Below are 250,212 nucleotides of genomic sequence, written 5' to 3' on the forward strand. Positions count from 1 at the left end.
AAAATAGAAACATGAAAAGAGCCAGATTTAAATGGGGTTTTTTTTACACATAAAATCCCTTATTTTTATATGAAAACACATAATGAAACACTTGCAATACATTGCCTTTCTTACTTTTGTGCAAGTAAAGTTTCACATGTATATCCCTAAGATATTTTTTTTTCCTTTTCAGCCCTGTTAAAATGATGCTACCTCATCAAAAACATACCCGGAGTTGTGTTTTGCTTCAGTCACACGTTTGAGTAATCCTACATTGTTAGGCTGTTTGCATCCCCAAAGCTCAAAATGCTGTGTTCAATTCAGTTCATTTTTGTAAAGCCCAAAATCACAGCAGCCGTTTCTTCTTAGGGCTGAATAAGATTTAGCCAACAGAAAATTTGAAAATCAACAGTGAAACAGACTTTGATCCATAACAGACCACCCTGTGATGTCAGGAAGTGGTAGTTTTTAAGTTAACAGATGCATTTTACCCTTTGTTCAGCAGAGATTGGCAATTCCAGATCTTAAATTATCCAAATGATTCTAGTGAAGATGTATGAAGTTTAATGTTTAAACTCTGCATATTTAGGCTGAGTTCTTCTCTCAAAACAGAACATTAAATCACCTTGTGATGTCATGTGGCAATATAGAAAGTGTCCCACTATTTTAAACATGTGGACGAAACAAAACACAGCTCTAATGTTTCCTCATCAAAAACATACCCATAAATCAGAAAATAACATAACACGAGCCCTTTATAATATACATTATATGGGTGCTGATTCATTTGCTTGTCTGTTTCCATTTCATTATCGATTCTCTAACTTTCTGTTGGTTAAATTAGTTATTATGTTCAGCCCTAAGAGGCAACTCCTGTTGTGATTTTGGGCTTTACAAAAATAAACTGAACTGACTTTAACGCTTGTGGAGCGTGCAAAGCAGCCAAATGCATCAGGTTGTGCCCTCTATGCTTGTACTATGTAGACCAATTCAATTTCACACTCCACTAAAATTAAAATGTACCGTTTTATGCAAGAATAACTTCAAGTAATCAGGTCTGCATTCATTTTTAATTATGTAAAATAAGATGAAGTGTAATCATGTGTAGTCAGATTAATTAAAAGATTTGAAGAAAACCCCCCTAAGATATCACCTAAACATTTATTTGTATATGTACATAATATATGATCATAAGTTAGCTTGACATAAAAAATAAAAAGACATGATAAAAAAGGTCCCAAAATAAAAACATAGCAGCCAGTAGGGGGCAGTGTTGCCTCGTGTCCAGGGACAGTGCAGATAGTGCATTGGGTGAAAGGATGAGACGCTCCATCAAAACCGGTTTTCCTTGTTCTGAGCCATAAAGTCCTCCATGGAGGCCTGGAGAGAAGAGCACAGTACAGTTCAATGTTGCTTCTGATCTGGAACCAGATTATTCACAATATGATGGTAAAACACAGACACAATATGATACTAGCATCAGATATCAGCACTGACATTACACACATTTATAGACCAAAATAGGATATAGACTGATAGAGTCATCAACATTTTCAGTAAGAATATACTGAATAATATTGGCCCAAAACACCTTGTAATATTTTTCAAAGTTGTTCTGTACTTAGTTTAAATGATAGAAACTTTGTTTAAAGGAAATTAATTACATTTTGAATCTCTAGAATTGGTTGATTGAGTAATGTACAGGTTTGTGCTGCTAACCATAAAGAGGGTTCAAATAGTGCTCGGGAGAGATGTTCAGATTACTCAAACATGTATGACAGACATACAACCACAACAGACATGTTTTTGAAGGGGAAAACAATGTTCTGTAGTACTGTGGTCCAAAGCAAAAGAAATGGGCCCCAATTCACAAAGCAGGTTGAACTAACAGAGTTATCCCACTTGGAGTTTCATTCCTGACTCAGAATGTGCCCTGTCTGATAACGCCGCTACAAACCTTATTTCTGAAACGAGCTAAACTCAGTGAACTGAGGATTCACCATGGCAACGGTGAACCGGGAGTCCTCCACAGCAGCATGACTTCCTGTCCCTCAAAGATGGACAGGTTAAATTCTTAAACTTTGACGTTAAGTGATACTTTATGATTTACATGATTATAAACACATTATGTTTTGTTATACTTGTACTTCAGCTCATTAAATACCATTTTAAAACTTATAAAGAGTACAAAGTGACAAGATGTAAATTTTTTATCAGACCATTAAGTGCAACATGCATGTAACATGTTTGTTACTACTTCAAATGCTCAAACAGTACTTTTATACTGGACATTAAATACATGTATTAAATTAAGGCAATTAACTCAACTTTCAGTTTAATGTAAAGCAAATGGATCAAACGTGACCAAACTCATTTAAGAAGTTTATCATAAGCAGCGAGTTTCACCACATTATACACTTACAGATTGAAACTAAATGCATAAAAAACAGGAGTAGACTTAAACGCTGAGTTAGAGGAATATGGTGACTGACTCAGGGTTTAGGTTAACTCTCTGTGAAACTTTTTTCAGAAATCACCCCAAAGTCTGAGTTTGGACTAAACCTGATTGTTGAAACAGGGCCATGGTCTGACAAAGGCTTTTGATGAAATGTTGTCCAAAGCTTTTTATTTTTAGATATGAGCGGCATGCATTTTTTTCATATTTAAGTTGCTGCTCTTTTCATTTGCACCTCTGTAAGAAGGACATTTGTGTGCATTTTCTGTTTCATTTGAGGGAACAATGTTCTAAGACGATAGAAAGCTCCAGCAGTCCAGTTTGCATATTACCCTCTCTTTAATATAACGGTTTCATTTTGACCCTGCTTTTTACAATACATCTGTGCTGGGTCAGTTTGTTTTAGGGTAGCGCTCCCTACCGTATGGTCTTGGATGTGTAGAAAAAAAAAAGTTTAAATTAATTTAAAGATTCCATTATAAACTTGACCACTGACCTGCATGAGTAGCCTCTCCTTCCTCATCCTCCTGTAGAACTGGAGCACTTCTGGATCGGCCCTCACCACGCTGGGGTCAAAGTCCATGACCCTGAGCCCCTCCAGACTGCGGGCCCGCGACAGAGCCACGTACGCCTGGCCACTCTCGAACACGCGTGCCAGAGAGATCTCCACACAGTCCAGCGTCATGCCCTGGAGACACAAGTGGATGATTGATTAAAAACAGGGACACACATAACAAATATTTGTGTCGATGCTGACATTAACTGAATCAGGCATCGGGTCCAGAGTAGATGGACCGATACCGAGCTTTGGTGTCGATACTGGAAAATCAACTTGGTCGGCTTAACCAATAAGGAACCATCCTTATTGGTTAAGCTGATATCCTCGTTGGGCCTTTAAACTGAATGTAATGGGACTATTTACAGGCTGATTTCATGCTTTCACGTTTGAACTTTTATTTATTCTGATGGTTTTCTAAGAGAACATCTGAACACCTTTTAAATACACGTACATAGACATAAATCTGTGTCCAGGACAGTTGAAACGTACTGACATATACTTAAATGGCCTTTTTTCCCCAAGAATTTTTATTTCTTGTCAAGTTAACTGCTCTTCACATCATGATCGTACGTAGGTAAAAGCTACTAAATAAGAAAAAAAGTGACAGTTTTTAAACATACTTGGGTTAACCATGTTCTAGAGAATTCTATCGTCTATCAGTCGTCTGGAATACTCATCACGTCTTTTCTCTTTTAGAAACACTTCTTACAAAAAATTAAGATTTCCAACAGCTTTGATTACAGGGTAGTTCATCACAAAGAAACGTCTAAGATGAGTGACGCATCTTGCTCAAGGACACAAAGACAATGCCTGTTAAGAATTCAGCTCAGTCATCACTTTAAAAAAGGTCTAAGTCTCATCCAACGACATCTGAATATATTTACATTTTTGGCCTTTTGCAAAGTTGTTGTGCGAGGCTTAGTTGGGATGCATCAGTCGTCCGTTTGGCCAATTTCAAAACAACGCATTAAAGAGCGATAGATTTGAATCTCTTAAAGTGCAAATGTTAAAGGTGCGATAAGCAATTTTACTGATGGGAGTTACGCTTGTTTGCCCGTCTCCATGGAGATATGATTGCCTTGATATGATTGTCCATATGACACAAAACTCAAGAAAATTACACTACATACAATATATTGAGTTTTAACTGAAATGGCTTAAAAAAACAAACAAAAAAACACACACACATTGATTCTTCCTGTGAAAAGGTCACCTCTCCACAGATTTGATCTATAACTTTGCCTGTGGGTGCTACGTGCTTTTGTGTTGTATAACTGGTACGTGACCTTCAGTGTGGTCAGTTATTGATCAAGTAGTCAATATAGTAATCATCTTTAATTACTATATTATACTACATAACCCAGAATAGTCCTTTTTACGTGAATGAGCTATACACTTCCACATAAATGTCAACAGTCCTTTTGCAGCTTTGAGAATAGGCCTTTCACGAAAACGCATTTTGAAGAAACATATCACTGAACTAATCACAGACGATTAACGAAAACATTGAAACAAATTTATGACAATTGAGCAAAAACCTACAGGAGAATTATCCACAAAAATTATTCAAAATGTACCATATGATTAAAAACGCACGCTACAATAAATACATAGCAGAATGAAACACTTAGTGAGTTTGTATCTATAAACTAGTTATTTATTCAACTCTCTAAAGCTCAAATCTTACCGTAGAACATAAAAAACAACAAAATGTACAAAGAAAAAGTCCCCATGATAAATATTGACCCACAAAAATGATTGCTCCATCTGCCATGTGTTGAACAATAACTCAATATAGTAATTATGACAGACCCATTTGTCAAATTGAAAATATTTTGGTTTTTAGTTTTTCCTCAGATGTCCGGCCTTTTTTCCGGGTTTCAGGTTTTGATGCGTTAATGAGATCTGATAATACTGCCCCCGTGTGATGTGTTATTTCCATGTTCCTGATGGGAAGTGATTGCACCGTTTATTTCCTGTGAACGGCCCATCTGCTGTAAATCACACAGGAGGGGTCGTGACCACTGAACTCAATTACCCAGAAGCCCCGGCGCTGTCCCTGGGAGCTGGATGGATCAGGATGTATGGATGTGTAGAGGATAGAGTTGATTTAAAGGCGCACACGGATATGGCTCAAAGGGCAGCACTATCTTGTTTACTGTTGACCGTTAACCCTGTTCAAACCTCAGGGGCAGATTGATCAAAAAAAAGTGGGCCATCGTCATGGCAATAAAGAGCTTTACAGAGAGTTAAAGGTCCTGTACCGGATTTTTTTCCCCCCATGTATTTGAGCAAACTGTCTTGCCCTAGGAGCTGCTTATTGAATAATCTGTACCAAGGTAAAAATATGTCCACTGTGTGCTGTCTGTATCCAATTATAAAGCATTTGATTGTCCAGGAAGTGCACCTTACCATGCTAGTTGTTAGCTTTGCCGTGATGATAAAAGTCCAGTCTCAGAGTTGTGAAAAGTGCTTATAAACTCATCGCTTTGAATAATTACGACGCTCGAATGCATTAGGTAAGTGAGAAATAACCATTCACATTTTTATTTTAACAGTTTGCAGTGGTCCAAAGTTGAGTTTCAGTATAAAATATTTCTTATACGTTAAAAAGCACTGCACCTGATATTTTGAGATTTCTTCAGCTCTACAACAGTAATTCACAGACAGAATCTTTTGCTGGATTTACAAAGCTCCAGATTTGATCCATTTTGCAAATTTAAGTAAATCTTTTATACTTTAAATGCATTTGTTCTGTAACATTTGCATTCCACAAGAAATATTTTTTACCAAATATGTGAGATAAAAGGCTTTTATATATCCAAGGCCAACTGTCCCCTAGTGTCATCAAAAATTATTTTCAAAATTGTGATTCCCATACCATCCATCCATTTTCTTCCACTTATCCAGGGTCAGGTCGCGGGGACTGCAGACTGAGCAGGGACTACCAGACTTCCCTCACCCTAGACACGTCCTCCAGCGAGACCTCAAGGTGTTCCCAGGCCAGCCGAGAGACATCATCCCTCCAGTGCGTCCTGGGTCTTCCCCATGGGTTTTCATTTTGGTTTCCATGTTGTCTTGTACTAGGCTCTGATATAGATTCAGTCCTTTCCTGAATAGTCTTTAAATGGTCTTGATCTTTTTTTCACTATCAGTACTTCAAATATTTTGAGTATTGATCTTGTTTTACAACCCTATTGCCCCACAATAGAGCAAGAGGAAAAGTGATGTGTTCAGCAGCGTGGAAAAGTACCAGGTCACCAGGTGTTGTAAAATTGATATAAAATTTTCCCCTGCATTCAAGACACCACTGCTTTGAAAAGATTCATGCATGTTTGAGTAATCTTTAAATTCAACCCCAAGAGGGTAAAATTAGAAGGGGAAACCATTAAAACATGGTTAAAAGCTCTTAAATCAATTTTGCATAATGTCTCTTTTAATAAGCGTGTAATAGACTTTGTGTTGTGTCCAAAGCCTAATCTTGCAGTAGCCTGTGACGCAATGGAAAGCTTTAGAGCACAAACCTACGGCCGAGCGGGAAAATACATAATTTGATGTTGGCCTTTTTCTTGATGTATCAATTTTGCAAAAAGGCCCTCATGATTCGTCTCCCATAGCAACAGTTTATTTGAGTGTTCCTAGTGCATACTTTGGTCCATTTATCTGAGCAATGTCTGGACAGGAAAAACAAACTCAGGGGTATATAGACAGGTGAGCAATGATGTGCTTCAGGAGGTAGTTGGGATAATGAAGTTATGAAGTTTTTCTTTTAGGGTGAAGCCGGGGCATGTGCAGTGATGGGAAGAATACTTTGAAAAAGTATTTACCGGTAGTTACAGAATACTAAATACCCACATTAAAACGTATTTTGTAATGTATTCTGTTACATGGGCCAATCAGAGTACTGTATTCTGAAGACTTGTAATTATAAATATTATACACACATTTTTATTACACACACACATAATACACACGCACACACAGAGAGGCACACACACGCACGTTTTTTTAACACTATAATAACTGAATACGTATAATGCAGTGTGGCCTGGCTTTTAGGCCCTCTCTCTGGTGCTGCTCCATCCTTTGCATCAATTTGTATTCTAAAACTTAAGTACATGTACAGGCCCTGTCACGATGATTATCATGTCTACTTATTATTCAAAGCATCATTTATTAAACAATATTTGAAAATCCTACCAAAATCAGTGATGCACTACCAGTCAAAAGTATAAAACTACTCATTTGAGCAAGTATTGATACTAAAAATGTCACATCAACCAACAGAAATGACCCTTTCCTGAAAAGCTTTAGAATGATTTTGAGCTGTATCATAACAAATATAAGACACATAGACTAGTATACACATATGGACCACTATGAACCTACCTGGACCATTGAGGGACAGATATAACATGAAAGAAAGTAGTACAACCATTTATGTTGAAAATCACACTGTACTGTCTAAGAGTGTTTTTAATTAACATCAGTATCAAGTATTTTTCTTATAGATTCTTTTCCATGCACTGAATCATTTCAAGCTGTATTGGGAGAGTAAGATCACACACACCTGGCTCTTGTGGATGGAAATGGCCCAGGCCAGTTTGAGGGGCAGCTGCTGGCGGCTCAGGTGGATCCCTCCTCCAGACTTGAAAACCCAGCGCTCCGGCTTCATCACCTCTGTCACCCCACACAAGAAGCGCACCCGCGGGTAACCTGGCAACCAGTACAATTCATTAAAGTGACTATGACAGGTCAGACCACTAATGGGCCAACTACTGAAACGTTTTTGCATTTCATGTCCTTGCATTTTGAATGAAATTCTTTGGTTTAGAAACTTTCACATACCTTTTAAAAAACACTCTGGGCCATTTGATACAAGTAGTTAAGAATTGTTTGACAGTGTATAAAATTCTTTGGACAAACCTGATTCAATTCAAGTAAAAATGTGTAAATATTGCAGTCGGAGGCTTTATGGGGCCTGTACCTAATTTTCTCCCCATGCATTTGAGCAAAATTTGTGCCAGTACAGACAGATGCAGACAGTATGGAGCAGACTTATGTTGTAAAAACAGCTCTTGAGGTCAAAATAATTTGTGTTTTATTGTCTGATAATCAGGAAGTGCGCCAGGAAGCATGCTAGCTCTTTGCAAAACTCTGCCAGACTACGTGTTCTAACTGCGTGCCAGACCACGTGTTCGTACAATAACTATTAATTTATTAAGGGGCAAGGTTACAGTCAGCTTCAGTGTCCGGCAAAAATAGTCCCTCAAAAGAATCCAGAGTTCTGCAGCACCTCCACTGGCTCCACCGCACTGCACGCCATCCGGCCTTAGCTCCTCGTCACTTTGAAATATACGCAGTTCCTATGGCTATGTGCAGTTTGGATCCCTACATACGTTAAAAAAATTAACTAGTTCTCACTTACCTCACCCTAGGCTCAAAGTTACATGCGTCTTTCACATTATTAAAACCGGTTCAGTGCCTTTAAAAACTCAGTACCACCATTTCTTTTGTCTCTTCCCTCTGTAATGTTTTTGCTTGAAGTTGTAATAATGGTCACACCAAAATTGCAACATGTGCAGTTTCACTCATTCACTTATTTAGTGTTATTTCACTGTCGACTCATTGCTTTGTAAATGAAAGTGAATTGTTGTCTGCCTAAAATATGAACTTGCTCACTGTCAATTTGGAAATTGTATTTCCATAAAATTGTTACCTAGCAACAACAGAAATACCTTTACGTATGCCACATCTGCACAGTTTTATTAAAATGTGTAACATGTCATATGCACTTTAATGAATCATGATGCATCCTAGGCGTCCCAGGCCTTTTTTCAAGAATAATTGCAACAAAAAACACACCACGACGACGACAACCTAGGCCAAAAAATACTGACCATGTTTTTGAGTATCAAAGGACACGACCACCCCTCTGGCTCCGTTCACCAGTCCTCGGGCCACATCCAGATTCTTGGTCAGCATCACCTGCAACAACAAGAGGAGGAGGTTTTCTAAGGCCGACAGCACACATCAAAATGAGTCATCCATCCAGGGACTACAGTAATGTAGGCTCCATCATCTTCCAAGGGCCAACACAATAGAACACACCGCAGGTGAGTCTGCTCTGTACCTACTTTGTTCTCCAATTTTATTTTTGTATTCAGTGATACGTAGAAGATTCTGCAGTATCTCATTGTCATTTTGGTACAAATGAAAAGAAAATTTGCTGCTCGTTAGCGTGATGTGCAGCTCTCCATTGAAGGTGCCAACTCTTTGTTGTGATGTTTACGGCGATGTCCGCTGACTTTCACAGAAAACTGCGGTGCCCAATGGGAGCTGATTTGTTTCTTTTAGATCAATATTGTGATTTAAAATGCACAAATTATAACAATCTAAGACACCTGTGGATCATTATAACGATAAAGAAGACACAAGCACAATATGTCTTCTTTAAGATTCACATTTAGTAACCAATTTTAGTTTTTGATTCAAACCCTAACCCCTTAAGTAGTTAAGTCTTAATACATTATTTGTCATTATGACTTAAGATTGAACCAATCTATGAAGTGTAAAAACTATAAGGTTGTATCAAAACAAAAAAAAGCTATTGCTTTAGTGACTTGCCTACAGAATGTACACTTGCAGGATTCTATGTAAATTATTATTTTTCATTAGTGGTGTGCAAAAATATCAAAATTGATACATCGTATTGTTACATTTAATTATACAGTATCGATATCGTAGGCTGCTGTATCAATATATATCGCCAAGAGTATATTTTACCAAATTATTCTGTCAAGTTTATTTCATATTAACTTTGGTTTCACAATCAAAACAATGAATCAAATGTTTTGCATAAAGACTTTTAGTATCACGGTTGGGATTTTGTAAATATGTTGTGATCTTTCAGAACCATTAAGCTGCACATGTCCCTGTGTAAATGTGGAGCTCATATAAGCTGTGGATTATTCATTATATCAATCTATGCATAACTTATGATGCATTTAAAAACATGCAAAAAGTTTTTCCCTCATCGTGTTTTTGTCTTTTTACAATAAGCTTACACAAGTATTTTCCTGTACCTGAGCTCCCACTTTGAGCTGTAGAACGCTGCTCACTGGACTGTGTACGTCGATGGTCTTCTCCAGAGCAGGGTCACTGTCCAGAGCCTCAAACACACGGGCAGCTCCTGAGGGGACAGTGACACCTTAAATGAAATCAAATGCGTACAATTATTTGTGTTTCTGACATTTGGTTTAACTGCTCTGCATTGTTAGCTGGTTTTGGTGTCAGTTGTGAATAACCATATTTGTGATGTTTTGTTGTTGTTTTTTTTTTTACAATAATTCTAACACCAATTCGATATCAGTATGAAAAAAAAATTTATGTTTTGTGATCGTAGAAGCCAAACAGGGTTGGTAGACTGCTGGGAATATATGGTGCCACAGTGGGGCAGCAGTGGCGAAACTGTCATTGTGTTCTTACGCACGACACTTTGACCACCCTATTCAAGACACAGATTTCAGTCCTTCAGTCTACCCCAGACAGCTGCGGCTACAATAGTGGCCACCAAGTGTAGAGTGAATGAATGCATGGAATTGTCTGAAAAGCACTATACAAGACAAATGTTTGTCATTTTTACCTGAAAGCCATCACATCACATTTTCCCCATTTTCAAATTAAACTTTTAGCTGCAGCTTATGGAACAGTTTAATTAACAACTGAGTTAATCAAAATGAGTGAAATCTGTGGGTCAACGAGCCTCCAAGCTGCTTCTCTACACACCTCATCTGAATCTAACAGCCCCTGTCCCTCTGCACCGCCCCAGTCCCACCACACAGCCCTGCCCCCCTGAGCAGAAGCAGTACCTGGCAGTTGCTGGAGCTTGTTCTGGTTGGTGAGCTCCACGTCGTCCTTGTGGGTGCAGAGGCGTGTGGCCAGGATGCCATCCCGCTCGATGCTGTGAGAGGCGCTGTGCAGGAGCCTGGAGGTCACTTCCTCTGTTACTCTGTGGATTAGAGGAACAGGGCTAAAAGATCCAACAAGGCTGAGGACGGTGTGTTGTAGGACCCATATTCACTCTGATCTAACACATGAGGCTACACAAGGAACACTGGGTTTGACTGCTGGAATTAGGGTTGTCAAATGTATCGAAAGTCAGATACTAATCGATACTAGTCATTTGAGCAGGTATCGATACTGAAAAAAAAAAAGTCACGCAAGCCATTCAGAAACAAGATCATTTTGAAGCAGTCATATTCACAGGACAGAAATTAACTGAGTTGTATCAGGACAAGTAAAAAAACACAAACTGATTTACGCCCATGGACCACTGTGTGTAATCCCTGTCGTCCAGGTAGTTTCCAGATATAAGGCCACATACTAATGGTAATACTGGTAATATAAAAGAGCATTATTGAGTACTGTTATTTAATGTTGAAAATTACATTCTATTGTGTAAATACAGATTCCGATAACCTAATGATGATAAATTTTGAATATCAAAATAGAGTATAAATTTGCAGCCTCATTCCAACTAGTGTTGTCATGATACAAAAATTTCAAAGTAAAAAAAAATGTATATATATTGCGATGAGATTTGCAATTTTTGTTTATCAGCTCATATATTTCAGAGTGCGCATTGTCACATTCTACCACGTGAATACAACCTATTAAAGGGGCCCATATTACACCATTTTCTGTATTTTTCTGTTTACTATACTGATTCCACTTCTTTGAAACAGAAAAAACCTTTAACAATGATTTAGTATGTTATAATGTTTCCTGGAGTTGTGTTTGGTTTCATTCACACATGTTTAAACACGCATATTTAGGCTGAGTTCTCTCAAGCAGAAAACACTTTTTAAACTCCGTACACCTTCACAAGGTGGAACACAGTGGAGCACTTCCAGTATTACTATATTATATCACTCGACTCATTTGGATAATGTTAGCTCAAAAGGTAAAAGGTAGCAGTTACTTTGAAAACGACAGCTTCATGACACTGCAAGGTGGAGCAGAGCTTTAACCTTTGGAGACTTTTGAATAACCCTACATTATTAGTCTGTCTACATGTGTGAGACAGACTAAGAGTTTGTAGAAGTAACACGGGAAAAAGCTCACAAGAGTCAGTTTTGCATAATATAGGACCTTTAAGTAAAATGTAAAAATCCAGAATAGGAGTGTTTGAGTGGTTTACCTGCCCACCCTCACGGACTGCAGCAGGGAAATGAAGCTCTGGTCCGTTTGGCGCCGCACCTCTGTCAGCTCCATGTTCACCTGGATCACTTTACGCCAGCTCCTAGACTGAGGGACATGGGAAAGAAGTATAAACTAGCATTTTAGTATTGGATTTTCAACAAATATAGAAACTACCGGTAGATACTCATTTGAGCAGGTATCAATACTAAGAAAGGTCACATCAACTGGAAAGATATGACCCTTTGCTGAATATCTTTAGATCTTGAGGTGTATCAGAACAAGTATAAGACACATAGGCCATGTACCAAACCACCAAAATGCCCTTAAATGCACCGTTGGAAGTGTGCGTCGTAGGACATTACGCAACTTCCGCCGCGACAAGTGCTGTCCCATCTCAACGCACGCGACGAATGTGGACGAACATGTGCCCAGCGTTTCCATGGAGATCGACCGTAACAGAAGGCCGTGGTTGGTCTAGTATACACCCATGGACCCCTATGGAACCTACCTGGACGACTGAGGGATTACACAGATATAAGGCCACATGGGAATAGAAAAGAAAATACTACCATTTAATGACAATTATATTGTCTAAATAAAAATACATTTTATTATCATCATCACGGTATCATAATTGGTATTGATTTGGATACTAAGGCATAGATTCAATACTCAAGTTTGGCATTTAAGTGTTGCCAACAGACTAAAACTTCAGATACAATACTAATCATTCAAGTCATTTGTATACAAGTATCATCTACTCTTCATCACAAAAAAATGCACTGTAACTCACAAATTGAAGGCTGTCTCCTCAGAGAGCCGATCTTTGTAAACACACACTTTGACAAAATACATTTTCTAATAATTATCCTGATGACGATAGTGATCCGATACTTTGGCAACAATCACTTAAAACAGACCTGCTCGTCTCTAATGAAAGGTTATTGCTTTGTCCTGAAGGCTCCACAGCATCTCCATGGAGACAAGCAGGTGGCACCTCATGTTGCCAAGTCCCCAAAGTTACTTCTAAAATCTATTCTGTGAGCCTCCCGCAGATCTGACCATTTTCTATAATAATACACCTATAATTAAGTATTCAATACAGATGCACTACCAATCAAGTTTGGACACACCTTCTCATTTAAGGCTTTTTAAAAAAACATTTTCTGCATTTTGGCTACTTTTAGTGAGAATCTACGATGTAAATGGTCATGAAAATAAATAAAAAACGTAGGTGCGTTCACGTAACATTCCACATCACAAAAGAATATTCCCATCCCTGTGATCCTTTATAAATGGGATCTAACCTGGAAGCAGAAGTTGGCTTTGTCCTTCCCTTTTGACACAGGAGGCAGTTGCAGAAAGTCCCCACACATGATGAGCTGGATCCCTCCGAACGGCTCTGTGGACCTGCGCACCGACCTGAAATACACACACACAGACATACAAAAAAAGAAAATTATCCACAAAAACTTAAAAAAAAAAAAAAAAAAGCCACATTATATGCAAGTTTTAATTTTATTTTTGTACAAGCCCTTAAAGAAAATAAAGAAAATATTTTATAATTTTCTATTAAAAAGTACTGCTGCCAAACATGATCCTGATGTTAACCATTGTCACGAGCCTAACCTTGACCTTTTTTTTACCTCATATCCAACTTTAAACCATGTCATTCACTGTAAAAAGCATTTACATCATTGGGGCCCTCAAGTGTACAGATTTGAATCGCCACAATGTGATAACTACGGACTCACAAATAGGCACGGGACGATATTGAACTTTGGTGTCACTATTATGGTTAAAATGATTGTGATTACCGATTATTAATATCCATAACTTTAATAATGATCATGATATAATTACAATTTGAATATCATGAACAGGTTCCATATTTTGACATGTGTTATATTCAATTCACGTTTATTTATACAGCACATTTAAAAACAACTTCAGCTCCCCAAATTGCTTCACATAAAAGTCAACAAAAAACAAATATCCAGATAAGTACAATAAAACACCAAGATATCCTGTCTAGCTAGTGTTAAATGCCAGGGAGAAGAGGTGGGTTTTCAGCCTAGTCTTAAACTGACAGGATCTATAGTGTCCATAATGATCTCTTCTAGACCTGCGTTAAGTACTTTTTTTCCCCTGCACATTCGGGTGATATATTGGTGATTATCTTTATCAGGCTTTTATAAAATGTCCCAACAATCACCAACAATTAATGCTCTCTTTTTATCATGATAAACCTTACTGCTTATTTTCTTACTTTTAATTTGTGTGTGACTATATTGTCCCATCCTTAGCCAGTCTAGTCTCTGGTTGGACTCAATTATCTTAAATGTTTTGTGGGAGGGCGGCGTGGTTAATAGAGCTACTCATTTCATAATGATCACGATGCAGACATGGTTGAATGGTGCATCAGTCTCCCCCAGATGGATGCACTTTGGGCAAACACGGGCCTCACAATGACTGTGCGGAGGCCATTAACATCTGTTCATCTGCACTAAAGCAAATGACTGCTTCAAATGAGACACACGACTGAAGGCATTAAATAGCTTGCACAGAAAAAGGTTCCAAGAAAAAGAACAGTGCTGCATTCAAAATCTGGCTAGCAAAGAAATGTACCACTTGCTCATGGTTTGTGTGTGTTGTGCACAGATTTGTATCCTGCTTTTGTAAATTTATGGAGAAATATTGTGTTGGAGCATGGGTGACATAGACTTGTGGTTAGCAGTGTGATCCTGTCCATAGCAATAGAATGAGGGTGTATTGGTGGTGTTCGGAGGGCCAATATTACAGATTGACAGCCTCACTTCCATCAGTCTGCCCCAGGTCATCTATGGCTACAATGATAGTTTACCACCGAGTGTGGAGTAAACGAATAATGCACAAAATTATAAAGAGACTTTGAGCATCTGGAAAAGCTCTGTGTAAAAGCATTCATTTTGTATTATCTTTCATTGTAAAAGACTTTGCTAGATTTTGGAGGAATACACATGATTCAAATACTGATATATACTGACAAAAGCTCATCTGTAGTTCAATTAAAAAGAAATCCCAACTAATAAAAAAAACTGAGACTTGCAGTTCTTTATAGACAAGTTCATCTTTAAGTCAATTTTCCAGAAAATCCTCATGTATTGTTTCTGCAATCCATTTAAACGCCTAATTTCAAAAACATTTGGATATACAGTACCTGGCCACAGACTCGAGCTTGTCGAAGTATTGCCCCTCCACCATCGAGACCTCGTCGATAATGAGGTGCTTACAGCTGGTCCAGTGTTGTAACACGCCGGGCCTCTGAGCCAACTCAATGCACTGGTCCAGAGGAGCTGAGCCAGAGCCGATTCCTGGAACACAGGACAGAAGCTCAGACAGAACAAATGACATCTCCATATGCAGAGGGTCTTCTGAATGTGCAGCAGAGATTAGGAAATTAGAAAGTGGAAAGAGCCAGTGGAAGAAGTACTCAATTTTGACTATTGTATTTTGATGTGATACATGAGAAAAATCTGTAATATAGCAAGTATCACACTGTATTTTAATCCATGTTATAATGCTTCCTCATCATTAACAAACCAGCAGTTATGTTTGTTTCATTCACATGTTTAACACACAAAACCTGTATATTTAGGCTGAGTTCTTCTCTCAAGTTGAAAATAGTTTGGAGCACTTTGTATTACTACATGGCATCACAAGGTGGAACACTGTTTTTAAACTCCACACACCTTCACTAAAATCATTTGGGTAATTTCAGCCCTGGAATTGCCCATCTCTACTGAACAAAAACATAAAGGTAGCAGTTAACTTGAAAACTACCGCTTCATGACATCACAAGGTGGAACAGAGCATTGAGTAATCATTTATTTTTAGTCTGTGTAAATCTCTAAAACTCAAACATGTGTGAATGAAACAAAACAAGTCCAGGTTTTTGATGAGGAAACCACATTCTAACCTAATTCTAATCTAAGTGTCAATTTTGCATAATATTAGGACCTTTCAGTAAAACTATCCGTTTAAAAATGTACTTTAAGGAGTAAAAAAGTTATTTCAGACAGGTTTTTAAAATGTTACTTTTGACAAAAAATAAGGATTTATTTTTGTTAAAAATCACAATACCATGATCAACACCAAATCTAAATATATTGCAATGTGAAGGCTTCACCTGACAAAAACATACCATTTTGATGTACAGTATGTGCTTTTTGAAAACCAAGTTTATCATTTTCCTATGTCAAGTTTGTCTTAAAACAGCTGTGCCTGCCTTGGTTTACTCAAACTTTAATACAACTGAAATAGTCAAAAAGTATATTAATTATTAATTATTACTGCAGTACTTAACAGGCATATTTCAATATTTTTTAATATTGTGTAGCCCTAAAATAATAATAATAAAATCTCTCTCTATATATATTTTTTTACCATTTAGTTTGTGTTAAACAGATCAAATTTGAACAATTTGAATTTTAATTTTAGTTCAAAATTTTTTTCTTACTGGGTCTTAAAAAAATAAATAAATGTGGTTTTTGCCCTTTGATTCAAAATAAAAAAAAGAAAATTATTCAGCTATACAACTGGATTAGAACATTGAGATGGCTCCTACAAATTTCTTTTGACAATTCTTCCCAGAAACGCTTTGCGCCCAGAGTCAAAAGAAACAAGATGGCCATAATCACTCCATTTCTGAAAACATGCAGAGCCAAGTGCTTAACTGTTCATTAAATTTTAAAACAGTCTCAATTAGAGACAGCATGTCCTCTCATTACTAACACATGCACTATTACTACATGTGGGATGGATTAGGAAGTTGTGATTAAGTACTTAATTCACTCGAGTAATTTTTTGCTTCTGTATCTGTATTTTTTTAATCACATGTGAACTTTTAATATGAAGTAAAAATATTTCTCAGACTAAAACATCAAATGATTTTAAGTGATTTTAAGTTATTGAAGAAACAAAATATACAAAAACAGCCAGAAAGGTTTAGAAACCAATTCAAAGTTGGGACCTAAACTCAAATTAAACATGCTAAAAATAACTCCCCAGCCATTTTAGCCGGTCTCAGATTAAGAAAAAAACAGATACTTCACTACATTTGAGAGGCAAGTAAGGTAAGGTAAAGTAAGTAAAAAGTATCCAGTACAGATGGCCAAAAGTGTTACTTAAGAGTACATTTGACAGATTAATAATATTTTGTTCTAATTATTACTTTTTGTTAAATATGTATCATGGTTTTACATCAGTTAACTGGCAGTTTGTGAAGAAAAAGAGTACACAGAACCTCTATCTGTATCATAAACATAGAAATTCAATCCAAAATGCTGAGACTATTTATGAGCAAAGTTTAAACATTGATTTAACAAAATAATAGTCTTATCATTTATTTTTATTAGTCTAATCATAACTATTGTGTTAATTTGACATGTTTTGGCCCTTGTAAAGATTATGGTTGCTAGGTAACAGTTATGAAATTACCTCGACTACAGTCTGATTGTACATAGGCCACAAACGTGACATTATGTAAAGTCAGATTGTTAGTAAAATCTTTAAGTGCATATGACAGGTTAGACGGCTCATTTCATCATCATCATTATTATATTAAAGTACTGTAGTTTTATTGTTGTACTTTGTTAGCTTCCACCATTATGATTTGGACATGTGGGTTGTTATATATACTGGCTGATAAAATAATCGTAGACCCACCTGCAAAGCTGTGCAGGGTGGTGCCTCCGATGTGACAGGCGGCCACCCCTGTGCTGGCTGTGGCATACGTGCTTTTAGGAGGCAAAGAGCCGATGATCCTCTTCAGTAAGAACGACTTCCCTGTGCCTGAATTGGGACCAATTATAGGTTCAGTAATTGCAAACCAGGATGTGCGCTGTGCACAGACCAAATTCAATTAGAAAGACAGACGTCATGCTCTTTTTCTTTTGTTTTTTTTAGTACATGTTTGAATAAGTATTGTAGTCTTTTTCTCCATATGCCTTTAAAACACAGACGGCATATGGTAAAAAAAAAAAAAAAGAAGTTGTTTACAGTAACTACAGAACAACTTGGCTCAAAACACCTCATAATACTTTGTCCAACATTATTCAGTAAATCGCCTTATTACACGAATTTATAGACCAAAATAAGAATAAGAACGACTGAACCGATATCTTGGAACAGATACCAGTGTCGTATCGGTGCATCCCTAGTCTAGACTGATTCATCTTCCAACGGTCTGACCTGCGCTCCCAGTGAAGAAGACGTTCTTCCTGCTCAGCACAGCACTGAGGACCGCCGCCTGCTCCTTGTTCAGCTTACACGAGGGCAGCGACAGGATGGGCTTCTTAGAGGGGTTAGCCTTCACCTGAGAATCATGTTTACAAAGATTACACACACACAAAAAGCCTCCTATGATGAATGTTGAACCTTAAAGAGAACTTTCTGTCACCTGCTGGGACAGACAATAAAACTCATCTAGATCCATTAAATGTCCAAAATGGTGTAAAAATGAGATTATAAAAGTGACATTTGGTGCAGACTTTGCTGGTTCTTGGTTTGGTGAAACAAGCACTGCAATGTTTCCCATAACTATGATAGAATATATTTAAAAATATTTGTGCCACTTTTGTCTGAACAAATATAGTTTGTTGCTCATAAACAATAAAAATATTGTTATTCATTCAATTGTTTGCGGCAGTGTAATAGTCCAGGCCGTTTTTAAACTACGAGGTAGTGCTGTCATTTTCAATATTAAATTGTAGTTTTTTTCTATTCCCATGTGACCTTTTATCTGTGTAATCCCTCAGTCGTCCAGGTAGGTTCCATAGTGGTCCATGGTGTATACTAGTCTGTGTGTCTTATACTTGTACTGATGCAGCTCAAGGTCATTCTAAAGATATTCAGGAAAGGTTTTTTCTGTCCTGTGAATGTGACTTTAGTACAGATACTTGCTCAAATCTAGTTTCAATACTGATTAGTATCAGATTTGATACTTTTGACAACCAGATTATGGGGGTTCACCATAATGAATTAATGGAAAACACAGTATGGCTGCCAAAATAATCACTATCCAAATAGTAACAGAGTAAAAGTAGAATTTAAACTAGATGCTCATTTGAACAAGCACAGATACACACAAAATCAAAAGACGCTTTTTTCCCATTTAAAAAAAAAAAAAAAAAAAAAAAAAAAAAAAAAAAAAAAAAAATCAAACTTGTAAAATATTCTATTTCAATTTCAAGTACTGAGACAACATTAATAAAAAGCAATGGAACAATGTCATTTTTGGAGGAGTTCTTTCCCTGGACTTCTCAAACTGCCCGTACTACCTCTTATCATGTGTCTAGACATCACAATTTGCCAAAGTCAGACATCGACTCGTGGGATACCATAATTTGTCTCATTAACCATTATCACCATTAAGTGTGTGTGTGTGTGTGTGTGTAACATTTTGTGAAATTTTTTTTTGCTCCTGGCCAGTAGAGCAAATGAGATCTGCAGATAGCCATAATTTCTTTATTCATTAATGGTTTTAATAAAAGGTAGGGTAAGTAATAGGGCTGCAATAATTCATTGGAATTAGTTACAATGAAAATAAATAATATCTGTATTTTACTTATTAAATTAAACTGTGAGCAATAATACAGAATATTGACAAACGACATGTATCATGAGGCTTTTAGTCACCATACTTTGACTTTTGTTTGAATACATTTTAACCAAATGACCTCAAAATACAAGGACATTTCATGACCATCAACTGTATGTCGTATTCGCTCTTACTGGTCTGAAAAGGAACCACCATCACAATTAGCAAATCACAAAGGCTGCAATTTTTTAAGTGCTACAATTTCTTCCAAAAAAAAAAAAAGAAAAAGTCCTGTCTGCATAAAAACTGCCAACCCTGTAGTTTAGATCTGTACAAACATGTTCTGAAAAGTGATTCTTTTATTAGTTTGTCAGTTCATATTTCAGATTTTGATCAATTTTTCTCATTATTAAAACATAAATAGCAAATGCAATGCTGAGAAAAATTGCTGTTCATTCAGCCCTAATGCCAGAACTCAGACCCTCCAGCACAGTGTTCAACTGCACAGCCTGACCTACACACTGTATACATTTAGAGATGGGCCTCGATTATATATACTGGGATGATATTTGCACTTTATAGCATATCGGCTATTGGCCTGCAATCTCCAAGAGAGGCCGATATTTAGTGTGGCCCAAAACAGCAGCCTAAAGAATATCATAACGCTTTATGTGAGCACTTTACTGCACAAAATGTGACTACACTGCTCTCTTATCCAGTTTGTAGTAAATCAGGGTTGTTTAATCAGCCCAAAAATATTAGCTATTGGTTTTAGAGATCGACCGATTGTGATTTTTTTCTTTGTCCAACCAAAGGATGATAAGGTCTCCCAATATTTTGATTGTTGATTTTGATTATTTTCCCCAAATTATGTAATTCAAATTTTCTACAAACTCACACACAGCCCCCTGTTTTAACCACAAACCTTTTGCTGTGCAGTCACATGCAGTTATATTTTTTCACTGAAGTGTTCAAATAAAGCTTTGTGTGTACTTTTTAGGCAGCAAGTCGGTCAAAACAAAATATTGGCCCGTGTGGGAGATTTAAGGCTGATGTCCAATATGCTAAAAAGTGCACATATTGGGCCAAAATATATGCATCATGGAAAAAAAACAAAAAAAACATGATTAATCTCTGATGCATTTTTATCAGTAGAAATTTAGCCTTAAAACAAACTTTCATACTCACTGGACTAAAGTTGCAGTCAGCTCTGGTCCTCTTCACCTGCTTCCCGGTCGTGGTGCTGGTTCTGTTAGTCCGATCAGAGAGCCCTGCACTTGGGTTAGTCTTGGCCCTCAGCTCATTCACCTTCTGGATGTCTTTCTGCTGGAGGGGGCTGATGGCTTCAAAGCTCCTGGGCAGCCCAGCTTTGAGTTTCTCACGGTGGCTTATCTGTTTGGTCCCCTGTCCCGTCCGGTGCTTTATGCTCAAAGTTTTCAGAAAGGCGCTGAGCTGGTCTGGAGGACAATTGGACAAAAGGATCTGGGTGTTGGACGGGAGGAGGCGGATTGTACACTTGCCTTCCCGGGCAAATTTGGTGAACAGTTTAAACTCTTTGACGCTGTAGCTCTGAGGGACTTTTCCGTCGTGGAGTCGGAGTATGAGCTCTTCGAACTCATTGCGACCTAAAATGATGGAGGCTTTTCGCATGACCTGTTGGCAAAAATTATTATTTGATTTTAAGTAATAATAATACATAACACATTATTTATTTTTATATATATATCTCTATCACTTAAAAGACTATAGACACAATAAACTAACGTGGGTGGGACTGGGGCGGTAGAAAACTGAGGTGCTCAATGGGAGCTGAAGTTGCCGCAAACGTCATCACAACAAAGAGCTGGGAACTTATTGGCCCCTCCTATGGATAGCTGTACATCATGTTAGAGAGCTGAAGATTTTTTTTTCATTTGTACCAAAATGACTATGCTATAAATGCTACATGTATCTTTGATAAAGTAAATCAAATTGAAGAATTAAGTAAATACAGAGCTGCGGCCGTGTGGCGGTGAAAGTGGGGGTTGATCGGCAATACTCAAACATGGACAAATCACTTCCAATACAACTTTGAGGGTGGTAAATGGGAAGAGAAACTACTATAACATGGTTAAAGCTCTGAAAAGTTGACTTTGCATAATAGGTCTTTAACAGTTTAGAAAATTACAGCAAGTCAAAGTTTCTGATGAGAAGAGAGTGTTCCAGAGGGTTGGGGCAGCGATAGCGAAGGCTCAATCCCCTAAGGTCCAAATAAAATGATTTAAGTAATAAAGACAGGGCTGTGCAATTGAAATTAATCAAGTTTTAGTCAAAATCAAGACCCAAGGTTTCAATTTCCAAAGGCTACAGCTCATCCTGTCAGAAAAAAATAAAACTCCTGAACTCTTCTCCAGACCATACGCTTTTACTAAATATAATAAATCTTTTATTTTATTTTTTTAAACATACAATACATAAACATACACTAGTTTCATTGTCTTTTTAGCGATCATGCTTCATACTATTCTTACCTTCCATTTACCCTCAGCTTTTGCCCCTCTGAAAAATGAGCAGCTTAAATAGACTTCTGAAGAGTTACTAAAATCACAGATACCCAGTAATCTGACGTCACCCTGTAAGAGAGGCGTCACCATTAAATCGATCAAATCACTGACCTATACCAGAGACACATGTTAGCCTCTGGATTGACCCAGATGCCCTGATTACAACTAAATGCTATTCTATGCCTTCGATTCCTTTTGTGATTAGATTCTTGAACTGTGCCTGAGGTTTTTTTTGTTCCTGAAGCCATGTGAATCATTATGACATAAACTTACACAAGAGAGCAATGCAGTTTCCTGGTGCTGCAATCCATAGAGCAAAAATAAATCTAAAACCAAAGAAGCCTGGTTTCATCTGTACCTGTCTGCGTGTGGTCTGTCCAGAGCAGTCGAGCTGTTCCACAGTCATACTGCACTGCACCTGGACTCCATCCTGAGAGGACATCATGGCTGCCAATTGAAAAACAGCAACACAATCATGTCAGAGGTGGGATATTTATTTAAAAAAAAAAAAACGCAAAAAAGCTGATACAAAAAGGCAAGTCTATTCACATTTGTCTGACCTTACAAACATTTAAAAACATACTAAAAATACTGTCATGCTCACATAACGCATGAGTGCATCACAGTAGTCCACACAAAAGCTTCCCAGGCAAATCCAGCATGATCTCGCTGTGTATTTTTGATACAGATGGATAGATGCCTGGGATTCTGGGTCCCTGGCAATACAATATCAGCACGAAGGTCAAATGCACATGTATTTGCAGATCTGGCTGCAGATGGGATTGTGCAGGTCTCAAATAAACAGCTCGATTATCATTTTCACATACATATGGACAGGTCACAATCATAGCGCAAATAGTGAGTTAATCTATATTTGTACTATTTCTCTTCTTACCTTGAATTAGATGTTTATTTGTTTTTTATTGTTTAAAAGTTGAAGCCCTCAGTAGATCCGGGCGCAGCAGCTGCTCCTCCGCACGACGCGAAAAAAACCTGATTTCAAACCGAACACACGCGCCTCCGGCCAATCACAGAGCACCGCTTTGACCAATCACAGCAGGGTAGTTTAAACTTTCAGCCAATGAGCACTCACGTACACGCCTTTAACCTCACGCTGACCAATCACGGCTAACGTCAACCCGGAAGTATCCCAACAGTAATAACAGCTGTTCGATCACTTTCCTTAATAATTTAGGCGTAAACTTGAATGTAGACACGTTTAACAATGTATCTGGGCTAACCGTAGCCTGTATATGGTCTGTGTATGTATATAGTTTATAGCAAACGCACAGTTTTAGCCAAATGATACGGCCACCGGCATTAGAATACACAGGCCGAGGGCGATAAACACAATGAGGAACAGATGGCAGCCTCCAGATGGCAGCACTGAGCGACAATAGGCTAATGAGGTTTAAACTCTCACCAAACTTTATGGGCTACAATGGTCAGCGTTCTTACAAAAGCAGAAGATTCTCAGTTTGCTTCTCAGACTATGTGGGGCTCTGTTTGGACACACCTTCTCAATCAGTTTTCTTGTTTCTCGTTTCTTGTTCCCTTACATTTACTACTTTCTACATTTTATTTACACAAATATATAGTGCAAGATAAATGAAATTCTGTTGCAAAGGAAAAAAAGTCAAATAACCCAACTAAATATTTGATATGAAGTCTCCTGAAATGGTTTTCATTTAACAACTGTGCATTGTCAGGGTCAAGGAATGCCAAGAGTGCAAAGCAGTGATTAAAGCAAAGGAACAATTTTTAATTTCAAGCTAGTTTTGAGTTATTTTGAGTTTATTTTTGTTTACTACATTCCACATATGTCCATTCATAGTCTTGATGGCTTCCCATGACCAAACAATGTAAATAACAATGGAAATAAAGAAGAAACAACAAAAAAGCATTTCTAAATTTTGGTGTTGTAGGCTCTCTTGCCCTGTTATGGTTGGGTTAAATGCACAGAATATGGACACTGTAGGTGAACCATCTTTGACCCCTGCTCCAACTAGCTTCTACTAGGTCTACTGGTGTTGTTGGGTAAGACACGTCACCCACCTCAAATCTGCCATTTTCCCCATGACTAACTCTCATCTTATGTGTGACTGGTGGAGGTTAAAGAGGCTGTATCCTCATCTCTATCAAATAGTCCCACCTGTGCAGCTGTGGCAACAACATAAATAGTAGTGGGTAGTGAATAGGTCACGTTCACGTCCATAACTGCAGATGGAGGGCAGGAGGGTATAAAACTCTACAGGAGATTCAGTGTTTTTGAAAGAAATATCCCAACTTATGAACCACAGATGTTGAATCCTATAATTATTTATTTAGGACTGACTCCACCAACTTGTCATATTAATCTTACAGCTACAGCTATATCTTCGGGGTTTGAATAATGACACCACTTTCTGAAGCTGCTGTGAAAACATAATTTCACTTCTGTTTATTTAAGCAGACAAACTTTTTGCCAGTTTTTGTTTTGTGTGGATAGGCCCAGTAATTACAGATATTAACCATAAACAGGTCAATAAGTCTGCAAACTCACAGTTACACAGCAGAATTCTGACCTTTCCCCCGGCTGAGTTTACATAGATTTTAAATGTTATGATTAAAAACTTGTGTTAAAAACTTACTATTGATATGATAACTTCCATTTCTATAGTTCACAATATTATCTGTTGCAACATTCACCACCATTTGCCAATTTTGCTTTAATTTTCATGACTATTTACATTTCACTAAAGGTTTCAAGACTATGAATGAATATATATGGAGTGTAGCAAACAAAAACTAGACTCAAAATAACTAAAAACTTGTATTAGATTTTAAAAAAAATAGATACCCTTTGTTTTGATCACTGTTTTTTTTTTTTTTTTTTTTTTTTGCAGCTGTCAAGTGAAAATGGCAGTAGCTCAATTGGTTGAATGGTTGTGGTTCAAATCCCAATCTCAAAAAAAAAAAAAAAAAAAAAAAAAAAACTCCCATAGATGAATACTGCTGTTGTGTCCTTGGGCAAGACACATAACCCACTACACCCCCAGTGTCTAAAATGTGGAAAGCATTAAAGATAAAAGGAAAAAAACATTTGGATGAGAAGGTATGTCCAAACTTGGTAATGTATATCTGCCCTTTATAACTGGTGCCTTGTCTCCCACTTAAACCCCTTGATCCTTGTTTCTAACCCTCTGTTCAGATGTGCAGTGATGGCTCATTATACTAAACACCACAAATACATTTTTGCCCTTTTTACCATTACCTCCTCATTACCTCCTTCTTTGTCACCCCACAGGTCATAGGATACTCTGGGGGTATTACCCAGAAGTGTGGGTGTATGGGGATTCGCTCAGTTAAACAAAGCCCATTAAAGGTTTTTTAGGGCAGGAGGAGGAGAGTGGGGGATTGTGATGTGATCAATTGCTCTAGTGGTTTCAGTTAGACAAATACTATAATTAGCCATCAGCATGAGCCTAAAGGATACCTCCAGGCAATGACAGCTAATAAAGCAAGAGGCATCCACCCACTCAGAAGTGCATATGACACTACTCATTACACTCAGGCATAATTAACATCATTATATTTAAGAGTTTATTAAGAATCTTGCCTAATTTATTCTTTTTTATTTTTTTATTTTGATGATGTTTATAATTTTATCTCCTGGTTGGACACAGGCAGCAGATAGGACATACGTCTATAACTGTTACCTAGCAACCATAATGTTAACAAGGGCCAAAAGTTGTCTAAATTACAGAGTAGTACTGATTAGACTAATAGAAATGGATGATAACACATATTTTCACACATATATTCTGTCACATACTATCTTACCAAACAAAGTACTATACTGTAAAGCAGGGGTGTCAAACTCAAATACACAGTGGGCCAAAATTTTAAATTGAACAAAGCCGCGGGCCAAGGTTGAACAAATGGACCTGTTAATATGGAACCAAACAAGTTTTGATTTAACAATGAATATTGAACAAGCAAGGCTTATATAACTGTAAAGTGCAGGCATGCAAAATCGAGTTGCTAATAATACTAATAGTAGTAATAATAATAAAACATATCAATGGCATATTCAATAAGATTTAAATAAAAATTGAATGCCTCCTTTCTGTTTGCAGCCTTCTGAGGTAAATGTGAAAATTAGCTTCTTACACAGGCTAATAAATTTGAAAATAAAATAACATAACAACTATGAATAAATAAACCATTCAGGCCTTGGAGTAGCAAGAAAAAGTGCATAGAAAATGTATTTACTGCTCATTTTGTGACACACTGATCTACTCTGATGTGCCCAAGCCAGATACCTGGCATCTTTTCTTGGATGCCAATTCATCAATGTCGGGGCTCAGGGTTTGAGCTGAAGAATCCTTCATTATCGAACAAAGGTGTTCTTCAGTTAGACGTCTCCTGTGAGACGTTTTCGTCATCTTCATTGAGGAGAAAAGTTGCTCACATAGGTAAGTGCTACCAAACATGGAGAGCAATTGAGCAACTTCGGTGCAGAGCTGAGGCATCATGTCAGGGATGAACTGTGGAAACTGTGTGGCCCCAACAGCATCAAACTTTGACTTCAGCGTTTCATCACACTGGAGTTCAATCAGCTCCATTTGGAGGTTGGTCTGCCTCTGTCCTAATTGACGCGCCAAAACAACAGCAGAGCATTATGGGATTTGTAGTATAAGCGGTGAATGTGGTGTTACATCGTTACACCACATTCGTCGTTACAAGTAAATATTATATATATATATATATATATATATATATATATATATATATATATATATATATATATATATATATATATATATATATATATATATGACATTAAAATCAAAAACAGAAATCATTTCAAATAATCAACATAGAATTAACATTAAAGGAGAAAAGTGCAGAATAAAAAACTTTCAGTCATATGCGCAGATAAACAGAACTGTTTTGAGCCTGGACCCTGGATACACAAGCAGAGCTCCTTTAAAGTCTATTCTCTGAGCCACAGGAGCCAGTGCAGAGACCTGAGCACAGGACGCATGTACTCATACTTCCTGGTTCTAGTCAGGACCTGAGCAGCAGTGTTCTGGATATACTGCAGCTGTGTTAACCCTTGTTTAGAGAGGACAGTGAGCAGGCTGTTACAGTAGTCTAATGTACTGGAGACAAATAAGTCTCCCCAAGATAAGTCTCTCCAAGTCTGGTTTTGACAGTATACCTTTGATTTTTGCAATGTTTGTTTTTTAGATGGTAAAAAGCTGCAGATGTTGTTGATTTGATGTGGCTGTAATTAGAGACAAAAAAAAAAAGTCACACGCACTGCAAGAGCTGTGTTTTCTTTTTTTTCTCACTAATTCTGTGCAGTTCAAAGACAAAATTACATGATGAAGTACTATCATGTATTCCTGTGACTTTAGAAAAGTAACTGTATTCTGAATACCATCGAATAAAAAAGTAACTGGACCGGAATACATGTACTCTAAATTAGAATTCAGAATACATATTCTCAGTACAAATATTCAGTACCCAACACTGAATGTGGGAACAGTAACACTCAGAACCCGCCATAGCTGATCTCTATTCAATTTTGCAATATACAGTGCGGCTGTTAACAACTGTGATATTGATATTGTTGTGATATTTTAATAGACCTTTTTTACTCAGCAACAATAAAACTAAAACATTACATGCTTTCAGTGGCTCTGTGTAATGTAATGTCTATGAGTCCCACGAAAATCAAGTGGAGCTGAAGTTAAATGGGGGTAAATTGGGTGACAGTAGAGTGTTTGCCCACTCATCTGAAGGTTGGCGGTTTGAATTCCACTCTTGACATAAACATCATTATTTGAGCGGAATCCACTGACCCACGGGTTGGCGGTGTGATTCCAGCTTCCAGAAATGAATGCTGTAGTTTTGTCCTTGGGCAAGACACTTCGCCCACAGTGTTTGCGTACACTGGTGTACGAATGTGTCTGTGAATGCATATGTGAATGTGTGAGTGGTTCCTTGATGTAAAGCGCTTTGAGTACCTTGAAATTGGAAAAGCGCTGTATAAAAATGTGACAATTTTCCACGAACACAACCATTTAAACACATTCGAGGAAAATATCACCGAAGGACACTAACTCTGTATTTAGAAAGGCTGCGTCTTTGTGTGTCTTTGACTTAACAATGAATGTCTGTCAGATAGAGATACTTTTGAGATATTTTGTGTAGCCCTAATTTCTTCCTCTTTCATAAACTCCTCAAGCCCAAGAACACCAACCTCCTCCATTATCCGTGTGTGTCTCATAACATCATGTGGACCAAAATATCGACTCTTGAAACTCCAAGGTACTTCAGTTTGATGGCAACAATGGTACATGTCCATTAGTGCCTGCTTTAACAGATAAACACGAAATTTTTTATGACATAAGCAGCACTTTTGTAAAAGCCCTGCTGGGAGAAGTGTGTACTAAAGTAAATAAGAAAAAATAATATACAAAAATGTTCCTTCTTAAAGGCGCTGTACCTGATTTTTACTGTCCTAAAAACGTGAAAAACAGAACTGATTTGGGTGCTGGCGTTTTAAACAGTTTGCAGTGGTTCAAAGTTATTCCTCACTTACCTTATGCATTCCGAACATCCTAATTATTCACCTTGATGAGTTTAGAAGCGCTTTTTGCAACTCCTAGAGACCAGAGTGAGGTTTTGCTGTCGCTGTAATGCTAACAACAACTAGCATGCAAACCGTGCACTTCCAGAATGAACATTTTTTAACCTCAAGAACCGGTTATACAATATATCTGTATAGAAGCAAAACAACATTTACTTAAATACATGGGGGAAGGGAAATCAGGTGCGGGGATTATGAATAAATTCTTCGATGTTCCAAAGTTACGCTCAACCTCTTTGTACAGACGAGTCATTGTTTTATGTAGAGATGCTGTAGTCTGATAGTGCTGGGACTAACAATATCAAGTTACAGTACACTTTGTTGTTCTAGTTGCGAAATTTGTCCTCTGAATTTGACCCATCCTTCATTACCATCGAGGCAGCTTGTTGCAGTAAATTTGTAAGGGACTACTTCAAACACTGCCAAAGTACTTCACATGCTTGTTATTCAATGATGCCAAAGCACTTAATACCAGATCGCATGACTGAATAAGGCTATGGACTAGCTGCACCAAAACTGAAACGGGAAAAAGGTTCTGCTGTTCTGCTTCACAAAAATGTAATGCACTCCAAGGAAAAGAAAAACTGGATGCTGAGGTGACACAATCGCAATTTAATAAACAAACTTTTATACGCACACCTGCATCTGTTTTTAATGTTTTATGTGGACTTGTATACTTGTTTGTTTTGTATGATGATCAGGACTACTTTAGCTGGAGGGATTTACCGACGCCGGATGTTTTGGACGACATGGAGAACAGATACAAACACAGTTAGAACATGCAAACCACTCTGCACCGTGAATGTGTGTCTGGTCCTATTCTTCATAACAGGGACTTTTCCAAATGGGCATGAATAAAAAGTAGCAGAAGTTTGTGTTTGAAACCTTTCCACGTAAAATACTGTTAAATAACAGTATTTACGGTAGTGCACTCTGGGACACTACTGTTATGAAAACTAAGACCCAGTACGTCAGGGATGTCCAGTACATTAACACCTTTGTCTCCTCAAGATCTGTGTTGACAGTAAACACTGTGCTCTGAAGTGGTAAACACTGTCCTCTGAAGTGGTTTGGTCATGTGACTCTTCCCAAATCAAATACATCACCTGTGCTCTTTACAAAAGAAATAGTATGTACTGGCACAGGGTTTGAGTGTTTTTTTCCCAATGGGTTTAAAAATTAAGAAGAACCAGAAAGTTTAAAAAAGTACCAGAGTATTTTCCAGAGTATAAGTCGCACTGGAGTATAAGTCGCACCAGCCAAAAAACGCTTAATAATGATGAAAAAAACATATATTTAACATATAAATTGCATCCGAGTATAAGTCGCACCCCCGGTCAAACTAGGAAAAAAAGTGCGACTTAGTCTGGAAAATACGGTAATCAAAAGTGTGAAAACCTTATCTTTGTTTCATTTGTCCTTATTAAATGTGTTTTGATCTGCTTTGGGGTCTTAACATAATGAAAGTGCACCGTAGAATAAATGGGGCACTATTTCTGGACTCATTAAACTGGCTGTGTGTCTTAAAAAGCATATTATGCATTCATGTGGCGTTAACTTCCTTTTAAATATGCATTTGGCCACTTTGGGATTCGTCTTTCACATTTTGTAGCTTAAATAATGTCTGCGTTTGGAAAAGACTTGATTGTGAACACAGTTTGAGCACAGAATGAGTCCGGTGATGGTTTATGCGCAAGAGAAATCTAGAGTTTTACCTATGAAGCAACAATCTGAGCAAAATGTGAACAGAGCATCTTGATCATTGGATTGATTAAACAAGAATGAAACTAAACACAACTTCGGGTATGTTTTTGATGAGAGGACAACAATAAAACATGGTTTAAATGTCAAAAAAGTTAAATTTCGACCAAAAGCAGTGGATGATATTTGCAGACGGAATAGTTTAAATGGAGCTGAAACAGGAGAAGCCGTAAAGCGCGTTATTGGAGGCAAAAGGCCCATTATGAGTGGTGTTAATCTAGGCTTGACCTTTCAGCATGTCCTTAAGTGGAAGATGTGTGTGCCTAGCGAGCTCTGGGGTTTCATTTGGTTCACATTAGCCAGGCCAAGGTCCGACAGTTATTGTGTTTTTGTGGCAAGGCAAAAGTTATATCCTGGTGCCCAAATGCTCATATATGCTCATTTAAAATTCTATTTGTGTTTCCATTTTGCTTTATCATAGTTTAATATGTCAACATGTTTACAAGACACGAAAAAGCAATATTTTCTGTATTTACTGTATGCAAGCATTTTAAATACCATTACTACAATCACAGCTGAACCTGTGTTGCACTACCACTGATTCATAATTGTCTGCAGACGCTGGGGTTTAGATAGTGACCATTCAGATCAGAGAGAGTCATTTTAGGTTTTAACCAACTGGATTTCAGCGTTGAATCTGGCAACACAAATGAGAGACTCATGATGCTTATTCTGCTTTCTGATTGAATAATCGTGTTGAAAACCAAAACACCAAATTGGAACATAAACCATTCGTCCATCATGTCTAATGTTTTGTAATTATGACTAAATCAGCATTATAATTGTGACCAGTAAGCACAATATTTGATTTGAAAATGCTGACCTCATTTATTTAAAAAAAATAAAATAAAAAATCTGTCTATGGAGCTTATGGAGCTGTGAATTTTCATTTTGTTTAATATTTATTGGCTTTGATTTTTTCTGCAATGAGAATGTGAAATATTAATGACATCTGAATATTTATAAAGAATGAGGAATGGCAAAAGACAAAATTTAAATCTGTCAACTGGACAAATCGTTGTAGGAGAGAAGACATTTCGCTGCTCATCCAAGCCGCTTCTTCAGTTCTGGTCAGATTACTAGTGGACACTGCCTTATATCTAATGTCCACCAACAATCTGACCAGAACTGAAGAAGCGGCTTGGGTGAGCAGCGAAACATCTAAACTCCTATTACAATTTTGGCTTTTGCTATGGATCAGGCCTGGACGACTGAGAGATTACACAAACAATGATGAGAAATGTGTTTTATAAGTGATCATAAACTGCACTCATATAGAGCATACTGTTTGCCAATCATAACCATTGTGCAATTTTTGGCCTCGTTTACAGTACAGGTAAGGAATTACTAGGAACGGAAGTAATATAATAGATTTTTAGTTATGTCTTAAATATAATAATGTCAACTATGTTTTGGTAAAATGAATAGTCTGAATGAATTGCACTTAAAGGCACCAGAACCCTGTCAGAACTGAAGAAGCTACTCGGACGAGAGTCAAAATGTATTCACTCTTAAACTTTTGTCCAGCTTCTTTTACTATTGACTGTACCTGGAGGACTTCTATCTCCATAGTTGTCAGGTTTTATTTAGATTTTATCAGGCTACAGTCTCTAACGTGAGTTCCACAGAGTTCCAGTCTTACTTCTGTTTGCTCCGCACCTGTACCACAACCTTGAGTGTGCAAAGACAAGCCTAACACAAGAATCATCAGCATATGGTCTTTACAAGCACTTTCTTTTGTACAGTACAAGAAACACTAGCCACCAAATCCATCAGTGTCAGGAAATAGTCTGTTCCATTTGCCCTCTGCCCACGTAATTAGACATTAACACAGGAGGTGCTGAACGTGCATTGTGCGTCCTGTCACGGCCTATGTCCTGCGTCGCATTTGGACATGTTTTATTCATGGGGGTTATTCATGTGGCACTGGGAGTGGTAATAACGAGGTGCCAGGAGCTAATCAATGATTGGCTTTGGTTGGCTTTTACGTGGTTTACTACAAAATACTTAAAGAGCGAGTATTCGAGCCCTCCTTACACATAAGAGTTTGATTTTATCCAACGCTCAGCCCACAAGTCACTCCCCATGCTCCTGCGCACAATCACGATGCAAAACAATATACTACGACTCCACAAACCCGATATGATGTGCAGTAGTTTCATGTGCAAAACAAAGGAAAGACTTAGCACGAAGAGCAAAGGGAATGGGGACTCAGAGTGAAATTGAAACATGTTAATGTGTTGTTTTCACCAAATAGAGCATTTTCAAAACAATAAAAGGTAATCTAAATATGTGATGTGTTGGCAGTTGTGAAAAACCCAAATGTAAGACCGCACTCACCAATTTGGTTTCTGTGAGTCATTGGAATAATTTGCCAACAGAGATTCTAACCTGCAGTTTGCAAATGTCTGCACATCTGACAAAGAAGTGGCTCATCTCTGAACAAGTGTCCATTAGGGATGAGTATGATTTGAATGATCAGTAGAATGTCGAATTTGTGTGTGTGTGTGTGTGCGCGCGCATGTAGAGCCTGGATGAGGGTGGGAAGGGCTAAGGGAAGTAAGTAAGAGTGTACGTCCTTATGTGTTTGACTGTATGTTGTTTTTAGAATAGTATTTGAACAATAAGACCCCAGGTAATATCTATTTTAATTCATTTGTGGTCAATTTATCTCTATACATTGAAGCTGTATTTTTGGTATTTACACCAACCTGCTCAAGGACGACAGGTGTAAATTAGCATTCATGCCATAATCTGCCCTGGCAGAGTCCAAATTGCACCTAGACAGAATGTATAACCACAGTCAGGGGCTGAAGGGGGTCCGGCTCAGGGACCACAGGATCTCATCTCTGCTGTTTGTAGATAATGTCCTGATGGATTCATTGAGCCAAGTGTAGTAAGTGAATTCCAGATTACTGTTAAAAATTTGACCCATCTGCACTGACACTGTTGCAAAATCCAGTTTAAAAGTAGATCTGAACCATACCTCCAGATTTTAGCCATTTAGGAAAAAAGCTCCCAAATAATGTTGAAGCCAAACAGCCATAATCAGAACCTTTTCAATAAAACTAAGATTAGTGTACTTTTAGTTGCACTTAAAGGTCCACTATGTAACTTTTCTGGTGGGGTTTCAACACTTGCTTGATGTTACTGCTTTGCCGGAATGTTTCACTTCATGGCATTAACCTTGTCATCTATCTTGCGTTAATTCAATTGCAGGTGTTTTTATTCCTCACAGGGACATTTGACCCCATCCTTCAATGCCACACCTATCATTTACAAATAAAATCTAATTTATCTCAACTCAGATTAACAGAGTTTAATGCTTTGCTCATTGATTCTGCAGAAATCCACAATTTTTCTTCCCTTTTTTTTCCCCCATACAAACGGGGCAAAGTAGCCACTGACTCACAGATTGGTGGTGTGATTCCAGTTCCCACAGATGAATGCTGTCCCTGGGCAAGACACTTAACCCACTTCACCCCAGTGTCTGCATACTGGAGTATGGATGTGTGTGTGAATGGGTGAGTGGCTCCTTGATGTAAAGTGAAAAACGATATATAAAAACGGGTAGATTCACTGCTGACCAGACTCACATCTTCATAAAGTATTGTAGAGGAGTGTAAGGTCGATAGGGAAAATGGAATAAGCCTCACTCAGAAATGTTCAAAACATTCAAACTCTACACAGAAACCCAGAGCCATATTTGAAGATATCCCACAGAGACTTAGAAGTATGAACAGCCTCAGGTCTAAAGTTGTGAATGTAGAACTGATGTGACTGACAGCTGTTACTGCAGTGAGTGGCACCATTGTATGTGGCACTTCTCACCAAGAGAAAACTGAATCAATAAAACAACTTAAACGAAATTGCAGAAGGGCAGAAAGAAAATGGAGGAAAAACAAAATCACAATTAACTTTCAAATGTACACCCAACATCTAAAAACATATAATAACGCCATCAGAAACAATAGAAACTCATATTTCTCCAAACTAATCACAAACAATAAAAACAACCCCAAAATTCTTTTCTCCACTATCGACCATCTCACTAACCCTGTTTTTAACAATTCCAAACTCCCTCCCACTGACTCCCTTTGTGAGCAGTTTGCAGACCACTTCATGGGAAAGATAAACAAAATCAGATGTGACATTTTATCTAACCAAACCACTGTTTTTAACACATCTGATTGTTTGTCTTTACCAGAGGAAACACTGGACAGTTTTGTCCTGGTTAATGCTGAGAGGCTTGATGAAGTTTTCTCCTCAGTGAGACCCACCACATGTCTTGTTGACCCCATTCCAACACGGTTCTTCAAGTCATTTTATGGATCTTTTAGAGACGAGCTTTTAAACATGATGAACTACTCTCTTCAGACAGGGGTCTTTCCCACTGCCTTTAAAGCTGCAGTGGTGAGGCCCCTGCTGAAGAAGAGCAATTTAGATTTTAATGACTTCAACAATTACAGACCAGTGTCTAACTTACCATTTTAAGCAAAATTTTAGAAAAACTTGTTTTTACCCAGCTTAATTACTTTTTAAACACACAGAACATTCTTGAAGAATGTCAGTCTGGTTTTAGAGTAAACCACAGTACAGAGACAGCCTTGACAAAAATTTTAAATGATTGTAGACTAAATTATGATTCTAAACAGGTGACAGTGTTGGTTCTACTGGATCTAAGCGCTGCCTTTGATACAGTAGACCACACTATTCTTTTAAACAGACTCAAACACCTGGTCGGCCTCTCTGGTACTGTACACAAATGGTTTACTTCCTACCTCACAGACAGAACATTTATGGTAAGTTTAGACACCTGCTCCTCTCAGGTTCATAAAATCACATGTGGTGTGCCCCAGGGTTCCATTTTAGGTCCTATACTTTTTAACCTGTACATGCTCCCTCTTGGTGATGTCATCAGGAGACATGGAATCAGCTTCCACAGCTATGCAGATGATACACAGCTTTACATCTCCATGTCTCCTGATGACACCAGTCCATTGGATGCTCTTTTTAACTGTATTTTAGACATCAAATCCTGGATGGCAGAAAACTTCCTCCAGCTTAACCAGGACAAAACTGAGGTTTTAATCATCGGTCCTGAGGCCCAGAGAGAGAAACTTTTACCCAAATTACAGCCACAGTCTTTTAATCCATCATCACAAGTAAGAAACCTGGGCGTTATTTTTGACTCTGAGCTGACTTTTATTCCACACATTAAAAACATCACAAAAATTGGTTTTTACCATTTGAAAAACATAGCCAGAGTCCGTCCCATTCTCTCTCGGGCCAACCCAGAGACGCTGATGCATGCTTTTATCACCAGTCGTATAGACTACTGTAATGCCCTGCTCTCTGGTCTTCCCAAAAAGGCAATTTCAGGTCTACAATTATTACAAAATTCAGCAGCACGTGTCCTGACTAAGACCAGGGGGCGGGACCACATTACACCGGTATTAGAATCCCTGCATTGGCTCCCTGTGTGTTTCAGGATCGATTTTAAAGTTCTTTTACTGGTTTTTAAATGTCTTAATGGTCTTGGGCCTTCTTATCTTACAGAACTGCTTTTATCCTATGAACCTTCGCGGCCCCTGCGCTCCTCCGGCAGCAGGCTCCTAGTCATTCCCAAAGTCAGGACACACACGCATGGAGAGGCCTCTTTCCAGTTTTATGGCCCCCGTCTATGGAACAGTCTGCCGGAGGACCTCAGGGCCGCAGAGAACATTCAGGCTTTTAAAAGCAGGCTCAAGACCCATCTTTTTAGCATAGCTTTTGATTAGTATTTATCATTTTAGTTTACTTCTCTATTTATTTACTCTTATTTAGGCTGGCTAGTGTGTTTATGTTTTACTTATGTTTTATTTACTTGTTTAGTTTTGACTTATTTTATTATTTATTGATTATTTTATTATTTATTGATTATTTATTTTATTATTTATTGACTTATTTATTAGTTTTGACTTATTTTATTATTTTTAATCATTTTAGATTTGCCAGTGTTTCCTCTGAGGAGCCCTCTGCACCGGGAGCTGTGGTTGGCTGTGGCTGCTGGGCCCTGGCTCGTGGGCCCTGGAGGTTTGGTCTTGACCTCATCTCTTCTCTGGGCCCTGGGCTGGTGTCCTGTGGCTGTGGGTGACCCTGTTCCTGGTGCAGATGGTTCCTCTGGTGGCGCTCTCTCATCTGGTTCATCTTTACCCAGCCTGTTCCACTTAAACATATTTTAAATGAAACTGAGGTATTTTAACATGTGTTGAGGTGGGGGGTGGGAGTGTGTGTTGGGGTGGGGGGTTGTTTGGTTATGATTATTGATGTGTTGGGGTTGGGTTGTTGGGCTGTCGGGTGGCTGGGTGGGTTTGGTGGGTGGGACTGATTTTAATGCTTTGTAAAGCACTTTGTGTTACTTTTTTTTTTGTATGAAAAGTGCTATATAAATAAAGTTTGATTTGATTTGAAGAGCATTCAAACTCTCAAACACCATTTTCTATTTTTATATTTGTAATGTAGATGAGGTACACCTACTGTTGGGAGGTAACTGAATACATGTACCGAGAAAAAGTATTCAGAATAATGTTTGAGTAACTGTATTTTGGTACAGCTACTTCTTCATTTAGTGGTTTTCAGAATACAGTTAATTTACAGAAATCAAAGGAACACATTGTTGTACTTGATCCATAGACTGTATAAAGAAGTGGACTAAGTGAGTGTGACGTCACCCACAGTGTTCAGCTCCAGTCAAATGAAGCTCGTCGAGGCTAGAGCAGTTACAGGGGCCAATTTAGAGTTGACTTCCATATTAGGAATTCTGACTGTGAGTATCATAGCAACCAAAGAGTCAATCCGGGGCAAGACTGTAATTCCTTCCTCCTTCCCACTCTGTGCCTGCACCGCTGGTTTAGCAGGGAGTGGCCACTTAGCAACACTGTCAATCAAACTTGTAGCTAACACTAGTGGGAGTGACCTCAGGGAAAGAAATAGCCTGATTTGTCTGTTTTTAATGTTCATATCTTGAGTTACGAACACAACAGCGAAACTAAAATAACACGATCATGTAGAGCAAGTTAAGACGAACATTTTAAGACAAAATGATGAGTCTGACAGCAGCAGTGACAGAGAGAGGGGCCACAGTTGTTTTTTTTAATCCTATGTTGCATTTGTATCCTGTATCATTTAAATGCAACTCAATAAGAAAGTATTCAAAGTTTTCCAAACACAGTACTCTGATTGGACCATGTATCAGAATATGTTACAAAATACATTTTAATGCAAGTATTTAGTATTCTGTGACTAAATACGTTTTCAAAATATTCTTAACATCACTGGATACAACACAAAGCAGTTATGTCTGAAATAAGTAATGTGTCAAATACCACATGGGACTTTTTCTCCAATTTGTCTGGAAACAGGCTCCAACTCTCATAAAACCGCTTTACAGATAAAATTTGCCAAGGCAACTCATATCCACTTCCATTTGGAGAAGTGTGTTTTGGCCCTCGCTGTGAGAGACACAGAGCTTATCGAGATCTGTTTCTGTGGCATAATGAAGCTGCATGAATCAGTGTAAAGTACAGCCAGACAAAGGTTTTATTTGGTTAGTTTTATTCTCAGAGGAAAAAGGGCAGATGTGAAAGAATGAAAGCAAGAGACATAAAGATGGATTTTTAAGGATTTATTTCACATAGTTCACAGAGTTCAGTTGCAGATGCGTTCAAAAGTTATGGAGCGATGTAGACGTTAAACGGCTCATATTACGCGATTTTCTGATCTATGTTATAATGTTTAAAATGAACTAGTTCTGTTTTTTATGTTCTGAAGACAATAAAAATCAATTTCAGTTGATGAAGAGTCTTTAGGGATGCTATAGAACAATCTTTTCTTTTGAGACTTGTTGATACGACCCAACAACAACAACAACAACAACAACAAACTTTATTTATAAAGCGCTTTTCATACAAGAAAAATGTAACACAAAGTGCTGTACAGTGCATTAAAATCAGTCCCACCCACCAAACCCACCCAACCACCCCACAGCCCAACAACCCAACCCCAACACATCAATAAACACAACCAGAGAACCCCCCACCCCAACACACACTCCCACCCCCCACCCCAACACATGTTAAAATACCTTTGGTGTCATTAAAAAATATGTTTAAGTGCCATAGGCTGGATAAAGATGAACCAGATGAGAGAGCGCCACCAGAGGAACCATCTGCACCAGGAGCAGGGTCACCCACAGCCACAGGACACCAGCCCAGGGCCCAGAGAAGAGATGAGGTCAAGACCAAACCTCCAGGGCCCACGAGCCAGGGGGGACCACAGCACAGTGAGCAGACAGCACCTTCTGTCCTCAAAATGGCATCGAATATGTGACATCACTTTAGACCTATGAATGAATAAAGTTTGATTTGATTTGAATTGACAAAGCGGAAATGTCAGAATCATCATAGACCTTTGACACGGCCATAATAACCAGGTTAATATCTTGATAGTGCCGGACTGCTTTGAGCCTAGTCTCTTGTAGTAATGGGACTTTCGGCTCTTATGGGATCTGAATCGTTTGGATCTGTTCACTTCAAAGAGCCGTTTAAAAGACTGGCTCTTTCACTGTTTGTTTATATGACAGAAACCATCGTGTGAACTCATTTTATCTACAAACTAATCATAGAGAGAAATGACCAAGGCTTAAATGTGTTTAAATGGTTCAAACTGAGAGTGGGAGTGTGTTTGAGTCAGTAGGACGTCACCCATAGCGTTCAGCTCAGGTTAAATGAAGCTCACTGAGGCTAACAGTTATAGGGGTCAATTTGGAGCTGAGTTCCATATTTGGAATTTCAACCGTGAGTATCATAGCAACCAAAGAGCCAATCTGGAGTGAAGCTGTTGAAGGTAATGCCCCTTTGCATTCACATCGCTGGTTTAGCAGGGAGCAGGCACTTAACAACACTATTAATCAAACCAGTTGCTAAAGCTAACAAGAGCGACCTCGGGAAAAGAAGGCGCCTGATTTATTTGTTTAATGTTCATATCTTGAGGTGCGAACACAATATCGAAATAAAATCAGCAGGATAAAATCAGCAGGATTATGTAGAGCGGGCTAATACAAACTATTAAGACCAAAATGACGAGCCTGACAGCAGCATTTACAGAGAGAGGAGCCACAGTTTTCCAATGTAAAGTGAATTGGAGCCAGAGTTGATGGAGCTGGAAGCGCATCCATGCTCACTTCCTGTTTTTCAATGCAGCAGCTAGTAGATTAGTTATGTCCATTTATATATGCAGTCTATGGTTTAAACATTCAAACGATACATAATCTACATAAAATGTAGTGCTACCATGATAATATTTTTAAGACTAACTGTTGTAAAAGCCAAAAGTAAAATCTGTCAACTGGAGGAAAAGTTGTAGGAGTGAAGACGTTTCGCTGCACATTCAAGCGGATTCTTTAGTTTTGGTCAAAATACAGGTGGACACTGCCTTATATCTATCTGAAGGGAGGAGCTAAGGACACTGCTGTTTTCAGTTTCATGAAGTTAGCCCCTCCCTTCAGACAGATGTGTCCACCAGTGTCCTCCAGTAATCTGCAAAACATCTTCACTCCTACAACATTTTGTCCAGTTGACCTGATTTTACTTTTCACTTTTGCTAAGAATCAGACCTGGATGACTGAGAGATTGCACAGACAAGACTAACTGTTATTATGATGTCAAACATATTTTTTTTGTGCACAAATCTCTCACTCATGTTGCCTTCTCTGCTTCTGTGCTGGTCCTTGTGTCGGTTTAGTATCAGATAGGATAAAAATGCATAGAAAGATTTGTCTCTTTTATTAAATTAGATCTGGATCCAACTGTTCACATTAAGAGACTGTTCAAAAGAGCCAACTCATTCCTGGACATCACTTCACTTGTCTCTGGTGGCGACTGCTGATGTCTGTAAATAATTGTGGTCAATGAATGTGAAGCCCAGTGAAGACAGAGCACTCGTGGGGCTGGAGCTGCTTGAGTAACTGATTCATTAGCTACAGCGCTGGACATAGACGGCTGCACACGTCCTGGAACTCTTTTAATTGGCTCCAGGCATCACAACAACACGCACTGGAGAGATGGAAAAGTTGAAAGAAATCTGTATTCAGCACATGCATTTCACTCCACATGTGACACTATATCACACCATTCACTCTGAAAAGCTGTACTCAAGTAAAAGTTACAAGTACTGCATCCAAACTTGTACTTAAAGGAAACGTAAGATACTGAAAACACTCAAATAAATGCAAGATATCTGAGAATAATGCCATGCTGTGAAACATTATCAGACATGAGAGGAAAAGATACAGCGTGTATGTAACTGCGGATTTGTTATAGTTTACGTAAAACAATTATTTCTTAGGTTTTGGTATCAAACAATATTTCCGTCAAAACTGGCACCAAGGCTGACCATTCCCAGAAGCTGAAAGTGGATTCTTCAAATAACAGTCCATGGAATCACACCTCTGATAGAAAATAACAGAGCCTGAAAGTGCGCCCCCTGCCTGTGGCACCCACGACACCAGGCATAGATTTCATTTTATTATCTTTGAAAATTGCCTCCTACACAGTGAAATATGAGGGGTGCGTAGATGTAATGCCTATGGAACTTGAAACTTGGAACTCAGTCAATTCACGGAAAATGTGATTATATTTAGAGATTTTTGTTTCATGGAAAAAGTGATAGCCAATTATTGCACACAGGGAGATCCATGTGAGACAGGGTGATATGCAGTAAATGAGACTGGTGTTAACAGGGAATGACAAAAATCCATTGGAACCACCAGAACTCATGAGTAATTGGCCCTGTGCACAACGGTAATCAATAAATCCTGACAGACTAGACAGTGCAGCTGAAGGTGAATGTCACTGACAACATGTTAAACACTCTACAAATTAAAAAGATACGTCTTTGCGTGTCAGGGCTAATGCAAATGCTAATTTAAATAACCAATTCACTTTGTTTTGAACTGAAACTGTCGCCCTTCTCTCCGTAATGGCCACAAACTCGTCATTTTGGTCTTAAGATGTTTGTATTGACTCTCTACATGATCCTGGTATTTTTGTTTTGCTATTATAACTGAACTGAAAATACCTTCAACAGCCTTGCTCTGGATTGGCTCTTTGGGTGCTATGATACTCTCGATCTGTTCAAAATGCAGTAGAGGGAAATGAAGACACAGGGCAGATGAGATAATGTCTGTTACCTGCTTGTCTCCATGGAGATATTGCTTTGTTTAGATTATTCAACACTTTGGCATTAAACATACCAATGCTGCATTCATTCAGTCATAAGAGTTGTTTTTATCGCTAAGAAATACCTTGAAAAACATGCTTCTAAACAATAAGCATGGTCTCCTTTGGACAGATCTGACCAGTAACTCGGCCTGGTGGAATTACGGACTTGCCTACATGGAAATAAGTTTAAGAACGCAAGTGTAAGAAAGCATATGCTGTTATATATATCTGAGCAATACAAACACCCGTAATAAAAGGAATGCTATAGGTAGACACGTTTAAAGCTGAAGTACTTTTTACGCTTGAGTCCTTGGTGAGGAAGTTACAGATCTCATTTTTGTCTCCTAAATGAAACTCCACAGTCTGATAAAAGTCTATATGGTCTTGAACCTGGTCTCTCCCTCTTCCCGGGGCTGTTGTGGTGAATCTGCTGCAATGGACGCAAACACACTGACAATTGCCTCTCCCCACTGACACAGGAACATGATAAAATGTCCAATATATATCTAATGTTCTCCTCTAATGTGTATGTGCTCCCAACCGACTCCTCCAGCCCGACTCACAGCTGGGTGGTCCTGAAGAAACATCAACATACACGACATTCTGTTCCACAATTATCCCTGAGCTTTGAATAATGCAGATTTCATTTATTTTTCTAGCCTGGCAAGCAAGCGCCTCCTACTTTCATTTCGACATGGGAGGACTTCTTCTCTAACGCAATTGTTCCCTCAGGATTGTGAGCCATAAATTCAGTTAATCTGCAGCAAGCAATTTTCACACAGAAGAATACGAATGGTCTGTGTCGTACTCAGTTTGAGTTTTGTGCACAGTGTGTTTGATGGTGAGATGGTGCGAACTCAGAGCATTAAAATCCATCGAAAAGGGAACAACACAGAAATTCCACCACAGCCAAAATTGTAACAGAGCTGCTAAATTTGATATTGCCTAGAGGACTAAAGGGAATGATGAGGAGGGGAGGAGGGGCGGAGTATGGAGGACTAAAGGGAAGAGTGAGGGGGGAAGAGGGGCACATTGAGGTGGACTAAAAGGAAGAGTAAGGAGGAAGAGAGGTGGGGTCTGGAGGGATAAAGGGGAAAGTGATGGGGAGGAGTGGTGAAGTGAGGAGGACAAAAGGGGAGAGTGAGAGGAGAGGAGGGGTGGGATCTGGAGGACTAAAGGGAAGAGTAAGGAGACAGGAGAGGTGAGTTTTGGAGGAATAAAGGGGAGAGTGAGGGGGAAGAGTGGTGAAGGGAGAAGGACTAAAGGGGAGAGTGAGGGGAGAGGAGGGGCACATTGAGGTGGACTAAAGGGAAGAAAAAGGAGAAAGGAGGGGTGGGGTTTGAAGGAATAAAGGGGAGAGTGACGGGAGGAGTGGTGAACTGAGGAGGACTAAAGGAGAGAGTGAGGGGGGAGGAGGGGCAGATTGAGGTGGACTAAAGGGAAGAGTAAGGAGAGAGGAGGGGTGTGTTCTGAGGGAATAAAGGGGAGAGTGAGCGGAGGAGGGGCAGGCTTCAGAAGACTGAACGGGAGAGTGATGGGGGAGGGAGGGGCGGGGTCTGAAGTACTAAAGGGGAGAGTGAGGGGTGAGAAGGACCGGACTGAGGAACCCGAAAGGGGAGAGTAAGATGGGACAGATGGGCAGGAAACATAGGCCAAAAGGGATGAGAAATGGGGAGAAGGGTAGGGACCTGGAGGACTAAAGAGAGAGAGGGGGGAGGAGGGGAGCGTACATCCACAAACAGTAGGCAATGCCATTATAACACCATGTAAAAAGTTGATTCAGTGTCTTGTCCCAGGTTAATATTTTAAAATACTGCAGTCCTCTGTGCTGTGTTCAGTTGTGTAATTGTTTAACTCTGAGTCTGAACTATCTTTGAGACCTTGTGTTTTCACTACAGGCATCATTTATCACCGCACTCTACACTGCGCCAGCATGAAGAATGAGTGGGCGACAAGAGTTATAGAGCATTTACTATTGCATTGTACTGAACTGAAATTTTGTGTCAAAGGCTGCTGATCAATTATAACGATAACGATTATTTTAATGGTTGACTGGTCAGCGATTTGTTTTGTGATTAGACTAATAGTCAAATGATTGGTTGAGAGTTTTCAAACACATTAGCACTCAAATAAAGATTGAAATATGTTGACTGAAGCCTTTTAAAGAGAGAATATTTAAGAACAAAGTGGATTATTTATGAAAACCATACTTTTTTTTTGACAAATTGATTTAATAACGCTACTTGTTATTATAAAAGGTCTTTTTTATGTGCTTTAGAATCGCCATAGTCTAGAAAACGATTACAGTGATGAAAGTACGAATAGTCAGTTGATCATTCCAGTCCTCTTTCTGCTCTTGCTGTCTCACCTTGACTTCCAGCTCCTTCACTAAAACTATGACCTGGAACTACCTGAAGAACTGTTTTACATTCATTTCTTCTGATAGTTTATGCTAGCCTATAGGGCATTATGGGCAGACCATTTCAGAAGCAACAACGCAAAATTAATCGTAGTTTGCCTGTTTGTTTCCCATGCATCACCAACATAAGCAAACCCAATTCACAGGCTCTGAGTTTGGCCTGAGACTCATGAGAAGGAGCTATGACCAGACTGTGTAATTTTCTATGCAAGGGCCAGCTAAGGTAATGCTGACCAAGTCCAGCTCAATTGGTTATTTATCCTCCTGCATCTTTGTATTTACTTTTATTCTAAAGGCTGGTACCACATCTAGGCTCTAATGTATTTTCAGTGGGGTTGTTAGCGTTAGCCGCCAAACATCACAAACTATGACAAAATATGTGTAGAAGTGCTTAGTGTGATTTATTATAGTGATCAGCCAAAATTTACATACTTCTAAAATCTATTGCTATTACAGAACTACATAGCAACAAAGTGAAATTTGACTGAAATTTTGGTTTAATTAGTAGCACAAATCCTGCAAGCATTTGTGAAGTAATAAAAGGGAGAAGCAGGTTAGATATTGACTGTTTAGCCTGTTAATCAGTGCAAAATATAATAAACATGTGAGAGAATTTTATCTACACTGTCTACCAACAATAAAATGTATGTTGTATGTTTTATTATTTTGCTGTCTCATCAAAATTAATGGGATAGAATGTTTATATCTTATACCAAGTTGTGTGCGTAGTACTTCTAAATAAGTCACTTCTGAAAAGGTCCACAGTCCCCAGTTTTATGGATGCTGGCAACATTCAACATTCACTTTCAAACTTGGTCTTCCTCCACATTTACGTAACTTGACCATCACGCTCCACAATGTCTCCAGGTCTTTTCTCTGCAATAAATGTTTTAACGTTGGAGTGTGGTGTGTGTGGGCAGAGGCCATGCAGTTCACCCACACAGTGAGCACATGGCCATATTATTATGCAATTTTATAGAAGTACTTAAAAATCCTTGAAAAGGGTGTGCCTCAGGGCTTCGTTTTAGATCCTCTGAACGTCACAAGATACCCTTAAATGTATGCAAGTTAGCATTAGGGGAAGGGCATACATTACATAAAGCAAAAAAAATACATACAACATACAACATATTACACAGAATCATGAGCACTATTAGGGTTAATCCAGATTTTGAATAAGACTACAACAATATCATAGTAATTCAAACTAAAAAATGACCTAATGGGGAACAAGAATGTGGGCAAAAGACTTTCTGGTAACATATAGAACACAATAACTTCAAATGACTTCAAAATGCAATGTGCTGTAGTTTTTATTGAATGCCAATAAATTAGGTGGAACAGGTCTTAGTCTTCCTCCTAGAAAAGAATTTTCGAATCCACCGGGTGAAGCGGGTGATGGCAGATCTACCCCTGGATCTGGGAGGCGGCTCTGTACGGACTCCGGGCTCTACTGTTTCAAGAGTCTCTATTGTGTCAAGAGGCTCCACTGTGTCAGGAATCTGCAGTATGACAGGGGTCTCCACTGTATAAAGAGTCTCTACTGTGTTAAGAGGCTTCACTGTATTAGGAGTCTCCTCTGCATCTGCACAAGGCTCCACTGGGTCAGGAGTCTCCTTTGGGTCAGGAGTCTCCACTGGGTCATGAGTCTCTTCTGCACAAGGCTCCACCATATCAGGAGTCTCTGCTTCATTAGGAGTCTGTTCTGCATCAAGCTCCACTGTGTCTGAAGTCTCTACTGCAACAGGAGTCAGTTCAACAGCATGGATTTCCTCAACGTCAGGACTTGGTTCACTTTTAGGGACAGTCTCATCAGGTTGGTTCTGCAGTTCCTCTGAGAGTTCCTTAGGGAGTTCACTGTTGAGGTGCTCAGATAAAAGAAGAGCAGGTGACTCCTGGTCTCCAGTGGAGTCTGGAAGCTCCTCAGTAAGTATTTGTGGGAACAGCTGACAGATTTCGTCAACTGTGGCAGTGGTGACGGCCCGAAGCAGAGTCTTTGAGAAGGAGCTCAGATTTTGAAAAGGTTGTTCTCCTGGAAACATCTGAAAGATTTTTTCCATGATGTTCCGGACCATTTGATCCAGAAAACAATGATAAAAGTAGCACTGCTGGACCATGGAAATGTCAGATTTTTGAAGTCTGTCCAGGACAGACTGGGCCAGTCCAACGGCTAGAGAGTTCATCTCTCTTGGTGGCATATTAATATATGGAGTGTCCACGGGAGGCCTCCACAGGCTAAATATAAGAGCAGGGATCACCTCCACGACCACCTCCCTCGGCTGAAGCACACGGGGCATGTCCTCTACATTCTGGGACAGCAAATCCACAAACCTCTGTGCCATGTCCAACAGTTTGGGGTGCCTTTGTAAAAAAGTCAGTTAGTTATGCAGATAATCATTCTGTTCATTGAGAGACTCACCTGAAGGTCTCTGGGATGTTTTTTGGAGAAATAACCAACGTTGCTGCCTCAAGCACAACGTTGTACATTTTCAGGCCTGGGATGTTGATCACATCCCAGGCCTGAAACAATGAGGAGACAAAGGGTTAATGCACAAAAATAAGAGCATGCATAGAAATAATGTGTTAAACAGAAACAGACTGAATTTATATATAAAATGTATGATTGTATTTAGTACCAGATTCAGAAGAGATTTGTCGCTGTCCTCAGCTCCCTCTAACTCAAAGTGCCATTGTTTGAAAGCAAACACAAATTCAGTTTGCCTTATACATGTTACATGTTAAGACATATTACTCTGGTAAACAGTTTGTCACTCACCGCACATGGCTGTACTTCTTCTGCCGCTCCAGCAGTGCAGTGACCATGTGCCCCGTGGTGACGGCTCGGGACATCTGGCCCACCCTCTTCAACCGATACAGGTCCACAACCATTGGTATCTGAGTCACAAAAGGAAAACGAAACCATGTTACAGTTATATTCAGCATACTGCATACACACACTAGGACAAGATAACATTTAGGAAAAAAAAAAGATTTTTAAAAGCACTGATTACAAGGGAGCTAAGAAATGTGAAGAAATCACAGTCAGGGTTGTGGGGTCCCTGAGGGCCCCATCTGCTCTCACCAACAATTACCGATAAGATAACTGAACTTTCTTCACCTTCTTGTTAAGGAGCTCAAGACCAACACACTAGTGTATGTTTTCTGTATACATTTACTAACATTATAGTAACAATTGTTCTATTAATAAAAAAATCTAATATATGTTTTAATACAGCACTAACTGAAGCATATGTTTTTCTGTGATTACTTAAAATGTGTAATGTATTGATAGACACACGTACACACGCCTCTTCACAGATCTGACCTGTAACTTAGCCTTGTGGCGTCACCTGCTTGTTTCCATAGACATAGATACATTTATTGCCATACTGTGGAACATTCCAGGCAAAGTAGCAACATCTTCAAGGAGACAAGCAGATGATGGACCGTCCACCAGAAAAGTTACATAAAAAAATCCTGTTCTCTAGAGGACATTTAATGCACCATTTGACTGCAACATTAGTGGAGTACTTAGCATGTTAGACCTGCTGTGTTCAGATATGTGGAGTGTATCACAGTCCTCTTTAACTGGTGTAGTCTGTGTGGGAGGAGAGGATCTTGTCGCCTCTGGTTTCTCATGCAGATTGCAGCCTTGACAGAGCAACAAACATGTACCAGGTTTATGAGTTTTAAGGATTATATTTTTTTATATTTCACTTACAATAAAATCCTGTCATGGCACACTTCTTTGGTTGAAAATATACTGCGGCACACCACTTACCTAAAATATCAATCGATCAAGAAGAGGAATATTATTTTTGCCTTATCGCTTAGCCCCAGCAGTGCAAATACAACCTGCAGAGATGAGCATGTGTTCTACTGTGGAGGCAGCAGCAAGAGGAGCGCTGCGATTGGTCGGATCTTCTGGGGATCACCCGAGGAGATGGACCAGTGAGGCAGAGGAGCGTGCCCAGTGGCGTAGATGCATAGATTATAAGAAGAAGTGATGATAAATGCATCCACTTAGAATCCCACGCCAAATCGCATGGCCCCTCACCACAGACGTAGATGTAGTAGTGCAGATTTGCGTGGGGCTGGCGTCATCGGGGGCGGCGGGGGAGAAGTTCAGGGCCGTATCAGACAAACTCCCAGATTCAATTGTTAATATGACGCATGTAGAGCTCGAGAGATGCGGCAGGTGTGTTGAGAGATTGACATTCGCAGAGAAAACAATAGGTGTTTTTGTTTTAGTTTGTGTCAAAATTACACAAACAAATTATGCTTTTTGAATTGAGAAAAAAGCCATCACCAGTGTTGGGAAATAATTACTTATATGTACCGAGAATACATGTTCAGAATACTGATTTGAGTACCTGTATTCTCGTACAGTTACTTTTTGATTTGGTGGTATTCTGATTACAGTTACGTTTCTAAAATCGAAGGAATACTTGGTAGAGTTTGATCACACAATTTTGGCTTCAAACTGCACAGAATCAGAGAGAAAAATTGAAAATACTGCACTTGTTTTGAGAGCACGTGAGATTTTTCCTTCTCCAACGAGCGATACGAAATGCAGAACAACTCTGTGTGAAAGTATTCTAAGTATTCTTCGCATCACTGACTATCACAGAGTAGCATTTTACATTTGTTCATTGCAATTTGAACATCTATTTAAGTATTTCATTGATGGCAAGCACTATGACTCTATATAGTTAGAGACACTTTCCTTTCATTGTTTCCTTTCACTGTTTAAAAGTCCAGTAATGAAACTTAAATTGTTGAAACCTGCAGAAGTAATTCCCTGCTCCATTCCTTGCCTCAATATTGCAAACAATGGGTTTTCAAGTGTAAAAAGATAAAACAGAATAACTCACCTGCCCCAGTTTGTGTTCAGTCTGCAAAATATCTCTCCTACCACCTCACTATAACTATTTTTCTGCCACTGTGAATTAAAAACATCACTACAGCAGGTCCTCAGCCTAATTAAAGGTAAGGTTTTATCCAGTAGTAGTGCTGCTATAAAATCAGTCGTCAAATCATAACAGTGAGGGCCAATTACTGAAGTCCCACATTATACACTCACACAGATACGAGAAGAAAATTAAATCGTTCTTATACCAGGAACTCCATTATAAAATCAATATTCAAATCCCTACCAACTCTGAGGTGGAAGTGAGCACGCTTCAGTAAAAGCTTTGTCCCTTCTGCCATCACTGCTCTCAACAGTCTGTAATCTGGATCCTGTCTATCTAGTCTAAACTTTTTTTTTTACTCATAATGCTCCTATAAGTATCCACAAGGACTAAGATTAAAATCTGATTGAACCAGGACTACGTCAGATCACTGCAGTCAAATAAAGAGAGCTAAGAAATATTTTGTTATTTTTGTTATATTGTTTTTATACATTTGAGGACTTTATGCTTGTGTGTGTCCCAGTGATGACTGTTCTCATACTGCATAGAGTTAGCAGAGGTGAGCACAAGCCAATATAGCACTGACTTGGTTTTAATATTACACAGTATATTAAGCATATTACAAAGTTATTGATAAAGTGTTCTTTTTACAACAGATGTGATAGTGTCTACTGTTTGCAGACATGAATGTTGTGTTAATTTTAGAAGTGTTTTTTCTTTGTAGTCCAAACTAAACCTGTAATGGGACAGTTAACTAAAGGTCAGCAGTCTGTAGTAGTGAAGTCACAGCTGCACTATTTGGACTATTTTTTTACTACTACTACTATTTTTTTGTTATAATTCATAAACACATAGAGCTATTATATTACGGACGGCACACATGTCGTAGTTTCAGTGCTGCTTCATCTTCACCTTGTGCTCACACTTGGTCAAATAAATAATTTGTGAGTTTCAGATTTGTATTTTGTCTCTCCTTTTTAGCCTAAAATATGCAGTAAGATTACTAGAAAACACTTAATAGAAGTCACAACTTAGAGTGTTTAAGTTACCACCACTAATAAAATGTGAGTTTACAGTACTAACACTGACAGAGTAGCCTAAACTAAATGATAATATAAGACTAGTGTACCGTACTAACACTGACACCGTAAATGCAAAATAGTGTTACACAATTATTTTAAGTAAAGTTTTAAAAGTAAGTACTTGTTAGTTAACAGAACTTAAAACAACCTTGTGTTCTGAGTGTCTGTGGATTATTAATGTTACATAATCTATTGTACCTTTTACTAAGGTAAATTAGAGCCATCGGTTTCCTCCGTTTTTCTCAGCAAACAGTACTCTCCGGGTTTACAGTGTACTTTACAGATGGCTCTCATTTCAAACTAAGCCTTTGTTGTTTATATGCACCCGGTCTCAATCAATGGTGAGTATCGACCACAGACAGTCAGAGCCAGTGATCTATGTGCTCAATAAAACATCTGCTGAAGGAAATAAATAGAAGAGGTTACATTACTGTGTCATATTCTGGCTGTTTAAAATGGGCTGCTGTCTGCAACATGGGAACAGTGAAGAATGGAATATGGTGAAATAGCCAAGAGCACATCTTTAACCACATGATACTAACAGACGAATGCTTTACTGTGAAAACATAATAACAGGAGTAGTAATATTAAAAGTCCCCAGTCAATAAAGTCAATTATTAAAGCCAAAGTAAGTAAAATGGACAATAGACTTCATTTTGCTTGTGTTTATTGCTTTGAAAATCTTACAAAAACATGTGTCCTCACGTTGAGTGGGCTTGCATCTCCACAAACATGACTCTTACTTATATGGAAATGTTGTTCTTTTGGCTATAATGTTCCACAGTATTGCATGAAGCTTCTATCTCCATGGAGAATGTTCTGAAGTATGGTTTTAATTTTCTGTTTCTGTGGAATCATGCAGGTGAAATTTTCTGGTGGAAAAGGAGATGTTTTTGTTTAACCTGGACATTTCTACAGTATTGAAATAAATGTAAATATATTCATAAAGAGGCAAACCAGCTGACAGTAAAATGAACGCACCTTTAAGAAGTAGATGTGGCTTTTTTGGGTAACATCTGGGTATTGTGTAGCAGATGAAACAGGTGAAGCAGTTTTGTATTGCAGTTAATAATTACAGATAAATGAGGGGAAACAATCAAGGTAAGTGGTGGAAATTGCCAATAATGAAATGGGTGTCAGCAGGAGCATTAGGGTGGATTTGAAAAACACTGACAAATTAACCAAGTAAAATAGAATGAAACAGAACACAGCTGATATCACAGGTGGGTCTGGAGTGATTAGGCAATTTGTTGTTAGTCCATTTGTGCCTTAATAAGAGCAGTTGTAAATCATTTAGTCGATAATAGTCTGAGACATGACCAATGTGTCTGGCTTGTTTTCTGCTGGGAAGAAATTATGTGATGCTTTTTATAGTTGCCATTTTAAAATCAACATTTGCCGCAATACTATTTAGTTACATTGTATTATTACATTGTATAAGTTGCATGTATTATGAATTATTGATGCTTTTTTCAGCTACTTTTTGGACATCTGAGCTATGGTATTTCTCGATTTAAAATGAAATTGTCTCTGTGCACAAGAGTGACCGACTAGTTCCAATCAGAGAGACAGTCTGTTCACAATGTAATGTCTGAGGTTTTTGCCGAGTTGTGCTAAAACCAATAAATCCTGACAGATCAGACAGTGGACAGGGAGCTGCAGGTGTCACTGACAACAGGTTCAACACCTTACAAATGTGAGGAAAACTTCACCAGAGGATATTTCTGTGTTTATGAAGGTACATCTTTGTGTGCCAGAGCTGATACTAATGCTAATTTCTGACCCTAATAAATATTTAATGCCACTGACTGAAATAATCCAAGAATAACTGGCCCATTCTAACAATACATAAAATTTTGTTGTTATATTTTAACATTTTAATAGAAGTTAGTATTAGGATTAAGATGTACCTTTGTAAGCACAGAAGTTTTACACACATTTGTAAAGTGTTTAACATGTCAATGACATCCACCCACAGCTCCCTGTCCACTGTCTGATCTGACAGGACTGTGACTTTAGCACAACTCATAGACATTACATGACACTGGAAATGGTCGGGCTGTCCCTTTGATTGGAACTAGCTGGTTATCATTGTGCACAGAGACGACTGGATTTTTGAGAATACAAAACTGTATGATTTCCATCAGTGTCTGCGTTTACAATAAGGTTAAAATTGCAGCTATAAGAAGTGTATCAGAAATGTAGAGTACCTGATATTTACTGTCTTAAAAAATGTTTGCAGTCATCCAAAGTTATTCCTCACTTACCTTACGCATTCAGAGCATCCTAATTATTCACCACAATGACTTTATTAGCACTTTTCACAACTTTCAGAGACCAGAGTTTTGCAATCGCGGTATCAATTTCCTGCACTTCTAAATTAACCACTTTAAGACCACCTAATGACATCACAAGGTGGAACTTACAGTTTTTTTCGTTCTAGACAAAACAAAACACTCCACGTGTTGTTGGTGTGAAGATAAAGATGTTTATAAATAAGGCAAAGTAAACATATGGTTTCTATGACGCCCACAGTGGAATTTAAATATATTTCATCAATTATTCACTGGTGCAAATGGAAAGTGATAAACTCCAGTCTAATGAGTCTCAAGTTGTGAGCGGAGATATTATAGCAGCTTTCTTTATGGCCTTCAGTTCTTGGAAGAAAATAATTAACATTTACAATGCAATATTACCTTTGTCTGTAAGTTCTCACTGTGAGGCTCATGGGTTATTAACAGTGCAATAAAATGTGTTCACCAACCAAGGATCCCTACGCAAGAAGAAAACAGAATGAGCCTCACATGAGTGTCTCATTTGGGCTGCCAGTTTCAATTAAGAAATCCAGTTGGTTTGCATCAGCTGCAGCCAATCATGAATCAGTGCTGGTGCAGCCTCTGCAGCTCAGTTTGTGAACTCTGGAGGTTCTGAGCTTTCACATGAGGCATAATCCATATATATATATATACTGAGAAACAGAAAATAAAAACTTGTGTGTGTCATCTAAATACAGCTAGGTTAAGTACTTGTAACCCAAGTTTAGGTGTGATTGTAGTACCGTTTCAAAACAGAAACAGGCTACATGGGTCACAGTCCCTTTAAACATGCTGTAGTGTTTCTTTTATTAGTACATTCATTTATTTACCATATTTAGGTTGTCTTCCTCTTGAGAACTTAAAAGGTTCACCTCACCTTTTGATATCATATGGTGATATTCCAGAGAGGCTACAGGCCACAGCTGTGTCTGGAAACCCTTTTAGATTTGCTGGTGTATCCCATTTCATGAGCTAGCAGAGTTGATTAAGAAAAATGAACTATGTAAGACACATGAGAAATATGGTCAGACATGGCAGGTAATCAATGAAGTAACTGGGTGAAGCAAAAGCAAGGAAGGAAATGTCCTTCAAGATCAGTACTGACCACCCATTCAAGGATTTTATAAGATCAACATGAAATGTTTTCATTGCCGTGGTACACTTTACGGCTGCAGTAAATCAGGTGCGTCATGTCTGCTGTGTGGGAATACTTTTGGCCCGAAAAAGTTGTGCAACTTCAACTTGCAAACTTTGTGATCTGCCTGTTTTGTAAGGTGGTAAGTGCAGGATGTAGTTTAATTCATCACTTATGAAAGAATCTCTGGAAGGAGCATGAGAAATACACAACTGCAGTGACGCCAACACTGACTTTTCAACAAAGAGACATTTTAAGAGATGACAGCAGCAATATGAGAAAAGCCATGCATGAAATTTGACTGCGGAGCCTCTAATGCTCACACACTTCACCTCTTATTGCATGACAGATTACTCTTTTCACTGCTACCTCAGCAATTGTGGAGGAGAAGAGAAACTGCCTACCTGCTGAGTTATTTTATCAGAACGAACTTTCACTTTATGACACGGAGGATTAAGTTGAATGAATCAGAAAAGGTTATACAGTTTGTTCAAATATTGTCTGAAAAGACATAATTACCTCTGGGTTTGAACACTTCAACAACCTACAGTACGTGGTAATTTCCTTCCAATCGATAACAAAGTGAGGATAATAAAGCCATGAAAAATCTCAACATAGAGGAAGGGCAACAACTAAAAAGAAAGCTCAAAAACAGAAAAACTCCTGGTCCCCAAAACCCCTGGAGGTTTTGAGTACTGTGACTCTGATGACATCATTCTGAATTTCACAGGGGGTGCGGCTATGGAGAAGTTGGAAATGGGGTTTTGTTGTTGCCGAAATAAAAGTGAACTGTAACCCAAATTTGAGTGAGAGCTTGTAAACATGTGCAGCCAATAAAAGACCAAGGACTGTGTGAATAAATTAACAATATATTACAATTGGTTAAAACAAACAGTCTAGCCGTCCAGGACCACGGCAGGATGAACCACTCGATCATTCCTTCCTTCATGGGCCTAGTGCCAGCTGGAGTCGTCCTCTATGTCTCCTCCCGAAGCAGCTGCGCACACAAACAGCGGGCCCACAAAATGTACCACCAGACACATCCTCAGGCCATAATGTTTGAGCACTACTTAGTACGCACCGCACTCACACCAAGCTACTACTCTCAGGTGGCTTGGATTGTGTCACTCTCCTCTCCACTTCCTCTAGTCTCCTCCCTGCTCCAGCCTTCAGAGGAAATGAATGGGAGCTGGTCGCACAACCCGCTCATATCGCTCTTGGGGTGAACGTGACATTACTCGCGAGGCAGGGATCACCCACCCTGCTGTTGCTCGTATTCCGCTTCGTGGTGCTCTCCCCAGATCGTCTCTTCTGTGCCTCATTCATCCAGGTGTGACGTGGTCTCTGGAGCAGATGTGGGTAAGGAGGTAGGCGGGAAAGTTCTGGATGTATTGCACTTTTTTGAGGGAGGTGGAGGGTAGACTCTACAGAAGGCTATTGCAGTATTTGAGTCTGGAGATGACAAATGCTTGAATGGGGGCTGAGAGAGGAAGGGGCAGAGACGGGCGATGGTGCGGTTTTGGAAAAAATATGTTTTGCTGATGTGGCTGAGCTCTGAATGAGAGGGTGGGGTCCATGATGCCAACGTTGCGTACAGAGGAGGAGAGAATAATAATCGATGAAGAGGGAGATGTTCTGAGCAGAGGGGAGGAGAGCTTTGGGTCCAGTGTTGAAGACTTATTTTTTATTGCTGTTGATTTTGAGGAAGTTGTGGTCTATCCAGGTTTTGATGTCAGATGTTAGACAGTTTGTTATGGTGGAAAGAATAAATGGGGTGATGGATTTGGTGGTCAGTTTTGATGGATGATGTGGCCGAGGGGAAGCATGTAGAAAATGAAGAAGAGGGGGGTGAGTACTGAACCTTGAGGAACACCAGTGGTAATAGGGCAGATGTGTGATTTGGAGTTATTCATGGAGACATAGAGAAGATGATCAGAGAAATAGGAGGAGAACCAGGAGAGTGGAGTGCCAGAGATGCCAATGGACTGTAGATGGTGGAGGAGAATAGTGTGGTCGATGGTGTCAAATGCTGCACTGAGGTTGAAGAGGAGGAGAATGGGTAGGGAATCAGAGTCTAAGGCATAGAGGAGATGGCTGGTGATTTTCAGGAGGGCTGTTTCAGCGCTGTGATGGGCCAGAGACCAGATTGAGATGTGTTGAAGGGCTGGAAGTTGAGATGATATTGTTGGAGTTGGATGATGAAGGCACGTTCTAATATTTTGGAGACGAGAGGGAGAATGGAGATGGGTCTGAAGTTGTCCAGGGTGTCAGGGTCTAGGCTGGTTTTTTTTCAGAAGGGTTGTAACCGTAACTAGTTGGACTGCGGGAAGGATGGTGGCAGAGCTAAGGAAAGTGTTTATGATACTGTTGATGAGTGGGGTGAGAGCAGGGAGACAGGAGAGGTTCCAGATGGCTGGTTGTAAGTTTCATCCTGGAGAGGAGTTTGGTAATGTCAGAAAAGGATAAGGGGAGAGGGAAGGCAAAGTGTAGTTTGTGTTTGGGTTGAGGCTGGATTCTGGAGGCAGATGAATGGATGTGGAGTGAATGCTTTGCATTTTGGAATGGAAAAATTATAAATCGCTATTGCATTTCTCTGTAGTGAATGTGTTGGTAATACTATCCATGGGTTTGATGAGCTGAACGAATGTGCAAAACAGGGTGCGGGGTTTAGAAGAGTTAGAATGGATGATGTGGGAGCAGTTTTGATAGCTGTGTAGAAGGTGGAGTTGAAGTCTTAGTAGGCTTCGCCATCGACAATGAGATCAGTTTTGCTATGGAGTCATTTGAGTCCAAACAAGACAGCTTTGGATTAATGCATTAATAAAATAAGCCTGAATTAAGCAAAATACAACTGTAGGTATGTAACTGATGAGGGGACAACAATATAACATGGTAAAAAGTTTTTTTTAAAAGAAAGTTCTGCATAATTTTTGTCCTTTAAAATTATCTTAGAACCTCCTCAGAATATCCACATTCAAAATACTTTCGATATAAGATACCTCAAAAGTGTTTGCCTTTATAGCTAAGGCAATGTTGCTATCCCTCATTCATCCTTCTTTCTCAAGTTCTAGGTTGTCCGCTTTGACATATGGACCTCATTTGCATCAGTAAAAAAAGAAATGGACCGTGGGAGTGCGAGCCTGTACATGTGTGTAAAGCCAATAGCCCCGTTAGCCTCGTGCAGCTAGCCCAGACAGAGATGGATAGTGTTGGACTTCACAAATGACCCAGTGACATTTGGATCCTCCCTCCAACATTCTTGCCCTAATACCAGAGCGAGCCTAAGATTTGATGTGAAATTTATACCGTGACCTATGAGTCAAAATGGTCTTCTTTCTGTGGGTACAAGTGTTTGATAAAAGAAAAACTAGAATGGTTTAAAGTTTAAAGGCTCCTGTCTGATTTGCATACTAATGGTTCCATGCAATATTTAGACTTTTTAAACTACCCTTTGACAGATGAAGGGTAAATTGAAAACAAATTAAACCATGCTCAGTTAGAATGCATCTTTTTTAGAATAAAACACCTATAAATGAACAAATGCACTATAGATAGGTTTAATGCCATACTGTGGAATATCCCAGGAAAACCAATAATTCATCTTTTGAGACAAGCAGATAGTGGACCCTTCACCAGAAAAGTTACATGGTGTATGTACGAGTGAGGCTTCATTAGCAAAGCAAAAAATGTGTGGATTATATCTTTGAAGAGGTTATGCAGTTATTGGTGAGTGGCAAAGGTATATTAGTTTCATTTTCTTCTGTAAAAATAACAAATATAACAAATATATAATATGTCAACTTGTCTTGTTCAGATACAAACTAAATATTTAGTGTGTAACTGAGTCTAAAACAAGAATATCAAGTCAAAAGTAGAAAACCGCAGGGACACTGCAGGCACATGCACATTTACCAAACACCTATATCTCCAATAAAAGCGCTCTATAAATAAAAGAGTAACCCCAGTCTCTATAGCTCCTTCCTTGTATGGACCGTGTTCAGTATTGACTCATGAGCAGAGGGACATGTGACTTTGGGTGGATTACAGATGCTGACGTGTGAAGTTTGTCTGAATCTGTCAAATCATGCCCACATATCTTGGTTTTGTCAGACAGTAGGGGAAGCTTACGCCCCCTACTGTCTGCATTGATCTGATTGGATGACCACATTTGACTGAGCTTGAGACACAACGGAGGAAATGGGACCAGACTGATATCAACCTCTATAGCTACATTCTGGATTTGACAAACAGGAAGTAGCTGAAAAGGGTAAATCGGGTAAACAAACTCTCCTGTCTGACAAAACGAATCACAAATTCTAAGTTTAAAACTGAAGACCCAATGAAACTTTACCAAAGGCAGTTCTGATACAGCTCAAGATCATTGTAAAGCTATTCAGGAAGGGTTCATTCCTGTCCTATTGTGAATGTGACTTTTTAGTATCGATCCTTGCTCAAATGAGTATCTAGTTTCAATACTACTTTTAGTATCGATTAATATCTGATTTTTGATACTTTCGACAACCCTACTCTGATTGAGCCATCTGGCAGTTACAAAATATCTTTAATTACAGATGATCGGTATTCTGTAACCTAATTATTCCTCCCATTTCTGCAATTCATTACAAAACAATCATCTGATGTTTTGGTATTCTTCAAGTTCAGAGTTAAGGAGGCTGCAGGTTTCCCACATGAGCTCCTGGAACATTTAAGCTTCTCTACCAAACGCCCTGGGCAAACATCAGGTGCTAAACGGCGCTGTTAAAGTTGTGAGTGGTTATCGTGAGGTTGTAAAATAATGATAAGAAAATGTAGCCTAGCATCTGTCCCCTCATCCATCATTATAGCAACAGACACAGGCCAATGGAGGGGCAAACCAAAACAGATGTGAACCAACCAGAAGTAATGAGAAGCAAGCTCTTTTTAATGATAACAATGTGATTTATGGAGTGGGAAATTTTATGGAGAAGTTTATTGTTTTTGTGGATGTGTCCAACGTGTGGCCCAAGGACCGGTTTTGGCACAGTATATGTTTTTAGATGGTCCTGTCATTTATTCATGTGTTCTCTGCATAAGATTCAAGTTTATTTTGATAAGTAATGCCTGTGTTCTCTAATTTAAAGGGCCATATGATGCTTATCTCTAATCTCTATTGTTTTAATGGTGTTACCTTATCAAAAACATACCTGAAATTTGTGTTTCATTCACACGTTTAACACACAAATCTTACATGTTTAGGCTGAGTTCATCTCTCAAACAGAAAACACTCTGTTCCACCTCGTGATGTTATGTCATCTTTACTAAACAAAAGATAAAAAGTAGGTGTTACCTTGAAAACTACCACTACATGACATCACAAGGTGGAACAGAGCATTTTGAGAAACACTACTTTTCTGGTGGACCCTGTCTTGACTCCATTGAAATCGTTCATATCGTTTTGCCTTGAATGTTTCACAGCTCACCACATGTGTCTAGCACTTCTATATTGCTCAAAAATACCTTAAAAAAATGCTTCTTTCTTCTCCACAGATCTGACCTGTAACTTGTTTTGGTGTCATGAAGTAGACTGCAAAGTTTAAGAAATTATTACACAGGAAATCAACTTAAATTGTGTAATATTTAAGGGGGTATTATGGAAAATGTTTTTTTTTATCAGCTTTCTACCATGTTATAATGTTGTCCCTTCATCAAAATATGCCTGAAGAGATATGTCATTCATCCATGTTTGAATAATCTAGTGATCTCTCTCAGGCACTATTTGAACCCTGCTTATGGTTCGCTGTAAGATTCTGCCCAATGCTCCACCCACACCCATGCTCCCACACAACAATCCTCTATAAATACAGGCCTGGGATTTTCAAAACAATAAAAGACAACATGTTGACGGAAATATGTTATGTGTTAGCAACAGATACCTCATGGAACTGTAAAACCCCCTCTTTAAGAATTAGATTTGTTCTTTCTTCTGTCACAACCAATCACAACCTGCCGTCTTCTTCCACGTTTCCCTTCTTTGACCCTTTATCCGGCGCAGCAGCAGAACAGTCGCCTAAACAACCGTTCATCTCCTCCTCTTCTTCACCTCCAGTGTCTTGGAAATGGCGGTCCAGTCCAGTCCAGTCAAGTTTGCAAGGATTCTCATTTCACAAATTGTATTACTAGAGAGAGAGAGATGGTGAAAGGGGATGGGAAAAGGTGGGGGAGTGACGCAGAGATGGGGTGAGGAGGCGGAAGTGAAAGGGGGATGAGAAAAGGTGGGAGAGTGACGTAGAGAGGGGGTGGGAGGGCGACAGAGAGAAGAAGAGAGAGAGCGCAAGAGATGGGGCAATAGAGGAAAAAAGGTGTGGAGAGAGTGTTATGGATTGGCAGAAGAAAAGAGAGGGAGGGAAAGGGGAGAAGAAAGGGTGAGGGAGATAGAATTAGATAGATAGAGAGAAAGGCATGAAAAAAGAGCAAGAGGGAGTGAGAGAGAGATAAAAAGAGCTTCCGATTGGTGCCATAAATCTTATAGCTGGGGTCAGGTAGACTTTGCTCGCGGATATTGCTTCTACTACACATACAAATACAAATACACATACACATACACGTACACATACACATACACATACACATACACATACACATACACATACACATGCACATACACGTACACATACACACATACATACACATACAAATACAAATACACATACACATACACATACACGTACACATACACACATACATACACATACAAATACAAATACACATACGCATGCACATACAAATACACATACACAAACACATGCACATACACATGGACATACATATACACATACACAAACATATACAAATACACATACACAAACACACACACACATACATACACACACATACACAAACACATACACATGCACATACACACACACACATGCACATACACAAACACATGCACATACACAAACACATGCACATGCACATGCACAAACGTATGCACATGCACATACACAAACACACAAAGAGTATTTCTGAAAATATACAACATCTGTCATTTTTATGGCTCATTAGGAGTCCCAAGAAGTTATATAAATGTTGTATATTATTAGTTTATTTTAAAGAACTGCTATGGTCACATACAGGTAAGAAGAAAATCTAAGAATAAATAGAATCAAATATAGTTGATGAAGTTTGGTTTGAGAAAGTGCACTTAGCTACGGTGGCCTTATTTGGACATACGGGATCTTAAAGGGCTTATATTACGCTAGTTTCTGATCTACTTTATAATGCTGTTTCCTCATCAAAATGACCTGGAGTTTGTTTTGTTTCATTCACACATGTTTAACACACACCCTGCATATTTAGGCTGAGTTTTTCCCTCAACCTGAAAATACTCTATTCCACTTTGTGATGTCATCTGGTAATACAGGAAGTCCCCCACTGTGTTTGTATATGCCATACATCTTCACCAGAATCATTTGGATCATTTCGTTTTTGAACGTCCAATCTCTTATAAACAAAAGGGAAAAGGTAGCTCTTCAGTTGAAAACTACCACTTCATGATATCACAGGGTGGAACAGAGCATTTTGAGCTTTGGAGATGATAATAAAGGGTTATTTAAGCATGTGTCAATGAAACAAAACACAACTCCAGGTATGTTTTTGATGAGGTAACAACATTTTAATTGGATTAAATGTCACAAGAGTCAGTTTTGTGTAATACAGGACCTTTAATTATGGCCATAGAGTTTAAAGGTGCTGTATCTGATTTTTACAGTTTTAAAATTAAGTTATTCCATACTTTTTAACGCACTCCTAGCATCCTAATGATTCATCCTTGATAAGGTTAGAGGCAGAGTTTTTATGTCATGGTAATGCTAACAACAACTAGCATGCTAACCGTGCACCAATCTTACTTCCTGGTTTGAGGACGATAAAAACACTATAGAATTAGATGCAGACATTACACAAAGGTCTCATTTCAACCCCAAGAGCTGTTTTTACAATCTAACTGTATTGGGGCAAAACATTTTTTACTTTGTTAGACAGAAAATCTGGTACAGTCCCATTATTTTACATACAACCCAGATTCACTTCAATATCAAGATTTGTATCATTATTTAGCAAAATAAAAATTGACAAAACCTAAAATATTGAGACATTCTCAGTAACTTGATAGCAGTATTTAGAATTTGAAGGTTCACTTTCACTACATACTATTATTGTTCATAATAAACATTTGTATTTTAGCTGCCATATGGCCGTTAGTCTCCCAGGGCAGCAGATGGAAGTTACTTGAAGGTATTGAAGGTATAATTAAAAAGGGGATATTATGCAAAATACATTTTTAGCATTCTACCATGTTATAATGTTGTTCCCTCATCAAAAACATGCCTGAAGAGGTTTTAGATGTCATCCATGCATGTTTGAGTAATTTAGTGATCTCTCCTGGGCCCTTTTCTAACCCTCCTTATGGTTAACTGTGAGATTCTGTCCAATGCTCGGGCCACAGGTCTACATCACTCATCCTCCCACACGATACTTTTCCATAAATGGTAAATGGTTACATTTTCCCCATAGAAGTAAAATACCCCCTCTTTTAAAAAATACATTCACAATTTGATTTGATTGGATTACAGCTCTATCTTAATTAAACGCCATATGACACTCTGTAAATCGCAATAAAGTGATTCTGTCAGTGCAATTAAAAATGAAGGAACCACTGAGCTGGAAGAGAGATAATCATCATATTATGGTTCTCCCCACACACCTATGGTAGCCCTGTGGGGACAAATTACTGCCTGTAAACCAGTTGTGGAAATACGTCAGAAAAATGTGTCACACTTAAACTGCCAGATCAGAAAATAACATAATATGGGACTTTTAAAGGTGCTCTATGGAACTATTCTGGTGGAAGGTTTGCCATCGCTTATTTTTTACCTGGAATGTCAGATCCGTGGTATAAAAAATCATTGTTTATCTATTTATTTTTTTTAGAAATAAAAATACAATTGAATAAATCCAAGATAGAAAAGTTTATTAGCATACATTCCAGGTAACATCTCCACGGAGACTAACATGTTGTGGACCTACCAGAAAAGTTACACAGTGCACCTTTAAGTTTCACATTAAAAGCATGTTCATGACCCAGTTACTTTTTCATTTGGTGGTATTTGGAATATAGTTACTTTTCTGAAATCAAAGGAATATTTGGTGGTACTTCATCATACAGTTTTGGCTTTGAACTGCACAGTATTAATGAGAATAAACAAAACACATGTGGTTTTTTTGTCTCTAATTCCACATAAATGAAGGTAAAACAAATAGTGCAACAAAAATAAAGCTGTAATTATATGTCATGTTTTTACACTATAATATAATCTAACTCTGTGTAAAAGTATTCTAAGCATTCAGTATACAGTACTCTGATGCCATGTAACAAAACACACGACAAAATACAATTTAATGGTAGTATTGAGTATTCTGTAACTAAATACATTTTCAAAGTATTCTTCCCTTCACCTCCCTATGTCCATCCTCTGTTATGTCCATGGTCTAGAGTGTCTTTGCACACCACTGTAAATGCACAAACTAACATAGACCTGTCGCTATAACCACTATATCAACTTATTGTTAAAAAGATGAAAGTTAATACAATTTATTTTTGGTCTCAGTCATCTTGTGTATATTTTGTTTGGAATAGTGAGCTGTTTAGGTTTTTCTTTGCATTTTTATATAATAAGATTTGAGCTGTAGAGAGCCAATCAAGTAACTTCTATATCCTGCTATTCTTTTTTTACACCTCAGAAAGTCTTTTCATGGTACAGTATTTTTAAAGTGGTTTACTTGGATTATCTTGCATTTTTTTATTGTGTCAGAGACAAGGCAAGGCACGTTTATTTGTATAGCACAATTTGTAATTCAAAGAGCTTTACAGAATAAGAAAGACATTAAAATCACAATACAACAAATCAAAACATACATAATCAATCAATCAACCATAAAATTAACATTAAAGGAGAAAAGTGCAGAATAAAAACCTTTCAGTCATGTGCACAGATAAAAAGAACTGTTTTGAGCCTGGATTTAAACATTGTCAAAGTAGAGGCCTGTCTCACATCTTCATGAAGACTGTTCCACGTTTTAGCTGCATAAAACTGAAACACTGATTCCCCATGTTTAGTCCTGACTCTGGGCACCAGCAGGAGGCCAGTCCCTGAAGTCCTCAGAGTGTGAGATGGTTCATGTGGCTCTAGATGTTCTATGGTGCTAGGCCACGGAGAGACTCGCACCGCCAACCTGTGGGTCAGTGGATCTAACTGAGCTGCTGTAGGTTGTTAGGTTGAACACGATTTGCACCAAACCTGTTCTCCAACAACAACTCATTTACTTTAACGACCATTGGCTAGTTCGAAATGGCTGTTTTTACAAGGAAACTAATTGAGATCTCAAATGTACCACACACAAAGCCCTTGGGCAGTTACAAAATAAATGTACTTTGCTTCTAAATATTATTATGTGACTCATCATCTGACATATATCACGGAGTTTCTCCACAACATGTCCCTTTAGGGCTAGTGTAGGAGTGTGGGGAAATCAGTGCTATCAATTTCTTTCCTCTGGCTAAGTCTGTCCTTCATATGTCTTAATGTTTTGTTTTTTTTGTTTAGAACATCAATCCAGGCATTCTTATACATACTTGAGAGCTATCTATGTGTTTATGGATAAGTCACTAAAAGATTTGGCTTTAGCTTACACCTTACAATATGATCAGACAACATACCTGTTATTACTTTACAGTGCGAAAAAAGCATAAATGCCAGCAGAGGGTACAAAAATTAATCAAATTCACCAAATATTCACAATAGATGAAAGCTTACAGGTGCTGTACCGGATTTTTAAATCGTGAAAAACGGAAGTAGTTGGCTTTAAACGGTTCGCAGTGGTCCAAAGTTTCTTATGATTATTTTACGGTAAAGCTAAAAACATCTAGCATGCTAACCGTGCACTTTCTGATTACTGGACAATAAAGCGCTTTATCCTTTGATGCAGACAGTACACAGATGACTTATTTTGACTTCAAGAGCTGCTTATACATACAATGGCCGTGTCCCAATTTGCCAAATGCATCGATCAAAGTACCCAGGGATGTCAAACTCAGTTGCACAGGGGGCCAAAATTCAAAACACAGGATAAACATTTATTGAACACACTAAAACTAAACATAAATAACATAAATATTAATAAAAACAGACAGGAATATTATTTTGGAATAAATAAACTTAAACCTTAAAATAGTTATATTTTGCTCTCCATAAAATATATATCCTGTCAAAATTATACAAGTTAGAAATATGAACAAGTTAACGTTAAAATAACAAACATTAAAACTTCTTTGTTCTTATGTCAATAAACTTAAATTTTAAATATCCCAAAAGATTTTGCTCTCCATAAAAATATCTCCTGTCAAAATTATACAAATTCAAAATATGAACATGCTGCAAAACAAAACAAAACTGAAAATATAAATACAATGTGTGCGTTTCAGCAATAACAAATCAAATCATCCAGTTTTCTTTGCTCTTATGTCATTTTATCAGACGTGGATGCCTGGCGTCTTTTTGTGGCAACAAGTTTGTTTATGTTTGGTGTGAGGTCCTGTGTTGTGGAGATTCTCAGGATGGACTGCAGATGCTCGTCAGTGAGATGACTCCTGTGTGCTGTTTTGTTAGTCTTCATCACTGAGAAGAGCTTCTCACACGGATATGTGCTACCAAACATGGACAAGGTTCGAGCCGCATGTAGTCGGAGCTAGGGCATTGCTGTGGGAATGGAGTGAATAAACTGCGAGCCCTTCAGTGTCATACTTTGCCTTCAGTGTCCCATTACACTGTAGCTCAGTGAGCTCCATCTGAATCTGCACAGATGCAGTTTCCACATCGACGGCAAATGGGCTGCGAAGCAACTCAAAATTCTTTTTTTGTTCTTCAAAGTCACCAAAGCGCCGTGCAAACTCAGTGCGCAGTGCGCTCAGTTTATCAGCAAAGTGCGTATTTGGGAACACCATTGTGCCAACTTGGCTCAACATTATTTGGCAACAGGGAAAGTGAGGCAAGTCGCACTGGTGCATTTGTCTCTCCCATAAAAGCAGCTTCACTTGAAATGCCTTCACTGCCTCATATATGTCAGTGATCATGTGGTCACGTCCCTGGAGCTGGAGGTTTGACACGTTGAGATGAGCTGTTACATCAGCGAGAAACGCCAACTCGCATTTCCACTTTTCATCCCTAAAAACGGTGGAGTCTTTTCCTTTACTGTCCATGAACTGACAGATTTCGTTGCTGAGCTCAAAAACTCTGTGGAGAACTTTACCCCGACTTAGCCAACGCACCTCTGTATGATAAGGAATGTCGGCATACTCTGAATCTATATCCCGCATAAAGGACTGAAATTGGCGGTGAATTTAACCTTTAGCTCGGATAAAGCTTACGGTTTGCGTTACAGTGCTCATTACATGGTCCATCTTCAGGTCTTTGCCACATAGTGCTTCCTGGTGTATGATGCAGTGATATGCTGTTAACTCACCAGTACAGTTCTCCTCCTGCATCTTTACTCGCATCCTTCCCACTACTCCACTTTTTTCACTGCACATAGCTGGTGCTCCATCAGTTGTAAGTCCAATAAGTTTGTCCCAGGGCAGTTTCATGTCGGTTACACTTGTAAAATGTCTTTTCCAGTCGTTGTCCCGTGCATCGATTTAATGTCCATTTTTTCCTCTGTAATGCGCAAATTGGAGTTCACTCCACGGATAAAGATGGCCAGCTGTGCAGCATCAGTTATGTCAGTACTTTCATCCACAGCAGGAGAGTATGCAATAAAGTCTTTGCTTCTTTCACTCACTTGTGTTCTTAAATCAGTGACAATATCACAAACTCGATCAGCAACCGCATTTCTACTCAGGCTTACATTTGCCAGCATCTGCTTTTTGTCTGGACATAAGACGTCAAAAACTTTGATCATGCAGCTCTTAAGAAATTCTCCCTCGGTAAATGGCCGGGCTAATTTTGCGATCTCCTCTGCCACGATAAAACTTGCTTTCACAGCAGCTTCACCTTGTGATTTTGCACAGGTAAAAACCGTCTGCTGAAATGTCAGTTTCTTCTTTAACTCTTCTGCTTTCTGTATCTTCTGCTCTGCATTCAGGTCTTTCAGGTTATCCTGATGTTTTGTCTCATAGTGCCGTCTTAGATTAAATTCTTTAATTACAGCGATATTAGCTCCGCAAATGAGACACACTGGTTTACCGGCAATGTCAGTAAACATATACTCAGCCTCCCATCGGTTTTGAAAGGCTCTATTTTCACAATCAACTTTTCTCTTCGGCATCGTGAGGGGCTAGCTTCCCAATAACTTGCAGCAACAGAAGCTAGACTTGATTGGCACGAACTGTTCAGCAAGGCAGCTGAAGCGCTGCATTATGGGATTTGTAGTTTATTGTGTTATCAGCGCTTCATATCACTGGCCATTAATAACAATAATATAAAATGATCCTGTGGGCCTTGAGCCTGAAAGTACCCTTTGATGCACCGTTCCAAATACCCTTCGATGTACCCTCCGATGTACCGTTCCAAGTATCATTCTAAATACCCTTCGATGTAGTATTCCAAATACTCTTCAATGTACCCTTCGATGTACCGTTCCAAATACCCTTCGGTGTACCCTTCGATGTACCGTTCCATGTACCCTTCAATGTACTGTTCCAAGTACCATTCGATGTACCATTCCAAGTACTGTTCCAAGTACCCTTTGATGTACTGTTCCAAATACCCTTCGATATACCCTTCAATGTACCCTTCGTTGTACAGTTCCAAATACCCTTCGATGTACCCTACAATGTACTGTTCCAAGTACCGTTCCAAGTACCCTTCGATGTACCGTTCTAAGTGCCATTCAAATGCCTGCCCGACGAAGGGTACTCCTCCTTGTAGCTGCCTTCATGCTGAAATAGGACACAGAGAGTACTTCAACTGCTGTCTGTGCACTTGCGGAGAATTTGCAACCGGTGAATAAATGCCAAATGAATAAATACTGCCGTCTGCTCGTCGCTACCTAAAGACAAAAGAATATTCTTAAATAAAGACGGATATTAAAAATTACAATAGCTACACTAATATAAAAGTGTAAGTGATAATTCCGCTAACCATTTAGTCAGTTACACAGCAATTACTATAAACCCAAATGAACAGGACTTCACTAAGGTTGAGTCGCCTCATACAGATCTTTACTCAAATTTTAACAGTTTCATGTGGAACTTTTGTAGGTGATGTAAATCAGTACTTACATTTGAATTTTTGTCTCTTTTTTTGCATAGGCGCAGTGCATGATGGGATATAGCGGTGTACAAAGTGTGCTCAAACGCACGCTTCCGCTATGGTTGATCTCCATGGAAACGCAGGGCACATTTTCCGCCATGCATGAAATGGGACAGAACTTGTCGTGCCAGAAGTTACGTACGCCCTTAAATGTACCGTTTGAAAGGCGCACTTTGGCAAATTGGGATATGGCCAATATATCTGTTGTAGCGGTCAAAATGTACCTCCAGCCTCTAGGTGTCTCTGGTCACATGTTCTGACTCATCTGGGCCTATTAAAAGGGAGGTAATTAATACAGCAGAGGAACAGTCGTTTGACCGTGTTAAAGGAATGCATGGAAATAAAGGACATTTGAAGTGCATTTTTAGGATACATGCAAATGAAACACCACCAAAAACATGCAACCTCATGGTTTTGTGGCACAAAGTCACATGACCTCTACAGCTGTATTGTAAAAAAGACATATTTTGCTCAAATAAATGGGTAAAAAACTCAGGTACAGGCCATTAAAATGGTTTTCATGAAGCATAAACACTCATAAGCAGTTATCAGGTAGTTGTAATTTGCACATTTATTTTTTTTGTTTTTCATAATTTCGTTCATTATTTTTCATTTAAGATAAAATAATGTTACATGTATCAATGGAGGGGAAAAGAGGAGGAGAAAAGAGGATAAACTAATTTTTGCTCCCTTTTCACACAAAACGCATTAGAGTGGAAGTAAACACATAAACTTCTACAACCGCATTTGAAACAGAGCTGCTACTGGGCAGTACCTGGAGGACTAAAGGGGAGAGTGAGGGGGGGATGAGGGTGAAGGAGGGGGGAGGAGGGGCGAGGTCTGGAGGACTAAAGGGGAGAGTGTGTGGGGGCGCGTTTACATGTGTGTGGTGTGTGTATGTTTGCATTTTTTTTTTACCTGTGTGTGCGTGAGTGTGCATGTGTGTATGTGTGTGTGCATGTATGTGTGTGTGCATGTGTGTTGGGGTGTGTGTGCGTGTGTGTGTGTGGTATGTGTGTGTGGTATGTGGGGGTGTGTGTGTGTGTGGGTGGGTGGTAAAGTGAAGAAGGCGGGTGAAGGTGAAGATCTTCCACAAAACCCTCCTTCCTCCTGACCCTGCATCAGAATAACCGATTTATCTGAGTGAAACATGATACTGGCGCCAGTGATGGGAAGAGTACTTGTACTTAAAGGTATTTAGTTACAGAATACTGAATACCTGCATTAAAATGTATTTCTAACATATTCTGTTACAATTTCACTGTTTGGTCTGCATTTCCTGTCATAATTGGAGAAGAAAAAAATCTCACCTTGATTCTGTGCAGTTTGAAGCCTGACACTACTAGGTATTGCTTTGATTTTAGGAAAGTAACTGTATTCTGAATACCACCAAATGAAAAAGTAACTTTACCAGAATACAGGTACTAAAAATCAGTACTTTGAATAAGTATTCGCAGTACATGTATTTAGTAGTTACTCCGAAACACTGACTGTGACACATTCATTCACTATAGTTTATTCCCATTATCAGTTAATAAAATTCAGAAACTAGGAACTTGCTTTAGCATTGTGAAACAACATTTAAAAAAAGAATAATAATAAAAATTCTGCTTGCAGTGTCCCTTCAAAGTACTTATACTGATGACAGTGTGGTGATGGTGGGCTAAAAGACACAGTATTTCATCGTGCGTAAACCCCAGTTGAAAGTTTATCTGAACAAAATGCTCCAAATTCTCCATAAGGCATAACGCACTGGTCACTCATTCACGCACAGCAGCCTATACTCATAAAAATACGACTTTATTCTCGTAATATTACGACTTTTTTCTCGTAGCGACCGCATAATTGTTTTTATTTACGTGACCCTTATACTCCGTCGTAAAAAGTAGACTTTAATTTACAAATACAAAATATTCAGTTTGGGCAGAACAGCAGTGTAAAAACAAGTGCAAGTGTGTTAATTATATTTGTTTAAAATGACAGTAACTTACTGCTTTGGGTCCGTCCAGGTTTTCTGTCTTATCTTTTGTCTTATCTTTTGATTCACAGAGAAATATTTCTACATTCCAGAAACAAATGCCTGGGGTTATGATGTTGTAAATGGATCAAAAAGTCAGATTTTTAAAGCGTGCAAAGAGCGAGTGTCCCAGTGTGTCTGTGTGGAGTGGTGCTGGAGCTGACCGTGGTGCTGAAGAGAAGTGCGCGCTCATGCGCTCGCCTGTCGAGTCTCTGCTCTTGAGGTCACGGCCTCTTGTGGCCAGAGCTCTCATCTATGCGTGAAGACCGGAAAGGGCCAGGTCTAAACCTGCTCCAAACCTGTTTGTGGCGCCTGCGCAGTACGCACGCAGCTCCAATCCCGTTACTGCGGGTTTAAACACAGCGGTGAGCGCTCTCTCGCTCCTAAAAGGTGTGACTTTTTAGAGAGACTCATGTGAAACCTGTGGGTGCCCGGCTTTGCTGACGGCACAGACCTGACCTCACAAGCGCCTATAAAGGCGCGCGTAAAAGCGGCGCTTCACAAGAGCGCGTGAAGAGCGAAGAGAGGACTATTGTTTTTGTTACAAGGGAAATGTATTATTTAAGAAGAATAAGTTTGGTAAGACTTCAGTGCGGCTCCGGCGGACTTTAGACTCCCGGACACCTGCTGCTTGGGTGCTTGTTTTGCTTGGACATGATTAACGGGACAGTGCTGGACTTAAACGGGAGCGCGCTGGCCCTGAGCCACAACCACAGCACCTTCCCCGCGCTGAGACTAGAAGCGCGCTCTCTGGTCACCTCCGCGTCCATGTTCGCGGTGGGGGTCCTGGGGAACGTGATCGCGGTGGTGGTGCTGTGCGTGTCCAAACGCGAGCAGAAGGAGAGCACCTTCTACACGCTCGTGTGCGGCATGGCGGTCACGGACCTGCTGGGCACGTGCTTCACGAGCCCTGTGGTGATCGCCACGTACGCGTGCGGCCGGTGGCCTGGAGGTGTGCCACTCTGCCACTTCTTCTCTTTCTCCATGTTGTTCTTCGGCTGCGCTGGCACCTGCATCCTGTGCGCTATGGCCGTGGAGCGCTACCTTGCCATAAACCACGCATACTTCTACTCCCAGCACGTGGACCGCTCCGTGGCGCGCACAGTGCTTCTCGTGACCTACCTAACCACACTCGCACTGTGCGTCCTGCCCAGCTTTGGCTTCGGCCGCCACGTGCGCCACTTCCCGGGCACCTGGTGCTTCTTGGACTGGCGCGCAACGGACGCTCTGGGAGCGTGCTTCTCGTTCCTGTACGGCAGCGTGATGCTGCTGCTCGTGGCCATCACCGTACTCTGTAACGTGGCCGTTTGCCGCTCGCTCGTGGGAATGAACAAGAGGACCAGCATAGTGCGCGCGGAGCTGTGTGAGCAGCAGAGCCGGCGCCGCTTCCCGCGCCTTCAGTCCGTGAGCTCGGCCGCAGAGATGCAAATGCTGTGGCTGCTCGTCTTCATGACCGCGGTGTTCCTGGTGTGCTCCGTGCCGCTCGTGGTGAGTCTTACACTTTAAAGACAAACTTTAAACTCAACTCTTCAGCGCTGATGAGCGCGCACTCTCTGTGCCCCTGACGCTTTATATCACACTCTCTGTCCAGGGGTGGAAAGTAACAGGCCTAATTAATACTCACATTACTGAAACTGACTAGATTTTTGGAGTACATTTTGTTATTGAGTATAATCTAGTGATGTTATAATCAGTCATAATGGTCAATGCCATAATTGTAGTTAGTCCCAAACAACTTCATTCATATTGATTCGCTTCATTAATTACTTTTTGTACACTTTTTCCATAATTATAATAAAACCCTGTTTAAAAGTAGACTTACTGGAAGTCATTTTTTATTGATATACTTTTTACTGTACTCAGCGTAACTACAAATTTGGTAACTACAAAGTACTTGTACTCCAGCCTAAAAAATGCTGCATTATTTTTTCAACCTAATTGCTGGAGCAGGACTGTTGTGTCACTTTTTGGGTTATTCTCACTGAATTGGGTTGTTTTGCTTCACCCAAACTCCGGGTCAAAGGGTTAAGTCATAGTGGCCTCATTTCAAATGGCACACAATGATAGACATTTCACACCTACCCAGAGATCTGGGTCAAATCCTCTCAAACAACTCAGCAAAATGGGTCAAATACAGACTCTTCAACTGTCCACGGCAGACGTTACCCACCTCCTCCTCTGCTCCAGAGAAACGACAGAAAAAGGTATTTATACATCTTTTATGATTTTATCTTTGTGATTTTATCTCACCTTCCACAATTGAATCATTTTATGTCAGTTAATGTGGCTGTAGTGTGTAGCTGTAGTGTATAATTTTAGTATGTAGCTGTAGTGTGTAACTGTAGTGTGTTGCTGTAGTGTGTTGCTGTAGTGTGTAACTGTAGTATGTTGCTGTAGTGTGTAACTGTAGTGTGTAATTGTAACTCGGCATCATAGAAGTAACAGCTTCATGTTGGAGTTGAATGTTTCTTAGATTGATCCAGTCTGTTCTTCACATTTGACCATCACACTGTTCTATCTGTAAACGTGACACTTTGTCTCTGTTTCACAGGTGAAGCTCCTGAGACTGAAGCTCCAGGACCTGAGATAAACCAGGCCAATAAATATGTCACAAGAACAAACTACAACATGGACAGTTTGATCTCATTTCACTGCTGAGTGAATAATGTGCTGTTGCTAATGTGTGACATGTTTTGAATGTAATTATGTATTTTAAAATCCTTTAAAGAAAATAAATGTTTCTTTAAAAAACACTGTGGTGGTCATTACGAACATTAATTCACGTATTGAGTAGAATTAACCCAACGGAGTAGTTAAATATAACCCAGAATTGCGTAGGAAAACTAACACAAACAGTTAACACAAACAATAGTGTCCAATAATAATAGTGTCCCAGTGCTGGGTTATTTATTTACACATTATATTACTTATTTTTAAGCCAGCATTTTTTACTGTGGACTGTTTATTTCCTTCAGAAACACTGTGGCTGCACGTGGGGACGCACACTTTACTACACTCTGTTGTGTTCACAACAGTTCATACAGGTCGGCTTTGTTATTATATAGTTATTTCAAAGCATTAGTTTTGTACATACTACATAGTTTTGAAACGCCACCCTCTGGCCAATCTGTATAATGCACTGAACCAAACATTCGCACCTGCATGCGCCACGGCCCTTGTTTGTGAAGGAGAGATCAAATGTGCTGAGCTGTCCTTTCGGGCAGTGGTTAGACATTACCAGTGCTGAGTCCTCGGGAATAAACACAGTGAGATTAAACTCTGAAGAGCAGAGCTCTGAGCGCACAGCTGTCAGTCACACTGCTGTCCAGACTCACTCAGAGAGGGGGGGTTTTCTGATGTGAGGAGAGCTTTAGGGGTCAAAAGAAGGGTAAAACTAAACTCTCTTTGTATTTTATATATGCTGAAATATAGAGGCTTTTTTTTAGATGCACTTGAAAGCACCTCAGCTCTTTGTCCACAGTGATGTGAACGTGGTGCAGACAAGGCACTCACAGCTGAATACAAACTGACCTTTAGAGAAAATCAATGACACTAATGAGAGAAAGATGAGAGACAAGATGAGATGGTGCATTACTCATAGTTCGGGTTCCGCAGTCATTAGTGCACACTGAGTTGGCGCAATGATCAAATCGTCTGCAGTTTAGACAAAACATCTTGTCGAAATATCAGAAAACCACGTGGTTTGGAGCAGAGCTCAACCTTTGATGGGACTTTTTTTGTGCTGAATTATTTAAAGATTTTGTGTTGCATGTTCACACTGACCTGTGCTGTTTTCTCTCAGGTGCGCATCTTTGTGAACCAGCTGACTGGCCCTGCCCACCTGTCTGAGGGAGCCCCTCCCCCACTGAGTGACCTGTTGGCCATCCGCTTTGCCTCTTTTAACCCCATCCTGGACCCCTGGGTATACATCCTGTGCAGAAAGAACCTGCTGCTAAAGGGCTGTGCCCGCCTGAAGGGGGCGCTACTGGGGGCCAAAGCACGGGGTGTGGGGAGGCCCCGGGGCTGGGAGGGGGGCCAGAACTCCCCTCGCTCCATCCACAGTAACGACACCAGCTATGCCTCCATCCGCACACCCAGCTTCAGGCAGCACCCCTTCAGTGACCTGACGGGCCGCCAGCCCTGGGACTTCCACCCCTTCAGTGTCCCGGCGGCGGCACTAGGGCCAGAGGAAGTGGAGGGGCCTAAATATGAGCTGCAGCAGAAGAAGAGCTGCAGCCAGACGCCTCTGTTAGTGACCAGTGTGATCGGAGGAGACGTGGTCACATGCACCTTCAGCTCCCCCAGCCCCAGCTCCTCCCTCAAGTGTTTGTGAAGTCGCTACACAACCAGCACCTCCCTCAAGTGTCTGTGAGGAGGTCACTACACAACCAGCACCTCCCTCAAGTGTCTGTGAGGAGGTCACTACACAACCAGCCCATCCCTCAAGTGTCTGTGAGGAGGTCACTACACAACCAGCCCCTCGCTCAAGTGTTTGTGAAGTCACATCGCAACCAGCCCCTCCCTCAAGTGTCTGTGAGGATGTCACTACACAACCAGCCCCTCCCTCAAGTGTCTGTGAGGAGGTCACTACACAACCAGCCCCTCCCTCAAGTGTCTGTGAGGATGTCACTACACAACCAGCCCCTCCCTCAAGTGTCTGTGAGGAGGTCACTACACAACCAGCCCATTCCTCAAGTTTCTGTGAGGATGTCACTACACAACCAGCCCCTCCCTCAAGTGTCTGTGAGGATGTCACTACACAACCAGCCCCTCCCTCAAGTGTCTGTGAGGAGGTCACTACACAACCAGCCCCTCCCTCAAGTGTCTGTGAGGAGGTCACTACACAACCAGCCCCTCCCTCAAGTGTCTGTGAGGAGGTCACTACACAAGCAACCTCTCTTTCACACATCTGTGAGGTCACTTCCTGTTTATGCCCTGTTGTTTGTCCTGTTTACATGTGCCGCACTAACACTTTACATAAAGCTCTGAGGCTGTTGTCTGCTCTGTGGCTGAGGTCCTGATGGAGGATGCGAGGACACACTCACACACAGTGTGCTGTGTAATGAAGCGATGACTCTGGGAGCGACTCAAAACAAAGTACTTTTTTTGAAACCAATGTGTTTATTTTCTTGAAGACCAAAAGTTGTTTTGCACAAACGTCACATACCTCTCATGGTGTGGTCTTGTGACGGCCTCTCTGATCACTGCTGTCCAAATGCATGATGGGAACAATGCACCTGTGAGTAATTTCTAGTGAGAAATGTATGTCTGTACCCTATGGATACTGTATTACACTGTCAAACATGCTCTTGTGTTCATGAGAATGCTGCTAATGTGTGTGTCTGTTTCATGCAGTTCAGAATGTAGGCCTCTCATTGTGATTCTGTAATAGTTATACAAAGTGAATGTTTTAAGAGCCATTGTAAAAGCCAGTGAACATATCAGCTGCTCAGTGAGGTTAGCAAACTCATCATGTAACTGTATGTTTTGGAATAAAATGTGTTTAAAAACATGTTTTGTATCTTTGAATCTTGTTGGAGAACTTATAGTAAGTCATAGTATCTCCAGACTGAATTATTCAGGTCAAATATTTGGCCATATCTTTCCAGCACTAGTCTTGTGTTTATTCCCAAGTCTCACCAGCAGGAGGTGCCCTTCCTCCATTGTTTGCTTTATGTGGCCAAAGCACTATGAAAGTTTTTTGGTATCTGTACTTTACTCAAGTACATTTTACAGTGGAATCTTTTTACTTTTACTTCTCTATGTTTGAAAGAATGTATCTGTACTTTCTACTTCATCACATTTTTGAACTGGACTAAAAAATCGATTGTATCTTATGGTTTGGCAGCTGCTGAAAAGGCTGAGACTTAAGTATATGCTTCAGTCTCATCTTTTGAGACTCCTGTTGCGCTTTTAATTAAGTCACATCACTGTTTATTAATGATAACTGAAACACTTAAAGCCAGAAGTGTCCTGAGGCTGAAGTCTACTGTCCTGCCTCCAGCTGTTATCAGTCACAGTCACACACACACACTCATGGGTAAGGTGGGTGAAGTGTCATGCTCTGGATGAATCTAACTACCAACCTTTGGGTTTGTGGGCGAATGCTTTGCCACTGAAACACTAGATCGTATCTTGTGTTGTTGTTTTTTTAAGTGTTGATTTCGTCCTGGTTTAGATCTAGCTAAAGGTGCACTGTGTAGCTTTTCTGTAGAGGGCTCTGCCACAAGCTTGTCTCCATGGTGATTATTGGTTTGCCTAGAATGGTCTACAGTATGGCATTCAATTCATCTGCTATAATTATCTTATTATCAGTGTTTTTAAAGTTTAAATATTCCTGGAAAAACATGCATTCTGACTGTGAGCGGGATCGTCTCTCCACAGATCTGATCTATGACTTTGTCTGGTTTCCTTAAGATTGACTGATTAATGTCATACCATGGAACATAGCATTAACACCTTTATGAATACAAGCAGGAAAGTTACATAGTGCACCTTTAAGTCCTAGTTCACATCATAATTGTTTCATATTTACAGAACTGTAAGATTTAGATTTAAAGTTTCATAAACATGACTACGATACAATGCAATATGAGGCAGACATGTTCAAATCAAATCATGAATCAGTGCTAGTGCAGCCTCTGCAGCTCAGTGAGTGACTTTCTGGAAGTTCTGAGGTTCTTTCACATGAGGCCTGTTCACACACAGAGGATGAGACACACTTGTATGTGTCTGTCTGCAGAATAAGCCACTGGCCACACAGGTTCAGTTGTGACTGTAGCTTTTTTAAAACGCAGGCGTCATACAGTTCCTTTAATTTGACACAAACCAATCAAGTGAAAGAGGCACAACAGGTATGTTTAAACTTTATTCCCTTGGGAGGATAATGGCATACAAAAATAAAAAAAACAACACTTTAAATAGTCATATATAATAAGAAACTTTCTTTATGTGGATCGGCGTACACAGGAGAGGCAGTGGTTTCAATGTAACAATACCACGTGTGTCCACTGAGGGGCAGTGTCGGGTATAGGTGTTAGGTAAGGGCTGAGACTGAGAAGGAGGTTTGGTTACATGTTCAAACAGTGCAAGGCCATAGTCATAGTATAAAGTATAAGCACACATTTTATCTAATCGTGTCAAGAATATGGACCAACAAGAAAAAGATGTTCGTAAGATTCTTCCAACACTGGAGAGATTGTAAAGGGGGTAAACAAATCAACAACAAATCGACTTTATATTGGAACTACTTGTGATGCATAAAATCTTCTGTTAAATTATAATATCATCAGGGTCCTATTCATGCGTGTCTGTGTATGGACGCCATCTTGAGGACGTTTCAAATGTATTTTTTTTTTTTTTATCACTGTGGAGTGTTTGTGTTTGTGTAGAAATGTAGCAGTACAATGTTAAAATAGATAAGTGTCACATTCGGTTGCTAAAGTGAAGATGAGGACTTTAAAAACACAGAGGACTATTGCTGTGCTCCAGTTGTCGTAGGAGGTCAGATTTGGAACACCCCTCCATCCTAGAATTGCTACTTGGAAACTCAGAAGCCCAAGTTAGATCCGAGCTAGAAAACACAGATCTGACCTTTGTACCATCAGTGACCACCCACTTCAAAGTTTCATATATGAATTTGAAAGAAAAATGTTCAACAAAAAATCGAAATATAAAGAGTTTAAAAGCACAACGAAGGCTCCAAAACACTTTTTAATTTTGCAAAATGCTTTAAAAATCTAATGGTTTATAAGGTTGTTAAGGTTGTGATCGTTACTAGCAACCACAGCCCCCAGGAAGCTTTAAAACTTTATTTTATTATTTTTTATAACGCCTAAGGGAAAAATAAATGGGAAATGAACTTCCAGAACCTCTGCGGGCGTCAGAATGGACAGGACTGTTGAGCTCCATTGATACTTGGCAGCTGAGGTCATCAACATTCCTGGGAGGTGTGTGACGCTAACTGGAGGCACAGCTCTGTCTGGGGCTTTGTTACATTTTAATCTGAGGTTTTTTTTACTGACCAGAAAGAGGTGACTTAATTGGAACTACAAAACAAGAGATGATTTGAGCTGTTAAATAAGTCTCTCTCATATAAAATAACAGTCACAAGTTAGCTAGCATTAGCCAACAGTTTTTAAGTTAGTCACTCTCACCTTTTTGTTGAAAAGCAAACACTTCAACAGGACAATTTTGTTTGTTTGTTTGTTTGTTTGTTTTGGGTTTTTTGAGTTTTCAGACCATCTAAAAATGATTTGTTAGTGTTTGTAATGTGTGCAGATTGTGTCGCCATGATAACTGCTGTACATTTTGACATAGACATATATGCAGAACAACTCCAGCGTGATGTCACTGCAAAGTATCAATTGACAAGAGTAATGCAACCACGGCTCTGCTGCCTCAGACACACAGACATGTCCCTATGGTTTACAGCATGAGTGCGTCTGGACACTAAATGGAGCTATATATTGTATTTTATAGTTTTTTGGGGTTTTTTCACTGGCCATTCACTGTCAGTGCTGTTGTGCACGTGCTCTGAGCTCTTCAACCAACACAACTTTACTCACATATAGTTCTGCCATATAAAAGTCAAGCTCTGTGGGCATTTGACTCTGTTTGTGCTTGGCTTTGGCCTTTAGATTTTGATGTTTGGGAGATCAGACCACCACAAGTAAAGACAACATTTCAACAGCAGCAGCAGCACCTCATGTACTGAAAAGCTCAGATGTGGCGTCATGAGTGCAGGGGTCACATCTGATATAAGACAGTATGTGACAGGAGCGCCACAGCGACCAGAGCGCCACAGCGTCAGGAGCGCCCAGCGTCAGGAGCGCCACAGCGATAGGAGCGCACAGCGACAAGAGCGCCCAGCGTCAGGAGCGCCACAGCGACAGGAGCGCTCTGATGTAAGTACTGGCCCCGCCCTGCTCACTGCCCCTGCCTCTATGACTATGGCCTTGTTCAAACAGGTGAGTCATGTTTTGAGGCATTTGGATAATATGAAATATGGCAATAAATAGACTTTGACCTACAACAGGAGTTAATAAAAGAGCTTTCATATGAAGCTGTAATAAATAAATAACTTATCTGCAATAAATATATCTTACTTTGACACAGTAATACATGAAGATGCATGGCATCCATTTGGCTGAGTTCCTCTGAACAATACAAGTCCTCCAGATGTGTCTGAGCGTCAGAGCTCAGGCCAAGCAGCATCTGTTCTGCTGGACTCCAGGATCAAGTCTCTAAAGGACCAAAGCTTTAGTCAATCCATTTTCTCTTTGGTCCAAAAATGCCTTCTTATGAAATGATGGAACTCCTAATCTTCTGTTTAGTGTACAAATAAAACCTCTGCAATCTAAAACACTGGTGAGGAAGATTTGATGACATTATATTGTTTTCCATAAAAACAGCTCTATCATGTGCACTTATGACAGAGACGTCCACTTCTTTGGCTTTTAAGATTCTGCCCAGAGGAAGCCAAAACCTGTCCTACTCCACTTGACTGGAGTGGCCTGCTAAAACTCTAGTTCACTAAAAGTAATGTATTGATGGTATCAAAGATTACATAATCCCACAACAGCCAGGGTTATTGCTCTGGGTAAGTTGCTTGTGGACTCTTTGGAGGAGATGCACCATCGTCAAACAAATCCGAGGGTTTTCCTGTGACTTTGGTGCTGAGCTTGGTGTCTTGTACATCCACTCAGCTCAGCCCCTCGTTCAGCCCATGCACATGCAGCTGGCGGCCGACAGGGAGTCTATGGTCTGCCAGGTGGTGTGGGTGTCCATGAAGGAGACAGATTCGTAGCGGTCGGGCCGGCAGCAGGGGTGGCTGCTCACTTTGCGGGCCGTGCGTCGAGGTAAGGAGCCGTTGTGGAGCAGAGCCTTCAGGGCCAGGTCGTAGGTGGTCCTGGACGACTGGCACGAGCCCACACAGTATTTAAACAGAATGATCTCGTCTGAGTCGTATCCCAGGCCTAAGTCCCGCACCTTCATCTGACGCCGCTCCACACGACAGTCTCTGCTGCTGTGTTTGGGAGCTTTACTGCCCCTGCCCCTCCTCCTCCCTCCTGCTGTCTCCTCTGCATCCTCCTCTTTCTTCTTCTTCTTTCTCTTGGCCGAGCCTTTGGCCTGAGGGTCTGAGGGGTCTGAGGAGCGAGGAGATCGGCCCGTCCAGCGCAGACTGGGATGGTCATCCATCTCGTCCACTACGTAGGGGTCTGAAATCAGGAAAAACACAAAGATTAATTACTAATTAATTAATAATTAAGATTTATTAGTTTTTTGTATTCATAAATTGGCAAAATAAGAAATGTGTGAGTTTATTTTTCAGCTGATTTAGCAGATGCATTTTATAAAGTGTTGATCTGCACAGAAATAACTGGTCACTCCTAACAATAACTTGCATGCTAACAGCAGCAAACCAGGAAGTAACTGGAAAAAATCCTGCTATAATTAGATGTAGACTGTACACTCTCATTTTGTATATACAAAACCTGATTTTACAACATATCTGCACTGGTTCATGTCCATTTATACTTTATTACATGAAACAAATCTGGTACTTCCCCATTAACAAACACGTATGCAGTATGTAGTGTGCAGAGCAAAACTGGGGTGAGGAGTGGGGAGAGACATTCAGCAAACAGCACCGAATTGATATGGTATTGGATATCGACAGAGATACTGGATTGGATATCGCTTTCCAAATATCGGTTCAGTTGATATTGTGGTGGGACATATACATTGATGTAACAAGACTATTTACTGGTTGTAGTTGATCCAAAAAGTCTCATAATGTTTGAAATAGTATTTATACAAAGTCGGTCTGTGGTTATTTGGGAGAAATAACAGCTGCATAACACATCTGGATCAGTTTTGTCTTAAATTAATCTTGTTTTAAGGACTGGCATAGGCTGATATCGGGTATCGGCAGATTCTTAAAGCCATAGTATCAAAATTGGTATCGGAAGTGAAAAGGCTGGATTGGTGTGTCTGACAGTTACACTAGACACAGTTGTCGTGTGGGCTTGTGTCTAACTTGAGACATGTTTTGCAGTGAGGACATGTTGTGTCTGAACAGCCACAGGCACAGCGCAAATGTCACTGTGTCCTATGAGCTCTGGAGAAACTTTAGCTGAAACATGGGCACTTTTATCGTCTGTACAGCAAAAGCAGCATGTGCATTTGACAGAACACATCAGAAGAACAGAAGAACAAACAACAAACTTCCACTAGTTTCACAGACTCATTTGATAAAACTGAAGAAATAATTCAACCAAGGAAACTGCGGCTGGGTCCGAAATTAGATACTGAACCGATACTGAAATTAGATACTTAATTAAGCATTTGAACCATACTAAAGAAATCACATTCACAGGACAGAAATTAATCTTTCCTGAATTTCTTTAGAATGATCTTGAGCTGAACATGACGTGTCCCCTGTTTAGTGCCGTGTAGGACGTCCTGTCCTGTCACTATCAGCCAATCACAACAAATCAAATCTACCTTTCAGCTACAGCTTTTCTCTAAGTATCTCCCCACAGCAGCAGAGTCACCAGCCACCTCAGCTTCTCCCTCCATGTTTTTACCATAGAGGTTGTGCCACGCCGGATCCGGGTCGTTGTCCTCCTCCTCCTGCTCTTCGTCCGGTGCTCCGGGCAGGGGAAGGGGAAGCTGCCTCTCCTCTGGGCCTTGGTGCAACCCCACAGCGGGGCCAGACTCTCCCCCCGCTCCTCCACTGCTGCCTATGACGCTAGCACCTCCCATCGCCGGGAGCAGAGAGAGGAGCACCAACAGCAGCACCTGGAATGAAAGAGGTCAAGTTTTAAAGGTGGATCTGTACCATTTTCAAACAAATAGTAAGTGAGCATGGTCGTGCTTCTAGCTGCATTGATTCTGGCTCCAATTCACTTTACATTGAAAATCTGTCACCCCTCTCTCTGCAACTGCTGCTGTCAGACTCTTAAAAGGTTCATATTAACCCACTCTGCATGAATTATGTTAACAACTACTAGCCTAATTGCTAACTGTGTGTGATTCCCCAAATCGAGTCAGAAACAAACTTGTGTCAAAATCCGATATGCTCATAGTCTTACTATGACAACACATACAAGGACAAACTGCATCAAATATGCTACCAATTAGTTTTACTCTTTAAACATGAGTATAGAGTAATATTTAACGTGTTTTGCGATAATGGCAGGTGTAGAATTTAACCTGTCTTTATCGAAAAATAAACATTATGACACTTTCTTTGCAAACTCTATTTTACTTAAATGAATGCCGTGGTAAGGTTGCAACAGACAGATAACGTTTTAAAGCTTTCTGGTGTGTGAAATAATGAAAATTGAAAATAGTCGGGTTAACGACTAGCACGACTGAGGCAATTTCAGTTAATGACTCAAGTTGGGGAATGACACAGTGCACTAGCATTGGAGTTCTGTGAAAAATGCATTAAGATTCATACATTCAGACAGCACATAATTTGAGCTTGGATTTTGATCCAAGCTCAGATGAATATTTCACTATTAAACTGTAGCATCCAGCCAGGTGTTTCGATCAACATCTTAGAGCCAAATGAACCATCTCGCACTGTGAAGACCTCAAGGACTGGCCTCCTGATAGTCCTGGTTTAGTTCTTGTTTAGTCCTGGTTTTGCTCTGGTTTAGTCCTTGTTTAGTTCTTGTTTAGTCCTGGTTTTGCTCTGGTTTAGTCCTTGTTTAGCTCTGGTTTAGTCCTTGTTTTGCTTTGGTTTAGTCCTTATTTTGCTTTGGTTTAGTCCTTGTTTTGCTCTGGTTTAGGGACCGACCTCCTGCTGGTGCCCAGAGTCAGGACTAAGCATCGGCGTTTTAGCGTTTCAGTTTTACGCAGCTAAACTATGGAACAGTCTTCCTGAAGATGTGAAACATACCTCTACTTTAACAATGTTTAAATCCAGGCTCAAAATGGTTCTGTTTAGCTATGCATATGACTGAAAGGTTTTTATTTTGCACTTTTTTAATGTCTTTCTTAGTCTGTAAAGCACTTTGAATTACTTTTGAACAAATTGCATAATACAAATAAACTTGCCGTGCCTTCATGCTCTCCTCCATACCGTAAACGTACACTTGGGTGCCTACATTTGTGCAGTAATGGGTAAGGGTTTAGATGTTTTATTGGCATCTAAACGTCCCATCTAACGCGAGCTGTCTCCGTTATATCGACCTCGAACAGGAGCAGTTCCCGGAGGCGTTTGGACCAACCATTCCACTCTATTATGTTTATGAGAAAAACTGAAACAAACAAGTTGGCACCAGAACGTTTTTTTTATGTCTGCATCTCAGATCTGTAATGGAGTTAAATTTTATCAACCGAAAGAAAACAGCCTATCTTTCTACGGTTCATAAAACTCTTTCTGAGGTCAAGCACTTTAGCAGAATTTACAAGCTTCATTTCACGCTTCATCGCAGCATTAAAAGTAGTTCTGCGGAGACATGGCTGATATGCAAATAATATAATACAATACGTTTGATTCAAAGTGCGATGGCAGGCTCGGGCAGCGTGGCGTCAGACTTCTATTTGAGCCACTGAACCACGACCATCTCTCTCCTGCGCTCGCTGCCAGAGAATAGTACGCTAGAGCAGTCTCAGGGCCGAGTTACAAGGAGCCGGAGCTGCCAAGAAGTGGGGCGCACCGATTCACTTCACACTTGTATAATCTGCAGTAGCCAGCAGTCCCCAGTGAAAAGCATTTGAGGATGTACTGAAGTAACTTACTGGAAGAGCCCTTGGTTGGAGCAATGGGGAGGCACGCAGTACAGGTATATCAGAAATGTTTTAAAAAGCTAAACGTGCGCTATGTAACTTTTCAAATAGAGGTTCTGCCACATGTTTGTTTCTGTGGTGAAAGCTGTCCTCATCTGGGTGTGTTTCTATGCGTTTTAAAAGTACAATCTGAATAAAGCTGCACATTTTTCATCAAAATTGCAATTGGAGTAGTAGCACGAAGCAGATTGTAAAGGTCCCTATTATTTAAAGCTATCATCTCCCCTCATCTGACCTTTGTCCGGACCTGGTTTTTTATCAGGCTCAGGCTCTGGCACAATATCTGACAGCAGCGCCGTAGATAGTATCTAGTGGTGATATGTGAGAATACAGATGGTAGCTTTAAGTCCTGTGTAAATGGAATATATTTGATATGTAAAACCTGTATACAGTATCTTGTATTGTATATATGTTAACATGTTAAATAATTGTAGTCTGAAAACAAAAAAAAGAAACAAAATATTGCAAAAAATATTGAAAATTAAAAGTGGTAGGAGGTAACAAAGTAAAAGTAGTAAAGTACTGCACTTAAGTTGAATTTTTAGGTATCTGTACTTGACTTAAGTATATTTTTTATTGGATGCTTTTTACTTTTACTTCGTTATATTTGAGAGCAGGTATCTGTACTTTATACTCCACTACATTCTTGAAGTAAAAAGTACTTTTCATATGATTTGAGAGGTTATTTTTACTATGTTCGTGTAACATCCTGACAAAAGTGTTCAAGTTCAGGTTTCAGCTTTGAGTAAACTAAAATAAATACACAAAATTCATAAGAAAAAATAAGAAATAGGTTTGTATTGCAAATGCTGACCAAAATCTGTATTGATTTTTTCATGTGATACTTTTACTTTTACTTGAATAACTTTTTACCTCTGTATCTGTACTTATACTTAAGTAGCAGAATCTAGTACTTCTTCCACCACTGAAAATTTGATATTTATTCTGAGGTAGCACAGGCACTTTTTGTTTTGGGATTTCCAGACGTATTACTTTTCAAAATTTCAAAACGTGCAATGAACAAGAAAACTGCTTCCTCTACCACTCCACTGTTTACATAAATGTGCTTTATTCTATGTTTCATCTGATTTTGTAGAACCATGAACAAAAGCCACACAGACTGTTCTGAAGTACTGAAGCACAGTTTGTGGAAGATAAGAAACTCTGAATGGTCCATACCTTTGCTTTGGCTGACATCACCGACGCGACCTCCTGTCTGCCCCTGGTCCGAACCCTCCAGGACGTCCCACCTGAGAAAGAAAACAAGACTCATGTGGAGCACCGAACAAGGCAGCTCTGTGTCTCCAAAACTCCCATAGAAAACGTAACATAAACTCAACGGCAAACATGCGGGTGATGTGATGCGATGTCCGCCATTGCGAGATACAGTAAAGATCAACACACCGGGGGGCCTCCTGAGTTAACACGAGCGGCTAGCTAGTGTCGGCATGTCGCACGCACAAAGAGTCAAAAGCATTCTTCAGGCCCACACGAGGAGTCAGATCCAGCTGCAGATAGGAGGTCGTTCATGATTACATAGACGTGATCGCTAAAATGTCACTTTGCGGCTCTGGGGTCATTACGTAACCACAGGGGAAGCCCGAGAGGTTAAAGAGGTCAAGGTGTCAGGAAAAATATATACAAACTGAAACTGGCAACATATTAGTTTCTTAATTGGCTACTTTGGGTAATAGGAGTAATTCAAGTAAATGACGAGAGATAAACAAAGCAAAAACGCATGAAATATTCACAAAATGTAAAGCACAATTTATTTAAAAAGTTATTTGAGTAAATGAAACTCAGTAGTAAATTAACACATTACATTTTATGGATTTTTTTCATTATTTTTTATCTGTTAAAGTTGATCCAAAGCAGAAATTTGGATTTTAAGATTTAAAATATGTTAAATTTAAGGTGAAATCTGTAATATGGAAATCTGTAATTTGAAAAGTTGTTCTGTTATTGTGCTTGTCACCATGGAGATAGATAGGTTAAATGTCATACTGAGGAACATACAACTACAGCAATAACGTCTCCATGCAAACAAGCACATAGCAGAACCCATAAACACCATAAAAGTTCCATAATGCACCTTTAACCTTTAATATAACAATGCATTTGAACTCTGTTGTGTAAAAAGTCTTTTAAAAGTTACAAAAAACAAACAAACATGATGCTATATAAAAATAAGCTTCCTTTAAATAAGTCCTCAGCGTATCCTAAAACAATTTGTCCCGGGTCCATTGAAGCGCATGTATCTACAAACATAACCAGGAGCTTCTGTCATCGCGTGGCTGATTTGGCTCGCCTTGGCACTGCGAGCGTGTACTGCCTCACGGTGTATTTTTAGATCCCACTGATAAGCGTGCCATGTTTATTTAAGAGTCCCCACTTCCCTGCAGTCAAGTGTGTGCACGGAGACGGAAGAGCGAGGAGAAGACAAGAAGAGAGCGCTCCCAAACTGGCAACGCAATGGGGCGAGGTGGCAAAAAGAACAATCTACCACAGGCAAAACAAAGTATGAAAATGTCAAGATGTTATGGCCAATGTCTGTTTTTGTTACTGGTGGATGTTTTTGAGCAAGTTTAACACTTTAAATATCATCTGAGAAAATAGAAAAGTCAACATCTGCATTCTGAAATTTTTCCAGAGGATTGTTCGCCACCTGGAGATGTTATAACTTTTACCTGGAATGTTCCGTAGTATGGTATTAATTGTCATTTTTCATTTAATTCTCCATAAAGACAGTTTTTTCTACCAATAAAAGAATATATACTTGAATAAATGTCAAAAACATCACCATGGAGAGAAGCAGTTACTGGACTCCTTACAAGAAAAGTTACATAATGGACCTTTAGCGGGTACAGTATGTCAGTATGTAAGTTTCTGTAAATATAAAGTTAAAACCATATTTCAGAACAGAACATTCCCTATAGATATAAATAGGTTTTATGCCATGCTGCGTAATATTACAGCTAAAGGAACAGCATTTCCATGGAAACAACCAGGAGAATGCCCTCCTCCAGGTCATATAAGTCAGGTCTGTGGAAATTCAAGCCCACTCTGAGTAAAGACACATGTTTTTGTATGTTTTGTATGTTTTTATTCTATTCTGCTATTGCTTTCTCATCCACAACCCAAACTTGTCTGTTGTCAGATAATAAAGGCTCTTAAATCAGTGGCTTTGACAAAAACCTGATTCGTCACTCATTGTAAATCAGATGTGATTTATTTAAAGCCTTACAGCTACGGAAAGTGTCTTCAAACAAAAAACAAGATCGTCAGGCTCTTTCCTCTCATCTGTTGCCATTCATTCGTTCTAGTTTACTACCCAAGTCCTCCATCACCTCCTCAGAATGTCTCACACCTCCATCACCTCCTTAGAGCATCTCTCTCTCCTCCATCACCTCCTCAGAACATCTCTCTCTCCTCCATCACCTCCTCAGAACATCTCTCACACCTCCATCACCTCCTCAGAACATCTCTCTCCTCCATCACCTCCTCAGAACATCTCTCTCCTCCATCACCTCCTCAGAACATCTCTCTCTCCTCCATCACCTCCTCAGAATGTCTCACACCTCCATCACCTCCTCAGAACATCTCTCTCCTCCATCACCTCCTCAGAACATCTCTCTCCTCCATCACCTCCTCAGAACATCTCTCTCCTCCATCACCTCCTCAGAACATCTCTCTCTCCTCCATCCCCTCCTCAGAATGTCTCACACCTCCATCACCTCCTCAGAACATCTCTCTCTCCTCCATCACCTCCTCAGAACATCTCTCTCTCCTCCATCACCTCCTCAGAACATCTCTCACACCTCCATCACCTCCTCAGAACATCTCTCTCCACCATCAGCTCCTAAAAAATATTTCACTCTCCTCCATGACCTCATCACTCTCATCCATCATCTCCTCAAGAACATCTCCCTCTCCTCCATTAGCTTCTCACACGCCTCCATCATCTCTTCACTCTCCTCCATCATCTCCTCAGTGTATCACTGCTCCATCACCTCTTCATAGCCTCTCTCCTCCATCAGCTCCTTAAGAACATTTCACTCTCCTCCATGACCTCCTCACTCTCATTCATCATCTACTTAAGAACATCTCCCTCTCCTCCATCATCCCCTCAAGAACATCTCACTTTCTTCCATCATCTCCTCAAGAACATTTCATTCTCCTCCATCATCTCCTTAAGAACATCTCAGTCTCCTCTATCAGCTTCTCACTCGCCTCCATCACCTCCTCACTCTCCTCCATCATCTCCTCAGTGTCTCACACCTCCATCACCCCTTCATAACATCTCTCCTTCATCACCCCTTCATAATATCTCCTCCATCACCCCCTCATAACATCTCTCTCCTCCATCACATCCTCAGAACATCTCATTCTCCTCCATCACTTCCTCAGAACATCTCACTCTCCACCATCACTTCCTCAGAACATCTCACTCTCCTCCATCACATCCTCAAAACATCTCACTCTCCTCATCACTTCCTCAGAACATCTCATTCTCCTCCATCACATCCTCAGAACATCTCATTTTCCTCCATAACATCCTCCGAACATCTCACTCTCCTCCATCACATCCTCAGAACATCTCATTCTCCTCCATCACATCCTCCGAACATCTCACTCTCCTCCATCACATCCTCAGAACATCTCACTCTCCTCCATCACATCCTCAGAACATCTCACTCTCCTCCATCACTTCCTCAGAACATCTCACTCTCCACCATCACTTCCTCAGAACATCTCACTCTCCTCCATCACATCCTCAAAACATCTCACTCTCCTCATCACTTCCTCAGAACATCTCATTCTCCTCCATCACATCCTCAGAACATCTCATTTTCCTCCATAACATCCTCCGAACATCTCACTCTCCTCCATCACATCCTCAGAACATCTCATTCTCCTCCATCACATCCTCCGAACATCTCACTCTCCTCCATCACATCCTCAGAACATCTCACTCTCCTCCATCACATCCTCAGAACATCTCACTCTCCTCCATCACTTCCTCAGAACATCTCACTCTCCTCCATCACATCCTCAGAACATCTCACTCTCCTCCATCACTTCCTCAGAACATCTCACTCTCCTCCATCACATCCTCAGAACATCTCACTCTCCTCCATCACTTCCTCAGAACATTTCACTCTCCTCCATCACATCCTCAGAACATCTCACTCTCCTCCATCACTTCCTCAGAACATCTCATTCTCCTCCATCACATCCTCAGAACATCTCACTCTCCTCCATCACATCCTCAGAACATCTCACTCTCCTCCATCACATCCTCTCAATTTCTCCATGTTTGAAATTACAAATAGATCCCTCTGTTGGAGTAAACTGGGAAAATGCCTGGTAGGTTTTCTTTGCATGTCCTTTATTTAATTTAACTGTACGCAATATTTTGATTTTAAACATTATAAACATGGTCTATCTGTGTCCTCTTTATTCTTTTACAATTTGATTTTTTTTGTTCTCAAGACGATTACTATCTAAACCCCAGCACAGACTACATACAGTCCCCTTTAGGTTTTAAACCCCTGGTCCTGATGCTCTCTGCACTTCGCCGTTGAAAACATATCAGTTCATCGAATGTGTCACTCGTATCATTTTTAGACACATCAACAGAGTAATCATTATTCTCTAGTCTGGGTTTAAAATAACTCCGAGCGGGGGAACATGAGGACAAGGAATGGCACACACAGTTAGCATAATTCGTAGCGGCAGAAACCTAAAACCGCCTCCCAACCTGATTTACAACCTGAGCTCTCCGGGACCTGGGCCTTTCCCCTCAGCCTGTCCCGTGGGAGGAGGGAGGGGGGAGGGGGGCACCATTGTCAGTCCCAAGTTACGCCGCAGCTGGGAGCGTTTAGACCCCCTTTTCGGAGCTGTGGCGGGGCTGTCGGCTGCTTCATTTCACCCCACTGCTCTGGAGCTGTTTACTGCCTCGCGCCTACAGGGGTCTGAGGGGGGGAGAGGGGGTGGGAGGGTTGGGGGAGTGGTAAGGTGGGCCAGGGAAAGGGGGAAACGGGACAGCACAAACACTGTAATGTAAATGTATGCTTGGCTACTGTATTTGCAAAGGGAAGCACATGGGACCACCTCGTTTGGCCGATTTAAACCTGGAGTTTTCACATCAGGCTTTCGTCCAGTCGCATCACAGTTTCATAATTACAGTGTAGTGTTGTCACGATACTAAAATTTCAAACTTGATTTCGATACTAATGAATAGAATAGACTAGACTATAGGCTACTTCATTGACTATTTTTTATAATCTTGTTTTTGAATCAAATTTCAATCATGCGAGTGTGACGTTACCCACAGTGTTCGGCTCCAGTCAAATGAAGCTCATCAACGCTAACAATTATAACGACAAATTTGGAACTCCAAGTGTGAGTATCATAGCAACCAAAGAGCCAATCCGGAACGAGGCTGTTGAAGGTAACGTCTCTTCCCGTCCGCGTCGCTGGTTTAGCAGGGAGTGAGCACTTAGCAACGCTGTCAATCCAACCTGTTGCTAACGCTACCGGGAGCTGTCTGTTATTAATGTTCGTATCTTGATTTACAGACACAACAGCAAAATAAAAACACCAGCATCATGCAGAGCAGGTTAATACAAACATTTTAAGACTAAAATGATGAGACTCACTGTAGCAGTCATAGAGAGAGGAGTGTTTCCATGATCACTTTCTATTTGTAACACGGTGGCTAGCAGGTTAGCTATGTTCGTTCCTTTTTTTTTTTTTTTTTTGCATGTTTTGTAGCTGACCTTTGGCTCCCTCTAAGTCAGGGGTCGGCAACCGTTAACACTCAAAGAGTCATTTGGACCTGGTTTCCATGGCAAAAAGACACAAATACGTTTTGACATCTAAAATAACACTGAAGATAGCGCTGCATATATATATATATTTTTTACCTTTATGCTTTGTATAAACAACTATAGTGTTGCTTCTGAAATCCATGAAGTGCTACAGAGACTTCTGCTCCTGAACCTCTGCACAGCGTCTGCAAATCACGTCACTTTCATCTTTACACAGGACTGCAGTCTGTCGTCTGTGAGGCGTATTTTATTTCAAGATCACAATAATCTTCCAATTTAAACTACAATTTAAAAAGAGAACTAACACAAATTAAATATGTTTTAATTAAATTTTGTAATTAATTTATTTTCTCTAGCCACGTATAAGGATGAAAGAGCCTCATGTGACTCAGGTTGCTGCCCTCTGCTCTAAGTGAATGCTAATGTATTCTTGTGTACTGTATCTTTGTGAAGTCTGGCATATGTTCCTCCTTGTTTGTGTGATTAAAGCCCTGAGTTTGTCCATCAGGCTTGCGCTCTGTCACCTCACATTTTCACTGCTGTGTCTGAGCCTGTGCTTGCTGTTAAGCAGGCCTGCTGCACTGGGACGTCCCGTAAAGCAGCCCCCGGCAGAGAGCGCGCTGCTGTCCTGAACTGTTACCCTGAATACTCCACAAAGAGGGAAGAGAGGGAGGAGAGAGGGAGACAGGGAGGAGAGGGAGATAGGGGAGAGAGGAGGGAAGAGAGGGAGGAGAGCGGGATGGGGGGAGGAGAGGGAGGAGAGAGGGAGAGACAGAGGGGGAAGAGAGGCAGGAGAGAGGAAGAGAGGGAGGACGGGGGAAGAGAGGGAGGAGACAGAGGAGAGAGAAAAGAGAGGGAAGAGAGGTAGGAGACGGAGGAGAGAGGGAGGAGACGGAGGAGAGGAAGAAGAGGGAGGAGAGTGAGGAGACAGAGGACAGGAAGAAGAACGAAGAGGGGGAGAGGGAGGAGAAGGAAGACAGAGGGAGGAGAGAAAGGAGGGAAGAGAGGGAGGAGAGAAAGGAGAGGGAGGAGAGTGAAGAGAGGGAGTTTATTAAGTATTTGGAAAAGGCACAAGTTCAATGTGCCTCATTTTAAAGAGAAGCAGCACCGCAGGGTGAGCTGCCTCTGTCTGAGCAGGTTTGGTGTTTTGTGATTTGCCTGTTGAGCCACTTCTGGCATCTGGCATCTTTTGTCACTTAACTGTTAAAAAAAAAACAACTTTAAACTACACTATGTAACTTTTATCAATATGAAATTTAATCCTAAATTTTTTCACACTGTGATATAATGCAACTTGAAGAACAAACATTAAGTAAAGTACTCAGAATACAGTATTCTGATTGGACAGTAATGTCAACACATTTTAATGCAGGTAAATATTCTGTAACCAAAGTATTTCTGTGGCTTGGAGCAAATATGAGTCCAAGATTACACAATGTCCAGCTAAAAATCTAAATTGTAGCTGGGGTATTGTTGTGATGTGGGAAAGTGAACCTATCTGCGTCCTATCTGGCCCACTATGAAGAGGGTCTCTGTAGAGGGATCTGTCTATAATTTGCTGGTAAAATGAACAAACATACATTATAAATATTAGCCCATCACAAACTCACTACTTAAATGAGCATTTGTCTGGCTCACGTTTTGCCATTTTAACCTGGGTAGTAATTTTACCAGGTTACCTTGGTAAGCAAACACCACAGCAGCGTAAGCGAACCTGTTACATAGTAAACCAACACAGTAACTTACTCTACAGCAGCACTACACTTTTTCCATGACTGCTTTGATAGAAAGGTAAAATAGTGCCTCTGTGTTGTTACATTCATACATGTAGTGTCCACTACTTTCCGTGACGCATGGTGGGAAATCTGAAGTGGACTACTTTTCATTCACAAGACTTTGGGACATAACAACACAGCTGTAGCTACATAGTAATTAGGGAGGTGATTTGGACCCTGCGTCAGCCCTGGAACTGGGCTGGCTGTTGTCCTGGATACATTTGACCCATAGATTTTGAACGAGACCAGGGCCTGTGCTTCCTACACCGGGGTGCGTGTGTCCCCAGAGGTGCATAAAACATGTTTTGCACACAGCCTGGTTCAAATTTGAAACAAGAATGCAAATAGCAGTCTGTTTGGGTGCCTTCTCACACTAGTACACAAACCCACATACTGTTTGACTGTGCGGAACGCAGACGAGGATAAATGAATGAAACTAATGAAGAGAAGTCAATAGAAACATATCAAGTTGCATTGTGCACCATTTATGTTTCGACTGGAGCAAGTCCCAACACGGTCCAATCCTCGAGTTTTATAAGAACCACATGAATGCAGTAAATGTTTGGCAGAAGGCCTATTTGGGTTTGAACTATAATAGTTTCCTACTGTAGTTAAGAGTTTTATACATGTCACACAACCATTTTATTTTTGCACAAAACCATAAAGATAAATTGATACTATCCTTATGATACTCAAAGGGAGCTTATATATGGTCTATTATTGAGGCATTACTGGTGTGGGTTGAGACTTTGCCCACCAACTGGATGGAAACTAGTTCAAATTGCATTTAACAATTGCATATTTGGCGCACATTCCCCCTTTATGCCCTCGGCCGATAACAACTACTGTGACAGAAAGGGCATCTGGCATAAAAACCATGCCACATGTGTGACAACCCTGACCTGTTCAAAATACAGAAAAATACAAACAAAAAACTTAGAAATAAATAAAATAAAATAAAGTATATACGTTCAGGAAATACAAAGTTAAAACATTCTCCAGAGAGATACATATGTTTTATGGCATACTGTCAAGATTATGGCCTAAGGAACAACATTTCCATGGAAACATAACGCTTCAAGGCCATGTTTGAGTCATGTTTGTGGAGATGCAAGCCCATTTATAGCAAGAATGCATGTGTTTCAGTGCAATAAACACCACACAAACGCAACCAAAACAAACACAATCTAAAATATTTTACCTAAAAGTTCCATACTGCAGCTATCAATTCCCATCTTTCTAAATCAATCCTCTGTCAAAAATGACATTGTGTGGTCCGGGACCTCATCATTTTTGCTCGCGGCTTAAATTGACACCTTCTCCTCAGCCTGTTCCTGATTATCCGCATGGTACCTACTGTATAACATTTCATCTCTCTGCCCAATCCGCGTCGCCTAGCTTACACCTACAGTAAAAACACGTAACTTAGCCTCCCTACTTGACAATAACGACCTCCTATTAGGGCCGTGTGTGCGCGGGGAGGGCCCTGACCCGCAGCTTGAGCCTGTCACTGATTGCGCTGCGGAGGGGAGCGAGGGGGTACAGTAAATGTGAACAGGCTGGATTTGAGACACCTGTGCTGAAAGAGGAGACGGCGAGCTGGGGTTGATCACTACCAGACCGCGTGGCTCTGGAGGTCCACTCATTTTGCACCGCGAGACACCTCTGGGAATGCAGCCTCCTTTTAATGAACAGTTTAGTTATGGTTTACGCCTGCTCTGGTCTTATCCAATGTCATAAGAGTAGGGTTAGTGTAGTCATGGTTTTCTTGCCGTTTTTTCGCCTATGTTTACTTTTCATTTTGCATGGTTTTGTACTTCCATTGATCTTACTTCTGGTCCAGATTTTGTTCATGCTTCTAGGTTTATCCCCGGCATGATGATGTGTGAACATGAATTCTTTTTGGTCTGTTTTTTCCTGTGGAACTGTACTGCAAAGCCTGTGCAAGGAACTAGGTTAGATGAGATCACGTTTAAACAGTTGGGAATTTGCGAAGTGCAGTTACAGCCGCCAGTATTTATCATGGTACTTTTTCTTAGCACTAGTTGAGAAATCTTTGTTATTTTTCCTATTCTACCATACCATACCATTTAGAATATGTTTAGGGGAATATTTGTAGTTATTTTCTCAGTGGCATAAATTAGTTTAAATTAGTTTCAATATTATCGTTTATATTTTTTTAGCAATACATCACACTTGTTATATATTTATGTTATATATATATACTTGTTATATCGTGACAGGCTTAGTTAGCACCATTGTATTTCAAATAAGAGCCTTAGTGTTAGCCTCCAAACAGAACAAACTATGAAAAACCACGTTTAGAAGTGCAAAGATTACTGACATACAAGTGACATTATGCTGGACAAATTACAGTTGTGCCTCACTATAACGCGGTTCACCTTTTGCGGCCTTGCTGTTTTGTGGAGTTTTTTTAGTGCAAGCTTTTGTTACAGTGTCTGAACGTGCATTGTGTTCTGTGTCCTGATTGGCTGAGGGACTGTAGATCATTGTCCATCTGTCTCCTCTGTGCCGTGTCTCCTGTGCAGTACAGAATGTGTTCAGACAAAATTTACATAAAAGTTGGATTGCAGTGTGACTCTGAAGTGCTGTATGTTTGCAAGTTTTCTCCCCGACAAAACCCACAATGTCGATGAAACGTTCTGCACCGACAAAGACGCCTATGAAGTTTTGAACTTTGAGAGTTTAAACAAGAGAGAAATGTGAAAAAATTTTAATGCCTGTGTGAGAAGAGTGTATAAAGTGTGTGGTGAGGGGTTTTACAGCCGCAAAACATGTATAATAACTATAAAAAAATAAAGCTGACTACTTCAAATTTTGCCTATTGTGGGTTATTTTTAGAAAGTAACCACTGTACACCAAACTGTTTGAATCTTGTTGTAGTGTCCTTGGGCAACACACTTAACCCACCTCGCCCCCAGTGTCTCTGCACACGTCACTAATGGAATTGTCTATATCAGTAACAAACCCCTTCTTCTAAACCCATCATCTCTTATGCAATATGCTCGTTCTACTCTCATTGGTCTCGACAACACGCCACAACCCTTTTGAACCCCATCTCCGTGGCAGCAGCAGAACCCTAAACCACCTCAGGCTCTCCCTCTCCTCCTCTTCACCACTAACTAGCCATAGTCTTTTGCATTGTTAGAAGCTTTCAAGGTTCCACGTTTAATTTGTGTGTGGTCTTTCTGTGTGGAATTTGCATGTTCTACTCATGCCTTGGTGGGTTTCCTTGAGATGGTCCAATTTCTTCAACCAAAATAACCACTGATCAACCCTTTAACTTGGTTCTCCTGGATAATATCTGGGTTCAACATCTATAAAATGGTTCACCTACTATGTGTGTCCCCATATGAGGTAAACATGTTCAAATATAGTACCACTGATAACAATTCTAATGCTGATTTATTCTATTTGATTAATGTTTTGGTTCAAGATGATTGTCCAAGCAGAAAGCAGAACGAGCATCACAATAGTCTCTCAGTTAGGTTGCCAGTTTCAATGCTGAAATCCAGTTTTAAACCTAAAATGAGTCTCTCTCTGATCTGAATGGTCACTACCTAAACCCCAGCACCTGCAGCTAATCGTGAATCTGTGCTAGTGCGGCCTTTGCAGCTCAGTGAGTGAATTCTGGAGGTTCTGAGCTTTCACATGACCTGTCCATTTACTGAGAATGAGAAAAGCTTGTATGTGTCCTCTAAAGGCTCTGACAATGTTCAAACTATTTCTTTTAAGAGTACAGGTCACATACAGTCCCTTTGCACTACCCGCGGAGAGGGTCAGACCAGGGGAAAACGCTAATTACAGTTGGAAAAGTCGAAGAATGGGCGTCGATCCAGGAAAGAGACAGTAGTAAAAGCGATTTGGCGTTTTGAATGGGGCAGTGATAGCAGAGAGGTGCAGGGCCATAATCCCATAAGCCTTGGCAGCGGTGCGGGATGTAATTGGTCGTTAGAGTCCGTTAGCAGAGCTCGTCCTGTCAAGAGCAGGAAAACCACAGCAGCTCCAAATGAGGAACAGACAGGCCTACGCTCACCTCCCATCTACATGCGCTCCACAACGCTCTACATGTGCTAAACAACTGCAGAGGGGCTTCAGAAGTCCATATGTCCAACACAATCCAGCTACTTTGATCACTTACGCAGAACGTGAATGGAATATTTAGAATTTGGATAAAAGTTTGTTGGTGTTTTAAAGCAAAAAAACACATTTGAAAACTTTGTATATATAACACTAGCAATACATTTATGTCATAATTAGGATTGTAAAAAGTAGTGAATATCAAATACTAATCAATACCAAAACTAGATACTTATTTCAGCAAGTATTGATACTAAAAAAGTCACATAAATGAACCTTTCCTGAGTAGCTTTAGAATGATCTTGAGCTGTATCAGAACAAGTATAAGACACATAGACTAGTGTACACCCATGGACCACTATGGAACCTACTGGACGACTGAGGGATTACACAGATATAAAGCCACATGGGAATATATGTGTGTTTTTATTATCATCGTGGTATCAGAATCAGTATTGCGTATTGAGCCTTTTCCCTTAGTGTCGAAATTGAGCTTGAAATTGAAATGACAACACTAATCATAATATTGAAATCCTTGTAATATATGCAAATCTACACAGTTGTAATGGAGCCCACATAGACCATAGATCATTTGCTCGTCAATAATAATGATGATGTGTTGGTCCTATATGGTGCGTTTTTGGATGCAAAAAGTTTCGTTCATTCCCTCTTTGGTGTTAAAATAAAGCTACAGCTGCCCTGGGGCGGACTGTCAGAAATGTGGCTGCCAATATTGTCCTTTACAACCAACACCAATCACTCGGTTACATTTACAGGAAAGAGAGCTTGCCAAAGGTCACAACAACATCTATCTATATAAGACCATGACTCTAACATCGGATACAGTCCCAAAAAATACAAAAATACTCCCAACACCCCATATAAATTGCATTAGAATAGTTTTAAAGCTACACTGTGTAACTTTTCTAATGATTTTCTAATGATGTCTGCCACCTGTCTTCATGGAGATGTTTTTTCTTTGTATAGTATAACATTAAACTTATCTATCTCCATGGACACAATTAGGTGACACTACCAGCCCAAGTTACAGGTCAGATCTGTGGAGAGGCGAGCCAGCTCACAATAAGAATGCACGGTTTTCAAAGCAACAAAAGCACTCATAATTGAATAAACGGCAAATTATTTAATTGTATCATTGTCAAGGAACATTCCAGGCAAAGCAACAACATCTCCATAGAGACCAGCAAGTAGTAGAGTAGACCCCCCTGCCTGAAAAGTTACACAGCGCACCTTTACGCAAGCTATTAGAAAACAGTCCACATAAATATTGATGCAAAAATGAAATAACTTTTATAGTAATATTTAGACAGCACACCTGGATATGGTTGAGTAGGAAATACCAAAGTAATGTCTGGAAAATGTTGTCCAGAGCCAGCTTCATGAATAATGGGACACGTTACACCGACCCTCTCCACGTCCTGCTCTCCCTGCACACTGACCCGGCGCGTAAGTGACTGCTGTGGGGCTCATGCATGCTATCATATTCACATTTTTAAATAATACATGGGAGCTTAGGCGGTCTATGTGTCCACACTTAAGCTTATCATTTTCACTAATATTGGAAGGCTGTATTTGTCCGGAAAAATATTACAATTTAAAGGTTTTTTCCCCACGTATTTGAGCTGAATGTGTCTCACCTTAGTACAGACATGTTATATAAGAAGCTCTTGAGGTTAAAATACATCAGCTGTTTATTGTCTGCATCTAATTTTGAAGCATTTTATTGTCTGATAATCATGAAGTTAGCATGCTAGTTAAAACTCTGCTCCGGTCTCTGAGAGTTCTGCTTATAAATTCATCGAGGTGAGTGATTAGGATGCTGGGAATGCATAATGTAAGTGAGAAATAAACCGTTTAAAATGAACTAGTTTTGTTTTTGATGTTTTTTGAGAAATTGAAAGTCATGCACAGTGCTTTTAATGTATTTTTTGTTAGATTTGCGCCACAGATTTGTGCCACTTTGAATTGATATCATCCTTGGCAATTATTGAGCATAAAATCTTTTCCTTAGTTTCAAAATCGAGTTTGAAGTTTAAGTATTGTGACAACACTAGTGGAGACTGTACATGTGTTCTGGAGTGGAGCATGGTGACAGAAGGCCCTCTCCTCTGGAGTTTTATGGAGTGTGAGCGTGGAGCCGGAGCTGTGGGAGAGCCGGGCTGTACGGAAGAGAGAGGGAGAAGAATGCACAGGGAGGACCAGCTCGGGAATGACACAGAATAACACAGGGCTGGACCCAGCAAGCTTCATACAGGAAGGTAAGGAGTTAAACGACTGAGATGGAACAGGCTTCAGGGGCTGTTTTAGAACTGTCTGTCTAACTGTCTTCCACGAGAGTTTTGTAACGTTTTCATACTCAGGTTTTGTTAGGGGGGTATTTGACTTCTATGGGGTATTAACATATTTATATAATTTACATTTATATCACTGTGTTCCCTTATATTGTTTTGAAAATGAAAAATTTAATATTTACCGAAAACAACAGATTAACAGCTTCACGTTTGTTTTGGTGTTCCGAGTCTCCACCTTCCTTTGCTCCTCGTGCTTAGTCACTCCCCCTTCAGAGCACTATCACAATACAATCGGCATGCAACCTGCTAATGAAACTACTGCACATTGTTTTAGGTTTATCAAGTTGCTGTGTACAGTTTTTTATCATGTTTTTGTATATTTATGGAGAATTGTCGTGTGGGAGCGTGGGTGATGTAGGCTTGTGGGCGGAGCTTTGAACAAAATCTTACTGCTAATGGTAAGGAGGGTTTGAATAGGGCCCGAGATGCATGGATGACATCTAAAACCTCTTCAGGCATGGTTTTGATGAGGGAACAACTTCATAACATACACAGTATGTAACTCTGATCTCTACTCTAAAACTGGAGGTGGTATGTCACCTGCATGTTAAATAGAAAGTTAAACCATACTTCAGAACATTATTTATGGAGATGGATAATGTTTAAGCCATACTGTGGAAAATTATGGCCAAAGGAACAACATTTCCATGGAAACAAGGTCCCGTAAAAGTCAGGTTTGTGGAAATGCAAGCACACTCACAGTAAGGATGCAAGATCTTCAGTGTAATAAACACAGCCAACATTTAAAAAAAACACGCTTTAATTGGCTAAAAAAGATACATACTGTGTCTTCAAGATGTTTTTGCTGCAGTTGGTCATTAAGGACAGGTCCAGCGTTCATGGTAGCACACTCAATCACACACAAGAACAGTACAACTCAAATTCTGAAGTATAATTTCTTTACCCTGGTCATTTGTCATTCACTCTTCAGTCACACTTTGATATTGATAAGCTTTTGATAACGGCCATGGAAACAATGCCTGTGGGTCATATGGGGGTCATCTCACAGCCTGCTTACATCAATAGCCATTATTATGAGCACGTAAGCAAATATTGACTGTTGGTAAGTTAAATGTGCAGTGTGTAACTTTTCTGCTACCTATTTGTCTCCATAGAGATATTGTTGATGGTTGTTCTACAGGGTGGCATTTTGTGGTGTGCGGTAACTTATCTAGGTGTTTTTATTCAACAAAATACTTTACCTCCACAGATCTGACCTGTTTAATGTTGTTAATGTAATGTAAGTTTAATGCCATAGTGTGGAACATTCCATGCACTATATAGGGGGCGTGGAAAAAGCTCTCAAAACTATTACTTATCTCTGTGTATCTGTCCCAGACTTCACTCACAAGACTACACCTGCACGGACGTTCATGCAACAACAACTATTTATGCAGAAAAAAATACCAAATCTTCAGTTGGGGCACTCACTTCTCTTTTCTGATGTTGTCGCATAGGAATCTTTATTATCTAAATAAAATAATTAACTGACAAATACAAATTTTTGGTCAACAAAGACATCCAGTCTGGTTAAAAGAAAGAAGTCTCACATGGGCCCCCCTCTAATACAAATGAATAGGAAGAGAGTCCAATTCTGGGCCCCTAACACCCTGCAGCCCCAGAGAACAGCCCCTGAAGACGCCATCGCCCGACTAAAGTACGGGCGGCGCCAGACATTTTTGGTTGGAGGAGCTATGGGGGTGCTAAGAGCCTTTTAACAATGGAGTCAAACCTTATCCCTCTACCATGTTTGCTTCGCTGTTTTAGACCAGTTTAGATGTAGTTACTACCTGTGATTTCTAAAAGCTAATATGGAATTCCTCTCATTTTGAACAACATTTTTAGTCAAGATTGGATGTGAATTTTAAAGTGGGACAAAAATCTCTGGGGGACCATTCTAGGGGAGGCTAGCTAGTCAAGCCCCCCCATGGCGCCGACTCTGGACTAAAGATCTACAGCCCTACTTTATACCACATTATTTGAACACTGTCACCTGGCTCACAGCACCACCCCGGCATTGTTGGGTACACTTCGGCCTTATGTGCTCTCTTCGAGGTGGTACGCTGCGTATCCGGAGGACAGGGAGGCTGCAGTGCGATCATTATCCCGGCTGCCTCCACTCTCCAAGCTGGGGCCCATTAGCCGTAACTATCAGGAGCGCTCTTATTGGTTCTTCATGATAAATCTCCGTGTTTAGCGTTTTGCTCCCGGTGACCCCGCACGGCGGCTGGAGCGGAGCGTTTGATGTAGGCCCGGGCGGCATTAGCACCTCCACACATGCAGGCGCGAGGGCCAGGGGAGAGGGGTGGCAGGGGGTCATCGGAGGCACCAGGGAGGGACATAAAATAGATGTGTCCACAGGGTATAAAGCTGTCAGGACTGGCTGGTGTCTTAACCTTCAGATTCAGACGTGAAAGGGTTAATGAGACAAACAGCACATGTCTATTTGAGAAAGATACTATAAAAATGTCCTAAAATGCAGGGTCAGTAGTGTTCACTTATGTTTCAGCTTGGAGTACTTCACAAATACCTATGCAGTACGTATTATAGTACTATTGTCGATATAATTTCCTCATAAATTGTCTGTGTAATCCCTCAGTCGTTTCCATCGCACGTTTCACCAGAATGGACTGGATTGGATGACAGAATAGAATTTTTCGTGATCGTCCAATCAGATTCGTTGTTTTCAGTGACACATGTGAAATGACGGAGCTCATTGGTCACCTGTGATTTACAAATAAAACAACATTTCTCTCACCTCAGATTCACATAGTTTAGTGTTTTGCTCATTGATTCTGAAGAAATCCATGATGTTTTTCAGTCTTGTGATTTTTTTTTTTTCCCTTTTTCCAATCACGGCCATCCGAAAACGAGGAGATTTACCAGTGACCAGACTCACATCTTCGTAATATATGTATATGTATTGTGGATCCCAGGCGATACCACAAAGTGCATATAATTGAAGCAGTAATCTCATCTGTCTTGGCACCATGTTGCTACTAGTCGTGCTAACAAGCTATTTTATCGTAATGACAAGAATTTACGTCATACAGTGTTTTTCCAGACGCTCAAAGTCACATTAAAACTTTGTGCGTCATTCATTCACTTCGTACCGGTGGTGATAAGGTACTATTGAAGCCACAGCTGCCCTGGGGTAGACTGACAGAAGCGAGGCAATGTGGGTGAGGTGTCTTGCCTAAGAGGAACATTATGCACATTAGATTTTAAACATAACAAATCCTAAAGGAGATAAATGTTCATTATTAAGTTGTGAATCAAGAAATTCTATAGTCCTATAGTCCTATTGATTTAAACTAAAATATTTTCAAAACATCAGCTCGTGCTCGCTTCACTCCATGTTTTTGGACTGTAGGGAGGAGGCTGACATTTCTAGAAGGAAGCCACAAAAAAACAGTAAACACAGGGATAAAATGTAGTGTCTTGTTAAAAGATATTTGAGGTAACAAAGTCATGACTTGAGCTGATTACAGGCGCAGACACATCAGGAGCACAGCATGTCACGAAACTTCCAAATCCCGCAGTTTTAAGTGTGTTTTTGTTCTGTTAATAATCAAAGGGGAGACTGAAACTTTTTTTTCCCAGCAGACCCAAGTTATGCCTTCGCCGACATCACCTTTTTTGCATTCATTTTACATAGCGCTTTTCCAGGCGTTCAAGTCATTTGTACAATTCTGTGCATTATTCATTCACTCTGTACTAGCCACAGCTGCCCTGAACACATACCATATTCATACTAAGCACGATGGGTGAAGTGCCTTGCCTAAGGACACAACAACACTATACGCTGCTGCTCCACTCTGGCTCCTACAGTCCCCAGTGGTCTCTTATCAAAGTACTAAGCAGATCCAGTCCCGCTTAGCTTCAGAGACCAGACAAGACCAGGCCACACAGCTTCTTCTCTCTGCTCCAGCACGTCTTCAGCAGTAGAACATCGAACTGAACCGATCACAATATCATCTTCAGAGTAGAATATTAAACCATTGCAACCATCAACCAAATTTCAAAGTTGATTTCAATACTAAGGAGTAGACTCGATACTGGTTCTGATGCCATGAAGATGAAAAGACTCTTTCTTTAGACAACAGGATGTCATTTTTAACCATAGTATGTTCTTTTATATTACCATGTGGCCTTATAACCCCGAGCTCAGATTGTATACGGTGCAGCTCCGGTCCAGTGGCTGCAAGTGTTCCCTATAGTAAAAGAGTTCAGTGGTGCCGGCGGAGGTGCCATGAAGCTCTGGATTAAATCTGTTGGATTCCATTTTTGCCGGAGCCGACCACAGCTTTTTCGCTTAATAAATAAGTAGTTATGGCGTGAACATGCGGTCTCGTGCGTGCAGCTTCAAAGGATGTGACTCAACAGCACAGCAACGCCTCCAGTTCTAGTGTGAGTGTCACACCACAACTAAACCGGTCCAACACAGGAGTCGCAGCTGGACCGAGTACAGTCTAAGTGAGGCGTAACTGTGTAATCCCTCAGTCGTCCTGGTAGGTTCCATAGTGGTCCATGTGTGTATACTAGTCTATGTGTCTTATACTTGTTCTGATACAGCTCAAAATCATTCTAAAGCTACTCAGGAAAGGTTCATTTCTGTCCTGTGAATGTAACTTTTTTAGCATCGACACTTGCTCAGATGAGATCTAGTTTTGACACTGGTTTTCGTATCGATTAGTCTCTGATTTTAGATACTTCTGACAACCATAAAACCTAATAACATCCTTTGAATCCAACCTTCTGTGATGAGCTCCTAATTGTACCGGTTGAAAATGTGACGTCTGTTACTGTGATCAGCTCTTTATGGGTTTTTCAAATGACGTGGAGTGAACATGTCTTTGGCTTTGATGCACCTTCGCTTCGTCACACCGTGGTAGTTTTATAGTTGTTTATAATACTGTTTATCCTCATGCCAGGGCAGTGCTGTAAGCCTGTTGTTCTGTTGGCTTTTCACACTTTGTCCAACGTCTGTCATTAACATTCCACCGGGATTGTCACATTAAGACATGATTAGTTGCATGTAAGCAGGTGGCAGCTAGTCATCCTAAATTTAATAGAGAAATACAGGTTGTTCAGTGTCGTTCTAGTGATAAAATGGAGGAACTTGAATTGTTTTGATGGAGGAATTAGTGGGTTGTGGGTCCAGGTTGGATTTTTTGGACCTTTCTGTGAGGAGTTTGCATGTCTCCCTGTTTTTTGGTTTCTTCTTGCCTGGGATCCAGAATACACACTTCTTCAATACTCTATGTGAGTCTGGTCACTAGTGAAACTCCATTTTTTCAGATAGGCATGATTGACCGGTGGATTAGCCAATCAGGGATGCGAATGGTCTGTCCGTATCAAAACATTTATGGCTGCTTCTGAGGAAAAATTATGGAAAACCATTGAGAATTTCTGCAGAATCAATGAGCGAAGCACCGAAAGTGTCACTTGATGCAGCAGGTCACCAATGAGCTCCTTTGTCTGATTGGGCTCGAGACATGACGGAGGGACTGGGGATCAGACTGATATGAAGCTGCATTAAAATATATTTTGGTTTTTCCCACATGATTATGTTACAAATGTAAAAACCTGCACAATAAGCCAATCCTGCAACTAGGTACTCCTGACCGTGAACCGGAAAACTGCTCCTGACAGGTTACCCCAGAGTCATTGAAACACGGGTCAAATTTCACTAAGGAGATAACAAATTAAACCTAAACCAACATCTGATTTGGACTCGTTAAATAAAAGATGAAATGAAAGCAATATACTTAATTAAAGGTGCACTATGTAACTTTTCAGGTGTAGGGTCCGCCCGTCACCTACTTGTTTCCATGGAGATTGCTTTGAACGTTCCACAGTATGGTCTAAATATCTCCATAGAGACGAGGCCAAGTCACAGTTTAAATTTGTGGAAAGCAACTTTTTTTTTCTTATTTTCTTTTTTCACAATCAAAATATCTGCGATTCAATTCAAATCCAGGCAAAGCAATAACATCTCCATGGAGACAAGCAGGTGGCAAGCCCTCTTCAAGAAAGGTGACATAATGCACCTTTTATAGTATCCACATAACAAAACAAAGCAAGTCCATTTCCAGAGAACATCTTGTTTCAAACACACACATTGCTATTTCTTATACTCCTTGTGCCAAGAATTATCTACAAGTCCAGTCAGGTTTATCACGTCACGCTTCAAATTCAAACACTTTATGAATGAAACGCTAACTATGCCAGCAATTTACACATCACAGAAAAGTCAATGTTACGTAGTCACACAGGAACAGCGGGTCATGTGAGCCAGTCCAAACACGGTGTTGTCAATGCCCCAAGGCCTCATGGGAAACGCAGTCGCCTTTGGCAGCAGAGTGTCTAATTCTACTGATCTCATCACAAGACACTACAGTAAGCCCAATGATTAGGAGGAGATGGACAGGAGCTGCAGTTCCAGTGACCCTAGAATTTTAATCTGTGCAAGGCTACAATTCCTGTCGTCCAAGTATTTTCCATCGCAAAAGAAAACGGAATTCTGTCAACTGGACAAAAGTTTAAGAGTGATTTTTTTGCCATGGATCCAAGTAGCTTCTTCAGTTATGTGATTAGCTCAAATATATGTCTGAAGGGAGGAATTATGTACATTTTTTTACAGAAAGGAGTATTATTACCAGTCAGTTAAAGTTTAGTTTCCATGTAATTAAGTAAAATACGTTTTGCCCCAGTACAGATGTATTATTATGTACACTATATATTGAAGCTCTTGAGGTCGACATAACGCTGGGCTCAGACTGTACACGCTGCAGTCCTGTGGTGCTGTGGCACTCTGCAGGCCCGGGTCTACACGGGGGGGCAAAAGGGGTTATTGCAACCTCAGTTAAGAGTGTTCGCACCTGCATTTCAGACACATAAAACAAAACACTTAATTGAAGCGCATTATGTTTGCCTCCTTTGAAACTTCAACGCACCTCTGTCAGTTTGGTCTGCACCCAGGCCTGACGCTCTGGATTTTTTCCTTTGAGACTGTATTTTTGCCGGACATCAGAGCCGACCGCAGCCTTTTCCCTTAATAAATAAATAGTTACGGTGTGAACGTTAGCATGCTAGTTGTTGTTATCTCTCCTGTGACTGCAAAACTCCTCTCTGGTCTCTGGTTTAATTACTAAGAATCACTAAAAGCCATAAAGTTTAATGTTTTCACTGTTGGTTAAATTAGACTAACAAATCACAATAGGGTAAACATATGTGGGTTTTCAGTTCTGTTAAATTACCCTTCAGCCCCTGCCCTCCATCTAATGTTATCATTCCATTCAAAAATCGTGTGAATGTTACTTATTTACATGTTCCAGTGCCCTGTTAAAGCATGTACAGTATGTCCTCTTCCACCCGGGATATATATTTTCAATTAGTCTGGACTTTTCATGCCAAACATTTGCTAATAAAGTCTATCTTTGACCAAACCAACAAACTCATATTAACTGAGGAAACCTAGACTATCCTGGAATCTTTCTCCGCCGCTCCCGTTATTGCCTGAGCCTTATCTCGCTTTCAATCCCGACATAATCCTATAAAACAACATTCAAAACGATCGCTGGTTTCTCTTCCTCCTCCTCCTCGGCTCTATAGTTTGGATGTAGAACTTTTTTCCATCGCTTACTTGTTGCCAAATTACAGGTCAGATCTGTAGAGAGGCGAGCTTGCTTACAGTCAGAACGCATGTGTTTCAAGGTTGTTGTTTTTATATTATTTTGTTCTTGTTGTTTCTGAAATAAAAACAGCTTTAGTTTAACAAAAATGCCAAGTTACATAGTGTACTTTTAATAGTATCCACATAAGAAAATAACATAAACAAATAGTCAAATGAAGCTGATCGATGCTAGCAGTTATAGGGGCGAATTTGGCGCCTGATTTGTCTGTTATTAATGTTCATATCTTGAGTTACAGACACAATAGTGAAATACCAGGATCATGCAGCGCGGGTTAATGTGAACATTTTAAGACCAAAATGACGAGCCAGACGGCAGCAGTTACAGACAGAGGGGTGACAGTTTTCCAATGTAAAGTGAATTGGCGCCAGAGTCGATGGAGCCAGAAGCGCGCTCATGCTCTCTTCTATTTGGAACGTGGCGACTGGCAGGTTAGGTACATCCAATTTTATATAAAGGCTATGATCTAGACTTACTGTAAGTGCATATAGCAGGTTTTCATGTTTTTGTAATTATGACTTGGTTTACCTGTATTTATCATAGTTTTACCTCAGTTAATTAGCAGTTTGTGGAAAAAAAAATTACAACAAATGTACAAAAATACAGGAGGTAGCGGTGATTTCTAAAGCGAATACCTCCACCTATGTCATCAACATGGAAAATTCCATTCAAAATACAGCAACAATTTACAAGCAAGGAAGGCATTTTTCTGACAGTTTAAACCATCATTTATCAAAATAAAAGTGTAAAGGTGTTTTTTATATGGTCTAATCATAGCTATTGCGCTACTTTAACAGGTTTTGGCCCTTGTTTGCATTATGGTTGCTAGGTTACAGTTAGGCACGATCTCTACGTATGTCATATCTGCTGTCTGTGTCCAACCAGGAAGTAAAAAAAAAACGTATAAAAATAAATGTTGAACATAATTTTATCTCGTTTTATCTCGTAAAACAACATTCAAAAGTATCGCTTGTTTCTCTTCTTCCTCCTCTTCTTCTCTACAGTTTGGCATACAGCTCTTTCCCATTACTTCTCCCTGTGTTGTGGACAGCTCCTGATGCGTCACATCTGTGCATCCCGTTGTTCCCAGTGCGTCCGCTCGCCATCCGTCCCTGACCCCAATAACCTGAATTCCACTCCGATTAAGTTGGTTTTAAAAGGGAAGCCACACAGCGCGCTCCGGGGCCCAGTCGAACCTTAAATGGGAAGGCAGTGCTGTGTAGGCGCTTGGGTTTCACTTTCCTCTGGCTCTTAAAGGCTACATACGCTGGACAAAAGAACGAGCTGGACATGGAGGAGAGGAGGCAGAGGAGCTAGTCAAAACACACCCATGCCACGGCTCTTTCTCCGGCTGTGCTGATGGGTAAGCTAACCATGTTTCCACAACACGGGCTTCCATAAAAGAGTTGGATTGGGAGTTTTGTGGGAAATGCAAGGTGAATAGGGTAAGTTTGGAAGCAGGGGCGTTGCAGCTGTTAGGCAATGCTGGGAAATGCTTGGGGCCCGCTGACCAACAGGGGCCTCTAGAGAGCAAACAGCCCTTTAGTCCATATCATACTGTATAGATAAATGGATAGGAGACATAGATACGCTTCTGGCTCCACCGACTCTGGCTTCAATTCCCTTTCTATTGAAAAACTGTCGCCCCTCTCTCTGTAACTGCTGCTGTCAGATGTGTCATTTTGGTCTTAAAATGTTCGTATAAACTCACTTTACATGATCCTAGTGTTTTAATTTAGCTATTTCTTCTGTTAATGAAGATATGAACATTAATAACAGACAAATCTGGCGCCTTTTTTCCCCGAGGTCACTCCCACTAGCATTAGCAACAGGTTTGATTGACAGCGTTGCTAAGCGGCTCAATATAGTTGTAGTATTGTTTTATACTTGCGTGTCTGGTGGTAATTTTAGCATGTTGCAATAACTTATGATGATTTTCTTTGTATTTAAAAGTACAGCATGTAACTTCCTGGGGGTGTCATGTCACATGCATGATTCCATGGAAATATAAAGAGGAGAGGTATGGTTTTAACTTTCCATACTGTGGGATCTTATAGCCAAATCAACAACATTTCCATGGAAAAAAAAATCAGGAATAGGTCCTTCTCCTGGCCAGATAAGAGTCAGGTTTGGGAAAATGCAAGACACTCACACTAAGGACACATGCTTTTCTTTCTTTTTCAGTGCAATACATTCCAACTAAAATGAAACTGGCCTGCAAAGTAACAGCAAAGCCTCTTTTTTTAGCTTAGATCTGGTTGTGGTATGTTTTGCTCAAGGCTCTGAGGGACCCCTACAACACCAGTACTTGTTAGATCACTAATAGTTAATCTGGAGAGAAGTGGTCTCTTAGATGGTAGGGCATGTTTTTTAAATCATTAGGGTACAAGGCGTATTGGGATAATAATGGTATTTGTTTTGGGCTTGCTCATTCTACAACAAGCTGCAACAAGTACTCAAAGAAGTCAAGACATTAAAATCTCAAATGGAAAACAAATTATTAGTATTAACATGATTAAACCACATCATGCCAGTGTTATCAACAATATCTCCTGCCTTTGCCAACCATTCTCATAGCGTGATACGACAATCCATCTTAGGAATGAAGTCAGTGATGTTGAAAGTAAAAGAGCCCGAACCCATAATTATTAACATAAAACTAACCTTTAGAAAGAAGGGAAAGTCCAGGTAATTTATAGAGCTAGGATTGTCAAATGTATCGAAAACAAGATATTAAGCGACACAAACACTAGTATCGAAACTAGATACTAATTTGAGCAGGTATCGAAATACACAAAGTAGTCAGCTTTATTTTTTACACTTATTCTATATATTTTGCAGCCGTTAAACCCCTCACCACACACTGTATACACTTTTCTCACACAGGCATGAACATTTTCTCACATTTCTCTCTTGTTTAAACTCTCAAAGTTCAAACCTTCGTAGGCGCCTTTGTCGGTGCAGAACGTTTCATCGATATTGTGGGTTTTGTTGAGGAGAAAACAAACTGCAAACATACAGCACTTCAGAGTCACACTGCGATCCAACATTTATGTAAATTTGTCTGAACACATTCTGTACTGTACAGGAGACACAGCACGGACTGATGGACAATGGTCTACAGTCCATCAGCCAATCAGGACACAGAACACAATGCACGTTCATATGCTGTAAAAAAACACGCAAAATTGCACTTAAAAAGTCCACAAAACAGCGAGGCGGCGAAAGGTGAACCGCGATATAGTGAGGGACAACTGTACACATTTTTCATATTCCCTCTGAGAAGTACATAGGGCAGGTTAGACAACTAATTTAACTAAAACATAGTTAACACAATTATTTAAGATTTAAAAATACAATGTTTTTTAGTTTTACTTTCTGGTTGGACACGGGCAGCGGATGTGACATACATGGAGATAATTCCATGTTAACAAGGGCCAGAACATGTCTTTATTCAAGAATAGTTATGATTAGATACAAAAAATAAAATACAACTGATTTATTTTGTTAAATGTAGGCTTAAACTGCCAGAAAAAAAAGACTTCCTTGTGTGCAGACCTGTCACAATAATTACTATATCGACTTATCGTTCTATACATGACAGATGAAGCAATACTCTTTGGGGGTTAGTATTTATTGTGAGGAATTTTCTGTGCACTAGTGGGAAAATGTTGGTTATTTTTCTGTACTAAGATGAGATTTGAGCTGTCAAGGTTTAAATTATGAATTTCTATTGCGCATTATAGATACAAACTAAGTACTAAAGTGTTGTGTTGTCATTTATTTACTGCAGTTTGTGTTTTTATCTATTTTGTACATTCTGTTTTATGGTTTGGTTTCAATATTATCATTTATCGTTAAAATTTACTTCAAAATGTATTATTGTGACAGGTCTGCTTTGTCTCTGTATTTTGGATGGAGTTCTTTGTGTTGACATAGATAAAGGCATTCATTCCTTTTGAGAATTCAGCACGACTTCCTGTATTTTTGTATTTTTCTTTTCAATTTTTTCCACAAACTGTCATTTAACTGATATAAAACTCTGATAAATACTTACCACAGATACTATCCCATTAAACCAAGTCATAATTATAAAAACATGAAAACCTGTCGTATGCACTTTAACAGTAGTGAAGCGGGCTGGGCTCCTCTGATACTGTATCAATGACTATATTTGAAGCCTGCGTATGGTTTATATTAAACAACAAAAACAGCTTTGATGGACAAAATGTTTTGTGTCGGCTGTGCTTCAGAAAATAAGAAACATATGCAGTATGCTTGTGATGATGAAATAGAGAATAACTCACTTTCTCTTGGCGATCATATCATGTGTTAAAAGTTTATGTAATGGGATTTAAGTCATTCCTGTAGAAAGAGCAGGTTTTTGCCACAAAATGCTACCTGACCCACGAAAGTAAAAAAAATCTCAAACTTAAAGCCTTTGTATCTGACTTTTTCACCATGTATTTGAGTAAAATATGTCTTACCGATCTATTGTATAAGCAGCTCTTGAGGTCAAAATAAGTCCTCTGTGCCCTGTATCTGATTATAAACTGTTTTATTGTTTGATAATCAGGAAGTGTGTGGCTAGCATGTTAGTTATTGTTAGCTGTACCGTGATGGCAAAACTCCACTCTGGTCTCTGAGTTGTAAAAAGCGCTTATAAACTCATCATGGTGAATACTTAGGATATTCAGAATGATAAATGGATACATTTTCACATTTTTTTGACAGTAAAAATGCAGTACGGCGCCCTTCATTTTTGTTTTTCTTTAACTCTAAGATGGTAGTTTTTACGTCACAAAAATGTAGTTGATGTGGTTACCAGCCAAAACTGTCTTGATCATCCTTAATTTTCCATTTTTGCGGAAGAAATACAAGAGATTGGCCAAAGAATTCTAAAAAATAAAAAAAATAAAAATCCCGGACTGGCTTGTTGCAGTGTGATTGTTCAGATATTACCATTACTGCGTTTTATGTCCATTGATATATCTTCTTTGCCCAGGAAAACAAAAACAGGTGAAACAATAAGCTGAATAAGTTTGGTTAGTACAGGATATAGAACAATGTCTAGAATCTAGGTCCACATTTGGGTCAAGATTTTTCTCAGAGCAATTTTTGACATTTATTATTCTAGATTTGGCATAGGCTTAATCCATCGGCTCTACTCGTTGCAAAGAAAGTACACTGTACACAAGTTATGAATGTTGTTATCCCTTGGACCAAGCAGCACCAAACTAGCTAAAAAAAATAAAATAAATAAACGTACAAAAAGACGGTTGTATGGCTATAGGGTGATGTCCTCAAATTGTAGAAAAAGATCTTGTTGAATGTGATGGAACACACTAGGATGGACTCAGGAATATAAAGTTGATCGAAATTACAATAACCACAACTGATAATTTGCAGTGACATCATGCTGGGTGTGTTCTACATGAATGTTTATGGCGGAATGTTAAGCGGAGATGTCCTAAGATAGTCTGAAAATTTGAGAAAAAAACACAAAATGGATTTAAACTGTACATTTTCAAGAACTTGTGATCCATACAAGCGTCCATAGTCTTGTTAGGGTGTTTTAAACAGGTGAGAGCGAGCGACTAACTGAAAAACTGTTGGCTAATGCTAGCTAGCTTGCGCATGTGTGAATGTGAGAATTGTTTACCAGCACAAATCAACTCACCTGTTGTAGTTCCAGCTATCAGATTGTGTTGAAACAAAACTCAGATTAAAGCCTAAATTGAGTAACAGAGCGTCAAACAGAGCAGTGCCTCCAGTTAGCATCACACCTCCAGGGATTGTTGATGACAGCGCAGAAAGGCAGTACACCCAAAAAGTCTTGATTTCCTCTGAACACATATTGGTAAAATAGTGCTAGATAACATTGTAGACTATGGGAGTAGTCAAACCAAGTCTACAGTGACAGACTCTGCTCTATCGCTTTTGACAGAGACTTTGGAACAGCCACTTCCACCCTTCACATCAGCCATCCCTCACCCCCCCTTATCCTCTCCCGCTCTCCCTCTCCCCCTCCGACCTCTCGCTGCCCCCCTCTTGTGTTGTTGTTCCTCCAAATTAGGCCCGCACTGCCCCAGAACCTGCCCCAAACCCAGACGCACTCACCCCAGCCGCGCAGTTCAAAGCCAGGCATGATTTATGGACAAGACCTGCTAATTTTCGCCAAAGAACACCACTCACGATATCACAAAAAATACCAGCATTCTTGTTTTAAAAGTTGGGTTGATCGCACCGATAAAAAGTCCCAAACGCGCTTGATCACTGGTTTTTCAAAGTATTAATTGGCGCTTTGTTCTCGAGGTCAAAAATGGTCGCGTACAAGATTGCGAGAAAGGGGTAGCATGGGAAGTGTTTGTCCCAAGGAATACATCTAACAAATTGGAATTCTTTTTTGTCAGATCATGCCTCCTCCAATCTGGCCCGGAGGAATCAACATGGTTCGCAGCGTACTCTAAGTATTTCCAGATTGGAGTTGCCCCGTGGCACTTTAAGGTTGCATAATCAATCTCACTCAATGGGAACGCAGAGGAGAAAAAAGTCCCTTCACGCAAACAGCCTGTGTTTGTCTGTTAACAGCCAACAGGAAAAACGTATACATCAACCGTCATGGAGGAGGCTGCAGCGCCATGGGAAGAAAATAGGGCCTTTTATATAGATTCAAAACTCTATCTGTATTTTTATACTTTTACTTATAGAGTTTTGTATTTCTTAATTGTGCTGTACCTGATAATAATAGAAAACTCTTTATTTAGACCATAGAATGTACTTTTCAACATTAAATCTTTCTTATATCACCATGTGGCCTTATATCTGTGTAATCCCTCAGTCGTCCAGTAGGTTCCATAGTGGTCCATGGTGTATACTAGTCTATGTGTCTTATACTTGTGAAAGTTACAGCTCAAGATCATTCTAAAGCTACTCGGGAAAGAGTCATTTCTGTCCTGTGAATTTAACATTTTTAGTATCGATACTTGCTCAAATGAGTATTTAGTTTCTATATTAGTTTTGATATTGATTAGTATCTGATTTTTGATACATTTGTTTACCTAGTTTGCTGTGGCCTAAAGTTATTCCTCACTTATCTTATGTTTTTTTAGCATTGTAAGTCTTCACTGTGATGAGTTTATAAGAGCTTTTCACAATTCCCAGAGTGGAGTTTTGCCATCAGCATGCTGATGCACACCTGAGTTCTGGACAATAAAACGCTTTATAATTAGATGTAGACAGTACACAGCTGACTTATTTTGACTTCAAGAGCTGTTTGTATAAGATTATTGAGTACTGGGCTTTTAAAATATATGTATTGTATATAGGACTATGTACAGTACATACAACAGAAAGAAAAATCCACTTTTCCAAATAAAAAATGCTATGTTTAAATGTACATAATTGTAAGTTGCAGCCAACCTGCAGGTAAATGGTTTGATCTCAGCTCTGTACATAATAAATACTATTGTTGTGTCCTTGGGCAAGGCATTTCTCTCCATGTGATGTGTGGCTGAATCCATTTTTTGTTGTTGTTTTCCTGTATATACAGTAAAAAAAAAATACAGTTACAAATTGAAATTCCACCAATATTGCCTCACCATCTTGCCAAAATTATGAACCACCAATCCTCTAACCAATGTGTTTTCAAAATTGTGTGCATGGTTACTTTGCTTACAGAAACAACTCGCACATTATTGTTAACATGTGGTACCTTATTTCGTGTATTTGAGCCTCTGAACTGCAGTGAAAGCTCCAAACTGACATTTCAAAATGTAACAACCTCATCCTAAACACTTTTATCTTCATCCGAGGCAGGATGCAGCTGGACATACATCACACTGAGAGCTACAAACTGTGAGTTATCAGAGCAGGCCTGTGTGCTCCAGAGTAAAGCCCATCATAAATACTTTGTTAATGTGAAAGTCAACACAGTAAACGTCAGATGGGAGGAAGACAGAACTACAAATTTGTACAAAGGACTGTAAACATGCACTATATATATATATATATATATATATATATATATATATATATATATATATATATATATATATATATATATATATATATATATATATATATATATATATATATATATATATATATATATATATATATATATATATATATATATCAAGTGAGCAATATCATGCCACATTTTTGCATAGTTGTCCCGTCTCCTTCTCCAGAGCTTAAAATACCACACTTGATGATGTCATTAGGTGGGAATGTTAGGAACAATCACTCAACCAAAAACATGCACAATAAGACAAATTATCCAGCAAAGGTAGTCCTGTACAAGACTGTCTCAAGATCTGGAGATGGGTCCCTGACAGGTTGTCCCAGGGTCAAATGCAGTGGAGAAATGTCCTCACAATAAAGAAGAAAAAAAAAAACCTTACCCTTAATGATTTCTGCCTATAACACAGCTAAGCACTTTTATTTTGATTTTTTTTTTCTTTGATTCATGCATGTTTGAGTAATCCTGTATTGACCTGCATTTGAGGCTTTAGTGCTCAAAAAATGTGTTTTCACCTACCCCCTATCTCCGCCCCCTTCTCTGTACTTTAGGTCAAAGATAAAGTCTCTGAGTCACAGATGTAGGGTTCATAAATGTTCAATGGTTACTTTTTCAAAATAAAAACATGTAAAAGGCAGGGCACTGATTGCTACGGTGAAATGCCATTATTAAAATGTGGAGCTTATCAGTTCTGTCGTTTTGAAGTCTATGCTCCCATTTCTTTTGTTAAAATGGTACTAAACACCTAAACTCCGCCCACAACGACATTTCAACTATAGAGCTGTTAAACTGGGCAGTACCTGGGGGGGCGTGGTCTAGAGGTATAAGGAACAATGGGATGGTTTGTTCTTTATACATTCAAAATAGAAAGTAATCATGGGCGTGCTTTCAGCTCCATCGAGTCTGGGTTCAATTCACTTTACATTGAAAAATTGTCACTCCTCTCTCTGTAACTGCTGTTGTCAGGCTCGTCATTTTGGTCTTAAATGTTCGTATTAACCCATTCTACATGATCCTGGTGTTTTCATTTCCCTATTATGTCATTGGTTCAAGATATGAACATTAATAACAGACAAATCAGGCACCTCCTTTCCCCGAGATTGCTCCCGCTAGCATTAGCAACAGGTTTGATTGACAGTGTTGCTAAGTGCCCGTTCCCTGCTAAACCAGCGATGTGGGCAGGAAGGAGCATTACGTTCATTAGCCTTGCTCCGGATTGTCTCTTTGGTTGCTATGATTCTCATGGTCGAAATTCCAAATGTGGAACTCGGCTCTTTATCGTTGCTATAACTGCTAGCCTCGATGAGATTCATTTGACTGGAGTCAAACGCTCTGGATGACACTCACTTAGTCCACTTCTATATACAGTCTATGGTCTAACAGATATCCACACTTCAAACACCGCCCCTGCAGCCAGGTGTTTGTAATCAGAAACAGCTGTCTGTAATCAGGACAGTTCTGCGCAATGTCACCAACTACTGTAAATTGCAGCAGCCACAGAAGGCAGCACATACTTTGACAAACTAAAGTTGCCAAAAAATGACTAGGGACAGTAGATAATGCTGTTAAAACACCATATACACAGTTTAGAAGCAAAAAAAAAAAAGAAAAAAAAAGAAGGAGATTTATTGTTTAGTTCCACTTTAAGGCGTTTTAGATCAGTATTGCAGTTTACAATGAACCAAATGTCATCAGCCTGAGCTTATCAATTATCAAGTTTGAATTTCCAAGTAAATTATGATTCACAAAGTCACCTGCTCCTGCCCTGGACTCTCCACAAATAGTCCTACATTACATTCATTCTTGTTTGCGGTGCTTTGAGCGCTTGTTTGTTGACCTACGCTAACTTTAGCCTGGCCTCCTTTTATAGACTCCTTATTGACAACCTTTACAACTGCTGCAAACCCAGGTCAAGAAGTCCGGCACTATTTAAACATACGTGGAATTTACAATTACATGCCCTCAAATAGAATGACTATATCGGGTTCATTTTAACTCTAAACATGCCAGTAGTCGTTTTATCACACCATGCGCTTTAGCTGCACCTGAGTTATATGATTTTTGATTAGAGACGAGTCTAAGTTAGAGTTTTGCTGATGTAGTGTCGAAACTAGAACTAATTTGAGCAGCATTCCTGAATATCTTTAGAATGATCTTGAGCTGAATCAGAACAAGTATAAGACACATAGACTAGTATACACCCATGGACCACTATGGAACTTTTCTGGACGGCTGAGGGATTACACAGATATAAAGCCACATGGGAATATAAAAGTAATACTGTGATTTTTATTTATTTGTTTATCTATTTATTTATTTGGTTTGGTGTTCAGAAATATCAATTTTTACACATGCATACAAATGTGTAAAAATTATTGATTGAAACTACTGCTAAATGCTAATGCTACTGATGCGACCATTAATATTACTAATTACTAAAAGACTACCACTTTTACAATGGTGACAGGTGGCATTATTAGAGGTACTTCATGACCACTATTATTATTTAACTATTAGTACTACACCACTACTGCATAAGTTACTACTGCTAATGCTAATACATATATCACATTCAATACACGTTTTGGATTACTAATTTTTACTCCCATTAAAGTTTTAAATGGTTCTCACCTTCAAGATACTCAAAGATCTTAAAGTCAAGGAAGCACTCACTGATTCATACACATATTCATACACCAGTGTACACAGACACTGGGTGGGTTAAGTGTCTTGCCCAAGGACACACTGGCAGTAATCACCTGTGGAAGATGGAATTGCACTGCCAACCTGTGGGTCTGTGGATCTGACTAGTGATGTTTACAAAGTCACTTCTTGAGTTCTGGTCAGATTACTGGTGGACACTGCCTTATATCTGTCTGAAGGGAGGAGCTAAATACACTGGAACTAAAAATACCTATTGTTTACAGTTTCTGTTTGTGATGATGTTTACGTTGATAGCGGGATTCAAACCACCATCCATCAGTGGACACTCTATCTACTGAGCTACTGCCGTCCCTTGAATACAATTTCGAACCACATCCACCTCAATATGGTTAATATTACAATTCCAACTGTGGAACCAAGCATACCACTATAATAATTAAGACCACTGGGAGAACAAGCTGTACACATTTCCACCACCAAATCCTAAAAACTTTTAAAAACACATTTTTCCCGCAAAAACATACTGAAATTATCATAATTTTGAGTGACTAACTGGCACTGAGCCTGGATAACTACAACAGGGAACAGCTATAACTCGTAAAATCCACGGGCCAGTTAAAACAAACCAGACCACACATAGGGAAGCTGCCGCAGCTCTGTGACCCCGCCGACCTTTCACCTTTCACCTTTGCAGGAAGCGAAAGCTGTGACGGCAGAGTGCGAGATGCCATGCAGTTGGGAGGTGCCTGTGAGACAGAGCCGTGCTAGTTTGGAAGTTTTAGGGCCTGTTTTGGTTGCGCTTTGAAAGGCATCATGGGAAGTGTAGTCTGCCGGAGGTGAGACATATGTCGGGAGATGTCAAAGCCCCACGGACGCTCTGAGTAAACACTTGACATAGGCGAGGAGCGCGGGGCAGAGGGGCCAGAGTGTGCAGGTAAGAATAGACAAACTGTGGGACATGCGAAGCCCAAGAATTCAGTGGTGCTATGTTAGCTTTTACAACACGCTGAGGACTACAAGTAAGGCCGAGGGAGCAAACGCAGGTACTGTATGGATGGAAAAGACTAGCTAGTGTTGTCACGATAATAAAATGCATTGTTGTGTTGTTAAAAGCAGAGGGAAGTGTTCAAACCAGGGGTGTCCGGCGGTCGGCGCAGTCAATCATTCAGATAGCAAATGTTTGATCCACCACCCCTCCTAAATTCAGGCTTGGAACCTAAATAAAAGGTCCAACTTGCACCTGAATGTTTGATCCTGAGATTATGATGGAGGAGGTTTCTAAACTTGCATGAAAACTGGTTATGATCTGGGCTGAGGAAACTTGACAGCCGACAAAAAGAGGTGTTTTCAATTTGAAAACATGACAACAGGAAGCGTTTGTGCAACCAATCAGCTCTCAACGAATTCATACATACAAGCGACACTACCAGTCAAAAGTTTGGACACTCCATTTCACTTTGTTTACTTTGTACATTTTAGATACATACAGAGGACATCAAATATATGAAGTAAGATATATGGAGTTATGTAGCAAGGAAAGCAAGTAAATAACTGATTTTTGTTATATTTTAAAGTTATATTTTAAATTCAAATCTCCAAAGTAGCCACCCTTTGCTTTGTCGAAAAATATTTTGTAGAGTTATTAAATTTTTTTTCTTCACTACTACTAATTCCGCATATCTTTCTTTATATATTTGATATATTCAATGTGTGTCGATAGAAAGTCTAGTCTAACTAAATATTTTTCGACAAAGCAAAATGTGGCTACTTTGAGGATTTGGATTTGAAAAAAAAGCTAGTTATTTGACTTTTTTCCCGTGCTACATAACTCCATATATCTTACTTCATATATTTGATGTCTTCTGTATGTATCTAAAATGTAGAAAGTAGTAAAAAATGAAGGAAAAAAAGACACTGAATGAGAGGGCGTGTCCAAACTTTGGACTGGTAATGCATAGAACCAGCAGCCCGCTCACCACAAGTTGCTTGATAATTTAACACTCTAAAAGCAGTGAGTACGAGACTGATGGTCACCTGACAGATTAGCCAAACCATTAGCTAAGTGGCTAAAGTTACCGTCTTCGATACGGGCGGCAACTTAAGCAACTGATACCATGGAAAACAGCTCAAGACAGATCTATTGCACAGTATGTGGCTATGTCAAAATACCATTAGATACTTAAATGAGAGAGGATTTTTACATTTAAACTATTTATGGCTAATATTGGTGCCTTTTTAGCTAAAGCTGTGTACATGTCCTGACACGATAACATATTTTGAAGAGAAACGATAATATTGAAACTAATTTACGCCACTAGTAAGTGAAAATAGCTAAAAATAATTTGGCCAAGTAGTTAGCTAATCTGGCAAAATGGTAAGACTTCCCTCACCCCAGACACGTCCTCCAGCTCCTCCGGTGGGACCTCAAGACGATCCCAAGCCAGCTGAGAGATATACAGCCACTTTGCTTTAAAAACCTGTTACAAAATCAATTCAGAGTTCTATTCTAGGACCCTTAATTAACAAACTAACGCCTACAAAGGTGTTGATCTAAGTACTCAATATCATACCCCAGCAGCACTGTAGGATGGGTCAAATGCGTAGTACAAATTGTATGACTTATTATGACTTGTAGCCTATGTTTCAAAAACTCATCAACAAGTGCATGACTAACTCTTCTAAATCTGACCGCCAGTTTTGATCCTCGCGGACGGCTTTGGCCCAGGGGATGTTTTGTGAGTCCGGCTGAGTCAAGGGGCACTGAGTCACCCCATAAGAATGTCCCACTATGAGAGAAAGCATGAGTCATCTACACGTCTATCTATCAAGCCCGCACAACCCACTGTCTGTGTGTACCCAAATACTTCAAGGGGATGTAGTAGGATTGTAACGTGCAGTATAAGTAAAAAATCTTACAGCTAAGGTAGTCCAAGCAACAAGATCTGGAGATGGGTCCATGAGCGTTGTGTTTTGGTGCCCACTGCTCCTAACAGGTTGGCCCAGTGCTATCGAAGCATGGGTCAAATGCAGAGGACAAGTGAAGCAGACCTATCAGACTATGGAGCTTTTAACCCTGCTATCTAACACGCTTAAGAATACAAAAAAAACAGTTTAATATTTTGAACCATTGCATCATTCAGAGATATTGAATCAGAGGTTAATCATTTGCCAAAGAATAACAACTTTAGCTTATAGCAAACTGATTATCTCTACAGTCGCCTAGGACCCCCCACCACGCTACAAACACCCCTGCTAGGCCCACTTTGACGATACCCACTACTTAGCGTCCATCCTTTTATGTATGGATTCTAAAAACAGGTAAATCTGCTCCGCCCCCTACAGCGTTTTGGAGGAATAGACCCTTCTTTCTCCCTTCATTCTTGTGGTCGGACTTTGATATCGAACCCCACGGCCCACCAAGACAGTCTCGCCTTCTCAACGCCAATGTTTCCGCCTCATTTCAGGCCTGACCACAACGGGATAAAATGACAGCTTATAAATGTGCGTAAGGCAGGACTATGGGACTTTATGAGCGGAGGGATGGGGGTAAAGTGGAGATATCGGTCTGGGTATAGATAGGAAAAAGGGAAAAATATGAAAAGAAAAAGCGAAGCAAGCTGAAATTTGACACTCCCGGGAGATCTGGTATTAAGGAAATTAGGGCTGTAGTTATATAAATCTAAAAAATATGTCAATTTCTCAGTCTATCTCTAATTATTATTTATATGAATTTTTGGTTAAAGGTCCACTATGTAACTTTTCTGCTGAGAGGGCCCACCATTTGCTAGTATCCATGGAGATGTTATTGCTTTGCTATCTATCTATCCATCCATTCATCCATCCATCCTGCTATCATCCATCCTTCCATCTACCCATCCACCCATCTATCTATCTATCTATCTATCTATCTATCTATCTATCTATCTAGCCATCCATCCATCATCCATCCATCTATCCATCCACCCATCTATCTATCCATCCACCCATCTATCTATCTATCCACTCATCCATCTATCATCTATCCATCCATCCATCTATCTATCCATCCATCTATCCATCATCTATCATCCATCTATCCATCTATCTATCTATCTATCATCCATCCTTCTATCATCCACCCATCTATCCATCCATCCACCCATCTATCCATCCATCCACCCATCTATCTATCATCCATCTATCTATCTATCTATCTATCTATCCACCCATCCATCTATCATCCATCCATCTATCATCCATCCATCTATCATCCATCCATCCATTCATCCATCTATCTATCTAGCCACCCATCAATCCATCCATCCATCTATCCATCTATCTATTCTTTATTTAAGCAATATAAACATCTGTTCATGAATAAATGCAAGACAGATAAGCTTAACGTCATTATGTGGAAAAACAGTAGTATCACCATGGAGACAATCAGATGGCAGACCCTCCACCAGAAAAGTAGCATAGTGCACCTTTAAGTAAAATTTGTGTATATATATATATATATATATATATATATATATATATATATATATATATATATATATATATATATATATATATATATATATATATATATATAGGTTTTCAGAACCCACACTGTAATGTCAGTGTCAACTAAGTCTAAAAAATATCCATCTGAAACCTAAAGACATTAAAAGTCATAAAACTATTTTCACATCTTCACAGGTTTTCTGAAAATCTGTTTTTTAAGCAAGAAAATACATTTGTTTACAACCATCCATTTTGCCTTCTATGGCCAAGAAGTTCCCTCTCTCTCACTGGAGTTAAAGCTGCCAATCCCGACCAGGTGCCGGCTTATTTCTTCTGCTTAAAGAGGGGATATTATGCAAAAATTGTGCCTGAAGAGGTTTTAGATGTATCCATGCATATTTTAGTAACTTAGTGATCTCTTTCTTGCCTTATTCAAACCGTTAGCTTAAGATTCAGCGCAATTCTCCACCTACAAGCCTACATTACCCATGCCCTATAAGACAATCCTCTATAAATATGCAAAAACATGATTCAAAACTGTACACTACAACTTCACAAACCTGATGCGATGTGCAGTAGTTTCATTAGCGGGATTCATGCTGATTGTGTCGTGATGGGGGAGTGAATATAGCATGTTCAAAACAATAAAAGGTAACATGGTGATCTAAATATGTTATGTGTTAGGAGTTAATACCCCACAGAAGTGTAATACCCCGTCTTTAACTTCTTACTGCTGTTCCAAACCCAGTCTAACAGCACACACTTTTAGCAATGTCCCACCTACTTGCACGAGCAGAAACTAAACATTCTGAACTTGTTATCCACCACTAACTACTTAAACCGGACTGATAACCCTCTGATTGGATGACGTCGGGCCGGCGTGTGTCCATTTATGAGCGTGCGTCTTCCTGTTTCAGTATTCACACCTTGTAAACACCGAGCTCTATGAATCATTTTTAAAAATCACTTCGTAAAACGCACAGATTAGCCCAAACCAGACCCCTCTGCCACCCCCCTCACCTCCGCCCAAACGGGGTCAGGGCCAGTACACATGTGGCAGGTGGACGGAGGTATTAAAACGACAGGAGTAATATGGATGAAGTTGCTCAATATGCAGTGTCTGAATTAGTGTTTTCACGGTACATGTTTAAATGTAAGTATATGAAAAAAGTAAATATGAATTTCCAGATATTAATTAAAGATGCACTATGTAGCTTTTCTAGAAAATGTCATGGTCCTGCTTGTCTCCATGGAGATGTTATTGTCATCCTGGAACGTTCCACAGTACGGAATTAAACATATCCACCTTGCATTTATTCAATCACAGGTGTTTTCTTGAAAAATGACAAGAAAAATGTGTGATATTATTCTTAATGGTCTCGCCTCTCCACAGATCTGATCTTTTAACGCAGCCTGGTGGTGTTATTTGTTTGTTTCTAAGGATATGTGAAATACTATGAAATATTCCAAGCAAAGACAAGCCATGCAAACAGGCGGCAAATACTCCACCTGAAAAGTTACATAATGTGTGTTTTAAGACAAGATGTATGTATTGCAACCATTGTTTAGTGACAGACTAAGAGGTTGCTGGTACGATCTCCATTAAAACACTTCACCCTCCTTTACTCCATTGACTGTGGATGTGGATGTACAAAAGTTCTATTAAAATAAGCAAACTCCCCCAAAATATGCAGATTTGTATAGCACTAGCATGAAAGTACACTGCTACAGAAGTTAGCAAACACAGTAGCATTTTGGACAGCTGACATCGGAGGGTGACCCAGTTGAGACCACTCAGAAGTGATTATCTGTCCTCAGATCAGGTTTACTGTAAGCAGATTCACTCCAGACTGCTCCAATTTCACTGTCAGCACATCAGCACTGCTCCAAAACTCCAAAAGTACACCATAAAAAATCAAATATAAAATAAAATACAGTTCACAGTTCCATTATAGGAAAAGCATATGAATTTAACCAGTATTCTTTCAGATATCGTCCCAACTAAATAGGGCTTTGCCAGGGAGGGCATCTGGCTAAAATGAATGCCACCAACATACACTCTACAAAGACATGGGGATGTCTCTGTTTGTTTTTTTATTGTCGTTGTAGCACTGCTTTTTGTAACTATATGGCTTCTCAAGAGGTGTAACTCGCCAGCACTTAGCACATTTTTTTTATCCCTACAAAATCTCACAAGATCTTTTTTTTTTTTTTTTTTTTTTTTATGTGTGCACATCTTACGACAATTTGGTCTCACGAGATTTGTGGCACGAGATCCTGTCCCATCCCTAATGTTTATCTCCAGTGCTTTTTACATAACTGTGACATGAAAACAAATGAGACTTTTTGGATCATATCTTAAAGATGCACTAAGTAACTTTTCTGCAACTTGATTCTGTCCTTAGATGTTTTATTGCCTTGCCTGGAAAGTTCCACTGTAAGGCATTAAACAAATCTATCGCCATGGAGGTTAGATCTATATGGACAGACAACTCAACTCACAGTAACAAAGTGTGTTTTTCAAGGAATTTCTTTAGCAGTAACAGTAGTAATTCAATAAATGCAAGATTTCAAGCAAAGCAAAGACATCTCCATAGGGACAAGTGGCAGACCCCCCCCCTCCTCCCCACTGGAAATGTTACATAGTGCACCTTTAAGTAATGGTAAATGGTCACATTTTTATACTGCGCTTTTCTATCTTCAAGTCACTCAAAGCGCTTTACATCAAGGAAACACTCACCCATTCACACACACATTCATACACCAGTGTACACAGAGACTAGGGGCGAGGTGGGTTAAGTGTCTTGCCCAAGGACACAACAACAGCATTCATCTGTGGGAGCTGGAAACGCACCACCAACCTGTGGGTCAGTGGATCTGACACTCTACCAGCTGAGCTATGTTTTTAATTATTATGTTCAGGAAAATGATGCTAAAACTTAAAACTCAAATCACGTGACTTCACAGTATATGGCCACTTGGACCACACACTTGTGACACCTGTGCGCCTGTGCCAACTAACGGTGCCTGACAACCCCCCACTGCGCACTCCAGCAGGGAAGAATAACACAGTCACACTCGCCAAATACTCAACTGTCACTCCAGAGAGTACAGACTCACAACAATCTAACCTCCTCAAAAAATAAAAATATGTTTGGTGATGTAACTGTTCCTTAAGAGAAACAAAAGTGCCTGAGAACCATTCAAGTATTTCTTGTAAAACTGCACAATTTACAAAGCCAAACCTAAAACACCATCGTGCGTAAAAGCGCTCTTACCTGGCGCTGCCGTGTGTCTCTCCGCGCTCTCCCGTCGCTGCCTCCTCCTCGCGCCCTCGCCTCTCCATCCGCTGCGCTGTGTCATGTCTCGCGCTCCACGGTCACAGCTCGAGTCTGTCCAGAGGAGCCCGCCGCGAGCTGCGCACCCGAGGCACACATGAATGACCCATGGAACCGCGGCGGCGAACGACGTGGAACAACTTTTAGCTTTTCAAGTTCTTTTTACGCACGACCACGTTCCACAATCCCGCGCCTCGATTCCTTAAGACAACAGAGCCAACAAACACAAGGAGCATGTCAGATACTTGGGTTATGTAAGGAGCGTCCGGGTGGCCAACAGGTGGCCCGGGGACTAAATTTGGACCGTTACAAGTGTGAAATAGGACTACAATATCCCTTCTTAAGTGTACACTGTGTAACTTCCTGGAGGAGAGTCCGCCACTTGCTTGACTGTATGCATATGCCATTTCTTTCCCTGGAATGTTCCATGGTATGGCATTAAACATATATCTCTGTGAAGACGAGCAGGTGACTCCAGCAGAGATTAAGTTACAGGTCAAATCAATGGAGAGGTGACCCGTTCACAGCAAGAATGCATGTTCTGAGTTATGTTTGAACAGTAAAGACAATTAATTTAAACAAGATAATTTTAATATATGTATGTTTAATGCCACACTGGGGAACATTCCAGGCAAAGTAAGGACGTATCCATGGACACAGCAAAGCAGCCCAGCAGAAAAGTAGTGCAGTGACTAAATAACCATGAAATAAGCACAATTTAAATGAAAACTAAGCCAGGTCAAGTTTAAAGTTGGACCAAATGAAGCCAGAAATCACCAACTAAAACAATAATCAAACAGAACAACCAAAATATCACATGAAATGACTTTGTATCTTGAGAAATGTGACCAGAGACCCCAGGATTAAACCAGGGCGTTAAGATAATTCCAGGGCTGTATCCCCTCTCCAAACAAGTCCAAACCAGGACTAAACATGACCGAGAAGAATAGGGCCAAGAAAAGGGTTAATCCGAGAAGTCAAACAGATTTCAAAGTGCTTAAGGAGTACAAGTCATAACACTGAGGACTAAAGTAGTGACAAACTAGAAGTAAATCTGAATTAGTGTGAAACTGGAGTAATAGTATGAATGAAGTAGGATAACTGTAAACGAGCAGTAGTAGTAGTAGCAGCAGCAGCAGCAGCAGCAGCAGCAGCAGCAGTAGTAGTAGTAGTAGTAGTAGTAGTAGTAGTAGTAGTAGTAGTAGTAGTAGTAGTAGTAGTCATTATTAACATAACTAAAAACTTAACCTGGGGCTAGAAAGTAGTATAATGGTAAACTGAAAACTTGGACTGGACTAAACCAGGTCGGGACAGTAAAAATGATTGAAGCCAGGGCTAAACATGGACTAAATAATAGAACCTAAACCTAGAACTAAACCAGGACTGAACATTTGCCCGAGAGTCTTAATCCAAGGTCTAAACTAGGTCTAAACCAGGTCTTATCTCACAAAATCTAAAATCACGCGTAAAACTATCCAAGGACAAAACAGCGACAAAACGGACCCAAGGTTTATTGCACAACACTGGATATAAACTTAACCTAAGCCCAAATTCCACGGTAATTAAAATTTTCCTTATTATTATTTCACAGAACCCCTACAATCTGTCAATTTTGGTCAAGTTTTTACAGAAAATTCCAGAAACAGGCGCGCATTTGAGTCCAGTTGTTAATCTTTTGTAGGACTCGTTACAGGAGCTTTCTCAAACCTAATTGGCGTTTGTCTGAAGTGACCTAAAAACCGCAGACGTTTGGAGAGAGCAGCGCGTAAAGTTTGTCCCCTGGTTTGCTCCTCTCGTGTCTCTTCATAACTATCTTCTAATAATGAAATGAAGCCAGTTTTTCCAGGCTGCTTTAAACGTAACTAACCTGTTCGGTCTTGTCTCCAAACTGCTTTTTAATGAGTAAATAACGCCACGGGTAATTCTCATATAGATTTTCTTTTTTGTAAGTCAAGGTAGTGCCTCGCGTGCTTCCAAAATTCAGCCAAAAATAAAATAAAAACGAAAAAGCCAAATCGCCAATAAATGGATATCGATCAATCAAATCTGGCGTAAAAAGAAGTCCATGCGTCACGGCTCTCCAAACCCGTCAACAACTCCCATCAAACTCCAGTTCCGAGAGACATGCGCGCGCTGCTGGCTTCTCCAAAAAAAATCGTCTCCAAAATCGTCTCCAAAATCTCCAACAACGTGTCCAAAGTGTCCAAACCGGCTGTGCGTAATGCGCGCTTGTTCCTCTGTTACTACCACTGCCGCCGCCGCTGCTGCTGCTGCTGCTGTCTCCCCGCCTGTCAAGAGCGAACTGTGAAACCGAATAGTGCTTCTCGGCTCGCTCAGCTCCGCATCAACAAAGCTCAGATGTCTTTTTGTTCCCCCCCAGAAAAGGAGAGGAGAGGCGCGCGGGCAGGCGGAGGAGGGAGGGAGGAGGGAGTGACAAGCCGAGGGAGAGGGACAGCCATGGAGAGTTTCAGCGGAACAATCAGCGCACTGACATGTGTCTCTTTGAAGTCCAGATATGGCAAATAAACGTGTTTTGTGTTTGGACTGTACTATCAGGCTAAGTACCGTGGGAAGGAGCGCGGGGAAACTGCGCAGTCATGTCAACTCCAGGTGCGCTTTTCTTAACGTCAATGGAGTTTTGAATGATCCTAAATTAGATCATAAACAGATGAAGATACAATATGGAGGATTTATCTTACAAGAAAGTCAATGATTAGAATGGAAAATTATACCTGCAACTACAAGTTTCTCAGGTGCTCGACCTCAGGACAGGGGCTGGGATTAGCTCCTGTTGGCACCAATTTAGATGAATTTAGACACATCATTATAATAAATGTGGTGATGTGATTGAATGAATCTCTCAGAGTGGCATTATCGCGATGTTAAAGAGGGTCAGGTCATGAGTCCTGATGCTCCTCTTCATCCTCCTCCCCAACAGTGTTCACAGCTGTTGACTTTAAGATTTTCTTTTTGATCAGACCAAGGTCATTTCCTAGTTCCAGAGATTAGTTCATCTCTGGAACTAGGCCTTAGGCCTGAGCCCTCCTTCTGGACCAGAAGGAGCCCTGGTGGTTGAGACAATTGCCCACCAACCATAGGGTTGCATGTCAAAAGGAGGTTAAATAATGTCAACTTAATATGTTTTTTCTGGACCACTGAGAGATTAGACCTGTTTTTGTTCGCTCTCAGGCATCCTGCTGAGATGACTCTGTCAAAACTGTTAAATGCACCTCTCTGCATGACTTACTGTATTGACCACCACTATGTATATGTTTTAAGTTTTAAAGATGTATTGTGCTTGTGTCTGCTCATTATGTTAGAATTTACACATATTAAATTGGAATATAAAAAAAATACTAGAAAATACTGTATAAAAAAAAAACAAGTCCACTGATTTCACAAAAACTGCGGTGCCCAGTGGGAGCAGACGACTCCATAAATGTCACCACACAAAGAGCCATAAAGTTGTCAGCCCCTCTTATGATAGCAGATCACTCTAGCAAGTAGCAGTTGTTTTTGTTTTGTTTTTTTTTTTTCATTTTGCCAAAATGACAGTCCATATACATCCGTGAGGGGAAATCAGTTCTGAAAAGTCAAGTTTGCAGAATAGGTCTGTTTTAATATGCAACACCTCTGGATCACACAGATGACCCAGTGTAAACACCACAGCACCGACACCAAACAGCACATCGGTCTGTCTCATCACAACTTACAGATCCTCTGAAGAGCCCACAGCCCACAGGCCTCAGCAGCAGTGACGGCTCCCAGAAGCTCCACAGTGCAGTGTGTAAACCAACTTTACCAGTGCGTCCAGCCCCCACTGTCTCTGCCACCTGCTCCAGAGTAGACATGACCCAGGCCCACTCCACCTGACACACACACACCGATACACACACGCACTGATACACACACACCCACACACACACATGTTGGATTTCCATTCTTGCTGGGGACATTCATTTCCTGGAGACTTCACTTTTTCATTTATAACATTGTTCCCACATCAAAAATATGCATTTGTATTTTGCCTGATTCACGATTGTTTGATGAAATTAGTCTGCTACCTCTGACTTATCACAAAACACTCGGTTTGAATTTTCCCAGGATTGTTGTCTCAGTGGTAGAAACCCTGTGCAGTTTTCAAGTCCATAAATCTTCGTCAGAATCGTTCTGAGCATTTCTGCCGTCATCTTGCATTCATTATGACTGCATTTGTTTTCCCACATTGTAATACCATCTGCTACCAGTAGATGGACCCCTACTCCAGATTATAGCATGAGGAGCGCTCAAGCTGGACAATAATATTTGGTTTTATATAGCAAAAGTACTCAAGAGCACTCTCTCTGTTGCACCTCAAGTCAGCCTTAAACACGATGGTCCAATCAGATTTTTTCATTCCAGTGACGCATGTGAAACAAAGCAGCTCATTGGTCACCCATTATTTTGAGCAAAATCGCATTTCTCTCATCTCAGTTTAATAGAGTTAAGTGGTTCGCTCATTGATTGTACAGAAGTCTGCAATGTTTATAAGTTCACTGTGATATGTTTTCCCTCATTTTTCTTTTCACGCCGACGAACCATGCGTGTCCCTGATTGGCTAATCCAGCTGTCAGTCACACTCATGGGACCTTAAAGTAGTGGAGAAGTGTGTATTCTGGATCCCCTGCACGTGTAAATTCGCATCATAACCTGACACCAGCATTTTTCGTATTACTCAGTCTGAAATAAATGAATACCATAGTACATCCAGTAAGCCCCGCCCGCCTGGCCCGTCTCAAACACAACAGCAGGCACTCCCGGCAGCGCAAACATGGGGCGGGCGGTGCACAAAGCCTGGGCAAATAAACGCGACGCTCTGCTCCTCTACGGTCCACTCTGCTCCTCGCACACAAACACGGGAGCAGCTATTCTTAGACTGAGCCGCTGCGGAGCTAACAGAGCCGTAACCCAGGGAAGCAAGAATGTAGAGAGCGACGGATGCTAACCGGCACGTACAACAAGAAATGAATCGCAGTCAGATCAGAATTTGAATAGCCGTAATTAGCCAAGACTGCAAGTATTTTATTATTTTTCCTGGAGGGTGAATGTTTTAGGGTTGTCAAAAGTATCGATACTAATCAATAAAAAACTGGTATCGAAACTACACACTAATTTAAGTAAGTATTGATACTGAAAAAAAAAAAAACCTGGATAAAATTTTATGTTTACAGATCAGTTTCAGCTCCAGTTTTATCAGCACTAGCGTAAGACCACATGGCGTAATAAACAAATGCTATTATTTTGTGTTGAAAATTACAATATTGTCTAAAAAAAAGAGCTTTTTAAAATGATCATTTGGGTATTGAAATCTGTATTGAGTCTATTCTTTAATATCGAAATCGACTTTTAGTATCAACGAAATTTTAGTATCAACACTGGAATGTTTTGTTATATTACTTTCATCTGTTCTGAGGATGTGTTTGATCCACGTCCAGGGGAGTTGACGGGGTGATAAAGGGGTCTGTTGTCCCGGACTCCAGGGTCTTAGGGGCCCAGTGATTAATTCCTATTAATTTATATTAGAGGGGGGCCCAAGTGAGGCCTCTTGCCCCGGACCCCCAAATTTCTGTCGACGGGCCTGTGGGGGCAGTTGGTTTGTCCTTTCTCGTAGGTTCCTAATCCACAGTATTTGTCTGAGACTCATTTACAAAACTTTTTTTTTTTGTTTTTAGTTAAGATAGTTATGATTTGACTAGTTAGACCTCTCCACAAATCTGACTTGTATGTTGGCCTGGTGGCATCACCTTGTCTCTAGGGAGATTGGTAAGTTTAATACTGTGGAATGTGTATTTATTTATCTATTAACTTACAAAGACGTACATTATATTGTACAAACCAGATGTATTGTTTCAAGTGTTATAGCAAGAAATGCTAATTTTCCATACCTGTCTGTTGGAGGAGACACTGGTTTTGACAACATTTAAAACAAGCTAAAAACCATTTCATACAACATTATCACTCATACTGATGAGCCCTGGTTTGTATTAAGAAGGCAATGCAGTAACATCTCCATGGAGACAAGCAGGTGACCCACCCTCCTTCAAAAAGATTACATAGTGCACCTTTAATACAACCTAATGCACATATCCAAGGACATGTGAGGTAAATTTAATTAAACCAGACCACACCTCCCCTGGGCCAGTGTAGAGGTGGTCTCCACACTTGAATACCTGGCTGAGCACATCTCATGTGACGCACATGGACTGAACACGGAGCGCTGGATCAGAAAAGCCCCCCACAGCTGTGTCCCTGGGCAGTTTAGTTGTTAGTGCTGTAGTGGGTTCAAAAAATTCTTGGTCAATCAAAGACATGTCCTGCCGATCGATTAGTTGACTAAAAAGAGGGAGTGGCTAAAGCTCTAAAAACTATTACATATCTCTATGTATCTGACCCAAAGTTCACTCACAAGACTACACCTGCAGGGGGAGTTCATAAAAAAAGTATTTATGCAGAAAAAAGTTCTATAAAACAATGTATTTATACACTGCCTGGCCAAAAAAAAGTCGCAACCAAAAAAAAAAAGTTCTCACACTCTGATTACAGCACACAATCGCTTTTGCATTGTTTCAATTTTGCTTTTTCAGTGTCAAAAGATTTATTTCCATCCAGTGTTGCATTAATTTTTCACCTCTTGCATTGATGATGGTCGAGTCTGACGCTGCACAAAGCCTTCTCCAGCACATCCCAAAGATTCTCAATGGGGTTAAGGTCTGGACTCTGTGGTGGACAATCCATGTGTGAAAATGATGTCTCATGCTCCTGAACCACTTTTTCACAATTTGAGCCCGATGAATCCTGGCATTGTCATCTTGGAATATGTCCGTGCCATCAGGGAAGAAAAAATCCATTGATGGAATAACCTGGTCATTCAGTATATTCAGGTGTCAGCTGACCTCATTCTTTCAGCACAGACTGTTGCTGAATCTGGACCTGACTCATACCTCTTAGTTAAATTCAGGTGGCAACTGTTTTTTTGGCCAGGCAGTGTATAAGGACAGAGAGATAGAGAGATAGATAATCTGCATTTTAACGCATAAATACAAAAAATACCAGTTCTACAGGTAATAATTTCTCATTTCTCATCATAATCTCATTTGTCCTTTCTGCTGTTGTCCCAGACAAACCCTTATCACCTAAATAAAATAATTGGTCAACGAAAACAAATTTTGGTCAATCAAGAGACCATCAACCAATGAATCAACTGAACGACTAAAGGACTACAGCACTATTAGCTTGTATGCGTTATTCAGCGTTTGACACACCTTAGCTTTAGCGTTGCATGCTAGCAGTTTCACCTATGAGTTCATTAGGCTGGCACGCTGCAGAGAGAACAGATTTAACGTAAGTGCAAAAAATGGCTACTGGCTCTAAAGTGGGATACCTGCATAGTGAAGCCAAAACATGAAAGGTGCACTATGTAACTTTTATGTCTTTGTTTTGCTGTAAAAACAGTGGTCAGACATCCCTATTTATCCGGGACAGTCCGGGTCAGGGCTGCAGATCTTGAAGAAATAAGTTCTATTTGGACTACACAAATCAGCCTACTTTATATCAGATTTTTAAGGTGAAACATTTCCCAAATTCTCCATTGGAATGAATAGGATTCCCACGTAACCGGAAGTGCCACCACAAAGAAAGTGTTTTTTGGAGCACTTAGAAGAAAAAGTGAGCGGGGTGGAATAAGGTCAAGACCGTCCCAACCCGGGTGTGTCCCAGTGTTGAATTTTGAAAATCTGGTCACCATACGGAGCATTCCAGACAATGCAACAACATTCATGGATGGATTACACCAACTCATATTCATAGAGCGGGTTGTGTCCTTTCCAGGAGAAGAGTTACATGGTGCACCTTTAAACTGTGATTGCTGCAGAGGCAAGGGGAGCGATGTGATTGGCGATCAATGATGGAACGGTGACGGGGGCTACAGTTTTTCAATGTAAAGTGAATTGGAGCCAGAGTCGAAGGAGCGGGAAGTGCGCCCATGATCACTTCCTCTTTGGTACACACCGGCTAGCAGGTTAGCTATGTTAATTTATGGATTATGGATTTATGGACCCAATTTCACTAAAAGATACTGTTTCATTACAAAAACTTGATGAAATACACTGTCATCATTTGTAAATTACATCATGAAATCATCTCCTCACCTCACTTTGGGATCCACTGAACCAGAGCCAGTACATCTTAATTCACATTGAGCGTTTTCCCATGATGTCCTTTTGAACAGCCGGCCCCTGCACACCGCCCTATAACTCACAGTCTGCGCACAGCTCCACTCCGCAGCTTGAGCCATGTCCGTGAACTTGTTTGACTTTGTGTGAGCGAGTCCTGTCCAATCAGAGCAGACGTACAGGGTCAGCTGACGTGTGACAGAGTGGACGTGTGAGTCCTGTGACGGTCGACGGCAAGGCCAGAGTCTGTGCTCCAAAACACACACAATCATCAGTGACGTCAGGAGACACAGGAGCCAGTGCGTAAGGTAACACATGAGTAGCACCATATTGTGTTGTTTAACCTTTTAACTTATTAAAGGAGATATATTGTGCTAAATCGACTTTCCAGAACTTTTAATCATGTGATAATTGTTTTCCTTCTCATTTACCCTGTCAAAGTTGTATTTACAGTGAGTCATACATGTTTGAGTAATCTTTATTCTGTATTCACAAAACTACTGCTCCAAAAATCCTTGTTTTCACTGATCACTGGTGCACTCACTGCTCTTTACTCATGCGCAGAGGTGGGACCAAGTCGTCTCCGAGTCGTCTCAAGTCACAGACAGACAAGTCTGAGTCATGTCCCGAGTCATAGACAGGCATTCAATGTCAGGTCAGCGCCCCAAGTCCAAGTCGAGCCCAATTCCTTTGCTCTGAGTTTCAAGTCATTTCAAATCTTAAATAAAATAAAGTACTGAATACAGCTTGTAATTTTCTAATTCATATGCTTTTTAAACTAAATTGCGCCACTTTTAAAAAGTCATGGTAACAAATAGAAATGTTACAGTCTCCACATCTTATGCTATCAAGACCATAGAGCGAATCATTACTGTCATAATCCTAAGAGTTAAGATTGAATTTAAACGTGCTTAATGCTATTTCAACATGTAGTTTGCACTGAAATGGAGTGAAGGATCATGGTCTATGTAGTTCCTCCTGTTTTTTAGGTGTTGCTGCAACAAAACAATGGATTTAAGTAAAGGAGCTTGTAACTCAATTTATTGTGACAGCTCGAGTATTATTGTAACATGTGATGATATGATTTCACAGTATTTCAGATACTGTCATACCCTCAGTAAATAAATGAATGAGGAGGAACATGTTTAATTTTTTGTCCTGTTAAATTAAGCACAGAAAGTATCAACTGTAGAGAGAGGACTTGTTTTTTTTTTTTTTGTTTTTTTTTTTTTTTAGAAGCATCAAGTTATCTCAAGTCACAGGCTCAAGTTCAAGTTGAGTCTCAAGTCTGAGTCCATTTTAACAATTCTCAAAATAGGGACTCAAGTCTCCACCTCTGCTCACTTGGCCTTCTGATCTTTTGCCTAATTGGTGACGCACGTAGAGTTCAGTAGCATCGCACAGCCATTTTGGAAAATACTCTGCTCCTTGCTGCTGTGAACTAGTCATACTCATCAGCGTGATCCACGGCACGTTGCTTTGGTGTGATGACATTTTTTATTTATTGTAAAGGTCAGTAGATGTATCATTTTTTATATCACTGTCTGCAATATTTAAAATGTCCAAAATTTTAAATAATACATAATTTCCCTCCCTATGATTCATTAATTCATTTGCCTGTCAATCCAACTCTTGAGACAACAAATTAGAATACATAGAAAATAGACCAGAATATCTCAACCGATCCTTTGAGAACCTGTCTCTCTCCCCTGTATTCACTCTACAGGCTGGAAGTCACGAAACAAAACATAACTCCAGATGGGGGTGAGCGATATTGACAAAAATATCTGTCTCTATTTTTTAGTATCCAAATCTCAATGATCAGATATTATCTCAATCCAACAGAAATGTGTCCAAACATGTGCTATAAAGTATTAGGTGAGGTTTAAAGCTACCATCTGTAAGTTTATTTGTACATGTGCATGGCTGATGTGAAATCTGTTCCCCCTCCGCTCACCAGGCCCCTCCTCCCTCCCCTCACCTGGCCCCTCCCTCTCTCCTCACCTGGCCCTTCCCTCTCTCATCATCTGACCCCTCCCTCCTCCCTTCACCTGGCCCCTCCCTCTCTCCTCACCTGGCCCCTCCCTCTCTCATCACCTGGCCCCTCCCTCTCTCATCACCTGGCCCCTCCCTCTCTCATCATCTCGCCCCTTGTTTCACCTGGTCTTTGTTCTGACTCACCTGTGCTCTCAGACAGGAATAACATAAATACCATCTAGTGGTGATATGTGAAAATACAACAGGAGCGAGTCAGCCAAAAGGGGACTTTAAGTATCAGACAAAAGTGAAATGATGGTGAAATTGCTCACAAAAGTGCAGAAATGTATCTATATCCCTGTTTGGACAATTACATCTTTTTCCCCCGTTGTCTGTTTTAGTCAGTATTTTTTTTATTATAAACGCACACACACAACATTGACTCGGGGTTCCCACATGACCTGGAAAACCTGAAAATATTTGGCAAAATCTCGTGGATCTCCTGGTCTTTGTTTTGCTGTATTATTGGCCATCAAATTAATACAGACTTTTACTGCCACTTATTTGAGGTAAAATGCATGAAATTGCACCAATTTTGTATAAAAATGTATTGGGAGAGGATTTCCAAACCTTACTTTTTTATCTTACCTCCTTAGTGGTCCCTAGTGACACGTACAGGTGGCCCTTATTTCCCTGTGTTATAAGGTTAACATTACTCACTTGTACCGTTCACATGTGGAGTCATCAGCACTCGTTTATTCTAGTCTGTATGACTGGGCTCACGTCTAATTTAAATTTGACTGGAACATTTTTTGGGGCACCTACATCACAACATATAGTGTGTTTGTCTTGGTGTATTATTAATTTGTAATAATTGTGGACAGTGGGGTGGACAGTCTTAGGCGTAAACTACTTTAATATAAAAACTGTATAAAAAGTGTGTGTGTGTGGGGGGGGTTATCTGTTTGTAGACACTGATTGCATAACTGAGAATGTCCTGGAAAAATCCTTAAAAATTATTTCAATCAAAGTGTGGGAACCATGTTGACTTTACTCCCGTGTGTTTATGATGACAGCAGTATGCCAGGTTTATTTTACACATTACAGGACGTTAAACAATCAGTCAGGACATCAGCTTCAGTGATTTAGAAGAAGAGGAGAAAATCAGGCCACAGTGACACTACTCCTTTATTTGCCAAACCATCAGGCGTCTGCTGTGTAATTCACAGTTAGTTTTCCTTAACAGTTATTTCTGTTTTTCTTTTGTAGTAACTTTGAGCATGTGTTTGGACCCTCGTCTCCTGTAATAAACTCCACAATATTACACCCGTAAATGTGTCCGCTCGGAGAAGACTTAAGTTCTATGGAATTTCTGTTTTCCTTCAGAGAATAGCCCTGACTGGATATATTTTGGTCAAATGAGATTTTGATGCTTTTTAACGTTTGTTTTGTTGAACTGAGGGTTGACCAGATTCTCGGGGAGCACCCATGGGACTCCTCGCACACACCGGTCGTCGTGGTTACGGGTCCTGTTTAGGCGTTCGTGGGTGGTTTGGAGGTTTGGGTAGCGGTCCATATATTGAAGTGCTCCTCCAGGCGTAGAACTACTCCTCCCATGTTTCTCTTGTTACCATCTGCACAGGTCACCGTGCTCTCCACTCAGCCTGTGTCTCCCAGAGGTGGGGATATACTCACTTACATTTACTTGAGTAACTTTTTAAAGAAGAGATATTTCACTTTTGTGGGGTATTAGCTGCTAACACATAACATATTTGGATCAAAATGTTACCTTTTATTGTTTTGAAAATGCTGTATTCTCCCAAAACGACGTATTAACATGTTTTATAAATATCACTTTTGTTTTTGATGCTCTGAGTCTCCCCTTTCTTTGCTCTCTGCACTAAGTCACTCCCCCTTCAGAGCACACAACACAATCTGTGTTCATCCCGCTAATGAAAATACTGCACATCACATTGAGTTTGTGAAGTTGTCGTGTACAGTTTTGCATAATTTTTTTTTATATTTATGGAGACTTGTCATGTGGGAGCGTGGGTGGCGTAGGATTGTGGGCGGAGCTTTGCACAGAATCTCACGGCTAATCGTAAAGAGGGTTAAAATAGGGCCCAGGACAGATCGCTAAATTACTCAAACATGCATGGATGACATCTAAAACCTCTTGAGGCGTGTTTTTGATGAGGGAATAACATTGTAACATGGTAGAAAGCTAAAGAAAATCGATTTTAGTAGCAGTATACTTTTACACCTACTTGAATAATATTTTTATTGAAGTAGCAGTACTCTTACTTGAGTAAAAGTTGTAGTTACTTTTCCCACTCTAAGTCGACAAGTGACTAAAGCTTTATGTTGACAACAGGAAATGATCTGAATATTTGCGTTTCTTGTGCCACTCCTTCAGATATGATTTAGTTTGTCTCATTTTTGTGTGTATTCTTTTAAAATACTAGATGATAATAAAAAAAATAAATAAATAAATAAATAAATAAATAAATAATAATAATAATAATAATAATAATAATAATAATAATAATAATGATAATAATAATAATAATAATAATAATAATAATAATAATAATAATAATAATAATAATAATAATACATTTTATTCATAATTCACTCTTCATTCCATAGAATCTCAGAGTGCTACAATAAAACAAGAACTTTAAACCAATACAAAATTGCTAAATGCTAAAAAACATCAACAATAAGCTTTTCTAAATAAAAAGGTCTTTAGATTAGGTTTTAAAAAAGCTCTGTGTGGCTCTGATTTGTGCGGGGAGACAATTCCAGAGTTCTGTGTAGTATTCAATGTTTTATCCTTCAAATTACATTTACTTCAAATTATGAATCAGATGATATGTCCTGACTGTTATTCCTTAAGTTATTTGAGTAGTAGTAGTAGTGGTGGTAGTAGTAGTAGTAGTAGTAGTAGTACTTTTTCACTCTTCCTTAAGTAATTTCCTGGACCACTACTTGGGAACTTCAACTGATATTATTTTGAAGTGAAATGACTCTTACTTGTGTACACTCTATCACCTCTGCTTTCGGGAGGCAGGTCACTTCTCTTTTAACCAATCATGTCGCAGAATCCCAAAGCCTCGGGCCAGTTGTGAGAAATGTGTTCATATAGACATTAGTGAGTGATAATTTGTCTGTATAATTTGGGTTGGATCAAAGAGCGCTGCATTCTTCCACGTTTATATCCCCGTACAAACAACTCAAGCCAATCACCAACACATGTGTACACCGTAGACCTCACAGTGCAGAGGGAGGGCATCTGAAGATAATCGTGGTTTAGAATTGTTTTTATGATCTAGTTTTTTGGGCAATGAATTCTGTACCTGATGAATCCATAGCAACCCACAGTGAAAAAGCAACGTTTAAGACACTGTAAGTCACATTGTTATTGAAAAACACTGGGGAAAAGGTCGATTAAAGGTACATTATCGTTATGTTTCAGATGACATCACAACAGTCTAGAGTTCAATAATATTTAATACAGACGGGGCAGCTCAAATAATGTGTATTTTGTAGTAATACAGGATGTTCTTTTATTTTGTGGCTAAATACAATGTAACCAATAGGGAAACGTGCCTCTCGCTCCATCTGGGAGTATGACATCGTCACCTCCTGAAATCTGAAACTACCAATCAACATTTTACAAGAAAATCTATGTGTATGTTACGAAAGTAACTGTATAAATAAGGTTAAAAACAATAGCTGCTAGCTTCAGAATTGTGTATTGAGATGTAATACAGCCCTAACACCCTGACCCGCTGACTGATCTTTGTGTGTGTTGCCTGTGTGAGAAAATATTCTGTTATTCTCATAGACTGTACAAAGAAGTGGACTAAGTGAGTGTGACATCACCCAGAGCGTTCAGCTCCAGTCAAATGAAGCTCATCGAGGCTGTAGTTATAGGGGCCAATCTGGATCCAGGCTCCAGATTTGTAGTTCCAACCGTGAGTATCACAGCAAAGAGCCAGTCAGGAGTGAAGCTGTAGCAGGTAACGTTCCTTTCCGTTCGCACCACTGGTGTAGCAGGGATCGGGTGCTTAGCAACGCTGTCAATCAAACCTATTGCTAACACTGGCAGGAAAGTCCTCGGGGAAAGAAGGCGCTTGATTTCTCTGTTATTAATGTTCATATCTTGAGTTTTGGACACAATAGCAAAAATAAAACATCGGGATCATGTAGTGTGGGTTAATATGAACATTTTAAAATGACGGGGCTCACTGCAGCAGTTCCAGAGGGAGAGGTGACAGTTTTCTAAGTGAATTGGAGCCAGAGTCGATGGAGCGCAGGTCAGCTACATCCATTTATATATACAGAGTTTGGTAAATCACTGTTTTATTTTAATGTTGGTTTGGTTAATTTAAAAAATAAAAAAATCACAATAAAAGGTTAAAAAGAGGTATGCCTGATCTCGTCTGATCTCAGAAGCAGGGCTGGGCCTGATTAGTACAGGGAGACTGTTGTTGTGTCCTTAGGCAAGACATGTAGCCCACCTTGCCTAGTATGAATGTGATGTGTATCAGCCTTGCTTCTATCAGTCTGCCCCAGGGCAGCTGTGGCTATAATAGCAGTTTACCACCACTGAGTGTGAATGAATGAATAATGCATGAAATTATCCCTTGATGAGAAAATGTTGTGGCACAGTGGTCAGGCCTCTCGCCTCAGAGCAAAAAGGTTCAGGGTTCAACTTGGCCTTTTTGAATTGTGTATGTTCTCCTGTGTCTGGGTGGGTTTCCTCAGGGTTCTCCAGATTCCCCTGTCAACACAAAACATGCATCACAGGTCAAATCCTCCAGGTAAGGTAGTCCTGACCAGGACTAGCTCAAGATCTGGAGATGAACCCACTGCTCTTGACACTGCTCCTTTGTCTGTTATTAATGTTCATATCTTGATTTATGGATAATACACCAGGATCATGTAGAATGAGTTAATACAAATATTTTAAGACCAAAGTGATGCGGCTCATTGAGAAGGGGGTGGCAATTTTTCAATATAAAGTGAATTGGAGCCTGAGTTGATGCACCTAAAGCACGCTCATGATCACTTCCTATTTGGAATGCAGTGACTGGCTATGTCCATTTATATACTCACTGTATGCTCCTGACCGGATGGATCAAATGAAGAGGACACATTTCTCTCTGTAGATACAAGTGCACTTTAACCTATCATTTCAGGCTAGTATAAAATAGGACGTGTAATGCAGTTGACAATGAGGCCAGATTATTGCATGGCTGGATGCTCCAAACACATGGGATGATTTAAGTCCAGATTTTGACGCATCGATGAAGCTGTTTTAGTTTTGGACACCTGTCTGTTAGCTAACTGCTCCCAGCTGTTATTTGAGAGAGCAGTGTTCAGTTACAGAGGAGAAAATCCTGAACCACAGCCCCAAATCTGGAGAAACGTCACAAATATGAGATACTGACGGTTTAAGGCTAAAGGGGACGAATTTACTTGTTCCTTTATCATTAAAGGTCCTAAGATCTGTTAACTTACCCAGTGTTTGCGTGTTTGATCCTGTATTGTTCTGCATTTGAGGCTTGAGCATTTACAAAATTTATATTTTCACCTACACCCTATCTCCACCCACAGCCTGGTACTTACTGGCCATTATTCAAAAACATTAAAATCCATCAGTTCAGAGGTTTTACATATTTTCAAGGGCCTATCAATGGACTTGGTTCTCTTATTAAGCTGTTTTAGATCAATTTATAGGTTTATATGGATCAGAATGTAACATAATGATCTTTTTTATGTTATTTCAATATTAAGCACTCAATAAAGGAATAACTTGTCTTCTTTACTAAGTTCTGGGCAACGTCTCTGCCAAAGAGTGTATAAAGAAGTGGACTAAGTGAATGTGACGTCACCCATAGCGTTCGGCTGCAGTCAAATGAAGCTCATTGAGGCCAGAGCAGTTATAGGGGCCAATTTGGAGTTACGACCACGTGTATCATAGCAACCAAAGAGCCAATCTGGAGCCAGGCTGTTGAAGGTAACGCACCTTACTTTAGTTTAACAATGCTGTCAATCAAACCTGTTGGAGCGACCTCGGGAAAATAAGGTGCAAAAAAACGATTAAGATCAAAATGACAAGGCTTTCTGCAGCAGTTACAGAAAGTGGGGTCACAGCTTTTCAATGTAAAGTGAATTGGAGCCAGAGTCGATGGAGCCGGAAGCGCGCCCGTGATCACTTCCTATTTAGAACACGGCGGCTAGCAGGTTAGCTATGTGCATTTATATATACAGTCATAGTCATAATTCGTTTTTTTAGGTGACACTTTTTGATATTTACAATGAATAAGTGGTCATTGCAGTACACACCTTTTCTGGGTGACGAAGACCGGCCAAATTGCTCGATGTCTCTACCCACTCTTCACCCTCTTTTACTTTTGTCCAATAAAGCCTCTGGGCCAAAATTAATTTAAGGGCCACTTGGAAATGTCTCCCATTAAACAACACATTTTATACGTATTTATTTTCCATGATATAATGCTGTTTCCTCATCAAGAATATAAGACAAGACAAGATAAGATAAACCTTTATTTGTCCGTCAATTGGGAAATTAGAGTGTCGCCACAGCAGAAAAATGGGAACATGCAATCAGAATCAAGATCAGCATAAGTTATGTTAAAATTAATTATTTTTGTTATTTAAGTATTGGTATTAGCCTTAGTAATAGTATTAGTAGTATTTTCACTGACACATTTGAATAACCTGCACAGTGAGGTCCCCATACGCTGCTAATCCAACTTGATTCATTGATGCGATTTGTTTTTAGCCTCATTTTAACTGCTTCACTTCAGTGTCCCAGCAGATACAGACTTGTTGTGTCCTCGGCTCACAGCACTGGGGTTTTTATCTGCTCAGAAATCAGAAAAGAGCTGAGAGCTATCTGACGTTTAAAGGAGCACTAAGTTGGTATTTAGAATAATATTTTTGCACTAACTTTTCTGGTAGCTGCTGGTTTCCATGGAGATGCTATTGGTTTGCCTGGAATATTCTGCGGTATGGCATTAAACTTATCGATCACCATGAAGACAATCAGTAGCACCACCAGGCCAAATTACAGGTGACATCTGTGGAGAGTCTCATAAAAAATGCTTATTTTTTAATTTTTTTAATTTAATTTTTTAATGTATTTTTTATTTATTTGTTCATTATTTATTTATAATTTATTTTGGTTTATTTATCATTTATTTTTATTTATTTATTATTATTTATCTATTTATTTATCTATTTTATTTTATTTTATTTTTTTAAACAATGGTAGTACCTGTCATTGAACAAATACAAGACAAGTTTAATATCATACTGTGGGAAATTTAGGCTAAGCAATAACATCGCCATGGAGACAAACGGCAGCAAACTCACACCAGAAAACATAGTGCACCTTTAACATGCGTAGTAAAAATAGTGCCCCTTTAAACATTCACTAGCTCTATAAAAGGCACATGACCAGTCCACGTCTTGTGCAGATTCATCCAAAGTTCCTCCATGTTGCTCACACATAACTCTCATATTTTTGGTTTACAGCCTTTTAAACGTGACATTTTGATCCCGTACGATTTAAAACGCGTGACCCATCTCACATGTGCCGCCATCTTGGTCCAATTCTGCTCCTTTTGAAGACCGTGCCGCTGTATTAAAGCCATATTGCGTTAAATGAAAAGTTCCCAAATGTCCCAGAGAGCGTGCTGACAGTGAACGCACCACCGGGTCAGGCTGTGCGCTGAACAATGGCAGCGCTTCTTTGAGGATTGGGTTCCTTTTTAAAGCAATTTGTTGACAGTAAGAGGACACTAGGGCCGGGGGACAGGCGGAGGAGGGTGGGTGTGTCCTGCAGGAGACAAAGGTGGACCGCAATGTAGGACCACAATGTAGGACAGAGGAGGAGGAGGACAGAGGACTTTTATGAACGTGGAAGGGTTTTTTTGAATTAAATGTGTGAGATTTTTTAAAATTTGTTTGTAGGAAAAGCCAAATTCCTAAGTAAACAAAATGCTACAATGTGTTCTGTTGGTGCAAGAGTTAAGCAGAGTAAATAAGGCTAAAATAATTGCTTTTCTTTTGGCTATAATCTTCTACAGTACGGTATGAAACAGTGTATGGTTTTAACTTTCTGTTTCCATGGAATCGTGCAGGAGATGTGTCACGTCCAGAGTCACATACTGTGCTAAAAACTTTATCAGGTATCAAGTAAACTCATTTCAGCCGCTTGTATCTGGAAAAAAAAAAGTCACCACCAAAAAGAAAGGTCACACACACAATATTTGGTTGTTCCGCCTTTAGCTTTGATTATGACACACAATCGCTGTTGCATTGTTTCGATTTAATTTGATGTGAGAGACTTGTTTAATAGCACAAATCATCTCACCTGTTCTTGTTCCTAAACTAAATCAGCTCTTTCTGGTCCGATTGCATTAAAACAAAGCTCAGATTAAAGTTTAACAGAGCTTCAGACAGCACAATGCCTCCAGTTAGCATCACACCCCCAGGGAACGTTGATGACATCAGCAGCAAAGTATGAATTATACACTGAAGAGCTGAATAAGAGACGCACACACACACATATCCATAAGTGTCTAATACAAATGTGTTTATTGAGTTGCAGAAATGGATTGATAATGTTTTATTTAAATGTTATTATAGAAGACAGGATTTGAGCCCATCCACACAGAACGAGTATCTCACCCAAAACATTCACCCAAAACTGAACAGACTAGAAGCTCCCCTTTGCACAAAAACACAGAAGAACTCACATTTCCAGTCTCCAAATCACATTTTAGAACAACATTTATAAAGAAAGAGATTCATAAATTTGTGATTTGCACATTTACACAGGCAAAAGTTTGGACACACCTATACCCTTTTACTAATGCAAATACAAACTGAAGACAGCAAATATGTGGAGCAAGATGTATGGAACTATGCATCAAAGAAAAAAAAAGTGAAATCAGAATAATGTGAGACAGATCCTTCATTTGTCCAGGAGGGTTCAAAGGTTTCAGCAGTGGTCAGGCGGACACTGTTTTTGAGATCAAGATGTTTCAGCTCGCATCCAAAAGCCGAAATGGGAATTTAATCTCACCTACGTTACCTAAATTCAACCCCAAAGTCGTAGTTTTAGATTGAAACTGCCCTGCCTCTGAGCAATAAACAATCAAAACATATAGCGACCCATAATGATGTTCGCTAGTAAAAAAGACGGGGCAGTTTCACTCTAAAACTCCTCCCTTTGGGGCTGTAGTTAACGCAGATGAGGTTAAATTCCCAGTGTAGGAGCCAATAGGAGCCTAAGGAAGGTGAGAGGGACCAAAACACGCTAATAAAAGTGAACCAAAAGCGAGATCTTTCAACAAAGTGCCTCTCCTCTACCGCACCTGTCGCCCGGTCAGATGTACAGAGTCTACACAGAAACGAGTTCGAGACGAGAGCCAAAATATCACGCTCACACATAGCGCCCAGAAGACCACCGCTGAAACATCTCTACATTGAACTCAAATGCGGTTTATATTTTAGCGTCAGATTCCTCAAAGTATCCGCCCTTTGCTTTGTCGACAGCGCTGCAAACACTCGGCCTTCTCTCAGTGAGCTTCATGATGAATAGAGAGAAACCGATACATTGCGCCGATATTTGTACTTTTTAGCGTATCAGCTATCGGCCTTAAATCTCCAGCACAGGCCGATATTCTGTTTTGGTCAATCTGCTGCTTAGAACATACACACAAAGCTTTATTTTAACACTTAAATATGAAGAGACAACTGCACTAAATGTGATCCACTGCTCTCTGTTATATTTGTGGTAAACAAGGACTGTGGGTCAGTTTGTAATAATCAAAATCGGCTCTAATTATCGGCATCGGTCATGAAAAAACCCATATTGGTCGATTTCTAATGATGATCTCTCCTGAAATAGTTTTGACTTCAAGACTGTGCAAAACTGTGATCAACCAAAGGGCGGCCATTTTGAAGAATCTACAATATAAAACATGTTTAGAGTCATTTCACATTTTTTGTTTACATGTTGTTTACAGAATCTACCAGGTAAATAATCATTAAAATAAAGAAAACATTAAATGAAAAAATATGTCCAAACTTCTGACTGGTAAACTAGATCTTATTGTTCGTTTGAGATGACCATTTCAGTGTTTTAAGAACCCCTGATCAGCTTAGGTAAGAACAATATTGATTATAATTGTAATACTAATTTTATTTCTTACATTTTCTAGATTTGCAGGGCTAACACTTTTTTTTCCTTTTGGTCCCGTACAATTTGTCCTGTACGTAGTGGAAAATAAACTATTGTAAATCAGTGGACCAGAGATACAGACTACAGCTTCAATGCTAACCACTCTGCCACAGTTTCAACTATTTCAATTCTCAATGATGTCATAGTTACACAATGGTGAGTTTTGCATCTGGAAGGGCATCTGACATTAACAGTCCAAATTTAAAACTCAACTAACTTTGTCAAATGTCATGAAATTTGGACAAAAAAAAAAAAAAAAAGACACCTGGAGTCAATGAGCTAATTTTTCATTATAATGACGTTCTGTGATGGATTGACTAAAGTAATCAGGTACAGCGCTCCTTGGATATGTTGTGTGTCCAAGACTATGAAAGAAAGAAGAATTAGTGTCCTGCTAGAGCCTGAAGACTAAAGGGGAGAGTGTGTGTGTGTGTGTGTGTGTGTGTGTGGGAGGGGGGGTGAAGGACTAAAGGGAAGGGTCGAGGGGGAGGAGGTCTAAAGGGGAGAGTGGAGGGGAAGGATGGGCGGAGTTTGGAAGACTAAAGGGTAGAGTGAAGATAAAGGATGGGCGGAGTTTGGAGGATTAAAGGGGAGAGTGGAGAAGGAACAGGTTCTGGAGGGCCAAACGGGAGAGTGGAAAGGGTTGGGATCTGGGGGACTAAAGGTTTATCGTCCAGTGTCAAGCCTCACTCAACTGTATGTGGAGCTGAGGGGGAAGGAGGGGCTGGATCAGGAGTACTAAAGGAGTACTCTATGTGCCATCTATGTCAGGATCATAGGATATGTAGTTGTGATTGTTAAAATGACCTGTAATAAAACATAAAATAAAAATAAATAATAATAAAACAAGGGCTCTTACATTAGCAATAGCGCCACCTATAGGTTCTGTGTGTTCTGTAGATACATACGACTTAAAAAATGTAAGGTAAAGTTACAGGTGCGCCGTGTAACTTGCTCTTCTCCATGGAGATGTTATGCAATGCCGTACTGCGGAGCATTCCAGGCAAAACAAAAACATCTCCATGGTGATTAGCAGATAGCATAGCCTCTACCAGAAAGGTTACATAGTGCAGCTTTAATTTCTTTAAGTTTCCGTTTTTGTTCATTGCATTTCTCATGTTATACACTGATAATTTGAACGGTTTAACACCAGATGCCCTTCCGGTAGGTGAAGCGTCTTGCTCGGTGACACGACATCGACAAATTTCCAAAACTAACACTTGCTTTCAAAAGTGATACTGAGTTAAAAAAAAGAAAAAGCGACAGATAGTGAATGTGTAAAACTGAAAATAAAAACTATTTGAAAGAACAGAACAGAACATGGCAAAATGATAAAGTGCACAAGTCCACCTCAAAACACGGCAGAAATCTGAGGTTTTCTTAAAGGCCCCGTACCCGGTCCTTTAAAACCATGCCTTTAACTGAGTGAGAACCATAAAGAATCAACTGGGCCCTTCATTTTTGATAATGTTGCTTTGTTTGTTGGGTCTTTTGCCATGTGTTAGCCCAGTTTATGATTACAACTATCGCAATACTTTTATATTTTAATAATAGACTAGTGATGTTTTTTTTCCAGAATAGTAGTTGCAGCTCTAATTGGGTGAGAACAATGTGGAATCAACTGCCCGTAAGTAACAGTTGGGTAACAGCTCAAATGAAAGCTTGTTCTTCACTTATGGTTCAGATTCTGATACAGCGCCTTTAAACATAACAAACAAAATCATTCTTTAAACAACTCAAAATGTCTCACAAGAAAAACTGACTTTATGACAAAGATTAACATTTAAAGGCGCGCCCCGGAAATTTTCTGGTGTAGGGTCTGCCATTTGCTCGTCTCCGTGGAGATGCTGCTTTGCCTTTGCGCATGAGGCCGAGTTACAGGCTAGCTCTGCGAAGAGGCGAAGAATGAACGATTTTGTATTTTTAAACGTAAACTGTAACTGAATAAATACAATATAGATACGTTTAACCCTATACTGTGGAACATTCCAGGCAAAACAATAACATCTCCATTGACAAGCATGTGGTGGACTGTACCCCCCATCTAAAAAGTTCCGTAGTGCACTTTTAAAGCCAATCCCGAACTCATTTCATCAACATCAGAACTAACTTAGAGGCCCATGCGTTCAATAGGAAGCACAACAATACAACACAGCGGCATGTTGAGAGGGTCTGCCTGAGACCGAAAACCGATGGACTTTGTAGCAAAATAAATAATTAAAATCAAAACTAACAACAAAAATATTCTCATTTATATTTTCTACAATCCAAGTTTTTTGTTGATAGTTAAAGAAAGCGCCTGCAGCAAAAATAGGGAGATACGAAAGACTGTACCGTCAGATATAGGGAAGACAGGTTGACGATTGGAAAATAACAAAAATAAAGTTACCCAAATTATATAAATACAATACATACTTTAGCGTTTTTAAATACTGTTAGTGTGATAGCAAATTTAATTAAACGGAACATTTCATTCCATTTAATCTGGCTCAAATCAAACGTGTTCAGCCGAAATGCACACTTTTTTTTTTTTTTTTTACAATGCAGAATGATATAGAAGCAACATGTAATTCAACCTGTTTCTAAAGTGTGATTTGAAATGGGTTTGGAAACTAGTTTGGAGAAGCACCCAGGAGCAATGCTAGCTTATATTAAATGGGCTGTACCTGATTTTTCCCCATGGATTTAAGCAACACAGACAAACCTCCGTTATAAACCTGCTGTATACTTTCTGCATTTGATTCTAAAGCGTTTAACTGTTCGATGATCAGGAAAGTTGCTAGCGTTACCGTGAGAGTTGTGAAAAGTGCCTATGAACTTGTCATTGTGAATAACCGGGATGCTTATAATGCGTAAAGTAACTGAGGAATAAGCAGTGTAAACCATTTAAGATAAACTAGGTTCTGTTTTTTGAGTTTTTAAGATGGTAAAAATCAGGTACAGCACTTTTAAGGTTGTATAAAACATATTTACATAGACTTATTGTGCTAAATGTTACATTATGTGGCAGTATATATATATATATATATTTTTTTTTTTTGCATGTTAAGTACTTGGAATACACAGTTGGCTACATTTACAGCGCTACTTTGTTTAGGCCTTGCTTCATTGCTCCTGTCGACTTCTCCAAATCTCATGGTCGATAATGCATAGTTATAGTGATAATATTTTTGTCAGCATGTTTGTAGGTGTGTATAAGTGTATTGTAACAGCATATAGTCAAAATGGTACACAGATCCTTTAAAATGCTATGTCATAAGAATATTCAAAAATTCAGGAGTGCAGGCAAAAGACGCTCTAAACATTATTACATTTTAAGTTTTTAGAACAAAATATAAGCTATAGTTATGAAATTGGAAAGTGGCAATGTCAGTTTGCTTTTTTTATTACAAAAAAAGATAAAACGTGTGATTTTCTAACCTCAAAATTGTATTTGAGATTCACATATATAATTTGTAGTTATGTATGTAATGTATCTTTAGGTAAAGTGTAGGCAATTGTCCAGTGAAACTTAAAAAAAACTTTAAAAAACTAAAAAAAAACAACCAACAACTTAAAAACAAAGTGTCTGTCCTATTACAACACATTACATTGTCTGTATCCGAGTGATTTTTACTTGCCGACCTTCCTTTGATTGTCCATATTTCGTGATATTCTGTTGACAATGCTAACTTTTCCAATAGCATTACGTATATTTCACGTCACTTTTGCCTCCAGTTGTCTCCATTCTGTAATTTACAATGTATTTATTCATTTACAATCTTTAAAGGGCCTATAGTCGTTTTGAAAATAATACTTTCTACTAAATAACTGAAACACAATTATCGATTTCAATGTAAACAGTAACTCAGAATATTCCAAATTGAAAAACATGTATTTTTTTCCCTTTCTTCATTTTTGGAAATTTGACTGTTTTTTGACTGTGACAAGGAAAGTTTCGTGTACCTATACTATTGATACAAGTAGCCCTTTAATAACTCAATATGTGTAGCAATAATATTATGATATGTGAATATTGTCCCATTTCAAATTCTAGAAAAATCAAATCAGATGTTGCTTTAGTAATACAATCAAATAGAAAGAGCAAAGAATGCATTTTGGCTGATCATTTTTGTCAGTTTAAATTTTGATTTGAAGTTTGTCAGTTAAACCCTGAATAGGCAGTACATAGTCCACTACGGCGTATTAGTGAATGGGATTGTGAATATGTGGGTGCTTTTGCTGCAGCTCGTCTCAAAGCACAGTAAAAACCTTTGATATTTACACTTGAGGAATACATTCAGGCAGCCAAAAGAGAGGACCGAACCCCTCCTTTGTTCCGAGGTACGTTTTGGCACTGCGAAAACTCCAGTCTTGCCCTGCCAAGCTGTCCGTTCTGGCACAAAATTCCAGAAAAATCCATGTTTTTCCTTGCATCGTGGCTTCAAACGCAGGGAAAAACCATCAAGATCCCGCTATATTCTCCTAGTCTCCTCAGCACAGTCTTTGGTTGTAAAGGCACCAGTACATTTGTCATAATCTTCAGCGATATAAATTCTCCCGGCAGTGAGTGAGAAGGGAGTCCCATCCAACCCCTCCGCCATCTTGGATTTCCCAGCATACTGTTAGGTGTGTCCGTTTTTTGGGGGGTAAGGTCCTTGCAAGAGAGAGCGTGCGCACATGGAGGCTGCGTCAGATGCCCCGGGTCAGGTCTGTGATGACGTTGGCCTTCACCAGTTTGCGCAGGAACTCTTTCTCCTTGGATATGTTGTGTGTCCAAGACTGTGAAAGAAAGAAGAAAGAATTAGTGTCCCGCTAGAGCCTGAAGACTAAAGGGGAGAGTGGAGGATGGGCGGAGTTTGTAGGACTAAAGGGGAGAACGGAGGGAGGGAGAGGTGGGGTTTGGAGGACTAAAGAGGAGAACGGAGGGGGAGGATGGGCAGAGTTTGGAGGACTAAAGAGGAGAGTGAAGGGGGAGGAGGGGCGGGGTTTGGAGGTTTAAAGGGGAGAGTAGAGAGGGAGGATGGGTGGAGTTTAGAGGACTAAAGGGGAGAGTAGAGAGGGAGGATGGGTGGAGTTTGGAGGACTAAAGGGGAGAGGTTTGGAGGTTTAAAGGGGAGAGTAACGATAGAGGATGGGTGGAGTTTGGAGGACTAAAGGGGAAAGTGAAGGGGGAGGAGGGGCAGGGTTTGGAGGTCTAAAGGGGAAAGTAGAGAGGGAGGATGGATGGAGTTTGGAGGACTAAAAGGGGAGAGTAGAGAGGGAGGAGGGGCAGGGTTTGGAGGTCTAAAGGGGAGAGTGGAGAGCGAGGAAGGGCAGGGTCTGTAGGGCCAAACTGGAGAGTGGAAAGGGGTGGGATCTGGAGAACTAAAGCCTGGTTTATAGTCCAGCATCAAGCCTCACTCAACTGTATGCGGAGCTGAGGGGGAAGGAGGGGCTGGATCAGGAGTACTAAAGGAGGCTTTGTAGTGCCATCTATGTCAATTTTTAAGGTAAAAATATGATTTAACTTCACCCCACAAGAAATGCTGATGACAGCTGGTATCAATAGTTTAATTTGTCGAGTGAAAAAAAAACTGACTTTGATGCATGTAGGAAATGGAACTGAAGGTCCAGTCCACATGGGGATATTTCTGGCGTTAGTCCAAGTGGTGTAATAGTATCTGATGGTTGTTGTAACTCTGGGATGGACAGTGTGGAGGTGTGATGCTTGGGGACTTGCTCACACGACCCCAGACTAGGTTTGGCCTCACAGCTGGGCCAGGCCTCTCTCTGCTGGACCTTCTCAGGCCAGTCTGGGTCACACCTCAGAGGGGAAGGGTCACAACCGGACCTTATGGAATAACAAAATGTATATAAAGAATAACTCAGCAGAAATCGGATACCCACCAAGTGTTTTGAGAGGAACACAAAAGGCGTGTTTAGCACCAAACATATGGGAGTGAATGAAGTGCAGCTGCTGGGACGGGACTGTTATAGGAGCAGTAGTAATGTTTTCTTAGGCTAACACCATTGAGTTTATTTAAGTGCTGCGCGTGAGGCGTTTGTCCAACTTTACACGTTTACAGTAGTATGGCCACAGAAGACAGGGACTGACTTCAGATAAAAGCGATCAAATTGCACATGATAGGTTTTCATGTTTTTCTGATTATTGGTTTGGAGGGAAAGGTAAAAATTGATCAAATTTTTACACCAGTTAAGTGGCAGTTTGTGTAAAACATACATGAAGTAGCACTGAGTTCAAAAGTGAATCTCTCAATGTCTTCAACACGGAAATAACATACAAATGCAGAGACAGTTTACGCACAAGGGAGGCATTTTTCTAGCCATTTATATCTTTCTTTAACAAAATGACGATTTTTATTTACTTTTATCAGTGTAATCATAACTATTGTATGCTTTAGGTTTTGGATCTTGTTCACAGTATGGTTGCTGGGTAACAGTTAAGGAATTATGTCACGTCTGCTGTCCATGTCCAACCAGGAAGTGAAATATCATCTTCGCCGATCTAAACCTATAAAAAATAGGCAAGATTTTTAGTAAAATGTTAAATATAATGTAATGTTAAGTAGGTTTTAGTAAAATAATTAGACTATCAGGTCATATACACTTGAAGCTTTGTCAGGTTTTGAGCCATGTTTGATACTAACTAATGTGCAAAGTAGTGTTGTCAAGATCATTCCCAAACTATTCAGTTCAAGGGTCACACTTAGTCCTGTTTTTTCCCCCAGTACTGTTATTTAAATGTCTCTAATTTCAATATAAGTTTTAGTATTGTAAAGTGCAAAGTGCAAACTGAATGAGATGCGTGTCAACCCTGACTGGTAGTTTTTGATACTTAACTAAACCCATACTATCCCCAAGTATTTCACCTTCCTAACAGATATATAACAGACACACAATATTAATCTGAACAGGATCAAATCAGTTGTATCAAATTGGTGCTTACAACATGCAAACTACGTACAAGCTTATTAGAAGAGTCTTTAAAGTGAAGTAACTTTAATTATAGCAACATGGCTTTCCCTGCACACATGGAAGGCAGGTCCTTTATGAGATCAGAGAGAAGCATTTGCATTTGGAGTGTGGTCTACAAAAAGTACTCAGAATCTTGCAAAAAAACCCAAAGATTTTAAAGTTGCACTATGTAACATTTCTGGATGGATCATCGCCGGCTGCTCGTCTCCATGGAGATGTTTGTGCTTTGCTTGGACACCTTCCCAGTATGCCATCAAACTTGTCAAACATTAAGTGAATTATATTTTTACTGCTACAAAAATACCTTGGAAAAACATCTCTCCACAGATCTGACCTGTATCTTGGTCTGTCTGCCTCACGTTCTTGTCTCCATGGAAATATGCTAATTGAATGCCATACCGTGGAACATTCCAGACAAAGTAATAACATCATGGAGACAAGAATGTGGCAGACTCTCCACCAAAAGTGACATTGTGCACCTTTAACCAAACTTTCATTTTCAATTTGGAAAGCGTATGCAAAAATGTCATAACCTATAATAACTGTTATGACAGGCAAAATCTATGTCAAGTATTAAAGTCAAACATTTTCTCCCCTTTTCCAGAGAGGCAGGACGCCAATTTGACACTACAATATAGTAATCCAGCAGCACGGAAAACCCACTTATTCTGAGCGCTCTGATCCAGACTGCAGAGGAAATGATACTGGACTCACACATGGGCCTTCCTCATGTGTGCCTTGGCAGTGGTGAAGTCTTCCAAACAAAACGCCACAAGTATTAACATGAATTAGCTGGACGTAGCGTTGATGAGACCGCTGATGAGGCTAGCATGCTAACAAACGCCCGCGGCTGAGTGGAGTTTAGACAGGGGTTATCATCAGGCTGACATCATGCTTTACGAGCCCACGGAGGAGCGAGGTGCCTGGGTCCACCGGGCTTTGGAGTAAACAGGCCGATGAAGAGGATGAAGAACGTCCGTGGCCTTTCAAACAACGTACTCGGGCTGTCGTCGGAAATAAGTGGCTGTATTTGTCCAACGGTTCTACAGTGGTCAGAACAGCAAAAGTGTGCTGCTTTTCAAATCAGGGTAAATAAATCTACTGATGAAGAGAAGTTGTATTGTAAATAGAGCTCAGTCAAATGTTTGTTGACACGTTTGTGATGTTTGAGAACTCTCATGCCATGGCTGCAGGAACAGACTGTACTTGAAAAGCTAGATGCAAGAGATAGGTAATGCCAAAGTGTGGAACATTCTGGGCAAAATAATCACATCTTAAGTAGGTAGCAAACCTCCCTTACTGGAAAAGTTACATAGTGCACCTCTAATGATTACAAATTATCAACAAATGAAAACGACTTGGTGGTTCATGTAATAAAGTAAACTGTCTTGTTACCTGTTAGTTAAGGACTCCCTTGAAAAAAAGATGATGCATCCCAAGCCTACTCTGTATATTTAAATGGATATAGCTAACGCGTCAGCCGCTTGGTTCCAAATAGGAAGTGATCATGGGTGCCCTTCCAGCTTCATTGACTCTGGCTCCAATTCACTTTAGACTGAAAAACTACCACCCCTCGTCTCTGTAACCGCTGCAGTGAGTCTCGTCATTTTGGTCTTAAAATGTTTGTATCAACCTCTTCTACTATTTTGTCCATAAATCAAGATATGAACATTAATAACAAAAAAATCAGGCGCATTCTTTTTCCGAGGTCGCTCCTGCTTGCGTTAGCGACAGGTTTGATCGACAGGGTTGCTAAGTGCCTGCTCCATGATAAACCACCGATGCGGGTGAGAAGGGGGTGTTACTATCAACAACCTCACTCCAGATTGGCTCTTTGGTTGCTACGATACTCGCGGTCGGAATTCCAAATATAGAACTATGCGCCAATATTATAAAAGCAACTCTTAGGGTAAAAATTAGACTGCTGTGCGCTATCTGAAACTAATTATAAAACTTTTTTTTTCTTCCGTGAACCGCGGGCCTTGTTAGCATGCTAGTTGTTGTTAGCATTACTGTGACGGCAAAACTCTGCTCTGTCCTCTACAAGCTGTTAGCATAGTGAATAATCATGATACTGGGAATGCGTAAAGAAAGTGAGGAATAGCTAACTCTGTTTTTCAGGGGTTTTGTTAAGACGGTAAAAATAAGGTACAGCGCCTTTAATTCCCTAAATCCAGACCATGGATCTTTGTGTAGGGTCTGATGTAGTTTGGCAGGGGCCCAGGTGCACAGGAGTGGTCCCTGCTCCCCCAGACCCTCGTGTTAGCTGCAGCACTCAGTCTTGTGGGGGCTGCAGTCTGAGGCCAGGCCAGAGCACGCTTGTCAAATAGATTTCTTCTCTTCGCTCAGTAACAGCAATTAGACTTTGGGGTTTAGACAATAAGATTTAGAGCTGATTAACTGGAGTGAAACCAATTTCCCACAATACAATGATCTCTTAAAATGTAACAGCAGCAAGAAACATAAACTTTTCCCATTAGTACTGTTGTTTTCTTCTATAAAGTCAAAAAACAAGTTGACAATACAGTATATAGTTTAAATATTGGACAACGTGAAACTTCTAACTTCAAAAATTGTATTAAAGGTGCATTATCCAACTTTTCTGGTGGCAGGATTCGCTGCCTTTTTGTCACTATGAAAATGCTGAAATGTTCCATAATAAACATATTTTCTAACATTTATTCAATTACAATTGAACGAAAACAGCAATATAACTTGGGGGAAAAAAGCATTCTTACTGAGCGCAGTTGCCTCTCCACAGATCTGATCAATAACTCGGCCTGGCAGTGTCACTTTTTGTAAGTTTAATACCATATTGTGGAGAATTCCAGGTAAAGCAATAATATCTTCATGGAAACAAACATGTGGTTGACCCTCGACCAGAAAAGTTGGAAGAACTCAATCTTGGGACCCCTATGTGGAACTGGGGCTCCTTTGATCTGCATAGGTCCTGAACGTCACACACACTGCTAAAGTGTCAGGTTGTCAGGGATGGTCTGATGAAGTTTAGGAATAGGGTTATTGTTTCAAGTTAGGAAAAAAGTTCTGGTTAAGGTTAGGGTTTAGTTAAGTTTACCAGCAGCCCTTAGTACCCACCTCCTTGATGGCGGACATCTTGACGGTCTCGTAGTAGTGCAGAGGTGCGTGGGGCATGCTCATGTCGTAGCCGAAGCCCGCCACCGCCACTTCATCACAGTTATGGAGCGCCATCGTTATAGCAACCGTCCCCAGCGTCGGAATGTTCTGCAGCAAACACACAAATGACCAGTGATGTTATTATTGGGTCCTTTAGCATCTCGTAATGAAGATCGAGTGATGACCAAAAATAGAGCGCGAGAAAAACTGGACGAGATTCCAAGAACATTTTTTAAACTTTGTCCAGGTCTTAATTAAGATGAAGCGATGGTTTTATTCCAAGCTCAACAACACAGAGGACAAGTAGCCAATGGTGTTCTTGGCCAGTTTAAATACAGAGGTCTTAAGGGCTTAAAATGAGATAAGGCAGTGTATAGGCTGAGGCTACGTTCACATACACTGGATTACACAGTCTGGTTAGTTCAGGTTCAAGAGTTGAGTGTATGCTAATATCAGTCATTACCCTGGACTACACAAGAAGTATCTTGTTCTATGTGTAAGCGCAGACTAAGCCAGGATTACAAACAGGCTACAGAGTGACACTGGTCCTGATCAAACAAGCTGTTGTGGTGTCCTGAGGCAAGACACCATGTTGCTCATGTATAGATGTGGTGTTCAAGTAAGTGAGTGATTGATGGTAGGCGAAAGGCTTTACTTCCACTTCTTCTAGACTGATAGAAGCCAGGCTGCCCATCTGTGCCATCAGCCGCTCTGACCACCACCTACACTCCCACACACACAGGCGAAGTGTCTATCCACTAGAGCCACTGCTGCCCCTTTGTGCCACCTGGTATTCAAGGTCAAGACATTGACCTGCAGGTATGGTCACACAGAAGTAGTAGCAGTTGCAGAAGTATACCCGTGCATTAGATAATAGCCAACCACTAATTATTAGTTTGTATTTTTTCCAAAGAATTCCCACAACACTATGCAAAAAGTCCTTTAAAGCAGACCATATCAACACAGCAACTTCAAAATGCTTCTAGAAAACCTCCTGGTCAAGGTTAATTGCCATTATACTCCAGAGCTGACCCAGTGTCCATGTTTACACTGTGTTTTGTACTACCACACCGGGCTGTTTATCCTTTCTGACACCAGTTCCTCCTGCACAGGTCCCCCTCTGCTGCATTTGACCTGCCGGCTTTGTTCTGCCTGGCTGCGTCTAACTGACTCTGAACACTTGGTGATTAACTATTACCTCTAAGTTTCGACCCTCTGCGGCTGGACTCCGTGGGGTTAAACCGCGCTTCCTTACCGCCCCGGGCTCACACAAATTTGGGGGTTGAAACGGTGCACGCTTGGACACAGAAAAAAAAAATAAAATGAAAGAAGAAAGGAGGAGTGTAGGGAGGCCTTATTAAAACCATTAGCCTGATTTGAAGACCCTGGGGGAACTAGCAGATGGCCAACCCCCTACCGTGAACAAGACTAGATGAAACCACATGCTTACAACAAACATAAGCAATAGAACCTTTCATAAACAGATACATTAATTGTCAGCTGCGTTGATGTTGGAAAGTGTCAAATCACGCAACTAATTTTGAAGTAGACGAATGTGCTCAGAATGACCATCTTGGACATATGTTGCGCACATGTTCTGGCGGTAGTTGATTCGGTGGGCCTAAAGGGGGAGGGAGGGGGAGGCATAGGTAGTCTACATCGTTTGGGCCATTTTCAAACCAATATTCTCCGTCTAAGTCATCAGCAGAATACACATGAGGGGCAATTACAGGCACATGAGGCGGAGAGGGGCAGACGCAGAGGTTTGGGTTCTGGTGTAGTTCGGTGACCTACAATTACCACAAGTCTGCTCCGATACAAGGGGGAGTGCAGTACATGTTGTTACGAGCAAATGGAGCGAGTTAGATGGAGCTGGATCAGGAGGGCAAGGAAATTTGGACAATCAGCAAAAACATGTCATGTAAAAAATAGGGATGAGAATTGAGAACTTGTTCTACTTAAGAAGAGCTTTTTCAGCAATCCATCGAAATCTTCTCCCTTAACAATGCCATAGTCACCATGTCTTTAAAAGGCTGCGTCGCCTGACACCTTGCAACACTTTTTTCTGTGCCATTCCTCCTGACCACCAGAGGGAGGTGCTGAAAGCACTGAATGTTCCCTGTGTCTGAGCAAAAGGAACATTCAGTGCTTTGAGCCCCACCCTCTGCAACCATAGTTACATTTGTAACTTTTGTTTTAACACTTGTGAATCCTATGATCTGCACGTTGCATATTATTTTATATTTAATAGGAACCTGTAAGAAAATCGTTAAGGAAATGTATTGATAAGAGAAATCGATAATTATTATTGATAAGATCTCATCAATTCACATGCCTAGGGACAACTCCTGTATTATGAACACACTCCATACATATTTATTGTAAGAAAAACAATGCCGCAGCAATGTATAAGGATGGGGTGGACCTCTGCAAAGGCATTAACTTTTCCTGCCATGGTATATGGGTAGTAGCTCAGGCTTAAACCAAAGCAACGGCTGATCATGATGGTGAAAGAAATAGTATTTGTTCAAGGACTGTAAAAGTCAATATTTTGTGCACTATAAAGTTTGGCAACTGTATCTCTGACCCCTTTCACATGTTACATGCCACTATGAGCCCCCCAGACACCGCTGTAGGTTTAGAACTAGAACTAGAACTTCCTGAAGCCACAGAGTAGAGTGGTGATGGTTAATAGATCATGTTTTTACATGGTTTTACATGTATTAGAACATGACATACACATAAGACTATGTCTTAAGTGTATTTTTCTGTGTGGCAGCTTGTGTGTCCCAAGATAAATTTCTTTCGGGAAAATTTATTTGGAGATTATGAATTACAGTTTATGCCAAAACACAATCCAGCCTCTTCTGGTAAAACCGCCAAAGCCCTTTAGTCTGGATGCTTAATGTCCTGACAGGATAGAACAAAACTAAACTATGTACCACATTTGACCTTGTGTTTGATAAGACTCAGATATGAAAAAAAAAATACTTTGGATCAGACTAGCTTAAACAACACTTTTCCGCTCCACTTAGCTGAGCCCGTCCCCTCCCACCTTGTAATTACTGCCAAAATGTTCAGGTATGCTTCACCTACCTCCAAAAAGCCCTCAAAACCACAGTGCATTATCCTGCAGGAGAAAGTAACAACCAAGATTACAGAGGTAGAGATTAGAGCCACTCCCTCCCTCGTGAAAGCACAGGAAAGGCCCGTCAATAACAGCAGACGATGCGTTCTCCGGCCCGCACGTTTTTTTCTTTCTTTCATCAATTATGGTAAATCGCTGTGGTCCGGTCGGCTGTTGTCTGAGCTGGAACAGGCCTGATTAGGTAAATTAGCCTGAGGGATGGTGATGTTAGCTGCTTTTGTGTTTTCCTCACTCGCTAACAGACAAAATGGGATTAGAGAGGAAGTTTTTTTTTCCCCCGATTTGACCTCCGCTGAGAAGATATTTCCATTTGTCGTTTGGGCTAAGAATGAGTATTTTTTTGGTGTAGATTTACAGCGATCAAGTATGCCAGTCCTAAGCATGGACATACGATAGGTTTGCATTCTGCTACATAAATATGCAAATTACTACGTTCTAAAAAACAAAGAGTAGCATAGTAACAAGTAGTCTGTGTAATCCCTCAGTCGTCCAGGTCTGATCCATAGCAAAAGATGAAATCTAAATCTGTCAACTGGACAAGTCGTTGTAGGAAATACTCCTACAATAGTTGTATTTCGATAATCATAATCATTATCAGCAGTATACAGGCTAAAATATGAAATACCTTTTTATATAAAAGACAGCAATATTATTGAACCAAAATGACATCAAAGAATAAATCATTTTATTTATAAATTATGTATTAATATTAGTTGAATATTAATTAATATGATCTGTTGACACAGTTTCGCAACAAAAATAGCCGTACACACATCTCAACCTGTGAAAATTTTGAAGAAAACTGAACAAAGGAAGATCGTGTAATAAAAACAGCATCAGAAGTATCAATAGACAATAGTATTTAGTTGAGCCTGACACCAGCAGCCTTAGCCTCAACTCACACAATGATCAGAATGACCTTTTCCATGTAACAGCCTCATCTGGACCTGTCTCCTGTGAGGAGCACATCTAATACAGACATAATGTACAATTATGACCACACACAGAGAGACCAGAGGGTCTTTAAGAGGTCCTACAGTACACCACCGCTTATTCAATATGTAGACTTAGCTCAGTCATCCTCTCCCCCAAGGAGACCCTAGAGGTTCAAGAGCCACCTTCTCCCGTCGAGGAGAGCCATGAGGTCCAGGAGCTCCAAAAACAGTTGGCCACAGTGAAAGCTCAACTGGATGAGCAGGTCCGGGTCAATAAGCCCTAAGAACTGAGACTGAAAACCAAGGAGAGACTGACCAACCAAAAAGATTTTGTTTTGGAAAGTCTTTTGAGAATCTTTGAGCTCAGAGAGTAAGCTTGAACATCACATTGCTGCTTGCAACGAGACACATTATCTCTGCTATACATCTGTGAGGGACAAACTGGACCTAATGCAGGAACTTGCAAGTGCCAACTGTGAGGTTTCACAGCTGAAAGAAGTAAGCAAGCTACAAGATTAGATCACTGCTTACATCTGTGAGGGATATCATAAACTTGAAGCAGGAACTTGCTTCACTGAAGCTTCAGTGCTGAAATGAAAACTGACCAGGGCAAAACCAAAGAGCTACAAAAGACAGCACAGAGTTAAGTAGTTTTGTTCTCCGTCAGTGTTTCTGAATGTGACTGTGCCTCCACCATGAGGACAGACAAGGATCAGGAGAGGGAAGGTGCCCCAACCGACAAACTCCTCTCTGAAACTACAACCATCCAAGCGCCTCTGCATGCAACGGTGAAAGAGAAAACAGCTGTCGCAGAAAGTGAACACTGCACTCAACAGGAGAGAGCTCTGAAGAAAGCTCTGAAACAGCAGACAGAGCGGGACATCAGGCTGAAAAAACTCAGCAAGGAGGAGCTGAGGAAAGTGTCCTGGTACCTCCAAACCTCAAAAAAAAAAAAAAAAAAAAAAAAAAAAGAAAAAAAAGAAAAAAGAAATATATATATATATATATATATATATATATATATATATATATATATATATATATATATATTTCTTTTTTTTTCAATGTTTCATATTTACATAACAAAAACAGGTTTTACTGTTGTACATGTGAGTTGGGTAGATCACTGTGAATATGAGCAACCAATAGACTATCCAAGCACTTGGAAGTGGGTACTGGGAATTATTTCAGAATAAAAAGGAGGTTAAACTGAACATTGTTCACTTTTTGTGTATTGAACATGAACACGACTGTACAGCAGTTGAGCATCTTGTAATTGGACTCAAAATAAGTATTTGAATAAGTAAACATTAACAAGTTGCATTCATCGTTCATGCTAGTTCAAAAAAGCAAATGCATATGATTTCAGTTATGACCCAAACAATTGCTGTATGCTATATCGATACACAAAAATCAAAACATTTAAAGCCTAACAAGAGCTCAAAATCTGCAGGATATATTTTTACTAATTACTCTTTAAGTACATTTTTTGACAGGTACTTAAGTAGATTTTTATATGTGGTATTTTTACTTGTACTTGAGTATTTTTTTGCTTCTGCATCTATACTTATTAACAAAACTGAGTACGTTTAGCACCAATGCTCATCATACATTTCTAAACCTCTGTACCTGCCAGGCTCTAAGCACCAAAGTTGATCCATTCAATAAACTTAAATTCATGCAACTCAGAGAAGATGTCTATGTAATCCCTTCGTCATCCAGGTAGTTTCCATAGCAAAAGAAAATTCAATTCTGTCAAACATTTTTAGAGCGAAGACCTTTTGCCAACAATTCAAGTGGCTTCTTTAGTTGTGGCTTATATCTGTCTGAAGGGAGGAGCTAACTACACTGAACCTAACACGCCTAAACAGAAACTGCAAACAGGTGTGTTAGTTTCAGTGTAGTTAGCTCCTCCCGTCAGATAGATATAAGGCAGTGTCCACCAACAATCTGACGAGAACTGAAGAATGATGAAGGATGAGCAGTGAAATGTCTTCTAAAAACTTTCAGGCCAGTCGACGGAATTGCATTTTCTTTTGCCATTTCCTGGTTAACGTGTGTTGTGAATTGAAAATGCCAGTGTGTATAAAAAGAACTGTTTCTCACCCCTTTGCCCATGACGCCGTTGTTGAAGGGTAGCCCGATGAACTGGAAGGCTGCCTCTTGGATGAAGTACGGGTTGAGAATCCTCATCTCACTGGCCTCCCGGGGAACAGCATGAGCCACAGACTTCCAGAAGCCTTCCACTCCCCTCTGGAACAAACAAAGCAGGAAACTGGTGAGGTCTTACTACTGAAACACACTGTAGATTATTGGGAAAACATATAATACATACATACAACACATACAATATATAAAAAACAACAGTGATGTAAAATTGTGGACTCAAGATGATCTAAAACTAACTTTTCTCTGAAATGTTAAAAGGTGCGCTAAGTAACTTTTCTGGTGGAGTGTACGCCAGCTGCTTTTTTCCATGGAGTATGAATGTTAAACAGTAAGGTATAAAATCTCTCTTGCATTTATTCAATTACAGGTGGTTTTATTGCTCAGAAACACCTTGAAAAACAGTTCCACCTCTCTATAGATCTGACCTGTACCTTGGCTTGGCGGCGTTACCTACTTGTCTCCATGAAGCTAGAAGTTAAATGTCATACTGTGAAACATTCCAAGCTAAGCAATAACACCTCCATGAGAAAGCAGGTGACGGACCCTCTACCAGAAGTTACGTAGTGCAGCTTTAATGTTCCTGAATGATTTTAAAATACACTGACAACCGAATCTTCTTAAAAAATGAACAAAGGCGTAGGTGTATAGAGGCTCCCGGATCAAAACGGATGTGATTAGCTGTACGTATGACTGAAAGGGTTTTATTCTGCACTCTTTTCTTTTAATGTTCATTTTATCATGATTGTTTTGATTTGTTGTATTGTGATTTTAATGTCTTTCTTATTCTGTAAAGCACTTTGAATTACTTTGTGTGCAAATTGTGCTATACAAATAAACTTGCCTTCAAATAATAAATGTGACCAAATCATAAGCAGCTCAAACCTACACTCTCTGCTCCATAATACAAATCAAATGTGGAGGTGATGACATGGGCTGGAACGGCAGCTGCTGATTGGCTGACAGCATTTACATCAAAGTGAGCTTAGCCTGAGTAGGGCTGACACAGAACACAGGAGCCCACCAGGAGCCAGACCCCGCAGCGCTGATTAGGGAAATGACTGTGGGCCTTTAATAGATCACACCGGGACCAGGGGTTCGCGGGTAATTACCGTCCCAGGGAACAGCGCCTGGTCCTGGATGAGGGGCGCTGGGTGAAGGGGGGGTGTTGGTGGTTGGAAGTACTTCTGCTTAAATTTTAAGTTTGAAATTGCTGAGTCATCACTACAGTTGCAGAGGAAGAGAGTGGTATATCGTAATCATTTTAAAGGTGCACAATGTAACTTTTCTGGTGAAGGGTCTACCACCTGCTTGTCTCCATGAGGATGATATTGCGTGGCCAGGAAAAGATTTTTTTTTTTTCCACGGAGACAAGCAGGTGATGTTACAGGTCATATCTGAGGACAGGCAACCCCACTCACAGAAGGAACACAAGATATTTATAGCATTACAATCACCTGTAAGTGAAGGTATGTATGGTAGAGGCCGACTGTCATCAAGAAAAGTTACACAGTGCAGCTTTCAGTTAGTAATTTATGTCCATTGGTCACTGGCTTATGCTTGAGCATTAATTGCTAAATACAATGATATAAAGGGGTTTAAAGGGACTTGCCACAGCGCAGATATGTAGTAAAAGCTCTGAGTGTCAAAACTGCTAATGTCAGATAATCATGCGTGGTTAGCTAGTTGTTAGCTTTACAGTCACAGCAAAAACAACATGATTGGGATCCTCACAATGCATAAGGTAAGTGAGAAATAACACTGGACCACTGCAAACTGTTTAAGATGAACTACCTCTGTTTTTCACATTTTTAAGACAGTAACAATCATATACAGTGCCTTTAAATTGCCAACACCAAAAACTGTGGGACCAATAAACTGCTTTTTTCATAATATATGTTGCTTTTCGATGCTATTCAATTTTGTGCTCAAAGTAACCTCCAGCTTTCCCAAGTGCATTCATAGGGCCAGCCCTGCAGACCCGGGGTGAAATATCGCAGAGGAAATGGCTATGATCGCATGTTGACCTGAGGGAGGACCAGGCAATCACCTCCAGTCTGCAAGGAGAGCCGTCAAACACGCTCCCCAGCCTGACTCTCATTTAAGCGGGCCATTTGTTCCACTCCGCCTGCACTCAAGGACCAAGATCTAGTCTACACAGAGATAACAGGAAGGTGCAGTGAAATCTTGGAGATGAATTGGTTAGCTTTAGCAAAATTGTGGGGAATGGGGTCATAGCTGTGCTACTTATTCTGTAAAGAACTTTGAATTACTTTGTACTTCTAGGCATGGCAAGTTTATTTGTATAGGACACAACTTGTACACAATTAGAACTATGGGACACTGAGGGAAAAACCCTCCACTGCAAAAATGGATTAACAGAAGATATTTTTTTCCATGTATTTGAGCCAAATTGTTTTTCTCAGTACAAATATGTTGTATAAGTAGCTCTTAGAGTCAAGATTAGACTGCTGTGTGCCGTCTGTGACTAATTAGAAAACTTTTTGTCTGAAAACCAGGAAGTGGGCTGTTAATATACTAATGTTTGTTAGCATTACCGTGAGGACAGAACTGCTTGAGGAATAACTTTTGGACCATTGCAAACCAGTGGATTGTGTCATACTATGGTAATAAATATTTTTATCTCTGCAGAGAAAAGCCAGAGATGCCACTATGCTAAGTTACAGGTCAGATCGGTGGATTATTCAGTCAAACAATTTTTAAAACGTGCAACAAAAAGTGCACATAACAGACACAAAGAATTGGGTGAGTTTTTAAATCTCCAAGTGCAAAGAGTGAGTGGGATATGGCAGTGAAGAGACCATGCACCACAAGCTAAAAGTTGTGAGTGCACCTGGCATAAGCTGTTTCTTGTCTATAGTAAAACAACTTGCTTTAAGACTCTAAAATTGAGCCTCTAAAGAGATAAAAACATTGGCATTTCTAGTTTAGATGCAAGTCAAAACTGTGCTCTTATTATTTGTGAAATGTGGTGCAGTGGTTCAGATAAATACTTTTAATGTACAGAGGGCTGGTGATAGGAAGTGGAGTCACTATCGCTAATCTGCAGCAGCTTCAGCCCGATCCTCGCTGTGTGGATGTAAATAGACACACGTGAGGAACTACTCTCCCCTTTTTACTTTTAAGGAAAGCTTCAAACTGGATTAACAGCGCTGTTTTGTGGACACTGTCAGTATTTGCGCAGGACACGTTCTGCTGGATAATGTGGAGGCGAATGCTGCAGTTTAACTTCACATCTTTACAAGAGGTGAGTTACAAAGTCACCAAATTATTTTCGCAATTTCCTGAGTTTGTATCTTGCACCTCTGTCTGTCCCCGGCACTCTATTTTATTGGCTGTTGCTGTGGTGATGTTTTGTGGACAGCATCAATATTTGCAGAGAACAAATTCTAATGGATAATATGAATGAGAATCCTGCAGTTTATGACTCGCCTCTCGTAAAGTTGTAAAGTTAGTCATCTTTAAATTCTCATTTCCTGAGTTTGTAACTTGAGCCTCTGTCTGTCCACACTGACACCACACACGAGGCGCGCAGCGGATTCAAAATCGCTCATGAAAGTCAGGCAGGAGCAAATCGGGTCCTAAATCGGCAAATGATCCTCTCGTGTGTGGTGGGCTTTAGAATGCGTGTTTTCCAAGGTATTTTGAGCAATAAAAATACCTATATTTGCTACTATATTATTTATAATTATAATTCAATATAGTGGAACATCCCAGGCAACTTTTATTTCAGTTATTTTTTCACTTATACATACCCTATATTGGCAAATGCATTTTGTTTATCGAAGCTAAACAGATTTCAATTCAAAAAAGTTATGAAACATGAAACATTCCGACATCACTCAAGCAATTAAATCTAACTACTAAAATGCAGATTCATATTTTGAACTGAAGTCATTCTGATCAAGGTTAGGGTCTTGTCTTTTTTGTGTATTTTGTTTCCTTTGATGGCCATTTCTGAAGCCTACAAACTCTATGCAAACACAGTGCCAGAGTAATTCATAAAAACATCACTATATCCCCAATGCGCTCACCCTGCCCTGCTCCTGCCCTGCTCCTGCCCTGCTCCTGCCCTGCTCCTGCCCTGCTCCTGCCCTGCTCCTGCCCTGCTCCTGCTTGTGTGCGTGATCGACTCCTGTCAGTGAGTCTCTCCAAAAGGCACAAAGCCAAGCAGGTCAGCCGGTGTAAATGGGAATCACCTGTTCAAACACAGCGTGCACTCCCCCCTCTTTGATACTACGTCCGTGCGCTAGCTAGTGTTTGTGCTAACCGCCGGTAGCAACAGTCTGCGGCCCGTTTGAAGGAGCCTCGGCAGGGTACAAGCCGTGACAGGACCGGCCGCTCTTCTCCTGTCAACACAGCTTGTATTTGCCAACAATCTATTTAGCGGAGCACAAGGGCATAAAAAGCGTGATGCATTTTTTCGTCTTTTATTCTGGGAAGTGAAAGGAGCTAATGGTACACACACACAAACACACGCCCCTGGTTTTTGAAGAGCAGTGACCTAACATGTACTGGCCTTTGAAGGCTCGCATACATGCTACAGGTGGGAGAAGAATGTATTTACTGAGAGGAGAGGAGGTTGTAGGCGCTGGTCTTCTGCAGGAATGTGGAATGAGCTATGGATTGCGCGACTTATCTTTAAGGTCCAACAAAACGCAAAATTAACTCCTGCAAGCGTTAAGTCAAGTTATAATGTTGTTAGTGCCTTAAAAACATACCCGGAGTTGTGTTTTGTTTCATTCGCACATGTGAGTAACCCTTTATCATTAGTCTGTCTGCATCTCCAAAGTTCCAAAGCTCAAAATGCTCTGTTCCACCTTGTGATGTCATGAACCAGTAGTTTTCAAGTGACCAAACATCCCTATTTACCCGGGACAGTCCCAGTTTTGAGCTCTATGTCCGCTGTCCTAGCAGATTTATCCAAAGGTATGTCCCAGGTGTCCCCATTTTTGACCAATTTTTTATCTGCTAATGGAAGAGGGGAATATATTGTTTGTTTAGCTAAAATACAAAAAACCGTGCTTGAAAATGACCATAAGGCAAAAAATATAATAAAATATTGAAAATCCGGTCACCCTAAAAGAGCTTCTTCTTACCTTTTGTTCAGTAGAAAAGTAATTCCAGGGCTGAAATTACAAATGATTCAAGTGAAGGTGTGCGGAGTTTAAAAACAGAGTGGCACACTTCCTGTATCCACATGACATCACAAGGTAGAACAGAGTGTTTTCAGTTTGAGAGAAGAACTCTGCCTAAATATGCAGGGTTTGTGTGCTAAACGTGTGAATGAGACATAACAACTCCAGGTATGTTTTTGATGATGAAACAATAAAATGGGCCCTTTACATTTTAACTGTATTTTTGAAGTCATGAAGCCCAAAGACTCCCGAGTCCCTACCATGCTCCAGTTTGGTTTAGATTTTTAGGGTCTCAATTCTCCTTTCATAAACTATTCTGAAGTAAATTCCGAAGCAATTCTTGAATTTTCTTATATGTGAAATTTTATTTATTACTACTAAATCATTATCAAGACCCAATTAATCTCATATTGCACAGACAAAACTTAAATATTAATTTATTTGTCAATGTTCCAATACCGATGCTGGCATTGGCAAAAGCTCAAATACCACATGTTTTCCAGGTATTAGTCCCGGCGAGTACTCAGACCAATACCATTTTGTATTTCCAGAATGAGGCCCCATAGATGCAAGCACTGCCGTTGATGACGTCTGTGGCTAATGCTAATGCTCAGAGCAGGTTAAATGTAGACTGTAGAGGCTCTGCAGACACTTAAACCGCACTAATAATAACAGAAAAGACATTTGTGTTAGCTTTGATACCTTAATTTAGTCTTTGGAGTGAAAGCTGAACTCGGTAAAATAACTGCGGAGAGTGCAGTCCCACAACAGTGTTTTATTCTGCATAATTAGCCATGTGCTCTGAGGATGATCATCTTTTCACAGGCCTCACTGCTGTTTTTATCCAACTCTGTGGTAGAAAATGACCAAGTACAAAAGTAAATTTATCATCAAGACCATTATGCTTTTGACTAACACTTTAGTCCTCAAAATCTCATTTATTCTTGTAGATTTTCTTTAGAGATGACCTTTTACTTTTTGCTTTTATATTGTAACAAAACTGAGTAGCCTTAATCTACTGTCTTGAACAATAGCACATAGTGTGACAATAAGGTCAAGTAAATGATCGGATTAAAATAAATAAAAAGCGGTATCAGAACAGCACTAGTAAAAAATAATACATCTTTTTGAATGTTTATCACAGTTATAGAAGGATTTCACATTTATGAGGGGCTCTGGCTTTTTAACTCGGACAAGTTGTAGCTAGTTAGCGCATTAGCTTTCCTTCCCTGCTAACAACAACAACACAGCAAAAACAAACAGAGCAAAAGTGAGAGTAGTGCTAATATCATGTTTGTCTCTCCTCTGTTTCATGCAAGTCTCCTCCTCTGTGCGTGTGATGCCTGCGTGTTTTTATATTCTATTTAACATAATTTCAAATTGTTTTTTTTGAGAATTTGGAATCGATCCTCTTTAAGACATAGAATTGTGATCCATTTATGATGAGATTTTTTTTACTGTGCATGTTAATGAACAGAAATGTTGTAAACATTCTGGATTGTAGCCACGAGCAAATTTCCTTCCATTGCGCCACATTGGCTCAAAACACACACATCATACACCCTCCAACACTAGAGGCAAGGTGGGTAGTGTCTTGCCCAAAAACACAACAACAGTATTAATGTTTCAGTTTTGTTTTGTTTTTTTCTCTGACCTCCCAACAGATGGGCCGAGGAGTTAAGTTTGACAGTTGACTGAATGAAGTGTTTCAATCGATTCTTGGTGACAGTCAATATAAATATCTCTGATTAACAATCAACCTTCCCTTTCAACTTCTAAACTTACACATAAAAACACAGATGCCCTGGTACAGCTCCTTCACTACAGTTCGTTGACCCCGCTTTTGAGCACTCTGAGTAGACTCCTGTCACCCTGCATGATGACGTCAGTTGGCATAACACTGTGTACAGATAAAAATGGCACCCATCTCACAGCTATTGTTACCTGTCAACAACTGCATGTTAAAACATGCTTTAATATTCAAAGCATTCACTACGCTAGTCAAATTATCAACACATAGTTGTTTACATCAACGATACCATCACAGTTAGAGACGGATTTCAAATGTCTGTATCAGATTCCAAGGCAGGTGAAGTGTCTTGCCCAAGGACATGTCAACATGAATTGCCAATACGCAAACACTGGAGATCAAGCGACTAACCTTCTTGTTTGTGGGCAAAGGTAACACTACATGCACTACAGTGTTTGTGGTGGAGTGGGTGTTCCACCACGAACAGGAGGGTGGCTGGTTCAAATACAGCCAAAGCGCAATAAGGAAGTATTTTGTGTAGGTTTAGATAAGCTACCAAGATTTTATTTTTATAGCGCATCAGTGAGCAAATGGCTGTATAATACTTTCATTCCTTTTTATCCGTAGGGCTTTGGGAGGTGCAGTGACTGTCATGCATCACAGTCTGCTGGGGATGAAGCGCTAAAACGCTGCCTTTTTAGGACGTGCCATGGTGCCCCTGTCATAGCCTGAGGGAACAGGAAGTCAGCTGACCGCTAACCTTGCTAATACTGAGTTTGTCGGGGTAAACCAACAGTTATTTTGTGTTTCTAAAGTGATATTTTATCATTGCTATTAAAGGAGATGTGCATTTTCTTTCATGTAATACAGTAAAACGTGTTGTAAACTCTCACACAGAGTGGTCTCATTTTCAGTTTATTTTATTTATTTATTTGATAGGGACAATGCACATTGATGAACATCAGTATAAAACAGATGTAAATATGCCAAATTTTAGCTACAAAGCTAGTTTCCATCTGTAGTCCCCAGGCAGGCAAATACATAAAGAATACAACATGCAATACAAGCAGCACAAACAAAAGTCTAGTGGTCACATGACTGGTTTGTTTTCAGCCATAGTTTCAGTTGTGTTTTAAAGCTGATCAGTGTAGGGCTCTCCTTTATATGCAGAGGAAGACCGTTCCAGATATTAGTGGCCCTCACAGAGAGAGTGGTCTGTCCAAAGGCGGTTCTTCTCTGGGGGACCTCACAGTCTCCTCTGGATTGTTTAAAATTTTTAAGGTTATATTTAACAGTATTGGCAACTTTTTAATATGATTTTTGAAAGACAAAGTGAAATCAAGTGTCACACAGTTTGATCTTATACTTAGTTTCTTTGTGTGTGACTGTCTGGAATAAGCCAAATTTCTGTGTTATCTTGAAAAAGAAATAAAGTTCTATTCTGTTCAACTATAAGTGTTACTAAGTAACACTAACTACTACTAACTACTACTATTACTAAGTGTTTTCATCTCTGCAAATTAGAAAGTTCCCAGTTAGTACACTATTTGTTAGCATTAACCTGACGGCAAAGCTCCACTCTGCACGTTTCGCAACTTCCAGAGGCCAATCAATGATGAATAATTAGGATCTTAACAATGCACTAAGCCCAACACCCTAAGGAAAGTGAAGAATAACTCACGCAACAGTCTGAACTGTTTTCACATAAAAAAAAAAAAAAATCAAGTAGGGCACCTTTACGCAGCCACAAAAGCAATAACATTTAGTTTGCGTATGTGTGTGTGTGTTTTTTTTTTTTTTTTAAGCTTCATTTTTTAGTTAACATAACATTTAAATTAGGGTTGCACCAGCTTTTTCAGTTCCAGTTTTCAATTCCGATACAATAGCCGATACATGATATCAACAGATACCAGTGCAGAGAATGAATACGGCATTTATTTCCTTAAAACAAACATAAAATAAGCCAAAACTGATCCATACGCATTACCGGTATGTAGCTGTTATTCATCCCTCAAATAACCACAGAAAAACTAAAGTTCAACCTTTATGAGACTTTCTGGGCCGACTACAACTAGTAAACTGGGATGTTGACTGGGCCGATATTTGGAAGCTGATACCCGACGCAGCAAATTTCATACCAATATTGTTGCTTCAAAAATATATATGAAATCATTCTATGGTGATCTATTGGTGGTTTTTAGAAGATAAATGTTAAATCTGATAATTTCTATAACTGACTAGACCGAAGAACTCAGTATATAGCTACAGAAATCTGCATTTTAACAATATTCATTTTAGCCTCCCTCCATCTGTATTAAATAACATTGGTCTATATATAATGTTGTGATGTCTCTTGTTCTGCACACACTGGCGCCCTGCAGCCTGTGGAGGAGCTGGGCAGCCTGCTCTGTCACTGCTCAGAGGAAGTGGCTGTTTCCCCTCTCCCGCGACAGCTTTATGGTGAAATTGGTGTGGATTATTAGCTTTAAGTGCGCACACTCGGCTCTGCAACGACACCTGTTAAAACAAGAGTTAGCTCCAGAGATAACATCAAGGTGCACGACAGGCTCAAGACAGGCCCCGGAGAGGAACTACACTCACAGAGGGCTATTGAACGCACAAACTATTCTATTTGATTTATGTTTATTAAAAGGAACTGCATGTAGCCTATGTTTTTACGGTTTTAAAAAGACACTACAATCCACAACAGAAATCGAGTGGCCAGAACCATAACCTGCAGATAGAGGACACAAGTTTTTCTCATTCTCAGTATATACACAACAGAAGAGGTTGCACTAGCACTGATTAAAGATTGGCTCCAGGTGTTGTGGTTTTAGTAGTAAAGATTCAGATCAGAGAGAGTCGTTTTCGGTTTAAACCAACTGGATTTGAGCATTGATTCTGGCAACCCAAATGAGAGACTCATGTGAGGCTGGATAATCATCTTGAGAACCAAAACACCAAAATATAACAAAACAACTTGGTCCTCATGGTCAAAGTTTTTGTAATTAAAAGTAAAATCAGCATTAGAAGTGTTATCAGTTAAAGCTATATTTGATTTGAACATGTTTCCCTTACATCTGTGGACACAGTTGGGTCATGTTTATGGAATTAAAAAATCTAAATCTTACATACAGATCATTTAAGTGTACTACCAGCCCATTGTACAATATTATGCATGGTCTCTCCCCTACAGCAGGGAAAAAACACATGTGCCTCATTGGTAAAATTTTTGAAACAGATTTTTCACATAGAAGAAAAAAAAAAAGTCATATTACACATAACTTTTAAAAATGTGTTCTTCTGCGACAATTTGTTTTTGCTTTCTGTTTGAATGATTGGATTAGGCATCTGAAACCCCCTGCTGGCAATGATACGGAGTAGTGCTGACAAGATACTAAAATTTCAAACTCGGTTTTGATGGGAAAAGGCTCGGTATCACAATGAAAAAAAAAGAAAACCCTTAATACAAGATACGTTTTATAAACCCGCTGTCAAAACGCTGACGGATTTTTTAAATCCAATATGGCTGACTTCCTGGTCATCATATTGCAGCGCTCCAATTCATTTTTAAGCTTGTCTCATGGAGCTCTATTACTGTTCCAGATTTTTTGAGCCTATGCCAAAATTTGCCCATCGCCTCTCTCAAGTTACCATGTGGTTCAACTGCTGCTGATAAAGTTCACGATTACTCCAAAACGGTCCCAGAGAGGTACAATTTTGTCATGTTTATGGAATCTTTTTCAGTACCGATACTTAAATTGAGCATCCTTTTTCGATACTGATTTTCGTATTGATTATTATTATCTGGCCAATTATACAGATAGACCACCTCACCGAACTTAATTGATGAACCATTCAGTTAGTATAAGTTGATAAATATCTAAATATATTAATTTCATTTGGTTATGTAATGCTCCGCCAATGAAGATTAATAGCTGCTGCACAGACAGAGATGACTTAACTCGTGTGAATAAAGCGAAATACAACAAGTTCTGTTTTTAACGAGGGAACGATACCGTAACTTGGTTGAAAGTCCAAAATAGACAATTTGGCCCAATACAAAATGTCAGGTTTTAAGTGAGTGCCTGCAAAAAATAAACAAGAACAAGCAATGATAAGAATAAGAGTGGATGAGCTGTTTTATTTGGCAGCGGTGAGTTTGTTGATGTTACCATGGTTAGGAGGGTTTGTTCCAAGTTGGCCCTAGGCAGAGCTATTGAGCGTGAAATCATTCATGTATTTGATAAGACTAGGCTCGGGGGTAAACAGTGCTTTAATGTGGCAGAGGAACCCGAAAGAATCACCCAAACCGCACCACAGCAATTACAGACAATAACTGCTATGAGTGTCAGCGATGGTGTGTTTGCATAGCCACATAAGTACAGTGTAATGACAAGTTTACTCCTGTCAGAAAACAAGATAAAAGGGAAAAATGATTTGAGATGTGACAAGGCAGGGAAAGGTATTGACAATAAATTATACAGTGAATCCAGAGTCATGTAGGTATTTGGAGGTGTGCCTAAGTATGTAGCACGTGAGCTTGTTCTAGTTGTAAGCACACTAATCCTCAGTAGCCATTACTAAATGTACTCAGTTGTAGATATTTTTCTCCTCTTTTGGGTTAGTCCAATTGTTCGGAACCAGAGCGACGTCACCATTGCTACCGAAGTACATTTATCATTATTTTTTAAGTACATTTATCATAAATTGTTCGAAAGAGTGTAAAGTTTTAGAAATAGATTTTTATGTAACATAGGTCTTGTGGTTATTAGCCCTGGTTTAGCCCTGGTTTAGCCCTGGTTTAGCCCTGGTTTAGCCCTGGTTTAGCCCTGGTTTAGCCCTGGTTTAGCCCTGGTTTAGCCCTGGTAGAGTCCAAAATATACCGTTTTTTAATAGTGGCGCTTGATGAAATAAAACACAAAATTCGTAGTCAAACTGTTGTGGCCACCTCTAACTTTTTGGCATATTGTACATTTTAGGCAATGTTGAATTATGTGGTTGTTAGCTTTTATGCTAATATTGCTGCTAAAAATACAAGGCTCTGATATTTACAAGGTTACGTGGTTGAGTGACTTCAGTTGGCAGGAAAGCCCTGTTACCGCAAACTCCAGATTCATCAACTGGTAAATCCAATTCTCATTCCTTCGGAAGAATTTTACGGATGCAAACTTAAAACTTCCCTAAAGGTTGACTGACAAAGATGTGGGTTCCATTCTGTCTCAATTAATGTCCTCCAAGACGCAATGCAGACATGGAAGGTGAAGTGTCTTGCCCAATAATACAACAAGAGCAATAGGTGTGATTGAACCAGCAACCTTCAGGAGTCGTGGTCAATTTTGCTACCAGTTCCGCTTCTGCTGCCACGCCTCATGTAATTACACTGGATACAATGCTATAATAAATCCCTTTCCCAGCTAACATGTCAGAATTTGCCAAGAAATAACAGATGGTGATGAAGGGGAAATTTTGTACACTTACAAACTGCAGGTTTCTCCATCCAACAAATGAAACATGAAACTCCAGAAGGCATTGTTAAAGTCTTCAAGGGCGCTAGTATTAGGAACAGGGTGTATAAACAGAGCTAACGTTTAGTTGGGCTACAATTTAAAGTGACGCAATAGGTCTCAACTGAAATTGTGAATCGTTTAGATTTTTTTTTAAACGGATATTACAATTCACATTTTGAGAATAATGCAGTCAAACTCATAAGTGAATCTGGACTCTAAGAATTGTAATTTGAAAAGCATTGACATTAGGGTTGTCAAAAGATATTGAAAATCAGATACTTATCGATACTAGAGCTGGTAAACTAGATATTCATTGAGTGAGTATTGATACTAGAAGAAGTCACATTCACAGGACAGAAATTAAGCTTCCCTGAACAGCTTTAGAATGATCTTGAGCGGTATCAGAACCACTATGGAACCTACCTGGACGACTGAGGGATTCCACAGATATAAGTCCACATGGGAATTGATACTTTGCAGTGACATCATGTTGAGGGTGTTCTACATGAATGCCTATGGTGGATTGTTCAGCAGTTGCCACGGTAATACAATGCACACATTAGCAAACACTGTCAAAAGAGTTTTAATATGGCTCACCTGTTGTAGTTCCAACTAGGTCAACACTTTTTGGTCAGATAAAAAAAAAAAAAGCTTAAGATGAGCAGAACCTACAGTTAGCATCACACCCCTAGGAAGTGTTGTTGACATCAGTTGCAAAGTATCAATATAAAAGAAAGTACTACGATTTAATGTTGAAAATGAACGGAATCTAGTCTATTTCTTAGAATCAAAACCAAGTTAGAAGTTGTAGTATTGCGACAACACTAATGGACATACCAGACAGGCACAAAAAGCATACTCTGTAAACATTCAAAAACCAAAGGGATCAACATGTGGCAAGAATTGTGTGAACTCTGAATCAGTTTCTGTTTTTATGACTCTCTAACAAAAGGGTTATAACCACCAATACAATTTTAGCCTAGGATTTTCACTTTTAGCTGAGCTTGGCCTATAAAAATCAAACAACATTTAGGCTCATGCCACTAAAAGCCATGTGGTCAATTACGAAGTGTTATTGTACTCAAAACAGATTCACTTTTTATTAGCTTTGCATGTCACTTACAGATATCCTACATCCGGATGCACAGCAAACATGTGGCCTTTTAGCGATGTAATGTGGACTGGATGTGTGCTTTGTGGTCAGCTTAAAAACACAGGCTCCTGACTTGGGCTTTCTCTTGTCGGTAGCGTTAGCTCGACTTGTTCATTAGCGTAGCATGCATGTCTCACTTGTGGCTTTCCAGGCTGCGCTGTCTCACCGCTAAAGTGCTCCAGTGAGGAAGAACGGGGAAGTTTCCAAAATAGGTGCAAAACAAGCCATTAGGGGCACAGTTGACCAGGAATGTCAAAAACTCCCAACTTTTCCTGACCCCTGCTCCTCTTAAACTGCAGTGATGGCTCTTTTTTCCAGTCACACAGAGGTTATGCCCAGTGTGAAAACTGTGTCTGCAGCCTCCCATGACGGCCCATGGGAAAGGTGTTTGGATTTTGTCTCATAAAAATTCCAGCTTTTGAACGGAACACTAGTTTACCAGGTCAAAAAGTAGTTCTCAAAGTAGAGCAAGGACCTTACTCTTAATAACTCATTTGGTTCATTAGTTGCCTGATTATTTCATTAGCATAATAAAGATTTGTATAGAAAACAGCAGAAAGTGAAATGCTTGGAGTATTTAATGGCCCCTTACATATAGTATTGAAGCCCTGGCTGTGACACATGTTTGGAAAAGGGAGATTACAATGGCTAAATATCACAAAATGATCACCATCTTAACCATTTGATGCAATATCTGTTAGTATTTCTTTGTGGCCTATGCTGTTTATATTACTTTTCTTTGTATCATTGCATAAAAACAATGCATTTTTAATACTGTCTATTTTGTAATACTTGGATAACTAATACTTGGTTGCTTCCCCAGCTGCTGTGTAAAAGTCCTGGACATTTGGAATCGGGAAGAGCCAATGTTAATTAGCAGCGCTGGTGAAGGTGATTCATGTTGGAAACATAAGTGTGGGTAATCAGTGAGATCCAGGGCGCACTGCTCCGTGTTGGAGCAGAGTATGTAAATGTTTACGGACACATGGACGCATGCTCCTCAGAGCTTCTGCACACATGTTTGGGCTTTGGACAGAGACGCTTATTTGGTCTCACCACTTGACATTAGGTTAGAGTAGTAAGGGCTTAAATAACTTCAGGTTTGAACGTTTGTGTGTTTTGTAGAGTGGAAGAGGATATTTAGATAGATCACCAGCGGTGACTGGGGCATAATTCCAGTAGTTTGTCAGTTGAGATGTTGCTTCTTGAGAATTACCACGGTCTCAATAAAAGTAGCATTTTTAGTACTTGAGAGAGCCCACAATGAGCATTTCAGGTCAACAGACACTCCACAGAGAAAGGTAATAGTGTCACATATGCCTCCAGGAGGAATGTGGAACATGCTCAAACCAACTCAGCTGGCTCAATTTTTTCAGAGGAGCAGTGGCTCTACTCCAGCATCTTCCTACATGACTGAACACTCCCATTTCTAATGAAGCACCCAGTACCATGTGGACGGAACTTGACCACTTGCCTCCAGGATCTTGGCCATAGTGACCACAGTAGGATTAAATGCAGATGGAATGGCAAATTGAGAGCTTTGCCTTTGTCACAGATCACTCTTCACCACATAAGGCCATTGTCTCTGGGTCACTGGAGAGTCCACCAATCAGGTGGAAGAGATAAACTTTAGAACTGACAAATCAAGATGACAAAGACACTGATGTTAAAACAAAGACATTTATGAGGAAGGAATCAGTGTATAACCACTCCATGCTAAATAAATGAGTTTTCTGCAGTCACTGTCTTTACATTGCTTAATGGACTGCTTTAGACAAGTGTTCCCATCCGGTGGGCGTTCTATTTAAAGGTGAAGTACTTCCTAAAAGGATCCCAATCTATCATGTGTCCGTGTCAGTGGCGAGCGGATTGCCCATGTAAACAAAGTGCACTGATAGGACGCCTGCTGTTTACAGCGGCGTGTATATATTTCACTGGTGTGTTTGAAAATACCCCCACACATACAAACAACTGCTGCAGCACACTCATGAACTGCGACTGAACAGTGAAATTACAGGGAAAGCAGACAACATGGAGTAATTGTGCCAAATGGTGTTTGAGCACATGTGTAAACAGCACGTAACTGGGCAATCACCCAGTGCGGGGCAGGTAATGCAGGATTAGGGAGGGACCTGCTGCTGATGGTCCTGTGTACATAAAGGAGGTCTATGCACATTTCACATGTACAACATGTTTAGTGAGAGCATCTGTGATCTGCACCAGCGTTGATGAGGACAGAGAAGGCTTTATGAGCATGCTGCGGTTTGACATTTCTTTTTCTCTCACTTGTTTACCTAACAGTCTTGGGAGGCCAGTTTGCTTCCATGTTACAAACTAATTTGTTAGTTTTTATAAAAGTAAATTATATCTTACTAATAGATAGTGGGAGATATCAAAAAAATGATACTACAATTGTTGTTTTGGAGATATGATTATGTTTCAAATCTATTTAAAAAGCCTGCAAAAGGAGCCGGAACTTGCAATGTAATCTTCCAAACACATTTGTGCATTTTTGTGCAAAATGTTTTGCTATACTTGGACCTTGGCCAAGCATTCACAGGCACATTCAAGCACAATTTTGATGAAATGCCATAATATCGCCTAATTACTGGCATCAGGATAAGCCAAAAAATTGACAAATTTTTTGTCAATATCGCCAAATCCCTACTTACTATCATAGGACTTAATCAGCTGAAATTGGCTGGCTTCACCTTATGGACGATTCCTGTCAAAATAACAGTGCATTTGACAAAGCGAGTACTATTTCCATCCCCAGTGACTCTCTAGTGCTCCAGCTTCTCTTAAAAGGAGCCGAGTGGAGTGAGTTTGTGCATCTCTACAGCTGGAGTTTGCATAGGAAATCCCCCTCTCTGCCTCTCTCTCCATCTCTCTCTCAGACACAGATGTGAGTGCTCCAAGTGACAAGGCCGTGATCATATTTAGATAGGGCTGTACTCCTCAGTGCACCCAACAGAAGGCACTCCAACAGCACGTATACAAAGCACTGTTTAGGTCCCTAGCCCATTAGTGTATGCTAGGTGTGAGTCACGCACAACAAGCATGAACATCGGACATTAACAGCACCACGCTAAACTTTTAAGTACTTCAAAACCTCTTCCACGGAACAAAACAATCTGTGCACCGAAGCACCCTTTCTAAGAGGACTGGAAGTGTTGTAAACTGACAGTTTAGCGAGCAGTGATCAGAGGAACAAAGTAGGGTGCCAAAAACCACAGAGATATAGGGAAAGAATTTAAATCACAATCACAAAAATCAAAAAGGTCAAACCGAGGCATGTTCTTCGCTCTTGATTCAAATTCAGGTACATACACTTTAAAACTACAATTACTCAAACAAATCCAACTGTAACTTTACAATCACTGGAGACCCAATCACAGCTCAGACACCAGACCCTGCTCCTCTCCCGTCTGGAGCTTCTCTCACTGCGTATCTCCAACCAGACCTGAGCCTGAGACATGACGTTATGAGGGGCACTATGGACCAGGAGGAGCCGTATACATCTCAGAGCAGATCAAAGCTCGTCAACTCGGCTCCCAGGGGCCAGAGCAATTATCCTGGGGCCCCTCTGCTTTGTCCTCTGTCCTGACAAATGCTGGGGCCCTCCTCAGCTATTACCAGTTCAACCCACTCACCTGCAGTCCTAATATGAATCCATACTTTGCTACAGCTGCTCTTTTAAGATGACCTTCAGGATGCATTATAAAGCCCACTGTCCGTCTGAGAGGTATGATATTATGAGCAGAAATTTCACCTTCCAAAAGTGCAATAGGCAGAAAAATAGGGCATGTAGGTTCAGGAAAAAGTAGGTCCCAAGTTGGAGCCAAACAAATTTTCAAAAAACGAAACAAAATCCACCGTCAATATATGTATTTGAGTATTGTTCAGGTTGGGGCAGTCTTTTGTGATGTCACCAACTACTTGAAAAACAAACTACAAACTTAGATTGATGCGTTTTTGACCAGGATGTGGCAAATTTACCTTAAAAAAAGTGACAAGGAACAGTAGATAATGCAATTCAAGCACCATATACAGAGTGGCAAAGAGTGGATTTAGTGTTTAGTTCCACTTTAATAGCCACTTTTCTTCTCCATCAAACATCAGCTCTACCACTCTGGCCTTATTAAGTGCCCCATTGTCCTCTGCTTGAAGGGCTCTGCATAATACAAGACACAGTTAAAGAGAAGAATGGAAAATCCTAATAGAAGTGCTTGGAGGAGCATTCTAGAAGAGGACACCATTTAGAGAGATAAGGCAGAACGGTCCCTGTCAGGTGATTAAGGGGCCACTTCTCTCTGAAATATGATTGGAAAATGCTTCGAGCGGCTAAGTATTAAAGTATTTTACATAACACAATGGAAAGGCAGTTGAGAAGAACTAAAGATGACTCCGGTGTGAAACATTTTAACTATGTGAAGCATCTTAGCTACAGTATACAGCGCTGTCGGCTTAAGGAAAAGGCCTATATTTCTTAAAGGGAGGAGGAATGTTCAAAATGTGATCAGGTATGTACTCCATGGTGATAAACAGAACAGTTCTAAACAGGTATGAACAAACTAATGAAAACTATGTGGTTTATTTTAGAACATGGTAATAGTTCAGTTATTTTTAGGTTTTGTCTCATACATTTCTAATATGTGCAGCTAGCAGCATATATGAAATCTAACTTTAAAGTCATTCATTTATCTAAAGCGTTTAGATAAATTATTAGCGATCGCATATGACTGAAACCATACCACTGACTTCTGGACTTAGACGGGTGAATACACGATATAACTGATACAAGAAAAGTGCTCCTGAATGAATAGGTACATTTACATGCTCAGTAAAATAAGATCACTACAGTAATCAGACAACCAATAATTAGATCTGATTATTGGCACTAGAGATTGACTGATTTTTTTTTTTTTCATGGCTGATGTCAATTGTTTAGAATACACAGCTGCCAATGGCCAAGGGTGATACTCATTGTGCTAAAAGTGCAAATATAGGCCCAATATATTGGCCTATCAGTCGATGTCTAAATGGCACATGTTTATGGGCATGTGTATCGGGAATTTGACACTATATTTGACTTTGTTCATTAATGGATTTTAAAGAGTAACAGGGTTATACAATGATTACACTTTTTCAGTAACACTTGTAGAAGTGTAAACAACCAGAAAGAAATCCCAGGTTTGATTGACAGCGTTGCTAAGCACCCGCTCCCTGCTAAACTAGCCGTGCGGTAAGGACTGACTCTTTGATTGCTATGATACTCTCTGTCGGAATTCCTAATATGCAACTTGGCTCCAAGTTCACCCCTATAACTGCTCTAGCCTCGATGGGCTTCATTTGACTGGAGCCAAACCTTGTGGGTGATGTCACACTCTCTTAGTCCACTTCTTTATGCAGTCTATGTCTGAAACAGTGTTCCTGAAGGGCTCTACTTTGGCCATGTTTAAAATCCAGGCTCAAAATAGTTCTGTTTAGCTGTGTATATGTTCATTTTATTATGATTATTTACATTTTGATTTGATGTATTGTGATTTTAACGTCTTCCTTATTCTGTAAAGCACTTTGAATTACTATGGGTACGACTTGTGCTATATAAATAAACTTGCCTTGCCTATGCCTATATTAGATGATTGGCTACATTTATGTGCACACAAAAATATGATAGTGACTACAACCACTTTAAGAATAATTTCTCCACTTTTCTGGACTGCACTAATTCAAATGACTTGGAAAAAAATATGTCATAATAACCTCACAGACAGCTCATAATCTCAGCTAATCTGACGCCGTTGAGAAGATGAGCAGTGATGGCTGTACTGAACCAAACAATGTCTTCTAACTGTAATCCGCCTGTGACGCTCCTTACCAGTTTCTCCTTGAAGACCATGTGCCGCAGCCACTTGAAGTCCAGCGGTTTGAAGGCAGAGAACACAAACAAGGATCCCTTCTCGTAGTTTTCAGGCTTTTGGATGGCTCCCTCGGGGTAGGTGATCCTCATGGTGGTTTTGGTCCCTACGTCCTTGCTGTAACCGCTCACTGGAGCTTCATTAAGCCTGAGGCAACACACAGATTGAGTTTACTAGTTTTCAAATGCAATTTCGATGTTGCCATGTGCATAATGTGATGCACATAAATGCAGTGAAAATATAGAGGAGACAGTAGCTCAGTTGGTAGAAGGTTGGTTGACAGTTCGAATCCTACATGCTACACAAAAGCTGTCTGATCCATAAATGTATACAGTTGTTGTGTCCTCGGGCAAGACACTTAACCCACCTTGCCCCCAGTGTCTGTACAAACCGATGTATGAGGGCCTTGAAGGGGGAAAAGTGCTATATAAAATGTGATAATTTACCAACATACAGTTAAAAGCACACAGTTAAGCTATGGTCTGGTGGTGTGGTGGAGTGAATAAGACAGTCTAAACAGATGCATTTTTGAGTTTGGATTTGAAGTGTGGGAGTGAGTATTGCAGAGGTCAGGAGTGTTTCAGAGCTGAGGAGCAGAGCGGTAGCCCTGTCACTATGATCAGTTTTAAAGTTTGATATATGGGTGAAACAGACATGGGTGTGTACAGTCTTACCTGACCACCACGTCATAACCATCTATTTTGGAGCCCAGGGACTTGTTGGCGAGGATCCCTCCATTTCCCACAATGATGCATCTTTTACAGGTTAAGCTGTGGGACAGAGAGGTCAAAGGTCAAACCACGAATCAGTACTACGGACGCTTCTGATAAAGGCAGGTTTTACAGCGCGTTAGATTTACCTGTCCAGCTTGTCTCCAAGCCCGTAGTATTTTGTTTCCATTAAAATGCCATCTATGACTCTCTCTGCAAAAACAAAATAAAACAAAATACAGAATTTGTCCATTAAACTGAAAGTTAAAATTTGGCCACAAACTGAAAATGAAAACTGTTGATGAGTTTGTGTGGAAACGTTTTTGAAATCCAGACATTTTGACTGCCATTCCAAGTCCATCATCTTTATGAAAACATTTTTGACGTCACAGTTTAAAAAAATCTTCAATGTTATCATGGTGAAAATGCCAAAAACTATGAGAACACTTATATAGTTTATTCAATACTTTAAAAATTGTGTTACATTATATTTTTTCCTAAATATTGCAGGCCTTTCGTGTACCATCAGAGTCCAGAGAACTCAATATTTCTTTACCAGGTATGCAAATCGGTCAAATTCTCTTTCATAATCCCACGATTCTGTGAAATTTATTTGAAGTGAAAACAAAATAAACCTTGAAGATAGAACAAGATATCCCAAAACCGACTCGCTCTCAGCTCAAAGTGAGACAGCATGAGCGATGTCCGTGTAGGTGGTCTACAGAAATACAGATTACGATGTCACCTCTGTGTTTACTCCCTTACAGATAAGACCAGAAGAAGCATCCTTTAAGAATATGCCTGATGCCAGAAAGGAGAGAGAGTGAGTGTGTAAAACGGTCCTGGTGCCCTGGAGCGAGGTATGCGTGAGTGAGGAGGAGCGCGCCATAAGCTCTCAGGGAGGAATGCCGTTTTCAAACAAGCACATTCTGTCGGTCAAGTGCGCTGTCGTCTCCGCGTGGCTCCCGATCGCACACACGGTTAGCGCTCGGGTTTACTCATAGCATGCATTCCACCAGTGTTCTCCAGAGTTGCAGTCATCCCTCTACTTTTAGATACTACATAAGTCTTGTTTGTTTAGGGGAACATTTTTAGTTGCATGTATTTGAGTGCAAAAGATACTTGGTTGTATATAGCTCACTGGTGGGGCTGCTGGACAGGAATTTAAGGCCAATTCAAAACACAGGCCAAAAATGTCTGCCAGTCAACATGATTAATGTCCTGGTTATTTAGATAAAATTACCCAAAAGAAGATGGTAGATTTTTACTATTGAGCAAGTGTTACATTTTATGCTCCTACACTTGGAGGAAATGTATGTAGCTTGCGTTCTTACAGTTTTAAAAAGGTATTACAATCACAACTGAACCTATGTTGCCAGTGCCTTAACCTGCAGATAGGCCTACTTGTATGTGTCTTCTGTCATGATAAATACTATATTGACTTATGGATCAATATACGTTAGATGGAACAATCATTTTTAGGTATTTGTTTCTGTTTTACGATTAGAGTTGAGGTGTAGAGGGTGAATAAATAACTTCTATGACTCATTATAGATATAAACTAACTACCAAAGTGTTTCAATCCGCTGTTTATTTATTGCAGTTTGTTTTTAATGGCATTATACATTTAGAATAGTTTTTTAGGGACAATTCTACTTTAGAGTTATTGTGTGAGTGGCATAAATTTGTTTCAATATTATCGTTTATGATCTAGATTTTCTTCAGCAATATATCAGGCTAGATATACAGGCCTACATACAAGTTTTTCCCAATCTCATGTGAAAGCTCAGAACCTCCAGAATTCCTTCACTGAGCTACAGAGGCTGCACTAGCACTGATTCATGATTGGCTGTAGGCGCTGGGGTTTGGGTGCGGAGGACTGAGATCAGAGAGAGTGAAGGAGACAAGCACTTGGTGGGCCCTCCACTAGAAAAGTTACATAGAGCACAAAAAAGGGAAAGTGTGACCTCAGACCATTTCTGACGCAGTGCCCCTGACCCTGGCTAACAACTAACATCCCTAATGATTAAACAGTCGCAGGGGGGCGGTGTTTGGATGTGGTGGTGAAGTGTGGCATCAAGCATCACCCCGGCAGTGTAAACACCCGCCCGGGACCACACCGACCGCCGCCAAGTGGGTGAAAAGTGACAAATCGCACTGGACATCGCTGGCTCAGGCACATGACATGGGATAATGGCTCCAAGTGCCCTCGCTAAACACTGCACTGATCTGTGTCTGCGGTGAGCGGGAGAAAACGAATGACTGTGAGCGGAGATGGGAGGGAGAGCCGGGAGGGACAAAAGTGCTTAGTGGGAAGACGACTCAGACAGCAAGGTTGAGGGAAGACAGCGGTGTAAATAAAGTCGACTGCAAATGACTGTAATAAATATATGTGACAAAAGACAGTGCAAACAGAACTGTAATTCTGTGTGTCTAATAGAGTTCATACTGTTGTTGTGTCTTTGTGCAAGATAACCATTTTGCCTGTATGCAATTCCTGATTAATGGACAATAAAATGCATTCTAATTAGATGGGTAATTGAGTTAGGTTTAATGAAAAGGTGCAAAACATTACTTAATACATTTGTAAAAGATGTTATGCAAACAGCTGCCAAAAATCTGCAGATGTACTTTTCCAAGAATGCAATGAACTTGAGCGTCTATTTCGGGAGCCCGCTTTTGTTGTAGAGGTTATGGATGATGTTTTCTTAAGATACCTTTGGGTGCAGGTCAAGTCTGGAGATTTATTTATATAGACCCTATCTCCAAACCACAAATGCTTCTAGAGCTTTGCTACGTGTGCGATAAAACAGAGGCCGGACTGGATCAAAATAAACCACCATCTCTCTATGTTCCCAATTTGAAATCTTTTGTTAACGTCCTATTCACGATGCACACGTCTCATCTCTCCACATGAGTAGCAGTAAAAGGCGAGAGGCAAACGGATCCAGGTGTGGTAGGCGATGGTGGGCGATGGTGGAGCACAAAGCCAACATTCACCAGGGAGCGGGCTGAGGGAATATTGCAGCGTGTGGGAAGGAGCACGTTATCAGGCCGTTCCCATGGCACCAGGCACTTGTTGTGGAGCTAACAGTGATGGCATGAGGTCACACAACTCCTCCTACTGAGCTGTACAATTACTGATGGTCACTTTGCACATTTCCCCTCCTTAGGAATGTAAAAAATAACCTTTTATTGACATTTAACCATGTGATAATGGTTTGGGAGTGGGAGTCCTGGCCCCAGAGAGGAGGAGTTTATTGTAGATGTTTTAGTGGTAGCAGGCACCCAGAGGAAACCTACATGGGTATGGGGATAATATGCAAACTCCACATAACACAGAAAGGCCCTGCTCTGCTCCACAATCGAACGCAGGACCGATCATTATCATTAGTTTATCCAGTTGTATTTTGATCAGAGTATGAGTATGATCATGCATATTTGAGAAATTCTGTCTTGTCTAGCATTTGAGGCTTGACTGCTCAGAAAATTCCCGTTTTCACACATATCCAGACTTCACCACTCTTCTGAACTTCCTTGTGATGATTCAAAAAAATCAAACTCTGGGTCATTTTAGATTAATATTAAAGCTGGGATACCCAATTTTCAAATCAGGCCCATCTTTGGCACGTCACTAGTATCCACATGCATCAATTTATTGGCACTAACTCCTAAAGAGAAGTCGAGTGGACCGCACCTGTAGACCAAATCAACTCATCACTTGGCCCTTTCTTATATTTTTTTTTATAAATTAGATGAATACCGCATGTATTTTTTGTCAATTTTAGATCTTACCTTGAGTTTTAAATCCAAATGGAGGAAGATAATTGTTGACTTTCCCGAGCCGTTTGAAGTTCCGATCGAGAAACATGGGCGCTGGTTTCACAAATCTGAAACAAAAACAACACACACACGGAGCGTTAGGACAAGCCAAAGTCTGAGGATGACAAGAAACACCTCGTTGAAGAGTTTCTTTGGAAAGCATTTGGAAGTGATGAAGCGGTGTCTGCCAGAGCGAGGAGACTGGAGTTTGGCCTGGGGACAGCTCAAAGACACAAACCTAAACTACAAGAGACACATCTCAAATAAATGTGCACAGACAACATACTTGGAGCTCAGGGCTGTTGGTCAAATGACTGGGGCAGAACGCCTCAATAAACAAAGTGAAGACTTTAAGATTTGTCAATGTAGAGTAAAAAATATGATCTGGAAAAAAACTAATTATCTCTTTGAGCTTTTACAGATAATGGGGTTGTTAGCACATAAAAACCGCTGGAGTATTATAGCTGGATTAGCTTTTTGTTTGTTACCTACATTGTGAATCAGTTAGCTCGATGTTGACAATAGCCATGCAGCCAGTTGGTTTTCTGAAAATGCTTTACTCCCAACTTCTTCCAGCAGAGGGCAAGATTTAGACTGATCTGATAGAAAGTTTCAAAGGCAGATTGAATGAAAATGTTGCAAAGGATTGCCGTTGTAATTTATACATGAAATACTAACATAAAAGTAATTTAAAAGCCATTAAAATGCATAAATATCAAATTAAAGATGATGTATCTGATTTTTAATGTCTTAAAAATATGTTAAACAGAACTAGTTCATCTTAAACAGGGGTCCAACATTATATCTCACTTTCATAACGCATTCTTAACTTCCTAATTATTTAGAGCAAGCACCAGAGTCGAGTTTTGCCATCATGCTACTGCTAACACTGACTAGCATGCTAATAGCGCATAAACACTTTATAATTACATGCAGACTTGCAAACAGCACACAACTGTTTCATTTTTATCTTTAAAAGGTGTTTTTACAAAATATCTACACTGGGGTAAACTATTTGATTTTATTCCATGAAAGAAATCGTGTACAGTCCACTTAAATACTTTCCAATAACTTCACTCCAAATTCACAGAATGTCACAGATGCCCAGTAACCCAGTAACCTCACGTCTTTCCTTATCCGGTGTCTCTTTGATTAATCATGTCCTGAAAATCAAAAGAATCTATTTCCTGCCTGTACCTCCCCTGACCTGACGGAGGACTACGTGCCACCTAGCCCGCGTGGACTCAGGATGGATGTCTGTTATTCTGACCCCCACTCCGCCTGGATCATGTTAGCACGTGTGCAGGTTAGCGGCTAACCTGACAGTGTTATGGTGTAGGGGTTGTTGTGATCATTCCACATGAGACACAGAAATCTACTGAATCATTTTGTTTATGTAGCAGAGCAGTTACAGGAATCTGAGTGTCTGATTGGCTGATGGAGTTGGCTATAATAATGGTATACCTGACATTTGTAAAGACAAGAAAAGCATGCACCCTTTGTAAACATTGGTGAGAAAACCATAAAAAATGAATGTCATGCTAATGTTGGTAATATTCTTGTCAAAGCTAACAATAGGCAGACTGTACAAGCCTTTCAAGCATCTCAACAATCCAAAGCCATCTTATATTTCTCGGTAGATCTTGGCTCCCTGGCTTGGTTATGGTAAATCCTACTTTGAGTTTCCCAGAAAACAATGCACTCTGCAGCACAATGACCAAACATGGCCGACACAGTGAGGATGTAATGAGCTAGAGTTCTCTTCAAGGCTCCTAATCGATCTTTGATTCCTGTGTAATGCAACTGAGACACTGGGTTGTTGTTCACTTGGTCATATATCTTTAGTGGAAAGTAAAGTTGTCATTTTTTTTGAGAAATGTAAGCAAAATACATAAATAAAAAAAAATAAAAAAAAAAGTTATTGAATTTTAATATGTCAATGGAGTGGGTATCAATACTGACAAGTCACATTCACAGGACAGAAAGGAACCTTTCATGAATAGATTGTGAATGATCTTGAGCTGTATCAGAACAAGTATCAGACACATAGACCAGTATACGAACATGGACCATTATGGAACCTACCTGGTAGCACCAATTTAGTGTTGTTCCAATACTTTTTTTTTTTTTTATCCAGTGTGATACCAGAAATTGGCCTTATTCTACTCACCAATACCAATACCAGTCCGATACTGCATAGTGTGAAGAAGTATACAAAGGCTACTCAATTTTGTAACGGTAACAGTTAAGGGTTATCTCTAAAGAAAATCTACTTTAGTCCTCAAAATATTTTATTTTTGTAAAGAGTCAAATGATGATGGGTTGTGCTGATTTAAGCACTTTTACTTTTCTACTTGGTCATTTTCTACCACAGAGCTGGATAAAAAACGATCATCCTCAGAGCACATGCCGAGTAAAACACTGAAGTAGGGCTGCACTCGCCATAGTTATTTTATCAAGTTCAGCGTGCACTCCAAAAGCTAACTGAAAATATCAAAGAGCTAACACAAATGTCTTTTCTGTTATTATTATTAGTGTGTTTTAAGTGTCTGCAGAGCCTCCACAGTCTGCATTTAAACTGCTCTGAGTGTTAGCAATAGGATTAGCCACAGGGTCCTCATTCTGAAAAATACAGAGTAGTATCGGATCAGTGATTTGGTCCGAGTACCCACCGATACCATAGACTGTGTAAAGAAGTGTACTAAGGGGATGTGATGTTACCTATAGTGTTCACTCCAGTAGCGTTCACTCCAGTCAAATGAAGCTCTTCAAGGCTAACAGTTATAGGGGCGAATTTGGAGCCACGAGTATCATTGCAACCAAAGAGCCAATCTGCAGCAAGGCTGTGGCTGTTGAAGGTAAAGCTTGCACCGCTGCTTTAGCAGCACCACGGATTTAGCAGGGAGCGGGCACTGATCAATGCTGCCAATTAAACCTACTGCTAATATTAACAGGAGTGACAATAAGAAAAGGCTCCTGATTTCTCTGTTATTAATGTTCATATCTTGATTTACTGACACAAAAGCGAAGTAAAAGTACCATGCAGAGGCACCTTAATATGAACATTTTCAGACCAAAATGCCTAGGCCCACTACAGCAGTTACAGAGAGAGGGGTAACAATTTTTCAATGTAATGTGAAAAATTGTTACCCCTCCACTTTACTGGAGCCAGAGTTGATGGAGCCAGTTGATGAGCACTTCCTATTTGGAACGTGGCGGATAGCGCATTAGCTGTATTTATTGTCAAAAGTTCTGGTATCGGAGCTTTTGGCGATACCTCACCTACCCTACCCATCTTTTTTCATAACAACAGGATATAAAACCAATTAGTTCAAGTGTGTTGAATGCTTCATTTTTTGCAGCCAGCCAAACCAAATGGAAAATCATTAAAGCCAGGATTTGTGAGGTGAGCCGCAGCGTGCTATAAATAAAGCTGGTGAGCTTTGACCGACAGCAAGTCACTCACAACCTGACAAGACACAGCGAGGGGGACGATGTGGTCATTTCCCCAGCAGCGGCACATCTCTCCTGGGTCATATTTTCATAACCGCGGCCTCCCTTCAGGTTCACTGCCAGTCTGTGATTTAGGGCTCCAATACAAACAGTTTGGGACAAATTCTGTGGAAAATGAATTGGATTGAGCAGGACAGGCCCTTCAGAGAGGAAGTCGGGAGTAATTGGAGCCAGAGCCCCAGAGGTTTAGCAGGTTTTCTCAACTACGACCTCCCACTGAAGAATGGATCAAATTATTAGCCAATTCTGTGAGTTATCGGTGGGCCATGGCAGAGTGAAGTATGTTCAATGAGGCTAAAAACAATAGCTGTATTGGCAAGTTAAAGGTCCTGAACCTGATTTTTCTGATTTGAGAAAAAGTATCAGACACATTGTATAAGCAGCTCTTGAGGTAAAAATGTATCCGCTGTGTGCTGTCACATGTAATTATGAAGCAGTTTACTGTCTAAATCAGGAAGTATGCATTAACATGCTATTCGTTCTTAGCTTTACCGTAATGGTCAATGAAAGATGTGAAAAGTGGGAATTAGGATGCTCAGAATGCACTAGGACAGTGAGGAATAACTTGGGACTGCTGCAAAGTGTTTAAAATGTACTAGTTTTTTTTGTTCATGTTTTAGTAAAAATCAGGCACAGTGTTTTTAAGCACACTCAATGTTAAACTGTCCAAACGAAGATACTAAACCAAGCATCAATCAAATCAAGCTCTCTGCCTATACAGTAGTAGATACACAACCTAGGGCCTGTTGCCCCCCCATCGTTCTCATGGCACAACATGTTCATACATCTGCTGAACTCTACATAATGAGCTTTGAATAATGAGTACTGACTATGGCCTAACCACCTCAGTTGCACAATACCCTTGAGGGGAACCCGCTGAACTTTGGGAAGGGATTTGGGTATATGGACATTCAATATATTGACCTATTTTTGCTTTGAATGTTGATTGAATGTCGTCATTGGACAATGAACTTTGATTAGCGCTGATGATAATGAAAGGTTATTGTTGCTACTTATGGTCAGGATCTAAACTGTACATATGTAAATATTCACTTACCCTTCATTACTAAAAAATACAAGGTACCTGCATTCAAGCTACTATTTCATTGTTTATTTTTACTGGTCCTCAACCTCCTAGAGTGAACTCTAGTAAGCTTCTGATACTTGTCCATCACGTAAGAGTAACTACTACACTATTACAACTTTATCACTATATTACATACTGTTAACACTTTACTGCCCAAGTCCTCCACAGTCTATTTAGCATATTCAGTGGTGAATGTTACATTCATCCATTTTTTTGTGTTATGTTTCCTCATCAAAAACATACCTGGAGTTTTGTTTTCTTTCATTCACACAAACTCTGCATATTTAGGCTTAAGTCCTCTCTCAAACAGAAGACACGGTGACGTAATGTGGTAGTACAGGAAGTGCTCTATCATGTTTTTAAACTCATAGACCACACACCTTCACTAGAATCATTTGAATGATTTCAGTCCTGGAACTGCCAATCTATTCAGAACTAAAATGTAGCTGTTAACTTGTAAACCAGGATTACTCAAACATGTGTGAATGAAACAAAACACAACTCTGGGTATGTTTCTGTGGAGGTTACAATATTATAACATGGTTTAAAGCTCCAAGAATCCATTTAGTGCAATATAGGGCCTTTAATAGGTAATCCCTTTATACTGCCATAATATTACACAATCTAATATTGGCGATTTATTGAAATATTGACAAGACTACCACACTTGTACCACAGTTCTTCACACAGCACTTTGTTAATTGTAACCAGCAGATGCAGAGAGCAGCTGTGTGGTGACCTGGCAGCACTGGTCTGAGGTAGGAGGAATCAGACACGTACTCAGGATTAGACCCGTTACAAGAGGACAACATGAACACAGAGCTGCACCGATCAATGCAGGGAATTAAGTCATTTGTGTTCATAGTAATTATACAACTGTGGAATTTATTTAGGTATGGAATACTTTTATTTCTTTCTGTGTGACATATTTGGATGTTTTAGGGGAATGTGTGACGTTACATTAATAACTGGATTTGAAAAAACAGAAAAAACTATGGCTGCTCATTTATGTAAAAAATAATTATTATAATTATTTAAATTATAATGGCAATCACGATTATTCAAACAGTTATTTGCTTAGAGAAAAGTTGCCGCATCAGTGAACCTAAAGTAAAACAGATTAAATTAAAGTAGATGACGTCTCTCACAGAAAGAGACCGGTAACAACTTTCCACTCAAAGTATGTGCGCCATGAACACACTTATGAGTTGTTATTAATCACAATTACACAATTTTAGTAATCAAATAGAGCGATTATGACATTTGTAATTGAACTATGATTAATTGTACAGCCCTAAAGAAAACTATATTAAGCTTACAAAATTAAATGAACTAAAACAAGTGAATCCATCTAAGGTCTTATGTCTGAACATACAATACACGATCAGACAATGTAAAGACTGTAACTGTAGGCGCTGACAATTGAAGGTTTTAATTAGGCCATGTATTAAATAGATCAACGCTAAAATCACCAGAGTGAGTCTGGTGAAGGTGTCAGGGCTTGAAAAAAACAGCACTGGCATTAGCACAAAACTATAATGTTTAAGTTGTGCACATGCAGATTATTCTCCAGTTGCTTATAATTGGGACTACGGTCTAAACTGTCAGTACAAAATGACTTCATGTTGACCAGAGATTAGTTAATTTGTATGGTAAATGCCTTTCTAAATCAAGCAGAGGGACAGGCAATAGTATGCCAATGAAGAAAACAAGCTTTTCTTAGGCTCATCAATATGAATGGAACAATGCTCTATACATCAGGCTGAAATGACAGCTCGTGAAAACGCTTAAAGACTTCAGAGGGCCTGTGTGGGTCGCACCAGGAAGTAGATGAGTCAGACAGGAAGTGGCCGTGGCTTCATAGAAACGGCCTCAGAGGATCAGGATGTGCTGGGGGAAACGTAGACAGAGCCACAAAGATCCATTGTGCGGCAAGCGAGATACTCGGACAGAGGAGAGCTCTTGTGGTGCGGAGGATGACTTGGACATGACAGAAGGATGAAGAGGGAATGTGGAGGGAGCTCTGTTTCAGACCCAAACTCCTCCAGGCCACGTCAGCTTCAGCACTGACATCATAGCACTGCAGGCACTTCTGCCACTTTCAAAGAGAATACGAGGGATCACGGTCTACCAGTCTACTAAACAGTCCACTCATTTTACTTTGCCAAGTGGACACAAGCAGCCCCCAAAAGAAATACATTTATCTTTAATTCAACAAAATATGTTCACATTTCATCCAATTGATTAGATATTAGCGCTGTTAGTTGACTATGAAAAATAATAACCAGAATCGTTATCAGAAATATAGACTTTAAAACATGTACGGAAAAAAGCTTTTTATATCAAATACAGTTGAAATCAGCGAGTACTCGGACCAAATCACTGATACCACTTTGTATTTTCAGAACGTTCACCCGTAGATACGAGTACTGCCATTGATGACGTCTGTGGCTAACGCTAACGCTCAGAGCAGGTTAAACGCAGACTGTGGAGGCTCTGCAGATACTTAAAACACGCTGATAATACTAACAGAAAAGACATTTGTGTTAGCTTTGATACCTTAATTTAGTCTTTGGAGTGAAAGCTGAACTCGGTAAAATAACTGCAGAGACTGCAGTCCCACAACAGTGTTTTACCCTGCATAATTAGCCATGTGCTCTGAGGATGATGTCTTTTCACAGGCCTCACTGCTGTTTTTATCCAACTCTGTGGTAGAAAATGACCAAGTACAAAAGCAAACTTATCATCAAGACCATTATGCTTTTGACTAACACTTCAGTCCTCAAAGTCTCATTTATTCTTGTAGATTTTCTTTAGAGATAGCCTTTTAAACATCCATGCATTTTCTTCCACTTCCACATGCCTAGATGACATTAAACCACTTCAGGCCTGTTTTTGATGAGGAAACAACATAACATGATACGTAGTCGACTTTGCATAATACCCCATCTTTAAATAAAAATAAATGTAAAATCTGACATATTAACATCAGTCTTTTTTGGTGCTTGTGAATAAGTGACCCTAGCCAGTTAGTGTGAGTGGTAAAACGTGTACTGGTGCTTGTAGCGCTGCTCACTTGGGGTAAATGGTGGACATTTTTGCTGCTGCGTATCCCGGCTTGCACGCTCCTTCGCTCAGGTTCCCGTACTTGTACATGAGCTCCGGCGGCCTGTAGGTCCACATCAGAAAGATAATCAATCGCCATTATCCAGACATGCAAAAGGTTAAAGTGGTGCCATAACATTCTAAGAGGCCTATAACTAACAAGCGAGAAGGAAGACTGCTGAAAAATATATGGTAGAATCTGCAATTAAAGCCCTGCTGTGTAACATTTCAGCCAAATGGTAAATATAAACGAGTTCATTTCATTCAAAAATACTATTTCAACCATTACTCCAAGAAACTTAAGTCAGTTCTATGGTGAGGTGAGCACGCTGACAGTTCGGGTGTATGTTTTTCTTTAAGTACTTTTGAATACCCCTTACATACGTCAAAATGTAAGATTTTTTTTCACCGTTAGCTGAAATATTACACAATGGGGCTTTAAAGATCCAAAATCAGGATGTTTTTGACCTGGCTTATGGTTAAAATATCTGTAGCAACTTGACATTTTAATGTGAAACAAAATTTTACATATACTAAAATTAGCATAAAGTGTAATGTTGTTAATGCAGCAAGAACACAAATGAGCAGATTCAACGTTTTGTGAATAAAAAAAAATAAAAAAAAATTGGCCCTCCGTCTGAAATATTGAAATAATTAAATTCTAAACCGTGAACACAACTCATTATCACGATTATCAATTAACACTGACAGGTTGCTTGGTTAGAGACGTTTGTCAAACAACCTCCGGGCAGGTTTAGAAGTCTGTATTTTCGCCTGCGTGTGGTATGAAAAGGGAGTGGGAGCTTGTTCAAATAATCACTGTCTAAAAGTGTAGCCTCCCGATTACGAGCGGCATCATTAATAACCTGATGTATGCCGTGAATGCAGTTTAAATAAACAAAGGTGGGAGAGCGCGCGGTGAGTTGGCGGGGTTGTAAGCGCAGCCTGTTTGTACTCTTCTTTTACATTTGGCCTTAATAGGATCTCACAGCAGTAACATGGTACACTGCCGTCACTCAGACTCGGGTAACAGGCAGATGTGCAGTCACTATAAGCTGGCGGGATAGGTGCACTTGGCTAACGGCGGTAATACGACTGTGTTGTAATGAATGTCTGCTGATAAACAGTGCAGATAAAAGTAAGTCATCAGTGTTTGGGTGGATGCATTAGCACAGGATGTTGGGGCAGGTCCAGGCCCACAAACACACGCCGGCTGTGGGGTGGAATAAGGAGAACGCACAGTGATCCATCTCAGGGAAAGAGAAAGGCCTTATAGTATGCTGATATAGTTTTTGTTTCTAAGAGTATAGTTTAAAGTAACACTGCGCAACTTTCTGGAAGTGGCACATCAACCGCATGCTTCACTGAAATGGAAAGTTGAAAACATACTTTTGGAACAGTCTCTATGGAGATACATGTGTTTTATGTCATACTGTGGAATATTATAGTCAATGGAACAACATTTCCATGGAGACAAGCAGGTAGAGGGCCTTGTCCAGGTCAAAGGGTGAGGTTTGATGCGAGCCCGCTAACGGTAATCTTTTTTTTTTTTTTTTTTTTTACATTTTTGAGTGTTTAAGCCCTTCCCCAAAAGAAAATGAAACACTTTTTTTTTTTTAAACCAAAAAACTACCATAAGATTATTTGTGCTTTTGATTTAGTTTTCTCAGCTTAATTCAGTCAACAAAATCATCTTTAATAAATATGAGCTTGGAGCTCTCTTTACAGAGTAGACACAGTATGAATGAGTTTTGTGAGAAAACTATTGTAATACAAACTACAAGATGTTAAACTGTTATTAGAGTTTGTTAGCATTGGCTGCATAACTGATCAATACATTTGCTAATAATTTCCATGTTCAGCACACTGACCCCACACACATGCTCATGCAGTTTGAATCCTACATAGTCCATGACCAGTGCAGACTTGAACCCACGTGCTCCTGTGCTGTTCAGGTGAATGTCTGCTGGTTGTTGGACTGGCTTTAGGTGTAGAATGACACTTTGGCTCTTACTATGCTCATATTGTAGCTTAAATACTCTTATTTTATTACAGGAAAATGCACTCAACCTAATCTAAAGTGGCTGAACTCAATTTCATTCCATGTAGTTGAACAAAATTTGAGTACCACAGATATATTGTCAAAGGAGCCCTAAGGGAGACAATGAAACAGCTGTGTGCTGTTTGCATCCAATTATAAAACATAATATCCTCTGAGAGTACACTGTTAACATGTTTGTTAACATAACTTCGGTCTCTGAGCGTTATGAAAAGTAGTTATGAACTCATTGCTGTGGATAATTAGGATGCATTAGGATGTGAGGAATAACTTTGGACTGCTGCAAACCGTTTAAAACTGTTTTTCATTTCCGTACAATAAAAATCAGGTACAGAGCCTTTAATATATTTTTATATCTATGTTTTGATAGCAGTGTAATCTAACCTGTGCAAGCTAACCGCTAACAGGAAGGGCGGTTTAGAATGGGGAGTGTCAAGCCAATTTATGCTAGTGTACACACATCAAGACCCACACGCTGGGCTGTCAGCGGTGTAGCCCAGCCAAGCTAACAGGTCCTCACCCTGACACGATACAGCTGCTACAACGGCCCCTCTACGCTCACTCATAGCGCACACATAACTCATAACTGCAATCAAACCTGCGCATTCATCAGACCTGTGTGTCCACTGAGGAATTGTGTGTTTATTTGAAAAATCAAGCGAGATTAATCGGCTGAAAGTTTACTTCTCCACGTTTCCAGTTGGAGCATTGATCATGCTGTACTTGTATGAAGGAGGAGCTGCTGAAACTGCCTGTTAAACATATCCAAGCTAATGGTTTGGAAGTGCATTTGATATGGTGCATGACCAATAGGGTACAAATGGGAATACAATATGGGCCGATACGGGCCAGTGTGCCCAGCATGGGGCAGCATGGGGCAGCATGGGGCAGCATGGGGCAGCATGGGGCAGCATGGGGCAGCATGGGGCAGCATGGGGCAGCATGGGGCAGCATGGGGCAGTATGGGGCAGTATGGGGCAGTATGGGGCAGTATGGGGCAGTATGGGCCAATAAGGGGCAGTATGGGCCAATAAGGGGCAGTATGGGCCAATAAGGGGCACTTGGTGAGGATGCAACCCTCAGAGGCTTTAACATTGTGCAGCTGTGTTTTAGAAAAGTTTATTTTAAAGCAGGTGGGTTACTGGGGAAGTGAGCTCTGTTTCAGCCATATCCGCTTGTATCTACTAGAGATTTCTTCTTTTCTGAAGCAGTAAGTGCCAATATTTAGTCTTCATGATATTATTTTGACTGAAGAACTAGATCGTTGTGTATTTTGATATTATCTGATTTTATTGGCCAAAGCCAGCATATTTTTAAGAAGGCATTTGATCATACTGTTTTAGATTCAACATCATATCTAAATGTATGTAACTTATTCATCATTTATTTATCAAATACGTATCACTACGCCACTACACTACTAACTTGTGCAAACCAGTTTTGATAAAATGGGTCACTATGTAACTTTTCTGATGAAGGGTTCTCCTGGTCTCCATGGAAATATAAACTATAATTATTTTAACATTCCAGGCAAAGCAGTATAAACTTAGCCATCTCCATGTAGACAAGCTATAGACCGGTCAAATCTGCGGATATGTGAGTAAGAATGCATGTTTTGCATGGCATTTTGAGACAAACATCTGTAATTTAACCTAAAAAAAAGTTACATAGTGCACCTTTTATTCAGACTTTCAAAATATCGAACAGTGCACCATAATACACTTTTTACAGTGAAAACAGAGCTGCGTGATTCTGCGAGTATTGCAGTAGGATTCTGTTCAGAGTGCCTATAGTAAAGGAGCGTTAACATTTGAGAATATGAACTGATAAATTAATACAGGGATCCCATGTAGAGGTCAAAACATAGGTACAACATTTGTCAATAGAGGACATTCTGCAGTCTAAATAATTTCAGCTAAATTGCAATTTTGATTTGATTGCGACATATGAGCAGCCCCACATGAAAACCAACCCAACATGCATCACACACATGAAACAAAAATGATATACTCACAGTTTGATGTCAAGCTGCAGTAGAAAGCCCTGTTTATCATACACTGCAAAGAGAGAGAGAGAGGGACATGGACACGTTACAATGCTACTGCGGTAATCGACAGTGGTAAACTTGATAATTGAGAATCCAACTAGCAGCCTGGTTGCTGTAGTTGTTACACTTTTCACAAGGAACATTGAAGGAGCAGCATTAGAAGAAGCAGGAGAACAAGGAGAAGTCTGTGCCAGGTAAAACAAAAGAAGAAAAGAAGACAGCGACCACCTATGGTACACCAGACACAGCCAATAGGTGTCTGAAAAGCATCGTAAAGGCTCACTGACGAAGCGGAAATCATAATGTGGAAGCAGAATTGGAGTGAACTGTAAACTTAACATTGCTAGAGTTAATGGAATAATGTTAAAAAGTGAGCACAGGGATGTCCAGGAAAACCAAAACAGCAGGTCTAGTTTGGAGATTTGGGAGATTTTTCTACAGTAAGTGGACAATTCTACACATTACTCTGATTGTTTTAGCATATTTGGGTTTAGCCATCATCTTGTATAGCAAATACATTAAGTTAAGATTAAAGACAATAGAAGAACATAAAAAACAGGCTTTATTAAAACTTTACTCAAGAGTTTAGGAGCCTATATTGCACTATTTTTTTAATCTATGTAATTATATTGTTACATCATCACAAGCAGACCTGGAGTTGTGTTTTGTTTCATTCACACATGTTTAACACACAAACTCTGAAGTGCTCCACTGTGTTTTTAAAATCCATACACCTTCACTAGAATTATTTGGATTATTTGGAATTGCCGATCTCTGAGTAAAAGGTGGGCAACATGAAAACTACACTTTATGACATCATAAAGTGGAACAGAGCATTTTGAGCCTTGGAGATGTAAACAGATTTATGATAAAGGGTTACTCAAACATGTGATGAAACAAAATACAACTCCAGGTATGTTTTTGATGAGGTAACATTATAACATGGATTAAAGCTCACAAGTGTAAAATAGGACTGCTAAACAAAGCAGATTTTTTTATTATTAGTTAGTGCCGAAAAAAAGTGTTTCTGGATTATTTGATACAATTATGGATTTTTAAAACAAGTGACTTTAAGATAAAACTTATCAATATTTAAATTAAATAATTATATCTCTCCTCAGCTAATTTACCAGTCCAAAATGCCAAAGAAACACATCTTTTGCACATTTTGCCCTGACTTAAACCTGCTTGGCTTTCTTTGGACATCCTGAGAACAAAGTGAAGCATATACTGTTCTCTATGCATTAGTAGCATAATAATAATAATAATAATAATAATAATAATAACACGTGCTAACAGTGCTAACAGTCAGAAGCAGAGGGCTGTGTTCCTGTGGCAGTCTTCGCAGTGAGGCAGGAGGCTGGAAGAGGAGAGGCGGAGGATGGGGAGAAGCGTGGAGCTGGTTAGGGTTAGACACGGGTGGAGAGAGAGCACCGATGTGAGCGCGGGGGACACAGACACAAGGAAAAAGGAGGCTCCCCGAGGATGTGGCGCCCTCTGTTGGCTGCCTACACTATTTACAACCTACCTAACAGCAATACTTAACAGTGAACAAAAGAGGGCAGTGTGGTACAGCTACTGAAGAGAAAGACTACTTTAGCACTACATGGGCAGGACTTTCAGTGTTATTTAGGAGTGTTAATTCCTGGATATTCTCAGACATCCAGGCAAAAATAAAGGCGTAGTGTCATGTTTAACACAGTTTAATTTTGAAGTTCACTTAAAAAGAAACTGACTACAACCTTTACTTCATTTGTTGACATTCACAAAGGAATGTTCCGCAAACCACTGAAATGCACGAGATCATCGTTTATGACAAAATATATACTGGGATATTTTTGTATTATTTTGTAAACTGACCACGTATGCAAAACACTAGTTATACATTTAAAATTTTCCGACTAGCTGAGCCACCTCCCAAAAAAGTTATAGTTTTCCCCTGGCTCTTCTTGGCTAGAACTTAGTATACAGTAGTTGGGACTTAATATGGAACATGCAAATACTGAGCTTGGCAAAAAGGGAAACAAATGTTTGAAATTTGCCTTTATAAAATACTAATTAGCAAGCTAATTTTTCTGCATTGATCCAACCAGAACCTGACTTTGAAATTCAAATGATTGTAGTGTTAAGATCTCTGGCCACCTGTGTGACAAAGAGGTTTTAAATGCAAATTGGCAGCTTTGGATAAAGGACTGCATTATTCAACTCTTTTTTTTTTTTTTGCTTCATACAGTCAAGCCACAAGTTACCATAAACATAATTGAACATTTGAGCGGTTTGCAGAAAGGTTTCAAAATGGGCGGCTGGGTTGGATGATAGGTCTACCGGGGCTCTGTGTACCTGAGTCTACTATTCGTCCCGCGTTGATGTCATTCTCCATCTCTGCAAAAACAAAATGGTTAGCAGCGTTAGCATCCCTTTTGCCAACTTAGCTTTGGGCTAACTCTGAACAACAGAAAAGGGTTAAGGTTAGGTTAGGTGAGCAGCTGCAGTGGTTTAAATCACCATAATCCCATTTTGTTAAATTATACATCTCCCATTGTCTCCATCTTAAAATCTAAATATATAGATTTAAGTGGGAAATTAACTTTGTAGAAAAGACCAACATAAGGTAACTGTGGCAGTGATGAAAACCCTCTTTGAAGACAAAATGGATCCCAGTGAAAAGGCAAGCTGGATGAAGATGGACAACACCTCAAAAGTTCAGGAACACCCGGGACAGCGAGAACAAGAGGTGGTCATGGTTCCTCTACCTGTAATGTGTTTGTCTCTTGCTGCTATTGGTTTGACATCTGGTCTTTTAGTAGTAGCAGTTCTAGTAGTGGTATAAGTAGAAGTAGTAGTGGAAGTAGTTGTAAACTCTGCGTTCGTCTCTGAAAACAAAAAGGTTAAACACTCAAAGAAAGGTAGCCTCTTTCACAGACCTATTTTTAGTGAATAAAAAAATGAACTGAATAAATGCAAGATATACATTTAATGCCATACTGTGAAAAATTACAGCCAACACAATAACATCTCCACGGAGACAAGCAGGTAGCAGCAGAAAAGTTACATTATAGTGGATTTTTTATCTATATTTAATGATACTATTGTATGCTGGACCTGACAACTTTTTAAACTTTTCACACAAAATAAATACTTGGGCCTTCGAGTACCACTGGATCTAAACTATTCAAGATTTAACACAGGGATGAATCAGGTCTAAAATAGCTAAAGTAGTTCTGAACGAGTACTACCCCAAAAGAGGACTAAAATGTGAACCAAACTGACTTTAAATTAAGTTAAGTTTGAGAACCAGGATGTATCTCTATCGCTATCAGATCTCTACAAAAATGTCACTATAGAATTGTTATTATGGCAACTATCGCAACCACCACAACATTTAGGCCTGTCACGATAATTATTATATTGTTGTTCAATATACGACAGCTGGAACAATACGTTTGAGTCTCAAAGTTTATCATACGTACAATTTCTTTGGGGGAACTTTTATTTCTACCATAACATGTAAAGAGGTGAACTAAGGGAGTGTGACGTCCCCCATAGCATTCAGCTCCAGTCAAATGAAGCTCATCAAGGCCAGAAGTTAAAGGGGCAAATTTGGCACCAAGTTGCCTATTAGGAATTAACAAACACGAATATCATAGCAACCAAAGAGCCAATCCGGAGCCAGGTTGTTGAAGTTAACACCCCTTCCTGCACACACAGCTCGTTTAGCAGGGAGCAAGCACTTAGCAACGCTGTCAATCCTGCTGCTAATGTTAGTGATGTGTCTGTTATTAATGTTCATATCTTGATTTATGGACTCTATAGTGAAATAAAAATACCAGGATGATGTAAAGCGGGTCAATACATTTTAAGACCAAAATGACGAGCCTGACAGCAGCAGTTACAGAGAGAGGGGCAACAGTTTTCCAACGTAAAGTGAATTGGAGCCAGAGTCATTGGAGCCAGCAGCGCAGCCATGCTCATTTCCTATTTGGAGCGTGGTAGCTACCAGGTTAGCTATGTCCACTTATATATACAGTCTATGTACATGACGCAACTTAAAACACCCATTTATCCTATGTTCATGAAATTGATATTAAAGAGATTTATTTTGTGTTTTAAAAGAAAATAATTTAAACAAATATCGATACAGCCAAGCCCCGTAAGTGTTTTACAGGGCCAATTATTTCAGCTTTTTAACCAGTATTTTACTTTAAGAAATAGGTTTGCAGGGATTATTCTGCTTTAGGGTTATTGTGTCAGTGATATAAAGTAGTTTCAATATTATGGTTTATGAGGATTTTTGTGTAGCAATAGACTCAATCAAATAAAAACATACTGTGGCAGACTTAATAACATCACATTGGAAGACACTATTATTTATTTAGGGCCTGGTGCAGATGGAGAGGCATGTTATTTCTAGCACTACTGCCTTTTTCACAGCCTGCAGGTGGTGATTTGATAGCTCGAGGTGATGTTCCTGTTACTAGCTCACACGTCATCCACACACCAGCACTGTAAGAGTGAGGAGTGAAACATAAGACATGGACAGGGAAACCTCAATTTGCAATGAATCCTGCATTTTTTTATTGTAATATTCATTAGTATTCATGTCTGAAAGCACTGCGGTTCACGTGGAAAGCCTCAGAGGCAACTGGAAGTAAATGGTGTACTAATGTATTTATAATGATGGGCTAATGACATGTTGCTGGCTGCAATTTATTTGAGCGGCCACAAAGTCCTAATAAAATGAAATGTTAAATGCGATGAGATTTAAATGATAGAATGATAAACTCCTTTTTTCTTTTATTTTTTTGCTTTATAGGACAAATGATCAAGTCAAGAGAACCAGAAGCACACCAATGATCACTTCCTATTTGGAACGCAGCGGCTAACAGTCTACAGTCTATGGGTGCACCACAAGGCAATTATTTAGGTGGGAATTCTATTTTTACAAAAGTTGAGGTAAGAAACTGTGAATTTATTGTTGAATTGATACAGCAAAAGCGGTAATAAATACACTAGAAAATTATATTGTTATTAATCATATACTAAACACTACAATTTTCACAGTTGCGCTTTTCATTCATTCTATTTTTGTAAAGAGTTAACAGCTGGAGCTTGTTAATTAGCTGAATGGAAACTGCCTAATTATGAAATGGTCTTGAGCACAGAATACAGTCTCCTGCCTGTGCACTCTGATCCCTGTTGTTGTTTCGTTTATTTCATTTGTAGTTACAGCCACACAAAATGAAAGGTCACGGGATCAGACGTGCTCTGGCCTTAAGAGGAATGCAAGATTTCCATTTCTACCATATCTTGTCAAATCTGTCCATTGTAAACCCTTCTATGACTTCCGTGCCGCTAATCTCAATATCCGGAACACGTTTAATCTCATTGCTTGTGTCCACAGAATATAAAAGTCCCAATAATAGTTTGTCCCGATTTACAGACACTTGTAAATTACTACTAAAACACTGCTCTCAGCTCCGATCGCAGACTGTTCCAAAAGTCTGTACCTGGGGACATGAAATGATTTGCTCCCTGCACACCACAATTCCTCCAACAACCGGATAAGCCAGTATAATGATAAGATGTTTGCGCAGGTGTTATAAAGTAACTGTTGAGGCACTCCCAACCAAAACAAGCGCTCTGCTGTCATTTTCAACATCTCAAACAGTCAAAAATCACCATCTGTCAGCCACAATCCAGTTCTTAAGACACATGACTGCTATGGCAATTGAATTAGTTGAATGAATAATGTAATACGTGGCTTTCTTGGCTCAGGTCAACACCACAAAAGATTTTAAGCATTTTTAATAATAGATAAGCCATCGTACAGAAGGCTAATTAAAAGCAGCATAGGTCGGCTGTGATGCTATGGAGGTTTCTTGTAGCGACTTTCTGTATGGTCCACTGAGCGCCAAAGAAAAAAAAAAGATGTAAAACATGCAGCAGTGGCATTTTTGAATGTTAAATCCGAATTATACACAAGTTAATTGATTTATCACAACTAGTCACTAACATCCAACCCATTTTGTCTTAAAATATAATGGGGATGGCCTCGAGCGACGTCACTTTAGCTTTATCTGGGACAAAGTGAGTCAAAGTCATTGGGCCTTTTGAGATCCTTAAGAATGAAAAGAATATCATTGTTAGATTAATCAAATAGCAAAATAACTGTTCAGCGTTTCCCCACAGGTTTAAACTGAAACTAAGGTGGCACAAATGGTCCATATTTGAATTGTTCTATTTAATAAAAACGTTTTAAAAAGTATTAGTGCCCTCATAAATGAAATATATGCTTCTAGTATTGTCAAAAGCATACAGAAGTAAATAAAGTGTTATTTGTGCCACCAATTTTTGTTCATCTCCTTTTTAGACTAAGGGGACAAAAAATAGACTACGGGTGGCACCACAATCTTCATCTCCTTCCACCGTAATAAGCGAATCTTGTCTCCCGTTAATGGGAAACACTGTTTGTCATTATACAGACAGGTTGAAGATTGATGACACTTGAAGGTAGGAAGCAGAGCACCCTGAGGAAAGCGCAGACATGGGGAGAACATGAACACTGTCATTACCTTAAACTATGAAAATGTCATGTTTCCTCGCAATCAGAATCAGAATGACTTGTACTAATCCTCAAGCGGTAGGGATGGGACCAACAATAATATCATTTATCGTGACATAAAGGGTTGCCAATAATCGTTTGTCGGCAATTCTCACGATTGTACAAAATGTCCCACAAAGATAATCGTCATTGTATCACCAGAATGGGCAGAAAAAGATACGTACGATCTCTTGGTAAACGGTCACACTTTTTTATACAGCACTTTTCCACCTTCAAGGGACTCAAATATTCATACACCGGTGTACGCAGACACTGGGGGCGAGCTGGAACTGCACCGCCAACCTGACCCAAGAGAGGGATTCGAACCGCCAACCTTCGGATCAGTGGACAAACGCTCCAACTCCAACTAAACTACTGTTGTTTTCACTTATAACAAAGTACAACACTGTAAACAGCGGTTACAATGTAGAACTTATCCATAATATTTACATTATAAATCAATCATACCCAAAACATTTTCAACCCGTCAGCAACTTGAATCATTATCGTGATATAAAAGTTGATCGCAATTATTCTCAACGTGAATAACAACCATGGGGAAATTCGACATGTGGCCGACCAGTGGAAGAATAGCATCATCAAAAAAATAAAAAAGTTTAAATAAAATACAAAATATCAGAAGCTTAAAGGAAATAAGTACAGTACGCCTTTATCAACTAAACTCCCAGTGAAATTCAAATTAACTTACATTTTAACTTTTATGAAACGATTATACAGGGAGACGGCTGCGTTTCAGGGTATAGAATAATGTTTTGGTGTTCACTAAAAGTACCAAATGAGTAAATATGCTAATATACATATATATTATTACATATTTTTCCTTTTTTTTTTTTTTAATTGTGATATTAGAGACAATATAAACAATAAAAGGGACGAGACATTTTGCCTTGAGGGAATAGGGAGTGCATACATCCATGTTTGAAGGAGTGACGAATGCCATCTGTTCTTCTTATATGGGAGTGAAAGTGTAAGGGTGTGGGAGTGCAAGTGTGTGTGTGTGCGTAACTGTGTGCATGTGTAACTATGTGCGTGTATGTGTGGGTAGGATTTATCACACTGTGGGGACTGAAATCTGTAAACACACTCACATATATTATAGGGACCTGCTTTCCTTATGGGGATAAAAACATAAGGATTATTATTATTCGATCAACAGGGTGATTTGAACTGATTTGTTTGATCAGGCACAGTGTGGAAAAACACAGCCTTTTAAAACAAAAACAAAATTGTCAGCCAGGTTTTAGCAAAAATACCAGTTCCCACCTTCAGTATTTGGACAGGTTGATGTCACAAAATGCAATAAAAAATGTACTGATACATGTAAACTGTACTGATATGGGTTAAAATTGGTTAAGGTTACGGTTTAAGTTAAGTTTAGGCAAATAATGACTATGGTAAAGGTTAAGATCAGTCTCAAAGAAATGAACGTGAGGCAATGTAGTGTCTCCAATGTACGTGTACGGGTAGGTAAGATAGGTAAAGGAGAAAAAGTAAATAATTTAATAAAGTTCCAATTTTTTTTTCTTTTCTTAATGTACATATCTTTACAGAATTATAACTGATTTACATTTGACACTTGACAGCAAAGTTGAAGTAAACTAGAGGATTTTGGGCATAACACGTGTAAACATTTTGTTCCAGTGCGTTGCTAAATAAAGAATATGTTTTTCTAGTGTCGTGAAACAGTCTATCTGTAATATCGCTGCTTACGCTGATCCACGTTAGCTCCCATCTGGTAAATTTGCATGTAGCAGATGTTAGCCGCAGCGAGCCTCATGGTCCCAAAGATCACAGGTCAGAAATTTTTTATCGACGACGTCTCTCTCACTCCGCGTAGACTATATACAAAACCACCAGCGTTAACGTAGATGAACAGCTCTGAGTAATGGTGTACATGACATTGGGAATAAGATACAGATTATAGAGGTCGCAGCCCCGTAAGAGCTCAACTTTGATCCCGTTCAGAGCGAAACATCTGGGGCGGGAGAACGACGGGAAGCCAGAGGAAGAGGTTCTGAGGTGGATAGACACAATACAAGTAGGGCAGATCAAACGTGGAGTGGCTTACAAAGGCAGAGCATTGTCGGAGCATGTTTCGGGGAAGAAAATGTTGGCACTTAAACGTTTGCTGTGTTCACTCCTGGAATCGAATCAACTGGAGTAGATGTGCATTCTTCGTTGACAGACTTGTAACTAGAGATGAGGGATTTAACAAAAAAAAAAAGGGGGAAATATACAAAATTGGAGCGTAGGCTGGGGCAATACGGTGATAAAAAGGTTTAATCTGAATCCCGTTTCCTGTGATGATGTGTTATATTGGTGAAATCGTTAGTCTGCACTCCTCTTTGAGTGAGTGACAGGTGGATTTAACCAGTTTCTTGTTGTGCGGTTTTGCTACTTTGCGCTACGTCATCATGTGAAATATTTATTAGTTCTATTGGCATGCTTCACTGCTGCTGTTAAAATGATGGGCCTGCTAGAACGATGTGCTGAATGTGAATGTGAAAGTTAAAATCAAAACATTGGATCTAGTGATATACATTTTTTTGCTATTAATTTGTAGAAATGTACAATCCAATTTTTCAGTTCCGATACTGATACTTTGACTTCAAGTTTCTGCCAATACCTGATCTTAACCGATACCAGTGTAAGGACAGAAAATGGCATTTATTTTCCTAAAACATCGTTCACCTATTACACAAGAGATCCAATCGTGTTACGCAACTGTTATTTCTCCTTCAAACTACTTCTGAGCAGCTTCATATGAATAAAAGTTCAAACATTATGAAGCATTCTACAACAAGATCAGCCTGAAAATACTTTTATTATTATTATTATTATTATTATTAAATCAATTAAAGGCCCACAATCACAATATCGTGGAGCCAATACCCGATCCCACACATTTTTCAGTATGGGTGCAGATATGTAATGCCTGTACTGGTATCAGCGCATTAATTTGTAATCAATATTGTTATATATAAACAGCTAAAATAAAAATAAACAAAACATTTTATTAAACAGCTAATTATGCTATGCTATAAAACCAGTTGTCCACATACTTTTAAATAATGTCAACTTTTAACCAGAAGTGAGCCAGTTAAAACTTTGCTCAATTACAAATTCCCCTGTCACAACATGGACACATTATTTACTATACACTACAGGAAAAAATCAGCATTAACTTTTATTTGAAAGTGTGGCTGAAGCAAAGCGTGTAAAATTGAAAATCTCAGAGAAGGCCAAAAAAAGCATAAACACCAAGATTTCACTGTAACGTAGCTGTAGACTCAATGACCTTAAAGCGGCGCATGTAAGGACAAGTATGTGGTCTGAGGTTTGGACCACAACCGCAGCGTTACAAGCTGGTACACACAAAATGTCTTGAAAGGTTTTAGGAGAAATATTTGAACGGAGATAGCCATCACCTTAATACTCCAGCGTGCCTTTGACCACTTTTCCAGTATGTTGACAAGTAGTGTGCGTTGTGCTCGTTTGTGGGACAGATGACCTCATGTACATGTCTGTACCTCCTGTTCCAAAACATGACTCATCAAACCAAAAACATCCAAAAACATCGACGACACCAAGCACGCCGTAACACAAGTGACTGCGTTAAAAAAGGTGTACTATAGGACTTTTCTGGTGTAGGGTCAACCACCTACTGCGGGAAGTTCCACAGTATCAATTTATTTAGCATTCGCTACATAACCTGTGTTTTTATTGCCAAAAAAAGAAAAACAAAACGAGTGAGAATGCATGCTTACCAAGACTAAGTGAGCTAGCATCTTCATAGAGCTGACTTGTAACTTAGCCTGGTTGTATCATATCTATCTCCATGGAGAAAAGCATAAGTGTAATGCCATATCGCAGAACCTTGTAGGCAAAGCATCTCCATGGAGACAAGCAGACGTTGGACCCTCCAAGCAGGTTGCGATAGAGGTAGAAGATATAATGAAAAATTGACAATATCTCAATTGTTTTTTCAGGAGATATGCAAAGTTAGAATATTGAGTACATCCTCTATAATAAATAATAATAACACATTTTGAAGTGCGATATACTGCTTAAGTAACTATAGACGATAATATTGAAACCAAACTACAAAGTAGAATTATACACAAAAAGTATTCAAAATGAACAATACAAAAAACACAAGCTGAAATAAATAAATAACTGAATGCAGGTAATTTTAGTTCACAATTCAGCCTCCTTCAGCTCTAATACTGCTGAAAAAATAACCAAAACCCACTAGTCCAGGAGTCCGTAATAACTCTCTAAAGAGCCGCATTTGGCTCTTTAAAGCCTACAGTGTGGCTCTTTGCACTTTGAGAAAGAAAAAAAAAAAAAAAAAAAAGTAAATAGGTATATGTTTATCAAGTTTGTATTTGACAGGGCTTGTAGCATACCAACGAGTATTCATTCCATTTATATTTTTTTAACTATTCACCTGTGCAAATCCCATGTATAAAATCAGAAAAAAATATAATTTTGTAGAGTAAATATTACATATAAAATGCACCAGAATGCAGGAAATATATATAATTAATTATATATAATTTGCTCAAAACTCCCACACCCCCTAAAAACACCTCAAATAAGTCCACAAAGTTAAATAAATACATAAATACAAAATGTTACATATACTTTATGTCTTAATGGCTGCAAACAGTTGAATTGTTAATCACTTAGACTCGTTACTTGTAAAAAAAAAAAAAAAAGTATGGCTGTTTGGGTTTGAAATGGGCCAGTGTGGCTTCTTTGCTGTTAAACCACTAAAAATAACTGTTCCATCTAACATACTGAATGATACTGAAGTCGATAGAGATGCTTTGGCTGATAACCGATACTTGCCAATAAAAAAAGATGGTCTTAAAAATCTGTATCAAGGTCAGCTGAAAAATCTGTAGCATATCAGCCAACACCGATACTGGAACCGATATATAGCCCATCCCTAGAAGTTGATACAGTAATTATCATGACAGTGCACTTATGTTCATAAAAATAAAATCACACATTAGCTGTAATCTTCTTATAACATGTAATGAATACTTGAACAACTACTTTTTAATGCTTTTACTTCCTCATCGAGAAATGTTAGTGATATTTCTAGCAGCATATATTAAACTGACATATTCTGAGATGTTGGGGAGACTCTTATAGGAAACTTGGCATTACTAGGAGAAACCAAAAGGCATGTGGACATAGTGTGCCAAAGCTGCAGTCTGAGAATGTTTGTACAGAGTAACACTCAGTGGGAGGCGCAGAACAATCTCATGTTTTCACACACCTCACAGTGACCCCTGCTGACACACACAAGTACAACTGTAACCGCCCAATTTTTCCTATGTATTTGAGCAAAATTTGTCTTGCCCCAGTACAGATATAATCTATAAGCAGCTCTGGGTAAAAATAAAACGTTAAAATGCAGGTAGTACACAACGGAATTATCGTGTGAGTATCAGGAAATGTGTGGATGGTGTGTTAGTTGTGGACAAACCTCCTTGTCTAAGCCTGATCTCGTCAGATCTCAGAAGCTAAGCAGGGTGGAGCATAGTTAGTACTGGGATGGTAGATGGTTGGGAATATCAGTTGTTGTGTCTTTAGGCGAAACACTTCACCCACATTGCCTAGTATGAATGTTGTGTGTGCATGAGTGTTGGTAGTGGTATGAGTGGCCAATGGCACAGTTTGGCGACCTCGCTTCAGTCAGTCTACCCCGGTGACTGACTGAAAGAGTGAAACAGCAAACTTTTTTAAATGAACTAGTTCCACTTTTCACCTTTTTAGGACAGTAAGAATCTGATATAGGGCCTTTAAAGGGCACATACTGTGGGTATTACGTCTCAACAACTGAAAATAAAAAGCAGAACATATGCCCATACAGAGAAGGCTGGATTTAGGTATGTGTCCACACCTGGTAACAGCAGGAAGTGAGATTAAATGAAATTAGCAGTTAATATTTATGACTGTTTCTAGTGTATAGTTTTCAACGTATTTAAATGAAGTGCACCAGATTTATATGGTCTTAAAAATATGAAAAACTGAACAGGTTGCAGCGGTCCAGAGTTACCTTATACCTCGGGAGCATCCAAGTTATTCACCGCAACTTTCAGAGGCCAGAGCGGCACTTTACAATACACTAAAGCTAACAACGACTAGCATGCTAACTCACACTTCCTGATTTTTAGACAATAAAATGCTTTACAATTAGATACAGTACACAGCTGACTTATTTTGACCTCAAGAGCTACTTATATCAAGAGCTACTTATATCTCCTTGTCAATCCAGTGTTCCTACAACAGCGCAAGCAAAGCGATCTATAACCACACGTTGCGCAACGTTTTAAAAAATGTATAGATTTTCCACGTCTACATTCCACTGGTTACAATCCAAAATGCAGAAATCTAGAAGCAACTCAAAACTAATGTTATTCAGCCATTCAGAACTCAATGACCCAACACAATGCACCTTTTGAGTCCAAGTATTCACAGTCTCTTTACTGCCCTCATAGATTCATACTTTGCAGCCTTGCCAGGAAATCATTCCATGTCAGCTGCACCATATTTAGAAGCAGGAAGCAAAGAAGGCGTCTTCATTTCAGGCTATTTTAAGATCTACAGAAATGCAGTTTAATTCAGTATCAAGGTCTCGGTTTCGGTTAGGCTTCAGCGCTGCCAAATCATAATTTGTCTCTTTTTTTCATCATTTCCCTTCAAACTCAGATCTAATCACAGCTGCAAATAGGCCAGTCACAGTAACGCGAAGAGCAGATATACACAAATGTTGTTACTATGTTTACTACTTTCTACATCATATGCATTCTTTAGACATCAAATATATAAAACTAAAAGGTATGGAATTATGTAGCAAAGATTAAAAATGCTTCAATAATTAACAATTTGAATTTTATCGTTATATTTTAAATTCACCCAGCGCTTCAAACTTTTGGCCTTTTCTTAATGAGCTCTCCCGAAATGGTTTTCACTTCACAGTTGTGCCATGTCAGGTTCATTATTGACATGCCGAGAGTGTGAACAGCAGTGATCAAAGCAAAGCGTGGCCATTTTCAAGAATATAAAACATAAAATTATAGACTGTTTATATAAATGGACATTGCTAACCATGTACGCATTCCAAATAGGAAGTGATTATGGGCGCACTTCTGGCTCCATTCACTCTAGCGGCAAATCACTTTACCTTGGAAAATGACACTCCGCTCTCTGTAACTGCTATCGACCCGCTCTACATGATCCTGGTATTTTTATTTCGCTGTTATATCCGTAACTCAACATATGAACATTAATAACAGACAAATCAGACTTCTTTTCCCGAGGTCACTCCCGCTAGCGTTAGCAAAAGGTTTGATTGAAAGTGTTGCTAAGCGGCTGGTCCTTGCTAAATCAGCGGTGCGGGCGGGAAGGGGCATTACCATCAACAGCCTCGCTCCGGATTGGCTCTTTGGTTGCTATGATACTCGCAGTCGGAATTCCTAATATGCAACTTGGCGCCAAATTCGACCCTGTAACTGTTAGCGTTCAAATCCAGTCAATAGAAGCTCATCGAGGCTATGGGTGACGTCACACTCCACTTCTTTATACAGTCTATACATAAAACATGTTACAAGTTATTTCACTCTTTTTTGTTTGCTACAGTCCATATTTGTTCATTCATAGTTTTGATTCCTTTCATGAGAATCTACACTGAATAGACATGAAAATATAAAGACGACCTTCCAATAAATAAATAGCAAAATGAAAAATTGTAGTTAGTTTGCTTCTATATGAATTGTGAAAATCATGTATTCAACCTTTTTCAGCTCAAAGAATCAAATTATAGTACAGAAAAACACAAAAAGTTCCCTATTAGCACAAAGAAAACACGATTATTCCATCAGTCATTTATAGAACTTTAAAATTTTTAAGTTAATTTAGTAATTATCGTGACAGGCTTTCAGATATGTTTCCAAGTCGGCAAGTTTATCCGGTCAGACCAGAGATGTAATCTTATTAGGTAGATCTTGCAGTATCCGGGCTCTGGCAAGTTTACAAAAAAAAAGTAATTTGATTTAAAACGTTGGAGATATCGCTGGGCAGTAGACAAACAGCAGAAACATTTTTTAAAGGAGGAGAGCACACAGGTCAAGAGCAAAACAGAACCAAAACAGCCTGGAGTATCACATTTTAAGTTTAATGTGTAGAGTTCACACACTCCCAGGAAACCAGTGGGACTTTATAACATGGCCGATTACTGGGGTTATGATGACTTGCTAATTCAACCAAATGATAAGAGAAGGCTGGGCTTTGTTTGAATGGAGGAAATGTTCAATAAAGTTGCTTAACACAAGTTTATGATATTGAACCAACATGTTCTAACTGGAAACATATTTCGCATTACAGTAATACAATAGTGATATCAGTCATATATAGAGATTAAGTGATTCACTACAACACTTACAATGTTACAATCGTGGCTGATGGTCAGTAATTCCCTGTTGGGTCTAAAAATAGAATCATTAATTAAACTGACTCATTTTAAGGTGCACTGTGCAACTTTTCCGTCGCCCGCTTATCTCTGTCAGTACGGTATAAAAATTGTTTTATCTCCACGAAGAAAAGCAAGTTGATGAACACCCCAACATAAAATTACATAGTGTATCTTTAACTTGCTTTTGGACATTTTAGTCTAGGTGTTTTGAGTTTGTATAGATGAGAGGAGCAGTAGTGATCAGTCCTAGTGCAGCTAAAGTCTTCACGTTAACTTTAACCTGCACGATATGATCAAATTCAGCTTTTTAAAATATGTGAAAAGTGAGCATAATGGAAAAGAAAATATGAATTTGATTTAATACAAGCTAGCATCCAATAGATTATATAAAATTTTAAAATATCACTGACAGACAATCTAAATCAAGTCCCTGAAAACAGACTTCCAACGGGTTTCTCAAGAGTGTGTGAACCCTGAGGACGTTGGCACAGTTCACCATGAAAAGCTTTAGTCCTTTGGTCGTGTTAGGTAATGGGGGTATGGGGTGTATGGAGGGTATCGGAGGGTAGGGCAGGGGTACTTACGAGATTTCTGCCCCCACACGAACAGGTGCAGCTTCCCGGACGAGTAGTACATGAAGCCCAGGACCAGCATGGAGCACAGGACGAACAGAAGCTTGTGTGTGGGCTTCATGGTCTACAGTCATTCACATGGCACCAGCGGGCTCCTCACCTGCACACAGCACACACGGTTAAAGTACACATTAGATACGCACCGATCCACCTTTTTCAGTTCCGATATCGATTTCATTACTACGGCTTTACGTATCTACCAAACCCCAATGACAAACAATACCAGTGCAGAGACAGAAAACGGCGTTTGTTTCCTTAAAATAATATAATGAAACAGAACAACTTTGTATAAATAAAAGTTCCAACGTTGTATAAAATTTTTAGATCAGATTATGATTTTGCATCCGGGGGAGTAGATATGACATGTAGAGGTAATTCCAAAACTGTTACCTAGCAACCATAAAGTAAATAAGGGCCAAAACTACACAATAGTTATAAGTTGACAAACAAAAAACACCTTTAGTTTGTTAAATGAATGTTGAAACCGTTGAGGGGAAAAATAGGTGTCTGTCTCTGCATTTTCAATGGAAATTTGTGTGTTAATGACACCAGAAGAGATTCCCCACTACTTCCTGTATTTTTCAACTTTTTATGTTACTGATGTGAAACTATGATAAATATTTACCACGAGTTTGATAATCCAATTGTCACACCACGTCAAGTGACAATTGGATTATCATGAAACCCTATCAAATGTACTTAAAGTATATGGGGCTGAGTGGTATGACAAAAAAAAAAAATCACTTGAGATTTCCAGAGCATAAACAATACAGACTGTTTAAAGTAGCTATTTGAACAGTTAAACTTAATGCAACACTTGAGCTCCAAACCAAATCATTAACTAATTGTAGTCATATGTTCATAATCTTTATTTGGACTATACAGGCTCTAAAAAACAAAAACACCTTTTATCTATTTTTGCCTGTAGGAAATACAGTTGACTACTGCAGTCTCCTGACTTGTAACTTTTTAGGCAAAAATTACACTAAAACAAAAACATAGTTTATTGCATTGAAAAACTCCTCCTGCTTGTTTCAATGGAAATGTTGTTCCTTTTGGCTATAATCTTCCACAGTATGGCATAAAAATGTATCCATCTCTAGGCCTGGCATAACAATTTTTAAAGTTTGATATCTTGCTGAAGTAAATATAGTCAATAGTCAAAAATATATAGTTAGCGGGTTAATTGAAAAATACCATCAGAGGGGACGTACCTTGTCCACTTCAGAGAATACAGTGATGATTCTTCCTTTGGCTTTGAAAACACAAATGAACTACTAATACATGAAGTAGTTTCATTTATAATAAACACACCTCTAATTGTCCAGAAGCAGTTGGTACACCAGGAGAACAAGTCTTTCCACTTTGCTAGACAAAACCACCTGTACAGAACAAGATAATCGCTTGCTCAGGAAGGCACTATTGTCTTCTGCGAAACAAAGCAAGCTGTGCCACATAAACACTATCAAATACCAAACATCCTCCATTACCATGGAACAGCAACAGTGGCAGAAGTTAACCACAGGGGGGTCAAACAGGACACCAAAAAGAAACATTGCAAATCATATCAAATACTGTAAGAACGCCTGTCACGATAACACATTTTGAAGCAGGAGATATTGCAAAGGAGTGATATAAACTATAATATTGAAAATATTTAATGGCACTAAAATAACAATAATGCAAAAATACCCCAGTCCCAAAAATCTTTAAATAGGCGGTATCAGTGCATATTGGCATATTAAGTGGTATTTTTTCAAACCTCTACAGCTCAAATCTTATCGTGTAACAACAGAAATCCCCCAAATCTCTCCACTTTTACAAAAAGTTTGGACACACAAAAAATTTGCAGCCGTAAAACGTATGGTTCCACATATAAAAGATGGAAACATAACTCGATATAGTATTTATCATGACAGGCCTATATATGATACTACTGGGATCTAAAAGTTCATCTAAAAGTCTGTGATCAGCTTGGGTCTTTTCCCATGGAGAGATCAACAGCCAGTTTGTTTTTAATGAGAAAAAAACATTGAATAGAAAATGGGAAAAAAGTGAGGGATCAATAAGAGAAATTTTTTTTTTTTTTTTTTTACCATGTTCCGCAGTCCTTTATAATCTTTAAATGAAACGTTATGATTAACTTTTAACGCATGACTAAAAACAGCTTTTCTAACTGTAATAAACATTTACATATGTGTCAATAAGTAAATTTAAAGACCGTTACACGCCACTACTCACAGTATGAAGATGCTGCAGGTCGAGAGGCCAGTGGTGACAAACACACGTCTGATAAGGCTGTGGTACTATCACTGAGAGTCAGATCAAACTGTGTGGTTTTACTTCAGGTACAAAGTTCACTAAGTCTGATCAGATTGGAAATCTCACTCATGGTCAGTAGGAGAGTCTCTCAACAAGTGTGCACCCCACGGGCTTAAATAGAGGTCTTCCTAAAAACCATTGGCCTCAGACAGGTGTGCCAAAACAGAAGACTTCATCAAAATGTCAACAGAGATGAAAGCAAAATTCATGGAGAGGTCATTCTCTACCGTGGATAGAGGAGGCTTATGAAGCTGCATTATCTAAAGAAAAATAATGTTTTTGGCGATTTTTAACACTGTATTCACCCCAGACATGCATACCAAATCCATTATTTCAAAACACTGGCAGATATTAAAGACTGATCCAGAATTAGCCCAAATATTCAAAGAGTCTCTTCTATTCACCTAAAGAGGCTGAAAGCTGACATGTTTTTATACATTCAGACTTCTCCCATGGAAGAAACACACCAAATGCACAAACTCTCTTTACCCCTCTTCCTAATGGCAATTATAGATGCAGCAGTTGCGCTCAGTGCCATAACACCACCAAGACTTCCCATTTCTGTCACCCTTCTACTGGAAAGAAATTCCTCATTAAGAGTGTCATTACATGCGCGTCAACCCATGCAGTTTACCTATTGCACTGCCCATGTGGTCTTGCCTGTGTCGCAAAGACGACACAAAAACTCAAAACCCGCATAAGTGAGTATAAAAGCACAATAAGACTCCAAGACCCTGACTCCCCTGTTGATGTTCATTTTAATCAGCTTAAACGTCGCGTGTCTTCACTTTGTTTCTGTGGGATCGAACAAGTGCCCGCTCTGCCGAGAGGGATGACCACAACCGTGCATTAAAAAACACAAAGCCTATTTTAATTTACAAACTCTTATCCCAAAAGGCTTAAATAACAAATTATTGTTTGACGTAATGTTATGATGTCAAAAGGATGTTGTAATGAAGAGCGCACATTTGTTTGAGTTATTAGGGAGGCTCATGTAAACTCTAAGAGGCGCCACTTATTTTGCCAAAAAATGTCAATTTATGGGTTACAATTGTTATCTTTTAGTGTGTTAATAATCTTTTAATTTTTCTAGTTATTCCCCATGCATGACTGGTGTAAAGTGACTTGTGTGCAGTGTTGCGGACACTGTAGGATTGAAACGTTGTACTAATAAAAGCGACCCAAGAGTGAGAGTGTGTGCGACTTCTCTTTCAGTCAAGTGCTTCTCTTTCGACGCACCTGTCGCCCAGTCAGGTGTACAGAGTCTACACAGAAATGAGTATAGCTTTAAGATTCTGCCCAATCCTCAGTCCACGAGCCTACGCCACCCATGTTCCCACATGACAATACTCCATGAATATCCAAAGAAATGATACAAAGCTGTACACAGCAACTTCAAAAAAAATGATGCGATGTGCAGTTGTCTCATTGGTGGGATGTATGCTGAATGAGTTGTGATAGTGCTCTGAAGGTCGAGTGACTTAGTGCAGAGAGCAAAGGGAGATGGAAAATGGAGACTAAGATGGAAACAATTTTAAAACAATAAAAGGTAACGTGGTGATCTACATATATTACATGTCACTAATGAATATTCTATAGAAGTTTTTTTAACTTTAACTTACTTCCGCTCCCATCTCTGGAAGCTATAATGTGATTTTTTTTTTTTAATGCACAAAGTTAGCAAGGACTGGCCCTACAAAGCAGTTTAAATGACGCAAAGATAATAGCTACTTTCTGCATCATAATGAGGTCAAAATATCAGGAAAAGTCTAGTAAATAAATAAAATAGACATTATAAACATTCAGGTAAACATGCAGTTAACTTGTAAGACAAACAGCATTCTTGCCATATCAGGTTTTGTGTAGAGAAACAAACCACTTTTCCGGTTTAAGAACAACACAAAGAGTACCGCAGGCTGATGGTCTGCTGGGCTCTGTCTGCAGTGGAGTGAAGTTGGCAGGAAACGTATGATGCCCTCCGCTTTATAATCTCTACAACACACAGGCTGTACAAACCTCCAATCTCACACTCAAGCCTCCACTCACTATGTCCATCCAAAACAGCCGACGAGGGTCTCCATGTGTGGAAGGAAAACCTCTTAGTACTCACACTACATCACACTATTCTCAAATTTTGAAGTGCGATATACTAAAGTAAATAAAGACGGTAAACAGTAATATTGAAACCAAACTATGAAGCAGAAGTATCTCAAAAAAGTAATCTAAATGTACGATACAACAGAGTAACAGAATGCAACAGTATTAGCTATAAGGTCTATAGGTTGGATCCTTGAATGAAAACCATAAAACACCAGAGGTACCCGCGCCACAGTTTGAAAAGCAATGCATCCTGCGACATTGAAGTAGCTGCTAGCTAAATGTAGTTCTGTCACGATAACACATTTTGAAGCATAGAGAAATGTTGCAATAAACAATAACATTGAAACTACAGTAAAAGAAAAATATAAACTGTGTCAACTGGACTAAAGTGATCTGACCTCCTACAACTTTTTGTCCATTACAATACTTGATTACAATTAGATTTTGTTTGTAAAATTATGCAGCCTTAGACCAAATCCATAAGTTCAAGGCCCAGCAACACCATTTTCCCATGTATTTATATACCGTAAATTTCAGACTATAAGCCGCTATTTTTTTTCCCCACACTTTGAACCCTGTGGCCTATACAGCGGTGCAGCTAATTTATAGATTCTTACTGGTTAACGGCCACCGGGGGGAACTCTCTAACAGTAAACACAAAAGTGAGACAGATGTGGGGAAAGATTATGAGGTGCAGAATACACTAGTTTTGAACTGTCATTTTCTGCATCATGGACACACCCTCATCATGGAGAACACACAAAGAAACGCAAATGATGCAGCTGAGTTAAAGGCAATCGATCTGGCATCAAAGAAGGAAATAGAGCCACTGCACATAAGCTACTACACGTAAGGTTGGCATCAATGAACCGTTGGTGCGACGTTGGAGGCGGCAGCAGGAAGAACTTGTAAAAAGACGGCAAAAGCTTTCAGAGGAAATAAAAGCAGATGGGTCTGTGTTGGTGCAGTTGTTTTTTTTTCTAAACATGCAGGTATGTTCATCCTGTGTTGGTGTGTTGGTGTCGTACAGCCGATTTTCAGGCAGTTTGAAAAAAAAATGTCTTAAATTAAAACAAAAAAAAACCTGTGTACCGTCTTTCAGTGTAAATCTCATGTTACAACATATTTGTAACATGCAGCTTATATGTAAAAACTATATTTTCTTTTCAAATTTAGCTGGTGCGCTCAATAGTCCGAAATTTATGGTAAGCAGCTCTTGAGCTCCGGGAAATTCAAGTCCACTGTGACTGCATTTTTTAAGACAGTAAAAATCATGTGCAGTGCAATATCTGAAATGGCCACACCAGTACTTCATATCTCCATGCAGTCATTCCAGTAATGTACCAAAGAGCTTGTGTTTTGTTTTGAGGGCTCCTTGTGACCGGGTGGGAGTGAGCAGCAGCGCGCTGTGCTTATCAGCTGTCTAAGCATCCGTTCATAGCTGCCTCAGGAACATCCCCCAGTGTTTGTGAGAAGAACACTATGAGGAAACCACACCCACTCCTCAGAGCAACGTTCCTCCAAGTAACACACCACCAAGGCTAGCCACTCTGCTGCTCCAAACATACTGGACATGGCAAGACATTCAAGAGAACCAATGCACTAGTGCCTTACAGTGTACACCTGCATACTAAAGGTACAATAGAAAGATGTTATGTAAACGCAAAGGCTCAAACTTAAGGCTGGTAAAAGGTAATAGAATGAAACATGTTCTGAGATGAGTGGTGGGAGGTAATGAAGTAAAGTAGTAAAGTACTGTGCTTAAGTAAAATTTGTAGGTATCTGGACTTTACTTAAGTACACTTTACAGAAGATACTTTGTACTTTTACTTCACTACATTTGAGAGCATCTTTCTGTTGTCTCTGCTCCACTACATTTTTTTACTGGAATGAAAAGTAAAAAGTACTTTTCATATGGTTTGAGGGGTTATTTTTACCATGACTGTTAACATCCTGACTAAAGTTTTCGAGTTGAAGCTACAGCTTTGAGTAAACAAAAAGAAATACACAAAATTTAAGAAAAAAATTAAGAAAACAGATTCGTGTTGTTACTGTTGGCCAAAATCTGTATTATTTTAAAAACAGTATCACTACATTTACACTTTAAAAGTAAAGAGTAAAACTATTTCACACAAGTGTTGTTAATTTGTTAAAGTACATTTTTAAATATTTAACTAAAAGTAAATGCATCACATGAAAAAATCTACTTGGGTAACTTTTTACCTCTGTATCTATACTTTTACTTGTGTATTCCATGCAGTTCAGACAGTGGTGAATGTAATGATTCATATTTCTATTTTCTCTCAAATACTCATGCTCCTTGATGTGTTTAATGAGAGAGTATTGTGCAAAATCAACATTTTGGAGCCATTTACCATGTTGTAATGTTGTTCCCTCATCAAAAACATGCATGAAGAGGTTTAAGATGTCAGGGCACTCAGAGAATGGGGCAGTGTAAAATAAAAAAAATTAAAATTCTGTATCAAACTGTGATATCGACCAATACTGATATAGACGAATCAGTATATCAGTCAACACAGATACTGGAACCAATATATTGCGCCCATCACTACACAAGATGTCCCAATTGATGATACATTTTGTTGTTTGGAGCTTAGTGAAAGGATTGGCGAAATAGCTATGTCATTCGTATTAGTCATTCATCCAGTTTTACTATGTCAGTGGATCCAACTCTTCTCCAAGTTTGTACAACGCCCTGAAATAACACACAAAAGGGAATGGAACAGCTACGATGTCAAGGAAATCTACTTTTACATCTCCTCAAAACAAAGAGAGACAAGTGCAAGAGATAACGCTAACTGTTCATAAACAGGCAGTGGGCTACAGATAAGGTTTTCCTCACATCTTTTAGTGGTGGGCGTGGTTCTGTAAAACAAACGTGTTGAGATAGTTAGACTACTGTTGACAAATTTCACGTGCTGATGAGCCAAACTTTTCTCATTGCATTTTCTCTATTCAAAAATAAACATGGCTTTCAATATTCATTTCAGACTAGACCTTCAATGTCATTTCTAACACCAAATATTGTCAAATTTCTTCCTCCAAAGTCTGAACTCGGCTCCAAAGCGCACCCCTTTACTGACACAGAATTGGCTGTAGATGTATCTGTTAAAAAAAAAAAAGTTGATCACTGAAACTTGGATCTTGATTTGATTAAAATTTGATGAATTGCCCAGGTCTACCTGAAGGAAATATTTTGCAGTGTCAAACCAATTAAATCACACTTCAATTCATCGGAGGATCAAAACTTTCGAAACTAAATATTTCAGCTATTCACAAATCTTCTTAGCCTTGCCATCTGGCTGCCGCTAATTTTCACGGTATTACCACATACCAGAGATTAGAAATGTAGAAACTCAAGGGTTACTTTTAAAACTAAAATGTCATCGCATACATATTTTACAATAGGGCTGCACACATATATTGAATTGAGATCAAATCAAATTGAAGGGGATGGATACATTAAACATTTAAATACAATGATTTTTAATGAATCTGGAAGTGAAATTGCAATTATCAAACCATAATGTGCGCAATTATTTAGATAATAGAAAGTCTTCTGCAAAAATCAAAATAGCCTGTTTTTTTAATAGACAAATTTAAGCACATGTACCTATTACGTCTACAAACATGTTCTGAAATTCATGGGATTCTTGCTTTGGTTTATCAGTTCATATTTCAGTTTTTTCTCAAACAATAATTAATTATCCTGTTTACATTGACAGACTCCTACTTTTTAAACATATTGCAGTACTTACTTGACTTACAGACTTACTTGCACACTATGATACTTTTGGCTTCAGTTCAGTCTCCATAAAGTTCTTAACAATTTAGTTTTCATTTGTCTCATGTTCTAGTTCTACAAAATTCAGTGTTTACAATATCATCAGCCTATCCACAAAACTGCAATAAAACATATCCAACCGTAAGATTCTAATACTGCAATAATGGGCTGCAGATTGTAGAAAGTGTTGCATTCCTACAGCCAGTCTATAATCGAATAGATTTAGTCGTAACACTGAAATCAGTCAAAATAGAAAACAATAGGCAGAATATGATATGCACAAAATCAAGGTGTGCTTAAGGTTTGCAGACATGGAAGTTTCCTAAAGCCAAAAATTACAGTTGCAAGATGATGCCTGTGTAAAGAAATATGCCTCACCCATTATTAGCGAAAAGTAGCTATTATAAAGCACAAACTCGCCTAAATTACCAAAATAAAGTCCTTATTTTATCATGACAGGACAAAATGAGCCCTGTCTTTATATTACTTTTATAGAGTAGCAGTCTAAACATAAGCACAGAATGATTCCTCTGTACATTTCACTCTTTGCCTCAAAATACTTCACACTTTACCAAATGTTAAAACTACTTTTATATTCCCACACGGCTAAAAATATTCTCAAAGCAAATGCTGATGTTATGTTTCTTGTTTTTTTTATGGGTTAGCAAGTCAAATATAACGGGAACTTGCGGGACTATGGCTCAAATTGAAGAAAAAGACATGAGTAAAGTCGCACATAAACCGCGAAACAGCTGTTGTTAACCGTGCTTTTTTATTATATATGTTGTGTAAATTAATATATGTTGTGTCTTGGGCAATAGTTAGTTTTAAAGCGGTTTAAAGCAACAATAAGTGGGGAAAAACCGAGCGGCTAACACAAACCGCTAGCTTTCGTTAGCCTATCTACCGCTATGCTAACGACGCTACGTTGGCACAGTGGGAAAATTGCCTTGATCCCAGTGGCGGGCCTGTGTTTTAATCATTTTAATAATAGCAGCAGCGTTGGTCGAGACACGCCGGAGTCAGTATACGTTCTACACGCCTCTCCAGTCACATTGAGCAGATTGCCAACGCGCTCCGACAATTTACAAAGGGAGTAGGTGAAGGTACGTGCCAAGGTACAAACAAAACAGAGAAGGCTAACGTGTGGATCTGATGTTCCAGGAGCAGCGGCAGTGGACCGCTGGGTTTGGGGCAAAGAAAAAAGGACCACCAAAGCTAACCAGATAGACTACACACAGCTGTGCCACATTCACGCTGCGTCCACGGTAAGAACACACATTACCTTGGCATTTCCTTAACAGTCCACGGGCGTAAAAAAAAAAAAATCCACAGTTTAAATCATGGTTTTGTCGATATAGACGTCCGTGCGCCCCCTCCGCTCCAAGCCATGGTGATGAAATATGTGGCGAACGGTTACGCACTCGCTGTTCCTCCAGCCAACTCGAGTCCCGGCAGCTCTACTTCGCATCAAGAGTGAGGAAAGGGGGAAAAATCCTGACTGAAAAAAAACATACCGCTATTACTCTCCCCGTCAACTTCTCCAGCCAGACACTCACAGCTCCTCAGACTGACTACAGTGACATGGCCAACGCGGCTCCTAGTGGTCACATGAGCGCAGCCCGTCAATCACAATCCCCCCCTCCTGCGCCTGTCCCCGTTGCGCGTAATGAATGCACCTTTTCATCCTTTTTCACGTGGTGGCCCGCTCCGTGCGCCAGTTGCCCGCATGGATGACTTGCACGTATTTACATGTGAGTAAATGCGTAAAGCCCCAAGCGTCAATACCATTCTATCAACAAGCTTTTCTGTTGCACATGAGAAATGCCTTATTCTTTACAAATCTCGCGTGATTTTTACAGTCACTAGGTCTATTTTAGCTATATTAAAATTATTATCTGGTAAAATAGGAAAATAGAAAATAAGAACAGGCTTAAAACATTTCTAAACCAGTTAAACCTAAACACATTTAGCCTAAAAGTCTACTACTCTATGGTGATTTAGTAAGTATGTGAGAAATTTCAAGGCAAGGTAAGTTTATTTGTATTGCGCAGTTCATACACAAGGTAATTCAAAGTGCTTTACAGAATAAGAAAGACATTAAATCACAATACAACAAATCAAAACAAATAATCATCATAAAATTAATATATTTCAATGTCTTTCTTGGGATAAGTGTTGTGAATTAGTCATGTCTGTTTGTTAAATGTGCTGTCCTAACCAAATAATGCAAATATTAAATACAAGATAGCCTACTCTGGAAAGGCAAACTCTGTTAGAGGCAAAACAATAACGCCTCCATGGAAAACAAACAGGTGTACTAGAATGTTTTTTCAGTCAGTGTATTTCAACTGGGGCGCCATAATTAATTGTTAGCAAAATTTCGAGTTGATATCAAATCACAAAGGCTGCAGATGGATAATAGAATGTCCTCTATTAAGAACTAATTATACTGTCTTTATTTAAAAAATCCTGTTGTACCTGTAATTCAGATCTCTACAAACAATTCTGAATTAGTTTCTCAATTCATATTTCAGCCTGTTAATGGTAATGCTCCTGGAGGTGTTTACAATGTGCACTCTGAAGCAGAATCCTATTTTTTTTTTAATAAATTGCAAATTGAATCATAATCGCAATACTTTCCCAAAATCATGCAGCCCTAATTTCAACTGACCTTCAGAGTTTTCTCTACCCTCAGTGTTGCCCAGCAATTCTGCCCATTTCAGAATCAGAAGAAGTTCTATTGCCATTTTCAGTGAACAAAATTCACAATCTAGGAACTTGCTTCAGCGTTATGGTGCAGCATTAAACAATTGACTTTGATATACAAATACAAAAGACAAAAACATCTGACTAGTGAACGTGCTTATTACTTGGATTATTGCTCTAGATTATGTCTCACACAATAGTTGTTTACTGTAAGGGCTTTTTGCTGCCTGTTTTGTAAGCATATTTAAGTGCACTTCTTAATGTTTAGACTAGAAACAACCCATATCATACTCACCTGTCCCTACATACCCTGAGCTATACCTTGTTTTCACACATGTGCACCTAAGCAACAAATTTCACCTCTGTGCCATTTCACCGGGTTAATGTAGTCTGTTTAATCAACCCTCTAGTCAGTACTGTCAGTAAAGGATGTGGTTTGAAGCACAGGTCAGACCCCAAGGTGATCCCAGGCTGGCCAAGAGACTCCCTCCAGCCTGTCCTGGGTCTTCTCCAGGGCCTCCTTCCGATGGGACACACTTCCCCAGGGAGGCATCTAGGAGGCATCCAGAACAGATGCCTGAGCCACCCCAGCTGGCTTCTTTCTAATTGGAGGAGCAGCGGCTCTACTCAAAGCTCAAATAATTCCTCACCCTATACCTAAGTGAGCGCCCAGCCACTCTGTAGAGGAAACTAATTTTGACCGCTTGTATCCACGATCTTGTCTTTTCGGTTTTTACGCAAAGCTCTTGACTCCTTCTCTTTTACCACAACAGTCCGATACAGCGATCACATCACTGTAGATGCTGCACCGATCCACCGGTCAATCTCATGCTCCATGCTTCCCTCACTCGTGAACAAGACCTCAAGATACTTGAACTGCTTCACTTGAGGTAGGGACACCTTTTACCGGTCGGGAACCATGGCTTCAGATTCAACCGATAGTTCTCCTCCATGGCCTCCCCGAACTCCTCCTAACCCAAAGTTTCTGTGACTGCAAGAACTGCGGTACTTGCAGCCAAAATATACAGCCAAACTAATAAATAAAAACAGGACATACTACTTTCATTCTCCCATTATAGAAATCATTTATGGGGCTGGTCTTGGCTCTTGGTGATATAGGTTACATCCACTGTAAATTATTAAACACGTACAAAGAATCTATAGCACTCTGGTAATAATATAAGTCTGTGTTCAATAATGTATAATGTTTATGTTTAAATTGGCATTTGTAAGTAAGTGCAGCTCTTATGAAATGATTGTTATGTAACACTTAAGTCTTAATTATTTATGAGATGAACTAGCATCAGTGTGATTCCATAGCACACAAATTATGAGTTTGTACATTAGTTAAAGAGAGAATATTATGCAAATCAACTTCTTGAAGACTTTTACCATGTTATAACGTCATCCCCTCATCAAAAACATGCCTGAAGAGGTTTTAGATGTCATCCATACATGAGTATTTTAGCGATCTCTCACATGCCCAGTTGGAACCCTCCTTACAGTTAGCTGTAAGATTTTGTCCAATCCTCAGCCCCAAGCCTACATCACTCATGACAGTTCTCCATAAATATACAAAAGCATGATACAAAACTGTACACAGGAACTTGACAAACCTGATGCAATGTGCAGTAGTTTCATTAGCATGATGCACACTGATTGTGTTGTGATAGTGCTCTGTAGAGGGAGTCAGTGCGGGGAGCAAAGGGAGGGGGGACTCAGAGCGCCAAAAACGAAAGTGAAACTAATAAACCATGTCAATATGTTGTTTTTCAGCGAATATAACATTTTCAAAACAATAAAAGGCAACTCGGTAATCTAAATATGCTATTTTTTGGCAGTTAACACACCATAGAAGTTATTAGCTTAGCTTATCCTGATATTTTAGTAAAAGGCATGTACATGCATTCATGCATTCACCATCAGTCTATATGGATGTTCTTTCCTTCTGGGTAAAACATGTCGGATTTTGCCTGAAGTGCTACGAAGCGGCATTATTAAATCAAAATGTCAAAAAAAGAATAAACACTATCTAGTTCTCATAAAAAATGCACTTTATTCATAAATATTATCTACCTAGAAGCATTCAGTCACCATATTTCACTCTTTATTTGGTTAATAATATTGTAAAAAGTCTAAATATACAATAGAAATAATCATTTGACTAGTCGACTAAGTGAAAAAGAAGAGAGGGGGTATTTTACTTCTATGGAGTATTAACTGCTAACACATAACGCATTTAGATCACCATGTTACCTTTTATTCTTTTCAAAATGCTATAATAGCCGAAAACAATGTATTAACAAGTTTCACTTACATTTTGGCGTTCTCAGTCTCCCCTTCCTTTGCTCTCTGCATTAAGTCACTCTTCCTTCAGAGCAATATCACAACACAATCGGTGTTAATGAAACTACTGCACATCACATTAGGTTTGTCAAGTTGTTGTGTACAGTTTTGTATCATGATTTTGTATATTTATGGAGAACTGTCGTGTGGGAGCGTGGGTGATGTAGGCTTGTGGGCGGAGCATTGGACTGAATCTTACAGCTAATTGTAAGGAGGGTTTGAATAAGGCCCGGTAGAGATCGCTAAATTGCTCAAACATGCATGGGTGACATCTAAAACCTCTTGAGGCATGTTTTTGATGAGGGAACAACGTTATAACAAGGTAGAAAGCTCAAAAAATGATTTAGTGTGGTATGGTACATGAACTTTAGAAACAGTTAAGATTTAAGTCGAGCTAAGTCGAGTTCAATTAAGTACTATATAACTCAAACATGCCTGAATGACAAAAATGGGTTAATAATCCTGGAAAACCGAATATTTTTTTTTTCTATTCTCTCTATGTTTTCCATATCACTCAACCTAATCTCATCTGCCCCACTCACCTACAGCAGTGGATCCATATGGTGTCGTGATCCTCCTCCAGCGATCATATTCACTTTACCTGTCAGGACTTGGATTCTCATTTGTGACATGGCACCCTTACGTCTTTGTAACGTACAGCAGCCATTGTTGAGTATAAAGCCAGTAAGTGAGGACTGATAAAGTAACATACCAATCTATTAATATTGAATGAGGATGGAAACAGTAGCCGCTCACCCCCGTTTTTCCATCTGGGTCGGAGATTACATGAGAAGGGACACTAAAGAACCAACCGTCCAAGCAGAGTAAGATGTTTTGGCATCAAAAATAAACCTGTGGTTATTGTGTCTTTCTTGATTCATGTGATTAATATGGCAGTTGAAGTAGAAAGAGTCAAATTAATACAAAACTTGTAGATCAGATGGCAAGGCAAGTTTATTTTTATAGCACAATTCGTACACAAAATAATTCAAAGTGCTTTACAGAATAAGAAAGACTTTCAGATCACAATGCAATAAATCAAAACATAAATAATCATCATAAAATTAACATTAAAAGAAAAGAGTACAGAAAGCCTGAAAAACCTTTCAGTCATATGCACAGCTAAACAGAAGCATTTGAGGATTTAAACATTGTCAAAGTAGAGGCCTGTCTCACAATCTTCAGACTGTTCCAAGTTTTAGCTGCATAAAACTGAAACACCGATTCCCCATGTTTAGTCCTGACTCTGGGCACCAGCAGGAGGCCGGTCCCTGAAGTCCTCAGAGTGTGAGATGGTTCATGTGACACTAACATGTCAGAGATGTACTTTGGTCCATGGAGAGACTTGTTCACAAACAGAGCTGCTTTAAAGTCTATTCTCTGAGCCACAGGAGCAGAGACCTGAGCACAGGACACATATGTGAAGTACTTCCTGGTTCTAGTCAGAATCAGAGCAGCAGCGTTCTGGATGTACTGCAGCTGTGTTAACGCTGCTGGAGACCAATGCATGGACAAGTCTCTCCAACTCTGGTTTAGACAGTATACCTTTGATTTTTGCAATATATTGCAATATATTTTAGAAGGGAAAAAGCTGCAGATTTCAGATTTCATTTCATCGGGTCAGCGATGCTTTTTGACCAATCTGCTGTTCCACGTCAGTCTAAATGTGTAATTGTCATTGCAGAATTTGATGTTGTTCAAGGTTTACTTGAAGGGCAGAGGCCAATATTAACTCTATCTTAAAAATGACAAATGTGTACACCTTGCTATATTTTATCCCTTTTTGATGTAAATATATGTTAGATAATTTGAACAGTAAAATTGCATGCTGACCAGAGGCCCTTCTGTGTGGAGTTTGCATGTTCTCCCTGTGCCTGTATAGATGTGGCTAGGACTCCCCTGTAGGCCTGTCGTGATAATCACTATATCGACCTATCATTCAGTATATGAAAGCTAGAACAATATTTTTTCTTTGCAATAGTGGCGAAAATTTTGTTATTTTTAATGTAATACAAAACTATTTGAGCAGCTTCTTTTGGCTAATTATTCCTTCCTTCTGCTTCTTATTAGTTGTTGCTCATGTGTTTTAATGAAACTGTATACTTAAAAATGTGTTTACTGGGAATATTCTGTTTTTAGGTTCTTGTGTCAGTGGCATAAAGTAGTTTCAATATTATTGTTTATCACTGTATATCTCTGTAGCAATATACAGTTGAAAGTAGAAGTTTATGTACACTATATGAAAAGACACATATCCTTTTTTTGTCTGTCTCACATGAAATCAGATTAAACCTGTCTTGTTTTAGATTTTGTAGGAATACCAAAATTATTTCTATTTGCTAAATGCCAGAATTATGAGAGGATAGCATGAGGATTTTTTTGGACAATGTTTCATTACTTTCTCCAAAGTCAAATGTTTACATACATTTCATTAGTATTTGGTACCATTACCTTTAAACTGGACGACTTGGGCCAATTATTTTGGATATCCTTCCACAAGCTTCTCACAAAAGTTGTCAGGAGTTCTGGTTTGGCTTTTGCTTTTGTTCTTGAGTTGACATGCACATTTCAGACCAAAGCACGTTCACCTCTGGGACACAGAACCTTCCTGAGGGGTATGATGACTGGACATTCCCATGGTGTTTATATTGTGAATAATTGAGTAAACAGATGAACATGGCACCTTCAGGCATCTGGAAATTGCACTCAAGGATGAACCAGACTTGTGCAAGTCCACAGTTCGCTTTCTGATATCTTGGCTGATTTCTTTTGTTTTTTTCCCATGATGTTACAAAAGAAGCATTGTGTTTCAGATGTGGCTTCAAATACACCCACAGGTGTGTCTCTAACTCAAATGTTGTCAATAAACTTAGCAGAATATTCCAAAGACATGACATCATCATCTGGGTTTTCCCAAATTGTTTAAAGTTTTAGTAATTTTACTGTATATAAACATCTGACTTTGAAGAAAGTCATGAAAAATTGTCAAAAAAATCCTTCTCTCGTTATTTTGGCATTTAGCAAATAGAAATAATTTTGGTAATCCTAATTGACCTAAAACAGGAAAAGAATAGTCTGATTTCATGTCAGATACTGAGATAAAATGTATGTATCTTTTTTATATAGTGTGTGTAAACTTCTGGTTTCAAATATATCACACTTCAAAGTATGTCTTTGTGACAGGCCTCCCCTGAAAAAGAGGTTCTTCTCTCAGTGGGACTATCCTGGTTAAATAAATGTCAATAAATGAAACCACGGCACTTTCAACCTAGATGAAGCATGACAAGCTAAAAGCCACTTATGCCTCAGATACATATAGTTGTCAAAGGTCTAGGCTCTCTCCTCATCTCTGATTGCTCATAGAGATGTCTAGTTTTACTTGGGGACATAAGCTGGTCCAGAGCGGGTTATGAGCTCAGGGATGTTACCATAGAGATCTACCCCGACAGAAAGTGACCCAGCTTCGCAGCGTCGCTAAACCAAGGTTAACCTCGAACTTACCTCAATAACAATCTAATCCAGTTTGCCTCAGGCCCCCATTTTAACTTTATTCTGGCCTATACTTGTTTTGACCGGCACCAATGGGCTACTACAATGGCCTAAAGGTACACCCACTTCCAAGGCTTTGTAGTGTGACACAGTTTTGGCTCTCTGCATCCAAAAATTTGCCTACACACACAATTGGACTCTGACTGACAAGGCTGTTGATATTTCTGTTGAAGAGTTAAATGTTAGCAAGTATTAGCAAGTTAGAAAATCTTGTTTGGCTTTGACTGTGTACCCATAAGTGCAAATGTTCTGATTATCATGTAGCACTTCTCCCTGCTGTGTTTTTTTCTGTCTCAATGCAATACTAATATGCACTCATCCTCACAAAATGCTATTGGGGAAATATGGAATAATTAGAGCGTGCAGTGTTTTCCTGCGGCTTTACATGGTCCACTGGTCTAATTAATGTTAATAAATAAAGGTGGGATTTCAGCTGTAGCCTCACAGGTGTTTAAAACAGGCAGGGTGTGGGGAAACTGGCCCGATGTGGTCAAAGTAGGAAGCAGACTCACATAAAAGAAAGTGTATTTTACCAGACTGAGTTTATTTTATGGTGACTCCGGTTGAAATGTAAAACATGTAAAGAAAACAACAAACTGTTCATTCAAATAAACAGAAAATAAGCAACTTAAACCAAATCTGCATGTGCACTAGTTATGTGACGTCCATGAACAAGTCAGCTCTTTGGAATAATTCCTTAACATAAACAGTTGGAACCCGGATTCTCTTTTTTCTAACCTTGACTTTATGTTTTTAGCTGAAACATGGCTCGACAAAAACACAGGAAATACAGTTTTTGTGTAATCAACGCCACCCAACTTCAAATTTCAAACAAAAAGGGTGGAGGTGTGTGTGCGTTTTTTAGAGATAATATAGTCACTGTTTGTCATTTGGAGTGTTTTCATCTTTTGAGAATGTTTCCTTTAAAATGAAGCTAAAACAATCCCCCTCCATCCTCTACTTAGTCATATACAAACCTCCCCAGCACTGTCTGAGTTTTATTGATGATTTTACTGAGATGCTTTCAGTCGTATGCACAGACTTTGATGGTTTAGTCATTACAGGTGATTTTAATGTACATGTGGATAATGTGTTTGACAGAAACGCTAAACAGCTCAGTTCTGTCCTTGAAACCTTTGGTCTGACTCAGCATGTCAGCGAGTCCACCCACAACAGAGGACACACTCTGGACCTGCTCATCACAAAAGGAGTAAATATTTCAAATGTCAGTGTTGTGGATGTTGCTCTGTCTGATCATTTCTGTGTTTTCTTTGACCTGTGTGTTATTCCCAAACCTGCGGCTGGTCCTGCAGTTGTTTAAGGAGTCACATCAATGATAACACAGGTGCACTGTTCATGGAAATGATACACTTTGAAAATGCCTCATGTTCTAATGTTGATGATTTGTTGAACTCTGTGACTTTGAGTGTTTTGAATGTTCTGAACACCATTGCCCCGATGAAGGTTAAAATGGTTAAAGATAAGCAGAAAGTGCCATGGAGGAATGACGACTTGGTACAGAAAAAGGAGTGTGGGAGGGATGATTTTGAATGGCGTAAGTCAAAGCTCCAGGTTCATGAAATTTACAGACAAAAAATATACAGGTACAACCATAGTTTATGTAGAACAAGGGAGAAGTATTTTTCGGGCATTATTGGAACACTGCTCTTATCAAGGTGACAAATGACATCCGCCTGAACACTGATGCAGGCAGAGTCTCAGTCTTGATCCTGTTAGCTCTGAGTGCTGCCTTTGACACTGTGGATCATGGGATCCTCTTACAGAGACTAGGGGACTGGGTGGGCATCTCTGGTGCAGCACTAAACTGGTTCAAGTCCTATCTAGAAAACAGGGAGTACTTTATTGAAATTGGAAAATGTGTCTCAGATAAAATGTCCCTGATTTGTGGGGTGCCCCAGGGGGTCAATCTTGGGACCCCTGTTGTTCAATCTCTACATGCTGCTGTTGGGCCAGTTAATACGCAGCAATAATGTGTCCTACCACAACTCTGCAGGTGACACTCAGATCTCACTGCAGCAGGTGAATATGGACCAGTGGATTCACTCTGCCACTGCATCCAACAGATCAGTGTGTGGATGCAAAACAACTTTCTTCTGCTAAACTCAGACAAGACTGAAGTCATCATCTTTGGCCCACAGAAACAAAGAGAAAGTGTCAGCAGTCACCTCCAGTCTCTCTCTCTAAAACCTTCAAATCAGGCTAGAAATCTAGGGGTTATAATGGACTCAGACTTGAACTTTAACAGCCACATCAAATCAATAACATCTGCAGCTTTTTACCATCTAAAAACATTGCAAAAATTAAAGGTAAACTGTCAAAACCAGACTTAGAGAGACTTATCCATGCATTTGTCTCCAGTAGGTTAGACTACTTACTTTCAGAGCAGCTCTGCTTGTAAACAAGTCTCTCCGTGGACCAGCACCAAAGTACATCTCTGACGTGTTAGTGCCATATAAACCATCTCACACTCTGAGGACTTCAGGGACCAGCCTCCTGCTGGAGCCCAGAGTCAGGACTAAACATGGGGAATCCGAGTTTCAGTTTTATGCAGCTAAAACCTGGAACAGTCTGAAGATGTGAGACAGGCCTCTACTTTGACAATCATTATGGTTCTGTTTAGCTTTGTGTATGACAAAGTTGTTTTTTTCTGCACTCTTCTCTTTTAATGTTAATTTTATGATGATTATTTGGGATTAAGTTGTAATTTGTTGTATTTTGACTTTAATGTCTTTATTATTATGTAAAGCACTTTGAATTACTTTGTGTACAAATTTTGTCATACAAATAAAATATCCTTATCTACTTGGATGAGTGGTGAAACATACTTACTCTTAAAATTCTCTTTAAATTGTTTTGCCGCCTGTTTGAAGGGAGGAGCTATCATAGATATAAGGCAGTGTCCCACCACTTTCTCGTGAGAACTGAAGAAGCTACTTGGATAGGTGTTTAATCAGATTCACTCTAAAACTTTTGTCCAGTTGACAGAATAAAATTTTCTTCTGCTGTGGAACCTACCTTGACGACTGGGGGATTAAACAGAAATCATATTTTTTGGTTGTTTAAATGTCTTCCCATTTGCCCTAAACAGTTTTTTTTGCAAGTTAAACTACAAGAAAAACACAGTCTCGTCTCACTATATTTCAAGTCTTCAATATTAATCGCACTGCTATATCATAATCTAATACTAAATTATAAACAGGTTGAAAGCATGTAAAACCCTGGATAAAAGCTGCTAACCTCGTGACCTTTCACTTTTCGACATGGAGCGTGTGCAGTAATCCTCGGTATATGGATTAATCTGGATTCTTCACCTCTGCACCTCAATCATGCTGGCATTAGCAAGCAGCTATGGCTCTTTCTGTGGCAGGTTTCATGTACGAGCTACCGACAGGAAGTAGCGCTAATGTAGCCTAAGAGATGCTAAACAGGGACCTCATTCAATACAGCAGTGTCTTGAGTGCACTTTCTGTACTCCCATTGATTTATAATTGTTTCTGAAGCCTTACTGAAGAGACATTCATTCTGAAAATCTTTAGCCTGTCCTTGGTCATGGGCTAATAATTATTTTGATAGATGTCTGAGATGAGATGTGGAGGTTTTAGAGACTTGTCTGTGGCCAGACATTTTTGACTTCACAATAATAATAGACATTTGCCTGGGATCCAGAACACACATTTCAGAGTGCCTGTGGGCACGTTCACCGCATCATTAATCTCTCCATGAACACTGGCACATAACTCTAACAGGACTCGCAATGAATTTTAAAGAGGGGGAGGTATTATGCTTCTATGGGGTATTATGTGCTAACATATAACATATTTAGATCACCATGGCTTTGTCCGAATGTCCACATGGTTAGGGCACTATTTAGGGGTCACGCCATTTTTAGTGGTGTCCGAATGTCCAGTTGGTGAAAAAGTAGTGCACTTACAATTTCCAACAATACATCAGTTCACTAGGCTGGTCAGTATAGACCATAATGCATTGCGAGATTCAGAAAAACAACAGCGTGGCAGCATGTGTTTAACTGAATGAAAGCAGACAGAAGCTCTGGTTTATCACACTGTTGATCCTGATTATGAACTCTTAAATAAACCATCATGGTGTAAGGGTTGCTAGCATTAGCCACTTACCTTAACTCGAGCTATTAAAAGAGCAATAATGTCCACATCTTAGATAAAAAAAATAATAATCCATTTACAAGAGAGCCATCTTGACATAATCGTGTACAGTTTTTATTAGTCTGTAAATATTTTGTGTGCCAGTCCAATCTCATCATTATTTATGACAGAAATCAAGTTTTATCAGTTTAGCAAACTTTTTTTCAACCAGATGCCATGTGACCTGCATGTAGTGAGCTGAGTGTCCGAATCACTTTTTGAATGAGTGCACTATAGAGTCCACTAAAGGGTGCGGGGTTGTGTAGTGCATGAGAGCTTAAGGCAGACATTGGGCAAACTACGGCCCATGGGCCACATACGGCCGTTAATCCGGCCTGTCGAACGTGACCAAATTATATTAAAATAGGTAAGGATGAATCTTGTTTATTTTACCTTCTCATCAAGTTGTTGATCTTTTGGCACTTGACAGGGTTTTTTTTAGTTTTTCTGCTGTGTTTATTTAACTTAAATTTAATTAATTAACATTCATTATTAATTTAATAAATGCATTTGGAAAACACTTTGTACAATGAGCCTTGCATATTCATGCTTTTCTACATGTTACAGGCCAAATCTCTAATGTAATATAGACATATATATCCTGGCCCCGCCCCTTTGTCAAATTTTAGAACTCATAGTGGCCCGTGTGTCAAAAAGTTTGCCCACCCCTGGGTTAGTGTCTAGGTGAACATGCAGACAAAGCCCATGTTACACTTTATTGTTTTGAGCATTTTAAATTCACCAAAAAGAACATATTAACAAACTGAATACCCCCTCCCTTTGCTCTTTGCAAGTCACACCCCCTCAGAGTGCTACTAAAACACAATTGTTGTGCATTCCGCTACTACTGAAACTACTGCACATCACCTTGGGTTTGTGAAGTTGTAATGTATTGTTTTGTATCATGCTTTTGTTTTCAGATTGCATTCAGATTGGACCAATCAGACAAGCTGATGGTCTCAGTGTTCAGCTTGTCTTCACCTTTGGTGACATGTAATGTTTTTTTCTAGAAAACTATAACATAGGTAGATCATTTTACCTTTTGTTCATTGTAAATCACAAAACTGGTCTATAACTTGCCTGGCATATCCAAGGCAAGGCAAGTTTAATTGTGTAGTATAATTTATATACAAAGTATTTCAAAGTGCTTTACAGCAAAAGAAAGACATTAAAATCATGATATGAACAAAACATAAATAATCACAAATAATCATCATAAAATTCACATTAAAAGAGAAGAGTGCAGAATAAAAACCTTTCAGTCATATACACACCTAAACAGAACTCTTTATTATTATCCCTGAAGTCCTCAGAGTGTGAGATGGTTCATATGGCACTAACATGTTGGAGATGTACTTTAGTGCTATGCCATGGAGAGACAAAAATTCAAAATGATCTCTCTGTATAGTTTTTATACAGATTGGTGTCAGTCTGGTCCCCATGTCCTCCGTTGCATCTCAGGCCCAGTCATACGGGATCGTCCAATCAGATTAGTTTTTTTCATTGACACGTGAAACTAATTTGCTCACTGGTCACTTGTGATTTACAAATAAAATCAAATTTATCTCACCTCAAATTAACAGAGTTTAGTGCTTCGCTCATTGATTCTGCAGAAATTTGTGATGTTTTTCAGCCCCCTATGATCTTTTTTCCCCCTTTCTAATTCCCAATAAGTACTGACAGGTGTCCCAATTGGCTAATCCACCTGTCAGTCACACTCATCTGAAAACGCGTAGATTCACTGGTGACCAGACTCACATTTTCGTAAAGTATTGCAGAAGCATGTATTCTGGATCTCAGGCAAGTCTATAACCTAATAACAGAAAAATCGCTCCATTGTCTCCCTGTTAAAAATGCCCCACCTCTTCATAGTTACCATTTCTTTCTACCAAGGGATGAGTTTTAATTTAAGTGTTTTTGTTAATGAAAAAGTATAGGAAAGTAGTGATCACTCAAGCCCCAGATGCAGGACAATACAGGATTTCTCAAACATACATGTCCAGGTATAACTATGATTAAACTAGTGATGAGGCAACATTAATATCACATAGATAAAAGCTCATAAAAAACTGTATGACATAGCATTATTCCCGTGTAACCTTCAATAAACTAAAGCCAGATATCCGGTCTAATCTAAAGGCCTCTATCTGTTAAGCAAATGATGAACTATGTAATGCAACCATTGTGATTACTGTCCTGAAAGGAGCTCTCTATTCTTTGTGCCGGGAAATGCCATAAGATTGGATTGGTGATAAGGCCTGAGAATAATGGTGTTGTTTAACCAGGGCGGACTTTTTATTTGCATTAAGTTCTAATTTCCTCCTTATGAGGAGTTCAGTCCGGTAGGGCCAGTTTTAAAGAGGTTAGTGGTAACAATTGTAATACTGATTTACTCTTAATTACAAAAATTTTGGACATGATGTAATTGTCCAGTGGTGTAATGTGGTATTTTGGTTCTCAAGACAATTATCTAATCAGAAAGCACAATGAGTCAGCAATTTCAATGTGGAAATCCAATTGGTTTAAACCTAAGAGAAAAAAAAAAACTTTATCTAAATAAATAAATAAAGTTGTTTGTTTTGGTTTTTTTAAGCAATGCAAAATCGACTGGTACAACTGTGTTATGATGCTTTTCCCTCATCAGTAACTCGCTCAAAGGTGGTTTTTGAGTGATTCAGGAATATTTCAACTAGTGCTGCACCAATCTGATACTGGTATCGGATATTGGCGTCAATACTGAAAAATGATCACGATTGGACATATAAATTGATGTAATAGGACTATTTTCTGTTTGTAATCGGCCCAGAAAGTGTCATAATGTTTGAATTTTTATTCATACAAAGCTGTTCTGTAGATTAATAACAGCTACATAACATATTTGGATTCTTTTTTTTTTTTTAAATGCTGTTTTTAGTCTCTGCTCTGGTATCACTTGGTATCAGGTATCAGAGGTAAAAATCATAAGCAGCAGTATTGTAATTGGTATCAGAACCAGAGACTGTATAAAGAAGTAGACTAAGTGAGTGTAACGTCATCCACAGTGTTTGGCTCCAGTCAAATGAAGCTCAGTGAGGCGATCGGTTACAGTTGCTATAATACTCTGACCACAAGTATTATAGCAAGCAAAGAGCAAATCTTTAGCAAAGCTGTGAAAGGTAATGCCCCTTCCCGCCCACACCACATAGTCGATAGAGCCAGAAGTACAGCCCATATTCACTTCCTGTTTGGAACGCGGCTACTGGCAGGTTAGCCATGTCCATTTATATATACTGTCAATGATCAGAACTGAAAAAGCTGGAGTGCAACCCTGATTTCAGCCACCTATACTGTCCTGCATTCAAGGAGCCATTGTTCTTAAAATTCCCATTTTCACCTACCGCCTAGTCCCGCCCCCCTCTGCTCTGTACTTACTTCGCTACATGTGTGATTCAAATGCCCGTATTCTGTCCTTATATTAACTGTGCTACCATAGTACATGTAGCCTATGTCTGAGCTTCTGTACAGGAAGGCTATGCTCATTTCCTCTGCTGCTTAAGAACACTTGGACCACGCCAAGGTCAGAAGGTTATCCTAGCACCACAAATAACCACAGTTAGTTTATTTAATAGCATCGAGATACAGGCAGGACACAACCTTCACATGCAATCATACCATGCCACGTGATGATAAACATGTGATGGATTCTTGTTCTTGTTTATCTGAGTTCAAGCATCTTCATACTCAGATCTGTGTGTGGAGAGGAAATGCGCTGTTTCGTGGTTTGAAATGAGCTGTTCAAATGCACATAACCAGCGATGCATGGAACATTAGGTCTGGTGAATGCAAACGCAAAGTTTCTATGCATTATTCAGGCTTTTAAAGGTTCTATATATGTCTTGAGCTTTTAGTCATGTTAAAATGTTGTTACCTCATCAAAAACATAGCTGGAGTTGTGTTTTGTTTCATTCACACATGTTTAATTAATCCTTAAAATGCTCTGTTCCATTTTGTGATGTCATGAAGTGGTAGTTTTCATGTTAGCAGCTACCTTTTACCTTTTGTTTTGGTAAAGATTGACAATTCCAGAGCTGAAATTATCCAAGTGATGTTAGTGAAGGTGTATGGAGTTTAAAAACACAGTGGAGCACTTCCTGTATGACTTACCACTGTGGCTTTGGTGCAGACCGAATGCAATATCCATTGGTTTTAGAATGATGAAAAGGACTGTTGTCATAGCAATTGAGAATGTAAAACTAAATATCTTATCTTTTGAGTATTGAATTTTAAAGTTTTCAAATTGGCCTACATCAGGAAGTTGAAACCTATGAATAGCTCTCAGGGGCTATAATGAAAGGCTGTGCACAGGTTGTCTGGATCCTGTCTCTGTCGTTCCCACCATATGTCAGACAGCACCAAAGCATGTGCCAAGAAATCCAGGTTGCTTTGTCAAGAGATCGGAAGAGCCCTGGAGGGTCCGGAAGGGTTTTGGAATGGTCTTCTGTGTTGCCTGCCCAGGGACAACAGATGGAAATTAGCATGTAAACCCGGGAACTCTGATTGAGTTGCCTGGGATCCAGAATGCATACTTCTCTAATACTTTACAAAGATGTGAGTCTGTGCCATAGACTGGATATACATGGACACAGACGACCTGCTACCCGCCATGTTCCAAATACAAAGTAGACGTGCTTCCGGCTACATTGACTCAAGCTCCAATTCACTTTGTATTGTCGTCCCTCTCTCTCCGTAACTGCTGCTGTCAGGCTCGTCATTTTGGTCTTAAAATGTTCATACTAACCTACATGATCCTGGTATTTTTATTTTTGCTATCAGGTTGCTTCCCTAGCATTAGCAATAGGTTTGATTGACAGCATTGCTAAGTGTCCGCTCCCTGCTAAACCAGTGGTGCAGGCGGGAAGGGGCGTTACCTTCAATAGCCTCGCTCTGGATTGGCTCTTTGGTTGTTATGATTCCAAATATGTAACTCGGCTCCAAATTCGCCGCTCAACTGCTCTATCCTCGATGAGTTTAATTTGACTGGAGCCGAACGCTATGGGTGACGTCACTTCGTCCACTATACAGTCTATGCTCAAAAAGAAGTTTTGCTGGCCGTGTCTGAGCCTGGCTCAAGGCGTGACGGAGGGAGTGGTGACGAGAGGTATCGTTTGGGACTTTCCAGACAACACTTTGTGCATTTTATGATGTCTGTGCTTTCTCTCAACTGGACAATTGAAATAGTCAATACTTTAGTCATGTTTTGCTTTGAACTAAGTCCAAGCAGTGACATAAAAGGCCACTTGAGAGGTCACCGTCACTTCAGATTGATTTGATCAGCTTGCTTTTCTTTATGTGCTCTGCAAACATGAGTTAAACAGTAACAGGGGGAACGTTTTGTCAGCCCAAAACAAATATATGAAAGAAAAATATGAAACAGTACTGGCTTGAGTATATATATTCATCATGTTTAAATTGTGTGTATGGGGGGACAAGTGTGTAATATATTGATATTTGATTCTCTTGATTCAAATTCAGGTTATTTATTGCAGCAATTTTTTTGTGAAATCAGAGTTTTAAAAGGTTTTCTGAGGATTTGTGTTGTAAATTAGCCCAGGCTATAAACATTGATACCCACATCATATTACTGTATTCTTAATCTAGGTTTGTTGTATTTGTCCCTATTTAAATAAACAATAAAATAAACATTAAAAAGAAATACACTGATAAAACTATTTCAAACGTATAACTACATTGTATCGGCTTTTTCTTACATATTTTTGCCCAGGATTTTAGTGGCGGGCTTGTGTAGCTTGTCACTAAGGAAACATTCTCACTCAGATGATTCAGGGCCATCCTGAATCTTTTGATCTATAGGCCAGAGGGTGTCTTGTAGGAACAGGAAGTGCTGCTGCCACACACACACACACACGCACACTATATTCTGTGTTGTGGGTGCTGCAAAATAACAAACATCAAATAGGGAAGTGGTAAAATAAGCTACTGGTACCCACAGTCTTCCCTGGAGTTATTTGGCTCCGTTGTGGTGACGGCGTGTGTTCTATTCACCTGATTCCTCAAGTTGCTGACAGAATATAAAGCTGTTTTAAAGCCTCCCAGAGAAACAGTGAAGTGTTGACTTGTTGTTGCACATAACGAGTAAACATTTGACACAAAGCAACCTACTTTATATCAGATTTTAGCGGCAAAACTTTTCCCAAATCCTCCATTGAAATGATCGGGATTTACTGACATTTACGGCAAAAGAGGGCGGGGCAGAATAAGGAAAGTAGCCTCTTTTCCACAGGCACGGTTTGCTTGAGGTCATCTTGGAGTGGGTCTGTTTGGTGCGGATCCCTCCAGCGAAGTTGTGTCTCCATGCTCTGGGCACGGCTCCACGTCCAGGGGCATGGCTTTTATCTGTAAGACACTGACACTCATATTTTCTTTATTAATAAAATCTAAACGAAACCTGAACATTACTTTTAATCATAAAGCCAATTTCAGCAATTCAAACACATTTAGTATAGACGTTAATTCCAAGTTTGTGGCGCTATTTTGTTTTGCGGGTTTTTTAATTGCATTTATTTTACTTCTCTGGTCCTATATGCAGCTGACCCTTCTCACCCTGGACATGGATTTGAACAGGAGGCTACAGAACCTCTCACTACAGGAACTGTCGTAACCAGCAAGATGGAGGAACCAAAACTGCATGACTCACGAAGGTTTAACAGAGTTTTATTCACAGAAATGTGCAAATGGAAATCAAAGTTCATTAATCCACAAGGCCGGGGAATGAGGATGCTTCACAGAATGGTGCAACAGGTTAGTCATGGTTCATAGATCCAGAGGTGCTGGGGAGCGTGGGTGCGGGTCCGTGACCAGGGAGATACACGAGTGCAAGACGAGGACAACGTGAGATCATACCAGGGTAGATGTGCAGGTGCAGGCGCGGGGGTTCCGGAGCTGGTTCTCGGGCGGAGGTCTGGGGAAGAGCAAAATGTTTACAAAAATACCAAGATATTAAGCCAAGCAGTTGTATTCACGTGTAACACGCGGACGTTCCGGCTCCGAGTGTCTGGTCCTGACTCCTTTTATCCACAGCAGGTGATGTTGATTGCGTAGATGAGCTGCAGGTGCGCGCAGGAGGAGCCAGGACTCCGCCCAGCTCCGGAGACAGGCAGGTGAGGGAGGAGGGAGCACAGCACAGGAGGACAACAAACAGGGATCACGACAGGAACAGCTTCTTCCCCTCTTCTGTTGGACACATGAACACTTTATAATGGTTTTACTTTGGATCCAAAAGCAGCACACAACTGTTTATTGTCTAGGGGGGCACTCTCTACCAGTAAATGCAAAAGTGAGACAAGATTATACACTGAAGAATACACTAGTTTTGCTTTTCAAATGTGATTTTGTGCATCAAGCATAAACCCTCAACATGGAAAACACACAAAGAAATCCCTATGCAGCTTTTAAGTTAAAGGAAATGTCCGTTAAAGAAGGAAATAGAGCCACTGCACGTAAGTTTGGCATCAATGAACCGATGGTGCGACGTTGGAAGCAGCAGCGAGAAGAACTTGGTCAATGTAAAAAGACGACGAAAGCTTTCAGAGGAAATAAAAGCAGATGGCCCGTGTTGGTGCAGTTTTATTTTCTAAACGTGCAGGTATGTTCATTCCGTGTTGATGGTGTGTTGGTGTCGTACTGCCGATTTTCAGGCACAGTTTGAGGAAAAAGCTTGTCTTAAATAAAAAAACAAACGTCTGTGTACTGTCTTTCTGTGTAAATATCTCATGTTACAACATAACCTGCGGCTTATATTCAGGTGCAGGTTAGCCAATGGCCAAGTGGGAGGAAAGACACACAATAAAGAAGGAAGAGGGAGACAAAAGGGAAAACAACAGAAGGGAGGATCCTGATAAGAACACTCACACTGGAAGTTTTGCTGTTTTCACTCTGAAGGCTATGCTAAGTAATAAAGCTTCTTAGTTGCATCACATATACATATATCAAAATATTGAATGCATATTAGTTTGAATAAAGCTTAGATGCATTATATAATTCATATATCATATCAAAACATAATAATTCATATATCCTTTGAATATTGTCATGTAAGCACCATTTTTATACTGAATGCATATATTCTTTGAATGTTGTATCCTTTTGAAGGTTGTCTAACAAGCACTATTTTTATACTAAAGTTTGAGCACTGGTTTGATACTATAACTGTCGTAACGGTGCGGATAGGACCAAAAGATGCAGACCAGAGCAGTTTTAACAGTGTTTATTTACAGCGGTGAAAATGCAGTCTTTAAACAGGTCACAAGAGCAGGTACAGGAACCGGGGAGCGGGAGACGGGTCAGGCGGGTGCGGTGCAGGTAGAGGCGGGCAGGACAGGACCAGGACGGGGATAGAAGCAGGTGCGGTACCAGGGCAGGCGGATCAGACGAAGACCAGAGCGGGGAGCGGGTGACAAACCAGAGACCAGGACCGGACAGGAGACGAGACGAGCAGGAGACGAGACGAGCAGGAGACGAGACGAGCAGGAGACGAGACGAGCTGGAGACGAGACGAGCTGGAGACGAGACGAGCTGGAGGCGATACCGGGACTGGAACGTGGCGGCAGGAGCTGGGCGAGTAGAGGCAGGAATGTTTTACACGCGGACGGTCTGGCACCGAGTGTAGACTGCCAAGCCTTCTTGTACTCAGCAGCAGGTGGTGGTGATTAGGCTGATGCACCCCAGGTGTGCACGGGAGGAGTCAGGCACTCCACCCAGCTCCAGACACACAGGTAGGGGAGGGGGAGAGAGCACGGGAGGACAGGGAAAACTGACATCATGACAATAACACTGAAACTATTCATTAATGTTGTATCCTTTTGAAAATATCTAACAAGCACTATATTCTAACACTGAAACTATTCACGCATTATAACAGCCTCTCTTTAAAGGCAACATTGTGTGATATGAATTATGGGAAACTGTTGGGGTTGTGTAGAAACTCCTTTACAGAGATAAGGCTGCCAGAGTAGACTCAAGGCTGAAAAACAGAGCGGTGCAGCCCAGAGAGGTGAACGAGGCTGGAAGGAGGAACCAAGGCGTCAACCTGCTCAACATAATATTTGCATATTCATGTTGCATGTTGCATTTTTCTGTTTCGGGGCCAGGGAAAGGCAGACAGACCCCCTGCTGCACATTTGAGGCATAGATCATTTGACCTGTATTAGATTAGATGCTGTATTAGATTGTAACTGTCAGGGGAATAAACTTTTGAGATTTGAATTGACCGAATCCAGTCGTCATTTTGATAGAACACGCCTAACAACTCACACTATAGATATATTTCATTGACCTTATTTTAATACATGCCCTTATTTAAAATTTATCATAGCATAGTTTTATGTTGCACCACAGCACCAACGCAAACTCTTTTTGATGCAGTAGAGAATAAACTCGGTGTCATATCATATGTCATTTAGATGTATACTATTTATACTGGGCTGGGTCAGCTGAGTACAAAGACCATGATTACCACTTTACTACATCACGACTATTTTTACATCTGAGCTGACAAGAGCAGACAGGAGAGCACATTACTCTGACACTTTCACATTCAGGTACAAATTCAGTTTCAAAAAGACTTGCAGGATGTGAGCAAAGCAGATAACATCGCCCGGAGGTTGAGGAAAGCACCGCATTTCTCAAAGCTGTAATCACAGGTGGGTAAAGTAGCTAGATAGTGTACTCGAGTAAGAGTAATGTTACTTCAAAATAATATTACTCAAGCAGAAGTACAAAGTTGTGGTCCAAGAGTCACTTAAAGAGTAACTGTTGGGACATAACATCTGATTTATAATTTGATGTTAATTTGATGTTATTAATGGATTCCACATTTAGTAAGCTACTATGGCAGCCATCTATTATTATTATTTATTTATTTATTTAAAAAGGACCTGGTACAATTAAAACATAAATGTCACTGGTGTATTGTACCAGAGTTAACTTTGGGTTTGTCTGCAGTCCCCTGGAAAACAACAACACACATCTGACACACTAAGTGACAATGGGTTGAAACATAAAAAGTACACATGTACTAAGACTACAGCACCCTTCCATACACAGAGGCACACACACAAACACAGAACATACACAGAGGCACACACAGACACACCGAGTCACACACAGACACACATACACACACAGAGACACACACACACACATACAGAGACACACGTAGAGAGACATACAGAGGCACACACATACAGAGACACACTGAGACACACATATACAGAAACACACAGAGAGACACACACATACAGAGACAGACACAGAGAGACACACACATACAGAGACACACACATAAAGAGACACACAGAGACATGCACATACAGAGACACACACATACAGAGACACACACATACAGAGACAGACAGAGACACACACACAGAGACACACACATACAGAGACAGACACACAGAGACACACACACAGAGACACACACATACAGAGACACACACATACAGAGACAGACAGACACACACACAGAGACACACACATACAGAGACAGACACACAGAGACACACACATACAGAGACACACACATAAAGAGACACACAGAGACATGCACATACAGAGACACACACACAGAGACACACACATACAGAGACAGACAGACACACACAGAGACACACACATACAGAGACAGACACACAGAGACACACACATACAGAGACACACACATAAAGAGACACACAGAGACATGCACATACAGAGACACACAGAGACACACACACAGAGACACACACATACAGAGACACACACATACAGAGACAGACAGAGACACACACACAGAGACACACACATACAGAGACAGACACACAGAGACACACACACAGAGACACACACATAGACACACACATAGACACACACACATTCATAGACACAGAGGCAGAACCACTGGAGCGTAGAGCGTAAAAACATTGGCAGTTACAGTTTTGGCTGCTCTTTAAGTTCTTTTTGAGTTCAATCTTAAAACCTTTGATTGCAACACATGACACATGACTTTATGGAGTCCAGCTGCATGTTCTACCGTGTAACGTCCTTCACTGAAAAAGCCCATTGTCCAAAGGTGGAGTGACGGAAAGGTGTGATACAGTAATGCAGAGAGGCTTTTCTTGTTTGCAGCACAATAGCTCACGAAGTCCTTCAAAGAGTCAGGAGCCAGGCCATTTAGAATCTTGAAAGCCAGACACACATTGGAAAAGAATAATGTCGTTTCCAAGACTCAAAAGATTATATTTTGCCCAGATGCTCCAGTGATGGTGCATTAGAGGCTTTTTTATCACAGATCTGAAGGCCTGTTCCTACACTGACTCTAAAGGTCTAATAATTCTGGTCTAATATGACTGAAATTAGCCATGTCAACCGTCTCAACGTGTGAGTCTATTTGACGATAAAACGCTTCATAATTACATGCAGATATTACACAGTTGACTTCTTTTGACCTCTACATAAATGCACTGCTGCAAGACAAATAACTGTGCTGAGTAAGATAGAATTAACTCGTTCATTCTTTGCCGGGACAAGAGTGGTCTGACCGGTTCTCTGCAAATGAGATAAAAACTGCATTAAACTGTGTAACGTGCATGACAGACGTGTTTGAGCTGCCTTGTTTGAACTATGTACTTGAATTGCCCTGCTGGTTCACTGTTGCTTTGTGGTTTGCAGAGACATTTTGCTGGGGGTGTTCTTTATTTCATCTATGGTGGAATGTTCAACAGTTACCATGGAGATACAATAGACACATTAGCAAACACAGGCAAAGAGGTTTTAACACATTTTCAACAGCCTGTGATCAATGCGAGTGTCCGTGGTCCTGTTTAAGTGTTTGATTTTCAACAAAAACGTGACTGAAAAACTGTTGGCTAATCGTAGCTAGCTTGTGACTGAAATGTTACGTGGGAGAGACTTGTTTAACGGCACAAACCAACTCATCTGGTGTAGTTTCAAAGAAGTCAGCTCAGATTGTGTTAAAACAAAGCTCAGGTTAAAGTCTAAGTTGAGTGTCAGACAGAGCGGAGCGAATGTTGGTGACATTTACTGCAAAAGACTTTACATCCAGTGTTTTATTCAGTCACTATGCAGAAGAAAACTGGATATTTGACTGAGGAACCAGATGAGTGGCCAAGAAACTACAATTGACGTTCTCCCGGATTCCAATAGCACAACTCAAGAAGTCCGTGTGTCCCAGAGTAGTCCAGTAGTCCACTCATAGGAAGAGAGTAGTCTAGGAGAGGCATTCAACTGCACGAGGTATGAAAGAGCCAGGAAAATATTAGGCATACCACATGTGTTTGGACATTTTAGATCAGAAGTGGAGCTATACATTATTTGGCAGCGGCGCAAATAACTTGTAAGTAATGAAGATCGTAGCATGTCTGAAAATCCAATCGTCACCGTAAATGAGATGTTGCTAATCTACGTCTGCTGTATGTATGATGGCCATTTTTTATTAGTAATTATAGCTGCAAAGTTTTAGCGCTAATACCAAATTACTAGTAATCCCTAAATGCAACTGTTCTTTGACCTGCATGTAGACTGGGACAAGAGTGATTTTGGGGCAAAGGCGATTTGGATTCAGTTGTTTAGTGCACTTGGAGTTCTCTGTGCTTGTAAACATAGTGACTGTTAATTGTGAATGTAACAGGAGCAGGCACCGACTTGTAGGTCTTTGAGGTCAGGAGGTGCAGGCATGAATGGAGAAATGCACAATCTGCATTCACTTACACACACACACTGAGGCACGACTCCGGGCTAATGATTACTCACCGTCTAAACTCACTGATTTTAGCAGAGAGAACAGGACTGGAGACTGGAGTTTAGTCTGCATTTGTATACTTAAGGACAACTCAACACTTTACCATACTTGAATCAAAAAACTATTTAAATACGAAGCATCCACTCAATATCCAGTGTTTGAGGAATTCCATGTCTGTGCTGTACTGAAGACTCACTGCCAGCTCAGTCTCTGTTATCTTAGGCCACGTCAACCGTTGTAGGGAGTGTAATACTCCCAGCAACGGATGACGCACAAACTCACAAATAACTCATAAATATCGGAAGAATCCATCTTACTGTGCAAGATTACAGGCTACTGCACCCTATTTTGATACCTAAAACATCTTTTTAAGTCCTCTGTGTTATAGTGCAGATAGAGGACAAATAGGTTTTTTCTCATTCTCAGCACATGAACAGGCTTCATGTGAAAGCTCAGAACCTCCAGAATTCACCCACTGAGCTGCAGAGGCTGCACTAGCACTGATTCATGATTAACTGCAGGGGCTGGAGTTTAGGTAGTGACAATTCAGATCAGAGAGAGGCATTTTAGGTTTAAACCAGGGGTGTCCAAACTATGGCCCGGGGACCAAATGCGGCTCTCAGACCAGTTTTTATTGGTCCTCAGGCCTTCAGTTGAACCGATCCAGTTGATCATAATCAGTACTTTTTACAGCAAATTTGAGTAATTCTACCAATATAACCTAAATAACATCACATTTCATTGTCATATAGACCTAATATTAATATTTCAAGCCTTATTTAAAGTATGAAGTCAAAACTATGTTAAATGCACCATCTGAATTATCCACTGTATTGACCCCTGGCCCTCCATGTCAAATATTTTTCAAGATATGGCCCTCGGTGAAAAGAGTTTGGGCACCCTGGTTTAAACCAACTGGATTTCATCATTTACACTGCCAACCCAAATGACTCATGTGAGACTCATTCTGCTTTTTGGTTGGATAAATGTCTTGAGAACCAAAACACCAAGTTATAACATAAACACCTTAGCCATTTACCCATCATGTCCAGTGTTTTTATAACTAAGATTAAATCTGCATTAGAATTGTTAAAAGTAAAACTATAATTGATTTGAACATGTTTCCCTTGTATCTGGTGGGTCAAGTTTATAGAATTTAAAATCAAAATCTTGCATATTGTCCCTTTAAGTACTTCACACTAATATTTGAGCTTATGATCTTAAGGTATTAACGAATGAACGCAGTTTATAAACATTTTTGTATTTAATTAAAAATACAATTAAGTATACATTTGTTAAGATGTACTCCTACTTTATGTCAAAGCCAGCACCTTTGCTTCTCAAAATATCACCTCTCAAGCTCAGCAGTTTCTATAAATGCACTCTCTCCCCACTGCTTCATTATCTTGTTAGCCCTCCCAGCTCAACCATCCGCCTGCTTCATCTTCTCCTCCTCTTCACCACCACTAGTCCTGTTTGAATAACCACAGGAAAAGCAGAACAGTGGGAGATAGGAACACTCAAGCCTCAAATGCGGGACAATAAACGATTACGCAAACATGAAACACTCAAAATACAACTTTGAGTAAGATAATGATGAAGGAACATTGTTATAGGGTAGGAGACATATGCAAAATCGACTTTTTAGAGCGTTCAGCCATGTTATAATTTACCACCACCGATACACACCCACTCCCCTGAACTTACTTCATACTCACAATACTTCATATTTTATTTTTTTAATCAGTAATACACATAGGATTCGGCACTGCAACGTTTCAGCCTGGAAGTCAGCGGACATGTCTCTTTTATTGCAATTTAAAATGTCCAAATAATGATCCAGGGGTGTCATAGATTATAACTATAGCAGACAAAAGTGCAATATGTCTTTTAAACTAGCCTTTTAAGTTCTCAAGTCACTTCAAATACCCATTTTCAGAACCAAATATATCGAAGATAGACTGAGCAGTGACACTTGAGGTACATATTGTCAGTGACCCTTCTCATGTGTCTATTTAAAGACAGGAAGTGACAGCGGGGGCACTTCCTGTGAGAAGTGAGAGGCTGGCCTTTGCCCTCATTACTTTAGCTCTCACACTGTAGCAGAAGAGCAGGAGACAGGCCCGATAGCATCAAACGGTTTTACACACACACAAATAGAACACAGACACACCACATACAGGTTAGGTTTTATGAAACTTTTGATAAAATAAGAGTGATCTACGTATATTATTTATCTCAGGAGGATCAGATAGAAACCATGTATACTATCAATACATACTGTAGTTTTAATTTAAAGCTGCACTATGCAACTTTTCTGGTAGAGGGTCCACCACCTGCTTGTCTTCATGGAGATGTGATTGCTAAGCCTGGAATGTTACACTATATCCTGGAATGTACACGTAACACAGGCAAAGCTGCGTAAGTGCATGTTATTAAAGGTGTTCATTTACACCAGAGGCATCAGAGCTGCTCCTGTATCACGAGCCTCAGTAAATTCTCACGTTTAAACACCAAACTGTTTTATATTGCTTACATATTCATTGTTGACTGGACGAATTAGGTTTAAAAACTACACAAAGCAGTAGTTAGGCGACTTACCAGTTAAGTTTGGGTGTCTGCACGCCATGCGCCTTTCCCTTCATAAATTGTCCTTGTAAAATTGATGCTTCACGTCGTTAAGTGTTTTATATTTATCCTCTAAGGCTG

At 39.7% G+C, this 250,212-nt stretch overlaps 4 protein-coding genes and 1 pseudogene across 6 annotated transcripts; 1 reads left to right on the forward strand and 4 right to left on the reverse strand.

Annotated features, from left to right (window-relative positions):
- Positions 1–1,036: 1,036 nt before the first annotated feature.
- pif1 (PIF1 5'-to-3' DNA helicase homolog (S. cerevisiae)) lies at positions 1,037–22,773 on the reverse strand. Its single transcript, XM_033982365.2, has 13 exons — positions 22,678–22,773; positions 20,965–21,429; positions 18,429–18,552; positions 17,904–18,029; positions 15,397–15,550; positions 13,505–13,619; positions 12,196–12,302; positions 10,865–11,004; positions 10,079–10,185; positions 8,894–8,981; positions 7,564–7,709; positions 2,931–3,122; positions 1,037–1,359 (listed from the first exon to the last, which is right to left on the reverse strand). Exons 1-13 carry the CDS (start codon positions 22,762–22,764, stop codon positions 1,312–1,314), a joined length of 1,899 nt encoding a protein of 632 aa, XP_033838256.1. The 5' UTR covers positions 22,765–22,773; the 3' UTR covers positions 1,037–1,311.
- Positions 22,774–65,404: 42,631 nt separating this feature from the next.
- LOC129457030 (general transcription factor II-I repeat domain-containing protein 2-like) lies at positions 65,405–67,207 on the reverse strand (annotated as a pseudogene).
- Positions 67,208–70,613: 3,406 nt separating this feature from the next.
- Positions 70,614–75,651, forward strand: ptger4c (prostaglandin E receptor 4 (subtype EP4) c). Of its 2 annotated transcripts, XM_055228740.1 has the most exons (3): positions 70,614–71,698; positions 74,013–74,544; positions 74,671–75,651. In XM_055228740.1, the coding sequence occupies exons 1-2, from the start codon at positions 70,865–70,867 to the stop codon at positions 74,541–74,543; spliced, it is 1,365 nt and encodes a 454-aa protein (XP_055084715.1). In that variant the 5' UTR covers positions 70,614–70,864; the 3' UTR covers position 74,544; positions 74,671–75,651. The 2 variants fall into 2 exon arrangements, with proteins under 2 accessions (XP_055084715.1, XP_033838252.1); XM_033982361.2 differs by having other exon boundaries at positions 74,013–75,651.
- Positions 75,652–79,479: 3,828 nt separating this feature from the next.
- LOC117385592 (artemin) lies at positions 79,480–127,577 on the reverse strand. Its single transcript, XM_055228742.1, has 5 exons — positions 127,172–127,577; positions 125,245–125,505; positions 85,196–85,266; positions 81,802–82,015; positions 79,480–80,430 (listed from the first exon to the last, which is right to left on the reverse strand). The coding sequence occupies exons 2-5, from the start codon at positions 125,327–125,329 to the stop codon at positions 79,931–79,933; spliced, it is 870 nt and encodes a 289-aa protein (XP_055084717.1). The 5' UTR covers positions 125,330–125,505; positions 127,172–127,577; the 3' UTR covers positions 79,480–79,930.
- An 18,448-nt stretch (positions 127,578–146,025) lies between these two features.
- On the reverse strand, positions 146,026–223,590 carry st3gal3b (ST3 beta-galactoside alpha-2,3-sialyltransferase 3b). Of its 2 annotated transcripts, XM_055228741.1 has the most exons (13): positions 223,208–223,590; positions 213,648–213,795; positions 200,707–200,826; positions 200,294–200,335; positions 197,921–197,963; positions 193,819–193,911; positions 186,116–186,210; positions 182,470–182,533; positions 182,285–182,380; positions 181,571–181,757; positions 162,058–162,204; positions 155,830–155,976; positions 146,026–150,537 (listed from the first exon to the last, which is right to left on the reverse strand). In XM_055228741.1, exons 2-13 carry the CDS (start codon positions 213,754–213,756, stop codon positions 150,448–150,450), a joined length of 1,233 nt encoding a protein of 410 aa, XP_055084716.1. In that variant the 5' UTR covers positions 213,757–213,795; positions 223,208–223,590; the 3' UTR covers positions 146,026–150,447. The 2 variants fall into 2 exon arrangements, with proteins under 2 accessions (XP_055084716.1, XP_033838441.1); XM_033982550.2 differs by lacking the exon at positions 200,707–200,826 and having other exon boundaries at positions 223,208–223,534.
- Positions 223,591–250,212: the final 26,622 nt, after the last annotated feature.

This window comes from Periophthalmus magnuspinnatus, chromosome 17 (genome assembly GCF_009829125.3).
Source record: "Periophthalmus magnuspinnatus isolate fPerMag1 chromosome 17, fPerMag1.2.pri, whole genome shotgun sequence".
NCBI lineage: Eukaryota > Metazoa > Chordata > Actinopteri > Gobiiformes > Gobiidae > Periophthalmus > Periophthalmus magnuspinnatus.

What these genes read in the sequence shown, in the direction of transcription:
- pif1 (XM_033982365.2), bottom strand. Translation starts at nt 22,764, where the DNA reads ATGATGTCCTCTCAGGATGGAGTCCAGGTGCAGTGCAGTATGACTGTG. An exon ending in GACAGACCACACGCAGACAG is followed by an intron (nt 21,430 to 22,677) that starts GTACAGATGAAA and finishes TTTTGCCAACAG; the next exon opens with GTCATGCGAAAAGCCTCCAT. An exon ending in CTTTGATACTCAAAAACATG is followed by an intron (nt 7,710 to 8,893) that starts GTCAGTATTTTT and finishes ACTGGTTGCCAG; the next exon opens with GTTACCCGCGGGTGCGCTTC.
- ptger4c (XM_033982361.2), top strand. Translation starts at nt 70,865, where the DNA reads ATGATTAACGGGACAGTGCTGGACTTAAACGGGAGCGCGCTGGCCCTG. An exon ending in TGTGCTCCGTGCCGCTCGTG is followed by an intron (nt 71,699 to 74,012) that starts GTGAGTCTTACA and finishes GTTTTCTCTCAG; the next exon opens with GTGCGCATCTTTGTGAACCA.
- LOC117385592 (XM_055228742.1), bottom strand. Translation starts at nt 125,329, where the DNA reads ATGACACAGCGCAGCGGATGGAGAGGCGAGGGCGCGAGGAGGAGGCAG. An exon ending in GAGACACACGGCAGCGCCAG is followed by an intron (nt 85,267 to 125,244) that starts GTAAGAGCGCTT and finishes TTTCTTTCTCAG; the next exon opens with GTGGGACGTCCTGGAGGGTT. An exon ending in GGCGTGGCACAACCTCTATG is followed by an intron (nt 80,431 to 81,801) that starts GTAAAAACATGG and finishes TCCTGATTTCAG; the next exon opens with ACCCCTACGTAGTGGACGAG.
- st3gal3b (XM_055228741.1), bottom strand. Translation starts at nt 213,756, where the DNA reads ATGAAGCCCACACACAAGCTTCTGTTCGTCCTGTGCTCCATGCTGGTC. An exon ending in CGTGTGGGGGCAGAAATCTC is followed by an intron (nt 200,827 to 213,647) that starts GTAAGTACCCCT and finishes TTTTGTTTTCAG; the next exon opens with AGACGAACGCAGAGTTTACA. An exon ending in ACGGCGTCATGGGCAAAGGG is followed by an intron (nt 155,977 to 162,057) that starts GTGAGAAACAGT and finishes TGTTTGCTGCAG; the next exon opens with AACATTCCGACGCTGGGGAC.